Source organism: Rattus rattus, chromosome 6 (genome assembly GCF_011064425.1).
Source record: "Rattus rattus isolate New Zealand chromosome 6, Rrattus_CSIRO_v1, whole genome shotgun sequence".
Classification (NCBI taxonomy): Eukaryota; Metazoa; Chordata; class Mammalia; order Rodentia; family Muridae; genus Rattus; species Rattus rattus.
The window spans coordinates 71,806,710-72,095,067 of NC_046159.1; the positions used below are offsets into that span (position 1 = coordinate 71,806,710).

Sequence of the window (288,358 nt, forward strand, 5' to 3'; positions counted from 1 at the left end):
CTTGTAGAGAGAAAATGGGTTATATCAACTGGTATATCAAATTTAATATACTTTGGTTTTGTGAGTGATGGATGTATTTGTACCAGCATCTCAGAGTATGGTAACTCTATAATAATCTACATCTTAACTATGATGTCCTTAGGACATCTTAATACCTGGTTACTTCCTGACCAGTAAAAGATGAATTTGGGATCATGGCATTTAGAATTTTCAAGTCTTTTGATCAATAAAACTGTATTTCTTATTTTTATTAATATATGTTTCCTACGCTATCACTGAGATCTGTCCTGATATATGAAACCATAATTCACATTTCTGCTTCTGTGGTTTTATACACTCCCTTCTCCAATAAGTATTCCTGAAAATGAACCATCATCCCGTTTACTCAGTGGTTTCTAGGATCACTATATTTTCACCAAATTTCCAAAACAGTTCAACCCAAATATGCTGACCCTTATTATAGATGTTATAATAACTTTAATATAATCTTTAAAGTAGATGCTATTTTAAAGGTTTCCACTAGTGTTTGCCTTCTACCCAGAAGTTTTGCATAAATATTTAAAATTAATAAAAGGTATAAATTATTGTGATTAAATTATTATGTGTTTATTTCAGTGATAAGCTTCGTTTTAAAGTAGTTAATAGATCCCAGAGGGAATAAGAAATTAAGTTGAGGATAGATACTCCAAACTTTGGGGAAATCTAAGCATTGTAAGTAGAAAAGCAGCACCAGAAACCCTTCAACAAAAGCTTGTTCTCACAGAAAAGTAGGACAACTCTAGGTGTGAATGTCATAATCATCCTTCTCTTGTGATACCCAGAGTAAATCTGAAATATTAGCTTCAAGAGACCATTCAAACAATGAAAGGGTAACAAACATTGACAAACAAGTTTTGGAATCTTGATTGTGTTTATTTCCTTTGTGACTATAATAAGGCATAATTTATCAAAAGGAATAAAAGGTAGTTTATTCTGCAGACAAAAATGTGTGACTGTGACCTGGGCCCATAGAATTTAGTCACTGAAAATTTCATGTTCTAATGCCCAAGCAGTTTTCCAAAGTTTGGTAACAGAATGACAATAACAACAAAAAGTAATAAATCAAGCTATGTTTAAAACAGCTTTGTGGGAATGCTAAGCAGGCCATTCCAGCACGCTGAAGAAACTGCCACAACATCAGGTGCTACCTGAAAGCGTTCTTAGCCTTGAGATTGGAGGGACTAGGATTTGTTAAGACATTCCTTTTTAAAATGATTTTCCCTTTGTCAGGAAGTTAGATTTAGATTCACTGTTAGTGACAGGATAATAGGACTCACACTGAGGTTTCAAGGAATTTCTCATTAGGTAGATCAGCACAATCCAAGATAAATTGTATGTAGACTATTGAGCTTATAAACTTCTAAGCTAGCCATATCACTGAAGTTCTAGTCAGTCAATCAGCCTTTGATGGAATACATTTCATTGTAGGGGTTTCTGGTTACATTTGTCATTCTTAGACTTACTGTGAAAGATCAATTGAATAGACAAGTCTCATGTGCTATGATTTTAATAGGACAAATTTACCTATCCTGACTTCCAAAATCACTTGAAAGAGGCTTCACCATGGAAACACATATCCTACTTTTGACTGGGGAATCCTCAGCTGATTTTATTGATTGGTTATTTTCTACATATAAACTATGATTATACTTACTTGAATATCATTGTAAAATTATATAAGAATATCATTACATGAATTAGTAGACAAATTATCAAAGGATTGGGGAGAGAAGTAGGAAGAGAAGAGTAAAACAGAAAACATGGAAGGAAAGCAGGAAGGGTAGAAGAGAGAAAGAAAGAGAGTAAGGACAGAAAAAATGAAGGAAGGTAATGAGAAAATGTATTCACAGCATGCTGGTTATTTTGTTAGCTTCTAGCTCCCTTGGCTTTGCTGTGTAATATAATAGAACCTTGTGTTCATACTACAGCCAGCAGAATATCTTTTCTCCCAATGTATTTAGCAAATGACAGGCATGAACAGAAGATAGGACAGCAGGTCATGTGTAAGCATACAGTTGTCTCTTCTCCTTAGTTTTTACCATCTTGACTGTTTCTCAAAGGGCACAGCTGCTGCCAGAAGACCCTGCTCATGAATGCTACTCTTCTCACTTCTAGTAATTATGACCTCAATTGCTTCTCTAAGCCCAAAGTTAATTGCTAAAATGATCCATGTGATATACTTATTGACAACCATGTTGATTAAGCTAATTAATTTTGAGTTGTTTTATTAATACTGAGAGAGGGACATGCCTCCACAAAGGCTCTTTATGCTCAAGCTCAGGAGTACAGTGCTTTAATTAGAAATCCACAATTACATCAGTACTTGAAAATGGAGATGCAGGTTGTATTAGAGAAGGATTTGGGATAGAATAATAACATCTGCTATTCTTGTGAAGCTTAGCAGTATTTTCTAGACAGTACATAGTCTATTTGAACCATGGTCAAGGTTAGGGATTGTTTTAGAAGTGTTGCCTAGGCAAATGGTGCTGTTAGGGGTAGAAGTCAGACCAGTGACTAGGCAGGAACAAAATAAAGTTAGGACAGGATGACATTACTGTAGTCATTTCCTTTATGGTTGGGGTAAGTTACTCTTTCTTTTTCTCTCTACATTTCATAAAGGTTGAAATAATATTTTGGCTAACTTTCTTATTGATTAAACCTGAATGTGACATTTTTTTACCTCAAAAAAAGCAACTTAATGGAATTTTGGTTTCTTTTGTCTCATAGTCCTGTAATAAAATTCATCCTAGCTGAGAGTTATGCTGGCAAATCTTAAGGCAGTTATCCACACCATCTCTACTGTGAGGAAGCAGAGATAGATTCTAATGTTCAATTTACTTTCTATTTTTAATTCATTCTAGGACTCCCAGCAATGGGATGGTGCCACCTGTGATCAGGGTTGTTCTTCCCATCTTTTCAACCTAATCTAGAAAATGTTTTATAGATATGCCCAGAAATTAGTTTCTCTGGTATTGTTAAATCTTCACTGATTAGTCAGCCAAGATTAATCATTGCACACTGTCATTTGGGTGGTGGGGGTAGGTTGTGGGTTGTGGTAAGACACTGGTCTAAACACATTACCCCAAACCAGAAATAAAATTGAAATATTATTCAGATCAGAATCCTATTTGCTTGTTAGGAAAAGTCACTTTATTTAAGGCTAATACTATTATAACTTATCTACTCATGAGACTTCAATTTATCAGATTATCTACTCCAAATTATAAAGAGATGTTATGAACAAAATTAAGATGTCAATAAAAAATTTAATGATTGACATGTGAAGTCTATGTGCTGTGAAGTACAAGACTTTAGAATACAGTATTCAAATGACTAAGATTTTTCCCGTGACCAACATTCTCGTTTACCATCCATTAAAGTTTCCCTATCCATATAAGGTTACAGAGATATTAAAAGAGAAAGGAGTGATCAGATGACCTAAGCCCATTGATCTAGAAGTAAAAGCAGTCATTTATTTTAGATTTCATTTCCACAACACAAGCATGGAGCTTCCAATATTGAATATATTCCATATATGTGCATATACATATTAATAGAGACATTGAATATTAAAATTACATAGTAACACTGAATATATACATCTATATGTGATTAGTTTGATAGGTAATTTGTAAAATCACTACATTTAACCAAATATGGGAAAATATATCTATGAAGAGATATTGTGCCTGAAAAGAAACAAGGGGAAATTAGCCACAAGTTTTGCTTGGAGGAAGGCTCATCAAAGATACAGGACTGTATGTGCTTTCACTGACAAAGGGATGTACAGATGGAGAGCCATGGGGGATGTGAGAATGTGGCTCTAAGTCAACTATATTTTTCTTGTGTTAAAAAGATATTTCTCGCCTATAGATTTTTGGCTAGAAGTACAATACTGGGCTCACATGCTTGAATCCCTAGGGTTGGTATTTAGAACCATAGGAAACAAAAACCAACTGAAACCTGACTTAAGACAAGTTGAAAAATTTCTTCTAAAATCTTGTCAGACTCCATAAATATCACTGTGTTTCTGTCACCTTTAATTGTAGCCAAAATGAATTTCCAAGATCATATCCTCTTGATAACTACTTCTAAATAATTTTATCCTAAATGTTCAATAATTTATTTTAAAGAAAACTAGCCAAGACTAGAGAAGTTAATTATTGCTCTTTAGTTTTTAAATTAACTGGGCCTCCCCATGTGAATTGGCATTGAGATTAGGACTGATACTCTAGCATATGGATACTCAGTGACTCTGAAGTTTAACTTAACTGCCTACTTACCTGTCTATATCAGAGCTATTTTAGTTTTATTTTTATATCATTTTATCACTGACTTAAATCAAGCATGTTTTTAAACTAAGGTACTTGGAATTCTTGACAAAGGAAGAACTCCATTGTAAGTGCTCATAAAGTATTACATTCTTCTGTTTTTTTTTTTTTTTTTTGTTTTTTTTTTTTGCTTGGTTGGTTAGTTGGACATTTTTTCAGTTTTATTTTTCATGGATATTTTTCGTGTTAACATTTCAAATGTTACCCTCTTCCCCTCCCCCCCCCACTCATATCCTCTCACTCTTTTCCTACTTCTATAAGGATGCTCCCATTCCCACCCACTCCCTGCTCAACATCCTGGCATTCTCCTATATTGGGGAAACAAGCCTTAATAGGACCAATGACTTTTCTTCCTATTGATGCTAGACAATGACATCCTCTGCTACATATGTGGCTGGAGTCATGGGTCCCTGGTTGGTAGTTTAGTCCCTGGGAGTGCTCTTGGGTCTGGTTGGTTGATATTGTTCTTCCTATGAGATTGCAAACCTCTTTAGCTCCTTCAGTCTTTTCTCTAACTTCTCCATTGGGGTCCCCTTGTTCAGTCCAATAGTTAGCTGCAACCATCCTCAGCTGAATCCGTAGGGCTCTGGCACAGCCTCTCAGGAGACACCTATATCTGGCTCCTCTCAGAAAGTACTTCTTGGCATCAGCAATAATGACTGGGTTTGGTGACTGGATATTGGATGGATCCCAGGTGGGGCAGTCTCTTGATGACTGTTTCTTCAGGCCCTGTATTTTTCTTTGTCCCTTTATTTCCAATGAGCATTTTCTTCTCCCTTCTAAAAAGAAATGAAGCATCCAAATTTTGCACTTTGGGAAAAGCAGAAACCCAGGATAGTGAAAACTATTCTTGGCAATAAAAGAATTTCTGAAGGAATCACTATCCCTGAACTCAAGCAGTGTTACAGAGCAATAATGATAAAAACTGTATGGTATTGGTACAGAGACAGGCAGATAGATCAGTGGAATAGAATTGAAGACCCAGAAATGAACCCACACACCTATGATCACTTGATCTTTGACAAAGGATCTAAAACCATCCAGTGGGAAAAAAGATGGCATTTTAACAAATGGTGCTGGTTCAAGTGGAGGTCAGCATGTAGAACAACACAAATTAACACATTCTTATCTCCTTGTACAAAGGTCAAGTCCAAGTGCATCAAAGACCTCCACATAAAACCACATACACTCAAACTAATAGAAGAGAAAATGGGGAAGACCTTTGAACATATCAACACAGGGCAAATTTCCTGAACAGAACACCAATGGCTTATGCTCTAAGATCAAACATGAAAAAAATGAGACCTCATAAAATTGCAAAGCTTCTGTAAGGCAAATGCCATAGTGAATAAGACTAAGCAACCTCCTACATATTGGGAAAAAAAACTTCATTAACTTCACATCCAATAGAAGGTTAATACCTAATATATACAAAGAACTCAAGAAGTTAGACTTCAGAGAATCAAATAGTCCTATTAAAAATGGGGTACAGAGTTAAACAAGAAATTCTCAATTGAGAAATACTGAATGCCTGGGATGCACATAAAGAAATGTTCAACATCTTTAGTTATCAGGGAAATGCAAATCAAAAGAACCCTGAGGTACCATCTCGCACCAGTGAGAATGGCTAAGATCAAAAACTCAGATGACAGTAGATGCTGGTGAGGATGTGGAGAAATAGTTACACACCTCCATTGTTGGTGGGATTGCATGCTGACACTCTGGAAATCAATCTAGTGGTTCCTCCAAAAATTGGACATAGTACTACGTGAGGACCCAGCTATACTACTCCTGGGCATATACCCAAAAGGTGCCAGCTCCATTTTCTTCACTGATGAGTTATTTATAATATCCCAAAGCTAGAAACAACCCAGATGTCCTTCAACAGAGGAATGGATAGAGGAATGAAGTACATTTATACAATGGAGTACTACTCTGCTATTAAAAACAATGACTACATGAAATTCATAAGAAAATGACTAGAACTAGAAATTATCATTCTGAGTGAGGTAACCCAGTCACATGATATGCACTCACTGATTAGTGGCTATTAGCCCAAAAGCTTGAAATACCTAAGAAAAAATTCAGAGACCATATGAAGATCAATAGGTTGGTTGGTTTTATATGATTATTCTAAGACAGAGAAGGTTTTCTCTCCAAATTCAAAAAGCAGAAATAACTTATCATAAAATGCATTCTTGAGAACGAAGAACATACAACTACCCAGGACAGTGGACTGTCCTTGGAAATCCCTACTAAGTATGTAGATGTGGCTTTTTCGGAACTCAACCTTCAGATAATTTCTAAATAAAAATAGTTATAGTATCCCATAAGCATACATTTTTGTAATCAATATAACAGTTATATTAACAAAATAATGCTTGCTTCTGAGAAAAGGGTGAATCAACTAAGAAGTATGAGCTGATTTTGGCATGAAATTAGTTTGCTGAACCTTTTTTTATAATTCATGGCTATGAGCACACACCTCCTGCAAATGGGAGCTTGGTTCTGCCTAAAACATTTAAAGATACAGAATCATATTGAGAGCTGGACAGGAGGGTAGACAATTCAGAAGATAAGAGAGCAGCAAAAACCAAATTTAGTTTCAAGCCTACACATTACCAGGCTTAACACAGCCTGTAAAATCACCTTCTGAATTCTTATCTCGTTTGTTGTTCTCCACCATGGAGCTACATAAATCAAAAAATAAAACCCTATTCTTTTTCAAAAGATAATATGTATTTAATTTTGTGAGTCTAACTGTATGATACATGTTTATGCATATAGAGTAGACTTTGATAATATATTTAAGTAAGACATGATTTGTAACTTTTACTCATATTTTAGATCATCATCTCAACTGTATTTACTTAACATTTACCCAAGTAATTGTCTGTCTTCAAATAATTGAGAGGTAGATTTTTCTGCAAGTTTTACAACTATAAATTTCATAAGCAATAGAAAAATTAAAACCCACTAGGTAAGAGATCATATACTTTATCTTTAGTTGATCATAACTAATATTTACTTATCTTCTCATTAATATTGAATTTCAACAAAAACAGAATAGTCTCATCAACTTCTTTTCATATACACAATGATATTTAAGCTGTTTAAGCTATTAATGAGTTCAGAAGAGGGAAAAATAGGAACAGTTGTCCAAACAATAATTATATTGTCTTAATACCAGGGGAGTGCCTGGTTCCCAGGTAAACAACTGATTAGGTTAAGCTCCTTTACAATATATAATTTTTCATATTTTAAGGAGTTGTATCTATATCTTCTCATGTCTTAAATTTAAAGAAATAGGCAGTTGGAATTAAATATCAGTCTTAGAAATGCTTACTGAGGTTAATCAAAATTCTAATCGGTGACTATTTAACTATATTCTTTGTGATGAGCTGTGAATATTTAGACAAGGGAAGATAAAGTCTACTCATAGGCATCATCAAATGCTTATCGTGTTCATTTCATTTTTAACACTGTTCTTTAAATCATTTTTATTCAGAAAATGAGTAAAATAGTGAAGGCATTAAAGATTTTATCTATTATGAAATACAGCATATATGTGAAGATACTTATTCTGAAATACAATCTGTGAGAGGTACACTTGGCTTTCTTTACTCATTCCAGGATTGTTAAACTATTGAAGCTCCTTCTGTTTGTTCTCTAGTAATATTCTGTTCCTCATAAGTCTCAGAGGGAAAGGAAAAATTACCTTGCCAGCTCAGTACACTAGTTTACAATTCCAAAGCCCTCATAATTTTTAACATTGGTAAGCAGGTTCTCTAATACAGTTAGTTGTAGAAATGGAAATCAGACTTGAGTAATGAGTTTTGTAGATTTGTGTTAGTGTGATTAATTAAGATTACAGGCAATCTTGAATTAAATTATACTGCATTGTCGAGTGTGTCTGTGTGCATGTGGTGTGTGTGTGTGTGTGTGTGTGTGTGTGTGTGTGAAAGAGAAAGAGAGAGAGAGACAGAGAGAGAAAGAGAGACAGAGAGACAGAGAGAGACAGAGACAGAGACAGAGAGAGACAGAGAGAGACAGAGACAGAGAGAAAGCATGTTTAGATGTCACAGAACAACTTGTGGGAGTCAGATCTCTCCATTCATACCGTGGCTCCTGTAACTCCAACTCTGGTGAGGAGACTTGGGTTCAGCCACATTTACTTCTCCTAAACCTAGTCACATTCTTATGAAGAAAACTAGGGCATATGAATAACCAGTATTTACTAATTTGTTGGCCATACAGAAGGGATATTTAAAATAAATAAAAGTTAAGAAAACTTTTTTTCAAACCCCATTTTTTTATAATGCTTTTTTAAAAAAGCAACAGGAAAATGAAAATCGATAGTCTGAGAGACCCAAGCAAGAGCAGAAAAGAATTGCAACAGGGAGAAATCTAACTGAGGCACAAAAGGAGGGGCGAAGGAGTCACAACCATCAGATCTATTCCACACAACTCTCCTTTTTCTCCCAGAATCATCAAGGAATAATAAATGTTTAAAACCTAATTTCAAAAAAAAGAAATGATGTTGATCTTGAAGGATTGATTTTAGGGATCGTCACCACACACACACACACACACACACACACACAAAAACAACATATAATTTATTAATAATGTATAATATATTAGCATCATTTACTAAATGTTAATGTCCACAATAGATTCCTAAAGTATTACCAAAAATGTGAGGAAAGTTCTGAGTTACAGTAAAAACAGCTCAACTCCAGTCTAAGGCTAAACAGGTAAACATTTATGATGCTTAATTCATATATCTATATAATTGTGATTGATGCATATATATACTAAATTTGCACATGTAATAGTTGGGGAACTGTGTTCATTGTTGTACTTAAGCCCAGTTAAATATGTTTACCAGTTCAAACAATACATTTCAAAGTATGTTTTTAGAGTTTTACAATACATGAAACATAGTCCTTTGTACACAGTATGCTGTTAATAATGCCCATGAATGTTCTTCTCTTTTCTAAATGGTGACTTGGCGACTGTCAATGATACTTTTCACATCTCTCCACAACCTTTGGTAACCAATATTTTACCCATGACTTCTATGAATTAGTACTTATGTTTGATATACAAGGAAAAGCATTTTTCTGCATCCACCTGGATTATTTCAATTTGTGTAATGATTTCCAGTTATAATCCTGGTCTACTTTGTAGATGAATTTCACATATGACATTTTGTTGGCATAGCAGAAACAAGTGTCCTTAATTAATTACACAATGAATAGCATAAGACAGAAAACATAAAAAGAGGAACATGGATTCAGTATAACTACATTAAATATGAAATAGACTATGCTGGAAATGAAACAATTAAACATCTCATTAGTGTGATCCAGTAAGATATTAGCAGATACTTATTGTACTAAAATACAACAGTAGGAAATTTTTGTATCTTTTGCCTGCTGGCCCACTTTTGTATTTACTGCAGTTAAGGGAATCCAATGGTTCTCTTAATGTGGGAATCCCAATAGTACAGAGACTTTTGCTAATTTAAATATGATAGAGTAATATCATTATAATTCAGAGATTTTCATTTTTCTATTGTAAACATGTACTTATGAAAATGCTTATTTCACTGTAAATAATAATGAGTTAACACTGAAATGTTTTAAATTATTTATAATTTTTTAAAAGAATTTTAAAATATTTAAGTTTATATTTGTAGAGGTATGTTTCTCTTCATAAGTATTTATGATATATTTTATATATGAACAGAAACACACATATACACACATATATGCATATATATATATATATGTACATACACATATATAACATCCCACATATACTTATTAATTTGTGGCTAAAAGATGAATAAATACAAACCAATGAAGTCAGTAGAATAAGAAACACTTTAGCTTATTTCCCCCTTAGCAGCAGGAAATGGAATCTCCTCTTCTCTAGACTCTAAAACTCATATTGATGTACCCTGCTGAATTCACCTATGAAACATTTCTGATTTCACCCTAGTACCTGATATTATCTGAATGTGACATCCCATTCATAACAAAGAATTTATGGTACAAATGAGTTCACAACCTTGTCAAGTAGCTGAATCAGCCCACAACATTGAGCCTACATCGCAAAGATTCTATGACCCTCTGTGTTTGTTATAACTCAGGTGCTCCTATATATTCTCCTTTGGAAAATGGATTTGTAAGCAGATTAAATATGTGGTAAATACATTAGTTTTCTACTATTAAAGGGATTCATAATGATGATACCATTCTGATCTGAGCTTTACAATGAGAAGCTGGAAAATGATTTAATACAATATGCTGAGAATACACAGTTTGTACAGCCATTACCTGTCTCTATCTTCACTGAAACAATGATCGTTCCAGCACTTAACAGTACTGAGCCATGTTGTGAGTTCAGAAAGAAAAGTTCTTTTGGGTGTTCATAAAATTTTCTCATGAAAGATCTAATAGTTCAGGAATAGGAAGGAGAGAATATTTTTGTAAGAGAGTCCATCTTACAAAGTTTATTAAAAATAAGTAACAGTAGCAAATTAGTTTGTAGTCTGAGGCTACCTGTGTTGCAAGATGTCAGGTATTATGTGTATTTTGCTGATTCATGAAGGTTATCCATATCAGTGCTATGCTGTTCAAACAGAATTCGTCCTTTAGTCTGTTTTATTCTCATAAAACAATTTAACAAGAATTAGTTCATCTCACACGTTCCTAAGTTCACTTTTATGTTTATTTGTTCATTCTTAAAGTGTTAGTAATTGTTTCTTAGTTGAATGTGAAACCATCAAGCCCTAGATTTTTCCTTGGAGGGGCACATGTCCCTACCTCAGAACCGTTACTTGCCATTGGTCTGTTCATGTTTTCTGATGCACTGTGGCTCTTTTCTTGTGAGATAAATGTACCTCATTCTTGTTTTCCATTTCTTCTAAGATATCTAATTCGGTCATATGTTTGTTTGTTCTGTGCTCTCCTTTGATATTTCTGTAAGGTTGCTGCAATGTCTTATTAATCATCTCTTATTCTGTGAGCATCTTAGGTCTGGTTAATGTCTGCCTTTTTTGGTTTATCTTTTCAAGCAGCGATCTCTGTGTTCTGTACTCTTCTGTATTGTTCTGCTTTTTTGTCCACTTGATAGGATCTGCACTAATCATTATTACTTCCCCTTATCCAATGTTGCGTTTGTTTGTTCTCATTTTCAAGTTTCTTGGGAATAACTGTTAAATTTTCATTCTGTTTGAGTTATTTCTTATTTTGTGTTGTGTAGGCTAACTTGCTTCTCAGTACTGCTCTCTGCAAATCCTATCAGTTTTGTCATATTGTTTCCATTCTGTTCTAAGAGGTTTTTAAAATTTCTCTCTGATGTATTACTTGATCAATTGACATCCGTGACTACATTCTTTAATTATCATATATACATTTTTCTTTTCGTTTACTATATAGGACAGGGAAAAACAATGGGAATTGAATAGTAACTCTTACAAAGTTGTATATTACCAACCCTGAACAGAATTTTGTTGTTCCCAATTTTTATTCTAATTGGTTTGTAGCATTATTGCTTTGGTTTGGGCAAAGTGCCTAGGCATTAGTTCCACTTTTAACATGCTGGTATTTGTTTTGTGACATGTAAGATGATCTACTCCAGTGAGTGTTCTGTGCATTAGTAACACAGATGTTTCTCAACATCTATTACCTAGAAGGCACTTAATATTTCTGCTATAATCATTAAGTGAAGGATTCACTGCCCTGCTATTTATTACTTGATTTCATTTATATTTCCATATTTTGAAAGTGGGCTGCTAAGGCCTCTTCCTTCAACTAGAATCACAGGACAATGCATGCCCTCTTTAAAACCTACTATGTGCTAATGTGTGTGCTTCAGTATGAGATGTAGAGTTCTTATTCCCTATAGTTAACTTGCCCTTTCATTATGTAATGGCTTTATGTATTTCTTGTGGCATGTTTTTACTAGACATTTTATATGATACTTGTATGGTTAGTTTTGCATCATTTCATATTCCACTCATATGGAATATCTTCTTCCATGTTTTTTCAATCAATGTCACAAATATGAGAAAGGAAAAATCGCAATAAGAAAACTCTCTTTTGCACTCTGCCTCTATCAGCTTTTAGAATTTTATATGGTAACCAGTTATATAATCTTTCTGGCATATTGATATATTTGTTATTTTGTTTAATCCTTATATTAAAAACAGTTGTAACTGGCATATCGTTTTTACATCAGCACCTATCCTTACTCAGTTACTTTGTAAAGTTATTCGTACCCGTGAGCTTACTGACTCTCATTTTATTCTTTCACACTGACGTTTTTATTTCAGTCTGAGGAATTCTCTTCAGCATTTCTCACAGGAAAGGTCTAATAAAAGTTATTGTATTACCATCTGCTTATGCGTCAAAATCTTAATCTCTTTCATTTTTAAAAGTGTGTTTTGCTTGGGAAGTACCATTTAATACAACTTTTTGCCTTCTCCTTAAGTGTTATTGAACTCCACATGCCTGTTTCCTCACCTGTATGACATAATGTCTTTTCTCTTCTTGTTTTATGGATTACTCGTGGACTTGATTTCATGCCCTTCCTGCTTCGGCCTCAGTGATGTTAGAGTTATTGGCATGTGCTACCATATTTTAATACTTATATGGGGCTATCTTTTGGAATATCATTTGTTAGTAAAGTTTTTCTTGTAACTTTGGATGTCAATGCAAAAATTATATGAATTACAATGAGAACATTACATTTTAATGCTTTAGTGTCTCATGGGTTTTTATAAACTTGGCATACTCCTTTAAAACAAAGTTTCTTGTCACCTCCATGGAGCAATTAAAATTTAAGGTGGGGGGCTGTGTGTGTTGTGTGTGTGTGTGTGTGTGTGTGTGTGTGTGTGTGTGTGTGTGTGTGTATTCAGGACTGCACATTACATAAGATCTGATATTTTTGCTGGATTACCTAAGGGGTGTAAAAGGTGTAATATTTAATGAGGGATGGGAAAAGTGAAAGATTTAATATATCAGATAACAAATTCCTGAGGATAAAAGATATTTCTGTCATATGTCAAAAGGGGTATTTGGATGTGAGATGAGTTAGGAAAGAGATATCAGTGATATTGTCACCTAAGACAGTTTACATTGACTTGAGAATCTGTGAACATTGAGAGAATTCTGTTCCTGAGAAAAAACACAGATGAGTCATTTAAATGTTTTATATTTCTTTCTATCCTTATGGTTTTCCTCTTTTAAGACTTCATCAAAACAAACTTTTGAGAATAAGATAAAAGGAAGGAGATGAACATCTTCAAAAAGTACTGTATGTTCTCATAATATGCACGTTGAATGGTGTGTGCCTTGTACCATAGAGTATCAAAATGTTGCAATGGCTGATTTATGCCCTTTTTATAGGATTGTTTTTTATATTGTCTAAAAAATTCAAAACTCAGACATGTTTGTTCTTCCATACATTCTGTTCTGTCAAATGGAATTTTGCTTTTCTAACTGTCACTATGCCTTTGGGGAGCTCCCAAAGATAAAATGGAAAGTTGTCACATACAAGAAGACATTTGCTATATATTTGTGTGAAGAAATATTATTTAACAATTCATATGTCTGCACAAGAGAGTTTTCAAGCAAGATGTTTTAGATTGGGAAATAATCAATTTAAATAAATTCTTAATGTCTTTCCAAAGGAAACAAGACAATTGTCTCATATTTGCCATAAAGTAAGAAAGTTTAAGACAGTCTAAAGTGTTAAAATTAATGTGCATATGAAATTTAAACTCCTTTTTCTCCCTTTATTGCTCTTTCCACCTCTCCCTAACACTCTCTTATACTACTTCACTTGCATTTCAGAAATCTCTTCCAAGTTTATTTTATCCACTCATTTTTATAGTTTGGGTTTTTGTGAAATAAAATAACAATTTTATTAATTTCTCATAAATAACATACATGTAAACACTATACCTTGCTTATATCACCCTTCTCCTGCTTACCCACGATCCCACACTTCTCCCTCCCAACATTGTGTCCTTCCTTTTTTGTTTGGTTATTTAACTCTGGAATTCCAATTAGTGCTCCCCATGTATGCCCTGGGCATGGGGATATTCACCAGGGTATTTCCTGGAGAGTAGTGACTTTTAAAAACTCATGTGAGTTCTTCAGTCTTCTGACTTCTCTAGTGAAAGTATTCATGATTTGCTGATACTTTTGTGTTCTTTCATTGAATTATTCCTCCACATAAAGAAAACATAGTATTTTGGGTAGAAGGGAAAACCTTGTTTTATTAGCTCCAGTGTTCTATAGCTCTTCCTGGACTACAATAGACTTTCAGGTTTGTCTTGATTTTGATGATAATGAGAACATTGAGGAGTATCATTATAATTCATGGGATATTACTCTAGGACATTTTCTGGTAATTATTTGGCATTTCTGAAGATAACTCACAATGATAAGTATGCTCCATTTTCATCAGCATATTTGGAGGTCACGTACAATTGATATCACCACTGACATAAGTTGTGTTACTGGTTAAAGTTGTCTTTCTGTGTAATAATGTACACAGATAGGCCTAGAGAATAAATGTGAAACCAGTCTTCATTGCCATCTTGACTGTAATTGGAATCACTTAGGAGAAAAAACCCAGTGAGAGCTTTAATAGAGAGTGCCCTATTCTGGATGATGATTGCAATATGCCAATATTCCACAACCTGTGGTCCTCCACTGATATAAAGGAGAAATTGAATTGAGCATATTTATTGATCTTTTCTTCATAACTGCATATGCAACATGATCAGCTAGATGCTTAAAACTTCTGCCATAATGCCTTCCCATGCAGAGAGAATCAACTTGCAATAAAACCTTAGTCAAGACAAATTTTCCTTCTGCTGATTTTATCACCTATTTTGTCATAGCAATAAGCACAGTAACTAATGAAACTAGATTTATCCATTTCTTTGACTGTATGGAACAATATTCCCAGAATTGAACCTTTTTTTCCAGGAGGGGCACAAATTAAGATTCCCTAAGTAAACAGAGCCCATAATATTCAGGGAGTAAATTTCTCAAAATTCAAAGATCCCTAGTCAAGTTTACATAAGGATTAAGGAACATCACGTTGCAACCTGAGGAGACTGCAACCTAAGGAGCTGGCTGAGAGTCCTGCAGGGAGCTCAGGAAATACAGGTTTATGAGCAATCACCCATGCTGCCATGAGCTTTGCAGTTATGCAGCTGCATTGTAGGCATCTGTGTTCTTTTATATGACCTGGATTCCTATCATTACCCACAACAAACACATCATCTCACCGAACTAGACTCAGGTGAATGGCCTTTGTTGGTCTGTTGCTGATGTCCTATCTCTCCTCAAAAGACATTTGATTTATACATAATTGATTGGAATTCTGCACATAAAATCTACTCTTTTCTCAATAGTTAACATTTAATTGAAACTTCAATTCAATGATTTGTAGCTATTTGCTTTAAATTTGTTTATCAATTAGTACCGTATCATTTTTTGTTATTGTTTCTGTACGAATTATTGAAGCTCCGGCAATGAGAATCTTCTCTATTTGTTCCTGGGTTCTGATATGCCCTACTTACCCCTTCACTTCTTTGGTGAATATTTTATTTGATTAATACTACATAAAGCTTAGGATTCATATTGTATGTTTCCCTCGAAGTACTTGAGTAGCCCTGCTTTCAAAGCAAGGCCTAATTTAAAGTCCTCAAAATGTTACAATACTCAAATTCATGAATAACCTTATATGATTTATAAAAGGAATTAATTATATTTCTAAAAAATTCAGAAAACTTACATCACCGAAGCCCATCAGCTCTTACCTTGCTGAAAGTTAGAAAAATATGTGTGATTTTATGTGCATTTATTTGCTTCCTTGCCTATGTCATTTTTACAGAAATCATTTTCCAATCTTCAATTATATTTTCTTTTATTCAAGGTGCCTCTTCTTTTCCATTTAATAAAAAGTACAGAAAGGACTTTAAAGTCATCGTTAAAATGGCATTGCTAACTCTCCTTTGCTCAAGAGTTCTGTCAAAGGTAGAATTGTGCTGCAATTTCCATACTCTAGAAATGCAAATGACTTGTTTTAAGGCATATTACATTTGCTTTTCAAATAGGAGTCCCCAATTCAAAGAGAATAGAGTAAGAGTCAGTTGGATATCTGAGAATTACAGACAGCTCTCAGTCTACCATGTTACTGAATACAATTACATTGAGCAGGAAACATAAAATATCATCCATATTTCCTCTCCACATAGGGAAAAATAAAAATATTTAATGATAAACCACCACTTCTGACAATGGTCTACAGCCACATTACCTTATCCTGCTTATAGGTTGCTCATATTTTATTCAAATGAATTGATTTCATTTTACCTCATTATACAAAACAAAGAGAATACAAGTCATTTAAAAGTCAAAGATCACTTAAAATAAAATTTCATACATATTTATGAATCTCCTTCATACCCACTTCTCACATTTGATAAAAGTATCTATGAGACCATTCAACTACGAGATATGTATGAGAGGTGACTCCCTTCCTCCACAGTCAGCACTAAATCTTGATTACAGATCATGTCTAAGACCCTGGAGTCCCTAAAATTGAAAATCTATGAAACATTAAAAACTGGTGGTGTTCTCTAACAGAGAAAAACTTTGAAGTGAAAGAAAAACCTTATCAACCAAACTATCACTCTTCAGAAAATTAGTCTTAATGTTCAAAGTAATTGCAAGGTGGTATACTCATGGCTCCTCTGTTTACCATTGTGATTTCCAATGTAAACATTTATCCTTTCTGTTCCAAAGTACAGAAAAACTCTCTCTGAAGAAGCAGAATTTATTTCTGAGCAAAAAAATTGTATATGTTAAGGCTTGCAAAAATAGTGACAATACACAAAATTATTCTAAAACGATCGAATATTTGGTCAGTTTCTTCTTTGCTATGCAAAGAGCTCTCCTCACACATCACCAATAACATAAGAAAACAAATACATTGTTTGATATATTTTGAATAATTGGATTATTTGAGAAATTCTATATAAGTAACACACTTTTCTTTTCATCTTTATTAACTTGAGTATTTCTTATTTACATTTCGATTGTTAGTCCCCTTCCCGGTTTCTGGGCCAACATCCCCCTAACCCATCCCCTGCCCCTTCTATATGGGTGTTCCCCTCCCCATCCTCACCCCATTACTGCCCTGCCCCCAACAATCACGTTCACTGGGGGTTCAGTCTTGGCGGGACCAAGGGCTTCCCCTTCCACTGGTGCTCTTACTAGGCTATTCATTGCAACCTATGAGATTAGAGTCCAGGGTCAGTCCATGTATAGTCTTTGGGTAGTGGCTTAGTCCCTGGAAGCACTGATTGGTTGGCATTGTTGTTCATATGGGGTATCAATCCCCTTCAAGCTCTTCCAGTCCTTTCTCTTATTCCTTTAACAGGGATCCCGTTCTCAGTTCAGTGGTTTGCTGAACTGTTTGCCTATGTGTTTGCTATATTCTGGGTGTGTCTCTCAGGAGAGATCTACATCCGGTTCCTGTTGGCCTGCACTTCTTTGCTTCATCTATCTTGTCTAATTGGGTGGTTGTATATGTATGGGACACATGTGGGGCAGGCTCTGAATGGGTGTTACTTCTGCCTCTGTTCTAAACTTTGCCTCCCAATTCCCTGCCAAGGGTCTTCTTGTTCCCCTTTTAAAGAAGGAGTGAAGCATCTGCATTTTGGTCATCCTTCTTGAGTTTCATGACACACACTTCTTTAGATACTGTCTATATCTAAGATATCTTCCTTCATGCCCTGTTATCACTACTGGCAGGAGTAATGCAAGTGTAGCTTTTCCAAGTATGTGCTTCTTGATACTCATTGACACCAGTACCATGTTATTCTGCTCTTGTTTGTCCTAGAGTGTTACTTCATCTTAAATTATTATTTCTCCTCCTTTACTTGAATTTTGTTACTTTCTCTAATGTATTAATCTTCACCTAAACATAGGAGAGATGTCTCAGAGATTGAAAACATCTCCCATAATTTGGTAAATAATGTTGAATAGAATAAGGAACTCAGAATTTAATTTCAATAAATTTATAAACTGTGAAACACAAAGATACAAGTGAGAGTAAACAAATTTTAAGCATCTGATATAGAGGAGCTCGTTCAACAAGACTGACATTCACCTGCATATACATAAGAGCTGTCAGACCCTAGAGGAAGTTTTTATGTTCAACAAACAGATGTAAATTTCATTCTTTCTTGATGACCTGGATTGAAATTGGCATTTATACCTAAAATATAAAAAGTGGTCTTATAGAGTCATTAAAGGACAAACCCTGAGCATAATGGAGACAAAAACCAATAATCCTAAATCAGTGGAAAGAACATGACATTATTGGTGAGTTTTGTGTTTGTTATAAAAATCACTCAATTCTAAAAGCAGATGAAGCTAAGATTTAGTGAATACTCTTCATATATTAATTGTTTTAAGGTTTTCTCCATGCAGGGTGCCATTATGTTGGGTTTGTCTCATACAGCATTTATTAAGTTGACCTAGGTTCCCTCCAGTCCAATTCTCTCCAGAACTTTTATCATGTAAGAAGGATAAATTTATTTTTTCCAATCAATTATTTTAAACCCTTAAAAATCCTACTATATTGTTAGAGTTTTTAAAACATGTGACAATTTTATCACTTAAATTACTGGGTCAATCATTATGTTATTTTAAATTATGATTTTTATTTTGGGGTAATAGTATCATTATTTGCCATTTGCCTATCCTCCACTTAGTCCTTAACACATACCCATCTTTATTCATGTTCAAACTCAGGCCTCTATTTTCTGCATCTACTGAGATGACCATCTTATTTCTATATTTAAATCCATCTACAAGACATATTACGTTTATTTGACTTATGTATGTTGAACCATTCCTGCATTCCTGGGATATTGCCAATGTTTTATTTACATATTTAGTTTACAAGCATTTATGAAAAATAATTGATTTTATTTCTATCTGAGATACAGACCCATGGTTTTCTTTCTTTGTTATACCTTTGTCTGCTTGGAGTATTGGAATAATGCTTATACATCGAGTTTAGAAGTATTTCTGTTTTATGTTTTGAATAATCTAAGAAGCATTGATGTATTTCTTCTTTGAAAATGTAATGAAAATCTGCCACAAATCCATCTGGATCTGGGATTTACAAAACATTACATGAAGGACTACCTCTCACTGTATCAAAAGGGTTATTAAAGCTGCCAAGGAAGAGAAACAACAAATGGTCCTAACAAACCGTGAAGCCTATGAACCACAGCAAAGATGAACCTAGCAGTGCAATAGTAGCCCTTTCTCCTTGGGAGTTAACAAAAATTGACTAACTGGACTTAAGACCCTCTCAATATGAGGGAATTCATGCAATTAATCTGCAACAAATCTAGACATTTACTCATGGCTAGAGGCGTCCCAGACTCAAACGATAACCCACTACTGCTCTTTTTCTCAATAAAAATAAAATTGTGAACTGCATTCAAGGTATCTATAATTATATATAAGTAAATAAAGTAAATACAGCTCTCACCTCTCACTGTTTAGTATATATACTAGGCAACTTCAAAATATATATATATATATATATATATATATATATATGAAACACTAAGCTTTATGTGAAAATTCATATGCATTTTATTATATATATTACATTATTATAAATACTATTATAAAATATATATGTGATAGAATATATCAAAGATAAGATATACCCAACACTCTGGAGAAACAATAGGAAAAAGGAGATTTAAGAGAGCAGTGGAGAGTGAGTCTGAGAGAAAGGAGGCAGTTTTACAGGGACAGTTTTAGAGAGACACATCGCTCATCTTAGGTGGAATTACTCAGTTATAACTATCCAGACTGTTATGCAGAGATTGCTGTTTATGTCAACGATTCATGCAGGAATAATGAGGGTAAGAATGTGTGAGTGAGACCAGGGAAACAAGACCTTGGGAATGAAGGTGATCCTAGCTGAGTCACCAATGCTAAATTTTTTCTAACCTATTTGTGACGAAGTAACAGAATAAACAGACAAATCAACATTTGCAGTTACCATATGATATAGAATTGAAAGAAGAAAGAATCACATATAATGTGCAGTGCATATTATGTAGGTCACAAGAAAATGTGGACATAATTTTTTGTCATTCTGTCTCACAAGAATGCTATTAAACGTGTATCTGGAATTTACTCTATCTCTGTTGTTTAAACAGGTAAGACTTGAGACTGTGCAGATATTCTGTATGCTGTCACAACCGTTAGGAGTTCAAATGTTCAACTACCCTGGTGCTTCTGGAAATAATTTTCTTATAGTCTTCTACTTCCACTAGCTATTGTACTCTTTGGGCCTCCATTTCCACAATGATGCTTGAGCCTTGGAAAGAGAAGGGTGTACTATAGAACCCTCATTTAGAAATGAACGCTCTGCAGTTTCTTATTCATGTCACCTAGACCAGGTGTGGGAATGTCAGTTAATCACCATTTATGGCAAAAAAAAAAAAAAAGCTTCTCTGATGGAGGCTAGAGATGAACTAAGGGTATAAAGAACAGTCACTGGGGTTCAGTTTCATACCACATTCATTTAGCAGATTAATCATAATAGATTTTGTCTCAATTGTCTATCACCTTTCTAGGCACTGATTAGTGGCCACAGAAACAGATAACAGAGAAATCATTTGGAAAATTTACGACATTGACTTATCTAAATTTTTCATTTTGAAAGAAGGTTTTAGACATTTTTTAGCTTCCCTGCTTTCTGTTTAAGAAGGCTTTAATACGATGGTGCCAAGATGCCGCCCTATTGAGATACCCTCAACTTCTGAGACAGATGTAGATCACATACTGTAGTGATGAAAAATGTTTCCCTGTTCTCAGTCTGCATTTTACTGGGAGAGAAATAAACTACCTAGTGAGAAAAATGTTAAGGAAAACTTAATTCTCAAGGTGCTAAAGGATAAAAAAATCCTGAAGAAGAGGAAACTCAATGACCAGGAGAGAAGAATGAATAAAATAATTTACTAGGTTTTTAATTCTTTGACTACTAAGGAAGCATGATAGAGGACTTTCTCAAAATAAACCTAGAAGTGATCCCAGGGGTTAGGTTCAATGACTAATAAAGTTGAACCTCAAGATACCAATTTCATAACCTCCAGATAAATCATCATTTATTTTAAAGTTGGCAAATCACAGCTCGCCCTGGGAGATAAGGAGGAGATTAGCTTTGCCTTTTTATTAAGTAGCTGGAGGCAAATAGAAGTCCTGGTGTTTCAATAAATGAGTAAGTCAACAGATGGTTGACTGGAGCAGCAGCAAATATCCATTCTTGTCATCATTCTTTATGCCTGCACGACAATAATGATGAGAGGATCTCATAACTGCTCTCTTTGCAATACAAGGTCAAGATTAGAAATCCTCACCTCTGTGTAGCCATTCTAGAAGCTCCTTCTTCTTAGTACTGAGTAGAATATTGACTGAGATATATTTGAAAGGAAGCATATGCATACTCTCAAACTTACAGTTTATTTCGACCTTAGCCTAGGAAGTTGAAATTCAGTTGAGAAAATGCCCTTCTACACAATTTCCTAGAAAATAAGATATAATTTTATGTGGAGAGCTGTCTTTAGCTTTTCCAAAGAATACTATTTTCAAATGAAGAGGCTCTCTCTTTTGATTTCACTTTCTTTGTTAATAACAGATGTAGATATAAATTGTGTATGCATAAATGGCTGTAATATAAAATATTAAAATATATATATATGCCAGACACTTCATAGCATTTTATAATACTTGACTTCTACATGACATTCTTGGTCATGGCAGACAGAATGAAATAGATACAATGTCACCAGTGCTTACTGAAACAAGTCAGAAGATAGCTAATAGAATGGAAGGTAGGTAACATCCCTAAGGAAAGTAGACCCATTTATTTAAGAAAGAATCCCCTTGGGGTTGGGATTTGGCTCAGTGGTAGAGCGCTTGCCTAGCAAGCACAAGGCCCTAGGTTCAGTCCCTAGCTCTGAAAAAAAAAAGAAAAAAAAGAAAGAATCTTATATATACCAAAATGGCCTCAAATTTTCATGATTCTTTTTTTTTCTTTTCTTTTTTTCAGAGCTGGGGACTGAACCCAGGGCCTTGCGCTTGCTAGGCAAGCGCTCTACCACTGAGCTAAATCCCCAACCCCAATTTTCATGATTCTTACTTCTGTCTTTTGGAGGATAAATGGAAGACACTACAGACTATTTTAAGTTAAAACTCCCCCTTTTAAACCTAGCCCTCAACTTTACCTTACTCCATAATAACATCACAGTATCTACAAAGCGTACTTCATTCAAAGTGGTAGCAAGTTCATTTAATATCTATGTACTAATGACTGTAGAATAATAGTTGTAAGACATAGAACAAGGGACTCTGCTACAGTATAACTAATGTATTTACAAATTACATAAACATTGCCCCTTTACCTTCATAAAGGAAATAAGAACTTCTAAATAACTCTAAAGCTGTATTGCATTTTATGGTTCAAAAATAAGTCCATTAGGATAGCTAGGATCAGTCCCCATGATTATTCTACAAACTGAATGTAATAACACTAATAACTTTATTAGATGACAAAAGAGAAAAAGAAGATGTTGCAATGAGGAAACATGGTTGTATAAGCAAGTACAACATGGAAACCTTTTAGTAGAATTAGTGTCATAATTGTCATATACAATAAACCTCACATATTTAAAATGTAGTATTTGATTAATCTTGACCCATGTGAAAAGCTGAACCATTACAATACTTAGAATGGAATAAAGTACTATACATAAAGTATATTACTGTATATGTGTTATATGAGCTAAGTATGTTTAGTAATTAATATTCTTAAATATTAAAATATTTTGTAGTAAATTTGCAAGTGTAGTCATAGTAACGATTAATTTCATTTTTAAAAATTCGATGATTATTATAAATTGTACCTTATCAGGTACTATAGCTAGTCTTTATTTTCCCACATCCATACTTACATGACCAAGTAAAAAATTTAAGTTAATATGTTGTAATTCACAAATATTTTACATATAAATATGTGCATGTAATACATACACTATGCATAACCTAGTCTCTCACTCATCAGAAATAAAGCATGCCAGAGAATAGGAGAATCATCTTACCCAAATGTCTACTGGAGTAAAAATACTGATTACTCAACAGAGAGCTAAGTCAAATACTCTAATCAGTTACTCAGAGAAGTGTGTCTGGTACCAATTTTAGGGCATATCACCCTATTAACTTGTTATACAATTCTATATGTGCAGTTGTTTTCATATAGCATCCTCTTTCTGTTTCAGTCTTATATCTGATACTTGATAGGGCTACAACAGGACAGATATCTTTATTCACTTATACTACAATACAGTCTAGTCATCAGAGAATGATATTTGTATTATACCAGAATTGTATACATGTAAATATAACAAAAGAACATCAATTCTTGAGGGAGACATGTTTTTATGTTTTTTCACCAGACAGAATGTGCATGGCCATGAGTAAAATTTAAAAATTAAAAATGGAGTGATTGATGATTGAGACTTAGCTAATTTTAATAATGCAAGCAAATTTCTGCTTTAATTTCTTTAAACGTGTTTGCCTCAATGTCGCTTCATGTTGGTTATTTAATATCTGGGATGCAACCTCTATTTATCTCTTTTAGTCCTCTGCAGTCAATTTCTCTGTATATTTTTCAAATTGATTCTCATTGCTGTTCAACCCTGATGGTTCTATAAAACATTGGATTCAGCACAAACCCAATTAAAGCCGATCTAATTAGCTATGATTCTTTATATTCTGTACAAATTGCACTTGTCTTTGTGTGAAATGCACTGCATGAATTCTCTGAAGCCTTCATTCTTTGGGGCATACATTTTCTGCATGGGTCGAAATATCAGTACTAATATTTTCAAGCTTTTTCATTTTTTTTCAGAATCCTTTTGTGTGTATAAAAAGCATGACTCAATGTTACTCTTTCAGGCTATAGAAAACAAAGAACCTGTTTTGTAACAAAAACATCCCCTTCTGAAAGTGTCCAAGATAATGCCTTCTATGGAAAAAGAACGAATAACCTATGAAACTCACCCCTATTGAGTATTATTAAGCTAAACAGGCTTATTAAGATTCATAAGACAATTAGAGGTGCTAGCTGAATTCTCTTTACTTTTTCTTACTGTTGCCCTCACATTAACATAAGTGGAAGCTGGATGCCTTTGGCTGTAGGCAAAACATGGCCCATTTTTGAATAAGAATAGCATCTGCAATTATACTAGCCGAGATAAAAATTAAAAGGCCCATGAATCAGCATGCTTCAGAGCATAAGATTATTAATAGATGGTGCCAGCAAGTTTCTGCCTGGCATGACGACTCACTACTGCCCAGGTGCATCAGAACAATATTCTCTTGGCCTCCCTCCTCGTAATGACCCATATATACACTGGATGGCAAAATGAATGGGACATTTGCATTTTACCAAGATGATGTCCTCGTATAACTTGACCATAATGAGGGCTGAAGTTTCATAACCCACACTGAATATTTCCACAAAACATCTACATAATTGAAATCAAGAACAACTGTTTATCGTCTGCCTTCATACAAACCATCCATCATCTTCACCTTGACATGGCAATCTTTTTTAAATGCACTCAAAGAGAATGACTTCATGGGAAAGCAGGAGAAAAAGAACCGAGAGACTTTACTTTAGAAAACTGTGCACATAAATTAAAAGGTCCACTAGCTGATAGGCATCCATGAAATACCGGTTTCTTTGTACTGTTCAGGTCTATGAAATATACAGAAAAAGAGACTCAGGAGATAGTTCAGTGGGTAAGAGCTCTTGCTACTCTTGCAGAGGACCTGTTCTCAAAATCTGTGATAGGCAGCTCTGACTGTTTGTTAATGCAGCTCCAGGGAATCCATGACATTCTTGCAGACTTTATGAGCACCTGCACAGAGAGAAACAACACACATACATATAAATAAAAATAAATCTTAAATTCTGAAAAAATAGAAATAGTAAAAGTTTCTTTAGTTGAACTAAAGACATAAAACAGGGTCATGTAGGGGGTACTGTTCATGAATTTAAATAGAATATGACAATTTAAATTCTCTGCATATACATTAACATAAAATGCTATTATAATATATAAAGGGGATACAAATTTATTATATATATTATGCATAATATGTACGTGTGCAAAGATGTGAGTCTAGACACAGATCTGTTATAATACAGGAATGTTAAAAAACACAAGGATTATAATTCACTCAAAATGTTTATTGAAATGAAAACATTATGTTGTTTATTAGTTATGTTCTTTGTTTTGAAACAGAGGCATCCTAGGCTGTCCTTAAACTTGCTACTTTTCAGAGGGCAAAATTAGATTTCTGATTCTTTGTTTACTCCAAACAGATTAGTTATAGGAGTCTATTATGACTGGTTATGTCTTCATTCTAGACTTTTAAAGTTCTGAAAAGGATTTCAGTATATATTTTATTATCTGAAATAATATTACTATTCAGTTAACAAGTTTTATATTAAATATTACTTTGGCATGTGGTTTATAATTAGAAAATCTCATTTTAAGTAAAAATAGATTCTTTTCTTACACAATACATTCCAACCACAGTCTCCCATTGCTCCATATCAACAGCCTTCCTCTCTTCCAGATCCACTCCCACTCCATCTACCATCGGAAACAAGCAAACCTCCAAGAAAGAACAACCAAACACAAAGTACACTGTATCAAGGTGAAAGCCCTCAAACTTTTATACTGGTCAAGGCACTACAGCAAGAAGAGAAGAGTCCCAAAAGCAGGGTGAAAAAGTGAAAGACATCCACTTCCCCAGTTAAAAGTTCCACTAAGCTAACAGCCACAACATTATACACAGAGGACATGGTGTAGACTTCAGTCTCTGTAAACCCATATGTGCCCAACTCAGTTGATTCTGAGGGCCTTCTTCTCATGGTATTCGCCATTCCCTCTGACTTCTATGATCTTTCTGTCCTGAGCGCCATGAGAATGGGGTCCTATGGAGACCTCCAATTTATTCCCTCTCAACATAACATCTTGCTATGGATCTCTGGATTAATTCCCATATGCTATGGATGAAAACACTTGTGAAGACAACTGCACAAGGCATCCATCTAGGATTACAGCAGACATGTCATTACCTTATTTCCTTATTGATTTATTGTTTTAGACAAGTTGTGTTTATCTTTATCTGGCCTCTAGTTCTTAGTAATCTAAACAGTGTTGGGCATGTGTTTTCTCTCTCACAAGGTGGGTCTCAAATTTAATCTGACATTGGTTGGCCACGCTCACAAGTTTCCAGCCTCCATTGCCCCAGCATATCTTTCAGGCAGGACTAATTTTAGACCAAAGGATTGTTGACTGTGATGGTGTCCAGGTTTTTATTCACACACCAGAGTCTCGAATGAAGAGCTGTAGGCTCCATGCTAATACCACCTTCCACATTTAAAGAGTAGAGTTGAAGTTGTCCTTGGCAATGGTGCTGTATCTTCAGAAAGCAATCTTCTGACTTTGCATTAGCCTGGATTGTGTTGGAACATGTTTAAAAGATTGACCCCGAGAGGGAAATACCTTGGGGAAATGTAAGAGGTGCTCCACGGAGAGTCAGAGGGCCTTTTAAAGCAAGCACATTTTGTTCCCTGATTTGTCCTTGGATATTATTTCCTGCCTCCTGTGACATAAATTTGCATTCTATTTACAAGATATGTTTATTCTTGGATGTCAGATCATAGCTGTAGACCGCCATCTTCCTTGTACCCTGAATCTGGATGTGGACTTCTTCCTTGCCCTCCTACCTTCTCAGATATCATCAACTGCACTGCTAGGCAATTGTGTTTAAGTTGGTCTGCCATAAGACATTTCTGGGAAAGGGTTGTTCTGTTAATAATTAGTGTGTGCTCTAGGAAGCGCAAGGCCCTGGGTTCGGTCCCCAGCTCCGAAAAAAAGAACCAAAAAAAAAAAAAAATAAAAATAATTAGTGTGTGCTTACTACCATTTACTTACACGCTTTTGATCATGTTTTTCTTAACTCAAAAAATCTTCTTTGGATTATTACTTTCTGTTTTACATTCTTGTATAAAAGTACACTGAAACTGAAGTAAGGTTACAGAATTAGACAGTACTCCAGCCCATTTTTTTCAGGTTCTCAGATTCCAGGTCCAACAGATAAGATTTGTACAGGTCAAACTGAAGAGTCAACAAGTCGTATGGGGCTCTCCATAGGCCCTGGGCTAAAAACTCAAGCAAAGACAAACCAGTCCCACAATGGGTAGCCTTGCTGGCCACAAAAGCTAACCGGTTCAGACTCTGTGTGCCCTATTAATAGAAGTCCTCCTTAGATTCCAGGAAATTTCCACTGCACCAGGTTTTCACATCACCTGACAAATGCCCTCTAATTCCAGCTCTCTCACCCTGAACTCTCTGCTATCCCATCTCACCACATGCAACTTATTTCTCCCATTCCCATCACCACCCACCACTAGTCCATTCTCCAAAATATCTATTCTAGTTCCCATTTCCAGGATAATACTTAGGACCCTGCTAGAGCCCAACTCCTTACCTAACATCTCTGGAGCTAAAGATTGTAGTTTTGTTATGCAATTAATGACCAATGCCCACTTATAAGTGAATACGTACTATATTTGTCTTTCTGAGTTTCAATTACCTCACTCAAAATGATTTTTTTATCCACATTTTTCTTTCTTTCCCTTTTCTTTCTCTTTCCTTCTTTTTGTATCAGTTGAGTGATCTTACATTGTATAAATGTACCATATTTCTTTATCCATTCTTTGGTTAAGGAAGGGACATCTAGGTTGTTTCTGGTTCCTGGCTATTATGGGAAAAAAGACATTATGAACACAGTTGGGCAAGTGTCTTTGAGAGTAGATTGAGTATCTTTTTGAGACCCAAGAGTGGTTTTTAGTTAAACTGATTCCCAATTTTCTGAGAAATGGTCACGTAGATTTCTGTGCTGTCTGTACAAGTTTGTACTCCTACCAGCAATGGAAGGGTATGGCCATTGCTCCACTGGTCTTCTTCATCTAAGCAACTCTGGTAGGTATATGATGGAATCTCAAAGTTTTACTCTGCATTTCCTTGGTAGTTAATGAAGTTGAACATTTCTCTAGTTATTTTTCAGAGTTTTGAGATTTCTCAATTGAGAATTTTTTGTTGAGCTCTCTACCCAATATTTAATAATTTTATATGAATTTTTTGACATTTTAGTTTTTGAGTTCTTTAAATATTTTGGATATTAGCCCTCTGTTAGATGGGGAGTTGGCGAAAGTCTTTTCTCATGCTTTAGACTGATAGTTTGTCCTGTTGATGGTGCCCTTTGCCTTACAGAAGTTTTCAGTTTCTTGAGGTCCCCTTTACTAATTGTTGATCTTAGAGACTGCATTATAACTATTCTGTACAGGACACTGTCTCCTATGCCAGTCCAATCAAGCCTATTCTCAACTTTCTCTTCTATTAGGTTCAGTGGATCTAGGTTTACATTGAGGTCATTAGATAAATATCTATTCTTATTATTCTACATGTATCAGAACAGTTTGAATAACACCATCAATGAAGATGCTGTCTTTTTTTCCCCATTGTGTATTTATGGCCTCTTTATCAAAAATAAAGCTCCGTAGGTATGTGGATTTACATGCGGGTCATCAATACAATTCCATTGTCCACTGTATCTGTTTTTATGCCAGTACCTTGCAATTTAAAAAAAGAAAACTGTAGCTCTGTAGTAACACTTGAAATCTGGAATTGGAACACCTCTGGAAGTTCTTTTATAATTCAGGGATGATTTAACTACCCTGTGTTTAGTATGTTGCCATATGAATTTGAAATTTGTCATTTCAAGATTGATTAAAAATTGTTGAAATATTAATAGGGTTTGCATCCAATCTGTAGACTGCGTTCTGATAGAACAGCCACTTTTACAAAATAAATCCCACTGATCCACAAGCACTGGAGGTCTTTTGATCTTCCAATATCTTCTTCAATTTCTTTCTCAAAAACCTTGAAGTTTTTATCACACCACTCTTTCAATTTCTTGGTTAGAGTTACCCCAAGGTATTTTGTATTATTAGAGGCTTGTGTAAAAGCTGTAATTTCTGTGATTTCTTTCTAAGTCCATTTGTCAATTGTATATATGAAGGCTACATTTTTTTTTCTTTTCTTTTTTTTTTTATTAATCTAGTATCCTATCCAGCTACTTTGCTGAAAGTGCTTACCACTATAGGAGTTTGCTGGTAGAAATTTTAAGGTCACTTATGTGACTGTACTTATAAATTCCTTATATCTGTTAAGACTCTGTTTGTGGCCATGGAGGTGGTCAATTTTAGAGAAAGTTCTATGAGTTGCTGAGCAGCGAGTATATTCTTTTCTCTTCAAGTGAAACAATCTACTAATACCTGTTAGGTTCATTTGATTTATAGTATCTGTTAGCTCCAGCACCAATCTGTTTAATTTTTGTCTGGATTAACTTTCCATTGGTGAGAGTGGAGTACTGAAGACTCCCACTGTCACTGTGAAAGTGTCAATATGTGATGTAAGCTATAGCAGTGTTTCTTTCCCAAACCTGTTTGCCTCTGTGTTTGGGGCATACATGTTAAGAATGGAAACATCAGCTTGGTGAATTTTTTCCTTTCATTAGTGTGTAATGTCCTTTTCTATCCCACTTGATTAGTTTGGTTTAGTCTATTTAAATAGATGTAAAATGATGATGCCCGGTTCCTTCCTCCTTTCAGTTCATTTAATTGACATATATATTTCCAAACCTTTACTAAGAAGTAATGACAATATTTAATGTTGATGTATGTTTTGGGGATGCACAGAACAATAGATCTTGTCTTTGCATTCATTCTGTAAGATCTATCTTTTTATTGGGTAAATGAGATGATACCATTGAAATTATGAGATGATAGTTGATTCTTGCTACTTTGATGGTGGTAGTAATCATAATGCTCTCTCTCTCTCTCTCTCTCTCTTTCTCTCTCTCTCTCTCTCTCTCTCTCTGTGTGTGTGTGTGTGTGTGTGTGTGTGTGTGTGTGTGTGTGCTCATATTTTCCTTCTTTAGACTTAGCTGGGGTGATATTTTTTTCTGTGTTGTATTGGTGTACTTAAACTTAAAATTTTCCCTGTAGTTCCTGCTATAGGGAAGAATTTAGAGAGAAATATTGTTCATATCTTATTTCTCCATCTGTGATGATTCAAAGTTTTGCTGGGTATAGTAAGCTGGGTTGACATCTGTGGTCACATAGGTCTGCAACCCATCTGTCCTAGCTTTGCTGGCTCATAGAGTCTCCGTTGAATAGTCAGATGTAATTACAACAGGTCTGTCTTCACACGTTCTTTTCATTATTATTATTTTTTGTTTCAACATGTAATATTCTTTCTTTTTTCTGTATCTTTTCTTTTTTTATTATTAAGTGATGGTGGGAATTTCTTTTCTGGTCCAATCTATCTAGTGTTCTGTATGCTTCTGTTACCTTCATAGGTATGCCCTTGTTTAGGCATGTAAAATGTTCTTCTATGGTTTTGTTGAAAATATTTTTCTGGGATTTTGAACTAGGATTCTTCAACTTCCTCTATTCCTATTATTCTTAGGCTTGGTCTTTTCATATTGGCCTAGATTTCATGGATGTTTTGTATCACAAATTTTTGATTTGACATTTTCTTTAGCAGATGCATCCTTTTTTTTCATATCTTCAATGCCTGAGATTCCTTCATCTATCTCTTGTATTATGTTCTTACTCTTGCCTCTGTAGTTCCTGTTTGAATTCCTAAATTTTTCATTTCTAGAATTCCCTTTTTTGTTTTGTTTTTTTTGTTGTTGTTGTTCTATTTCCATTTTCAAGTCTTGAATATTTTTATTCATTTTCTTCAACTAGTATACTTTTCTTGGCTTTAAGAGAATTATTCATTTTATTCAACTGTGTTTTTCTGGCTTTCTTTATTCATTTTCTACAATTGTTTATTTGGGTTTTCCTTGACTTCTTTAAGGACCTCTATCATCTTTACATGGATGATTTTAAAATCTTTTTCTTGTGCCACAGTTATTTTGGAATATTTGGGGTCTTCTCTAGTGTGATAGCTAACCTCTAATGAAGACATGTTGTCCTGGTTATATTAAGTCACCGTGATTTGGATAATTGAAAGTCTAAGTATTGATTTCTGGGATGTCAAGAGATGGAGGTCTGTGAGATCCACAAGAGCCGTGGTCAGGCTGAAAAGGAGTCTGCAGTTAGTGTTTTGTTGCAATGCTAGGGATGAGACTGAAGAATTAGTTCTGTTGGGGTTACACAGCTATATTGATATTTTTAGACCACAAATTTAATCTGATTTCTATTATTTCAACAATACCAGAATATAGTATTTTTGGCTTCTAAATTGAAAATATAACTTGCTTTAGACTTTAAGCCATCATCTCTGAATATTTACAACATATATATTTGAAGATCCTAATGAATACTTTGTACCTTACATAGCAGTGATCTCTGTTTACATCATGTTTATTCTGTTTGTATACACCTGTGCTAAAAGCTAATTAATAACTAGTTACAAGAGATTAGTACTGCTTATTAATAGCAAAAGTAATAATTATTATACTATCATAAATTGTATGAATATTTTCTCTCTAAATATATAATTAAAATTTATCATTCTTGATGTGTGATTATTTAATCCCTAATGATAAGAACATCTCCATTTAATGTCATAGTCACTAAGAAGTAGAATTGGGCTACTGATATCTTTTTGTTGATTTTTCAGAAAGAAAATAACCTGCCTAGAATGGTGTAGGGGCCTGGAGCTTCCTGGCATAGGTGGTTGGAGACAGTGAAAGTATTTTTGACAAAATCCTTTATATGAATATTATGAGTGGAACTTGTTTATCCCATTGTTATTCCCCTGGTGCTTTCTTTGCACTTTTGTAAATGTAGATTCTAATGGATGCCTTCACTTACAGAAACTCAAATCCATCAAAACTGAAAATGTGTTTAGGGAATACTTTTGTCTTAATTAATGGTATCAACTCTTATAGAAGTGTGATAAAGACATCTGCCTGGGGATATGAACTCTTCAAAGAGTGCATGATAAGCTGTCCAAAGACATTTCTATTGTTAACCACGGTGACTGGTAATTTATCACATGGTATCCGTTGTTCCCTCAAGGTCTTTCCGTGAGACCTTGTATAGACTCTGTTCTTTCTATAACAACAAATTACTACTAAACTGGAAGTGTGCTTGTTTCCTTCACTCACCAATTTAATTCCCAAGCATGTTATTTGCCAAGCATGGAGCACATAGTAGGACTACAATGTTGGGAGTTTGAGAAACAACAGCAGAGCTAGCACTGGTTCTTTTTGCACCTTCACAGTTTCATTGTAGCCAAGCCCTTAGCTGCCTTATCATGTTCGTATCTTTCCTGATTACTTTGTGATGTTCAAATTCTCAATCACAGGAAGCTCTTTTAGGGTCTCTCTGGAGCACCTGAATTGTCAGTTTCCCTCTGCTTATGCTGGAGAACATTGTTAGGACTAATAGTGTTATAAAAACACAGCTCTGAAAAACCAAAAATATTTTAACAAGGCCAACAAAGTTGAGCAGCATGCATGCACAGGGTGGAAATATTACATGAGCAAAAGTATAGGATTTTAGTAAATAATGGGTTGAAAGTCAATTCTGAAAAATTTTGGATGACAGTTCATTGTCTGTAACTATAACCATGGGGAACGTGAAGAAAAATAAAAAAGGGACACTGCTATCCAGTCAATCTCCCTTGTAAAGCTTGACATTTATTTCTTCCACTTGATTATCTTTGCCATACCCATAATAAATTAATTTCTCCTGAGAATATAGATGAATTTATAAAAATTGATTATATCTTGATTATGTAATACGAAAATAACTAAAATATAACTAATGTACAAACACAATTCTGATTTGATGAAATAGACTAACATGGAACGAATTTCATATATTGTATTTTTCTTAGCATGTGCATGATGGCAGGAGTTCAACATATTTGAACATAGATGTATGAAGTTATCATTCAAAATGCCTGCACTTACATAAAAATATTAAAGCAAAATAAGGAACAAAAACAAAAGTTGTAAAGAAATTTTCATTCTGCAACATGTCTGCTCTGTCAAGTCATCACATCCCAAGACTGTCTATGTCTGTGTGATCCAGCTGGAATACAGTCATGCCCTGGTTTACAGTACGATCTGGCCAGAATTCAGACCTGCCCTTAGTAACACACCTATAATCCTTAACAATAAAGGTAAAGCTAGTTTGTAGAAGGAACCAGCCATGTTTGAAAGTGATGGCTAATTGAGGAGGAAAGTGATAAATCAAAGAAATAATCGACAGAATGAATAAAAGAAAGGATACTTCCAATTCTCGTGAGAGCAACACAGGAAGGAGAGCATAAGAATTTAAGCTTAAGGAGTACTTAAGAACAGCACAAGGAGAGATAGTGTTGGAGTATGTTTGGCAGTTTTACAGCGACAGTTTTACAAAGACAGGTTGAAGAGAGAACAAACTAGGCACAGGTTTAGAACAGGTAAGAGAATGAGAAGCCAGAAGATTAGAATACACTGCCAACAATAGCATTAGTCCAAGCAGTGCAATTCATTCATGAGCTGAGAGAAGCTGGATTGAATCAGGAAACTTGAAAGATTAGACTTTATGAAGGTTAGAAGCTTCCAAGTCTAGGCTTTGGGATGGTTAGAAGAAAGAAAGAAACTCTTTGAGCTGAGCCAAGTGTCTCTTCACAGAATTTGGGTATGGCTCTCATCTTATCACTCTCTCTAAGGAAGTGAAGGTGGCATTTACAAAATGTAATTTTGAAATCTAAATAGAATAACATCTAAATCCATTCACCCTTTTGTTCTGTCAACTGTATATTGATCTATCTCATGTACATGCCAGCAGTCTACAAAGATAATTCAATTACATGAGAAAAATAGGTGCTAAGTCTTTAATTTTCTTTTTGAAATGTTTGTGTGAATGAATATTAGACTGATCACTGATACATTAATAAAAGAAAACAGTTTATAAAAGAAAAAAGGTTCAAATATATACAAATCAGGGATCAAATAAATAATTTATGTCTGCATGTTTTCTCTGACTTAATTCTACTATGTAATATTTTAGAAATTTGAATAATATAAAAATAGAAACTGGAGCACATTAAGGCTTCCCATGCTTCATAAAAATGGTACTGGAAGAATGAAGGCATGTTGGAGTGTTTAAGAGATTTTTTTTTCCTTTCAGAAGACCCTAGTTCATAACTTAGCACACAAATCAAGATACTCAAGACTTCCTGTAGCTCCAACTCCAGTATATCCAATGCACTCTCCCTCTCACCACAGGTACACGATTTCACATGCATGTATCACATAGACACTTGCATGGTAAAATAAAATAAATATTTTACAAAATATCATCTTTGGGGGCTGAAAAGATGGCTTAGCAACTATGATCATTGCTCTTCCAGAGAACCTAGCTTCAATGCCAAACATCACCAATATGGTGTCTTAAGACTACTTATAACTGCAGTTTCTGGGTACTCAACACTGTATTCTGAGCTCCTTGGGCACCAAACGCATAAGTGCTGCACAGACATATATGCAGACAAAGCATCCACTCACCTATCATAATAGTTAAATAAATCATAAAATAATATTAATAAACTTTTTATAATCTGGTAAATATATCCATGAGGCAGAACATGGATCTTCTAGTTTATTTCAGATACCAATCCTTCTTTCATTCTCTCAGCTAGTACACATCACACATTTCGTTCATTCTGGTGACATTTGCAAGATTCTAAGAAGCATGGATATAAGAAATGTACCCAGCCACAGCCGTGTCTTCCTGAAAATTGTTCCACAATTCCTTGATTGAATCAATGGGAAATTATATGGCTATTTTTTCTAGTAACTAAAACAAATTATAGAAGAAAATATTTATGCTAATAATCTTGGGATTTAAAGAGGACACTGTGGGTCAGTTGACCATTCCAGGAAGCTTGGTGGATAGAGTAGGTTGAGATGCTGGAGACTCATACGTGAGATGATAGGCACCTCCCTGCTCCCTGCCAATTCTGTGGCCTAAAATATATGCCACACTTCTTACATAAGGATATGTGACCTGTGGTCATGTAAGACCCGAATAGAGTTCTCCATACTAATAAGTATCTAAAGGCACTGGAGGCTTAGCCAATAAGCTTCCCTTCCATACATACCTCCCTGCAAAAGATATTTAATCTCGGGTTCATCCTGAGAAGTTTTTACTGTACCGTACTGGAAGCATCCATTTTCCACTCTGAAAGTCAAAATACAGTTTTGAACCATGGGCTGTCTCTTTGATTAAGATCTGCCATGGGGAACGTGGAGAAGCCCTTTGACTATTGAGCTACAGCTCAATTCTCCCATAACAGGCCTCTCTGTGCTTCCAGTCACAACCTCCTGGCCAAACTAAGGACAATCACTTCTGAGTTAAACTGGAGTTCTGTGCCTCCAGGCTAGATGCCTACGCCCGAGGGCCTCCAACTCCACTCCCAATTCTTCTTGACTCAGTGACGCCTGAATGTCCAGAAGTTTGGGAGCACCCAGTCCTGATCTCGTCACAGGCCTGTGGACTCCCTATACTTTGCTCCTGACTTCTCTGTGTGGATCTCCAGCGGCGACTGCCTGCCAGGAAGCAAGGGAATGCGGACCTGTGTACTGGAGGCTTTCCACGGAGATCTCTGGCCAGGCCAGGTGCGAGGGTTCAGGTGTAGGGGCGAAGGGGTGAAGGGGCGAGAAGTCCAGCAGGGAGGGGAATCTTCTCCATTGCCTTGGCTGCTGCGGCTGCTCCACCTCCTTCTCCCCTCAAATTCAAGAGGATCAAACGTCTGTTTACTCAGAAACTCTCTGTCTCTCTCTCTCTCTCTCTCTCTCTCTCTCTCTCTCTCTCTCTCTCTCTCTCTCTCTCTCTGTCTCTGTCTCTCTCTCTCTCTCTCTCTCTCTCTCTCACACACACACACACACACAACACACACAGACACACACACACACTTAATTAAAAATAAAATACATTTTTAAAAATTGTCAGAGAAACTATTGTGCTACTTCCTGGGGAGGACTACCTCTCTCTCTTCCAGATTTCTGCAGTGGCCTACAGTTCTGGCTTTCTGGGGTCCAGTTTGGCATATTTATTAGCTCATTTTAGAGCACTCATGTTGGCGAGAATAGAGAACTGGAAATGATATTATAATTACTGTTATCTAAGAAATGGGGAAAAGGTGTTAGAGAGAAGACCATGGAGCTAGATCAGTAAAAACACAGGAGAACAAAACAAGCCTACAGTATACTATTTTTGTGAAAGAAAGAACTTCAAACAACAACTGATCTCTTAAAGTTGGGAATTAGAACTAGGAAGTCCAGGACAAGAATTTATGTTCTTATCAATAACATATACCTATTTATGTTTTTGTGGACCTCGTTATGCCCATTTGGCAAACCGGATAGGGAATGTCCATTTGTCAGTGCACATGTGTAAATGATTTGACATTGAGTCACTTGGAATCCTTGTAAACATTCTGTGAGAAGGGAACAGATCCTGCTGAGTGGCATCTAAGATGGGCATTTTGTGGTTTTGATTGTTGAACAGAACAAAAGCAAGAGAAATTAAGATTTAGGAGGTCAATTTAACCTTTGAAGGCCCTGTGCTCTTTAAAGGACAGCATAGAAGAGAAACAGTAAGGAAGGACACATGGAAGTTTCTAACAGAATCGTTGATAAATTAAAAAATAAATTAAAGAGAGAGGGGGGGTTTGGTGAACTTTGACAGTACAATGGAAGAATCTCAGAAGAATTTGTAGACTTAGACATGGAATGGTAAGGCGTATGTTAAAACTCAGACCGTGGCTGTGGATGGCTGTGTAAGCCAAGGCCACAGAAACACTAACGGTAAAAAAAACCCACTCAAAGTGAGACTGCTGAGTCAGAGGACAGAACTTTTTGGTTGAGACCAAAGTTTATATTTCTCTTCTGGTTAGTGAGAATGACATCAATTTGTTGCAAAGACAGATCATTCTGTAATTTAATCCTTCTGTTAAACAACGGCCTTAACATCTGAATCCACCAGGCTTATTCTAGTATTCTTTATAAGAATTGTAGTAGGTGTGTCATATTAATTATATTGTTTATTTAAAATGACTTTATAATATTTTATTTTAGTGTTTTGGCTACATGTTTGTCTGTGCACCATACCATGGGCATACCTGGTGCACGTAGCATCACTAAGAGGTGTTAGATCCACTGGAACTGGAGTTACAGAGATTTGAGAAATTCCATGTAGCTATTGGAAATTGAACCTAGATCCTGTGAGGATCAGCTAGTGCATGTAACCATTGAACCATTTCTCCAATCCCTAAATAGGTTTTTAAACAAATGTCATACAGACAGCAGATATTACCCTTAGTTTTACACAAATCAACGCATCTATGTGTTGGAGTCCAGGGTAATAGGGATAAACACAGTTGCAGGCAGTATGTGGACACAGATGCTCTCCACTGACAAGAACGACTGAAGAATCATTATTGTGAGTGATCTTAATCTCACTCAGCTTCAGTTTCTTGTTATGTGAAGGTGATCACAGGGGCAGACACTATTGATTGTCTACCCAGCAGCATAGCTCAATCCTATTATTTCTAGTGAACAGATTCGATTCTCCACAATACAGATCAAAAGAATAAAATACTTACATTTCTGGGCTCCCTCACATCTAAGGTTTGGGTATATCGCTCAATCATGACCAGCTCTTCTTATAAGAATACACGCATTTTTCTAGCAGTAGATGTGTGCTATAACAAACATGGGAGCACACACAACTCATTTAGATCATGACTTTACCTTCCTTGCATTTACACTTACTTGTGAAATCGATAGTGTTTTCTTGGATTTACACTTTATATTGGAATTGGTGGTGTTTTAATTTTGAGGATTTTCTGTAAGAATGTGTGTTGTATTTACATCATTTCTTTCCCATGCTCTACTCCCTGCACTGCTCAAGTTGACCGTTTTGTATTCTTTAACAATAATTGTTACATACAAGCATATTTATGCTTATAAATACAACAGCCAGAAATCATTTAGTTTCATATGCTCTTGCCTGATCTCTTGGAATTGTCTGGCCTATCGGGTAGCTTGCCCCTTTAAAAGTCATTCTCCCAAGTTCAGCCACCACTATTTGCTCTTCTTCTATGACTAAAGCTTTGTGAGAATCCTCTATGCAATCTGGCATGTCAATTGCTGTCATATTTTTCAGGCCAGTTTAGGCATCCCTATTGCTGACATTTCCCAGGTGCAGCTTCTTTGTCATATACAGAAGACATTATCTTACAGATTATCTCTTGTTTTGTTCCTCTGACTCTTACACTCTTCGATTCTATATGTAATATTTTTCAGCCTCTCCACACTGCTTTCCACAAGGACTTTACACATATTGACTTCCATTTACCATGTGTGAGGTGTTATTATTCTCATGTGAGCAATGTAGCTCCAGTAGTAGAAGGCTTACCTTACAGAACATACATGGCAGCACATGCCTATCATCCCAGCATTTGGGAGGAGAACGTAAGATCGGCAGTTCAAAGTCACTCTCAGTAACATAGTGTGTGTGAAGACAGCCTTGGTCACATAAGATCTTAGGCTGCTGATTTATTTGACAAGCATTATGAAATATGTTACTTTTCATAGTCATTGTAACTGCTGTGGTCTTCTCTCTCATTGTTGTTTTGATTTGGATTTCTTTAATGATCATAAATTGAATATTTTTATGTATCTAATGATCATTTAGATGTTTTCATTGTTAACATATCTATTCAGGGTGTTCACCAATGTATATACCATGTTATTAGCATTACTGTACTTGGCACTAGGTTATCTGAGTTCTTTGTAAATTGAAGCTGGTAGTCACATTTGAGATTCATGATAGAAAATAGTTCTCCGATACCGTATCTTACTTTAGTCTAATGATCATCTCCTTTGTTGTACAAAATGTCTAGTTTGACATATCCCTGTAGTGGTGTGTGAATGAGTGAGTGAGAGAGAGAGAGAGAGAGAGAGAGAGAGAGAGTGTGTGTGTTTGTGTATGTGTGTGTGCATACATGTGTGTGTATCTTTGTGTGCATATGTATTCATTTCTGTTTGTATGAATATGAATGCATATGTGTGCACCTAGGAAGGATTAAGATAGGCATCCTTAAGCCTTGAATATGTGTTTCAATGATTTTCCATTATTATTTTTTCAGAGAGGGACTTTCAGAGAACATGGATGACACAAATTGTGTTAACACAGTTCCTCATACTTGTATGAATATCACTTTAACTGAATGACCTTTTCTCCTATGCTCTATGATAGTCTTGATTACATATTAAAGTAGATTCAGAGTTGCCCAGATTAATAAAATAACTTTTTTATTGTATAAATGAAAGTCTTTTATTTTACAGCTTTATGTCTCTAATTCCTTGATATATTGAAAAAATGTTTAATTGGGAGGTAGTAAAGTGGATATTTAGTGGGAAATTGTTTTTTGTCAGTATTCCCTAGGTGATTGGACAGGATTTTGGATCCCTACTAGTATTATTTTCTGTTTTCTAGCTATATTTGTATGACAAGACTATTCCACCATACTTTTCACACCATGATACACTATGACCTCTAAAACCATGAGCCAATTTAAGTCTTTCTCTTCTCTAAGTTGCACTCATATTAATATTTGTTTATGTAGTAGTTCTCATCTATTATATAATCAAGGATGTTTTGATTGAAGGAATTATTAATATTCTCATCTAAATGATTGTTGCAAGTGAATAATGGATGCACTATAAGCCTATACACATACTGAAACTTAATACTATAAAAATTATACATATAATGAGTGAAAACTATACGTAGATAAAATATTTTTGCTCAACAGTATATATTGTTGGTAACATCTAAAGACTATTGCCCTTATGATTAAAAAAAGAAGGGGTAAGTGTTTTATTTTATAGTCCTTGAACAGTACCTTGAATAAATATGATGTTGGATGTTTCTGTAACTTATCCAAGAGATGTGCATGCTATTACAGGTTACAGACAGATAATTAAAAATTGTCCGGAGCAACTAAATACCAGAAATAGTGATAAGTGAAATACATATGCAGTAGGTTAGTTGATGCATAATTTGTGATGCTAAGCTTCAAACTTAGTGCCAGAAATGTGGTAGAAAATACCAACAGTATCACTCACTTACAACCGTACTCTCCTTCACCAGTCTTTGTTAAGATGTCACATTATGTACAGTCATGAGTTATAATCACATCAATAAAATTATTTAAATAAAAGAAGAGTTCAATCTGAACTAGCAGTATATATTCAGTAGTTGTCATGGTTAATGCAACACTGACCAAATCACCTTTTTGAAAAACATAAATCTATTTTGCCTATATGATACAGCCTGTTGCTTAAGAAAGCTAATAGGAAAATCTGGATCCAGGAAATTAAGCAATGACAATGGAGGAACATGCACGGTTTACTGCTTTGTTCCCTATAGTTTACTCAGCCTATTTAATTATACAGCCCAGAACCAGTTTAGTTGGTTGGGCTATTCCACATCAATAGCAATGAAGAAAATGACACACGGCTCTCCCAAAAGCCAGTCTTATTCTTCAACTGAATCAACTGAGGGTCTGTCTTCACATGTTTCACTAGAGTGTGCCAAATTGACAAATATGACTCTTAAATATTTGCTGTTTTTTAAATGGCACTTGTTAAACCTGATATGATGACGTTATGATATACCCTCTTAACAGTGTCTCTTATAGGGTTTAATTTTTTAAAGCCAGATTAATGCAACATTAAACTTGTTGCCCACCGAAATTAACCAAAACCAAAACCAAAACCAAAACCAAAACCAAAACCAAACCAAACAAAAACCTCAACAGGAGCTCTATATTGGCTTTGAAAAAGAAGGTGAGGTGAGAGTGGTTGCCGTCATAAAAATATAAAAGATTAAAGACAAGCATGCAATAGAAAAGTATGCATTTAATAATAGCAAAGGTATATCAAAATAACTACCTTTTAAAACCATACCAGGTATTTATAAAACTCAATTCTAAAAAATAAAAATTATTGCCTACTTAGAAAATATGACAATATACTTTTGAAATTATTAATTAAAACTGTAAGAGAAAATGCATTATTTAATATATGCATTTAGTATGTAATTGCAAACAGCACCAGTTGCACTGAGTAATAAATTCCATCCTTTCTCTTTCAGCCTCCCACATTTTAGCTGTACATTTTGCAAACAATTAACAGTGTCACCTCTTGCTCTGTAGCTTTGAAGTGGAAAATTAGAATATGGCAGGAGTCTTTACACCATACAGAAACATTTTTAATGATCCCATTTTGAAGTATAAATCCTGAGAAAAGCAGAATAAGTGTTCTGTTTGGAGGAGTCCAGTCCTCTTCTAGGAAGATGATGGAATAATCATTTCAGGGAAAATGCCAATGTTTTTTCCAGCAGATCTTGGTAACAGCATAGTGCTACTATGACTACAAAGCTTTCATTCATCTAGCTGTGACTGTTAGATTTAGGTTTTGCTTTGAAAGCTCTTTGCAAACTAAGCCTTGATACTTGAAGATTAGTTTGCTTCCATCAAGCTAGTTACATAAAATAAAATCTGTTGAATAAAAGGTAAGTAAATATAACCTGTACACATTCAAATGGAAGATTCTTATGCTCTCTTATGATTATAGATAAATAAAGGACTCCTCCTAGAACAACACCTTTGTGCCTCAGTTCAGTGCCTAGTAAGAATAAATGAAGTGCTGAGAAATGCTCCAGTGGTTAAGAGCTCTTGTACTTGCAGGGGACCTGTGTCCAGTTTTCAGCATCCCTATTGAGTGGCTCACAACCACTGTGTTGTCAGTTAGAGGAAATCCATTGCCCTCTTCTGGGCTTTGAAGACACATTTAGACAGAGAAATCCACACACGAACAAATAATGAAATTTAAAAAAATATATATTGAAAAGAACAAATGAAATTGCATGATACAAATTATAATAAAATGTATGGTAACCAATTATATTCCATCATATAATCTGTAAGAAATTAACACATTCCTATGAACAAAAGCCCTAATGTGTCTGAATCAAAATAAAATCAAACAAAACAAACAGACAAGGAATTAGGAATCAACGCCATGTCAACAGTGATAAACCCAGAACCACAGAGCTAACTGGGCTGCTGAATTTTAGGATTCGTTAAATAAGAAGGAACAAGAACTCATTTTGAACTCTACAAAAAGAAAATTCAGCATCATCTTGGTAGCGAAGGATGTCAACCATTGGTATATATTAAGGAGTTGTAAGCTGGGTCCTGTGGTACATTTATTTTTAGGTTTCTAATGATCCTTTATACTGATTACCCCAGGAGCTACATCAGCTAGCAATTCTACCAACAACACGTGAGAGTGACCCCTTCTGACTGTAAAAACAACTCCTGTGCCTGAGACTCGAGGAACATTGTGGAAGAGCAGCAGAAAGAGTATAAGAATCAGAGGATAAGGGTTGGGGATTTAGCTCAGTGGTAGAGCGCTTGCCTAGCAACCGCAAGGCCCTGGGTTCGGTCCCCAGCTCCAAAAAAAAAAAAAAAAAAAAAAAAAAAAAAAGAATCAGAGGATAAGGAAATTGGCTTTGAGTCCTTGTCTCCCAGAAACGAAAGGTTCTATTCTTAGGGTTCTATTGATTTCATAAAGCATCATATCCAAAGCATTTTGGGAAACCAAGATTTTATTTGGCTTCTATTTCCACATTGCAGCCCATCAGTGAAGGAAGCCAGGATGGGAACTCAAACAGGGCAGAATCCTGGAGGAAGGATCTGGTGTAGAAGCCATGAAGGAGAGTTGTTTACTGGCATGCTCATCGTAATGTGCTCAGCATGTTTTCCCATAGAGCTCAAAACTGCCAGCCCAAGGATCACACTACCCACAATGCTAATGAAGAAAATGCTCTACAGTCCGATCTTATAGAGGCTTCTTCTCAGTTGAGCTCCCTCCTTCCAGGTAACTCCACCCTCTGCCAAGTTGAAACAAAAGAAGTCAACACAACACAAAAGCTTCACCCATGACATCTCCAAAATATGACAGGCCAACAAGACCTGAATAATGACATACTGAAGGATATCTTAGCAAGGAGGAAATTTGCTTAAATCCCACACTTAAGCAAAAGCAACAGGCAACTAACAGATACTGAAAGAGGAAACATTAACTTCTTCCATTGGTGAGTCCTTTAATGGTTATTCATAGTGATCATGCCTGAAATCATATACACTGAATCCACACTTTAGGGACCCCTCAGCTTCCAATATTTATATATCAATGTACATGTGTGTATGTGTGTATTTGTATCATGTATTATATGTATATGCATGCATACATACATACATACATAATAGACATACATACATACATGCATACATACATAAAAATACTAAAGAAGAGTGTTTCTCAACCTGTATGTTGTGATCCCTTTGATGATGAAATAACCATTTCACTGGAGGAACATATCAGATATTTATATTAAGATTCATAATAGTAGCAAATGTTATGGCTCACATCAGCACAACATGAGAAACTATATGGAAGGGTCATAGCATTAGGAAGGTTGAAAGCACTAATAAAGAAAAAAATCATATATTTGAGAGGGAGTGACAGAGATAATCAAAAGATTCCAGGGCGATACATAGTATTGGAGGGAGGAAATAGAAGGAGGAGAAATATATTTAGATTTTAATTTTAAATATCACTAAAATGTTTAACTACTTTTGAAAAATGAGAACAGGTAAACCAGTTTCCTCACTTCTGTGGATTCTTCATAAGAAAAAGCTGTCTAAATTTTTGTACCTCAAGTATTAGATTAAAAAGTTTAAAATTCTGGGACTCAAAAATTAAATTCGTTAATCTCAATGTAAATATTTTAAAATACATTTTCTTGAAAAAAAAGGAAATGGCATTTGATAGTTTTTCCCCCTACATCATTCACATACCTATAGAAATTTATTGATGGTGTGTGGGGGCATGTACTTGTGTGTGTGTGAGTGTGTGTGTGTGTGTGTGTGTCTGTGTGTGTGTCTGTGTGTTGTGCTGGAGAAACTTCGAGTCAATTTGAGAATATAGTTCAGTAGCAAATGTAGTAGAGTTCTTAAACTTGGGTCCCCAACTTATTTTATTTTTAAAACCTTTAGTTTTTACCTGTGTGCTTGAGGGGAATACCACATATTCAAAGCAGTGACGTACTTTAGTTCACTAATAACCAGAACTGCTGAGAATGTTTAGTGAAAATGGATTTCTGTTTTTTAAACTTTGAATGGTAGGTTATTTCATAGTGGAAATTTTCTTATCTTTATCTTTTATTGATGTGTGATGTTGAAAGCTACTTAGTAACTGATGGATGGGCTAAGTGAGTTAAGAGAGTGATGAGTTACCAACATCAAATGGAGACCACGCACATGGCTGTAAAACCCTTTTGAGCACCCATAACAACATTGTTTATATTCTTATTTTTCACTTTAGCTATATTTTATTTCTCCCCTTTGCTAGTTGATTTAAGTCTTGTCTTCTTTCATATAATTCTTTATAGTAATTAACATGGTAATGAGCACATAAAAAGCAGTTAATACATTTTGGTTGGATTGAATTAAGAATCTCATGATATGGGACAATGGAATAGAAAATTGATCTATTATACGACACAAAGGACTGTCTTATTTTTATTGTCTCAATTGCCAGTATACATTATATCATCCATTTTTGCTTACCTTTTATTATTGCTATTAATTCAATTGCATTTAAAAATAGTTTGGTGTGGACAGGAGATGTAACTCAGTGATAATATGCTTAATAACATGTCTTTGGCCCTGGGTTTTATTCCCAGAATTGTTAAATGCATTATCCAAAAATCTTATGTTCATTAATATTTCATTAAATATTAGATTTGCCTTATAAGTGGTAGAAACTGTAAAAGAGAATTTTAAGGAAAGATAATGCATTTTAGTTTTTTCTAGTCACCACTATGACTCAGTCCATAATCCCAGAATATTTTAATACATTTTTCATGTCAATACATACTATTTAAAATGGTTAAAATATATACATTTGGAGTAGTTAGGAGAATCACTGTTAAGTATTACCTGTTGTTGGTTATATAGTAAGACTTTAACATAATTTCTCATCTCTGGTTAATGTGTCTGATAGTCTCAATCATGAATGTGTTAAAAATATTACTCTCACATTAAAACATATTTTATTATTTAACTCTGTGTGTGTGAGAGAGAGAGACAGACAGACAGACAGGACAGAGAGACAGAGACAAAGAGACAAAAGAGTTGTGGGGAGAGTGTATTGATTATTCCCATGATATCAACATTTCTTCAGTATATGTTATTGGTTTTGATTTGTACATATTTTCATCCTAGCTATATTCCTAATCCTCTTGTTGCAGTGTGTTTGGAAATAACAGTAGTGATGAATTTTCCTAGATTTTAATTGCTAAGGCAAGAATTTCATTAATGTGTATTGCCTCCTGGCCATTAATTGAAATGGCAATACTGGAAAATGACTAAATCCAGCAATGAGCAATGGGTGTTACGTTTGGATATCCAAGCAGGAGCGCTCATATCTGGATTTGCTTCTGTCATTCCCAAGTATCAAGACGCTAGTTTCTGTGTACCATTCTCTGGAGCTTTCTACATTTTCTTGAAGGACAACCACCTCTCTGCTTTTGGTCTCTTTCAACTGATGGTTTCTGTGTACTTACTTCATCTAAATATTCATTGGATATATTGCTCAATTTTGGATAGTGAAAAAGTTTACAGAGCCCACCCCTCCATATGAATTGAGAAGATATTAAACCCAATTAAAATCTGTGACAGCACCTGTCTGGAACAACCCACTGACACCTTGACAGAAATTATTGTACAAATATAACTGATTGCCTCAACTGCTTTAGGGGAAACATAACCCAATGATATTTGAAGCAAACCATACCAAGTTTTGCGTATTAGAAGCCCTTTGTGGACTCTTGTTTACTTGCAAGCATTTCCATCCAGGACAAAATGAAGAGAAGATTTTCCACAGAGCCCCAGAAAGGGACTGCTGTGGCTGGATCTAAGAAGTAAGGCTGTGCTTGACTCAAAACACAAGCCTGGGTGTCTGTGATTGGTATATGAATCAGGACTGAGAGTGCTCCATAAAAAGAGGCTATTACTACTCCAAACACTACCTTGTTAGGCTGTATGAAAAGACTGCAATGCTAAGGTTCACTTCTTGAGCCCTTAGAAAAGTCAAAGGAAAGCTTACTTTTCTTAGATAATTTTAGTCATGATGCTGAGCTGATGAAAGAAGGAAGCAGCAGAATCTGGAGAACAAATGCACAAGTTCCCTCAGTACAAGGAAGACCGTGGTCTATCTGAAAACTAAGAAAGAGCTGACCTGTTTTAGAGTAACATGAGAAAGGAAGAAGGCAGAGGAAATGAAAGGGTGGCAAGAAGTGCAGTAAGCTGAGGCCAAATAAGAATAAAATGTTATACAGAGTTAGAAGAGAAGCGTAGGCAATGGTCTTCAGGAGAGTTGGGCCAATGGTCTAAAAGTCCACGTGAAGAGCTCTTAACCCTACGTCCCATAACTACACAGCTAAATATACTAACTGCTGCCAGTACTGAGGACTTCAGAGAAGATTGTCTTGCTGCAAGCTTTAATGACAGAATTAGATTAAACAAGGACTGAGTTAATTCCAACCTCTTGTGTCAGCACAAGAGATTTAACTCTTATAACAAAGGAACCAAATATTGTACACCTGTAGAGAGACTGGAACTATATCTTGGTAATGCCCCATCCAGCTTACCACTTTAACTCTCTGATGGCCAACTGGAAAGGGATCCAAAACAGAGATTAGCCCTTAAAGAGATTCTCCCTTCTTCCTCACAGATTCTACACAGCTGACTGGTAACAAATGCAATGCTGTCTGTTTGACCTCTGGTCTCTATTGAGTGAAATGTATGTCAACAATATCTGTACAACATCCTAATGGCAAAAAAGCATTATGAGACAAAAACATCAACAAAATAACCATTGAGTTATTTTTGTGTTAAACATCTACTATTAAGGAAGAAGTCTGGGCTTGGGTGTGACTCCACTGAAGAAAACTATTTTTTCCTTTGCAAGCTGCTGTCATTTGGAGACCGCATCTTAGTTAAAGGTAGGAACTTAACCTCTATCAGTGCTGGGACCCTAACTGCCTGCAACATTCACAGGCTACTGTATGCTGTTATAGTCTGATAGTTCATTTGTACATTGGTCCTATTTTTTTCTGGAAGAAAGATTCCTTGGTGTCATTTATCCCCTCAGGCTCTTACAGTCGTTCCCTTCCCATCCTCACATAGTTCTCCGAGCCCAGAGAAGAGGGGGTTGATGGAGATATCACACCTATGATTAAATGTTCCAAACCATTTCACTCTCCATTGAATAGTGTATTTTAGTTCCCATCCACTGCAGTAGGAGAAGTCCATTGTAACCGTTGTGTGAGACAAAGACATATAGGTCTAACAAAGTATGGTTTAGAGCCATTCACTGTTATGTTCTTTTAGCAGAACAGGATTTGTTCCCTGCCCCCAGGTCCATGATCTATTTAGATTCATGTTCTTAGTCATCAGAATAATGTCAATCAGGGGTTCCATTTCAAAGTGTGGGTCTTAAATCCAATTATATGCACACTGATTTGTTAAAAAATATTATTTCTTTTATTTTTGAGACTATAATGTACTTATATTTACTTTATATTTTCCTGTTCTTTTCTTCTTCCAACTGTCACATGTAATTCCTTCTAGACACACACACACACACACACACACACACACACACATTCAAAATGTAACCCTCTTTCTCTGTATGTTATTACTTTTGTACATGTTTTCAGACTGATCACTTGGTATATTATATTTCTGTGTTTTCTCCTGGAAAATATAGTTCCTCCTACTTTCAAGTTCCTTTGTTACTCGAAGTTTTGTGTGTAGGGTGGAGGACTCTTGGTCTTTCTCCATCAATCTTTGGATGACTATTATTGTGGACTTGTTCAGCTTATGTTTAGACAGTTATGAAGGTAACACTTTGTATGCTATCACTTCAGATGCAGGACCCAGAGGTCCCTGGGCTGAAACTCTCTTGAAAGCCTCATCCCTAGCTTCCATGGTACCAGAAATCTCCCTGCAAGCTTCCAAAGGTGGAATATAACCAGTAATCACATCCAGCAATGACTACAAGGATCAGCATTTCATGATAATCCTAAATTTAAGGATTAGAATGTATATATTGATGGTAACCAACACCTCTCTAGTTGGACCCAAGACCCATCCAAAAGAAGGAAATTATGTCTGGTTCAGGAAACCTAGCCAACTATGGAGGCAAGATGAATAAAGTCCTGGATCTTGGAGAAAATCTAAAATCCCCTCTTTTTGAAACTAGCACAAGCCCCCCAAAAAACCAACTAAATATCTTGTTCTTATATCCACAGATAAGTATATTCTTTGCTCCTTATCAAGAACATTTTTGAAAGATGGAGTGCTAACGGTACAAAATGTCACAGCCAAATAATTGCAAAGTAATGGTGACCAGCCCCAATGGATACACCTACAGTACAATGGATTTTATAGCTATTTCTCATTTATAATAAAGGTATATCAACACACATAAAATGTATTTCCTGATTTAGAAAAGTCAGTTTTATCTCATACATTAGTTCTAAAGGTGTTTTATACCTTTTTTCATTAAATCTCTGTCTTCAAGTACTCAGTAATTTTCTGGATTCGAATATCTTTTGTAGATATCATGCTTATTAGTAGATTTCTAATCTGAGTTAGAAATGGTGGCTGATGATGAGAGTCCAAGCTCTTCCACATTAACCAGAGCTGCAGAGTGAGCTGTAGAGAGTAGCAAGCTTAGACTAAGCAGTGAGAATCTAACTCTCTCTGTATCCCTTTCTCAACAAAATCTGAACCTCGTGTGCTTTTTGGATTTTATTAAATCTTGTAAATCATATAAAGCATAAAATTCCTGGGTCTCATTAAATAGGTTATTTTCAGGACTTTCAAGATGATTTTCATATTCATACTCATTTTGAATAAATGTGTATCAAGACTTCTCAAATCAGTTCTCCCTTTTCTACAGATACCGGGCTTGTCACCAGCTTTGTCTAAAGCTCACTATCTTTTGAGCCATATTTCTTTTTACATCCCTTCAAAGAATACTTTAGTTTTTTATTCGGTCTGTTGCTTAACATTTTTACATTGTTCCCATGACAACCTAAATCCCATTACAAAGACATTGCCAGTGTAGGCTTTGTTGGCTGACTATAGTTTTGCTTTCTAATACAAAATTCTCTGTATTGTGAAAAATCTCATTCATATTTTCTTTCTTTCTTTTTTTTTCTTTTTTAAATAATGGGTGTTGGTTTTTTACCCGACCTAATGATCACAATTTTTGTTATCTCTATATACACTCATTAATACACCTTGCTCATAGCTGGTAGGAATTACTTAAATATTAGATATATACAGATTAATGCTTAAGTAGTACTAATTAAATAATCTTAGTAAGTCCTTTATTCTTTAAAGAGATGAACAACTTTTTCCTATACTGTACATGACAAAGTATTATCTTTGCATCGTAGCAAAAACAAAAATAAAATGTCTTTACATGTTACACAATTTTTTACAAATGTTTTAGACTATAATTGCAGCAGATTCCCTTTCCTTTCCTCTCTCCAAATCCTACCCTATATTGCTCCTTTCTCTCTTTCAAATCCATAACCTCTGGTCATATCTATATCTATATATGTGTGTGTGTGTGTGTGTGTGTGTGTGTGTGTTTGTGTGTGTGTGTGTGTGTGTGATGGTTTCCATATGTTTGACTCAAGGAATGGCACTATTAGAAGGTGTGGCCTTGTTGGAGGAAGTGTGTCACCGTGGAGGTGGGCTTGGAGACCCTCCTCCTAGCTGCCTGAGGATGCTCAATCTGTTCCTGGCTTCCTTTGGGAGAAGATGTAGAACTTAGCTCCTCCTTCACCATGCCTGCCTGGATGCTGCCTTGATGATAATGGACTGAACCTCTGAACCTGTAAGCCAGCCCCAATTAAATGTTTTCCTTTATAAAACTTAAATGTGTGTCTGTTCACAGAAATAAGACCCTAATTAAGACTATATATATGTATGTGTGTGTATGTGTGTGTATTTTCATATGAATACATGTACATATATTCATAAATACATAAATATAGCACAATACTCTATCATATAAACCATTTAAGCTCCCAGGGACTAAACCACTAACCAAAGAGTACACAGAGAGAGACCCACGGCTCCAGCTGGATCTTTAGCAGAGGATTGCCATATCTGTCCTCATTGGGAGGGGCTCCTTGGTCATGTGGAGGCTTGATGACCCAGGGTACGGGAATGCTAGGGTGCTGAGGATGTGTGGGTGGGCAGGTAGGGGAGCACCCTCATAGAGGCAGGGGGAGGGGAAAGGGATACAGGGCTTGTGAAGAGGAAACTGTGAAGGGGTAACATTTGAAATGTAAATAAATAAAATAACCAATAAAATGATAAAAGTGTTTTTAAAACTTTCAATGTGGGGGTTGGGGATTTAGCTCAGTGATAGAGCGCTTGCCTAGCAAGCGCAAGGCCCTGGGTTCGGTCCCCAGCTCCGAAAAAAAAATTAAAAAAAATTTAAAGCAAAAACTTTCAATGTGTTGTAATGTGCAGCAAATTCGTGAGACTATTTCAGAAAGCAAAACATGCTTGTTTATATGTAAACACCAAAATAATGACAAAAGCTGTGTATCAACTGTGTTGAATGTGCTGTTAGTCTTGGATAAGAAAGTCTTGGTCTATTAAGTATATATTTTCAGTCTTAATTTCATATTAAATTCAGCACTATCCTTAGAGAAACAAGTAATTTTCATTTAAAAGCAATCCCTAACAAGCTAAATTATGGAGTAAGTGAACCATGCCACCAGACCAAACTGGTAGAGTTGAGTGAGCTCAGACCCTGTGAATCTCAGAAATCAGAAAGGTAGGTGTGAGGCCATTCCTACCTACCTCTACCTGCTATGGAACATGCAACCACAACACCCCACTGAGAGGATTCTGACCATCAGTCACATGGGGAGAATACCTGTAGTCTTTCCGTACCCAAATAGAACATCACTAAGATTCCAAACTGAGCCAATAAGAAACATCTACCCATAAATACCACTTTATTCCTCAATGTTTTAAAACTTCTCTGTCCCCATGGAATACAGGGCATGGCACAAGTTGTTTCATCCACGATCATCCAAGAGCGGCTGTTTTACTGAGCTCGTAGAGAAGAGATCTCTCTTGAAGCATTTGTCACTGGAATTTGGACCACCTGGCAGGCCAGACTCATGCTGGTGACTCATACCCTTGCTACTGGCACTGGTGCTGCCACTACCATTGGTTGTGGGCACCGCTGGTGGTATTGGTGCTGGTGCTGGTGCTTGCACAGTAGCACATACCTCAACTACCTGAACTGTATAGGCCTCTCAAACGTCCTTGCTTCTCTTCCAAAAGCTGTAACATTTCCAGCTTTTCCATCAGACTAAGATGCACAGATCCAGTTCATCCTGGTTCCTCTGAGTACAACACTAAACTTTTCAATTGAAACTATGTGTACAACTAAGTTAGAATACTATATTAACATCTGACTACTTATGAAGAGTACCAAAACTCTGGTCAGGAAACTATATGTTGATGTTTTCTTTACCGTGTGTGTGTGTGTGTGTGTGTGTGTGTGTGTGTGTGTGTGTGTGTGTGTGTGTGTGTGTGTAAAAGCAAAGAATACAAAGAGGATTTTATTCTGTAGAAGCCCAGTATGTTGAGGTCTCCCATTCCAATATGGAGAACCCCAAGTGAGCTCACAGGCCTGATTTATCGCACATTAGAGAATTCTGTGGAGGAGTAGGTGACCTCTAACATTGTCTTTAAGGACATTCTGGAACCATTGCTGGAGAAGTTTGGGAACTGTTACCGAGAACTATGGAAACTGCAGCTGATCCATTGTCCTTTTCTAAGGCCAGTTGGCAGGGCAGCTTCTGAAGCCAAGATTTGCCTGGAGTTGCCCAGTTCTTGGAAACAGAGATTTATTCCTAGTCTCCTGAACTGCCAATTTGAAGCCTGTCAAGGAGTCAGTTTGGCTCATTTGACTCTTCAGTTTTGGGCCATCTCAAATCTTTGAGATGTTTCTATGGGCTGGTGTTATTGTGTGAGAACCATCAATTGAAAGGTAGAAATCCATTTTATTAGCAAACTTAACTAAAACATTGATTGCCCAGGGACCATCTTCCAACATGAGAGCAGAGACAAGGGCAGTAAGGCATGGAGAGCAGCTGAAGAGGGACTCATGCCAACCCTGAGACTGTTCTCTTTGTATTCTTATTTCTTGTAGTCTCTTTCTGACTGAGGCTATGGATTCTTTACCGATCCCTGAAGGCTACAGCATCCTACTGAAGCAGTTTGCTAAGCAACACATCCATCAGATTCATCAAATCTCATGCCTAGTTAAGGAAAACTAACGGAATTGTTATGAGTGGCAAGGAACAAAATATTTGACTTAGGACACTTGATTGATAAAGTTTTCTTTACTGTTAACCAGTAATATTAGAATTTATGGCCCACACGTGCAGACACAAAATGCTATAGCATTCAACATACTCTGCTTCATAAATTTCATATAATATCAAATAGTTTCAGAAAGTAAGTCATACAGTGTAATTTTAAGTACGTTAAGCAAATATTCACTGCTAGTAACAAAAATAATTATAAATATTTAGAAAGAAAACCTGGAAATTTATATTTTAAATTGTTTTGCTTCAGTTAGAAGGAGTTTTCAGGCAAGGGAGAAATATCTTACTAGGGAAAATGCTTGCCAAGCTAACATGAAGACCTGAGTTCAATCAACAGAACCTAGGTAAAAATTAAGTAAATGAAAAAAATAAGAACTAGCTGTGGTTCTCTGTGTTTATAATTCCAGTGGAAGAGGCAGGATGGAGAGAAGATGCATCTAATCCTGGAGAGACTTGAAACCCCAGAAACTGGGGAGGCCTGCCTGGGTATGAGGTGGTTGGGGGTATCCTTTTGGAGAAAGGGGGAAGGAAAAATGGGATGGAGAACTAAGGGAGGGTGAACTACGGGGGGAGTAACAACTGGACTGTAAAAATGTGAAAGTAATAAAACATAATTAAATAAACATAAAAAGTAATTGGAGCAATGGGAGAGAGAGAGAAAAGAATGTACACTTTGTTCTTTCTGGAAACCATCCACCCTAACCCATGAGTTCCAGACCAATCTCATCAAAATATAAGTGTTCCTTAAAAGAACATTATGAAGCTATTTGATATTGACCTTAGTATTCCATAAGCAAGGGTAGACTGACTGGTACATCTCCATCAACACATTCATACTCACAGACACATACACACACACACACACACACACACACACACACACACACACACACACACACCTCTAATTTAAAATGTTCTCTCTGTTCTCTCCCTTCCTGTAAATCCATGTAACTATTTCCTCTTTTTTGGTTACATGCTTCTTCAAGCATTATCTTGGAATTATGATCAGGAAATAGGAAAACAAATAAAAGAAACAGATTCAAAGATGATAGATAGGCTCTGAAGAGCTTGGAAGCCATGAATGTTTCTTTGTTTAATATGTGTTGTACTATCAATAGCATTAGAGTAAAATATTGCTTTAACATTGTATTTTTTAAAGATAAAGAGAGGGGGATTGTGTTCTATGAAGGTGTGCTGAGGTATGGGTAAGGGGGTGCCTCACTGGGACCATGCTGAGATAGCCCTCCCCCCTGAGGGACAAGCCAGTATATTATAGAATAGAGTTTATTTAGGTAATGGGGAGGGAAGTTAATAGGGCAGTAGAGCAGAGAGAGAGAGAGAGAGAGAGAGAGAGAGAGAGAGAGAGAGAGAGAGAGAGAGAGGCAGAGACAGAGACAGAGAGACACAGAAACACAGAGACAGAGACAGACAGAGGCAGAGACACAGAGACACAGTGAGAAAGAGAGACAGAGAGACAGAAAGACAGAGGCAGAGACAGACAGAGACAGAGACAGAGAAAGAGAAAGAGGTAGAGAAGGACAGGAGTAGAGAAGTAGAATAGAAGCTGGCCATGAGCACATGGAGAGAAGTGGGGAGAGGAATGGGGAGAGAAGGGCAAGGGGGAAGAGGGGAAGAGCAAAAGATCAAGAGGGAGCAAGAGGGAGCAGAGCAAGAGTTATTATTGTATTCTGAATTCATTACTCTGTTTGAAGCTATTAGACATGAATATATTCCTTAAGAATTTTTAGGATTTTTCCCTGAAGAGATTTACCAACTTGAGCCATAATTACCATCATTCTGAGTAGGCTGGTGAACAATGAAAGATATGAGTACAATTAATACCATAAGTTAAAGGGAGGATGAAACTTTTCTCTGAACACTTAACTTCAGGTAGGCTTTAAGGCATATAAAAGGGCTAAATCCTTATTTCAGGAGAGGAAAATCTATCTGCCATGTGTGGGAATATTCAGAATAAGAACACAAGAGGAACTGAAAAGCTAAGGAATGGGAGTAATTTAATTAGTCAGCTTTTTTTGGTACAATACCAGTTATCTTATCAATAATACCATTCTGCTCTTTTCAATCACCATATTGATTTAAGGAAAAGGTTTGTTACTATTGCATAGACAGAATATATGAGATAAGAGTCTACAGAAGTACTTTGTTGCCTATGTAATTGGACCAGTGAGAACTGACACAACAATTTCATATACTCCAGGTGAAAAAGCAAGAAACAGGATGTATACACTGGTGAGGTGGTCAATAAGTACTGAGGCTTGACATCTTAGTGAAAATTCAAATTTACACTTTGATGAAATTGGCATAGGTATCATATATAAACTGTGAGATAATTAAATAATCAGTATTGTGTATTTTCTTATGAAAAGTATATCGTTACATACTGGAAATTAATTTCTAGTCCCAAATACTGTAAAGGTCCTCTCCAAAGGAAATGATAGTAAAGCAAAGACCTCCTATGTAAAGAGGAACCAAATGAATCTTCTTATTTGTATCTTGGAAAACCAGAAGATGCTTAGACTGAGGTCCCAATCTCACATTCATTGTTGAGTCATCGTCTGCCAGCAGAATCTTAACAGGTTGGAAAGTACCAAAATGTGCCAGTTTCGCCTTTTTCCTTTGTATACATATCTGTCAATATTAATGGAATTTGACTTACTCTGGGCCACTTTTAGAAATTTCTTAGGTTTTTTAGTTCTTTCTGATAATCCTCCCCTGTATAACTCATGTGCAGAAACACTTGAATACTAATACTTGGATGGATAGATGCCATAGCTGACATGTTTTCTAAACATGTGATATTTCGCACTGTAACATTATAATTTCCTAATGTTTTAATTGAATTATATTTTAAAGACAAACATAAGAATAAGTGATAGAAAGCAAAAATACAGAGTAATCCCAAACAACAACAAAAATCCAAGTCACATGAGCCAGGTGGGTTGTTGAATGCTTTGAAAACCAGCACTTAGGAAGCAAAGTTAAGATGTGTGAATTGGAAGTCAGCCCATTATATACAAGGAACAGTGGGCCAGTCATCTATACAGTGAAACTGTCTCAAAACAAAACCAAAACCAAATGCATCACCACTAGCAACACCAACCCATACAGAATAGGCCAACAGCAACAAGAAAACAGAGCAGACTGGAACCCTTCTTAATATGACAGCATTTCACACTGTACAGGTATAAATAAACATAAAATGCTTTCTCCCTCTGCCTTGCTCTTCCTCTGCCTCTCTGTCACTCTCTCTCCCCCTCTCCTACACACCCCTCATGCATGTGCTAAGAGCCTTCCACTTTAGGATCATAACATTAAACCCAGACTATGCAACATGGTTCTTATATTAACTAGTTTTCAAACATACTTGGTTGGGATTATTTTCCAGGCTGTCTAGGCACTCACTTGGAGCAAATTCCAGAAAGAAGTATCTTTGTTAAATTTACCTCCTTCAGTAGCTAAGCTGCAGTGGAGACATCTGCTGAGTCATTAAATCAGACCATTAAAGGAAATGATGGAGTGTCCATTCACTGTCCAAGTTTCTGTGAGGAAAGCTGATTTTTAAACTTTGTGTCTAATTAGTTTCTGTGGCTGGATATGAGCTCCTGACCTCTGTGAGGCCTTTATAGTTTCTTCCATCTCATAATGCAGGATTTACTACCAACTTGATAACATCCTTAAATTAGTTAAGCAAAACAGTAATGAGGTATTGCCCTGGAAGAAGAGTAGGACCACTGTTCTGTGGATGTTAAGTTCTTCCAATCCAATCTGTTTCTATTTATGTCCCTTTTGTTAGAATGCACAATTTCCTTTAAAGCAGAAATTTGCAGCTGCTGTGACATTGGATTTGAATGTTTTCCCTCACCAATAGAGCTGTTATAAATGACAGATCACTGAAGTGAACTGGAAAACGTTTTTCAAATGTTTGAGTACATAATCATCTGTAAATGAGATCTTAATCTTTAACTTGAGTCATTATTCTGATGTATTATTAATAAATAATACCATATTAGTTTATCCTAAATAATTTTGTGCTTTTAACAAATATATGCATATACATATACATACAAACATTTTATGACACATGTTTATATGTATAAATATATATATGCATTAATGTTTTTAAACACAGAAATATGAACAATAATCAAATTAACAGCAAAACATGAGTGTCTTCAGTATTAGTTTAATCTGAGGCTTTCATTCATATATTAAAATCCATGCTTTTTACATATGTGGTAGAAAATAACAAAGTATTCAGATTTCTACAACCTATGTTATGATTTAAAAATTATTTTCTAGGCTTCTGATGTGGATAAAGTGCTCTTCAAGCAGACATGAAGAAATGTGTTCATATGTATGATAATGCAGATCTGCACCCCTAGCACAGGACAAGTTATATGGAGACATGTGGATTTCTGAGTCGTTTTGATCATCCACTCTAGACAAGAGATCAACTCTACCTTCACTGAGAGAGCCCTTCCTAAAGGAGAAGGTAAAAAGCAATAAGACACCAGGTTCTCTCTGCACATTTATACATATGCGCACTCACATAAGCATGCACCTTCACCGGCGTGCATACACATACACTATATTTACACACAATATGCTACATACAAACACACATGCGCAGTAGACTAAACTGGTTTTCTCTAAATAAAAGCCCCCAAACAAATTCATAGTACAACTTATCTGTGCTGTTTAGTGCACAGTTTTTCATCTTGAAAGCGTGCCTATGAATCACAGGGCTTTGTATAATATTTCTATATTCCAAGATGACATTTTTGTACCTTATATGCGAATAGAACTTATGCCATTTAGATCCTACTGAAATCCCTTCTGATTAGTATAAAATAAATACAAAACATTAATCTGAGAATGTCACAAACTCTATCTGGGAAGCAGCAAAATGAGAGTCTTAAAACAATTTCTTCCAAGCTCAAAATGAAAGCTAAATCAATGCTTAAGCTGTGCCATGGGTATAGAATGAGCTCGAAGAGTATGGACTGGGGGGAGAGGGAGCAATTGGCAGTGCAAGTGCTGTACGCTAACCTTAAAGCATTTTCCTAAAGAAAGCTGCCAGCCAGGTGATTGACTCAGGAGTACAGGCACATGGTGACTGAAGAGAGTCCTTCCTCTAACTATGCCATTATCTTTTGTACATTTGTTCTCTATTTTCCTGTATGTGCAGAAAAAATTATAAATACTTGGAAGGTTGTACTTTCAGGATAATATTCTTCAATATTACTTAGTCATTTTCCATATTTTTCTATAAAACTACAAGGGATGTTACTTTTTCTTTATTACCTTTAATTTAAAAGAGAGGTGTGTGTGTGTGTGTGTGTGTGCGTGTGTGTGTGTGTGTGTGTGTGTGTGCATGCATGCGTGCGTGTGTGTGCGTGTGTGATATGCATGCTGTGTACTATGTGTATGGGCCTGAGGAAGTCAGCAGAGGACACTGCAGTTCGTGGAAATCTGCAAAGATCAGCAAGCATTTTTAACTTCTTAACTAGCTCTCTAGGTCTAAGTTTTGATAAAGTAATTCTAGATCATATTTATCTACTTGAATGTTTTAAATTGTATTTGATTCGTACAAACAGAAAAAAAATCCTGAAGGGAATCCACCCAGAGAACCTGTACTTCATTTAACACTTTTGTCTCTTCAGTGTTTATCATGAAGACTTGAAAAGATGGAAGAGAAACAGAATGAGCTGTCAGCACCTCAGAGGGACCACAGTAGGATAATGATATGGAGCAAGCTGGAGAAGAACTTGCTGAATATGTATAGTACAACAGAAATCATCTAGATAGCTTTGTTTTTGTTCATTTTCTCTGGAGTTTTGGTTATTTCTATATGAAAATTGCTATGAATGATGCATTAACTGCAAATATTTAATATGAACTAAATAATAATTACAGGCAAAATTTAACTCAATCTTCTGGTTCTATGTGTATTCCTTGGTGAGTAGTTGTTCTATGACATCATCCAAAGAATGACATAGTAGTCTCTGTCATATTATTGTGTTTCTTGTCAGTGTCTTTATTATCCTTTTATGTAGTAACTTGATACTTTGTGAAAGATGTTTCAGTGAATAAATATATTCATTGCCTATTCTGATTAACTCAGGTTATTTAATTTCCAGGTACCTTATACTGGAAGAGGATATTTGGCTGCTTATAGTTGTCCGCTGACCGCCACATGTGCGTAGTAGCTTGAATATCCCCCCACATCCACTCTCAGGAATGAATAAATGTAAGAACTCTTTAAAAATATATCAAGTTCAAGATACAGAACAGATAGAAAGTAACTTCCCAGTCTAATAATTGAAGATTATAAAATTGTACCTGGGACAATGGTGTAGGTTTTTTGCTTGTTTGTTATTTTAATATACATGTTGACCTGAAAGGTCAGGTTTAAGGTAGAAAATCTGAAACAAGTTTGTGTGAATGCCTGGATTTCCACTGAGAAGGTATTTTAATACCAATGAATTATCTGAGAGTTGCTGAGAAAAAAATATAAGAATGAAAAAATAAAGGCATAAATCTCAAGTGACAGCTTTTTAAAATTTTTATTTGTTACTTTATTTATTTACACTTCAAAAGTCATTCTTCTTCTTGGTTTAACCTCCACACCTCCCTGCCCCATCTCCCCTTCCCCCTGCTTCTTGAGACTACTCCCACCCATCCACCTTCTTCTGCCTCACAACCCTAGCATTCTCCTACACTGGGGCATCTAGCCTTCACAGGACCCAGAGCTTCCCCTCCCATTGAGGCCACACAAGACCATCCTTTGCTACATATGCAGCTGGAGCCATGGGTCCCTCCATGTGTACTCTTTGGTTGGTGGTTTAGTCTGTGGAAGCTCTGGGAGGTGGGGGGTCTGGTTGTTTGGTTTTGTTTTTCTTCCTATGGGGTTGCAAACCCAAGTGACAGCTTTTCAGAATAATGATCCAAAAGACTGTAACAGGTAAGTGTAGAACAGGAGAGAAGAGATGAAAAGCAAAACCAGATAGTGTGTTTCCATTGTTGATTTGTATTTAGTTTGAATTATGTCTTTTGTAAAGGGCTATGTTAAAACTTGATTTCTTATAGTAAAATTTAGATATTAAATATTTCTTAAAAACACATTGGTGAAGGTTTGACTTCTAATATATGATGCTCTTGGAAGCTGGGCCATCTCATTTTTTCTTTAAGGAGATTTTGGAACCCTGGCTTCTCTTTTTTATACCTTAGAAATCTGTCTTGGATCAGCTTTTATTACCTTATGATAAAACCACCATATAAGCTCTTGATAGAAATTTAAAGAAACAGGGACAAGAACCATGACCTGAATCCTCCAAAGCTCATGTCAAAATGGCCTACCTTTTTTTTTTACATTAATTATCTCAAAAGTTTTCAGTAAGATAGGAAGGGATGACATAGAAAGTTCCTTATGTAACAATCTTTAGATATCTTTTCAAAGTCAATACCTTGTTATACAAACCTGTCATTTAAGACACATAATTGTAATTTATTAGCATCTCATGAATATGATTTTATTATTTTATCAGATGAACTGAATTTATTCAAACACCCTGAAATATCAAATGAAGGAAACTTTAGAATGCTATAAGGCTAATAAGACAAGCTTCCTGTGATGTGAGATGTCGGAGAAGATACTGAGGAGAAGATAATCTACTCAGTCAGGAATTTCCACAAAAGTTTGAGTGAACCAGAACTGAATAAATGAAATCACAGAACTTTTGGATTCCATAAGTTCCATTTGGCATGTGCCACTGTACAAAAAAGAAGAGATAAAAAGGAGTATAGATGAGAGAATGAATTATAAAAATAAAAGTATATGAACTTTCTTATCACTGCTTCTCACAATTTTATAGCTACTACATATTTCTCTGACTCTGGAAGAGGGGGAATACTCATTATCTGCAATTTCTACCACCTGGAAAATCAAATTGAATATTTCATATGAATCAGAACAGAGAACTGGAGTAGTTAATTTTTTATTCTCTAACACTCAGAAACTTATCAGAAAGAACATGAGATAGTTTGTAAAGCCCAGAACTGAGTTTGTTGGAAAGCAGAAGTGATATTAAATCTTAAATCTTATCTTCCTGGCTCTATGCTTGAAATAACTGAAGAGTGCTACTTAAATATGTTCAAGTTATTTGATAGCATTAATAATAGACCAAATTAATACAGGAGATGATAGACTCAGCATAAGAAAAAAAATGTCAGAACACAGAGTAGTTTCTCTTTTCCTATGAACTTAGGTGAATACCTTTTATTTTAGTCTTTAATGATTCTGATATTCATTTTTTAAACTTTCTAGAACCTTATGTTTGAACAAGAAACTCAGAATTAGCTTTTGATTTTTTTTCTTAGTTTAAAGAGCTTTCTCTTTCTTCTTTTCTGTTCTGATTCACATTAACAGCATAAAAAAGGCCACATGTTAGGAAGGTGATATTTGACATAATTCAGTATAATCCTGACTGCATAAAAATTTGTCCCTTTGTCTTTGGCAAACTGAACCATTTATGCTGTGCGTAGGACATCATGTCATAGGCTTACAAACGAAAAGCGACCATCTAGGACAGGAACCACAGAAACTTTATCAAGACCCATATGTCCCTGCCATGACATAATACCTATCTTTCACATCTTGGAATAATGATTTTCTCACCACCACTTGCACAACAGATCTTGATCTCTTTCAGTTTTGTTGCTTAGATTCCATATGATGAGAATTGATTTTCTATGATGGTGAATGATGAAGTTGAGGCTAATGTTTCAAGAAAGTCCCACCATTGCTAATGTTACAAAAAACTTGTATGGTAATCTAAGAGGGAATTAGAACCAACTAAACAACTGAAGGGAAGGAAGCCATCACAAACTTCCATTTTTAAAAGTTCTTTCTTTGCAAATTCATTTTGAAAAAACGAAAAACAGGGCAGCACAAACTATTCTCAACAATAAAAGAACTTCTGCAGGAATCCCCATCCCTCACCTCAAACTGTATTACAGAGCAATTGTGATAAAAACTGCATAGTATTTGGTACAAGATAAGCAAGTAGATCAATAGAATAGAATTGAAGATCCAGAAATGAACCTAAACACCTAGGGTCACTTGATCTTTGAAAAAGGAGCTAAAACCATTCAATGGAAAATAAGACATCATTTTCAACAAATGTTGATTCAACTGGAGGTTGGCATATAGAAGAATGCAAATTAATCCATTCTTATCTCTTTGTACAAAACTAAACCTCAAGTAGATTAAAGACCTTCACATATGTACTCAAACTAATAGAAGAAAAAGTGGGAAAGAACCTCAAACACAAAGGCACAGGGAGAAAGAATTCCTCAACAGAACACCAATGGCTTATTTGCTAAGATCAAGAATCGACAAATGGGATCTCATAAAATTGCAAAGCTTCTGTAAAGCAAAGGACACTGTCAATAGGACAAAAAGACAACCAACAGATTGGGAAAAGATCTTTGCCAATCCTACATCCCATAGAGGGCTGATATGTAATATATACAAAGAAGTTAAGAAGTTAGACTCCAGAGAATCAAATAATCCTATTAAAAATGGAGTACAGAGATAAACAAAGAATTCCAAACTGAGAAATATGGAATGGTTGAGAAGCACTTAAAGAAATGTTCAACATCCTTAGTCATCAGGGAAACTCAAATCAAAACAACCATCAGACACTAACTCAGACAGGTCAGAATGACTAAGATCAAAAACTCAGGTAACAAGAGATGCTGGCGAGGATGTGGAGAAATCCTCCACTGCTGGTGGGATTGCAAGCTGGCACAACCACTCTGGAAATCAGTCTGGCAATTCCTCAGAAAATTTGATATAGTACTACCTGAGGACTCAGCTACATCACTCCTCAGCATATGTCCAAAAGATGCTACAACACATAACAAGGAAACATGCTCCACTACGTTCATAGTACCTTTATTTATAGTAGGCAGAAACTGGAAACATCCCTGATGTCCTTCAACAGAGGAATGGATACAGAAAATGTGGTACCTTTACATTATGGAGTACTACTCAGCTATTAAAACAAGGACTATATAAAATTCTTAGGCAAATGGATGTAACTAGAAAACATCATCCTGAGTAAGGTAACCCAATCACAAAAGAGCCCACATTGTATGCACTCACTGATGCACTCAGCTTGGAATAACTAAGAAAAAAAATTCACAGATCATATGAAGGAGGAAGTACTGGGATTAAGTGACTGAAGAAAAGGCCATCCAGCCACTGCTCCACCTAGGGATCCATTCCATATTCAGACACCAAATTTAATCACAATTGCTGATGCCAAGAAGTGTTTGCTGACAGTTCCCCTGGGGCCCTTCACAATAACTGCACCTCCTCAGAGTGATGTCAACATTTTCTGGAACAGTCTGATTGCTGAGAATGGTCTTCATTCTCACAGTAGATCATCATGTTACCTTCTTCTTTGTAATCAATTACACAGGAAAATGGCTGAATTAGTCTCAGCTTTTCCCTATGCCAGACAGCCTAATGAATATCAATATGTTTATATATATATATATATGGACCTGAAAGTCAAGCCTTATTCTTAGTTCCTTCTGACTACTTTAATGGTTTGCACTATCCCTGATACACTGTAATAAATCAGGGAGTAAGTGAAAATAAATGTAGCATCTCACAAATATGGGTTCTTAGAGGTATGGATGGACAACTCTCTTAGCAGCACATTACACCTTCGCAGTAACACATGATTTTGTACCAAATTTTAAAACATATCTATGTAGGTTGTGAATATTATTTGTACAAAGATAAAATCCATTCCTTAAAACACTGTTTATTTCTAGTCAGTTTAATTTTATTTTAATTAAATTAATGACACATTTCTTTCAATTTTGAGGACTTCACACACTGACATTTTTTAATGCCTTTAAAAAGATTGAATGCTTGGAAATCCAGTGAAATAAAATACATCACCAATGTTTCTCTATTCATGTATATTTATAAATACATGCATATATACATATTATCTCTATATGTATATTTTTGTAATATGCATACTACATAAGCATGTCTGTAATAGACATGTAGTGCATATATCTTATACAGGTGATTGTTGGCCACCAGCCATGCTGCTTTTATGAGATAAGTCAACATATTGATATTTATACACCCCAGAGCCAGCACTTACACAGAAAGATGCAGATGTTTATAAGGAAAAAGTTAATATGAGACCTGTATAATGCCTGTTCTAAAAGCAAATTTTATTCGCCTGATGTAATTACCATCTTGGAGGCTTACTGCTAAATAAACTCACCCATTTTTTTCTCTTTCTGAACCTTGGCTGGCTGGTTCAACTGAGCTGTTCAGGCCCAAAGTCCAAGCTGACTGGTTCAAACTGACTTCACTTGGCTTCTGACTGAATTGCTCTTCTTGGAATCAACTACCTTTGGCAATCTGTTCTAATCGTCTGCTTCCTTCTCATCATCTCGCTCATTTTGCCTTCCTCTGCAGCCTGTCTGTGGAAAATTGTTCTCACAAGACTGCCTTCTTTCTCCCTCACTCACTCTGCACTGGTCTTTTAAGTCACCTCTCTTTTCTGTCCTCAAGACAGTTGGGTGTATCCTATATTTGACACATTCTGTCAAATTTTTCCTGATTCATCAGTTTGTCTGTCCCTTAGTCAGACATCACTCTCAAACATGACTGTTGCATTGCACTAACTAGTTTTACCTTCATTATTTGGGATTATAGTGTGTCTGTATTCCAGCCACATGATTAAAAGGCTGTGGCTTGTCTTCATTTTATCCAGATCACAGTCCCAGAAGAACTTTGCATGTGAGCCCTGGTGATAGAAACCATGTTGCTGGATTTAAAAGCCTCTACACTGTCTATACTAGAGGATCTACACACAGATATTGATGTTTCAAATGTGCCTTGAAATTGACTGACTGGAAATGACATTTTTTTTCTTCCCAAACAACAATTTGTCTTAAGAAATACTTTGTCTATAAGCTTTTTGGACATGAAAAAGAAAATGAAGAATTAAGTTTTGGTGATTTTCTTATTGATTGTTTGTTTGTTTATGAATTTTATTAATGAACCCTGCTGTTGAATTAGGTCTTCTAGACAGGGCATAATTATTCACTCATAGAATCAAATAATATACTTTTATAAGCAAGATCTACAAAATGACACCAGTCAATGGCCGATATGGGCAGTTTTTAAATAAGTTCCCAGCCAAGATGAAGAACTATAGGTAATTGATCATTGCTAAAGAGTGATATTATTCTTTTCCAACAAGGAACTACATGGTAATATATCTGACTCCAAGTGGTCAGTAGTAACGCACACACATACATACATACATATGTGTTCACATAACACATTTATATGTATATATGTACACATATTCACACATAAACACATATTTGTGTATATGTATACACCCATATGTATATATGTATACACACCAATACACACATATATGTGTGTATACAGATATACATATATGTGTATATGTGTGAATGTGTTGATTTGGATATTTGTATGTGTATATATCATTTATATTTGTATATGTATATGTACACTATTGTATTTAACTGTGAATATACCTCTCTAATATATATATATATCTTTGACAATGAGGGATTAATCATTAATTTAAAGGGAAGTTGGTGAATAAATAAAGGAGTTAGAGGGTGAGATCAAAAGTTAAAAAGAATGTAAATATACTATTCATATTTAGTCTCCAAGAAATAAAATAAATAAAAATAATAGAACACAGAATATGTATTCATATTTCATTGAATAACAAAGCTACAACTAAATTGAAAGAAATATGCTGATAGTAAATAGAAACATGGGACTTATGGAAGAACTTCGGAAACTGTGTTAATACAGCTTGCTTCATCGGTAGATTGCATAGTTCACAATCCCCAGCTCAGGGGAGTTGTGACACTGCTTAAATAGCTGAAGTGAGGCTTTTACAAATGAATAACTACTTCTTAATGCTTCACTGTGCTTCCTGTAGTGTATGTTTACATTTTGGAATTAGCAGCATCATGCCTCATGATAAAAACCTACTTAACTTCACTTTCTAGCAAGCCTAGACAATAATAAAGATGATATTTTAAAGTTGGGACACATTTTAGGAAAACATTTCAGTTCAAGGAAAACAAATCCAAACTGTGACTTCACAGGGCCTGGGAACTTCTTTGCAGCTATGGCACCAGAAGGAGAAACTGAAGTTCAGCCTGTGAGTGCTGCCTTCTGTTTTCCAAAACAAATAATCTTCTAAGGAATAAAGCTGGCAATTGAGGTTTTACAGAATATCACAAGTTAACTCAGACACTGTTTACCATTTGTTCTTAAGAAAATCTCCACTATTGAAGGGCTAAATAACCTGAATGACAATTTCTCAACTACAATCCAAGTGAACTCATAGATAGTAAAAGTGAAAAATAATTGAGTTAATTTACTCCACACGATGAAGCATTGTAGAACAGAGTATTTGAACTTCTATCATCACCTAAATTAGGGGAAGGAAGAGATTATATGTAATAAGTTTCTTCCTTTATTTTTTTTTTTAATATGGAATTCACTCTTTTTTTTTTTTTTATTAACTTGAGTATTTCTTATATACATTTCGAATGTTATTCCCTTTCCCGGTTTCCGGGCAAACATCCCCCTCCCCCCTCCCCTTCCTTATGGGTGTTCCCCTCCCAACCTTCCCCCCCTTGCTGCCCTCTCCCCAACAGTCTAGTTCACTGGGGTTCAGTCTTAGCAGGACCCAGGGCTTCCCCCCTTCCACTGGTGCTCTTACTAGGATATTCATTGGTGACTCTACGAGGTCAGAGTCCAGGGTCAGTCCATGTATAGTCTTTGGGTAGTGGCTTAGTCCCTGGAAGCTCTGGTTGGTTGGCATTGCTGTACATATGGGGGTCACGAGCTCCTTCAAGCTCTTCCAGTTCTTTCTCTGAGGAAGAGATTATAGAAGAGGCAATTTTATCTGTTGCATAGGAAAGAGAGAGAGATTTAAGCAGGTTGCATATGAAAAATATATCCCAAACTGATTTCTAGATAAGGGCAACCCCAGTCCTATGTTTTACTTGCTTTCATAAAACTTCTCCTATGATTTGTTTGGCTGTGTGTTAATATGTCTGTTATGCTTTAGCTGATAACTTCATCCTGGTATTGCCCACCTACTGCTTCCGTACCTCATTTATGAGACCTGTAAATTAGAGTTTTATGAAGGATTAGATCCCCTTTTGCTGTGTCAATAGAATTGATTTAAGAAAGGGGAAACCAGCATGTACTTGTATAGTTTTGAGTTGTAAATAGCACGTAGTCATTTCGTTTGGTTTTTGTATGCATGTATGTGTCCATATGCAATCTGTATCCAGATTGCCATGTAGCTGAGAAGAAAATATCTTGTCCCCTGGCACAAGAGTTTTAAGCTATCATGTCCCTTCTCACATGAGTGCTATGACAAATTTCAAATAATCTTTCAGAATGTGTGTTCTCTTTCCCACTGAGCCATTCTGCCAGCTCTGGTATGAACTACCTTTTTTATTGGATATTTTATGTATTTACATTTCAAATGTTATCCCCTTTCCTAGTTCTCCTTTTCCCATCCCCTTCCCCCTGCTTCTATGGGGATGCTCTCCCTTCACCCACCTACTTCACACAACTAAGGGCTTCTTCTTTTATTGATGCTAGACAATGCCATCCTCAACAATATATGCAGCTGGAGCCATGGGTCCCTCCATGTGTACTCTTTGGTTGGTGGTTTAGTCCCTGGGAGCTCTAGGGGTCTGGTTGGTTGATATTGTACTTCTTCCTATGGGGCTGCAAACCCCTTCATCTCCTTCAGTCCTTTCCCTAACTCCTCCATTGGAGTCCCCATGCTCAGTCTAATGGTTAGCTGAAAGCATCCTCATCTTTATCAGTAAGGCTCTGTCAGAGCCTCTCAGGAGACATTCATATCAGCAAGCTCCTGTCAGCAAGCACTTCTTGGCATCAGCAATAGTGACTGAATTTGATGGCTGAATATGAAATGGATCCCCCCAAAATACAATTCACAGACCATATGAAGCTCAAGAAGAAGAAACAGCAAAATGAGGATGCTTCAGTCCTTCTTAGAATATGCACGGGAGAAAATACAGGGACAAATATGGAGCAGAAATGTATGAACTTTCAATTACTCCTCTTGTATCCTAGCATTGACATCTGTTGTTTATGATACTCTAGACACATCTTGGTTCAGAGAATTGCAGCCTATTTCTTTAATAACTTTCACTATTTGTATTTCTGTGAATAACTTGTTCATTTTCAAAATTGCTACTATCTTACATTGAAAAAGACAGCCTTTTTGTCTTGCCCGGTTTTTTGTCTGTTTTTCTTTGTTTACTCTGTGTTTCTTGCTTTGTTGTGGAGTTTTTGGTCAGAGGTGAGGGAGTAGCAGTATAACTCCACATCACTACCCTTGAGATCTTGTGCAGTTCCACTAATATTTTACTAACTTGAACTATACCTAAATTGGGATTTGTGAGTTGAACATTAAACTGACATTCACTGCTAGGTATTATATTGAAGCAGAGTTAAGGATTATCAAAACATTTTAATAGAAGGCCAATCGTGTTGGCTATAAGTAAGAGAAGTGCTTGGAAGTCATTTGAAAATACTTAATTGTTACGTGTTTTTAAACAGAGCTCAAAGAAACTACAGTGTAAACATATCTCTCTAGGGAAAGTGAAAAATTGTCTTCAATTAATTCAAGTAGTCATATATAACAATTGTATGTGTCTCAACTTATATTCAAAAGAATGCTAAGGAACTTTATCTCTGAAACATTGCAAGTTTGAGATGGATAGGAAGAGAACCTTGAGCATCTGTTATTATGTTGTGATTTTTTTCCACAGTTGGTGAGATTTTTTTGAAATTGATTCTTGGGTAAATGAATCCGTTTCTTTTTGTTGCCCCACATTTTTCATGCAATTCTTTGGTGCATAAATTTATTTGGTTACATTTTTTATGATGTTTGAGTATAAACCCAGACATTAAATTTCATGTTTGTGCTGAACACTTTTTCCTCCACATGTCAGTAATCATGCACTACTTTTTACATGGAGATGAAATCCTTTATGTTCTTGATCATTCTGATGCTACAGTTTGCATCTGAGTGCTACACAAAAGTTCATGTTTTCAAATCTTGATCTCTAGGTGATGGTATAGGGAAGTAGAGGAACCTTAATTAAAAATGAAAGTCACTAGGTCAGTGATGGTATTTAGGCCACTATAATGCAGATGTAGGATGACAGAGAAATTTGGTCACCTGTGAGTTAAGATAACTTGCTCTAAGAAAGACACTTCATGACAACCTCTGGCCTCCATACATGCACATATCACTTAATGTACCACACTATATATATGGGGGGTGTATACATGTGTATGTTTGTGTATGTGTGCCTCTGTGTAAATGTGCATGTGTTTTGGTTTTGCTAGGGTAATAAAATATAAAATTACTTAAATATTTAAAAATAAGAAAAGAAATATTGCCCTATCTTCTACTATAGTTATGTTACTTACAAAGATTATTGATTTGAATCATCAAAATCATAAATCATAATAAACTTTTCTTTTCATTAGTCCCATATTTTGGTATGACTAGAATAACAATTAATTATTATTGAAATTAATCTACTACACTGAGTCAATTAATTTACATTATTTCCTGTATACTTTCCACAAAAGAACTTACCTGATTACAGATTGAATGTTTGCTTTTATTTTTCTTTAGTACTATTATAGAAACACTAGTCTTTTAAGCTGTTTTCATCATCATAACAATAATAATTATCATTATCAATACCATTTGAAATACCATCATAAAGTTCTCATCCCATTTATCATCTTCACCTTTCATCAACACTACATCCTTGTTATGTCACATTAAGTCAAGCCCACAAACTGTAATGCCTATATTACCAACACTATGTTATAATCCCAAGGTAATATAATTAGGTGCATGTAGTTATTGCAAAAAGTTTGCACATGTGGACAATAAATATCAATATGTGTACATATGTAGATATTTTATATGTGTGTAAATATATGTATGTATAATTAAGTGTACAGGTCACACTGTGCATATGGAAGTAAGAGGATGACCTTAGATGCTGGTTCTCTCTCCCTCTGTGTGTGTGTGTGTGTGTGTGTGTGTGTGTGTGTGTGTGTGTGTGTGTGTGTGTGTGGCGGTGTGTATGTAATAAGCTATGTAGTCCACGAGCTTCTGGGTATTCTTCTTTCTCTGCCTTCCATTTCCCCTTCTGAGTGCTAGGATTACAGGCACTATACTAAAATTCCAGTTTTTACCTTCATTCTGGTCCTTTGAACTGATATCTTTATCTGTGAGAAATCAAGCAAATCACCAACTGAGAAATCTACTGGGTTCAAATATTATACTTTGTTCTTGAAATTTGTCCCTGACTTGGATAGGAATAAAATACATCAATTTACTTTCGTTTAAATTTTGCATCTATTATCATAAATGTTTCCTATATGAAAGAGGTATATCATAAGAATTCTATTGGCTTCTAAATTACCAAAAAGAATAATCTCTTCTATGATGTTTTCATTACAATGTAGTTTTCACTACAGCCTACAGATGAAGGAATGCAGAAATACTATGTGAAATCCAGGCTTACCAACCTAACCACCAGTACATTTATTTGAAAGCTGACAGCTTAAAGTTGACAATTGCCTAATTGTCCATATTTAAAATTAAAAAGATTAGGGGGGAGTAAAAAAATTATAAAGATTAGTAAGGTATATGTTTATTTATTGTGTCAAGATATCAATTGATTACTGGAACCTTTTCTATGAAGCTAGACAATAGCTTCTCCCACCAGAACAGGTAACAAGTAGAAAAAAGTGAATATGAACATACGATGAGAAACAGTTTAATAATAAAATGGTCATTTAAGCATAAAATATTAACACTCAAATAACATTGTGTTCATATTCCTCTACTGTTTTAAAATTTAATTATATGATTAAAATTTAGTTATGCCTTATTATATAAATGATGTTTGTGTATTCAACATTACATCTGTTGAAGACAATTCTTCTAGATGATGACATTTAATTGGGGCTGGCTTATAGTTTCAGAGGTTCAGTCCATAATTATCATCATGTTGGAAAGTGAGGCAACATGCAGACAGACTTGACGGAGGAGCCAAGAGTTCAATGTCTTGATATGAAGACAGCCAGAAGACTACTGTTTTCTTCAGTCAGCCAGAAGGGGTGCTCTCTTCCACACTGGGCTGTGTTTCAACACTAGAAGATATCAAAACACTAAACCCACTGACATACTTCCTCCAAGAAGGCCACATCTAATTCCAAGAAAGCCTCATCTCCTAATAGTGCCGCTTCCCAAGAACCAAGTATATTCATACTGCCACAAACACTGAGAGACAGACAATCATTAACTAATTATTTCTTTGTAATAAAAGTGTTGAACTGGAGCCTGGTTGCTCATGCATTGCAGATACATTGCTGTGCATGCAAAAGTGGAATAGGAACTCAGAATTCTCTTCATACACATTGTCAGTTCTTGGGTTTACAATCTCCTCTGTCCCATGGAGTTCCAAGAGATAACTTACATAGACAAGTAGGGGCCTTGATGCCTGCAGCACCTCTGTGCACCTGAGAATAGTGAAAGGAGACATGACTGGAATGCATAGGGTCGAAAACACTACATGTTTCAGAGAAAATCTCAAGGGCAAATGTGCCCCGAATATGAAATAAGTAACATCAGTTAAAACTCCTTTTCTGTTCTCAATTCCCAGCTACTGAATTGAGCTCAGGGCATTAGCTGTCTGAATTCTCTTTCATCTAGCATATACTTGTTGCCCTATTATTTTCATTTAATGCATCAGGCAAGGAAATAAGTCCACTAGCAAGGTACATGCCTCCCATGCTGTATTTTCCTGTAAAGTAAAGTTGCAGATATATTATTATGAAATGCTTTTTTCTTTTATTTATTTATTGTTTATTTATTTACATACCAGACATTGACCGCCCCCCTCCCTGTCCCTCACAGAGATTCTCCCCACATATTCCCTTCCCATTTGCCACTGATAATATCTCGCCACCCTGCTGTATTAAATCTCTGTGGAATTAGGTGCATCCTATTCCACTGAGGCCAGACTTTGCCAGTCCCTACTACATATTTGTCTGGGGGCCTCAGAATTAGCCCTTTGGTTGGAGGCTTGGTCTCTGAGACCTCCCAGGAGTCCAGGTTAATTGACACTGTTGGTCTTCCTGTGGGGCTACCATCTCTGTGAGGGCCTTCAATCCTTCCCCTAACTCTTCTGCAGGGGTCCCCAACTTCCACAGAATATTTGTCTGTGGGCATCTGAGTCTGTTTCAGTGAGCTGCTGGGTAGAGTCTCTCAGATGACTGCTACTATAGCTTCCTGTCTCCATTTACAATGTAGCATCATTAATAGTATGAAGGATTGGTGCCTGTGTGTGGGATGTGTCTCAAAATCGACCAATCACTGTTTAGCCATTTCTTCAGTCCCCACTCCATCTTTGTTCCTGCATTTCTTTTAGACAGGACCAATTTGGGACAATTTGAGAGTTTCTTATACATTTATTATTATTATTATTATTATTATTATTATTATTATTATTGTCGTCGTCGTCATCATGATGATGATGATGATGATGATGATGATGAGTTGTTACTTTTTGTTATTTGTTATTTTATTTATTTGCATTCCTGGTTTCTTTTCTGCAAACCCCCTATCTCCTCCCTACTTCCCCCTGCATCTATAAGGGAGCTTCTCCACCCATCCTCTCCCTCCTCACTGTCCTAGCATTCCCTTAAGCGAGAGTATCAAACCTCCCAAGACCAAGGGCCTCCCCTCCTATTGATGCCAGATCAGGCAATCCTCTGCTTCATATGTAACTGGAGCCATAGGTCACTCCACTTGTACTCTTTGGTTGGTGGTTTACTCCTTGGGTGCTCTGGGGCTTCTGGTTAGTTGATATTGTTGCTCTTCCTGTGGGATTGTAAACCTCTCCATCTCCTTTAATTAGTCCTTCCCTTAACTCCTCCACTGGGGTCCCAGTGCTCAGTCTGATGGTTTGCTGCCAGTATCTGCCTCTGTGTTGGTCAGACTCTGGCAGATCCTGTCAGGGTACAGCTACAGCAGACTCCTGTCAGCAAGTGATTCTAGGGGATACAAAGCAAGAATCTCAGGAGAAGGGAGGCTTGAATAGGGGTTTTGTGGAGGGGAAACTGGGAAAAGGATAAAATTTGAAATGTAAATAAATAAAATATCCACTAAAAAGATTTTTAATACAATTTATTGATTGAATTATTATGCACTATGTGCGTATGCTTTTATCTATATGAAATCTCCATTGAAATGTGAATAAATACGACAAAAATTAAATTAGTTATATAATGGATGGTAGTGTAAAACACATAAGAATTCTTAGATATAACAAAACTTTATAATTTTTATTCCACTCACCAGCTGGAATCCTGGGAGTGTGCAAATCTACTTGAACATATATCACAGTACTCAGGACCTTATCATTATTCTTTCCTCATGCATGTTCCTTTGACCCTCGTAGAAACCCAGAGAAAACAAGTAAAGGTGCTTAGCACAAAGCTTGCATTTCGTGAATTTATTAGAAGTTTCTTAAAATCAATGCCTTACCTCAAACAATTCATCTGAGAATTTCATACATTATTATTTTTATCATTTTCATCTCTCCTTTCTTATCGCTAACTCATTCTGTGCAACCTATACCCCCATAAATTCAGCACCTCCTCTTTTAAAAATATTGTCATACATAGACACATATGGATATATAAATACAACATGCTTACTTCATTTATTGTTGCTACTATGCATATGTGCATAGTACTAACAAATTGGGATTAGATAACCTCTAAGGGGATGTATCGGTGAATAATACTAGATCTCTCTCTTTTAGCAGTCATTAATAGTCAACCAGTTCTTCAACCAGTGAGATTTAATCAATCTATGTTGGCATGTCAACTAATGGGAATTGGGCAGGCTTTATATAGGCAGCTATGATGTTGAGATTTTTATGGCTGCATATATATATGCGATCTTTCTGCCTCCTTTTGTATGGTGTTACCTACAGATGTTGGTGTTTTAATGAAGATGTATCAATTTGCATTAGTCATACAACAATCACCATTTTGACCAATCATAGATGTATTCAATAATCATTTACAGTAAAAAAAAAAAATCCTTTATGAAGTACAAGAGATTCTCTAATCTGTGGATAAAAGGAAACAGATTTAGAATGTAGTTAAGGTTTATACTGGCTTAGGAAAGAAACAGTAGTAGTTTTTCTTTTAATTCCATGATTTCACCAGCCACAGGGAATTGGCTGATTTTACAATACCGAACATGATTTTCCTTTGTTAGAGCTGCACTTAAGTTAATCAGCTCTTGTTCACTCCTAAGATATCTGTGACTATATGAAGGTCATTTTGTTTTGTTGTGCTAGTTTTGTTTCAAGCTTTGTTTTATTTTTTTTTCTTTTTCCTTTTTTCTCTTTTCTTTTCTTTTTGGTTGTTAGAGTCTTCACAGCTGGGAAGCACCACATACTGACTTTTTCTCCCTTGTTAACCCGGGAAGCACTCTATGGTACTCTTTAGATACTATGAAAGATACTATGAAAGTCGTCAGAAAGATTTCCAGATCAGTTCCTGATTAGGTGCCCTAAGTCCTCTATCTAAATTGTATGAGGTCTTTCGTTACTAAGTCTTAATTTCAAGTTCTGAAAGGCAACCAGTGATCCCAGCAATGGACTATTTTATATTTGTAGAATCTTGCACTCTCCTCACCAACAGCTAGAAAGCAGCTTCTCGTATCTGCTATGGAAGACTTTTTTTTTTTTTTTTTACATATTCTATGGCTTTGAGGGTAACTAATATTACTCCAATCAGAAATTTTAATTATTTAATTATATATATGGCGGTAAATTTTAAAAAGTATCTAAAACCCACGTGCTGGCTCTGGTGGGCCACATGGCATCTGCGGGGTAATTTCATCTCAGTCAGCAAAGTGTCTCAAGTGCTAAGCTTTCGATCTATCTCCCGCTCTAGTGCTGGCTCCACTGGGCCACATGGCATCTGCAGGGTATTTTCATCTTAAAGAGCAAAGCTCTCAACCCGACTCCCATCTCACACTGTTGGTGACTACCCTCTGAGCCAGGCTTCAGCTCCCTATTGCCACTCTCTAGCCGCTGCAGACTCTGCTCACATGCTCACATTTCTGGCATCTGTCCCCTCTGGTGGTCATAGTCAGAACTCCCAGTAACCGGTTAAAATCAAAACTCAATAAGCTTGTAATGTAACAATCAGATTTACATCTTAAATTCTCATTCCACAAAATATCCACATAATAAACTCACAACCAATTGATAATAAAATAAACTGCCCACCTAGACAAGATAAATTGACTTATAAAAATCCATCCCTTGTGAAATATTCATAACTACCTGTGGTCAATTAAGGCCACACAGATCTAGATCATCTTTCTCCTTCTCCACCTTGGTTCTTCTCCTTTCTATCCTCCCTTCTGCCTTACAAAAAGTCTGTTGCCACCTTACTTTTCACTGCCCAATCACAGGCCTTGCCTTATCTTGTGTCTGCCCTTACCTGTATGTGTGTGTGGTATGTATGTATGTGTGTGTGTGTGTGTGTGTGTGTGTGTGTGTGTAGATAGATAGATAGATAGATAGATAGATAGATAGATAGATAGATAGATAGATGAACAGATAGATATAGATATAGATATGGATATGGATATGGATATAGATATAGATAGAGGGGAGGGACTTTAAAACTCTGACCCAAGTTGTTCCTGTCTAAAGAAGGTCTACACTATGACTCAGCTATTGCACACATTGGCCTATGCACAAGGCCTTGACATCCTAACCCAGAATGTTGTTTAGCCTGGTTTATGCATAGTATCTACGGAATGGAAACAATCTACATCTCCTTCAACTGACAAGGGGGCACAGAAAATGTGGTCTGTATGCAGAATGGGAACACTTTTAGATGTAAAGAAAAATTTATTAAGATTTTTATAGCTTTCACTTACTAATGTAAGATAATGAAACATCATTCTGAACATAATAATAAAACATACCAATATTATTATACTGTTAGCATGACCAAGTATCTATTAATGTTCAAGTCAGTGCATGTGCCATAAAAATTCTCCTTTTAACATTTGGTGGACAAGTTGGAAGCATTTTATTTAATTTTTTTCCAATGTTAGATCTCTGAGGAGAATATATTAAGTATCTCCAATATAAAAATATTCATAATGGAATACTGATTGGCAAGAATAAAGTAATCACTGAACACATGAAAAATTTCTCATCCAATTTCAGGGGGGAAATAAGTAGATATGTTCTCTAGCAGGAAAAAAATATCCGTAAGGCCCTCAAAAATTTCAAACGAGTGAAAATAAAGAAAATATTTAATGATACTTAAACTACGACCAATATAATAATGAAAATGTAAATATGCAAATAATACAATTCAAAGTCCTTATTAGAGAACAAATAGCAGAGATTAGGATAGGTACAATTAAGAGACATCTAGAATAAACAAAATCTGTTTCAAGATGTGTAAACATAAATCAGAACCACATATTGTATATGTCTATGCTGTTCACCATTCCTTCCTTCCTTCCTATAGATGCTTACATCTATGACTCCCGATCTCTTCCCTAGGTTTTCTCTCTCCAGGGTTGTCTCTCTTTGTGCTTTCTTTATTGTTTCTATTTCCATTTTTAAATCCTGGATGGTTTTGTTCAATTCCTTCACCTGTTTCACTGTGCTTTCCTGTAATTCTTTAAGGGATTTTTGTGTTTCCTCTTTAAGGGCTTCTACTTGTTTACCTGCGTTGTCCTATATTTCTTTAAGGGAGTTATTTATGCCCTTCTTAAAGTCCTCTATCATCATCATGAGATATGATTTTCAATCCAAATCTTGCTTGTCTGGTGTGTTTAGATATCCAGTATTTGCTTTGGTGGGAGAACTGGGCTCTGATGATGCCAAGTAGTCTTGGTTTCTGTTGCTTAGGTTCCTACCCTTGCCTTTCACTGTCAGGTTGTCTATGGTGTTAGCTTGTCTTGCTGTCTCTAATAGTGGCTTGACCCTCCTGTAAGCCTGTGTGTCAGCAGTTCTGTAGACCTTTTTTCTTTCAGCTGGATCTGGGAACAGATCTGCTCCTAGTTTTGTGTGTCCTGAAGCCTCCAGGTGGGTCGCTTGGAGCAGAAGAGTTGGTCTTAACTGCGTTCTCAGGTGTGTCAGTGCTCCTGGTGACTGGCTTTCAGCTCCAGGCACAGGCTTCTGCCCTGACTGCTCCTAGGTTCCCATATCCAGACAGAACTGGTTCCTGTTTGTCCAGGAATGTGAGCAAAAGTGGTAGTTTCCCCTGAGGTCTCAGAATTGTCTGCATTTCAGAGAGCCCAGATCTCTTCCACACAGGATTTCGGTACAGAGAGCTCCATGTAAAGCCTTCTATATATTCGCTTGATCATTAATTAGGACAAACTGTTTTCCTCAAGAAGCTGCACTGCATTTCCTTTCTTTCATTTATTTAGTCTTATTTATTTATTTATACTTATTTATTTTGCTGTTAGCAGTGGACCCCTATCACCTTGTATATTTGAATGTTTGGCCACTATGGAGTGGTATATTTGAGATATATTTAGAGGCATGGCCTTGTTGGAGGAAGTGCATCACTAGGGGTGTGTTTTGGGATTTCATAAGCTCAACTCAGCCATAGAGTTATAGTCTTTCTGCTCTAAGGGAAAACGTCTCAGCTACCATGTTTGCCTGCTTTCTGTCCTGCTTCCGCCATGTTAGAAGAAAACTGAAATTGTAAACAAGCCCCAGTTACTATGACAATGGAGTCTATTCACAGCAATAGAACATTGGCTTTTCCCCCCATTACCTTTTCTTTCCCTTTCAACCCATCCTTGTCATTTCTTTCAATTTTCTGGCCTCTTCCCTTCCCCTTAGCAATTCTATCTTTGGTCCTCTTCTATTTCCCTCCTCTCTCCTTGCTCTCTTCTCTTCTCTTTTCCTACGTTGCTCTTTATTCCTCTTATTTAAATTCCTTTCTTTGTCTTTGTCTTTCTCACTGTGTCTCTCTCTCATTCACTCCCGTTTTTTTATCTTGCTTTTTTTCTGCCTAGTGTATTGCATGTATAACAAACTATGCAGTAAATTACATAGTATAGTTAAACATATATTGTAAGCATATTGATTCTATTTTATGAGATGTTTAGAAAAGCCAAATATAGGTGAAAGAAATCATTTTACTGTTTTACTGGAGCAGGTAGTGGACCTGTGTACTTCCTGTCTGAGGTCTCAGAAATATTGTAGAAATGAAAGACATCTGCTGATTCTGGATTGTTAAGGAGTATCAAAACGCATCAAGCACATCCAATAAATTTACTATAAATCATTAAATTTCACTTAAATGCATGTTTTTATTTACACAGATATTACAATTGAGTAGTACAGGTTGATGTCGTTATGTAGGTGAAGGCAGGAACAAGATAGAATGAGGCCTGTCATTAGACAAGAAGGAAGGATGAGAGGGAGAAATGTTTTAGCGAGACAGAGGAGGCCAGAGCAAGGAGAAGGTAGCCTAGAGAACATGGTGGTAGATATTAACATTCCTCTCTGCAACATATTACAGGTTGTTATGACTATTCTTAAGGAATGGATGTGTACTGAATTCTGTGTTGTCTAGATTGGCAAATTATATCTTATCAATTGGATCAGCAGATATCGTGTGATGTGTTCTTTTGTTAGCGCTTTGAGTGAGGGTGGCACAGCCTGACAGGATGCCATGTTGGAATGGCTCTCAGACAGCAATTCAGAGAGTAGATGGGAGCAGCTTGGAGCCACTGAGATAAATTAGTGCTGGTTCCAATGGCCCCCGAGACCCAAAACTAGCGAGTATGTCTGCTAGCTTACACATGGCAACCTGTTCCACCATTTTTTTTTATTTTTACAGCAACTAAGTAGAGATTAAATGTTCTCTGTGACTACATTTTTAGTTCTAAAGTAGTCACATTTGGTGAAGCTTGCTTTCTATAGGAATATGCTTGAAATTTTGCTTCTGTCTCTTTTATTTCTTTTTTATTGGATTTTTATTTGCATTTCAAATGGTATCCCCTTTCCAGGTTTCCCATCCATAAACCCCCTATTCCTTTCCCTCGACTCCTGCTCTATGAGGATATTCTATTGCACTTTCTGAGGTCCAAGCTCTACCTCTCCTGTGCATATACCCAAAAGATGCTCCAAGGTACAACAAAGACACATGCTCCACTATGTTCATAGCAGCCTTATTTATAATAGCCAGAAGCTGAAAAGAACCCAGATGTCCTTCAACAGAGGAATGGATACAGAAAATGTGGTACATCTACACAATGGAGTACTACTCAGCTATCAAAAACAATGACTTCATGAAATTCATAGGCAAATGGAATGAACTAGAAAATATCATCCTGAGTGAGGTAACCTAATCACAGGAAAACACACTTGGTATGCACTCATTGATAAGTGGATATTAGCCAAAAAGCTCGAATTATCCAAGATGAAATCCAAAGACCACAGGAAGCTCAAGAAGAAGGATGACCAAAATGTGGATGCTCCCACTCCTTCTTAGAAGGGGAAAAATATCCATAGGAACAGATATGGAAGCAAAGTTTAGAGGAGAAACTCAAGGGATGGCCATTCAGAGCTTGACCCACATGTGGCCCATACATATACAGCCACCAAAGCTAGATAAGATTGATGAAACTAAAAAATGTATCCTGAAAGGGACTGGATATAGATCTCTCCTGAGAGACACATTCAGAGCATGTCCAATACAGAGGTGAATGCTGGCAACAAATCACCGAACTGAGACTAGGACCCCCTTGGGGGTAATTAGAGGAAGTATTGAAAGAGGTGAAGGAGCTTGCAACCCCATAAAAACAACAATGCCAACCAATCAGAGCTTCCAGGGACTAAACGATACTGAAAGACTATACATGGACTGACCCAGGGCTCCAACTGCATATGTAGCAGAGAATAGCCTTGTTGGGGCACCAGGGAAAGGGGAAGCCCTTGGTCCTGCCAAGGTTGGACCTCTAGTGCAGGGGAATATGGGGGGGTGGCAATAAGGGGGACTTATAGGGAGAATACCTGTATGGGGGAGGGGGAAGGGAGGGAATAGGGGCTTATGGACAGGAAAATGGGAAAGGGAATAACATTTGAAATGTAAATAAAAATTATATCTAAAAAAATAAGATTTCAAAAAAAACCACAAAGTCATTTAACATTTCCTTTGAAATAAAAATACTTTTCTATTAAAAAACAGAGAATTATTAAACAGAACCTTTGTGTGGCTGGCACTATTGATGCTGGTTAGCTGGAGCTAAGAAATTAGCAGTGATTAAGAAGAGACCAGCATCATTGAGGTGAAATATTCTGGGAAGTGTTTTGTGAGAGCACAAAAAGCTGAGTTATAGAGAGAGCCAAGGTTACATCTCATGCTGTGGGTGGATTTGGTAATGGGTAAGTTACCCAGATGGTACTGGTTTTGAAGGCATGAAGGTATCATTAACAGCCGCTGAGGCTTGCACTGTGAGAGACCATGGAAGGCCGCTGGTGAAGGTGCAGCCTCAGTTGCTATTCATGACTCAGACTGAAGGGGTCATGGAAAGAAGATGAGGCTTGGCACTATGAACAGAGCCTATGAGAGGCTACTGGTGAAGCCTAATTGTAGCAGAAGACAGCAGTGTTTTGCAGATTCCAGTACCATGAGATGATCACCAAGAACAGCAGCAGGTTTCTGGAGCCTAGAACAAAGGTGTGTTCTACAAAGGGTAGAACTGGAGAAGTGACCCAAGCCATTGGAGGATGCCAGAAGATCCTGGTGGATCCCAGTCATTGAACTGTTAGAGTTTGATTTCACTATGCCCTGAAATTTTTCCCTCTTGAAAAAAAAAAGTAAGTATTTTAGTGGAGCCCACAGTTAAGACTTTGAATTGGAAAAAGACTTAGAATTTTTAAAAGAGATTGGATATTTTAAAGGGATTGAAATTTTAATATGTAAGAATTTGTAAAGACTGTGGGACTTTTAAAGATATTTAGATTAGGAGATGAATAAGAAAGTAAGTTTTGAGACTTAATGGTGATGTGTTTGTGTGTTAAATTGATAAGGCATCAGTTGTACTGGCTGGTTTTGTGTGTGAACTTGACACAATCTGTAATTATCACAGAGAAAGGAACATCATTTGAGGAAATGCCTCCATGATATCCAGCTGTATAGGCATTTTCTCAACTAGTGATCTAGAGGGGAGGGTCCAGCCCATTGTGGGTCATGCCATCTCTGGGCTGTTGGTCATGGGTTCTAAAAGAAAGCCAGCTGGGAAAGGCAGGGGAAAGTAACATCCCTCCAGGGCCTGTGCATCAGCTCCCATTTTCTGACCTGCTTGAGTTCCAGTCATGACTTCCTTTGGTGATGAGCAGCAACGTGGAAGTGTAAGCTGAGTAAACCATTTCCTCCCCAACTTGCTTCTTGGTCATGATGTTTTGTGCAGAAGTAAGAACCCTGACTAAGACAATGTACTTGGAACATATTGCACTTCCTGAACTCCTCCCATACTCATCATAGCACCCTCCTGTTCCTTCCAAACAAATTAGAGTTTTCTTCTTCTTTTCTACCCCACTGAGTTCTTCCTGTCTTGCCAAACTACTCCAGGGAGTAGATGGACAGCTAGGAAGTTAAATCATTAATGAAAACTCACACTTTCCCTCCCATAGGCTATCAAATGTCAACAGCACCTCAGCAATTGGTGAGATATTCTGTCTACCCTTCATCCTCTATGCTGTTAAACCTGCTGTGACTTCATAAACTGTAGTATTTTGTCTAGAAAATACTCACTACTTTATATTATCCTAGATCTTGTGATTTTATCATCTTTCTGTCCTCTCTCCCCAATGATTCTGGAGGGAAACATGTGTGTGTTTGTGTGTGTGCATGTGCGTGTGCGTGTGCGTGTGCGTGTGCGTGTGCGTGTGCGTGTGCGTGGGCATGTGCGTGTGTGTGTGTGTGTATGTTTCCCATTTATGGTTGAGCACCTCATAATGATTTATGCATACAGATATATGTATGCTTGTGTACATATGTACACACACACACACACACATATATATATATATATATATATATTACACACAGATATATGTATACATATATGTATCTAGTACCAATATTCTTCTATTTCACAAAATAGTAACAGAAGGAACACTACCCAATTTGTTCAACAAAGCCACAATTATACATAAACCACAGAAAGACCCAAATAAGATAGAGAACTTCAGTCCAATTTCACTTATGAATATCAATGCATAAATAATAAATTTTTTGCAAACAGAATCCGGAACATATCAGAATGATCATTCACCATGATCAAATAGGCTTCATCCCAGGGATGGTTCAATATACAGAAATACACTATATAATAAAAATCAATCAAACAAACAAACAAAAAAAACACACATGATCATATTATGAGATTCCGGAAAAGCCTTTGACTAAATACAATACAGTTTCATGCTAAATGTATTGGAGAGAATAGAAATTCAAGGTCCATGCCTCTATATAATAAAAGCAATATACAGTAAACCAATAGCCAACATCAAACTAAATGGAGAAAAATTTGAAGCAATCCCACTAAAATCAGTGAAAATATAAGGCTGCCCACTCTCCCCCATTTATTAAGTATACTGTTGAAGTTTTATCCAGATTAATTAGGCAATAAAAGGGGATCAAAGGAATAAAAATTGGAAAGGAGGAAGTTAAAATATCACTATTTGCAGATGATATGATAGTATACTTCAGTGACCTCAAAAATTCCATCACAGAACTGCTAAACCTGATAAACAACATCAGCAAAGTGGCTGGATATTAAATTAACTCAAACAATTCAGTAACTCTTGTCTACGCAAAGGATAACAAGGCTGAGAAAGAAGCTAGGTAAACATAGTGGAGCACGTGTTATTTGTTGTATGATGGAGCATCTTTGGGTTATATGCCCAGGAAAGGTATAGCTGGGTCCTCAAGCACTGAAATGTCCAATAATCTGAAGAACCTGCAGATTAATTTCCAGAGTGATTGTACCAGTTTGCAATCCCACCAACAATGGAGGAGTGTTCCTCTTTCTCCACATCCTTGCCAGCATCTGCTGTCACCTGAGTTTTTTATCTTAGTCATTCTGATTGGTGTGAGGTGGAATCTCAGGCTTGTTTTGATTTGCATTTCCCTGATGACTAAGAATGCTGAACATTTCTTTAGGTGCCTTTTGGCCATTCAATGTTCCTCATCTGAGAATGTTTTGTTTAGCTCTGTACCACATTTTTATAGGGTTATTTGGCTCTCTGGAGTCTAACTTCTTGAGTTCTTTGTATATTTTGGATATTAGCCCTCTATCAGATGTAGGATTGGAAAAGATCTGTTCCAAATCTGTTAGTTGCCATTTTGTCCTAATGACAGGGTTCTTTGTCTTACAGAATCTTTGCAGTTTTAGGAGGTACCATTTGTTGATTCTTGATCTAAAAGCATAAGCCATTGGAAATTTTTCCCAGTGCCCATGTGTTTGAGACTCTTCCCCACATTTTTTTCTATTATTTTAAGTGTATCTGGTTTGATGTGGAGGTCCTTGATCCACATGGACTTTAGGTTTGTATAGAGTGATAAGAATGGATCGATTTGCATTCTTCTACATGCTGACCTCCAGTTAAACCAGCCATTCGTTGAAAAGGCTATCTTTCTTCCATTGGATGGTTTTAGCCCCTTTGTCAAAGATCAAGTGACCATAGATGTGTGGGTTCATTTTTGGGTCTTCAATTCTGTTCCACTGCTCTATCGGCCTGTCTCTGTTCCAATACCATAGAGTTTTTATGACTACGAGCCTTGAATTCCTGATCTTTCCAGGACTTTTAGCATGAAGTTGTATTAAATTGTTTTCAAATGCATACACAGCATCTAAAAAAATGATCATATGGTTTTTATTTTTGAGTTTGTTTATATAGTGGATTATGTTGATGGATTTCCATATATTTAAACCATCCCTGCATCCCTGGGATGAAGCCTACTTGATCATCATGGGTGATCGTTTTGATGTGTTCTCGTATTAGGTTTGCTAGAATTTTATTGAGTATTTTTGCATCAACATTCATAAGGGAAATTGGTTTGAAGTTCTCTTCCTTTTTTGGGTCTTTGGTTGGTTTAGGTATAAGAGTAATTGTGGCTTCATAGAAGGAATTTGGTAGTGCTCTGTCTGTTTCTATTTTATGGAATAGTTTGGATAATATTTGTATGAGATCTTCTATGACTTTCTGATAGAATTCTGTACCAACCCAATCTGGTCCTGTGCTCCTTTTGGTTGGGGTACTTCTAATAAATGTTTCTATTTCTTTAGGAGTTATGGGGATGTTTAGATGGTTATTTGTTCCTGATTTAACTTTGGTATCTGGTATCTGTCTAGAAAATTGTCCATTTCCTACAGATTTTCCAGTTTTGTTGAAAATAGGCTTGCATAGTAGGATCTGATGATTTTTTTTTAATTTCCTCAAATTCTGTTGTTATGTCTCCCTTTTCATTCCTGATTCTGTTAGTTTGCATACACTCTCTGTGACCTCTGGTTAGTCTGGCTAAGGGTTTATCTATCTTGTTGGTTTTTTTCAAAGAACCAGCTCCTGTTTTTGTTGATTCTTTGTATAGTCCTTTTTGTTTCAACTTGGTTGATTTCAGCCCTGACTTTGATTATTTCCTCCCTTATGCTCCTCTTGGGTTTATTTATTTCTTTTTCTTCTAGAGTTTTTAGGTATGGTGTCAAACTGCTGTTATATGCTCTCCCCTGTTTCTTTTTGCTGGCACTCAGAGCTATGAGTTTTCCTCTTAGCACCACTTTCATTGTGTCCCATAAGTTTGGGTATGTTGTATCTTCATTTTCATTAAATTCTAAAAAGTCTTTAATTTCTTTCCTCATCTTTATCTTGACCAAGTTTTCATTGAGTATGCATTGTCCAAATTCCATGTGTATGTGGGATTCCTGTCATTATTGTTGTTATTGATCTTAGTCCATGGTGATCTGATATGTTGCATGGGATTATGTCTATCTTCCTATATCTGGTGAGACCTGTTTTGTGAACGATTATATGTTCAATTTTGAAGAAGGAAGATACCATGAGGTGCTGAGAAGAAGGTATATCCTTTTGTTTTAGGATGGAATGTTCTATAAATATCTGTTAAATCTATTTGGTTCATAACTTCTGATAGTTTATGGCTCTGTTTAATTTCTGTTTCCACAGTCTGTCCATTGATGAGAGTCGCGTGTTGAAATCTCTGAAGTGCATTATGTGATTTGAGCTGTAGTAAGGTTTCTTTTAAGAATATAGGTGCCCTTGCATTTGGAGCATAGATATTTAGGATAGAGTGTTCATCTTGGTGGATTTTTCCTTTGATAAATATGAAGTGTCCTTCCTTATCTTTTTTGATGACTTTTGGTTGAAAGTCAATTTTATTCGATATTAGAATGGCAACTCCAGGTTGTTTCTTTGGGCCATTTGCTTGGAAAGTTGTTTTCCAATCATTTACTCTGAGGTAGTATCTGTCTTTGTCTCTGAGGTGTGTTTCCTGCATGCAGCAAAATGCTGGGTCCTCTTTTATGTATCTAGTCTGTTAGTCTATATATTTTTATTGGGGAATTGAGTCTGTTGATGTTGATAGATATTAAGGAATAGTACTTGTTGCTTCCTGTTATTTTTGTTGTTAGAGGTGGAATTATATTCTTGTGTCTCTCTTTTGGTTTCATTGTAAGGAGATTATATTCTTGTTTTCTGTACAGCATAGTTTCTCTCCTTGTGTTGGGGTTTTCCATCTATTATCCTTTTTAGGGCTGGATTTGTAGAAAGATATTGTATAAATTTGGTTTTATCATGGAATATCTTGGTTTCTCTATCTATGTTAATTGAGAGTATTGTTGGACATAGTAGCCTGGGCTGACATTTTTTTTCTCTTAGGGTCTATATGACATCTGTCCAGGATCTTCTGGCTTTCATGGTCTCTGGTGAGAAGTCTGGTGTAATTCTTATAGGTCTGCCTTTACATGTCACTTGATCTTTTTCCCTTAGTGCTTTTAATATTCTTTCTTTGTTTTGTGCATTTGGTGTTTTAACTATTATGTGACAGGAGGAATTTCTCTTCTAGTCCAATCTATTTGGAGTTCTGTAGGTTTCTTGTATGTTTATGAGCATCTTTTTATTTAAGGTAGGGAAGTTTTTTTTCTATAATTTCGTTGAAGATATTTACTGGCCCTTTAATTTGGGAGTCTTCACTCTCTTCTATGCATATTATCTTTAGCTTTGATCTTCTCATTGTGTCCTGGATTTCCTGGATGTTTTGGGATAGAAGATTTTTCTGTTTTACATTATCTTTAATGGTTGTCTCAATGTTTTCTATGGTATCTTCTGTCCCTGAGATTCTATCTTCTATCTTTTGTATTTTGTTTGTGACCCTTGTATCTATGACTCCTGGTCTCTTCCTTAGGTTTTCTATCTCCAGGGTTGTCTCACTTTGTGCTTTCTTTATTGTTTCTATTTCCATTTTTAAATCCTAGACTATTTTGATCAATTCCTTCCCCTGTTTACTTTTGTTTTCCTTTAATTCTTTCATGGAATTTTGTGTTTCCTCTTTAAGGGCTTCTACTTGTTTACTTGTGTTGTCCTTCATTTCTTTAAGGGAGTTATTTATGTCCTTCCTATTGTCCTCCATCATTATCATAAAATGTGACTTTAAATCTAAGTCTTGCTTTTTCGGTGTGTTTGATATCCAGTATTTTCTTTGGTGGGAGTCTTGGTTTCTGTTGCTTAGGTTCCTGTGCTTTTCTCTCTCTCCATGGAGTTAGTTGTCTCTGGTGTTTGCTTGTCATGCTATTTCTGAGAATGGCTTTTACCCTCCTCTAGGCCTCTGTGTCAGCACTCCTGTGGACCTCTTTCCTGTTTACTTTTATCCTTTTCTGGGAACAGGTGCTCTGATCTCAGATGTGTAGGAGTTCCTGGTGACTGTCTTTCGGCTGTAGGCACAGGCAGGATTCAGAAGGGTCCTGCCCCTGATTACTCCTAGGTCCTGCGCTAAGTGTTTCCCTCTTGGATTGGGAATATGGACAGAGGGTAGTTTCCTCTGATTTCTCAGGAGTGTCCTCACTTTTGAGGGCCCAGCCCTCTCCCCCACTGGATTTGGGTGCAAGGAGCTGTTTGACCAATTCAGTTCAGTTCTGAGCGCAGACCAGAACTGCAGGTACCAGCGACTGACTGTTCCTATATTCCTGTGTTCAGAGGCACTGTAAAGTTTCCCCTTAGACCAGGGATGTGGGCAGAGGTGTGCAGAAGTAGCAGTCTATACTGAGGTCTCAGGATGTCTGCACTTCTAGGTGTTTGGCTCTCTTCCCAAGGTGTTTGGATGCAGGGAACTTTGGGGTGGAATCAGCTCAGCTCCAAGCACAGCCAGAAACAGGAAGTGCCCTGACTCAGAAGACTTCTCCCTCTGTGTGTCCTGAATCCACTAGGCAGGTCACCTAGAGCAGAAAAGTGGGTCTTACCTCTGCTCTCAGGTGTGTAGGCACTCCTGGTGACTGTCTTTCAGCTCTAGGTGTGAGCAGGAATCAGAAGGGTCCTGCTCTTGATTGCTCCAAGGTCCTTGCACCCAGAGGGCACAGTTAGCACTAGGTGATTCCCTTCTGGTGTCTTGTTAATCACAGTTGATTCTTCAGCCCCAGGTAACCAAAACCACAGAATCTTCACAGTCAATACAACATGGGCCTGATAAAAGTAATCTTCCCTCTGAAATTTCAACTGCCAGGCTTCCCTCATTTGCACTGTCCTCAGTGTGGTCTTCCAAACACCTACAGATCATCCCACAAAGCTCTTAATATCCAATGGCTCTTCGAGCCCAAGGTTCCAAAGTCCTTCCACAGTCATCCCGAAAACATGGTCACATTTTCACAGGAATACCACACTGTGCTGGTACCAATTTGTCTTTGTCAGTATTTCTATTCCTGCACAAAACATCATGACCAAGAAGCAAGTTGGGGAGGAAAGTGTTTATTCAGCTTACACTTCCACATTGCTATTCATCACCAAAGGACAGCACTGGAACTCAAGCAGGTCAGGAAACATGAGCTAATGAGGAGGTGATAGAAGGATGTTACTTACTAGCCTGCTTCCCCTGGCTTGTTCACTTTGCTTTCTTATAGAACCCAGGACCACCAGCCTAGGGAATGGCACCACTCACAACAGGCTGGGCTCTCCCTCCTTGATCACCAGTTGAGAAAGTGCCGTATCGCTGCATCTCATGGAGGCATTTTCTCAACTGAAGCTCCTTTCTCTGTTATAATCCCAGCTTGTGTCACACACAAAACTAGCCAGTACATACATTGCATAATATTCTGAAAGAATTTATTAAAACATCATTGGCTCTCTCAGAGCCTTACAAATATAGAGGCAGATGCTTTCAGACAACCATTGGACTAAAACTGGTAACCGATGGAAAAGTTAGAGAAAGGACTGAGGGAGCTGAAGGGGTTTGCAATCCCATAGGAAGAACAACAGTATCAATCAACCAGATACCCCAGATCTCCCAGGGACTAAACCACCAACAGAAGAATACACATTGGGTGACTCTAGCTGTATATGTAGCAGAGGATGTCCTTATCAGGCATCAGTGGGAGGAGAGGTCCTTGGTCCTATGAAGGCTTGATGCCCCAGTATAGGGGAATGCTAGGGCAGAGGGATGGGAGGGAGTAGGTGGGTGGGTAGGGCAGCACCCTCATAGAAGCAGGGGGATGGGGGATGGGATAGGGGGTTGGGATAGGGGTTTGCCAGCCTGGAAACCAGGGAAGGGAAAAACATTTGAGATGTAAATAAAGAAAATACCCAATAAAAATATCTAAGAAAAGAAAAAGAAAAAAGGAAGAAAGAAAGAAGAAAGAAAGAAAAAAGAAAGAAAGAAAGAAAGAAAGAAAGAAAGAAAGAAAGAAAGAAAGAAAGAAAAGAAAAAGAAAAATAACAAAAAAGAAAAAGAATGCTGCTTATTGGGTCAGGGCTCACTCCAATTTTAAAAGTTTAAGAGAGAAAAAATTGTATTTGGAAGAAAATGAGATGTGCAGCACATTACACAGCAAATGGCTTGTTACTAATTTAGTGAATTTAGAATGCCATTGAGTATAATTAATACACTTGATTCAATAGACCAATGATTCTTTATTCAATCGACTGTGTGTTTGAAAGCCCATGAGCTTTGATCTTATATAAAATCCTTTGAGTTAAAGTATCTATGATTGCCAAGTAGAGTACATTTTTATGAAGCCCCATGAGTGATTATAAAATGCATTCCTTATTAAATATGATATACCTGTTGAAGTATTCATAATTAAGCATTCTTTAGTACTAAACTCTTAACCACAGTAAGATACTTAGTGATTTTGATTTTTAAATCTGACTCACTGTGGGGAAGAGCCCTGGGATATTTAAAACTGGCTCTCTTAATTTCTCCTACTCATGTCTTTCTTACACTCTATCCCACCTTATAGTCCCCATTACTTTTGATAAATCCTGCATACCCTATTAAAAATGGCTGATATGCCTCCTGAATGAAATCATTGGTCCTCCAAATCTCAAATTTAAATATGCATTCATAACACTTAGGAATTTTATAAAAAAGAAAATTAAGAGTAAAGAGTTCTTCCAGGTCAAAAATTCTTTTTTAACAAAGCTTTTCTGTGTGTCTGGAGAGATGGCTCAGTGATTAAGAATGCTTACTACTCTTCTAGAGGTCCTGATTTCAATTCCCAGCGAAGTCGTCATGGATCACAACCATTTATATAGGAGGATGCCCTTTCCTAGAGTGTCTGAAGACAGCTACAGTATAGTCATATACATAAAATAAATAATTTTTTAAAAAAGGTTTTTAAAAATATATTGTAGATATCAGCCTGTGGCCACTTTTGGAGTAGCCACTGTCAGGAGTACTCAGTGATGGCTTGTCCACTTCTGAATGCATTATTATCCATTATCTTAGAATTTCTTCATTACTCTAAACTTTGAAACAGTACCGTAAATTCTTGTCTTGGCTTCTATTAGAAAAATGTGTGTGTAAAGATAGAGATGATGGAGAAGAATAGTGATGGGTAAATAATTGGTAAATTGAATAATACATGGATTATGTGCTTAAGAATAAATGATAGTGTGATTGAAAAAACCAACATATTTATAAACATTCTGCCACACCACTAACTAGAATAATTACGAGGACATGGGGAGCTCCTCAATTTGTTCTTCTAGAATGTGTAGGAGAAAAAGCATGTGGGTGCCCACTAAATGAGAAAATGAAGGGGAAATTCATGTAAATGAAAAAATAAGTATGAATTTAGGACAAGAAAGTTCAATAAGAAAGTTTTATAGTTAAAAACAGCAATATACCATTTCAAAATAAGATGATGAATTGTGTGCCTGGATCTGTGATCGCTTCCTCTCTCCACTACAGCGTTCCAAAAAATACTTTTATAGTCTAGCCTCTTCTTGGCACATAGCATATGACTGGAGAGACTCCTGAGTGGTATATACCAAGTGAGTTGGTAAGAGATAATACAACATAGCAATGAATATCCTAGTAAGAGCACCAGTGGAAGGGGAAGCCCTGGGTCCTGCTAAGACTGAACCCCCAGTGAACTAGACAGTTGGGGGGAGGGCGGCAATAGGGGAGGATGGGGAGGGAACACCCATAAGGAAGGGGGGGGGGAGGGGATGTTTGCCCGGAAACCGGAAAGGGAATAACACTCGAAATGTATATAAGAAATATTCAAGTTAATAAAAAAAAGAAAAAAAAAGAGATAATACAACATACAGTTAAAATAGTCCAAGGTTCAAAGTCTCAGGAGAAAAGACGAAGCTCTGGACAGGAAAGATGGTTTCACTGATAACACCTGTGGGCTGGTAGGTTCCTGATAAGAGAACCAATATATCTCTTTGGATTATATATAAAACTTTGAAATTTCAGAAGCCCTGACCTGCAGATAGAGACTTCCATTCCCAAGAGTCCCCCTATTCATCCTCAAGCACCTTGAACCACATGCGCACAGTTTCTATCTCCATGGACAAACTGAGCATTACAGTTGTTCTGATTAACAAAATGATTCTGATTCTGGAAATGCCTGTCTTCTTTATTGGATTTGCTTGTCCCCTCTAACAATTACAGTTTAATAATGGTTAATGAAATGAAGAGGAGAATTTGTAGACATTATGAAATTACTACAGATATAACAAGATAATAATATAATTTTGAGAGAATGTCTACTTAACATATGAATCCATCTGCATGTATGTGTTTTTCTAAAGAAAGTTTTAAAAAGAGGGAAATAAGAATGTCAAATAATAACAGAGTTTTGAAGTGAAGGTTTTGATCAGCTGGCTTTACGAACATTTATTCCACAGACTGAAAATGTATGCTAAATGAGTATAATCTGATTATATCAACCAAAATTTTATACAGTAACTTTACATACTGCAGGGTATTGTAGATGAGCTTGCATTATAACAATAAAGAGATGTCAAAACAAAATTAAGTTTAACTGATTTTAATTAGAAATAAATATGTTGATTTTGAATACTACTTTTAGGTTTGTGTATGGAAAGCTGGATTGTGGATTTTAATGTTTTGATAAGACAAGTAAAATTTTATAGTTTTATAAACACACAGACAAACATGATTTACTGATACTGCACACTAAGACATACTTTTCTTAGTGAAATAATGTAAATATCTAGGTGACTTAGAAGTGCTTGTAGCATCTTAGAAACTAAGGAATTATATAAAGTTCTTAAATTGATCTTATTTCCATGAATAGCTGACATATGATAAAGACACAATATGAGAATGCTACTCTTCATATTTTCCATGTAAACGAATAGTCCTATAACAAATATTTTTTTTAAGATTAGAACTCCTAAATATCCTAGTATAACCTTGAACTCCTGAGATTCTTGCATCTACTGACTCATAGTAAATGCTATTATGGTTACATTCCACTAAGTCTGGTTGTTTATATTTTCCTTGTTATGTAAAAGAAATTTCATTCTACCTTATTATAAGGAAATAATTCATTATATCTACCCCCTAGATGAATCTTTGAGCACTTACTTTGGTGTAGTTTAAAGGGCAATGATGTAGGCTGCTGCTAAAATTCAAGATAGGAATATCCAGGAAGCAAAAGTATTGCTGGATAAAGTGACATCAATTTATTGGTTACATAATACATCTAAAAACTAGCTGAGGATTATCGAATGGCCAAGAAGCACATAAAGAAATGTTCAGCATCCTAGTCATCAGGGAAATGCAAATCAAAACAACCCTGAGATTCCACCTCACACCAGTGAGAATGGCTAAGATCAAAAACTCAGGTGACAGCAAATGCTGGCGAGGATGTAGAGAAAGAGGAACACTCCTCCATTGTTGATGGGATTGCAGACTGGTACAACCATTCTGGAAATCAGTCTGGAGGTTCCTCAGAAAATTGGACATTGCACTACCTGAGGACCCAGCTATACCTCTCTTGGAAGCCCTTGGTCCTGCCAAGGGTGGACCCCCAGTGCAAGGGAATATGGGGGGGGACAATAAGGAGAATGTATAGGGGGAATACCTGTATGGGGAAGGGGAGGGGAGGGAATGGGGGCTTGTGGGCAGGAAACCAGGAAAGGGAATAACGCTTGAAATGTAAGTAAAGAAATATATCTAATAAAAAATTTATAAAAATGAAAAATGCAAAAAAATTATTTAATACTCAAAGTAAAATTATGATATTACTTAGCCTTTGATCCTGGCATCACAGAAGAACACTAGGTGACCTGGGTAGTTTTAAATTGCATCGTTTTGTGAGGAAAGACTATATGAAATAAGTATTTGATTCTATTGTTTGAAAAATATATATAGAAAAAGACTTGAAGGAGATGTAAAAGGACTTTTAGAATCATGACCTTTTAGTTAAAGGATTATGTGTGATTTTTAAAAACTTCTTTGTGATTCTTTAAATTTTTTTGCATTTTCTACAAGGAATATGATATGTTAGTTTTACAAGGAGCAAAAAAGTTCTTGAAAAAAATTATACCATCATATTTCTGTATATAAACTTGTAGGATTGACATTAAAAAAACTTATTAGCACAGGAAAAAAAAAGCTTTCTAAATTGTATTCCATTAGCACAGGCACAAAAATGAAAAGCAAATGGGACCTCATGAAATAGAAAACAAACGGTAATATCATTTAGATAAACAGCAGCCTATAAAATGATAAAAGGTATATAGCAAATACACATTTAATAGTGCTAGCATCTAAAATACATAAAGAACTAAAAAAATAACCAGAAAAAGAAAAGAAAACAGAATGCAAACTGATAGAACCACTCGGGGACTCAATCTGGAGTTTCCTCAGAAAATTGGAGATAAATCTACCTGAAGACCGAACAGTACTACTCTTGGGAATATACCCAAAAGATGCCCCACCATGCCACAGGGGCACATGTTTCACTATGCTCATAACAGCTGTATCTGTGATAGCTGGAAGATGGAAACAACCCAGCTGTCCCACAGCAGAAGAATGGATACAGAGAATGTGTTTCATTTACACAGTCGAATATTACTCAGTTATTAAGAAAAAGGACATCCTGGGTTTTGCAGATAAATGAATGGAAGTAGAAAAAAAAATCATTCCAACTGAGGTAATTAGGGTCCAAAAGGACATGTGCAGTATGTACTCAGTAGTAAGTAGATACTAGCCAAAATAAATAAATAAATAAATAAATAAATAAATAAATAAATAAATAACAAGGTGCACTCAACAGAACTCAAGGAACTGAAGGGCTCGAGTGAGGACAGCTCAGTCCCACTTGGGAGGGAGAAAAAAGCAACCCCAAGGGGGAAGGGAGGGAGGAACCTATAAGGGAAACAGGACAGGGGTGGGGAGAGGGAACATGATCTGTTATTGGGTAGGAAAAAAGGACTTAAGCCCTGAGGGCCAGCAGAAAGAATGTAAACAGGCAACCTGGGGAGGTACTAGGTTGGGAAGAGCCTCCAGAATGTTCCAGAGACCTGGGAGGTAAGAGATTCACAGGACTCAAAGGAAGGGACCCCAGATGAAATGCCATACAGTGGGGAGAGGAAGCTTCCAGAGCCCACCTGCAGCAGAAAGAAAGGGCAACAAGTGAGGGATGGGGTTTCTATCTCACAGTAAAAACTCTAACCCATAATTGTTCCTGTTTGAAAGAACTACAGACCTTTCTTTCAGCATCTGCTCCATACTTTGTCTTCATATTTGCTCCTATGAATATTTTTGTTCCCTCCTTCTAAAAAGGACTGAAGCATCACATTTTCATCTTCCTTCTTGAGCTTTATGTGATCTGTGGGTTATCTTGGGTAATCCGAGCTTTTGGCCTGGGGATCCAGTCCATATCCATACAGCCACCAAACCCAGACAATATTGCTGATGCCATGCTGCTGAAGTGCATGCTGACAGGTGCCTGATGTAGCTGTCTACTGAAAGGCTCTACCATATCATGACAAATACAGAGGTGGACACTCACAGCCAACCATTGAACTGAGAATGGGGTCCTCAATGGAGGAGATAGAGAAAAGATTGAAGGAGCCGAAGGGGTTTGCAACCCCATAAGAACAACAATACCAACCAACCAGAGCTCTCAGAGACCAAACCACCATTCACAGAGTACACATGTATGGACTCATGGCTCCAGCCACATGTGTAGCAGAGGATGGCATTGTTGAGCATCAATGGAAGGAGAAGCCCTTGGTCCTGACAAGGGTCTAATGTCCCAGTGTAGGGGAATGTCAGAGCAGGGAGGCAGGAAGTAGTGGGTGGTTGGTAGGAATACCCTCATAGAAGTTGGGGCATAGGAATTGGAAAGGGGCTTTTTGGCAGGGAAACTGAGAAAGGGGATAACATTTGAAATGTAAATTAAAAAGTATCAAATTAAAAAAAAGAAAGAACTGCAGGGATGGAAATGGAGAAAAGCTTAACGAAAACAAAGTCCCAAAGTAAGATGGAGCTCATGGGGAAGCCACAAGACCTGACATTACTACTGAGGCTATGGAGCACTCACAAATGGGAACCTATCATGACTGCCCTCCAAAAGACCCAATAAGCAGCTGAAAGAGTCAGATGCAGATATGTGCACCCAAACCATGAACAGAAGCTGCTGACCTCTCTGGTTGAATTAGGGAAAAGCTGGAAGAAGCTGAGGAGGAGGGAGATTGTGTAGGAAGACCAGCAGTCTCAATTAACCTAGAACTCCCAAGATTTCTCAGATACTAGATCACCAAACAAGAAGTATATACCAGCTGAGATGAGGGCTCAAACACATATACATGCTGGGTCTGGGCTCAGTCAGAAAAGATATACCTAACCCTCAAGAGACTGGAGGCCTCAGGGACTTTAGAGGTCTGTTGGGGTGGGGACATCCTTGTGGAGACAGGGGTTGGGGAGAAGTTATGGGCCATAGAACAGCCAGAGGATGGACCCAGAGGGAAATAAAATCAGGAGTGTAAAAAAAAAAAGAAAAGAAATGATGATGACGATAAAGTTATATATACAAATATTGGTTATATACCCAAAAGATGCTTCATCCTACAATAGATACACATCTTCAAATATATTTATTTCTACACTATTTATAATAGAGAGAAATCAGAAAAATCTTGATGTCCCTCAACATTGTTAATTTTAAAATGTGGTTCATTTACACAATGAAATGATATTCAGTCATTAAAAAATTAGGAAATTCACAGGTAAGTGAATAAAATTATTAAAATGTCATCCCAAGCCAGGTAATCCAGACCTAGGAAGACAAATGTGGTAGGTTTTCTCTGATATATAGATACTGTCTGTTAAGTTAGTGATAACCAAGATACAACCTGTAGGATTATAGAGGGTAGTTAAAGAAGGGACTACTGGGGAACAGATTGTCCTCTGGAGGAAATGCAAACAGAATGGACAGTTATGGATGGATGTAGGGGCTGGAACAGAAGGAGCAAATGGGTAGTGGAAGAGAAGAGATAGAAAGGGGCTGGAGTAAAGTGAAAGACAGCTAAAATTTAAGGGAGCTTGAGGGGTAGTATAGACACCTAATGCAGATGAGCTTTGTAAAATACAAATGAATATGAAACTGATCCTAATAAAACTGCCAAACACTACGGAGACAGACCTCTAACTTAACAGCACGGTCAACAAATACGTCTCGTACTGGGATTGGGTTATATCTAACTGAGTGTTGACCAAAGGGAACCCATGGGAACCACCAAAAAACCCAGGACATTCTTTGTATCAGTTTTCTCATTTCCCAAAAATCCACTTAATGCTCTGAGGATGATCAATTAAATTGCATATGATTAAAGAGTACTTATAACTATCATTTTGGATTCAATTTTTAATAATTGAGTATATGCTTGTACCTTAATAGGCAGTTAAATAGTTCTCTGCTTTCTGTTATTGAAAGATATTTGTTCCGTGTTTTTTACTTCAGACATATTTATCTTATGATTCGGTGAAATGTAAAAGAGTTACAGATATGTATATATTTATTAAAATATTTCCATTTCTCAAAGTAATTCAGGACCTCATTCCTAAGGAGCAGTTTACCATAGGAAATATCCAACTAATTGGATCTGAATGACTATTGGCATATAAAAATTAAAGCACAATCCAAGCCTACATGAGATGTTTATGATAGAATTCTAGCTATTTTGTCTCAGAAAACATGTTGTAGAAATAGCATTAAAGATTTATTTTGAAATTCAATTTGGAAACAACTTTTATGGGACTTGGGTGTTAATATTGTTTGAAGAAGAGTTTCCTTTCAGATAATCCTAACACAAGGAACATAGACAAGAATATCAAAGGTTTCATGCTTTTTACAATGGTAACAAAAAATTGAAAATTCCAAGAACTTTTATTAAACTAAAAATGAAATCCTATGTGAAATATTGTATATTAAAGACATGCTATAAGCAGAAATATAAAAAAATCTTAAAATTAGATGTTAGGACTAAGTGCAAAGCCTATGAAAATATATATCAGAATGTGTGAGTCAAAACCATTTAAGAAGGTATCACACAGCAATATCTACAAGAATGAACTGCAGAACACACATTTAACTTTTGCTGTCTTTATTCACACATGCCACATTCATTATATTCACTGGCAATTAGTATAGTAGAAATTAAATTTTCAACTGCTTTTGCATAATTAAAACAAATAGAAATTGGAAGGTAAGCATTTCATTCTGAATGACTTTGCAAGAAAGAGCAAATTGGTTATGATGAGCTGAAGTTGACAAGACACAGCAACAGTAGAGTGATTTTTGCCCTTGACAATAACAGGAACAGATGTCCTTGTGTCATTGAAATGTGAGGGGGGAAAAAAGCAACAAGAGTAAAAGTATGCTGTTCTTTGAGGCATTCCTGTAAAATTTATTCAGAATTTATAGAAGAATAAAATAACCAAGAGGTAAGTTGCACCCCCTGACCTCCATTATCTGGCTGTAGGCTCATTCTAGTGTCCTAAGGAGCCTTTGGGAACCCCAAGACTACCCTGTTTCCCCATAGAGTCCTGTGGGAGGGATCAAAGAAAGAAACAGTTGGAACACTCCCTCCCCAATCCCTTGCCATTGGGATCCACATAGGCACAACCAGCATAGGTGATCTGTGTGGTCACCTGATCTCCATTGTCTGGCCCATAGCTTACCCTGCCTTTCTGAGGATTCCTGCTGATATCAGGATCAACCATCTAACACCAGAGACAAACAGATGGCCTGAACATATCATATGAACACAGTCAGCAAGCTACAGCAATGTGGCACCACCAGATCCCAGCTATCCTGCCACATTAAGCTCTGGATGTACTAACACAGCTGAAGTACAAGAAGATGACCTCATATCTAATATAATAAGGATGGCATAGGCTGTTAATGAGGAAATGTATTAATCTCTTTTAAAGAAGTACAGGAAAATATAATCCAACAGATAATAGGAATGAATAAAATGGTTCAAGACTTTAAAATGGAAATAGAAGCAATAAAGAAATCCAAGGGATGGAAAACCTAGGAAAGAGAACAGGAAATACAGATATAAGCTCCACCAAGAAAATAGAAGAAATGAAGGATCCTCAGGCATAGAAGATATGATATTGATACATCAGTCAAAGAAAATGCAAAATCAAAAATGTTCATGACATAAACATCCAGGAAGTTTCTGTACCAATATGATGCAGTTTTTTATCACTATTGTTCTGTAGTGCAACTTAAAATAAGAATGATTCTTCCTGGAGTTATTTTATTGTTCAGGTTTGTTTTGGTTATCCTGGGTTTTTTGTTTTTCCATATGAGGTTCTCGTTTGGTCTTTTAAGTTCTCTAATGGACAAGCATCGATCTCCGGTACTATCAATGATACTCTATTATGCTTGCAGACAGGAGTCTAGCATGGCTGTCCTAAGAGTCTCCACCTAGTACCTGACTGAGACAGATGCAGACACCCAGGGCCAAATTGGATGGAGCTTGAACAATCTTAAGGAAGAATAGGAGGTAGGATTATTGACCTCAAATATGGTGGAACTAGACAAGAAGACCAATAGAGCTAATTAACATGGACCCTTGGTGCTCTCAGAAACTAAACTGCCAATCGAGAAACATACAATGGCTGAACCTATGCCCCCTCCTCATATCCAGCAGACACACAGCTTGGTCTTAATCTGAGTCCCCCAACAACTGGAGCATGAATTTACCCCGACTGTTGTCTGCCTATAGAACCTCTGCCCCTAACTGGACTGTCTTGTCTAGCCTCAGTGAGAGAGGATTACTGGTGAGGGCTAGCAGTCCTTCTGTCTGGTTTTCTCTTGATGGTAGCCAAAAAGGAAGAAAATTTGAGGGGCCAAGACTTGATCTTGTGTGATATTTAGGGTTGACTTTTAATAATAAAACTTTTACCTGTCTAAGTCTAGGTTACAATTTTAATGATAGTTGGCCTGCCTGTCTTAGTTTCTCTGGAGCCAGAAACCATAGTCTCTGGTGTTTTGCACCTTACAGTGAAACAGTGAGGATTAAATAAGGTAGCCTTTGTTCTATCTCTGCAGTTGCTTCAAGGCTCTAACTCCCCACCTGCTAGTCAAAGTCCCACGAAGAAAAAAAGGACATTTTGAAAAGTGATTTTTAGACTTTATTTCTAGGGTCTTATAGGTTTTTCCTGATTTTTAAAAAGTTCTCTCTGAGTTTTCTTACACAAAGTTTCTCTAAGGAAGTTCTCCCTGCTCTCATCTCCTAATCTTGCTCTCTCCTCCTGCTCTGACTTAATAATTACCTGCAAGGTAATAATTCTTAGTCTTCAGTATATTTTCTAGGAGATTAGATCACGTTTTTTCCAAGCATCCCTTTTTTACAAAAGTTCAGTAGAAGTTCAAACATAAATTCAAATCATAAATTGAATGAGAAGCTTACAACAGAGATGCTTTCATATCTATTCCTTAAGACTGGTCATTCATTATCTATCATGAGTTCTACAGGTTCATGGAGAATTAAAGACCATAACTAAGTTATCATTGAAGTTTTGTATATATAAACCCAGTCAATATTTTATCTTCTGTTCTTGTACCTATATTGTCAGTTCCTTTTTTATGAGCTTTGTTTAATTGTTTTACATCCTGTAAATTGTAAAGTCTGTTTTGTATCTCACAAGCCCTTCACTGGTGACAAAGACTGGCAGAGTACTTATTACAATTTTCCCATCAGGAAGGACTTAAGAGCAGTTCTATTATAAAAGACCTTAGTAATTACTAATTTTAGGAACTATTATAGAAGCTTCACTAAGAATTAAGAAATCACCTATTTGTCTATATAGCATCACAACAAGATAGTACATCTTTGTTTTTATTGTTCTGCAGAAATCAGGAAAAAACATATATATATACAGGAAAAGCATATTAATAGCATGGATCTTTCCTCAAATATAATATCCTTGAACTTGCCTAAAGGAGTAAATCTGTAATAGCTTTAGAGTCCATGGTGGAACCATCTCAGGAAGATCACCTTCTAGGTTTTAACTACTCCTAGATGGCTTCTAGCAATGTATCAGGTCCTACAGTGACTTAAGGTATCAGGGTGGGTTGGTTTGCAGGGGTACCTTATTCTTCTCATGGATAAAGAAGAGAGAGACATGGGACATGTGAGGGGGTGACTGGGAGGAGGTGGGCTATGATAGAGGTGTTAAGTGAATAAATTAATTAATGAATTAAAAATACAGAACTATTTATCAATTTAATCAAGAGCTGTCAATTCTGCATTGATTACCAAAAGATAGAACCGACTGTCTTTCTTTTAAACTCTGTTTAAAGACTAAGACCTAACACTAAATAGAAACCTATATGTTAGTTACCTTGGTATTACTTTGATAAAATCCATGACCTAAAGCAACTTGAGGATGCATTTAATTTGTCTCATGGTTCCAGAATGAGAATGCATAGTGTTGAAATAACAGATGGCAGCAGCCTGTAGAGCAGGAAGCTGAGGGACCCCATATTCAACAGAGAGCAGAAAAGAGGGAGTTCCAGGAGGAAGGCTGAGGAGCTCCAGGAGGAAGGCTGAGGAGCTCCAGGAGGAAGGCTGAGGAGCTCCAGGAGGAAGGCTGAGGAGCTCCAGGAGGAAGGCTGAGGAGCTCCAGGAGGAAGGCTGAGGAGCTCCAGGAGGAAGGCTGAGGAGCTCCAGGAGGAAGGCTGAGGAGCTCCAGGAGGAAGGCTGAAGTTAACAACTCTCAAAGCCCACCCCTATAACATATTTCCTCCTGCAAGACGTAATTTCCTCATAAGCTCCCACAAAAAATGGTACCTACTGAGGGCAAAGTGGTCAAATAACTGAATCCTTGGGGCATATATCTCATTCTAGCTTGCTTGAAGGGGAATTATTTTTTGGATAAGCATGATGATTGAATACTGACATGATTCATTCACATTTATATGACTTTTGATACGCAATCTCTAAGTATTCTTCTATAATTTATGTATTAATTCACTCTATATCCATTCTTTACATTTTGCTACTTAAAACTACTACTTGGATACAGAAGAAAATTATTAACTACCTCTTTGAATTCTATCAGACAGGGAAGAACTATTTAGTTATTAAGCTTTCTTCAACCTTATAAAAAGGAGCAAATAAAATAAACTCATGATATTTTGGAACAAATGAACAAATTACATTACTATTATGCATTTATCTTATTTCTTTCACACTAGGAAAGAATGCATACTACTTTTAATTATTATTTATTATTTTGCATGTATATATTTTTGAGTTTATTTATGGATTCCATGTGCATGCAAGTGCCCAAAGCAGCCCCCACTCCCCCAAATGGCAGTAGATCCCTTGGTTGTAGAAGTATATGTTTTTGTGGCCTTCCCAGTAGTGGCAATGTAAGCTCATGTCATTTCTTCTATTTTCATATTGTACAATTAATTTTGATAATCAAACTTATGAAAAATTCTTTATCTGGAGGAAAAGGGAAGTATCACCTTTTTGTCAGTACTTCCTTTCCATCTACATTTGCCTGGTTATAACATGAGAAGACAATCTCTTTCAATTGCAAAATATTCTTTATTTTGCTCATGTTTCTTTTCTTCTTGGACCCCTCCTTAATCCATCCATTTCCCTTTCTACCTGATGTTGTATCCTCCTTTCTATTCTTAATAAAATATTTACTACAATTTAGATTACATATAGACTCCTGGGCTTGACATGGGAGTATTATTGATTTATGAGAAGACTCATCCTCAAAAAAAAAAGAAAGAAAGAAAAGAAAAGAAAAGAAAAAAGAAAAGAAAAAAAGACAAAAACAAAAAACCTGTATTTCCCTCCCGCAAAAGCCAAAGCGATCTATAGCTCTTTCATAAGACTTTGGGGCTTGTGGATTTTTTCCTGCTCCATGCTAGAATATTGTCTGGATTGACTACATTTGACTGTGACATTACCCCCAGCTCAACCAAGGCAAAGTATATTGTAAATAAAAAATAAATTAAAAAAAGTCTCAACCCTGCTGAAAGCTTGCTAAGATTAGAGCCTCCTAATTGTATTATTTACAGCTTGTTTTCGAGGTCTTCAGAATTGGAAAACACTCTTAAGAAACATACTTTGGGATGGGATCATTTTCAGAGTCTAGAATATGTCTCTGTTTTACTTGAGAGGCAGTAGCTATTAACACAGCATTTCTTGTATTTGCAAAAATCCATCAGAAAAAAATATTGTGAAATTTATTGTTGATGAATTGGCAAACAAATCAACAATTAATTTAATCATCCTACCAACTGGATTTTTCTTATTTATTAGCAAGGATCACATACCTTTACTCAAATGACTCCCAAGAGTCATCTAGTGCTGTCTTAAAAATTGAATTTTATGCAATAAATTTTAGATGGCAGCAAGTCATCTAAAAGCAAGAATTGAACTAGGTTGGCACAAGAAACACCTAACAAGGAGGGCAAAACTTACGTTGACATAAGGTGGTCTTTGATTTGAGCTTTCAGACTCTAGGCTTGCCTGGCATGAAGCTGACCTAGGCAGTCACTTTTGCAAGTCTGAGAAGTTTGTCTTACGATAAAATGATTCAGAGTAGTAGTCTTGAGGGCTTCCAGGATTAATTATACTCTGCTGCTTTAAACAAAATATCAGAACCAGAAGCACATCAGCAAATGACCTTGCTTAGTTTAATAATTTGATGTAAAGGTTCCTAATCACATCTCTGCATAGAGATCAATTGGAAGACCAATACATACGCAGGATCTGACACTCAAGAGTCTTCTGTCCTTGACTTTAAGAAAATAGATACTTTTGATTCTGAGGCTAAATATTGAATAAGAAGTATTTTAAAATTTATATCAGTTGCTGAAGTAAAGAAGTTTGATGTGGAAGAAGCTTCTGCGTTTGAATTCAGGACACTGGAGGATCCTTAGACAGGATAATTGAACTGAGTTCCTCACTAACAAATCACACTTCTTTCTCCAGAAATAAAGGACTAACTCAAAATATGTCCATAATTCTAGCAATTTATGCATAACTCAGGATATAAAAACTAAATTGACTTCATCAGATTCCAACAATGAAATGGGATTCAAATAATTCTGACAGGTCACTACTAAAAGCATTATGAGGCCGTGCCATCCATTTACTCTTCTATGGTCTTCATTTATTTATTCTTTACTCACTAACTCCTACCCATATTGTTTTATATCTATCATTTGACCCTCACCTAAAGTGTCATACTCCTCACAAAGCTTTACCTAAATTAAATTATTTCTCTCTGCTCTCTTCCAAAAACTGGACTACTTTTCTGAAATTTAATTTTTATTATAAGCTATAAATTTTGTTAAACTTAATGATTTACTCAATTGTATTATTGTAGGGACAGTGTTTGCATAATGGATAAAACATGTTGGATTCAGATCAGTAATTCAGCTTGTGTTCCTGGGGTGGGGGGAAACACATTATAACCTTATATTGTTCATTTAGAAAACAAAAACAAAAAGCGACAGTTAATCAAGTCATATACTTTTGTCACTTACTATAATATATCCAAATCAGCTAATAAGATTTTGGAAAATATGAATTTTTGATGATACCATTTCTTACTGAAATCATCAAAAAAATCATCCTGTGAATGTTGTGTTAAAGTAATCCCGATATTTAACACTACCCTTTAACTGTGATTGACATATTATAAAAGGCCATTTCTCACTCCAGGTAGGTCACACACCGTTTCTTTCAACTAACTGGTTTCCTACTGTTATGTTTCATTACATGCTATGATGTGAAAATAGGAAAGCACTTCTCAGACTGGCTGATAAAATCTTAACATGTCATTTATGTAAGTATGCCTAGTTTTTAAAATGTTTTTCCAAGCAGAAATATCATCGCAAATAAATGTAATGTAACTTCAAGTTTCAAGATTTAAAACAAACAAATGAACAAAAAGAATAAGAAAGTATTCAATGAGTATTCAAAAATCAGTATCGTTGCTTGTCAGGCATGTGCTTTAAATTAAAGAATGCGCACTTGAGTGCAAGACTGCCTAAGCAACATGATTCGAAGGTCAGTACACACATTGTTACTTAAGTAGTTTAAATTGTGCATGGGCCTTACTACTACTAAAATAAAATAATGTGCAAATTGAGATTTAAGAACCACATCATAATTTCAACTTCCAGGGGCATTAAAATTTGCAATCCCTGTCAATAAATTTATTGACTGAAAACTGGCAATATTTAGAATAAAGCCATTTAAAAGAATTAGAAGGAAGAGCCAGAAATGGGCGATACTATAACTTGAAAAAAAAGAAGAGGGGGATATGGCTTAGAAATCACGAGGACCTGAGTTTACATTCTCAGCACTCAGATATAAAACCCCCACCTATAAACCTGGTTATAGTGAGACATCAGCAGTCCAAAATGTTTAGTGGAGATAACCAGACCAATGAGCTCCAGGCTTCACCATTGTTCAAAAATACTGTGAAAAGTGATTTAGGAAGACACATGACATTGAACTACTTCTGTCTTTCATAGATCGGCCTGTACTTGTACCAAAATGCATACATATCCACCACCATCCCACACATAAACATGACCACAGGCATACATGCACAATATAAAAAGAAATACAGACAATAGTGATGTTTTCTGTAGGAGAGCAGGATATCTTCTTATAAGAAGACAGTTTAGTAACATGATTGGGTAGTCTCATTCAACAACCATGTTTATTACATTTACAAATTCCCAAAAAGACTATTGGAGATAAGGTAATATAAATCTGAGAGAATGTACAGTTGTCTAACAAACATAGTTTCAAATATCAGTTATAATAAATTTATTACGGATTATGCCAAAAGCATCAACCCTGGAAAATGCCACATTCATATTATAATTTGAATTTAATATAATGGAACTTAAATAGCAAGCTAAAGTCTACATTTATTGTGCACTCATTCTTTGAACCTGAACAATTTAATCTTTTCTTTACATTTCTATAATTTTCAATAACATTAGTATTATGCTTTTAATTATTATATTTTCACAATTGATAGAATTAGGGTTTTCATATGCGTATCCACAGAGTACATGCTTGGCTTTTCTTTCCTCAGTGATTTGGCATCCTGTCCATTCAATGTTCCGGAGCTAATATCCAGATTATCTTTTTACTTCAAAGTATTATCAATTTTACTACTTAGTAACATGCATGTGTATAAATATATGCATATAAAACAAATATAGATATCAGTGTTCTTATTAACGTCACAGTTCAGTGTTGCTGGTTCTTTGACAATCCCTGTGATGTGAAGGATAAACTGGAACCATAAAGTGTAAGACTCTAAGCATTTGAGGGCTATTTTGGTGTTTCCTCAACCTTCCTGTAGTAATTAGTTTATATCCTTTCCTAATACCACGAACAGAGAAACTGCATTGCCATTTTTGGTTGTTCACAGATTTCCCAGAAATGTACTATTGCTGTTTTTTTGGGGAATTGTGCAAAGGAGAGCTGGTTATAAAGCCTTTGGAAACCATGATAAAGGACAGGAAGCTCCCTCTCTTTCCATCATGTCTGACAGAACCTGAAGCACAGACAAACTCTCTCCAATAGACAGGCAATCTAGAAAAATATAACTAAGTAGAGAAATAATGAAATGATAATACTAACTGATGTTGTATGAAGTAGAAACTTAAGGGTTCTTTGGAAAGTCTGTTGAATAGTGTTTTTCTGGGGTAAACACATGAAGGAACATTCTTGTAAAATGGACACAAGTGTGAAAGACTAAGGCAGTGAAGAAATGTTTCACTGAAGCAGACTCAGCAGAGATGTTGTTCTGCTAAAGCAAGCATGTGAAAGGACATGGGATGAAGGAGTCTTTGCTAATAACACCAATGTTTTGGTCTTCTTTACACTATCTAGTTGACCTGCATTTGTTGGGACTCCATAGAAAGAAACACACCAAAAGCCTTCTGGTGGTGTACTGCAGTTTCTTTTGCTTCTGCAGACTCAGGCTGATGCTGAGGTAATGCACATGCTACACCAAGACCTGTGCTGAGGCAAGGCACATGGAGGATATAAGATGCTTCAATGATATAAATAGGACTTCATGGAGTAACATAGGCTGAGCTAGGCTTGCTCATAGAGCTAACTCTGCAAGGCTTGTGGGGCTCATATCTTCACTGATCTTCAATTCCTTGAGAGAGGCACAGGCGAGAAGCTCTCCTGGCATTCCTTCTGATCCCTCCTGATGACATAAGCCGAGGCTGAGCCCTGGCTGTCTCTGCTAGGTCACGTCACCACTGTTGCTAATCTAACTTTACTGAATTCGTGAAGTGTTTCTGAAAGGATTGAGCTGCTGCTGCTGCTAACTTGTGAACTGAACTGCCAATTTCCAGACAAAACGGGCCCTCTTCCCCTGTATCTTATCTTTTCCACCACCTCTGGTGACTGGTGGGCTACAAGGGAAGCAAAAGCATTTAGGAACCACCATTAAAATAAAGTTTGATAAAATTAATGTTACATTTATAAATCAAATGGTCCCAACAGATATATATAGAACATTTTAACCCACACCTCAATATAAAAAACACACCTTCTTCTTAGCAACTCACTGAACCTTCTCCCAAGATTAATCATATAGTTGATCACAGAACAAGCTTTAACAAGATATTTGAAATAATACCCTGCATCTTATCATACCACGATGCATTAGAGCTGGGCTTCAATATCAACAGAAACAACAGAAAGCGTACAAGCTCACAGAAACTGAACAACTCTCTACTTAGTGATGTCTGGGTCAAAGAAGAAATAAAGAAAGAAAGACATTGTAGAATTCAATGAAAACTATGGTACAACATACCCAACTTATGGGACACAAAACTAAGAGGAAAGTTCATAGCACTAAGTGTCTTCATTAAGAAATTAGAAAGTTATCATACTAGTGAATTTAAAAATATAACTGAAAGTTCTAGGAAAAATGAAGCAAACACATCTAAGAGGAGTGGATGCCAGGAAATTCTCCAACTCAAGTCTGAAAGCAATCAATTGCAAACAAAGAGAACAATACAAAGAATCAATAAAACCAAGAGTTGGTTCCGTGAGACAAACAAGATAGAGAAACCCTTAGGCAGAGAAAGCAGAAATAAAAAGGGAGATAATACAATGGAAACTGAGGCAATTCAAAGAATCATTAGGTCTTACTTCAGTAGACAATTTTTTTTTATTTTTTTTCTTTTCTTCAGAGCTGGGGACTGAACCCAGGGCCTTGCACTTGCTAGGCAAGCGCTCTACCACTGAGCTAAATCCCCAACCCTAGGTCTTACTTCAAAAGAATACATCTTTATTTTCTTTCTTTCTTCATATTTTCTAGAATTTCACATGATATATTTTGATTATATGTACTTTTTTACCAAAGCTTCTTGTAGCTCAAGTCTGTGTCTTATAAAAACTTGAGTCCTCTTCATGCTGCCCATATATTCTATTTGTGACTTTCTTTCCACTGACATATGGTGGAAAGACATACCTGAAATTATACTCTTAAAAACTGATGCTGTTTCTCCCAGCAGTAGCCACCTCTAAGTAGGTCCCCAGAATGTGGTAGAACTTCATACCTATCTTCCCTCTATACAATGGGAATTGTTCTGGATTTAGATTCCACATGTTTTATATTTGCTGCCATAACTTTGAGTTCACATCTGCATCTGCTCCCTAGTATACAGAAAACACTCTTTTCTTTATCTTTTCTTTATTCATCCAACACTTGTGGCACTTCCTATCTTTCTAGTAATGAGCACTGAGCTATGGGATCGGGTAGGGGGATATGCAATTAGAAATGCCATTGAGGAATGATAGTAAGTTTCATATTCAGTTATGGAGATTGTAGTAATCACAATATAGTACAAACAAAAGCTGCTCTGGTAAAATTTAAGAGACGCACTAATATATGAATATAGTGAGAAGTTGTTTAGAATTAAATTTATACTATGTCCATTAGGCAGAACAATAGTATTAGTTTCTTCCTTAGGGCCTATGCCTAAATTAAGTATATATTCTTGGCCAAAAAGCAGTGAAAATTAAGAATTTCATCTTGTGGAATGGACCTCAAACTCAAACAGAAATTGGTTTCTTACTTTGAGCAGTTGTAATGACAATCAAGGGCTAAGAAGGACGAGGAAGTCATTGTCTTCAGGAATATAGCCACTAGTGAGCAGTGCTATGTTCAAGCTCATGCCCCTATCATGTTATGTTTTTTTTTAAAGGACAAGATGACATATTTTTCTTGGTGAGGAATTAGTCACTACATTACATTAAATGTATAACAAAAGGTAAAAGACAATCTAATAGTTAAAATGAAGCTATATTAGATCATCATGAAAAGGGGAAAAGCAGATGTTCAATGAAAAGAAAAAGTAGAAAACTCAAATTATCACCAAGTATTGGATGCTGTTATCTAGGGCCAATGAAAAAATCAAAATATTAAGATATTTTGCTTAACAGAGGTAGAGACATGAGACTCTCCATAACTAATTATTGTAAGGAGAAGATGATTTCTTTCCTGAATAATAAACTGAGAATGTTAGGAACAGGAAATAATTTACCTTAAGATCCAACTATACCACTACTCAACATATACCCAAAGATGCTTCAACATATAACAAACACACATGCTCTACTATGTTCATAGCAGACTTAATTATTATAGCCAGAAGCTGGATACAACCCAAATGTCCCTCAACACAAAATTGGATACAAAAATTGTGGTACATTTACACAATGGAATACTACTCAGCTATTAAAACAATGTTCATGATACAACCCACAGACAATATAACGCTTAGGAGGAAGGAAGTCCAGGGTGTGGATGCTTCAGTCCTTCATTGAGGAGAGAATAGGATGATACATGGTGGGAGTTAGAGGGAAGGGAGACCTGAGAGGGTAAGAGGAGGTGGAGGAAACAAGAGGGAAATACCAGGTACTGAAGGAGACAGAAGGGAGGTACAGAGGATAAGGAAGTCTAACAAAAATAAATAGCAAGGGCAGATGAGGAACTGGGGATAGCCACTGGAGGGTGCTAGATAGGGTCCAGATGCCTTAGATAGGCATGGTCACCAGTAGTGGGATGGGGGCTACACATCCACCTCATTTAACCCAGAAATGTTCCTGTCTAAATGAAGAATAGGGACAAAAAAACCCCCAAAACAAAACAGAGACTGAAGGAATGGCCATCTGAGAACTGTCCCACCTGGGGATCCATCCTGTGTGCAGACACCAAATCTGACACCGTTGCCATTGCCAAGAGGCACTTTATGACAGGAACCTGGTATGGCTGCTCCTTGGGAGTCTCAGCAAGCAGCTGACCAATATAGATGTAGATACTTGGAGCCAACCCTCAGTCTGAGCTCAGGGACCCTGGTGGGGAGCCAGCAGAAGACTGTAGGAGTTCAGGGGGATTGTAACCCCATAGAAAGAACATCAGCTGGCCTGACCACCCAGTGCTCCCAGGGGCTAGAACACCAACCAAGGAATATACAGGGAGGTATCCATGCTTCCAGATACATAGGTAGCAGAGAATGGCCTTGTTTGACCTCAGTGGGAGTGCAGGCCCTTGGTTCTGTGGAGGTTTGATGTTCCATATTTAAGGGGATACTGAAGGGATGGGATGGGAAAGGATGGGTGGGGAAGCACCCTCATAGAGGCAAAGGGAAGGGAGGAGAGGGAGGTTGTGAGATGGGGGTCTTGTGGAGGGGTAATCAGGAAGTGGGATGTCATTTGAGAGGTAAACAAATGGAATGATTAATAAAATAATAATAATAAAGACACAATTTCAAAATATGTATTGTATTATCTAAAATGTTCATGCACTAGAATAATTTCATTTACATAAAAACAATACACAAATTTACTAGCTCAACTTATATATTTAAAAATTCATACTTTATAAAATAATTATATGTTTATATTCTCATCATGTTACAAAATACCTCACAACATGGTAGGTAAGAAATGGATCATGAATACTGTAAAATACCATTCTATTTATTGTCAAATTTCTTTAAAATGACACCTGTCCAATAATTTATTGTAACTCCATAAATATGGACTACAGTTATTAATATTTATTTTTTCAGAACAAATGCAATTAACCAATGAAATAATATCAATTATAAATTATAATATAATAATTATAAACAATAATATATAATGATAAATATAATTATATAGAGAAATATATAATAGTAAAGATTTAATGCTTACATAAATATAATATATTCTAAAATGTGAAATTTATCATTTTTAATTTAAATTTTACATTTTAGATTTTTCTGAGTTCTGTATTTACAAGATCCTCACCCTGTTCACCAACTCCTTCCGTTTTTCCCAAGTTCTCAAGTTCATGACCTCTTACTGTTTTCTTATGGTTTAGTTATCTTTGTTTCTCTCACACACATATGAATTTATAAATGCACCCTGCTGAGTTATGGCTATTTGCTCATGTGAGTTTGTTGCTGATATCTTGGTGTTGGAAAACCTATCTGTGGCCTGGTTCCGGGAGTTAACTAATTCTTCCTCTTTCAACAACCATTTATTATCTGTGGCTCTTCATCTGGGGATGGAACCTTGTGGGAATTCCTTCATTCACATTCTGAATAATGCATTATTATAAATAATTTAGGATATGCTTGAATTATTATTAAAATATCAGTCCTCAATTCGAAAATTTAAAATATTAAAAAAAAAACAAGTTTCTTAATACGAGACTGTGTTCTAACTGCTAACATTGCTTAAGTTATGCTGGAGCAACGGTACCCATTTCAAACCTCATCAGCTGTTGACTGTGGTCCTGGAAAACCAGATGAGTTGGAATGACAGATGAACAGCAGAAGCATGTGTTCACCTCAGAAGGCTCTCCTCACTTTAGTGGTGTTTTGAGGTGTCTTCATCAGATTATTTTTGATGGCTTCTAGTACCACTTGACTAAACCAAAGTAACTCTTCACATTTGCTGGCACCTTGCTTGATTCCTTATTGATTTCATGACTTATCTCGCAGGCTTGCTGACTCCAGGCACCTTTGTTTAAGCACACATCACAGCCCTGGTCAATAATCTCCGAAGTTTGCAAAGTGGCTTGCCAGTGCTTCTTTAACATAATATATGACCTACTAAATTTCAAATGACTACATTTTCCTTATGAATAAACTATCTTTTACTCTTTGACAAGTTTTCAAAGCTATTTTAAAATTACTATGAATGATTATATATAAAATTTCCTTTCTCCAGCAACGGTTTAAAACCCAGATGTGCCATTGATTAAGCATTTTGTTAGTTATATAAATGCACAGCGTTATATTTCATTTAGACACCAGGTAGAAGAAGAGATATACAGTAAGAATGAATAGCATACACCTAGTTAAAATGGTTATTCTTCTATCTTTTTATTTTGCTAATCTATGGTTTCGGTTCATGTATTAGATATAAGAGCAATGTACTTATTTATCATGAAATATTTGCATCTTTTCTTTCAAATGTTCTATTTAGTAACAATGTCTTAAATAAATACACATGCACATGCATGAATACACACACACACACACACACACACACACACACACACACATACATAATCCCCCAAGGCAATAAGATTTCTGCCTCTCTTCCTGTTACAAGAATGATGAATTTATATAAAATATTAATCCATGTGAAGGTTCAGAAAATTTCCCACATGCATAAAAACTAATATATGCTTATGATATGAAGGATCAGAAATTTTAATTCATATTAGGGATTTCCATGCTGCCTTCATCCTATGTAATAGTCTTGTAGGACTAAGAGGGTAGTAACAAGGGATCCTTGTTTAATCTCACAAGCTTCACGGTACACACCATGCTTTATCCATTCTCCTGGTTATTGCAAATACATATTTATATTCATGATTGCTTTTTTCTTTTTATAACAGAAGACAGTTTTATTTGTCTTTATGTGTTGTATTAGAATAGGCAAAAATTATCATGCTCTTGGCTACCTGCTGAAAAAAGATTGCTTTTAATTTTATTTGATATTTATCTTCATATGTGAATAATGATACTTTTCCACTATCTCTATTATTTGTTATTGAGTTTGTGGGATTGGAATATAACTATATTCTCAGTCCATCTCTATTAATAAAATAATATAATGGAAATATTTAAGCCCCTCTAATCCACACTTTAATTAAAACATCAATAATCCCCTCAACCTCTACTATTTTTAGAAATTATCCTTTCAGATATGCTCTTTTTTTTTTTTACTTTTTGGGTTAATTTAAATTTCATGATATATGCCATGCATTTCCTGATTGACATGTAAATCGTGTTGAAGTACATAGCAGAACTGGGCTGGGGTAAGTATCTTTTGAAGCTCATTCATAACATGTGGCATTTCCAGAAGATCCACTTCTAAACTCCTGTGTATGGCTACTGACAGTTCTAGGGTTGTAATTATCTTTGAGGAGACATTGTTTAATCATCACTTAGATGTCTCTGCATAACTCATCACAATATGTAAGTTGCTAAGAAAAGAAAGGAGACAGAGAAAAGGAAAAAGAAACTTGCAGTATATTTATATATTCATTAGAACTAGTACACTCAATTTTCACCAAGACACTAAAGAACAAGGAATTACACAGAGACATCAAACTAGCCAAGGCCAGTGAAAAATTTTCTGGCGTTGCTCAACATTAATCTACTGCAACTTGCTTGTATTTTAGTACTAGCACCTTACTTTGCTTCTAACACTTCATTTAAATAACAAAAACAAAAATACCTTGAATGTTGTGCTCCCATGGGAGAGCAGAGGTCATCTAACATGTCCATTCATAACCTGAAGTGTTAAATCATAGTAATGTGAAGACAGATTATATCAACTCCTGGTGAGCTGGCTCAGCTAATAAAGATGTTTGCCAGTAAGCCTGATCATGTAACCGTATATTGGAAAGAAGGGAAGTAACTTGTGTTTGTGAGCCTCTGTTTTCCACATGTTCACAATAGCATGTTATGTACTGGGGTAACCAGTACATAAACCAAATTAATAAAAACATAGTTAAAATTGGCACAATGTCAGTAAAAATTCCAGATGCTTTTTTCCAGAAAAAAGCTATTCAACTAGGCACAGTAAATCATACACATAAACAATTTCTTCCTAGAAACAGTTAAGAAATCAAAACTACATAGATCTTCGCTGTGAAACGATGAAAAGTAGACTTGTTTCTGGTTGAGCTAAGGCTCGAAACCCAGGTGACCCTGAAGGGACAATAGGTGCTTTGCCTGGTTTTGTGGCCTTCAGTCACATAAGGGCAATAACCCAGGCCCCTCCACAGGTAAAGGATGTGTAGGCTCAAGACAGATCTCCATTTTAATGAGGTACCTAAAGGCCTAGAGGCTTAGCCAATAAACTTTTCTTCCCATTCCTCCTGGGAAAAGGTATTTAACCTCAGGTCCACCCAGAGGAGCAGGGTTCTACTCATTCAGTTTCTGTCATGACAATAAATGTCTTAAAACCATGGACTGCCTCTTTTCATCAGGATCTGCCATGGGGAGTGATGGTGAAGGCCTTCACTTACAGAGCCACCATCTCCTGTAGAAGACCTCTCTGTGCTCTGAGCCATGACTGCCACCAAAACAAGCTCAAGTCCCCCACCACCATCAAGCCAAAAACTATCCTGCCCACACAGGACCAACTGGAGATCCCCTCTTCCTCCCTTCTCCATCCCTGCCAGATCCAGCCCTCGGAGCCACCACTCAGTTCTCAGCTCTTCTGATGCTTCCAGTGCCCGAGTGCCCAAGAGCTTGAGAAAAAGATGGCCCTAGCCTTCTTGCAGGCCCAGGGACCTTCTCAGGCTTTCCTGTGCCTCAGACTTCACTTCCCCATCCCAGAGAGGTGTCTTGGGGCTGCCCTATGGCCTGACACCGACCTGTTAATGGTGTGGCATAAGCATGGTCAACTTCCCATGTCCCACCTCCCCAGCAGCGGAGCCCTGTGGTGGAGCAGACATAGGATCCCACAACCCTACACTTTACCACATAAACAAACCTTCGATCTTTTGTAGAAATCGGAAAAGTGCATACTCACAGAAAATGTGTCAGTTATGTTTTATGTTGGTATGGATAAATACTTTATAAGAAACATATTAAAGGGGGAGGGAATTATTATAGATATTACCAGATCTGAACATGATGATTTACTTGTTAACTTTTAACTAAAAGAAAACATCCCTTTTATATTCTACTGCATAGCACTATTAAGATTAGCCAGGAGTTCACATCCTAATCTTAGAGGATAGCATCATTTAAACTTGAAATATGGAAGCAGAGAACAGTAAGAAGTCCTTGGTCAACACTTAAAACACCACAAAGCTTTACTGTTAGCCTCTCTTCAGTCTTTCTCCATAGCAACCTATGACCTTTTACAAGGGTAACTGTACACTATGGGAAAGAAAATAATTGGGCTTTCTGTGGTCTATTGAAAACTGGTCTGAATTAATGCTTATTAACACTGTACTCCTCAAGTTAAAGCAAGGGATTTAAGGAAATCATGTGATGAATGTAGTTTTGGCTAAAGTCTGAAATTTTAAGTCTAGTTTGTCCCCTAACTTATCTCTTGGTTATTTCTCCAGTCCCAGAATATATAACTGGGATAGACAAACTTAGAAGTTGGCAGACTTCTCAGATTAGATCCTGAACTTGTGGAGTGAGAGCTATTATGATTGGGAAAGCTAAAAGGAACCAAGGAAAATAGTGAATCAAAACAGTACCACATCCATGGGGGAACTGTAAAAATTAGTGCCACCATCAAAGATTTGCAAAATGCAGGGGTGGTGGTTACCATTATATCTCATTTTAACTTTCCTATCTGGCCAGTGCAGACAAGAGTTGAATTGTTGAGAATGACAGGTGACTATTGAAAACTCAATAACGTAGTGACTCTAATTACAGCTGCTGCACCAGATGTGCTGTTCTTATTGCATCAAAATAACATACTTCCTGGTCTGTGCTATGTAGCTTTTTTTTTAAACAAATGTCTCTTTCTTGGCACCAGTCTTTTAGAACCAGCACAAGCAATTTGCTTTCCGTTGGCAACACCGAAATATGCCTTTATAGTTTTGTCTGGAGGATATTTTAACTCTCCAGCCATGCATCTTGTTACTTAGAAGAGATCTTGATTGTCTCTCTCCTGTACAAAATATCACATTGGTGCACTCTATTGACAACATTATGCTGATTAGACCAAGTGAACAGGAGGTAACAACCACTTTGAACTCTCTGGTAACACATATGCACATTAGAGGAAAATAATATTGTCTTAATTAGAGTTTTTATTGCAAGCTGTAGTTGGGAGGGGTCTAAGTGGGGATCAGTAAGAGGAAGAACGAGGGATAGAATACTAAGACACAACTGGAATGAGGTGAGGCATATCTCTAGGATGAGGTAGAAACCTAGTACAATAGAAACTTCCAGTAATCTAGGAGGGTGACCCTAGCTAAAACGCCTAACAATGGGGAATGTGGAGCCCGAAAAAGCCATCTCCTGTAACTGTTGTGCCCACTCAGGAAGCATTCACGAGCCCCAAAACCCACAAAGGAACCGCTTCTGATGAAATCACACTAGGTCTTCAATCAAGCTTGGGCTTGGGCTCACTGCCATCTCTGATGGAGCAGGACAGGAAGGTAAAGCCCCGAGCCCGCAGAAGGACAAGGTTTTAGAGGAAGTGCCAAGTGAGGAAGAAGGTTTCTAGTCTGGCAAGCACTTAATTGAATGATCATTGTAAGCTGAGAGATGCGTTTTGGGAAGCAAAACCATAAACAGTCAAAAACGGTCTGAAAGTACAGGAACTACCAGACTAATCCTGTTTGGCTATTGCTAGGGAGGAACTCTGGGGTATGGGTCAGAGATAAGCTATCTGGAACTTGGGTGCATCTTGGGATCAGCTGTAGGTCAAAATCTTAGGCCCTTTTTCTTTTAAAATGGCGGCTGGTCCCAAGATGGAGTAGATTTGGCCTCTCCTAACCAGGAAAGACTTCGAATGGAGGGTTTGCAACGCTAACCCAGCCACAAAACCTTCAATCTACAATTTGTCCTACCTACAAGATGTACACCTGGGGTAAAGGAAGGAACAGAAATTTAGGCAATATCCAGTCAATGACTCGCAGATTGAGACCCATACATGTGATACAGAGACATTCATGCAGGAAACACACACACACATACACAGACATATAAAAAATAAAAAATTAAATTATTAGAAATATTTATAATTCTCTTTCAATTATTTTTTACCAATATCAAATTATGTGGTCATACAGTACAGATTCCAAGTACAGTAAACGCCTTCACTTGTAATTTTTGTACTTCACTGCCCAGTGTGAACAGCAATTATCTGATTAAGGACACATGGACATCTGGCCACATCACAGATAGCCTCTTTGTTTCTATTTCTGTCTTTCTCTCTCCTCTTTTACTACTCTCACAAAAAATATTTTTAATTAAGGATATAACTTGCTTTGCAAATAGATATTTGGAATTTTTCAAAGTGAAATAGTACAAAATGTAAGTATAAAATTTTATGTAAAATATGATAATCTGAGAACAGGGAGCGATTGTTAAAAATTCATGACCAAAAAAATCAGGTTTGCATAGAACTCCCAGGATTTGCAGAGCCTTGTGATTTTTATGTTCACTTAATTCATAGTTCTATGAATATGACCAGCTGCATAAAAGTTCTGCAGAGAGAAAGTAAAAATTGCATTATTTCCCTGGAATTTTTTTCTGTAGCAATAATACAAACATGTAGACATTTGTTAGGAGAGAGGTTTAATTGAAACATATAATAACTGGTAAAACTGTAGGACAAAATCGTGAGTAAATAATTGCGATAATGTTTAGATAACTAAAAAGTGGGAAATTTGTTTAGTGATTGTTGACTGAATATATGAATGGCAAAGTCATTGAAACTATCAGTGACTGTAGAGTCTCTGCCCATATGTCTTTATATACAAGATATTAGACATGTTCATGCATCACAAAAATTCTCAGGAGACACAGGGTAGACCTATAATCCATCGACTATCATGTTTTCTCTAAAAACAAAAGGCATAGGCTAGCAGAAGACAGTAACGGGTGAGAGACTCATTCAAAGAAGTAGCAATATTTGTCTGAAAAAATTGTTGTTTATAAGCAATAACATTACTTTATACTCCATCCTTATTTACTCAAAAATCAAGCTTTCATAAAAAAACTTTTCTTAACACATAAACGATGTTTGTCTTGCTGATTTGTGATGATTTACTGTAGGATTGCATTTTATCTTAATTACCTTCAGAGCATTATCATGTTCATTTTCAGCTAAGTGAATGAAAAAAAAAACACAAAATAAGGATATGCATTCATCACATGTAAAAATAGAGCTACATGTAGGTCATTGATCTTAACATGTTCCCAAAAAGACAAGAAGTGTTGACCGTTAGCAGGCTCTCCCTAACATTTCAAGTATTTTTATCATGCTTACCAAAGTAGGTACCTATATTCTTTTCTATGAATTTGATTTTGTAATTATTTGAGAATTTAATAGATTGTTATTTTGAGCGTATTTAACCTCTCTCCCTTATTTTTTATTTCAATCCAACTCCTAATCTCATCTTTCTTAAACACACTGATTTCTATTAGTGTTGCCCATGTACTCTTAAGTGTATGTTCATCTATGAATGCAAATTAGTTATGGCATGGACCATACCCTTAAGAATAGACAAGTCATAGGCAATTAATTACCAATAGCTCCTCAGTTCGGGGTGGGACTTGGTCCAGCCTTTCACCTCCATTCTGAGATTTTTATCTGGCTTGATTTTTGCACAGGTTTTACATCCATCCTAATTTCTGTGAGTTGATTTGTGTAAATCAGCCTGTTGCAGTCAGCAATATGTTTCCATGTAATTATCATGTGCTTCTGATTCTGACAGTCTTCAGCACCTTTTCTCCAAGGCCCCTGAACCTCGGGAGAGCATAAAGTACATGTGCATGTGGATGTGCGTGTGTGTGTGTTGGTATGTATATGTGTTATAGATGATGTCACATTCAAGAATGAGTACTCCATAGTCACTTGTTCTCTGTACCTTGACCAGTTAAAGGTTTCTGTGTTAATAACCATCAACAGAAAAATAAAGCTGTTCTGATGAGGTTTGATAATTGCACTAAACTTTGATTATGACAAGTTGTTAAGAACTTATTTAATGCTAGGTCCCAGCAGCAGAGTACTAGCATTCCTGTGCCCTCCTATTTCAACAGTCTTGTGAGTTTGAGATATATAATTTATTTATCATCTGTCCATTCTTATGTTTAGCTTCTCATAGTTTTTTTCCTTCCATTAAATTATTCACTTACTTACTTTACATTTTGATTACAGAACTCCCTCTTCTCCCAGTCCCTGCTCACATGATCCCTCCCCCTTCACTTCTGAAAATGAGGGAGGTTCGTCCTGAGGTCTATGGTGAGAACCAACACACCCTGGTACCTTAAGTCACTGCAAGACTAGGCACATCCTCTCTCACCAAGGTGAAACAAGGTATCCCAGAGGGGGACACAACCCATAAGCAAGCGACAGAGTCAGGGTAAGACCCAACTCCAGTAGTTGGGGGACTCCTATGAAGACCAAGCTGAACATGCATAGTACAGGGGCCCTGAGCATACCCCTTGTTTGCTCTTTGGTAGGTGATCTAGTCTCTTCAAGTCCCCAAGTTCTCAGGTTAGTTGACTGTTGTCCTTCTTGTGGAGTCCCTGTCCCCTCCAAGTTCTTCAACCTCTCTCAACTCTTCCAGATGACTTCCCACCCTCTGTCTAAAGTTTGCCTGTGGATCTCTGCATATGTTTCGGGCAGCCTCTGGGTGGAGCCTCTCAGATTACAGTTATGCTAGCTATGTGTGATTTAACCTTAAAATACAGAGAACACCTTTTTAATCAACATTTCTCTATGTACCTAGTCCTGTAGTGACTTGAGTTACCAGGGTGTGTTGGTCCTCACCATAGACCTCAGGACGAACCTCCCTCATTTTCAGAAGTGAAGGAGGAGGGATCATGTGAGCAGGGACTGGGAGAAGAGGGAGATCTGTAATTAGGATGTAAAGTGAGTAAATATCAAGGAGATCTAAGGGCAGAGGTATGGAAGCTACCTGCCAAAGACACATGGTCAGTTGCCATTATAGAAGAGAAAGACCAGATTAGGACAAACCTAAAATGCCTTAGCTCAGGCTGTTATGTAATCAAAGGAAAGATAATCCTGTTCTTGACAGAGGACAGCTAGTCCAAATTTTTGAGGATAATTATGTGGCAAGATAGGTCTGGTTAAGGGATCAATGGGAAGATGAAATCAGAAGACTTCTCTCTGCCACTAGATACAACGTCTGCAGAGACTGAGAACTCTGAAAATCCAGGAAGGTCCTCAATGAGTGAAGCTTTCTTACTCCAGCTTAATACTTATCAATTAGTGTATTTTGAAATTATGGTGACAGGTTTTCCAATAAAATCTCAATGTTGTGGTTTACTTCCTTACTTCTAGTGTACCTGATAGATATTCCTGGCAGGAACATTAGCCATGCTAACTTGAAGAACTCAAGTGCTTTACAGATGATTGAGGTAAGGTTAGTAAACAGAAGCTCCTGATAGAAGGGGAGACTATCTAGGTGAAAAGATACAGCACCAGTAGTTGTAGTTTGTCTGCATGGCACTGTTGTACAACACATGGCCCATAATCTACTGTGCTGTCATCATGACACTAATTATAGATCCACCACGAATCATTTGTAGTGATATAATTCTCATTCATGACATTAACATCTTTTGAAGGATCTGACTGTGACCAGGTTAGTGACCAGTGCCTACAATATAGGTACTTATGAAGTAAAGGCAGGAAAATGCAATCAAGGTCAGCCAATGATACACAGAGAGCTTGATACCAGCCCAGGCTACAGAAAACACTTAAAAATATTTATCTCTTGATACCACAACCTAGGTACTATCTTCCATTGCATTCACTATAAAAATACACTCACAAATACATATTTTCAAGAAAAAACATTTTTATTATAATTAAATAACACATTAAATAGATAATAACCCCATTCATATGAAATGAATCCTATTATATAAAAATTAGATTGTGTGTCTATTACATTGTGTTTACATATCATTATTTCTGAATAATATTATTATCTGTATTGAAAGGTGGATAACATATTAGTATATTCTACATTTATTTCAAGTTATAAAGTATCAAGCATATAGGAGATATAATTTTCTGCAGTGCCCATTGTGCATGGCAATTGAGAGCCTCTCTGTAGTATAGGAATCACACTGACAACCACAGGGTGAATGTCCCAGAGGGGTTATTCTACAAGGCCATCAAAAGTCATCCTACTTTTAATCTATTTTGAAAATCAAAGATCTCACCATTGCTGAATTTCTTAAGGCCACTCATCTACTTTATGTTTCCTGTGATATATAGTCTAATCTAGCTTGGAGGTGAAAGACACAGTTAAGGAGAATTTTGCCATGAAGCACTTTGAGTCTAAAGGGCTATTAATGATCATAATGGATATAGCAACAGAAAAAATGTTTCTTGTGTCTTTATAGGAATGTACTTTGCTAACAGAGCTGACTCAGTACATAATATCTGGTTAATAAATTTTTATATTTTTGAATGATAAACCTATTTTGTGTGTTTCTGTCAGACTAAATTAGCATCTTATATAACACAAATGATGTTTTATGCTGTTTTCTTCTCCTCAAAGTCACAGAAGTATATACTTCATTTCTGAAGAATAAAAAAATTAAACATATTCAAGTCTCTAAGAAAATATTTCCTCTGGCTTGCTACTTATACATATGTTTTTTGAAACCTCTCTTCAGTTTCAATCAAAGTATCCTATATCCTCATCTTTACATCCCTTTACAATGAATTAACTCTCGCTAAAATCTCCCCAGTATGGTTCATTTTGAACAGCTCAATTATGCAAAATGTCCTATGCTATCTTATGTGCTTTCACCCTTTTGGTTTAAAATCCAGAGAAATTGAAAAGGAGTGTTTGAGATCCTGAGATTCATCACAGAGAAGAGTGATCAGAAATTCCATCAGCTATGTACCCAAAGATACACACACACACACAAAAAAAATCACAAGTAATAAATTGGGGTAGTGGAGACCAAGAAACAAACAAACAAACAACTCTCAGAAAAATAAGTATGTCCCTTATAGAGTTGACAATAATGTGGAAAAGTGAAACCAAGAAAGGGAATAACATTTGAAATGTAAATTTAAAAAATCCAATGAAAAAAGAAAGAAAAAGTAGACTCTAAAATTGAGAGAATTTAAATAGAAACAGAATGAAAGGAGAGAAAATATTGACTGCACACACATGTAAACCCTATATTCAGGAAACTGAGGCAGGAAAGTCAAGATTCCATATTGAAACTCCTCTTTAATAAACAAAGGAATAGATGCATGTAGACAGAAAAACAAAAGTTTAGACCACCCTAACTAACAAATGGCTAAGGAAAATTATGATGTTAAAGTAAATAACTCTAGTATTCCACAAACTCTGCTGACATATAGAGAGAGGAAATTAAAGGTTTAAGCATGAATCGGGTGCTGAGAAATTATATAATTTATATAAATTTATCTGGTAGCTGATCTCTATGAAATCCCTCAAAAGTTACAAGGAAACACCAAACAAATGTGATAGTCCCACTTAAATTATAAAAATTAACACTGGTCATAATGCTTTGTAGTTGTAAATATAGTATTACCTAAGAAAACAATTTTTATTCTTAGCTACTACAGACTTTTTGTTCTAACTAGAGTTACAAAAGACGTATGTTTAATTTTATATTTGACAGTCCATACCTCAGTATTTTAGCATCTACAAAATTCTTATTCTCTTACAACCAACTTACTTTAGAAGTGAGTAAAGTTAGCCAGGTTAATTAATAACCTGTATGATCTTACTGTTCAAGGATCCAAGTAGATACTAAGATACACAGTAGTTGTTTCATAGTTGGTAACAAAGTTTAGAATCTCCTTAATGCTTGAGAAGTAAACACTTCAAAGCTCTCCTGCAACTCTATGAAATTAAGGACAATAGTAGGAGGTATCTACTAGGCTTTGAGGAACACAGTTTCATTACTGTGCACTCATTAAATCACTACAGTGGGTAATGATCTTTTGTTGGAGTGTCTGCTACTTATAGACGGAAATTAAAAGCAGTATAATACCTGAGAATCCTTAGAAAAGATTCTGACCAAAATAAATAAAAAAGGTGGAAAACTAAGTAAAGTAGGAGATTAATATTTGATATGCCCATCACAAGTCATTTTAAAATAAATTTAAATTATTCAAGCATCAGAATACAAATTTCTATTGAAAAGCATTTGATATATGTAACTGAGATACCCACTGTGTCCCTAATATAAGATTTTGAGAAGATCAGTATATCTTTGTGACTCTTTTCCATTTCATTTGCATAATCACAATACATTTGAGTTAATATTTGAATAATGGATGTTTGTCTGAAGTAACATACCTGTCAAAGCCATGAAATTTGAAATGGAAATTATTTATTTGAGGAATCCAGGCTTGAGTTGATTTATAGGATAAAATTTAATAGAAATCATATCAATCTTCAAATCAGAAAACACAAGTTGCTAGTCTTTAACTTCTGTTTGATGGAGGATAAGGAAGAAGCACAACTTATGTTTGTGCCTTGAGTTTTTCTAACATATAAGATGAATGATAAATTAATATTTAATACTAAAAATTATAAACTTGTTAAATCATTAAACAGAGTCTCTTAGCAGCATACAACTTTTAGTAGGTATAAAATATTAAACATGGTCACTCTTTTTAAGAAGCAAATTTAATGTTAAAGAAACTTAAATAAAACTATAATTACGATTTGATTTGTAATATGAATGTGTCTCAAATAAGTTACTAAGGGTTGAAGAGAAGTCATATAATGGCAGTTATATTGAAGGTCTTCCATTTTTCTAGTATTGGTACAATACACATATGAAGATATTAGGCAGATGAAAATTGAGATGAACATTCTCAGAAGAAAGGTATTACAGAGAAGAGGATAAAGGTCATGATTTAAGCTGAAAACAAAAATAAGGGTTTTATGATCAAAGGCGTTCACTTTTTATTGTTTTTTAACAGAAGAAGGCATGGCAAGGTCTTCATCTGGACATACTTGTACTAGGTTTACATTTTTAAAGTTTATTTCAGTCATATCATATGCAACAGTGAATTATAAGGATCAAGTTTCCCTCTCAGTAAGTCTGTAGGGAAATGGAGGTGATTTAGTGAGAAGATTCAGTTAATGGAACGTCACAAGAAACGAAAGGGTAAATTTACGAATGATCAAGTTCACAGACTCATTTTAATCTACTCACATGTGAGTTTGTGATGAAAATAACAGGAAAAGAGAGTGAAGTGTTGATGTGATGCAAAGAAGAAGGCTTTCAGGGGATGTTGCCTGTAGTATATAAAGACAAAGTTTTACAGCAGTTAGTAAACCACTGCACAGGAAGATGAAATTGGACAGACAAGTGGATGCAGTAATGGGAACTCATGGAGAAAGACAAACATGGCATATACTTGCTTCTAAGGGCATATTATCTGGTAAGTAACGGATACTCATGATACCATCCACAGACTTAGAGAGGATATGTAACAAGGAGTGCTCAAGAGGGGGTACATGGATCTATATGGGAAGGGGAAATACATTAGATTGTGTGAGCGGACTGGAAAACAGGAGGGATCAGGCAGAGAAGGGGGTGGCATGGACAAAGAGAGTACAGGAAGAAAGGACTGGAATTGGGGGCAATTGAAGGTCAATGTGGAGACCTATTTCAGTGGAAACTCCGAGAAACCTATGAAGGTGACCCAAGCAAACACTCCTAGCAGTGGGGAGATACAGAGACTGAACTGTCCATTTTCTGTAACCAGACAAGGCTTCTAGTGGTGAGACTGGTATACCAACCCAGCCACAAAACCTTTGACTGAGAAGTGGATCTGGAAGAGAGTGAAGATTGAAGGAAGATGTTGGACGGAGTAGAGGGAGGGGAACCTGTAGTTAGGATGTATTATCTGAGACAAGATTTAAAAGACAACACAAAGAAAAACTAAAGTATATTTGGAAGTCACAAGGGCAAAGAAAAAAATTAAATGCTGGCAATTAAGAAGCAGTGAAATTTTAAAATATCTACCGTCAATTATAAGAAGATACATTAACTAGAAGCATACAAATAGAATGAAATGTTCAAGATTTTATTCATCAGTTTCAACTCTTTTGTAAGGTTTCGTATTTTGATAATTGGATATATTAAGCTACCCAAGTCAGAGCTGTAAAGAACACTGATGAAAGGACAAGTCCTTTAAGGGAGCGAATCTTTTTATGTATGTATGTATGTATGTATGTATGTATGTATGTATGTATTTAAAATCCACTTGTTGACCCCATCTTCCACAGTTCCTCATCCCATTCCTTTTCCTCCTGTCTCTGAGAGGATGCTTCCCTCCAACCAGGACTTCCCTCTCCCTGGGGCCTCAAGTGCTTCTCTTTTCCCACTGAAGCCAGACCAGGCAGTCCTCTGCTGGAAATGTGTTGTAGGCCTTAGATCAGCTCATGTATGCTGCCTAGTTACGGGCTCAGTGTCTGGGAGCTTCCGCAGGTTAGTTGAGACTGCTGTCCTTTCTATGGGGTCGACCTCCCATTCAGCTTCTTCAATCCTTCCCCTAATTCAACCATAGGAATCCCTGACTGGAATCCAATGGTTGGGTATCAGCCACTCTCAGTCAGCTGCTGGTTGTGCCCCTCAGAGGACAGATGCTAGTGTTGATGGTTTGAACTTTTACTAAACAAAAGAGGTGATTGCATAGTTAGGAAACGTGTTTTGTTGTTGTTGTTGTTGTTGTTTTGTTTTGTTTTTTGGTTTTTTTTTTTTCGAGCTGGGGACCAACCCAGGGCCTTGCGCTTGCTAGGCAAGAGCTCTACCACTGAGCTAAATCCCCGACCCCTAGAAAACTTGTTTGAGACCAAAAAAAAAAAAAAAAAAAGCTGTTTATTAGCAGACTATATAAATCTGACCAAGATATATGAAGCAAATAATTTAAATGTATGTTGTACATTTTCCTCAATATTTTAAGATGTAATTATACAGGTGAAAATAAGAGGTACATGACTGTTATAAGATATGAATGTTCCCAACTCCTCTTTCCTCTGCAATACCAGTTTCATAAACTCTCATTAAATGCTATAAAAACTAAATGTAAGAAAATACACCGCTCTGCTCCCAGAACCCGTGGGAGAGATACCTTACCGCTTGGTCAGGTGGGCACTCCTGAGGCTGCAGAGCGGAAGAGACCACCAACACTGCCCACCCCTGCCCACATCCCTGACCCAAGAGGAAACTGTACAAGGCCTCTGGGTTCCTGTGGGGGAGGGCCCAGGAGCAGCAGGAGCCCTGCCTGAGACACCGCCAGAACCTGAAGGAAACAGACCGGATAAACAGTTCTCTGCACCCAAATCCCGTGGGAGGGAGAGCTAAACCTTCAGTGAGGCAGACACGCCTGCGAAACCAGAAGAGACTGCTCTCTGCACACATTACTGATTCCAGAGGAAAACACCGGAGGCCATCTGAACCCTGGTGCACGGAGGCCCCGGAAGAGGCGGCGAGATCTTCCTGGTTGCTGCCACCACGGAGAGCCCGTGGGCAGAACCCTGCGAGCGAACTTGAACCTCGGGACCACAGGTAAGACTAACTTATCTGCTGCAAGTGACCTGCCTGGTGAACTCAAGGCACAGGTCCACAAGAACAGCTGAAAACCTGTAGAAAGGAAAAACTACAGGCCCGAAAGCAGAACACTCTGTCCCCATAACTGACTGAAAGAGAGGAAAACAGGTCTACAGCACTCCTGACACACAGGCCTATAGGACAGTTTAGCCACTGTCAGAAATAGCAGAACAAAGTAACACTAGAGATAATTTGATGGCGAGAGGCAAGCGCAGGAACCCAAGCAACAGAAACCAAGACTACATGGCACCATCGGAGCAGAATTCTCCCATCAAAACAAACATGGAATATCCAAACATACCAGAAAAGCAAGATCTAGATTCAAAATCATATTTGACCATGATGCTGGAGAACTTCAAGAAAGACATGATGAACTACCTTAGAGAACAAGTAGAAGCCTACAGAGAGGAATCGCAAAAATGCCTGAAAGAATTCCAGGAAAACATAAATAAACAAGTAGAAGCCCATAGAGAGGAGACACAAAAATCCCTGAAAGAATTCCAGGAAAACACAATCAAACAGTGGAAGGAATTAAAAATGGAAATAGAAGCAATCAAGAAAGAACACATGGAAACAACCCTGGATATAGAAAACAAAAAGAAGAGACAAGGAGCTGTAGATACAAGCTTCACCAACAGAATACAAGAGATGGAAGAGAGAATCTCAGGAGCAGAAGATTCCATAGAAATCATTGACTCAACTGTCAAAGATAATGTAAAGCGGAAAAAGCTACTGGTCCAAAACATACAGGAAATCCAGGACTCAATGAGAAGATCAAACCTAAGGATAATAGGTATAGAAGACAGTGAAGACTCCCAGCTCAAAGGACCAGTACATATCTTCAACAAAATCATAGAAGAAAACTTCCCTAACCTAAAAAAAGAGATACCCATATGCATACAAGAAGCCTACAGAACTCCAAATAGATTGGACCAGAAAAGAAACACCTCCCGTCACATAATAGTCAAAACACCAAATGCACAAAATAAAGAAAGAATATTAAAAGCAGTAAGGGAAAAAGGTCAAGTAACATATAAAGGCAGACCTATCAGAATCACACCAGACTTTTCGACAGAAACTATGAAGGCCAGAAGATCCTGGACTGATGTCATTCAGACCCTAAGAGAACACAAATGCCAGCCCAGGCTACTGTATCCTGCAAAACTCTCAATTAACATAGATGGAGAAACCAAGATATTCCATGACAAAACCAAATTTACACAATATCTTTCTACAAATCCAGCGCTACAAAGGATAATAAATGGTAAAGCCCAACATAAGGAGGCAAGCTATACCCAAGAAGAGGCAAGAAACTAATCGTCTTGGCAACAAAACAAAGAGAAGAAAAGCACACAAACATAACACATCCAAGTATGAATATAACAGGAAGCAATAATCACTATTCCTTAATATCTCTCAACATCAATGGCCTCAACTCCCCAATAAAAAGACATAGATTAACAAACTGGATACATAACGAGGACCCTGCATTCTGCTGCCTACAGGAAACACACCTCAGAGACAAAGACAGACACTACCTCAGAGTGAAAGGCTGGAAAACAACTTTCCAGGCAAATGGTCGGAAGAAGCAAGCTGGAGTAGCCATTCTAATATCAAATAAAGTCAATTTTCAACTAAAAGTCATCAAAAAAGATAAGGAAGGACACTTTATATTTATCAAAGGAAAAATCCACCAAGATGAACTCTCAATCCTAAATATCTATGCCCCAAATACAAGGGCACCTACATACGTAAAAGAAACCTTACTAAAGCTCAAAACACATATTGCACCTCACACAATAATAGTAGGAGACTTCAACACCCCACTCTCATCAATGGACAGATCATGGAAACAGGAATTAAACAGAGACGTAGACAGACTAAGAGAAGTCATGAGCCAAATGGACTTAACGGATATTTATAGAACGTTCTACCCTAATACAAAAGGATATACCTTCTTCTCAGCTCCTCATGGTACTTTCTCCAAAATTGACCATATACTTGGTCAAAAAACGGGCCTCAACAGGTACAGAAAGATAGAAATAATCCCATGCGTGCTATCGGACCACCACGGCCTAAAGCTGGTCTTCAATAACAATAAGGGAAGAATGCCCACATATACGTGGAAATTGAACAATGCTCTACTCAATGATAACCTGGTCAAGGAAGAAATAAAGAAAGAAATTAAAAACTTTTTAGAATTTAATGAAAATGAAGGTACAACATACCCAAACTTATGGGACACGATGAAAGCTGTGCTAAGAGGAAAACTCATAGCGCTGAGTGCCTGCAGAAAGAAACAGGAAAGAGCATATGTCAGCAGCTTGCCAGCACACCTAAAAGCTCTAGAACAAAAAGAAGCAAATACACCCAGGATGAGTAGAAGGCAGGAAATAATCAAACTCAGAGCTGAAATCAACCAAGTAGAAACAAAAAGGACCATAGAAAGAATCAACAGAACCAAAAGTTGGTTCTTTGAGAAAATCAACAAGATAGATAAACCCTTAGCCAGACTAACGAGAGGACACAGAGAGCGTGTCCAAATTAACAAAATCAGAAATGAAAAGGAAGACATAACTACAGATTCAGAGGAAATTCAAAAAATCATCAGATCTTACTATAAAAGCCTATACTCAACAAAACTTGAAAATCTGCAGGAAATGGACAATTTCCTAGACAGATACCAGGTACCGAAGTTAAATCAGGAACAGATAAACCAGTTAAACAACCCCATAACTCCTAAGGAAATAGAAGCAGTCATTAAAGGTCTCCCAACCAAAAAGAGCCCAGGTCCAGACGGGTTTAGTGCAGAATTCTATCAGACCTTCATAGAAGACCTCGTACCAATATTATTCAAACTATTCCACAAAATTGAAACAGATGGAGCACTACCGAACTCCTTCTATGAAGCCACAATTACTCTTATACCTAAACCACACAAAGACCCAACAAAGAAAGAGAACTTCAGACCAATTTCCCTTATGAACATCGACGCAAAAATACTCAACAAAATTCTGGCAAACCGAATCCAAGAGCACATCAAAACAGTCATCCACCATGATCAAGTAGGCTTCATCCCAGGCATGCAGGGATGGTTTAATATACGGAAAACCATCAACGTGATCCATTATATAAACAAACTGAAAGAACAAAACCACATGATCATTTCATTAGATGCTGAGAAAGCATTTGACAAAATTCAACACCCCTTCATGATAAAAGTCCTGGAAAGAATAGGAATCCAAGGCCCATACCTAAACATAGTAAAAGCCATATACAGCAAACCAGTGGCTAACATTAAACTAAATGGAGAGAAACTTGAAGCAATCCCACTAAAATCAGGGACTAGACAAGGCTGCCCACTCTCTCCCTACTTATTCAATATAGTTCTTGAAGTTCTAGCCAGAGCAATCAGGCAACAAAAGGAGGTCAAGGGGATACAGATCAGAAAAGAAGAAGTCAAAATATCACTATTTGCAGATGATATGATAGTATATTTAAGTGATCCCAAAAGTTCCACCAGAGAACTACTAAAGCTGATAAACAACTTCAGCAAAGTGGCTGGGTATAAAATTAACTCAAATAAATCAGTAGCCTTCCTCTACACAAATGAGAAACAAGCCGAGAAAGAAATTAGGAAACGACACCCTTCATAATAGACCCAAATAATATAAAGTACCTCGGTGTGACTTTAACCAAGCAAGTAAAAGATTTGTACAACAAGAACTTCAAGACTCTGAAGAAAGAAATTGAAGAAGACCTCAGAAGATGGAAAGATCTCCCATGCTCATGGATTGGCAGGATTAATATAGTAAAAATGGCCATTTTACCAAAAGCGATCTACAGATTCAATGCAATCCCCATCAAAATACCAATCCAATTCTTCAAAGAGTTAGACAGAACAATTTGCAAATTCATCTGAATAACAAAAAACCCAGGATAGCTAAAACTATCCTCAACAATAAAAAAAGGACTTCAGGGGAATCGCTATCCCTGAACTCAAGCAGTATTACAGAGCAATAGTGATAAAAACTGCATGGTATTGGTACAGAGACAGACAGATAGACCAATGGAATAGAATTGAAGACACAGAAATGAACCCACACACCTATGGTCACTTGATTTTTGACAAAGGAGCCCAAACCATCCAATGGAAAAAAGATAGCATTTTCAGCAAATGGTGCTGGTTCAACTGGAGGTCAACATGTAGAAGAATGCAGATCGATCCATGCTTATCACCCTGTACAAAGCTTAAGTCCAAGTGGATCAAGGACCTCCACATCAAACCAGACACACTCAAACTAATAGAAGAAAAACTAGGGAAGCATCTGGAACACATGGGCACTGGAAAAATTTCCTGAACAAAACACCAATGGCTTATGCTCTAAGATCAAGAATCGACAAATGGGATCTCATAAAACTACAAAGCTTCTGTAAGGCAAAGGATACTGTGGTTAGGACAAACGGCAACCAACAGATTGGGAAAAGATCTTTACCAATCCTACAACAGATAGAGGCCTTATATCCAAAATATACAAAAAAGAACTCAAAAGTTAGACCAAGAGGGAGACAAATAACCCTATTAAAAAAATGGGGTTCAGAGCTAAACAAAGAATTCACAGCTGAGGAATGCCGAATGGCTGAGAAACACCTAAAGAAATGTTCAACATCTTTAGTCATCAGGGAAATGCAAATCAAAACAACCCTGAGATTTCACCTCACACCAGTGAGAATGGCTAAGATCAAAAACTCAGGTGACAGCAAATGCTGGCGAGGATGCGGAGAAAGAGGAACACTCCTCCATTGTTGGTGGGGTTGCAGACTGGTACAACCATTCTGGAAATCAGTCTGGAGGTTTCTCAGAAAATTGGACATTGAACTGCCTGAGGATCCAGCTATACCTCTCTTGGGCATATACCCAAAAGATGCCCCAACATATAAAAAAGACACGTGCTCCACTATTCATCGCAGCCTTATTTATAATAGCCAGAAGCTGGAAAGAACCCAGATGCCCTTCAACAGAGGAATGGATACAGAAAATGTGGTACATCTACACAATGGAATATTACTCAGCTATCAAAAACAACGACTTTATGAAATTCGTAGGCAAATGGTTGGACCTGGAAAATATCATCCTGAGTGAGCTAACCCAATCACAGAAAGACATACATGGTATGCACTCACTGATAAGTGGCTATTAGCCCAAATGCTTGAATTACCCTAGTTGCCTAGAACAAATGAACCTCAAGACGGATGATCAAAATGTGAAGGCTTCACTCCTTCTTTAAAAGGGCAACAAGAATACCCTTGGCAGGGAAGAGAGAGGCAAAGATTAAAACAGAGACTGAAGGAACACCCATTCAGAGCCTGCCCCACATGTGGCCCCTATATATATAGCCACCCAATTAGACAAGATGGATGAAAAAAGAAGTGCAGACCGACAGGAGCCGGATGTAGATCGATCCTGAGAGACACAGCCAGAATACAGCAAATACAGAGGCGAATGCCAGCAGCAAACCACTGAACTGAGAACGGGACCCCGTTGAAGGAATCAGAGAATGAACTGGAAGAGCTTGAAGGGGCTTGAGACCCCATATGTACAACAATGCCAAGCAACCAGAGCTTCCAGGGACTAAGCCACTACCTAAAGACTATACATGGACTGACCCTGGACTCTGACCTCGTAGGTAGCAATGAATATCCTAGTAAGAGCACCAGTGGAAGGGGAACCCCTGGGAAGCCCTTAGGGGAAGCCCTAAGACTGAACCCCCAGTGAACTAGACTGTTGGGGGGAGGGCAGCAATGGGGGGAGGGTGGGGAGGGGAACACCCATAAGGAAGGGGAGGGGGGAGGGGGATGTTTGCCCGGAAACCGGGAAAGGGAAAAACACTCGAAATGTATATAAAAAATAATCAAGTTAATAAAAAAAATATATATATATTAAAAAAAAAAAAAGAAAATACACCACTTAGAATTCATTATAACAATATCTCCCTTTAGTTATTTTTACTGATTTTATTATTTGACCATATAGGATCAACTAAAACTATATGATATGATATTCAGTGTAGCTTAGAGTGTGTCATTGATAAAATATTAAACTATGTAATGTAGGTGACTTCCCATTATGGCATGTTTTATAATTTATAGTCAATATTGGCATTTGAAAATAGCATATTTTAAAATTAATTATTTCACTTTTCTCTTTATTGCTCTCTCACTCTCCTCTGTATGTGAATGTTGTGTGTGTGTGTGTGTGTGTGTGTGTGTGTGTGTGAGAGAGAGAGAGAGAGAGAGAGAGAGAGAGGAGAGGGAGAGAGAGAGAAGAGAGAGGGGGGGAGAGAGAGAGAGAGAGAGAGAGAGAGAGAGAGAGAGAGAGAGAGAGAGAGAGAGGGAGAGTGAGTGCTGGAGTTTGTTCTCTTTGTTCACCATGGGAACCCAGTAATTGAGATTGAACTCACTTCATTAGTATGACATGGAGTATATTTATCAGATGAAACATCTCACTGGTCTGATGAAGTATACCTTTTGATACGGCACCATGAACAAACATAATAATCATTTCATATGCAATACAGTATTATTTGGTTTATTCTAGAATCTGATAAGATTTTTCTTTCATTTTTAGTTTTCTCTTTACTTTTTATCCTAGAACTTAACTCACTGCAACAATTTTGGTAGCTGAAGCTCTGATGAAGAGAAAAAAAATGTTCATTAAATGATCTGATGTTAGAAAGTAAAGTGAGATTTTAGAAAGTCATTGGAAGTTTTCTTTTGTTTGGAAAATAAATTGTAACCGAATTCATCATTTAAATTTCAAAGAACAAAGTAATTCTGCAAGTATTTCTCCATCTTTGGACACTACTCACACAAAAAATTCTTTTAAAGCTAATAGCAAGTAAGTATCACAATTTCATAATCAAACTAGATCAGCAGAATCTGATACATGTGAGTATCCAATTAGGCAAATGTAACAGTTTTCAGAAATAATTTTCAATATACTTGCATGAGAGGACATCTAGACCTCCATGTCTTTATTCTCCTTTGCCTATGGGCTCAGGCAAAATTAAAGTAAGTGTGCTATGAGTGAAGATGAATCATGATACCACAGACACTCTCAACTTTACTTCTTCTGAAAATACCCACAACCACCGTTAGTACTGTACTTTCATTTAAATGCAATATTTGGGATAATTTTCTGAACCTCTAGGTATCTCTCCATATAATCTGGTCATAATGAAATGAGGCTTAGAATGTGCTTGGGTCTTGTTTTTCACTCTCATTATCCAGTCACCTTATCAACATTTATTAATCATTTACAGTGAACTTAGCACAATAGAATTTAGAGTAAATGCCCCCTCTCTTGAGGAGCTTACATTCTAAAAGGAAAAAGAAATCCACCTGTTTTAAAATGGCAGTTCTGTAAATCATCCTACAGATGAAGTATTCTATAGAGTGTGAACTTTAGGTGTGAGTTAACCTACATCCCCACCCTCACACATATTTAAGAAGAGGAAGGATTTTAAGTGGAGACAGTGACATACCATTCAAGTATGACATCCAAGATAAACATAGTTCAACTGAGTAGAGTTGCACTGCAGGAGAGGATGAGGGGAGATTGTGAGTGCAAGCAGAGGAGACATTGTGTCTAATAAACCTGGGGAGCCAGGAAGATCATGTGGCCTGCTCCCAAATACATGGTCACCAGGAAAGAATACATGGAAAGAAGACAGAGAATGAGAGAAAAGAAAAGGGAAGGAAAGGAAAGGAAAGGAAAGGAAAGGAAAGAAAAGGAAAGAAAAGAAAAGAAAAGAAAAGGAAAGAATCATGATACTATTCACCTGACAAACAGAAATAAAAGAAACAGAAAGAAAATCAGAAACAGGCTCTAAGAGCATCAAGAAATTCTTAAAACCCAAGAACAATTTGGAAACACAAAATTTAACATTTAATGCTTCTCCGTGGCATGATGGACCAAGAGCATTGTGGTTTCCTAGGTAAGACAATGCCTCAAATCAAAATTACCTTCTCTCAATCAAACTTCCCGCGAATCAGGGGAAAAATAGCACTTCAATTTTAGGGAAAGGGGGTTAATCGGGGTAGATTGTGGGACATTGTGGAGAATGATAATCAGCAGTTTTTGTTATGATAAAGTTTGTGTTCAAAATTGGTAAAAGCCTATTAGCTGCCAAAAGGAAATAAGGAATGTTACTAAGAATTTACAAGTTCCTTAACCAAAAATTAATTTATATGAAAACTCTAGAGAATGTAGGTGAAAGGTACAGTCATAGACATTTTATTCCACTTATGGGTCCTGTACTTAATACACATTTCTTACAATTATACTTGATTTTTCACGAAAATTTCATAAGGCACCAAACAAAGCTAGCCATCATCTCAAGTCATTTTTCTGTTAACTAGTTTTATAGCACATAAATGTTAGGCAAGTATCAGAGGAGAAAAAAATCACAAAAACAAACAAATAAAAATATTGAAAAAAGTTAAAATAGGATTTGGCTTACTACTGTGTATGATATACATGGATCAGTGAACACCAAGCAATTAACTATATTGCAACTTTACTTTTACATTTCCTCTTAGGTTTCTAAAATATTTAAATTCACATAAAATATATGGCAAAACCAATGAAACAAAACAGCAGATAGCATTGCGAATAGTGGGATGTGAAACATTTCTGTCTAATCCTCTAAACTGTGGTCAAGGATGTACATGCTGAGACATGATCCCAATGTGCACCCTCAGAGTGTCTATTTTATCACAGCCTTGCAAGTATTCTCCACTTTAAAATATGCACAATAACTACACTTGTGACTGGATCCAATTATCCTTTTTATTACCCACCATCAGAAAGCCATACATCCACATTTTGTTTTCTTTGACATGTCAGCACCTTTAAAATTAACTTTTCTGAAGCTATCCTGTACCAAAATACTGTGTCAAACTTGTATAATTTACAAATAGTCCACATCCCTATATTGGCCACTTCAAAGTGAAAATGAGAAACTCCCTAAAGTTAACGAGCTCTACTCTTAATAGTAAAGCTTAAAATTCACAATGGAACTATAGAAATTCAAGCAGAAGTAAAAACCCATCATAAATCATAAGCAAAATAAAACTATTGCGGAACAGCATGGAAGGCAAGTAGTCTAGTGTCTGAATTGTAGGGTGAGCCACATAACTGTTGGAAGGCCAGTTACTTTCCCCCTTTCTCCGCCTTCTGCTTCATGTCCTTGGGTAGCTGATGACCGCAAGGCCAAATGGTCTCTCAGTAACTATTTTATTAGTGAGTTGTTTTTGTATGATTCTTTATCAATGTACCAAGTTCAACAATGGCTTCATCAAAAGCTGTTTTTGCAGAGGGCAGGGTTCTCTGGGAAACTCAGAATCTTATAATAGAACATAGAGAAGTTAAGGGCAAGACCTAGCATGACTGAATGTGCTGGCTACATTGCGTTTTTGTTGAACACATTTTTTGGTACACTTGCTATAGCAGGCCCACAATTCGTTTCTTGTCAACAATAGCAGCAACTTCAGCCAGGTAATGTTAACAGTCGCTTGCCCTCACTTGTTAAATAGAAGGCTTTTCTCTCTGATTGTGAAACAGGGGAAGATCTATTACGAAGTAGAACATACATCATTGCAGATCTCAGCTCAGTCCCAATTTACTCTCTGTATTCTGAAACCATCTTTGCACTTTCTATCTTCTCAGCACTTAAGACAACCCTCCAAGATGATGTATGGGCACCTACAGTATTTTTTTTATGACACCAATGTTGTATTTTAAAAGATGGAGGGAGATATATTCTATAGAGGTTTGGGGAAAGGGGGTGCCTCAGTGGATCTATGCTGAGGCATCACTTTCTGAGGGACCAGTCACATGAAGGTGTAGTATAGAATAGAGTTTATTCGGAGCATGGGGAGGGGAGTTACAAAGGTAGTAGGGCAGAGAAAGAGAGAGAAATAGAGTAAGGAAGAGTAGAGAAGGAGAGGAGTAGAGGCTGGCCATGAGTAAATGGAGAGAAATGGGGAAGGGAATGGGGGGAGAAGGGGATAAAAGGGGAAGAGGGGAAGAGGACGATATCAATATATTTTTATTAATCATTTTATTTGTTTACATTTCAAATAATATCCATTTTCCCAGTTACCCCAACACCAACCTCCACCCATCCCCCCTCACTCCTTCCCCCCTGCTTCTATCAGGGTGCTCTTCCACCCACTCACCCACTCGTGCCATTGATGTCAGATAAGGCCATTCTCTGCTACGTATGTATCTGGTTGGTGGTTTAGTCCCTGGGAACTCTGGATGTTCCAGTTAGTCATATTGTTCTTATGGGATTGCAATCCCCTTTAACTCCTTTAGCCTTTCCTCTTGCTCTTCCATTGGGGTCTTTGGAGTTAGTCTGATGGTTGGCTGTAATAAATTTCCGCATCTGGATTGGTCAGGTGTTTGTGAAACCTCTTAGGGAACAGCCATATAAGGTTCCTGCCATCAAGCACTTCTTGGCATGTACAATAGTATATGTGTCAGGGGTGGGGTGAGGTTGGGGTCTGTAGATAGGATGGATCACTAGGTGAGGCAGTCTCTGGATGGCCTTTCCTTCTGTCTCTGTTCCATTTTTTTGTCCCTGTTTTTCCTTTGGACAGGGACATTTCTGGGTTTAATAGTTTGAACTTCAGGGTTGACCATATCCCCCAACTGGGGACCATGCCTATTTACTAGAGGTGGTCATTACAGGTTGTATCTCCCCTTTGTTGGGTATTTTGGCTAAAGTCATCACCACTGGGTCCTGGGAGCCTCTCACTTTTCTGGAGTCTGGGACTTTCTTGTGGCTATCCCAGTTCCTCCTCCCCTTCAGCTACATGTTTCTATTCAATTTCTTGATTCTCTGTACTTCTCTTCTGTCCATTCCAATACCTGATCCCACCCCCTTTTTTCCTTCCTCCTGCTCTCTCCCTCCCAGGTCTCTTCCTCTCTTTAGCTCCTGTGATTATTTTGTTCCCTGTTCTATGTATGATTGAAATACCTATACTCTGGTCTTCCTTCTTCTTAAGCTGCATTTGGTTTCTGGGTATCAACTTGAGTGAGATAACCTAGACACAAAAGAACACAGATGGTATATACTCTCTGATAGGTGTACTTTAGACCAAAGCTCAGAATACCTACAACATTTTTATAAAGCAATAAAGAGAAGACTTTTCTCGTTAGATAACATGGCTACTTGTTCAGTTACAAATTTCAGGCAATCATATCCTTCAGCCTACTAGGCAAGTTTAACTTTCTGCAAAAGATCATTATTACCCCTAACTGGATATTCTATATCCAGAGCCAGTAGGAATGCACAGATGTGGTTTGGTGATATCTCAAATGTTAAGACTTAAATGCCATCCTCCTGACATGACATGGTTGTTAAAAGCATGAACTCATAGAAATTCTTTTTATTTTTTATTGGTTATTTTATTTACACTTTATTTATTTACATTTCAAGTGATATCCCCTTTCCTGGTTCCCCATCCATAAACCTCCTATTCCATCTTTCTTCTGCTGCTTGTGTGAGGGTGTTCTCACACCTTGCTGCCTCCCTGTCCTGATATTTCCCTACACTGGGGAGTGCAGATTTGGCAGGACCATGGATTTCTCCTCTCATAGTTGTCCAACAAGGCCATCCTCTGCTATATATGCAGCTGGAACCATGGGTCTGTCAATGTGAACACTTTTGATGTTGTTTAGACTCCAAGAGCTCTGGTTGGTTGGTATTTTCTTATGGGGTTGCAAAACCCTTCACCTACTTCAATCCTTTCTCTAACTCCTTCATTGGGGACCCCACTCTCGATTCAATGGTTAGTTACTAGCATCTGCACCTCTAATTGTCATCCTCCAACAAAGTCTCTCAGGAGCTTTATCAGGCTCCTGCCAGCATGTACTTCTTGGCATCAGCAATATTGTTTGAGTTTGGTGGATCCATGTATATGAGCTGGATTCCCAGGTGGGGCAGGATCTGAAGGGCCAATTCTTAGTCTCTGCTCCAAAATTTGTCTCCATAACTTCTTCTACGAATACTTTGCCCCCCCCCTTTTTTCTCTATCTTTATAAACTTGGGTATTTCGGATTTACATTTCAATTGTTACTCCCTTTCCCTGTCTCCAGGCCAATATCCCCCCAAACCCTGCCACCCGCCTTCTATATGCGTGTTTCCCTCCCCATCTTCCCCTCATTACCACCCTCTCCCCAACAATCATGTTCACTGGAGGTTCAGTCTTGGCAGGACCAAGGGCTTCCCCTTCCACTGGTGCTCTTACTAGTCTCTTCATTGCTACCTATGCAGTTGGAGCCCAGGGTCAGTCCATGCATAGTCTTTGGGTAGTGGCTTAGTCCCTGGAAGCTCTGGATGGTTGGCATTGTTGTTCATATGGGGTCTCAAGCCCCTTCAAGCTCTTTCAGTCCTTTCTCTGATTCCTTCAACGGGGGGTCTCGTTTTCAGTTCAGTGGTTTGCTGCTGGCATTCAATATATATTTGCCATATTCTGGCTGTGTCTCTCAGGAGAGATATACATCCGATTCCTGTCAGCCTGCACTTCTTTGCTTCATCCATCTTATCTAGTTGGGTGGCTGTATATGTATGGGCCACATGTTGGGCAGGCCCTGAATGGACATTCCTTCAGCCTCTGTTCTAACTTTGCCTCCCTATTCCTTCCCAAGGGTATTCTTGTTCCCCTTTAAAGAAGGAGTGAAGTATTTGCATTTTGGTCATCCTTCTTGAGTTTCATATGTTCTGTGCATCTAGGGTAATTCAAGCAGTTAGGCTAATATCCACTTATCAATGAGAACATACCATGTGTGTTTTTCTGTGATTGGGCTAACTCACTCAGGATGATATTTTCCAGTTCCATCTATTTGCCTATGATTTTCATAAAGTCATTGTTTTTGATAACTGAGTAGTATTCCATTGTGTAGATGTACCACATTTTCTGTGTCTGTTCCTCTGTTAAAGGACATCTGGGATCTTTCCAGCTTCTGCCTATTATAAATGAGCCTGCTATGAACATAGTGGGGCATGTGTCTTTGTTATATGTTGGGGAATCTTTTTGGTATATGCCCAAGAGAGGTGTAGCTGGGTCCTCAGGTAGTTCAATGTCCAATTTTCTGAGGAACCTCCAGACTGATTTCCAGAATGGTTGTACCAGTCTGCCATCCCACCAACAATGGAGGAGTGTTTTTCTCTTTCTCCACATCCTTGCCCGTATATGCTGTCACCTGAGTTTTTGATCTTAGCCATTCTGACTGGTGTGAGATGGAATCTCAGGGTTGTTTTGATTTGCATTTCCCTGATGACCAAAGATGTTGAACATTTCTTTAGGTGTTTCTTAGCCACTCAGCATTCCTCAGCTGTGAATTCTTTGTTTAGCTCTGAACCCCATTTTTAATAGGGTTATTTGTCTCCCTGCTGTCTAACTTTGTGAGTTCTTCGAATATTTTGGATATAAGCCCTCTATCAGTTGTAGGATTGGCAAAGATCTTTTCCCAATCTGTTAGTTGCCATTTTTTCCTAACAACAGTGTCCTTTGCCTTACAGAAGCTTTGCAGTTTTATGAGATCCCATTTGTCGATTCTTGATCTTAGAGCATAAACCATTGGTGTTTTGTTCAGGAAATTTTCTCCAGTGCCCATGTGTTCGAGATTCTTCCCCACTTTTTCTTCTATTAGTTTGAGTGTATCTGGTTTGATGTGGAGATCCTTGATCCACTCGGACTTAAGTTTGTACAGGGTGATAAGAATGGATCGATCTGCATTCTTCTACATGCTGACCTCCAATTGAACCAGCACCATTTGCTGAAAATTCTATCTTTTTTTCCATTGGATGGTTTGGGCTCCTGTGCCAAAAATCAAATGAACATAGGTGTGTGGGTTCATTTCTGGGTCTTCAATTCTATTCCACTGGTCTAGCTGTCTGTCTCTGTACCAATACCATACAGTTTTTACTATTGCTCTGTAATACTGCTTCAGGGATAGCGATTCCCTCAGAAGTTCTTTTATTGTTGAGGATAGTTTTAGCTATCCTGGCTTTTTTTTTGTTATTCCAGATTAATTTACAAATTGTTCTGTCTAACTCTATGAAGAATTGTGATGGAATTTTGAGGGGGATTGCATTGAATCTGTAGCTCTCTTTTGGTAAAATAGTCATTTTTACTATATTAATGGGCATGGGAGATCTTTCCATCTTCTGAGATTTTCTTCAATTTTTTTCTTCAGAGGCTTGAAGTTCTTATCATACATATCTTTCACTTGCTTGGTTAAAGTCACACCGAGGTATTTTATATTATTTGGGACTATTATGAAGGGTGTCATTTCACTAATTTCTTTCTCAGCTTGTTTCTCTTTTGTGTAGAGGAAGGCTACTGATTTATTTGAGTTAATTTTATACCCAGCCACTTTGCTGAAAGTGTTTATCAGGTATAGTAATTCTCTGGTGGAACTTTTGGGCTCACATAAATATATTATCATATCATCTGCAAATAGTGATATTTTGACTTCTTCCTTACCAACCTGTATCCCTTTGGTCTCCTTTTGTTGTCTGATTGCTCTGGCTAGAACTTGGAGAACTATATTGAATAAGTAGGGAGAGAGTGGGCAGCCTTTTCTAGTCCCTGATTTTTGTGGGATTGCTTCAAGTTTCTCTCCATTTAGTTTAATGTTAACTACTGGTTTGCTGTATATGGCTTTTACTGTTAAGTATGGGCCTTGAATTCCTATTCTTTCCAGGACTTTTATCACGAAAAGGTGTTGAATTTTGTCAAATGATTTCCCAGCATCTACTGAAATGATCATGTGGTTTTTATCTTTCAGTTTGTTTATATAGTGGATGACGTTGATGGTTTTCTGTATATTAAACCATGCCTGCTTCCCTGGGGTGAAGCCTACTTGATCATGATGGATGATTGTTTTGATGTGCTCTTGGATTCAGTTTGCAAGAATTTTATTGAGTATTTTGTGTCGATATTCATAAGGGAAATTGGTCTGAAGTTCTCTTTCTTTGTTGGGTCTTTGTGTGGTTTAGGTGTAAGAGTACTTGTGGCTTCATAGAAGGAATCGGTAGCACTCCAAATGTTTCAATTTTGTGGAGTAGTTTGGATAATATTAGTATGAGGTCTTCTATGAAGGTCTGATAGAATTCTGCACTGAACCCATCTGGACCTGGGCTCCTCTTGGTTGGGAGACCTTTAATGACTACTTCTATTTCTTTTGGAGTTATGGGGTTATGTAAATGGTTTATCTGTTCCTGATTTAACTTTGGTACCTGATATCTAGAAAATTATCCATTTCCTTCAGATTTTCAAGTTTTGTGGAATATTGGCTTTTGTAGTAAGATCTGATGATCTTTTGAATTTCCTCTGATTCTGTAGTTATGTCTCCCTTTTCATTTATGATTTTGTTAATTTAGACATACTCTCTGTGTCCTCTGGTTAGTCTGGCTAAGGGTTTATCTATCTTGTTGATTTTCTCAAAGAACCAGCTTTTGGTTCTGTTGATTCTTTGTATAGTCCTTTTTGTTTCTACTTGGTTGATTTCAGCTCTGAGTTTGATTATTTCCTTCCTTCTACTCCTCCTGGGTGTATTTGCTTCTTTTTGTTCTAGAGCTTTTAGGTGTACTGTCAAGCTGCTGATATATTCTCTCTCCTGTTTCTTTCTGCAGGCACTCAGAACTATGAGTTTTCCTCTTAGCACAGCTTTCATTGTGTCCCATAAGTTTGGGTATGTTGTACCTTCATTTTCATATAGAAATTCCTTAAATGAACTTGATGTGTACATGATTAAGTAAGTTGAAAATTGCAGCACAGAACATGGGAAAATTTTGAGTCCCCTCTTGCAGTTGAGTTGAGGAGCTATTATTGGTAGCTTTATATATAAAACAGCAAAGATTCCATGGTCTTTGTTAGACCTCCAAAGTGCCCATAGCATTTTCTTTATTTGGGGATGGATTTCTGATTAGTTGAAGGCTTTGTGTGGTTTTGTTTTTATTTTCAGAACTAGGGGCCATATTTGATCATGTTTTGTCAAGTTTGCATAGGCAGTGACGTATTTACCTTCCCCCAATCCTCCACTTGGGACCTCATTAACCAGCCTTACTGGACCACACTTTATATCCCTCACTATTACTTCTTATCATGACTACTAGACTTTTCTGTTCTCATCTCTTCCAGGAAATACGCTTTTGAGCTTTAGATTTATACAAGTACTTTCTTCTTTTTCAGAAAACTTTGCCCTGCAGTCCTTATTATATTAACCCCTCAGAAGTTCTGACAGTCCACAATAATTCTATTTGTATACCTTTTGACACAGATAAAAATAATGTTTTGATTTTTTTGTAACATTTTAATTATTTGCTTATGCTCAAAATCCTTCTATCACTAATGACAAACAAGCATTTGTTTGTTTGTTTGTTTGATTGATTGCTTGATTGAGTGAGTAATTGGTATTTTTGTCTATGGCGGGTTCTGGGTAATTTATACTACAACATCCAACGAACAGGGAATTAAATGATCATCACTGAAAGGAACAGCCCAAATATGGATCTGGTGTATCATTAAAAGCTTTGTCCATCTGCCCTAAATTTTTCCTCTGTATTTTGTCCCAATTATTTCCTGAATAAAATCAGAAAAATGATTTATATTTTGTTATCCACAGAGAATGTGTATGACCAATATATATTTGTGGAGGTTATTATGGGCAAAAGCCCGATTAAATATGTAATATCTTATCCAGTATATTCTTGTGGGTATGTAAATTCAATTAAAGTGAGGGAGAGTTTTACCATTTCTTATCACTTAATAGTTGAAGAGATTCCTCTTGTCCACTAAGTTCATTTATGACAAATTTGAAAATAGTGCAAATAAACATTTTCAATATATTAATATTGATAAGGAAAAATTTGTCCTTAGCAATGTACAAGATAATTAAAGAGTATGTATGTGTGCTCATGTATGTATGCATGTTCAAGTATGTGTGTGTTTTATATGCCTGTGTGTATATATGCACATAAGAGATGAAATATTTTTGAGCATATGTATATACATGTATATATATGTTTATGTCTGTTGAAGTTCATAGTATAATTTGTGCAACATATTCAACACAACTTGATTTGCAGGAAAGAATTTATATTATCATTCATCATGGCTACTTCAAACACTAAAATGTCTTGGATCTGTGTTATGAAGTTTATAAATTTGAATGACATTTTGTCAGACTCCTAAGAAATCTGAATTTTTAGGACATTATGCATTGTTTTCATGCTATCAAGTTTTAGATAGTTAATATTACATAATTAATACTACAGAAATGATCAGCCATTAAGAGTGTTTGTGGCTTAGGAGAGGGACCAGAATTCATTTTCAAGAACCCACCAGAGCAGTCTATAACAACCTATAATTCCATCTCAAGCATCTTGGGGTCTCCAAGGCAACTTCAGTGTGACAGCTTCTTATTTCACTCTCTGGGATCTACACATGATCTTCTTGGCTCTTTCTTCAGCTCTGCTCTTTGTAGCACTCTAAGGACAGGCTGATACACTCCATTGCTCATCCTGTTCTTGGTGATCATTCTATGGTACTGGCATATCCAATACACTGAGGTCTTCTTTGCAATTAGTCTTCATCCATACCCGCTCATCAGTTCTCTTCACAATACCAACCCCAAAACCTTTTGGCTGATCCCTTTCATCTTGGGCCTGTCAAAAATAACAGAGGCTTCACCTTCACTGATGGCCTTCCATGACCTCTCACTGTACCAAGCCTCAGCAGCTTTTCATGACCCCTTCATGCCTTCAAAATCAATATCACCTGAGTAACCCTTAAACATTACCAAAAGCAACTGTAGCAAGAGTAACGATCTTGGCTATCTCTGGAACACAGTTTCTTTGTGCTCTCAGAAAACACTTCCCAGAAGATTTCACCTCAGTGATTCCATTCTCTTTTTAATCACCACTAATTTCTTAGCTCCAGTTAATGAGCATCAATTGTCTCAGTAGTCCCTTCTATTTTTCATCCTAAAGCCAGAGCCACATGGCTGAAGCTGCTGAGTTCTGCTGATTAAAGACATGCACCACTATGCCTTGATTTAAGCCTTTCCTCACCCAGAAAAGCTTTGTTCCAGGCTGTCCTTGAACTCACAAATCTGTTTGTCTTTGTCTCCTAGGATTAAAGGTAGAAACCACCATGCCTGGATCTAAGCTTAGCTAGGTAGGATCTTCCTTTGTCGATGCAATTAACATTAATCTCTTTACCTTAGACTTGGGTAGACTCTTCAAACAAGTGCAAAAGGTAGCAACTTTCTTTACCAAAATACTACAAAAATAATCTCTGTGTCAAATATTGAAATTCTCCATTTAAACCTCTTGAGCCAGGTCCTTACAATTCAAATTACCCTCAGAAACAAAGTCTTCCATATTCCTACTAGGATACCCCATTTAAAACAACCCACTGCTTTCCAAACCTAAAATCCCCAAATTCACATTCTTCCAAACTAAAGCATAGTCAGGCCTATCACATCAATACCCCCAGTCACTGCTGCCAACTTTTGTCTTAGTTATGATTTTACTGCTGTGAGCAAATAACATGACCAGGGCAATTATTATAAGGACAACATTCAAGGGCTGTCTTACAGTATCAATGTTGTAACATAGCAACATCCAGGCAGGCATAGAACAGACAGAGCTGAGTTCTACATCCTCATCTGAAGGCTGCTAGCAGGATACTGAGTTCCAGGCAGACAGGTAAGGGTTTTAAAGTGTACACCCACAGTGACATACCTACTTCAATAAGGCCATACCTAATCAAACAGGGCCAGACCTTCTAAAGGTGCCACTCCCTAGGCCAAACATATAAAAACCATTACATCGACCAAATTAGTAAAGCTAAAGGAAATGGATAATTATCTCAATATATGCTACCTAATAAAATTAAATCAAAACAACATAAACATATTAAACAGAAACATATCTGAAATAAAACCAGTAATCAATAGTTTCCTAACCAAGAAATATTCAGGTTCAGATAGTTTTAGTGGAATAATCTACCAGACTTCCAAAAAAATGCCAATACCCCTCAAATTATGCCACAAAATAGAAACAGAAAGAACATCAGCCAATACATTTTATGAGGTTAAAGACTCAATAGAGAGTTAAAAACTACTTTTCTTTGTGGTTGTAGATCAAAGCTAATCCATAAAATACTGGCAAACTGAATACAAGGATACATCAAAAATACCATCTACCATGATTCAACAGGCTTCATCCAGAGATGCAGGGATGGTTCAATATTTGAATATCAGTAAACATAATCCACCATATAAATAAACTGAAACAAACAAATAAAAAAACCCACATTATCTCCACAAATGCAGAAAAGGCCATTGACAAAATCTAACACCCCTTCACAATAATTGTTCTGGAGAGATTAGGGATAGAAAGAGCATAACTAAACATAGTGAAGGCAATTTACAGCAAGCCAACGTCAAATTATATTAAATAACAATAAACTAAAAGCAATTCTGCTAAAACCAGGAACAAGACAAGACTGTCCATTCCCTGCATATTTACTCAATATAGTGCTTGATACAGTATCTCGTTTTAGCTAGCACAATAAGACAACTGAAGAAGAGACAGGAGATTCAAAACTGAAAGGGAAAATTCAAAGTATCCTTACTTGCTTGTTTGGAAAAAAAAAAAAGAGTAAGACATGGCACTGAGTGGAGAAGCAAGGAAATGGAGGAGGGAGGAGAATGAGAAGGAATGGCGATGAGCAATAGGAAGGATTGTAGCAAAAGGTAAGTGGAAAAGACACTGCTGAGGAAACCCTGAGGATACTATAGATCCCAGCAACTACTTAAGAAGTTGAATGCAGACTGAACAGAGCCAATCCCACAGCTCCATGCACCCAAATCCTGTGGGGAGAGAGCTGAAATCTCAGAAGTGCGGACAATCCTGAGACCTCAGGACAGACATCCAATTCTGCCCATTTCTTCCCACATCCTGGACCCAAGAGAAAACTGGATAGTACCTCTGGATACAAGAATATAAGAGAAGTCAGCAGCAGGAACTTGCTGGTTTGTGTCTGTGCCCATAACTGAACTGAACCGGTTCCACAACTCCCTGCACCCAAATCCCTTGGGGCAGAGAGCGGGACCCTCAGTACTGTGGACACTCCAGAGATCTCAGAGCAGACAACTATTTTCTGCCCACATTCCTGACCCAAGAGAAAATTACCTAGTGCCATCTGAGCACTTTGGGCACAGGGACCGAGGAGCAGTCAGGGGCAGGACCATTCGGGTTTCTGTCATTGCTGAGCACTGAAAGACAGTCTCCAGGAGACCTACACACCTGAGATCAGAGCTCTCTGTTCCCAGATCCAGCTAAAAGAAAATAGGTCCTCAGGAGTGCTGACACAAAGGCCTAAAGGAGGGTCAAGCCACTGTCAGAAACAGCAAGACAAGCTAACACTAGAGACAACCCAATGTCTAGAGGCAAGTGCAGGAACCTAAGCAACAGAAACCAAGAAATTGGCATCATCAGAGCACACTACTCCCACCAAAGAAAATACTGGCTATCCAAATACACTGAAAAAGCAAGATTTAGATTTAAAAATCACATTTTATGATGATGATGGAAGACTTTAAGAAGGACATAAATACCTCCCTTAAAGAAATACTGGACAACACAAGTAAACAAGTAGAAGCCCTTAAAAAGGAAACACAAAAATCCCCTAAAAGATCACAGGACAACACAACCAAACAGGAGAAGGAGTTGAAAAAAATCCAGGATTTAAAAATAGAAATAGAAACAGGAAAGAAAGCACAAAGGGAGACAAATCTGGAATTAGAAAACCTAGGGAAGAGATGAGGAGTCACAGATGCTAGCATCACCAAAAGAATACAAGAGACAGAAGAGAGAACCTCAGGGGCAGAAGATACCATGGAAAACATTGAAGCAACTGTCAAAGATAATGTAGAACACAAAAAAAGCTCCTAGACCAAAACATCCAGGAAATCCAGGACGCAATGACAACATCAAACTGAGGATAATATGTATAGAGGAAAGTGAAGACTCCCAACTTAAAGGGCCAGTAAATATCTTCAACAAAATTATAGAAGAAAACTTCCCTGACCTAAAGAAAGACATGCACGTAAATATACAAGAAGCCTAGAGAACTCCAAGTAGATTGGAGCAGAAAGGAAATTCTTCCTGTCACATAATAGTCAAAATACCAAATGCACAACACAAAGAAAGAATATTAAAAGCAGTAAGGGAAAAAGTCAAGTAACATGTAAAGGCAGACCTTTAAGAATTACACCAGACTTTTAACCAGAGACTATGAAAGCCAGAAGATCCCCAGCAGATGTCATACCAACTCTAAGAGAACACAAATGCCAGTCCAGGGTACTATATCCAGCAAAACTCTCAATTAACATAGATGGAGAAACCAAGATATTCCAAGACAAAACCAAATTTACACAATATCTTTGTACAATTCCAGCCCTACAAAAGATAATAAATGGAAAAAGTCCAAAACAAGGAGGGAAGCTACACCCTAGAGAAAGCAAGGAAGTAATCTCCTTGCAACAAATCTAAAAGAAGAGAGACACACAAACATAATTCGACCTCTAATGAAAATAATAGGAAGCAACAGTCATTATTCCTTAATATCTCTGAACATCAATGAATTCAATTCCCCAATAAAAAGACACAGACTAACAGACTGGATATGTAAAGAGGACTGCATACAAGAAACACACCTCAGAGACAAAGACAGGTACTACCTCAGAGTAAAAGGCTGGAAAACAATTTTTTAAGCAAATGGTCTGAAGAAACAAACTGGAGTAGCCATTTTAATATCAAATAAAATCTACTTTCAACCAAAAGTGATCAAAATAGATAAAGAAGGACACTTCATACTTATGAAAGGTAAAATCCACCAAGATGAATTTTCAATCCTAAATATTCATGCTCCAAATGCAACGGTACCTACGTTCATAAAAGAAATCTTACTAAATCTCAAATAACATATTGTACCTCACATAATAATACTAGGAGATTTCAACACCCCACTCTCATCAATGGACAGATCATTGAAACTGAAATTAAACAGAGACATAGAGAAACTAAGAAAGTTATGAACAGATTCTTACAGAACATTTCATCCTAAAACAAAAGGATATACCTTCTTCTCAGCACCTCATGGTACCTTTTCCAAAACTGATCATATAATCAGCCACAAAACAAGCCACAACAGATACAAGAAGATAGAAATGATCCCATGCATCTTATCAGATCACCAGGGACTAAGGCTGGTTTTCAATACAACAAAACTATTAGAAACCCCACATATACATGGAAGTTGAACTACTCTCTACTAAATGTTAACTTGGTCAAGGAAGAAATAAAGAAACAAATTAAAGACCTTTTAGAATTTAATGAAATGAAGGCATAACATACCCAAACTTACGTGGTGCAATGTAAGCAGTGCTAAGAGGAAAACTCAGATCTGAGTACCTCCAAAAAATAAAGGTGCGAGTACACCTAAAAGTTCTAGAACAGAAAAAAACAAATACACCCAAGAGGAGTAGAAGGCAGGAAATAATCAAATTCTGGACTGAAATCAACCAAGTAGAAACAAAAGGGACTGTACAAAGAATCAACAAACCCAAGAGATGGTTCTGTGAGAAAATCAACAAGATAGAAAAACCCTTAGCCATACTAACCAGAGGGCACAGAGAATATATCCAAATTAACAAAATTAGAAATGAAAAGGAAGACAAAACAACAGAATCTGAGGAAATTAAAAAAATCATCAGGTTTAACAAAAAAGCCTATATATATTCAACAAACTGGAAAATCTGAGGGAAATAGACAATTTTATAGACAAATACCAGGTACCAAAGTTAAATCTAGAACCTGGTATAAACCATCTAAGCAATCCCATAATACCTAAAGAAATAGAAAGCAGTTACTAAAAGTCTCCAAAACAAAAAGAGCCCAGGTCCAGATGGGTGCAGAATTCTATCACAGCATCATAGAAGACCTCATACCAATACTGTCCAAACTATTCCACAAAATAGAAACAGACAGACTCTTACCCAATTCCTTCTGTGAAGGCACAATTATGCTTATACCTAAATCACACAAAGACCCACAAAGAAAGAGAACTTCAGACCAATATCCCTTATGAATATTGATGAAAAAATACTCAATGAAATACTCACAACCCAAATCCAAGAACACATCAAAATGATCATCCATCATGCTCATGTAGGCTTCATCCCAGGGAAGCAGGGATGGTTCAAAATACGGAAATCAATCAAGGTAATCCACTATGTAAAGAAATTCAAGGAAAATAAAGACCTCATGATCTCATAAGATGCTGAGAAAACATTTGACAAAATTCAACACTGCTTCATGATAAACATCCTAGAAAGAATTCAAGGCGCATACCTAAATACAGTAAAAGCCATATACAGCAAACCAGTTGCCAACATCAAATAAATGGAGAGAACTTTGAAGCAATCCCTCTAAAATCAGGGACTAAACAATGCTGCCCACTCTCTCCCTACTTATTCAATATAGTACTCGAAGTCCTAGCCAGAGCAATTAGAAAAAAAAAAAAAAAAAAAAAAAAAAGGTCAAAGGCATACAAATTGGAAAGGAAGAAGTCAAAATATCACTATATGCAAAAGATGTGATAGTATACATAAGTGACCCCAAAAGTTCCACCAGAGAACTGCTAAGCCTCATAATCAACTTCAGCAAAGTTGCTGGGTATAAAATTAACTCAAGCAAATCAGTAGTCTTCCTCTACTCAAAGGATAAACAGGCTGAGAAAATAGGGAAATAACACCCTTTACAATAGACCCGAATAATATAAAATACCTTGGTGTGACTCTGACCAAGAAAGTGAAAGATCTACATAACAAGAACTTCAAGTCTCTGAAGAAAGAAAGTGAAGAAGATTTCAGAAGATGGAAATACCTCCCGTGCTCATGGATTGGCAAGATTAATATAGTAAAAATGGCCATTTTGCCAAAAGCAACCTACAGATTAAATATAATCCCAATCAAAATTCCAACTCATTTCTTCATCGAGTTAGAAAGAGAAATTTGCAAATTTATTTGGAATAACAAAAAATCCAGGATAGTGAAAACTATACTCAACAATAAAAAGTTCTGGGGGAATCACCATCCCTGACTTCAAGCAGTATTACAGAGCAATAGTGATAAAAATTGTATGGTATTGGTACAGAGACAAATAGGTAGATCAGTGGAATAGAATTGAAGATCCAGAAATAAGCCCACACACCTATGATCACTTGATCTTTGACAAGGTGCTAAAACCATCCAATTGAAGAAAGATAGCATTTTCAACAAATGGTGCTGGTTCAACTGGAGATCAGCATGTAGAAGAATGCAAATCGAACCATTCTTATCATCCTGTACAAAGCTCAAGTCCAAGTGGATCAAAGACCTACACAAGGAACCAGATACATTCAAACTAATAGAGCAAAAAGTGGGGAAGAATCTCGAACACATGGACACTGGGGAAATTTTCCTGAACAAAACACCAATGGATTATCCTCTAAGATCAAGAATCAACAAATGGAACCTCATAAAGCTGCAAAGCTTCTGTAAGGCAAAGGACACTGTTGTTAAGACAAAACGACAACCAACAGATTAGGAAAAGATCTTTACCAATCCTACAACTGATAGAGGGCTAATATCCAATATACACAAAGAACTCAATAAGGTAGACTCCAGAGTGCCAAATAACACTATTGAAAAATGGGGTACAGAGCTAAGCAAAACATTCTCAGCTGAGGAGAATCAAATGCCTGAAAAGTACCTAAAGAAATGCTGAACATCCTTAGTCATCAGAGAAATGCAAATCAAAACAACTTGAGATTCCACACCACACCGGTCAGAATGGCTATGATCAAAAACTCAGGTGACAACAGATACTGGTACAACTACCCTAGAAATTTGTCTGGAGGTTCCTCATAAAAATGGACATTGTACTACATGAAGACCCAGCTGTACCTCTCCTTGGCATATACCCAAAAGGTGTTCCAACATACAACAAAGACACATGCTCCACTGTGTTCATAGCAACCTAATTTATAATAGCCAGAAGCTGGAAAGGACTCAGATGCCCTTTAACAGAGGAATGGATATACAGAAAATGTGGTACATTTACTCAATGGAGTACTACTCAGCTATCAAAAACAATGACTCCATGAATTCCATAGGCAAATGGATTGAAATAGAAAATATCATCCTGAGTGAGGTAACCCAAACACAGAAAAACACACATGATATGCATTCACTGATAAGTGGATATTAACCCAGGATACCATCCACAGACCACATGAAGCTCAAGAAAAAGAATAACCAAAATGTGGATGTTCCACTCCTTCTTAAAAGGGAGAATACAAATATTCATAGGAGGGGATATGGAGGCAAAGTTTGGAGCAGAGACTGATGGAATGGCCATTCAGAGCCTGCCCCACATGTGATCCATATATTTATACCCACCAAAACTAGATAAGATTGATGAAGTTAAAAAGTGCATGATGACCGTAACCAGATATAGATGTCTCTTGAAAGACACAGCCAGAGCATGTCAAATACAGAGGTGAATGCTAGCAGCAAACCATTGAACTGAGAATGGGACCCCCATTGGAGGAATTGGAGAAAGGATTGAAAGAGCTGAAGGGGCCTGCAACCCTTTAAGAACAATACCAAACAACCAGAGATCCTGGGGACTAAAACACTATCCAAAGACTATACATGGACTGACCCATGGCTCCAATTGCATATGTAGCAGAGAATGGCCTTGTTGGGTACCAGTGGAAGGAGAAGCCCTTGTTCCTGCCAAGGTTTGACCCCCAGTGGAGGGAAATGTCAGGGGGTGGGAAAGGGAACACTGTTATAGTAGAAGGGGAGGGGGATGGAATAAGGGGCTTATATCCAGGAAATAGGGTAAAAGGGAATAACATTTGAAATGTAAATTTAAAAAAATCCAATAAAACAAAAAATACAAAACAAAAGAATTTGAATGCATATAAGCAATGACCAGAAATCCCAACAATGTGAGATCAGAGACAAAGGGTGACTCTGGCTTTCTGATCTTTCAGTAAAAATTATGTTGAAGAGTGATCAAACTGATACCAAAGGACTTCCCTTGGTCTTTACAACTGTGTTTACCTGGCCACATGCACCAGAACATATAACAAAGGCAAGCATAAGAACAAAATATAAAATAGAACATTCAAAATTATAAGTAATAAGTAATATAAGTAATAATAATATTCCTATCTACGGAATAATCTGTCACATTTGTGACAATTTTTATTAAAAGAAAAGATCTTGTCTATTTTATTAATTTGAGAGGAATTTGGGTATCAATGGCTATATTACTCAAATATCTATGCAATATATTCCAATCAACTTTTGTTATAAAGACTTGATTTTGAGTTTTCAGTGCTTAGCAACATTTTAACGAAAGCACCCCTATGGGAATGCTAAGACAGCCAAAACCATAAATGACACTTATAAAACACTCATCCCTTTCCAGAAACATGGAACATTATTTCATGCTTTCCTTTTGTCTCTTCTGTATTTCATCAATATTGTTAACTACACAATGGGCAGGAGAGATAAGCAATTGCTCTGTCAGGCACGTACCATTTTCTGATGGCCACACAGCTTCATTTATCAAAAAGAAATCTTTTCTTTGATAACCATAATACAACACTGAAGGACCATTGTCTCCACGCTGGAGCTGTAAGAATAAGCACTTAGGGTAAATGAAAATACATTAAGGTATTTTCAGTCAAACTTTGTTACAGTTTAAACACAAGATTAAATATTCACCACTGTTGGAGACCATATCTTCAGATTAACTTATCATTCCCCGCAGCTTCCTCAGGAGGCATTGATTCTGTCTGGCTAATTTTAACAATTTGAATTTCATTTGATTTGTCTAAACACTAGAGAAGGTGGGTATTTGAGACAGCCCTTTGTATAAATACCATGATTCAGTATAAAAGCAAGCTCGCTGAACTGAGTGACTTTTGCCAAATTGTCTACATGTAAATGGGCAATGGTAGGTAGGTATGCATGTTAAGTGATACCCATAATTGATAGATGGTGCACTTGGCTAAGTCATAGACGATTTGTTGGAAACTTAAAATGAGCTTCTTATCTGAGAAATAATAAAAATGATTTTCCAGTACTTACAGCACCCAATTTCATATTGCCTCAGTCTCCAAAACATCGCTTTCAAAGTAGAAGCATGAAATATACATTAATCATAGCAGACGCCTTTGTGCCCTGCTCAACTGTATAAAACAGATTCTATGACTTCGGCGTTCACAGACAGAACATTTTGTGATGGAGTTCTATGATGACATTCAAGATTTAATAACGAGTACCTAATTGTCATTTAAGCGTTTGTGGTAGAATAATATTTTTCATGTCTGTCTGAATATAAAATTGAACATAATGGCATGTTCAAATTTTCTAAGGGAACAATGTTGCAAAATTGTCTCAACTATTTTACCAATGACAGAAGAAATAACTCCTGAAGAGTAATTTGTGAATTACTAACGCATGCAAGCACCATGACTAGCACTACAATCACCATACAGTCTTCTCAGTCCAGGTGTTTGTGAGAAGTAAACGGCAAAATAACATCCTTTTGTATGTTATATTTCTCATTGTCTATTGCATACAATTTTGTTCTAATTTTCTTAAAGACTTAATTTGCCATATGATTTTGGAGTAATAACCAATGTTTAGCACTACACAATATAGACAAATTTTTTATGAATCGGAGGAACGTAATATTTGAGAATTCTTAAGTTGAAAGAAGCCACATCCTCCTATTATTTTACCTGGAATCTGCTTAAATTACTTCCTGTACAAATAACTGTGCTCCCTCACAGCTTCAGGTAAAGTTTTTATTTACTCTGGAAAGAATAGAAGTTTTCAAGCATTTCTGACGGTGCCCTATTTGGATAAATGCCACAAATCTCGATATATGCCTAGGTAAAAAATAAAAATGAGAGTCAGTTAAGCAAAGTTTCATAAAATTAGAAATATATTTAAAGTATGTATGCTTCTCTGTTTATGTATAAATGTGAGTGCATGTATGTTGAAACCAAAATTTGAAATTTAATGAAATGGTAATGGTGCAATGTAGTAGTGCTTTTGTCCGAATAAAAAGTGAAATAGGACAGAGGAGGGTGTATGAATTAACATATATTCTCATTAATGAACAAAGTTTTAGGGCAAGTGGCTATTTTCATAGTATACTTAAACAAATGCCTATATAAGGATGAGAAATTAAAGCTTTCCAGAGTGAGCATGGAGAAAAGACTGAGTGGCCTTTGTTCCTATATTTAAAATTAAAAATTAAATAAACTATAAAATGATGGTTTTCTTGAATGTATCACATTCAAGAACTTGCTATGACTGAAAAACAAAAGTAAAAACTAAAACCAAAACCATGAGTAGGAAAATAAAGGATCATAGATGGAACAATTGCCACTGGGAATGAAACGAGCTAATTTTATTTCATGGATAAAGGTAGGTGTTCATTAGTGTGTTGTAAAACCCTCTGAAACTTGAGATTCAATGGAAGTCAATGTAACTCATATTTTTTTCAAAGTCTATTTCTAATGATGGTTCTTAAATGCTTTACCCTCCCTTTTAGCCCACCACCCGCCAGAGGTGGTTCAAAAGATCGGATATGTGGGAAGTGGACCTCTTTAGAAATGGTTCTTTGGAGCAATTTCCATCCGCATTGCGAGGAAACTGGCCGTTCAACTCACAGGTTAGCAACGGCCGCTCAATCTACTCTAAAACACTTCACAGAAATATCCGTAGCGCAATTTGGTAGAGTCGGGTAGCAAACAGGAATCAGCAGCAGTAGTAGCACTACATAGCAGAGATAGGCAGACCTCAGCCTCGGCAAGGGTAAGCAGGAGGGACCGGCAGGAAAAACAAGAAAAGTTCTAGGCTGTGCCACTCTCAGCTAAGTGAAGTGAAAATCAGCAATGGTGCTAGACCAACAAGCTTTGCACAGCTATCTCTATAAGCAAGCATCCAAACATCGGTGTTCTCCGTGGGTCTTACCTTAGCATGGGCATCTGTCGCTGCGGACATCTCTTTGCCAATTAGTCCGAGTCCAAGGAAGCAGCAAGAAACTACAGCACATGACCAGGAGGGGTTTTTTTTTTGTTTGTTTGTTTGTTTGTTTTTTGTTTGTTTGTTTGTTTTTTGTAAATTTCTCTCTACGGAGTCTGAAAAAGAGACCTCAACTATTAAATGTAAGGTGGACCGATACATGCATGCTTTTAGTAAAGAATCCTTCATCACATGTCCTTTCATGTGCTTGCCTTAGCAGAACATTTTTTTTTCTCCTGTGTCTGCTTCATCAAAATGTTTTTTTTTTCAACAGGTTTGCCTGAGGAAGTTATTATTAGTTTTCATTCATGTTATCAGATACTTGAAAATAATCACCCTAATCCAGAAAAGTTTTAGTTTGAATCTCATTTAAGAGGCTGGTGCATGTTGACAGCAAAAGCAAAAGTTGTTCATATCTGAGCTGGTCAGAAAGCAGAGAATTACACTGTTCTGCTGGTGTTTCCCCTTGTCCTTTATATTAGCTTAGGGTATCCACTGCATGGGATCAGAACATCAGGTTTAGGCAGACATTCCATCTTCATTAATAGATCTTTGTATTAAACAAGGTCAAAGGTATATTTCTGTAGATGCTAAGTTCTGTAAGGTGACAGGGAGCTTCTCCATCAGAGTGAGAACGTTGATCATTCCTTCCTCATGTAGCAATAGGAAAGAAAGGGCAACAACTGCTTATATTTTACTCAGATACATCTCTGCCCTATATTTTTTTCTTTTCTTTTTTTTTTTTTAATTAACTTGAGTTATTTCTTATTTACATTTCGAATGTTATTCCCTTTCCCGGTTTCCGGGCAAACATCCCCTAATCCCTCCTTCCCCTTCTTTTGGGTGTTCCCTCCCCACCCTCCCCGGTTGCCGCCCTCCCCCAACAATCACGTTCACTGGGGTTCAGTCTTAGCAGGACCAAGGGCTTCCCTTCCACTGGTGCTCTTACTAGGATATTCATTGCTACCTATGAGGTCAGAGTCCAGGGTCAGTCGATGTATAGTCTTTAGGTAGTGGCTTAGTCCCTGGAAGCTCTGGTTGCTTGGCATTGTTGTACATATGGGGTCTCAAGCCCCTTCAAGCTCTTCCAGTTCTTTCTCTGATTCCCTTTCAATGGGGGTCCTATTCTCAGTTCAGTGGTTTGCTGCTGGCATTCGCCTCTGTATTTGCTGTATTCTGGCTGTGTCTCTCAGGAGAGATCTACATCCGGCTCCTGTCGGCCTCCACTTCTTTGCTTCATCCATCTTGTCTAATTGGGTGGCTGTATATGTATGGGCCACATGTGGGGCAGGCTCTGAATGGGTGTTCCTTCTGTCTCTGTTTTAATCTTTGCCTCTCTATTCCCTGCCAAGGGTATTCTTGTTCCCCCTTTTAAAGAAGGAGTGAAGCATTCACATTTTGATCATCCGTCTTGAGTTTCATGTGTTCTATGCATCTAGGGTAATTCAAGCAATTGGGCTAATAGCCACTTATCAATGAGTGCATACCATGTGTGTTTTTCTGTGATTGGGTTAGCTCACTCAGGATGATATTTTCCAGTTCCAACCATTTGTCTATGAATTTCATAAATCTGCCCTATATTTTATGTAGCACAAATGTTAGCTTTCACATAAAAGGCCAACATAACAAGCCACTTAAGAACACAGCAGTTCAGTTAGAGATGAATAAAAGGAATAAGAGCAAAATATATTCTGTCTCTGTATAAAAAAGTACTAAACCCACCACAGCATATAGAGGAAGACTTTACTGAAGGCTATACCCACGATGACCTTTAACACATTACCTCCATGAGAACACAAGTAAGTCCATTTCCAAAAACAGTCCCCACATTTATCCTATTGAAAACAACAAAAATATAGTGAGACAAACAACAAAAATGAAACAAAACTGAGTTAAGTGTTAAGAGAAAAATTCCTCTTGAGATGCTGTGAAAAAGAAGATAAATATGCAAAGTAAACCTTGAACGTATTAAGAAAATAAATTTGGGAAAAAAGTTCTTGACACCAAATTCTGGGCATCAATAGGAAACCTTGAAATCTAAATTACATTGGAAAAGCTTCGGCAATAATAGCTCCCCCCGCCCCCGTTGGAAATTCCAAATCCCACTTCATAAAGAGGAAAAAAGAGAGAAAGAGGAGTATTAACTTTTTAAAAAGTTATATTTAGGAATGTCTTTGATAAGTCCATCAGAATTGAAACAGAGTAAAGAAGACATTACTCCAAAGACAGATCAATGATGTTATCCAAATATAAACAGAATAGCACAAAAATGTGAAATTAAAAGACAAGTCATCTAAAGTTTGGGGAGAACAATGATGGGACTATCTGAATGTATCATCATAAAACAAAGAAAACCAAAAGAAAGGTGAAGAAATATGTGAAGGGAATGTCTAACATTAGGGACAGATGAAAACCTTAAAACATACATTAAAAAAAAAAACACAAAATAATCAAACCTACATTTAAAAAAACACAAAAATTAGCAAAACTATAAATTAGAACAGAACTAAAATCCCACTCAAAATTAACTTCAAAATCCCAATGAATTAAAATAGATATTCTTAAGAAAAGACAAAAGTAGAAGATGGTTAGGGGCTAGGATAATTTGTGAGACAGACGGATCTATAACAGATTTTTCTAGGTTGTCTTTGAGATAGGGTAATTTTCTATATCCCAGGGTGGCATGGAACTTTTTCTGTAACCCAGGTGGCCTCAGACATGAATAGAATTTTTTTTTGTCACACCTTCCATTGTGCCAGTTTTAGATACGCTAATCAAATGCACAATTAAATAGCAAATGAAAAGAAAATAACATGCAAACAAAACCCAGTGACACACAATTATACATGCAATGAAAATAGGAAGCAAAATAAGAATAATAAAAATTTCCAGATAGGAACTAAAAATTTATTCCCAACAAAACAATTAAAGAACTGTTAGAAGTCCTTCAGATAGAAAAAGTTCTGGTAGGCAGAAATATAGATGTACAGAAACCAGATCCTATAATTGCACTTACCTTCCCAGAGAAGGTGAACAATGATTTAAATGTTTTCTAGTAGATTCAGACCGACCTACCACCACCATCCCTCCATATTTACCCAGGACTAAGCCATGGAAAACTCTTGATTAGCTGCTAGTACCAACAGAATGGTGTTCTCTGCACCAATCGATAAACGAAACACATGGAAATCATATGATAATGGGTCTTAAAGCGTCGCTGGCAGCACAAGAAGAAAGTACAGTTTAAAGTATATGTTTAAAGCTGAACATTGTCAAGTTTTTGCTTAAAATCTTCTTGAATATGATACTTCTTCTTTATTACAATAAGTTACATTATAGTACAAATTGCCATATAGAATCCTCTGCTGTTGTGGAGACCAGCCCAACTGAAACAGGCAAGAACCCTACCTGATGCCTCAGTTGCCCCACTTCCCTGGTTCAGAGCCTAAAGATCCAAGCTGTTGAGACACACACAAAGCCCAAATGCCTCCCACTATCTTGTATCTTTGTGCCAGTCCATACACTAGCAGATAGCCCTTGCTAAGTTGGAGGCCGGCCAGGTCAGTAAGAACAGATTATAAGAGCCCTATCTGCCTTCTGCAATATTCTGTTCTCTATCTAGGTTTAGAGCCCTAAGCCCAAGCCACTGACACTCCACCACCATGACCTATGTCCCCTAACCCATTTCCCTGTGCCCACACTAATTGAGTGAACTCTTCTCAGGTGCATGCCAGGCCAGACAGAAAAGTAAGAGCCCCAGCTACACTCAAACCCCTCCATGCCCTTCAGTTGGATTTCAAAGACTCCCCTGTAGACATGTATCTCTGTTCCTCTCCCTGCCATTTCCAAAGCCCCACAGAGGGTAGGTATCCCTTGCCTGTGTACAGGCCTCCTGGCCAGAACAGGTTAGGGCCCCAACTGCCAGAAAGACCCAAGCTCCTGACACTACCACTACCCTGTTTTACCCTACTTTCCTGCCCTCTGGGTGATGCCCGTCTCCTAGAGTGGTGGATACCCACAGGTCGAGTCTAGGCCACACCAGTCATAGCAGAGATCTCCTGCTGGACAGAAGCTCATACTAGCTACCAGAATCCAGCTCCCAATTTTCTTGAAGACTCCGTGCTAGACCAGAAGTCAACAAAATTACCAGAAATGCAGAACACAAACACCAGACAATGGAACAAGGAACAAAATTCTAGGAACTAAAACACCCAACCAAAACCAATCAGAAATCAGCTCTTAGGTTTATATTAATCTCAATCCCAGATGCCTAGACACCAATGCAAGAATATAATTAACAAGAGTCACACAATATGGGAACCCCACAGCCCAGCTATCCTACTGCAGCAACCCCAGAACATTACAGTGCTGTGGACACACTAGTAAATAACTTTAAAACCAATGTTATGAAGATAATGAAGCTTCTTAAAGAGGAAATGAACAAAAAAAGTTCCTTAGGGAATTCAGGAAAACAAAAACAATAGGAGAAAATGAATAAATCACTTAAAGAAACCCCCAAAACACAAACCAACAGTGGGTTGAAATAACTAAACCCCTAATGGAAAGCTGAGAAGAAAAAGAAAGGAAGGAAGAAATAAAGTACAGGATAAACGTGTTATAATCCACAGACTCAAAAATGTTAAACAGCAAGGAGTCCAAGGCAGGATGTTTGATTCTTACTCAGAACGAAAATAAAATAGCCATTGAAATGTAGAAGGGAAAAAACTGGGTGGGAGAGGTGATCTAGAGAACTGTGGTGGGGGTGGGATCAAGTTTAGGGAGAGCCAGAGAGGGAGATAGCGAGAGAGTGAGAGAGAGACAGAGAGAGAGACAGAGAGAGGCAGAGAGAGACAGAGAGACAGAGACAGAGACACAGATACAGAGACACAGAAATGGAGACAGAGACACAGAGACAGAAACAGAGACAGAGACAAAGACACAGAGACAGAGAATAGAAATCTGCTAAAACTGGTCAGGGGGCACTCTCTCAGACACCCCAAACCTGGAATAAGAAGACCAACAGAGTCAACTTATCTGAACTTTTGGGGGCTCCCAGAGACCAATATGCCAACCAAAGAGTATACATAGGTTGGAAAAACAACTCCAGCACATATGTAGCAGACAAACAGCTCTGCTCTGACTCTGGTGCCTGTGGATCCTGTTCCACAAACTGGGCTTCTTTATCTTGGCTCAGTGAGAGAGGATGTGCCTAGTCCTATAATGATTTGATGTGCCAGGGTGGGTTTTACCTAGGGGGGCTCCCCATTATTAGAGGATAAGGAGAGGGCATTAAGGATGGAGGGACTATGTAAGAGAGACTGGGAGGAGAGGGGGTGTTGTGATCAGGAAGTAATGTTCATAAAACATAAATTAATGGAGCGAAAAAATGCTCAAGACCTGAAAACAGAAATGGAAGCAGTAAAGAAAACAAACTGAGGAAATTCTGGAGATTGAAAGCCCAGGTAAGCAGGAAAAGAACCTCAAGCATTAAGAACAGAATACACAAGATGGAAGACTCTGAGGTGTAAAGGATACAATAGAAAAAGTTGAATCATCTGTCAACGAAAATCTTAAGCCTATATAATTCCTGGCACAAGATGTCCAGGATATCTCGGACCCCAGGAAAAGAACAAACCTAAGACTAATAGGAATAAAAGAAGGAGAAGAAACCCAGCTCAAAGACTGAGAAAATATTTTCAACAAAATCATAGAAAAAAAATTCTTAACCTAAAGAGATACCTATAAACATACTAGAAGCTCAGCGAACACCAAATAGATTAGATAATAAATGAAAGATAATAATTATACTAATAATCAAAACACTAAATAAGAAGAACAAAGAATGAATATTAAAAGCTGCAAGGGAAAAAAGGCCAAGCACCATATAAAAGCAAAAATTTAGAATTACATGCAAGTTCTAAATGACCACTCTAGAAGACAGAAGACCCAGAATAAATAGATGTATTGTGGTCTCTAGGAGATCACAGATGCCAGACGAAACTAGTATGCATTACAATACTTTCCATCACAATTGATAGAGAAAACAACATATTCTATGACAAACTCAAATTTTAAACAATTATCTGTCTATAAATCCAGTCATACAGAAGGAACTAGAAGGAAGATCTAACCCAAGGAGGTAAACTACACCCGTAAAAACATCAGCAAGTAAATAATCTCTCTCTCTCTCTCTCTCTCTCTCTCTCACACACACACACACACACACACACACACACATACTCACTCACACATTAATAAAGCTTAAATCAGACATTGAACCCCAGACAATAATAATGGGAGATTTAATCTCAAATGGATGGAAAGAGAAATCAGAGAAACAACAACCTTCATAATAGTAACAAATACTAAAAAATATTTTGGTATAACTTTTACCAAACAAACGAAAGATCTATATGACAAGAACATCAAACGTTAAGATGAAAAGGGTTCCTGTACTCATGAATCAGTATAATTAAGATGAAAAGGTCTCTTGTATTCATGAATCAGTATAATTAACATAGTACAAATAGCCATCTTATCAAAACCAATCCCCATCAAAGATCCAAAGTAATTCTTTACAGACCTTGAAGGAACAGTACTGAGCTTCATATGAAAAAAAAAAAAAAGCCCTCAGGATAGCTACAGCAATCCTGTACAATGAAAGAACTTGCAGAAGCATTACTGTCCCTAATTTCAAGCTCTACTACAGAGCTATTAGCATAAAAAGAGACAGGTTGATCAATGGAATCAAATTGAAGACCCATAGGTAAATTCACACACCTATGAACACCTGATTTTTGATAAAGAAATCAGAATTATATAAAGGAAAAACAAAAGTATCTTCAATAAATGGTCCGGGTATTCAACTACTTGGATGTCTGCATGTAGAAGAATACAAATAGACCTATATCTATCAGCCTGGGAAAACTCATATCTTAATGAAACATAAAATAAGATACACTGAACCTGAGAGTAGAAAAAGTGGGGAGTAGCCTTGAACACATTTACACAGGAGACAACTTCCCAATAACACCAATAGATCAGGCTCAATTAATAAATGGATCCTCATGAAATGGAAAAGCTTCTATAAATCAAAGAACATCATCAAGTGAACAAAATGGCAGCCTACAGAATCAGAAAAGATTTTCACCAACTACACCTCCATCAGAAGCTTAATTTCATATATGTGTGTGTGTGTGTGTGTGTGTGTGTATGTATGTATGTATATATAACTAAAAAATAAATATCAACAAGCTAAATAGTCTAATTAAAAACATAAAACAGATCTAAACCAAGAATTCTCAACAGGAATCTAAACTGGGTTAGAAGCACTTAAAGAAATAATGTCAACAGTTACACTAGTATATCTTTCAGGCAATGCACTACTTTTGGAGCACTATAGATGAGAGATTTTGTGACTAGCTTGGTGTTTATGTTTTCATTTTTGTAGCATTACACTACATTCCTGCAGCAGAGGCACTAAAACAGGAATAGAGGTGCTTTGTAGACACCAACTCTACTTCAATGAGTTGTGTACGTATTTCCTTTCAGCAACGGGGCTTTGCTGCCAGTTTGTGGAAAACAGTCTATTGGAAGTAACCAACCAGTATCTGATTTAACTTAAGGCTCACTCCATGAGCCCATACCCAATACTTCTTGGGCGATCAAAAACCAGGACTAGTTAGCTCATACACCTAGGGTAAAGCTAAAAATAGAAAAATAAAGTATGGTGATTGAATGACTCTTAATAATATTCTGGTACACTCACAGATCAGTTTTCTAAGTCATCATCAGAGAAGTTTCTATTGCATCAAGCCATGGCAGTAATAAAGGTAAGTATATTCATTCACCACAATGAGTTAATACTGGAGCTGGTGATGTCCCACTGTACCACAAGAGTGCATGATACTCTTATTAAAAGCCTGTGTTCAGTTTCTAGAACCCACACGAAGGAGCTAACAACATTTAGATACAATTATATCTCCAGATCAACCAATTCTCTCTGCCTGCACAGTCACATGCACATACATACAAGGAGATTCACACAATTGTGTTCTTAAAATCAATATAAAGTAAAAGGAAAAAAAGGAAGAAAAAGAAAAAGAGAACTCAAAAGTTAAACATAAACAAGAATAAAACCATTTATCTCTAAATACTATTCAGGCGACATAAAGAAAAGCTGACTAATAATTTGCATGTAAACATATAGGAAACCTTTAACACCTAACACAAAACACAAGAAAACAAGTCATCAATTGAAGAATACGATGTGCTCCTCTACAACTACAAAGCATGCATGAATGGAAAAGGCCTAAGTGTATATCTTCAAAGTCACAGAAATAGCAGAAAAATGTTTACTAATTCATGAATAAAAGTTGGTACAAACACTCTGGAAATCAGTCTGGAGTTTCCTCAGAAAATTGGATATTGTACTACCTGAGACCCAGCTATACCTCTCCTGGGCATATACCCAAAATATGCCCCAACATATAACAAAGACACATGCTCCATTATGTTCAAAGCAGTTTTATTTATAATAGCCAGAAGCTGGAAAGAACCCATATGCCCTTCAACAGAGGACTGGATACAGAAAATGTGGGACATCTACATAATGGAATACTACTCAGCTATCAAAAAAATGACTTCATGAAATTCATAGGCAAATCGATAGAACTAGAAAATATCATCCTGAGTGAGGTAACCCAATCACAAAAATCACACATGGTATGCTCTCCCTAATAAGTGGATATTAGCCCAAAAGCTTGAATTACCAAAGACCACATGAAGCTCAAGAAGGACAACCAAAGGATGGATGCTTCAGTCCTTCTTAAAGGGGGAGATATGGAGACAAAGTTTGTAGCAGAGACTGAAGGAATGGCCATTCAGAGCCTGCCCCACCTGGGGATCCAGCATATGTATGTATGTATATATATATATATATATATATATATATATATATGTCAGAACTAGACAATATTGATGAAACCGAGAAGTGCATGCTGACAGGAGCCTGATATAGCTGTCTCCTAAGAGGCACAGCCAGAGCGTGAGAAATACAGAGGCGAATGCTAGCAGCATTCTGACAAACTGAGAATGGTGTCCCATTGGAGGAATTTGAGAAAGGATTGAAGGAGCTGAAGGGGCTTGAAACCCCATAAGAAAAACAATATCATCCAACTAGAACTCCCAGGGACTAAACCACTACCCAAAGATTTATACATGGACAGACCCATGGCTCCAGTTGTATATGGGGCAGAGGGTGGCATTGCCTGAAATCAATGGGAGGGGAAGCCCTGGTTCCTGTGAAGATTTGATACCCCAGCATAGGGCCATGATAGGGTAGTGGAACAGGAGTGGGTGGGGTGGGGGACACCCTCGTGGAGACAGGAGGAGGGAGGGTTACAGAGGGAAACAAAGAGGGGAGATAACATTTGAAATGTAAATAAAAATATTCAATAAAATAAATGAGAGAGAGAGAAGAAGAAGAAGGAGGAGGAGGAGGAGGAGGAGGAGGAGGAGGAGGAGGAGGAGGAGAAGGAGGAAAGGAGGAGGGGGAGGGAGGAAGGAGGAAGGAGGAGGAGGGAGGAGGAAAAAGGGAAAAAAAAAAGACCAGCAATGGAAAATGCATAAAGGCAAAACTTGATCACCAGCACATCATGACATCATGACTGGCCTGGGGAATAAGACAGCTATGCTTAAAGTCATGCATGGTGTCTGCTAATTAAACTGAACATTGAAATTTTTGTGTAACTTAGCAACTACACTCCTTGGCATCTCTTTATGAAAATGATCACTTAATGCTCAAACAAAAGCTGTAAACAAAACAAATGTCCAATCAGTTTTTGTTTGTCAGCACAAAGCTGGGAAACAGTTCAAAGTTCTTAGACAGGTGGATGTGAAAATACAATGTTGCAAAATATAAGCCTGAAACTGTACTCAGAAGTAAAAAGAAAAGTGACTTCAAAGCAAAGAAGATTGCTGGTTCCTAAGAAATTATCCTAAAATTAAACACTACAAACCTTAAAACAAATTAACACACCAAAAAAAGAAAAAACCCAAAACAAAAGTGTATAAACCTCCAATGTGACACCCTTTGAAGCTTTATGTGTGCACCTGGTTGAAATGGTCAAGCTTTAGAATTTTAAGTACTGTTTCACAGGTTTAGTGATCTGACTTAGGGAAAATGCAGGTACAGTGTGATAACATCTAGCAGGACTCTGTGATGTTGAGATTACAAAGCATGTAGACACTGATGGGACATATACATGTTTCTCACATGAGATATAAAAGTAAAAGCAAATACAGAAACATACACACACACACAATGACAAGTCAATATAAGTAAACTTCTAAAACTGGGGCAAGATTTATAGAAATGATCTGTATTCTCACATACTTGTCTTAATTTCATGCTATTATTTTGAAAACTTTTACTGCTGAACAAAAGCATGTGTGGTTTGCAATTAACTGCCTTTTATCTCTGAAAATCTCATTTGAATATGAATTTAACTCAATAAACATGAAATAAATGGCATTTAACTCTGCTTAACTATATTTACAAATTATGGAAATACTAACTACGTCCTGGATGGTGTTGTCAAAAGGCCTAGAATTAAAGAATTCTGACGGTATTAACTATTATATAGAATAAATAGAGAGCCATATTCCATGATAGGAGAATATGCTAGGACAGAATAAATAATGCTAATTTTTTTTAAAAATATGGAAATTCTTACAAGCTAAATTTTCAACTGGGAGCCAATTTTGCTTTCCCAGAGTTAATTGGCAAAACCAATTATTACCTTGGTTTTTACAACTGTTATTGACATTATTGGCATCTAGTTAACTATAATCCAGGACACAGAGAGCTTCCTTCAATATAAAGGATGACCTCATACAAATTAAGCTATATACTTCAAAATGTCAACAATCCTGACATTTGAAATCCCTGTGTATTAAGTCCTCATTTCAAAAGGAAGGACCTAGCTTGGCTCACGGTATGAGGCACAAAGCACACTGGAGAAGTAAAGGGAGGCAGATAGTTGGATAAGCAGATGCTGGTGCATGGCTTTTCCTTACTTGTTTATACTTACTATGTCCTGGGATTCATCCCATAGGATGGGGCTGACTTCCTCTTAGCTCCATGTACCCAACATGACATGTCCAGATGTACATTTTCTAGGTGAGCTTAAATTCAAGCAAGACCATATTTTCATCAGGAGGCTATCTTCTAAAAAAGTAATTTTGTCATATCTATAATCCGACAGACATGAAAACATCTATCTTTGTTCGAACTTTATTAGACATCGACAACTGAAGTAAATGTGTCAACTTCATAAAAATTTCTCTATCTGTAGAAAATTTCATATTCACTGATAAAAAGCAATAGATTGCTGATACTTAAGCACTATGATGAATCAAAATTATATGATTGAGGGAAGAAATCAGACACAAAAGTGTTTGTAATCTACTCATTTTATCTAATGGAATTGTGGGATAGCAAAATAAATCTAAAATTATGGCAAATCAGAAGATTATGTAAGTTTCAGGTTGGAGAAGAAGCTATTTAGCAGTAACAGATCCTAGGTTGAAATGAAGTTAAAATGTAAAATATTATTTATTTAATTTTTATTGAAAATATTTTCCATACAATATATTATGGTCAGTTTCTTCTCCCTTATCTCCTTTCAAATCTTTCTCACCCACCACTTACACTTACTCCATGTCCTCTTTCACTCACTTTTTAGAAAACAAACATACAAATAAAACATTTTAAAAAAGAAAGAAATGGGACACACACACACACACACACACACACACACACCACACCACAAAATGAGAAAATCAGAAAATATAACATATAATAAAAAGCAAATAAGTTTAAAAACTAACAAAACAAAAACTCAATAAAACATTATGAGACAAAAATAATCTCCCGAACTCCCATTCAGCCCCTTCGAGTTGTCCAGAAATATTCTGAGTTGCCATTGTGTTGTTCCTCTCTGGGTATGCAGCCTTTCTTTAAGAGTGATGTATATACCAGTGAGACTTCATTGAAGAAAATCAAGGTTTCATTTGCACGTGGTTTGTCAATTAGAGGTAACATCTGAGTTAGGGATGGGACTTTATTTCACTTCCCTATCTCAAAGCTGAGACCCAATTTACCTTGGACCTCTGCAGACTCCCCTAATATTTGTGAGTTCCTGTGTACATCCATCCTGTTGCGTCTAGAAGGCCCTCTTTTGTTGGTGTCTTCCGTTCCTTCTGGATTGACATGTAATTCTCTCATCTGGTACCATGCAGAACACCTTTCAGTATCATGGACCCTAGTCAGGAGGGATGACATCTTTAGGTAGGCCCCAGCTCAACTCTGTATTCAAAGACTTAAGTGTTGTCTTCAGCAACAGGGCCTTACCACCAGTGTGACAAACTACCAATAGCCTCTTAGAAGCCTGCGTCTTTAGATGATTTCCATAGATCTCCTTTAGTCAATAACTCAATTATCTGTAATCCGTTTTGACATTTGGAGGGCTCCTATGGTACCAAAACATCTATTTGGGGCTTTGCCTTCCTCGTTATTTGATGACTTCATTTAGATGTTTAAATATATGTGTGTTTTAAGAAGTTTCTTGTGTAGTAGATTCCCATAAGACCCCTCAGTGGCCGTTAGTGTGATTGTCGCCCTTTATTCTCTCTCTTTCATCCTCCTCCTTTTCCATCTCTGCTTAGTCATCTCATGACATTTATTAATTTTGTATATATGTATGATGTGTTTGGGTGTGGGCATATGTGAGTGATAGCTTGTCTCTGTGTCTCTATATGTATGCATATGCTATATCATGCTTATAGATTGTCAGAGTCAATTCTCTCTTTCCAACTAGTTCTTTGGGATCCAACTCCCATCATCAGGCTTGACAATGAGGACTCATATGTCATCAACTTTATTGTTGGCCCTCCATTTTGCTTGAGGCTTGCTATCAAACTTCTTCATATATTTCTTCCCTTATTAATGAATTTAACAACAAATTATTGATATTAAATAATCTCCACAGATGATAATTTGTATTACTACAACATATATAGAGATAGTAACAGACTTCCTCATTGAAATATTTCCAATACTAGGTTCTATCAGTTCTACCCAAGAAAATATTTAGCTATGGTATTAATTTTACCAACAAATGACTCTGAAGAGATATGAGGACTAACTGGTCCAAATAATAAATGTTATACTTCATAAACATAAATTAGTAAAATAAATATTCACAACTGTTCACTCTATTCATTTATACATGGTTACAAAATATAGGTTATTTTTGAAATTCTAGAAACTGAGCTAGCGAATGCCCATTTGATAAAATGATGTGACAGATTTTATCATGCACAGGTGATAGAAATCCTGCAAAGGCAAACCTCTGAGCAGTGTGTTCCTTTGCACTGTTGGTAAGCTGTCTGCACTATTACTCTGAGAGAAGCTACCTGAAGTGTCCAGACTGTTTGATAACTTTCACATCTGAGTATGTGGAAGAGGCCACAGCTTTTTACAGCCTACTAGGGTCCATTTAAAGGCTAGTGGTTCTCCCAAGTGCTGATTTTGCAAGCAAAATGTAAACATTACTTACTTCCATGGTATTTTGAAGTCAAGGCATTAAAATTCATCTGGAAAGTCAAAGATGAAAAGCTAAGAGGCTGACAAGCAATGAATTGCAATAAAAGGTTGGCAGAACAATACATGGACCTAACAGGTCAGACCTTAAGTCACATAAGAAGCTTTCCCAAATGTGGCTTAAAAGGGTGAATGGATGTCCCTGAATTACTTTTAATGGTTCAGATTCCTGTGACTTTCTAACTATTATAGCAGAGGTAAAGAAAAAATTGGTTCAAAAATGCAAATTTAATTCACTATTTAGATGAATTCCAACTATGCAACTTTCTTAGATACAGCAACCGAATCACAAAACAAGTGAAGCAATTTCCTATACTTGAGATAAATTGTATACAATTACCATTATCATAATTAATGCTGTTTATACTCAGGAAAATTAAGCTAATAGAAAAAATTCAGCTAACATCCAGTGTTTATTAGGAATGAAACAGTTCTTTATCTTTGCTAGTGACTGTGACATACCTCAGATTAAGGGATGTTCCACCTTGATGTAGAATATACTATTTCTTAATGATGCACTTACTTCCTGTCATGATAGATGATTTCATGACAAAATTACTACACAAAACTGAGAAATGAGCGTCCTATAAAAGTTACTATAAACATCTCTCACTAAATATTTGCATTAATGAGCCCAGATATCACCATAACATGCTCAGATATGATGAAAGTCATGATTTAAACTTACCAGGGCTTAATAGAGAAAAAATTAAAACAAACTTTAAAACAATTGTTTCAACCAGTGACTTTTGCATTTTTGTACATAGACATGTACATAGGGACATGTCAGCATTTAATATACATATTTACAATATGTCATTCATAAAAGAATGTAATATAATGGCTCATTTAAATATGTATATTGTATGCATATAATAGCATTCTTGTTTATATTAATAAACTATATGTATAGACTGACCCACACAAGAATGCAACGTAAATTATGCAATCACCTCAGAAATCATAAAGAGATATTTAAGGTTGACAAATTGACCTAATGTGGTAAGATTAGCACAGTATTCTTAAAATAAGAGAGAAAGCCATGTGGTTCAAAGAAAGAGAAAAATTTATAGACACCCTTCAGATGTATCTAAAGCAACCTCTGAATTACAGATAAATAGATAAGGAAACTTTTATTAAAAGCAACATTTAAAGAGATATTATCCAAGGAATATTTAAAGACTTTAATGATACAGATGGATGCAAGTCTTGTTCACTCTGCTAATTAATGTAGTTTGTCTAATCATTCTAAATGCAAATAAGGTAGACTTTGTGGTTTCTAAGAAAGAAAAATGGGTCACAATAGCATGCATTTAAAATCTGGTGATAGCAAGTCTACCTCAGTCTTATGGTACACTGGGATTACCAATGCTGATCAGTTCTACTTCAGGCACTGGCCATTAGATTTATATCCTCTGATAAAGGCAGTCTCTCATTCACTACCTATTATAGCATAGTTTAACATCTCATGTTATTATATTAGAGAAGTGGCATCAGGTGTGAATTCCAGGCACACATCAACGAATAAGAGGTCATAAATTTGAGTAGCACATCCAAAGAGTTTGAGGCAGGACAGGAAGGAAGAATGATGTAAATGTAGTGCTTAGATAGAAAATTTATTTTCAAAAAATAAATTAAAATAAGATAAATGTGGGGTTGAGCTTTGAGCCAAGACTTCCAGCCCGGGATGGCACCTCCCATAAGGGGCCCTCCCCCCTTGATCACTAATTGAGAAAATGCCTTACAGCTGGATCTCATGGAGGCATTTCCTGAACTGAGGCTCCTTTTCGTGTGATAACTCCAGCTTGTGTCAAGTTGACATACAAAACCAGCCAGTACAACCATTCAGAATAGTCACAAGACCTCCTTGTATTAAGAAAAACAACAAAAACAAAATCAGTGGGACTTGTGCTGGCTCTGCTTCTTAGCTTGTGTAAGCACAGCTGTGCACCCTTCTGTAGATCCAAAGCTTTCATCTTGCCAATATACTTTGGATTATGTTGTCCTTTTGTTGAATTTACAGATTTATTTCTTACAGTTCTCTTTCAAAGCTATTGTGGAACACTTGTGTCACCCAGGCTACAGTCTTACAGTTTGGAAAAAGCTTTGCTATTTGTTACATTACCAAACACAAACATTAATAAATTGATGTAGAGATCATGAAGGTTTAGCAATGTAGTTGTTGTAGATTCTCTATCCTGTGCCAAATGGTCAGCCTTGAAAATATACATACAAATAGCACACCTCCTGAATAAGTTATATTTATACAATATATACACAAACAGACAACTAAAACACCATGGAAAAACTCTATTTCTAAGACTAACAATACTTTAAAATATGATTATGGCGATGCCAATTGTATCTAGAGGCCCAATTCTTTGTCACTAAGCAAAGCAGGCTTTGTTAGCCTTCCTTCTCAGATGGAAAGGTGTTCTAAGACTTGGAAACCCAAGACACCCACACCTCCGAGGAGAGAAGGTATCCCAGTGGAAGTGTATTCTACGACAAGAGAGTTCAAGACCCACAAAGAATAGATGTGGGACAGTGTCCCAAGAGAAGGGTGTCCTATGACGCAGAAGCCCAGGAACCACACAGTTTTGAAAGAAAGTCTCCTCAGAGGTGTTGTAGGTCCTAGGAAAGGATATCCCCAGCTGATCTGAGGAACTCAGGGACCTCATTCTCAGTGGCTTCTCTTTGCTTCCACTGAGAAGAATCACACCAGGCAGCAAATCACAAGAAAGATTTATTGGAGAGTCCAGGGAGAGAAGGAATGAATCCAGGGATGGCTGCCCTCTGCTCCCTGAAGCAAACAGCAGGAATCTGAACAAAGAGGAGGTCTTGTATATGGTTCCATGGAGGCAGAGTTTTCCAGGGTGAGAACTGGTGGGATTTCAACCCCTGAATTTGGGAGAACTCAGCGATTAGTGGGTTTTCCTCATCAGAGATTGGTGGAATTTTGCGCTCAGGGATTGGGGGTTTCTGAGACAAGTTGAGGAATTGATGGATTTTTCCTATTCAGGGACTGATGGCTTTTGTTCAGACTTTCCACCTAACATTAGTATAATCGACAGGGGTCCTGTTGAGGGCTTGGAGGTAAGCTTTGTGAGCTGCACGGTACTGGAAACATCTTAAGACAGTGGCCTTGCTGCTGGAGCTCCTCAGGAGGAATCTGCCCATTGTTCCTGCCTTGAGGGTTCAAAAAGTTTACAAAGCATACAAATTCTACAAAGGGAGTCCAAGGAGTGGAAGCCTTGAGTGGAGTGAATAGCCAACACAATTTATTTAAGACAAGAGTGAAGAAAGGTTGCTAAGAATGCCCCCCCCCCATAGGCTAGGAAGAGGTGACATAAAACAGTAATTATATTTTGCGGTGGAACACTTTACATCGTTTTGTCCAGCTGAGGGCTTAGTGATTTTTTTTAAATTAATCTATTTATTTATTCACTTTACATCCTCATTGCTATCCTCTCTCTCAGTCTCCCCCCACACACTGTCCCTTTCCCCATTCTCCCCTCCCCTTCTCTTCTGAGGAGGTGGAGGCTCCCTTCTGGCTATCTGCCAACCCTGGCACATCAAGTCACTGCAGGACTAGGTGCATCTCTCACTGAGGCCAATAATAAAATATTTTAGTGGAGAGGTATCATTCTTGGATCTTGAATGTCCCCTAACCTTTTGTGTCAATGGTTTTGTTTCAACTCTTTGGCCCTAAGGGTAAGTGATGGGGAGTTAAGTCAGATTCAGATTTAAGAAAGTTAAGTTACTGGGCACGTGACATAGAGGAGACACTAGGACCCACCTCTCCAGCCACTAGGAGGCCAACAAATCTCTGCTAAGTATTATCACCATGATGCACTGTGCTACCTCAGGCCCAAAGCAAAGAATATCTCTGAAATGTTAAGCAAAAATGAAACTTTACTATAAATTATTTATATTGGGTAATTTTTCATAGTGACACAGTGATAGACTTGAAATTATGACTCAAACATAAAATTGTCTCTGAAAATAAAAGTACAGTGCTCTCTCTCTCTCTCTCTCTCTCTCTCTCTCTCTCTCTCTCTCTCCCTCATTTTCCCTCTTTGCAAGATTGCCCACTTCTTTCTTTTTCTCTCCCTTTTCTAGCCCCTGTGATTTTGATGGCCTTGTTCCTTAGGGTCAGTAAACTCGCCTACCCAAGAACAGCTTCCTAATATACCTGCCTTTAATATAATCTAATCTGCTTTAAACTGGCTCATTTAATGGATGATGAAGAAATAATCTATCAGATGGTGCCAAAACTGGGAGAAGTTCATTCCCCAGCCCGATGGCCTTGGTCATTCCTGGCTACATGAGGACCACTCTGCCCCTCTCTCCTTCTCTGCTGGATACATCATTTCTTCAGACTTGGTGAGTACCCATCACCACCTACATTGTCTAGCTTATCCCTTACATCCCTAAGGTAGGCTCATCTAGAGCAGCTAGCTGTGCACTGATGTGAAATTACATTTCCTAGTATTGTTGGCACTCACTAAAACTCTGCCAGTGGAATAGCCTTGGCTGCCTTCTGGTAACAGGAGGTGGCAGCAGTGGTGTACAGACTTTCCTCTAAGCACTTAGGAGGCAGAGGCAGGCTGATCTCTGAGTTTGAGGCCAGCATGGTCTACAGCCTGAATTTCAGGAAAGCCAGGGCTACAGAGAGAAACCTTGTCTCAAAAAACAAAACAAAACAAAAAAACAAAAACAAAAGCAAACAAACAAACAAAAAATCCTAAATTTAAAAAAAAAAATAAAGGACCAGATCTCATTATAGATGGTTGTAAGCCACCATATAAGTTGCTTAGAACTCTCCTTTAGAACTTTGGCCTGTGCTCTTAACCTCTGAGCCTCTCCAGCCTTGAATTTCCTCCTTCAAGAAAGGACTTAACTCATTTTTGATTTTACAGGAACTCATAGTTCAGAAACTTTAATCTCTCTCCTTCTCCTTCTCCCTCCCTCCTCCCCCACTACTTCCTCCTCCCCTCCCCCTTTCTCTTTCTGTCAAAGTCCTAGAGCTCAGTCTGGAGGCTGACCTTGAACTCCAAAACCTGCCTCTCTCTCTCCCCTGTGCTGAGACTAAAGGCATGTACCACCACTGCCAGGCAAGACTTTAAACTTTGAAAAAGGAGGTTTGGGGTTTCATACACAATTTGGATTTTAAAAGAGATTGAATTTTTTAAAACAGATTAGTTTAAATGGAAATACACTGTAGATGTCTTCAGACATAAGAGAAGAGAGCATCAGATCCCATTACCAATGGTTGAGCCACCATGTGGGTGCTGGGTATTAAACTTAAGAACTATGGACCAGCACTCTTAACTGCCCTCTCTCCAGTCTCCAAGACTAGATTCTTTTTTGAACGAGCTTTCTATTAAATGTATCAAACCTACATGCGGTTGGTTGCACAGTTGAACAAGTCTGTGGAAACAAGACGTTTCTGCCAGCTCATGCAGTCTTTCCAGAACAGTTCCAATCCTTTTAAGACAGGTAGGGATCTGCCAGAGGGGCTTCGACAGGCACAGTGCTGGCTACCAAATCCCAGAGGTGGTCCAGTGTAGCGTGTAAGTATTAAAAAATAATCCAGGCTACAGCAGGCTCCTCTCCAACTAAGGCATCCTCCCCTCCCCACCCCACCCCTGTCCCCATAGCATCCCCAAGTGGCGGTCTGCCCAATAACCCCCTACCCCCACTCTGTTAGCTGGAAGTTTCCCTGTCATAGGTCTCCTGCAGCTAGCCTGCTGCTCTAAACCCGAGCCTTCACCCACCCTTTAAAAACAAACAAACAAACAAACAAAAATCTCCAGAGGCTTGTGATTTATCAGATTTATAACAGTAAATTCTCAACCCACCAAACACCCACACAAAGAACTTAAAACTCAACTGACAATAACACAAGCTGCAAACCTAGACGGGGCAAACCCACTCTAGATATGATTTAATCATCTAGCTAAGAAATCCCCATCACCTAAGGGCTCCCAGGATCAAATCCCCACTACTTAGGCCTCCCAGGATGTCGTGGTTCTGGTCCCTCTTCTTCTCCCACAGGTTCCATCTGGTCTCCTAGTCTGTCTCCCCCTCTGCCTCTGCCTCTCTCTGTAACACCTCTAAACCTCTCAACCGGCCTTCTTTTTCCACTGCCGGATCCAACCACAGGCTTAGCCTCATCTTTCACCTGCCCACAACTGTGTGCAGACAGCAGTCTACAGTCCACAGATCCCCAAGGCTTCTGAAGAAGACTTCCTGATCCTCTGGGCCTGGTCGCCCGGTAGCTGTGCAGGGGCCAGCATGGCAGGACAGAGAGCCCACAGGCATCAGAGGCGGTAGCCTTAGCGCTTAAAGTGGAACCAGAGCTGGAATATTCCGTTGGGGAACTGGCAGCGGAAGCCATGGCGATGTGAGTACTCCCACTCTCGCCTGACAATCTTGAAGGCGATGTCTTCATAGGGCGGGCCCGTGTGGAAGCGCAAGATAGCAAAGTCCAGGTTGTCCACACAGGTCTCCAGGAAGTACTCGGGCATGGTGCGCTTACTAATGAGGTCCGGGTAGAAGATGTTAAATTTGTAGCTCTGCACAATCTTAGGCGGACGGTTATCCAAGTCATAATGCATCTGATTGTATTTGTTCCATTCAAAGCCCATGTGCACGCAGTTGGCGAAGCGCGGCTTGCGTGGCCTGTACTTGTCAGCCCACAGGTAGGCGTGGTCACCCAGTGGCATCTCCATACTGAACTGTTCCTCATCCTGCCCCATGCCGGAAGAAGATGTCCTCAGCGTTCTCGCTCCCATCCCCAGGAGCCTGAAGATGCTGGTGAGAGAGCTGCAGGCGCTGCAGGTACTCATGTGGCTCCAGCACATGCTCGTCCACGGGCAACTCGTACTTTGGGAGCAGCCGCAGGCTGTAGCGGCCGGCCTCGTAGTCCACAGACTCTGCCGGATCAGGTCCTCCTCCATCAGCACTGCCTTGCCACTTGCCTCCCCTTCTGCCTCCTCAGGCTCCACGGGGTCCACTAGGCCCACTGAAGTCCCGGGGTTGGGGGGGCGCTCCTCAGGTTCTGGCCTGTGGGTGGCCCTGGGTTTGATTCAAGGATGAGGAAGAGCAGCTCGGTTTCCACAGTCGGCTCCCACTTCAATTGGAAGTGCTTCAGTCTAAGAACACCTAGGTGGCGCTCTCAGGGCCTGGCCCTGGCCATGTGTGCAGACAACTGCTGCAGCAGGCTCTCCCAGTAGCCCAGGTCGAGGTTGGAACCGCCGGCACAGATCTTGCCCTCGATGCCCTGGAAGGACCTGCAGCTGTTTGTACGTCTTTCCCTGGAACACAGACTGCACAGCAGAGCTGACGGAGCCGTTGATCCCCTCACAGCACTTGCCTGGCGGAGCTTCACAATCTCATCCTTTGTGATAGTTGTCATGTCCCGTCAGAAGTCCACTTTCTTCCCTGCTCCAGTTCCATGTACACATGGATGTCCTCTAGCAGGTCCTCCATGTCTGCCACCGTGAGGCCGTTGAGGAAGGTGTAGGGTTCATGCATCTCCATGGCCAGGTCAAAGTCGTCCTCTGCATCAATGTACTTGGCCAACAGGTCGATGGGCTTGGGCCGCCCATCTCGGATTCGAATCTTGAAGCGAAGCCTGGCCTCCTGCAAGTGGAAGCGGTCCTCCTGCTTCTCCCAGGTCTTCAAGAGTTCTGCTTCCTTCTCTCGCTGCAGCAACTCCAGCTCCTGCTCCCGCATGGCTTTCTCCAGTTCCCTCTCTAGACACAGCCGTTTAACCTCTTGCAGCTCCAGCCGGTTGTCCTCCCGGATCCTCTTGTGGCACTCTTTCAGCTCCTTTTCTTCCAGGTGGCTGATGCCTTTTTTCTCCAAGGCCTTCTTCCAGATGAAGGCGCTCGACAGGTTGCTGTCTCTGAAGGGGTTGTCGGTATTGGTGTAGCCCTTGTACTCCTCACCCCAGGCCATCTTCTCGAGCTTTTTGCACTCTTTAGCTTCCTACTTGGCCAGTCGCGGTGCACGCTTCTCCTCTGGTGTCTCGAAGGCCTTGAGCATCTTTCTTTGCTGCTTGAGTGCCTTCCGAAGCCACAGCTGCTCCTGCAGGCTCTGCTGCTTCTGACCCTGAAAGGAAAATTATACAGATTTAAGGTTTAAAAATATGAAGTTAAAAGAATAAGTTTCACAATTCAGACTCAGGGCTAAACATTGTAAAAAGCAAGTCCAGGCAGCCCTGCCCTGCCGCTAGGACTAACAGACCATAAAGATAAAGAAAAGGAATGCAGGAACCAGCCCGAGTTTTCAGGACTGACTCTAACCATCTGGCAGAAGGGCACCTCCCCCAGCTTACTCAGAGTCACACCTTAACCAGATGTCCTTCAAACCCTGATACGCCCCTAGCTCCTAAAATCCTGTACGCTCCAGTCAATACGTACTCTCCTGCTGTGCTGTAATCTCACTGCCATATTTAAATGAACCAATCGCTTATAGCTGCGCCAGAAATTAGCCAATTGTGTGTAACCGCGCCAAACCCGCTAGCCTTCCCTATATAAACCCCTGACTTTTGAGCTTCGGGGTGGACACCTCTTTCTCCTGCGCAGGATACGTGTCGATCCGGAGATCCCTGTAATAGATCTCTGTAATAAACCTCGCCTTTGCTTATTACATCCAAAATGGTCTCTCTGTGTCTGGGGTCCGCGATTTCCCGCGACTTTAGAAAGGGTCTCTCTTCGGGGATCTTTCAACCCGAGCAAGAGTCTAGCATTCTTCTGGTTGCTGGTACTGCACTGCGAGGCTTTATATACTTTACAAACAGGAAGGGGCGGACCCACTGGGCAGAAGAGTGGAGCCTGCCGTAAGTGAGCTCTCACTGGGTTTTTTTTTTTTTTTTACATTGTCTTTTATGTAAATGAGTACACTGTAGCTGTCCTTCAACACACCAGAAGTAGTCATCTGATCCCATTACAGATGGTTGTCACCATGTGGTTGCTGGGAATTGAACTCAGGACCTCTGGAAGGATCTTAACCACTGAGCCAAATCTCCAGCCCCCAAGGCTGAATACTTTTAAAGAGATAGTAAAATGTTTGAATTTGTAAGGCTGTGGGACTTTTTAAGCCTGTAAAATAGTTTATTCCTTGATGTCTTCATGTGTGATCTTGGGGATGAACAAGAAAAAAGTTGTGGCTTTAGAAAAAAAGTACAAAATAGTTCTTAAAATTTTGTGGTAGTAACAATTTTTATTTTAGTCTTTTTTTTTCTACTCAGCATGGGAAAATATATCTTGGATGATTTTGATTAAAAAAATAAGATGCTTGTAAAATTAAATAGATATCATGTCTCTTAAGAGAAAAATTGTAATTTAACGATCCACAACTTCAAATATTTTATTTCTCAATATGAGACATAAAAATGTACTTTTGAGGGTTGTTTAATGTATGAAAATATCTGTTACATTTAATGACTTAAGAAATTGCTGGCACACAATAAATAGTTAATAAATAGTACATAGAGTCATTAATTTATAATGACCTATCCATTAATGACTTAATGTTTTATTTTATAGCATGTCAGGTACTCCATGAATTTGTTAATGTAATAAACCTGTACCACTTAATATATTATCGGAAATTAAGTTTTCTTGTTTATATGAAATATCTTACACTCCCATAGTTGTTTCTGGTAATTCATCTTTGATTAGGTAGTTTAATATGATGTCTGGAAATGTCAATTCAAATATCATCCTGCTTATGGCAAATTCATGACTGCTTTTAAAAAATAATTCCTAATGCCTTTAATTCCACATGTATGAAGTACGTTTTATGTAAGTCATGCCTCATTGAACAGCTTTTTACATTAATTTTCTCTAAAATTAGCAAAATTAAAATATTTTTTCCTGTAAGATAACTAGAGTTAACGTATTTATTACATTCAATCATTTAATTTTATAATTAATATAAAAATAAAATTGTAGAGGAATTTTAATTCAGCAACATGGCTAGGATGGCAAGAGATCGCATCTAAAGATATGGTCTGACTGGAATGCAGATGTGCCAAGCACCTTTAATCCCCCTGACGGAAATACAGACAGGCATTTAATTCCACTCAATGAAATCTAGTTGAAGTGCAAACAAAGAGATGAATCAGAGAAATACCTGACAGAATGAGTCAGAGAAAGGATGACCCCAACTTTCAGGGGGGTAGGGCTACTTAAAAAGCAGTGAGAGAGAAGTCAATTCTATTCAATTTAATTTAGTGGTGTTCAAATTAATTCTGAGCAATTCGGTTGAATGCAGCTGTGCTGAATTTCGAGCAGAGGAGTTCTGTTCCTGAAGTTCAGAGACAATCTTTGTAAGCAGAGCAATTCAGTCACAAGCCAAGAAAAAGCCAGATTGAATCAGTAAGCTTAGAGAAGAGTTTGAGCTAGAACAGCTGTGTTAAACCAGTGAGCCAGAGTAAAGAAAGAGCGAGGTTATTCAGCATTAAATCACAGAGAATGCGACATTCTAGGTCTAAGTTAGCTGACAGACGCTAGAGGCTGAAACCTTTAAGGTCTGAGCTGGCAGATTAGATTTTATGGAGACTAGAAGCTTCCAGGCATAGGCACAGGGTTAGTTAGATAGAAACCCTCTAAGTAGACCAAACCATGTATTCATAAAGCTACAGTACATCTCACATGTTATGCATTTGTGACATTTACTATAACATAAAATACAAGTAATATGATGTTGAGGTAATTTGAAGAAGACTTCTGACTATAAATGAAGTAAAAGTTTCCTAGAAAAGTTGACAAATTCTACACAAATTTGAATTATATGAAGTTCCTAAATAATAGTTTTATTATTATTAAGGAATATTAATTTTAAATTTTCATGTGTGGACATGTGCATGTCTGATATCTTCATTGCTTTCTGGCATTTCAGTTTCAGACAGGATCTTTCTGACCTGAAGTTCAACTGCTCCCTGGATAGTCTAATTGAATTGAATATTATCTTTTCATTGAAAAATGCCAGCATTTTATTCTCTTTGTGTTATTAATGGTGTTTATTATTTCTATACATTTAATTTGAAAAAATTTTTAAAATGATGTTCAAATAGTTGTTAATATTATTGCTTTTATGTCATTTACTTTTTTTTTTTTTTTGTTCTTTTTTTTTCGGAGCTGGGGACCGAACCCAGGGCCTTGTGCTTCCTAGGCAAGCGCTCTACCACTGAGCTAAATCCCCAACCCCTTTTATGTCATTTATTATTGATTTGTATGAAGAATAATTTTATTACTTCAAATTCAGATCATTTTCTTTCACATATCTTTTTATCCAATTGCACTTGGCAGCCATTCTAGACAAAGTAGGGAGAGTCATTGAATCTTAATGCCCTTGAGGTCACATATGTGATTAGCAGTGGTTCCCTGTTTCTATGGAGAATAGGCTTGTGATAATTTGTTTCATACTTGTCACTGAATGATTCTAATATGATTTTGATGGCATATAAGTCAAAGTTTAACATCTCAATGTATCAAATATGATAATAAACATTTTTATTATGATTCAATTCACACCCACTCTGGTTTGCAGAATTTTTTCATACCTTTGGAAAAAAAAAGGTAATTGGTATTGATGTTGAGCCAATGAATTTAACATATGCATTTTTTTTTACATAGAAGCTTCTGTGATAAAGTCTGAAACCTGAACTAATCTCCCAAAATAAAGGTTTGACATTTCTATTTACAAAATACTAATGGTAGATTTATAGTACCAGGCATGTGCTTCCTCCTGTGGAGTAGGCCTTAATCACTGAAGTCATGAGCAAAATTACATTATTTTCTTAAGAACTGATTTTCCTTGAGTATTTCGTTTCTGGCAACTTAACGTTGCTTCATTTATTAGTGGGTTGTTTACTGGTTTATTTTGTTCATATAACAGAGAACAGTTATTTTTTTTTCTGGTGACTTCAGGATAAGCAATATTCCTTCTTGTAATCCCATTTTCCTGGAATTTATAACTTTGCATCCTGATTATTGCCTGAACCACTGTAAAGACCTTGTGTGTTGTGCCAGGAAGTGGTTGTGAACCCTATAACGACCCCCAAGCCACCAAGGAGCTGACTGATGTAATCACATTAAGGTCTCTTTATTACAAATTTGAGTTTGTAAGGCTGGAAGTGAGTCTTACCTACCAGGAGACCCCACCCCACCCTACCCCTGGTGAGGCATGAGAACAGAGTTCAATGCAAACGCAAGAGGTTTAATTTCTGGCCTCGGGGTCCACCTTCCATCAGCCCCTCATTGCAAGTGACTAGAAGGCAACCCCGAATGGCTATAAATAAGCATTTTTTTAATACTTTCAGAGGTCCAGGTTACATCAGCAAGTTTACAGTTTAAACTTATATGGCATGCCTTCGAGCTCTATCTTGGATCAGTGGGTTAGGTGACTATAAGTCAGTACATTCTGCCAATTTTCAAGAAATGTCCCTGCTCCTCCCAAGAACTGTGGGTGGAGAATGGAACTTGGCCTAGCCTTGACCCGAACCCGGGAGCTGGAACTTGGCCTAATCTTGACCTGAGGCAGTGGGTGTAAAGCTGGCGAAAGTCCTTAGGGTCCTCATAACCTACCTCCTTTCTACCCAGCCAAGCCTCCTAATAGCTCTTGTGCTTCAGTAAGAACTAGGGTCCTTCAAGTCATTACTCATCACTGGCCCACAGGAGGGAGGGTCTGGTGAAGTGGTCCTGAACGCTCATCAGGATAAGGTTTTATAGGAAAATGGGAGCAAGTGAAGGGGTGTCCAGCCTGGCATGTATCTAAGTGAATGTCTACTGTGAGCCAACAGGGTGAGTGGTCTGAAGCAAGATTGTATCCAGTCAGAATGCCTCTGAAAGTACATCTGAAGCAATCAGACCAATATTTGATTCACTGTTGCTAGGAAGTAGCTAGGGAGTAACTCTGGCCAAGATACATAAAGTTCAGAAAGTTTCCCAAACTATAAGCTATATCCATACTTGCCACACATAATTTGTATATCTTAAACACAAGAAAAATTGTAAAAGAGACTTCCCATAGACTTGAAAATCCAAAAGACCACAGGTAAATACCTGGGACCCAAGATCAGGTTCTCATCAAGATTCAGGAATATGTTGTTCCCTTAGTAAATGCCTGACATTTTGTATTCTGCCTAAGGGCCTCTACAGTGCTCTGCATATAAATCATCGCATTATTCACTTCCTGGGTGAGGCAGAGAGAACTGAGGAACACCATTTAGCAAAAATCCTTCTAAGAAGCTGTGTGTTGTGAGGAACTTGCCAGGAACCAGGCTGCTTTAATGCACAGGTGGGAAGGAATATTTCAACAACAGCCACAACAACTCTGTGGGAACTTTGTTTCTTTACCATTTAAGAAGCAAACCTTGAGTTAAAGAGATAAGAGCCAGAGCTTTTGGTCTACATATAAATCTGGTAATATAAATGTAGGTTTTTCTTAGTGAATGTGTCTTAGTCAGGGTTCTCTAGAGTCACAGAACTTCTGGGTAGTCTCTATATAGTAAGAGAATTGGTTGATGATTTACAGTCTGTAGTCCAACTCCCCAACAATGGTCAGCAGCAGCTGTGAAGTCCAAGGATCTAGTAGTGGCTCCGTCCCAGGAAGCAGGCATGCAGGCAGGCAGGCAGGCAGGCAGGCAGGCATGCAGGCAGGCAGGCAGGCAGACAGGCAGGCAGGCAGGCAGGCAGGCAGGCAGGCAGGCAGACAGGCAGCAGGCAGGCAGCAGGCAGGCAGGCAGGCAGGCAGGCAGGCAGGCAGGCAGGCAGGCAGGCAGGCAGGCCAGCTAAAAGATAGACTCTTCCTTCTTCCAATGTCCTTATGTAAGTCTCCAGCAGAAGGTGTGTCCCAGATTAAAGGTGTGCACCACCAAGCTTAGGTCTGGGACTTGGTTTGTCCTGGGTAATCTTGAACTCAGAGATCTCTTTGCCTTAAGCTCTTGGGATTCATAGCCACTTTGCCTCAAGATCTCCATGCCAAGATCCAGGTCAGAAAATTGTATCTCCCAGCCTCAAGATCAGGATCAAAGGTGAGCCTTGTACTTCTGAATTATAGTTCATTCCAGATATAGTCAAGTTGACAACTAGGAATAGCACTACAGAATGGATATTTACATTTTCTATAGTTGATATAAAACATGTTGGAATATGAAAAGAGTCAACATAAAGGAACGCTTTCCACTTACACATGACCTTTGTATTTTTTTTTTCCTCAGTATGAGATCATTTCTACCTAAACGTAATGGACCATCATGGACTTTATAAATTAAATACCAGTTTAGTAACCATTTGTTATTTTAGGCATATGATTGCTTACCCTACATTGTATATCTGTGCACCCTGTGTATGCAGTTCCCACATAGTTTAAAAGGGTCCTAGAGCTATTTATCAAATGGTTACTTGGATTTTAATTTGTTACTGTGGGTGCTGAAAAGTGAATATTTTTTCTAACCTCTGTGTTTTTGTAGTTCAGGAATTAGACTTCCACTAACAGCTGTTTTTTAAATTGATAACTAACACACTCACAGATGTTTTCTTCCCTGCCTGAGGCCATTAGCTGACAGGAATGTGAAGAGTGCAGCTGAGCAAGGTGACCATGTCCCAGTGTTGTCTTAAGAGATCTTTGCATAAATACCTGTTACATATTAACAAGCCAGCAATCTCACGCCAAGAATCATTCTCTGATTTGAAGAGACTGCACTAGCATTCAGTTGTTTTATGACAATTTTTTAGGTTAATGAAAAGACAACAAAGGAGAGGCTGTTTTTATTAAAGAAATAAAACTTGCAGATAAACAGAATAAATCAATTCCATTATTCGATAATACAAATCAGACTATAATGTTAATGATTTCTATTTCAATTTAAAAGATGTTAACACGTATTAAATACATCATTTTATGAACTACCAGAGTAAATTAAATAGAAAATCCTCAATTTAGCTCTGGTCAGAGATAAAAATGAACCATGATATACTTTAGCTGCCATAAAACTAAAACCCCGCATTGATTTAACATTTTTAGAACATCCTAAAGAGTAATTATTTTTACTTCAAGTATATTAAATCTTTCAGAAAACTATGAAGTAACCTAAATTGATATAAATATTAAACTCTGAGGCCATTTTTGACAAAATTCAGAAAATAATATAAAAATAACACATAGTTATGGATCAAACACTCATATTGATGCCGTACCAAGTGATTATATGTGATAATATTTAACTACTTCATTCTATATAATCTAAACAAAATCATATATCTACAAAAAGATAGGTACCTCTTTGGTAAAAAGGAAGTAATTTTTTCATTGGTTATAGATGGAGGCTTTTATTTCAAAGGTCATATGTATAGTATCTGTAAAATTCAGGATTGCAGTTGACAAAAATTGCAAAATCAAGTTCACCTCTTAGTGAAGATTTGTTACACTTTTACTGATTTATTTTGTCTGCACCGGTGAGTGTGTATGGATATGCGTGCATATACCATGTGAGCTATGAAGAGTAAATTCATTAGGCTCCAAAGCAAGCATCTTTACCTCTTTAGGTACCTCAGCCCTCTTCCCCATTTGCTTTTTAGACCAATTAACGTGTATCAGTATAACATGGGCTGATTCTCAAATTACTTTTCTTATGAAAACTTCATTTTAAACCAGGATGGAAATGAATAGCTGTATCAGTCCAATTAAGTTCCCATATAGTTCAAAGAAAAAATTAAACATTAAATGTCTACCATAAGGTTAATAATATTTATGTCAACTTTGTATGAAAAAGCTGAACCATTTCTGGCAAACTCAATCAACAGGAATCCATAAAGCTAAACCTTCATGCTTAGAAGAATTCAGTCCACGCACGTTGAGATAAGAGAAACAGCCTATCTCTTGGTTTACATGTAATATTTAATTACATTCACAAATTAGTAAATTTAGATTTAGATAGAGTGATAGGAACAGGAATCTACATGGCTGTCTGGAAACCTAGATCTCACAGACAAGACTTTTGTCTACTCTCTGGATTTCATCAAGTTATATCTTTCATCACACACACACACACAGACACAGACACACACACACACACACACACACACACACACACACACACACACATCAATAAAATAAAAGTATAATGTCCCAGAACAAGAAAGTCTGCTTTAGGGGTTGGGGATTTGGCTCAGTGGTAGAGTGCTTGCCTAGGAGGCGCAAGGCGCTGGGTTCGGTCCCCGGCTCTGAAAAAAAGAAAAGAAAAAAAAAGAAAGTCTGCTTTATGTACTGATACTTATTTATTTATGTGTGGGCATGTGTATGTGTATGCTCATGCATGAATCATATAATCACAAGAAACTCAGAAGTTTTTGGTTTCCATAAAATGCCTTTATCCATTGCTCCAACTTGCAGACTCAAGATACCGTTCTGATAAGTTCCCGACAATAACTCGAGAGAACATGGCTAATGATGCCCCTTTAGAACCTGATGCAAATATTTTGCACATCTCACAGATATAGAGAATATGAAAAATATGGTATAAACAGGAAAGTCATGAAAGCTTCTAGTTTATACAATAGCTTTTATATTTGTATACAGATGACTTCCTATGGCTTGATTTGACATTCTATAACTCTTAAACCAGAAAATCTTTTCATACCACTTAGAAAAAAAATGGTTTTTAGATTGATATTTACTTATTTATTGTTTTATAAGATTTTCTGGAGAGAGAAAATTGTTCATTTGTTTGATAGTACTGGGACTGAACTCAATGAACTTTGAATGCATTGCAAATGTTCTATTACCGAGCCATATTCTCCGCAATTTACTTTTACTATATGTAGTTTTCAAATGAAGATAGGACAAGTGGTCATTGGGTGTGACTATCTAGATTAATAGTTTGAGAAATTCTGAGTCAATACATCTGTCTCATACCTTCAGGTAAAATAAATGTTAACAAATTTGGTGAACATGTAATATTACATATCTCAGTCTGCAGGTCATAAGAAAGTATAAATTTAGACCTGAAAATAAAATGGTTCCTGGAGCATTCCTGGACTGTACATTCTTTACCAGGCATCACCTTCAACATTGCACATTATAGTTTCCTGACAGATTTTCAAGTGACAGTTAGCATATACATATACCTGAACTGTTGATAACCTATGAGGAAACCACTTTGGTGACTTTTCCCTCAAGAAGTATTTTTCAAACCATCTTTCTGTGTTGTATTTAAGTGAATATATGTATTTACTTGATTGAGTTCAATGAATTTGGTTGACCTTTGCTCAATTCATTGACCAACAATAAGAAGCTGAGATACCAGTACTATGTCAGGATTTCCTGCTCATACATTGCTTTCTATATGCCTCATACACTCAGGGTAAGAGCAACAGAAGGAACTCAGTGTCTAAGGCTATGAATATTCATGATAATGAAAATTATCACACTCCCTTTTCCTTACATTAAGGTAAACAAATGCAGAATCAGAATCAAATAGAAGTTTCCTTGTGTCTTATAATCCTGAATTTGGACTATAACACAAATCAGCTCAGATAAGTCCAAAAGTAACTATAAAATGGACTAAAGGTTCAGTGAAATTACTTTCTTTAACAGTACAAATAAAACCTTAACAACTGTGAATCACAATTCTTAAAAACAGACATATAAGAAATGGTTTCTTCAATTTACTATGAGTGTGTACCACTGTGTGTTCAAACAATTTCTAAGGGTAGTGATGCGAAGAACAGAGCCTCAGAAAATATCAATCTAAAAACCATTTTTTTTTCTAAGTGGTATGAAAAGATTTCCTGGTTTAAGAGTTATAGAATGTCAAATCAAGCCATAGGAAGTCATCAATTTTATTCATTGAAAACTTAACTAAATTTTAAGACTTTGGGGACATCTACAATAAAATGTATAGGCCAATGTATAGAGATGAAAACCTATTGATGATATCAGAAGAATCACTGTAAGTGGAATTTTAGAAATAAGCATTCTAAATTCACTCCTCACATATTTGCCCTATTTATCCTGAGAGATTGGGAAGTATAGTTTTATAGCTGTCTCACTTAAATTAGAATTGTGTAATGTGATATTGGGAGTTGGGGTGGGGAATGTAGTACTTCTCAGTCTTGCTATTTACAGAATCAAAAATATTATCCCTGTTTTTATATAAGGCAAGCGTTCATACCATTTTTTTAATTCATGTAATTTTCATATATTTCAACTAATTAACTTTAATCATCAACTGTCTTATAAGGAAAATTACTTAAAGAAATAATCCCTTAAAAAACAAGGACTCTTAAAATTTCAAAAACATGGAATGAAGTCAATTTGAATTTGCCCTTAAGATGTCAAATCCAAGTAACTTTAACCCAATGCTACTTGTCAACTAAAATAGATTTAAAAATAAAATCTCAATTTAGTGGTTGACTATATGTGAATTTTATTAGAACAGAGGTCTTAATTTGTCCATGGTTGCAATGCATACAACTTTAAAATTGTTCTTAACAGTTTGACATACATTATTTTGTTTTGATTTATGGTTTTCTTAATTTATAATAAAGCATTATGATAAACCACTAAAACTTTGTTATGATGATATAGTTTAATTTATTGCATCAAGTTTTCAAGTATTTTAGATGGAAAAAGTAAAAGTACAATGAATAAATAAATCAATTATCTATTAAGCAGTTAAAACACATTCCAATATGGACAGATATGTTAGTGACTTTTGTAACATGATATGGAAAGTGTGAAATACCTAGTAAAGATATGGGATCAGTAAATACTTGATATTATTCATTTTTATTTTTATTACCTTAATTTTTTTATAGTCTACTCATTATCCTCACTCACAATCTGCTGAAGATCCAACTATATCACTCTTGGGCATATACACAAAGATGCCTCACCATATCAGAGAAGCATGAAATCCAATATGTTCTAAGTGGCCTTTTCTGTGATAGCCAGAAGCTGGAAATGACCCAGATGTCACACAACAGAAGAATGTATGTAGAAAATGTGATTCATTTACACAGTGGAATTCAGCTATTAAGAAAGAGGACATCATGAGTTTGGCAGGGAAATAGAAGGAACTAGAAAATATCATCCTGCGTAAACTTAGATGCGAAAGAACATGCATGGTATGTACTCACTAATAAGTGGATATTGCCCCCCATAAAAAAAGTATAGAAAACCCAGGATACAGTCTACAGAACTCAAGGTTAACAAGCAAAAGGGCCCAAGTGAGGATGCCTCATTCCCACTTGGGAGGGAGAAGAAAACAGTCATGTGGAGTGGGTGTGAGGGAGGAACCTTAGTGGGAAAGAGGAAAGGGAGGGAAAGGGGAACATGATCAGATATTGGTGGGGGGATCAGGACTGAAGCCCTGAGGTCCAGCAGAAAGAATGGAAACAGGCAACCTCCGGAGACAGGAGGTAAAGGGACCCTCTAGAGTGAACCAGAGACCTGAGAGGTAAGAGACTCTAAATTATAACTGAATTATAGTTCCCTTAATTAAAGTTGAGTTATTTGTGTTAATTGTGTCCTTGTTCTTATATACATTAAACTTAAAAAAATCTAATGGAGTTTTTTTAGGCTTGGCTTCCTATGTACAGAAACACAATGTATGTGTCTGGGTACGATGGATTCCACATTTTCCTGGTCAGTGACTACTCCAGAAGAAGAGAGGAAGAAGAAAAGCCTCAGAAGAGTAGATGGAGCTTCTGGGGCTCTGTATTCTGTGAATGGCACTGCCAGTTTACTCTTGAACTTACAGTAACACTTGTTACCCATAGAGGACCAGCACAAAACTGGATGCCAGTATTCCATCCAGGAAAGGGGAAGGACTCAAGGACCAACCGTTCCCTGAAGACTCTCATGCTTTTAACTGGTGGAGAGAAAGAGACATCTTCAGTGGTACAGCCACTGGCAAGATACTGTGCACTTTTAAATAGAGGAAGGCAGCCTAGGAAGAAGTGGATCACTGAAAGTAGGGAGGGATAAAGGATAATGTGAGACAAATGAATGAAATCTATTACATTCACTTATGAAAATATCATAATGAAATACATGTTGTTTAATTATATAATTAATATAAGCTAATAAAATGTACAAAAACTAAAATGAACTATTGAAAACTTGTGAGTGCACCATATTTTTTATCTGTCACCAAATTTTTGATAATTCATTTATTACATGTAGTTCATAAGAGGGGATTGAACCAGAGAAATAGTGTTCCTTTTCTTTCTTCTTTGTTCAGTTTCATCAGGTTAATAATATTTTTAAACTATTTACATGAAAAGACTGCACCTAGTCATCTTTTCAGACCAAAATTAGTGACTTTAAGAAGGTAGAGAAAGCACCTTGACTATTGCAATGTGCTGTGTTGTTTGTGTGTGTGTTTTAAGTTATATTGTCCCCTGGAATGAGGCAAGAGGAACTGTTAGGGTGTCAACTTAGATAGGACACAAATGAATTAGACTTCAACTATTTCCACGGGAGCAGAAATGAACACTTTGTATTTGCAGTCTTACACAGTTCATTGTCATCCTCTGAGATGAGAACTGCATTTCTTTGAAGTAGCACTTGACCTGTGAGGAAGCCCAATTTCCATAATGGTTAACTGGAGTTTTCCCTCTGGGAGCAGTGAACACAGATCCTAATCATAGCACATTAGGAAAATTGCTGTTTCAGAAGTGGATAATAACAAATGCATCTTGGTCTACTTATTAACAGTCCTTGACACATTTTAATATGTGGATGCGTATGATGTTGGAATCTAGCTTGACATTAGTAATAAGAAAGCAGGAATTGAAGTACAATTTCTTCAACCCACATGTTAATCTTAGTTAATGACCTGTCAAGTGTCCCTTTTCCTTTTATTTTCTATGCTGAGAATATTTACATAAACTTGTTACAGGTCTAAGTTTCTCCTTTCTTTCTTTCTTTGAGAAACCATAGCAGATACTGGGGAAAATAGTGAATGCATATGACCTGGTGCCTAGAAATTTACAAGTTTGAGAAACTGTGAAGAATGGAGCAAGAAGAGTTACAACTCAGAAATATGGATATAGAAACCCATTGAGGAAATGTGAGTAAACTGGCTTGGAGATTGTCTGCACACCTGACTTCATGGCAATAAGCATACTTGGAGGCAGTGATCCACAAATAGGTCTCTAAAATCAGGGGATGGGAAAGGAGCATGAAAGGATCAATCAATGGAAAATAATTCTAGAAAGACTGAAGTTACTGTGTATAGGGCTTCCTTTTTTATGATGTATAAGAATAAAAAGCTATGAAGCTAAAGCATTTCCTACCATACAAAATCTTTAATGCTAAAAATAATTACAAAATTTTCACAGAGGCAACTATGTCTGATGACTTAGAAGGTAGTCTTTATTTTAGAGATAATTTTAGTGTTTTAGTAATGACGTGAAATAGTTGGCACAACTATGTGTTGACCGTAAATCAAGGGAGGAAATGGGAAGTAGAGACAAGAGAAATTCCAAAACTCATTTGATAATGGAGGTAGGGGTACTTGGTGAGTGATCTAACTAAGAAACTAATCATTGTTGCAAGCAAAGAGTTCCCAGTTCTCTGAACGAAGCATGTGATGGCTTTCTTGGCTATATCCATGACCAAGCACCATCTCTCTAGCTCTTATGGATAGGGATTACAAATCCAGCACCAAAGCGCTGACAGAACTACTTTATATCTTCCATCCTGGCTTGAGGATGTCTGTTTTCCCTCTTCACACTCTGAATAAGTACTTCTCCAGTGTCTTGATGTTTTTCTAACATTCCTGTAATAAAACAGCCAAGTTGGATCAGGACCAAATCAACAGATTCATATTAACTTATTCATGTCCTTAAAGAACACTTCTATATGCACAGTGACATGCTGAGGCACTTGCATTAGACATTTTATGATAGATATAATTCAGTCTTCAATATTAAATACTTCAACAAAAATGACACTTATTCAAAGACAATTATAGTCATCCTAAAACACATATTTTGTGTCATAAAATACTTGGAATAGTGATTCCTGTGTGTCATGACAAATGTGTACCTTCTTCTGGAGATCAGGAATCTTGTTTGGAAAAAATGGCACCATCATCAGAATGTAAGCTGTGAGATTATTGATGGACAGAACCTAGTTAAATAGCATTCTGAAGCATGCGATAGAAAATTTCAAATCTGAGGATCAAAATATAACCAAAGGGCCATCAAGGCCTAAAATGAAAAATAAATTTTATCATCCATTGATGATCCTTCGTTTTCTGACACATCTCATTTATTGTAAAGAAGGAATACTGTAATATTGGTGCAATGCTCTCTGGAAGAAGTGATGGTCTGGATCAGTAGATATGGTGGGGCAGTAGCAGAAAGATTCTATCACCTTAAATATGGGGATGTTTGTATTAAAGGATGAGGCAGAAAAGGGGCAGATACATGGAGACTGGTGAGTGAAAATAAGACACAAGAGAATTTTAAAAGTTTAGTTTATTATAGATACTTCTGTCTTGATTTCCTGAGTTCTTGACATACAAAATTCAGTACATAAGAGTACCTATGGCCAAAGGACCCATTTTAGTAGGAGTGAGGGGAAAACTGAAAGCATGGTTGCAACAAAGTAATATACATATTACTAGAAAGGCATACAGAAAATGTTTAGACTAGGAAAGAAATATTTTCCTAGATTCCACTTCAAGGATTGGTGATTGGTAAGTGAAACAAATGACATAAGAAACAAGGTAAGTATAATTTTGCTATGTTATGCATCCAGAAATATACTTAAAAATCAGGGTTAATTATCATTTGAAATCTTAAGTGCAAATGTCCTTAAAGACTGAGCCATCTCTTTAACCCCCACCCAGATGTGTTAATCCAGTGGTATAATGAAAAAAAAATGCATTGAGACAATACAATCTGACCGAAGGAAGGAAAAACTATAGGCAAATAGAGACAATGAACTTAGGGACAGGGTTAAGTAATGGACTTGAGAACAGGCTCAGATTCAGAAACCACTTTTTGACTTGGCCCCTTAAATCCTGTCTCTCTACTCTGATCATTCTTCCTTGAGATTATTCTTGGATTCTCAATATGATGTTAAGGCAGTAAGGCATTCTTCATGTAAAGTGTGAGAAAGGTAGCATCTGGGATGATAAAGGGATACTGGCAGAAAACATGAACAATAAAATCTTTCTTCCACTATGGCCTGAAAAATCTGTGCTTTGTCACATACACAAAACATTGTATACACATAGAACATGAAGGTCCAGCAATATCAGAAGGACCTTGATTATAAGCAATCACTGTGAAATAACAAAGAACAGGTATCCTTTTTTCAGGTTAAATAAACTACCCATAATTCCAGTAAAATGTGCTTAAAATTGCATCATATTTACGGACATGCGCTTGCAATTGTAGTCACCAAAATAAAAGAATCTCAGTTACAACACATATCAAAATGTGTCCTAGGATTCTGATAAGCAAGGCCACAGTATGGAGGAATGTATAAAAAGATTTCTTATAGATGAATAAATGCAGCAGCATTTATTTATGCCAAAGCAAAGGAGGTCCAATGTTAGAGAAAGAAATGAGAGAATAAATTGCCTTGTGAGCATAAAAGCATTCTTTCTTAACACACTGCACTTTGTATTCAGAGACCAAGCCCATGAGCAAGCTTTCTCTGGATGAACATTTGTGGCTAAACAAAGTATATTCATAACTTGCCTTGAGAAATACATCAAAACCAAATGAATTTAGCAATAGCAGTTAAAAACAAAGGGAGAATAGGTTCTGGCCTTTAAAAGATAATAGCTTATTTGGTAAACCAGGCAAGTAAAGCTGCTTCAATATGACAGGTTGTCTTTGGAATCAAAGGCTCAACAGATATATCAAATCAGACAACCAAGGACATGACAAGACTACTGCTGAACTACTCGCAGAAGACCCAAATCGGATCAGGCCACTCAATATTTTAACGTCCATAGTATGTGGTGTGTGTGTGTGTGTGTGTGTGTGTGTGTGTGTGTGTGTGTCTGTCTGTCTGTGTGTGTGTGCATGTGTGTGTGCGTGTGTATATGTGTGTGTGTGTCTGTCTGTGTGTGTGTGCATGTGTGTGTGCGTGTATATGTGTGTGTGTGTGTGTGTGTGTGTGTGTGTGTGTGTGTGTGGTTTATGAACCAAAACCCTTCCTAAGGAACTAGTTGATATCCCTGGGGAAAGAGTCAGTTTCCTTTAAGAATATGATCCTTGATAGGTTCACTATGTCCCAGTGGATGACAGGGGAATCATCAGGATAGTCTTTGTGAGGTTAATCTTTCTTATGAGTTATGTACTCTGGAATCAACTAATACACAAGCTGTTTGGGACTTCTATGTGGATTGCTCTTAATCAGATTATATGAATCAGGAAGGCACTACAGTAATATACAGGCATCACTAATAGCTTCCAGTAAATTCCAAAAAAAAAAAAAAAAACTTAGTACATGGATTTAGGAGGATTAGAAGAGTGGGGATGAATATGTTTAAAATATATTGCATGCATGTATGAAGTTCACAAGTAATTTATGAGATATTAAAATGCAATAGATAAGAGAATAATGTGAGTTGTTTTCAGCTCCTCAATTATTGTCATTGCAGATTTTTTTCTAAAGGTTTCAAGGTCTCTAAGGATTTTGTGGACTTTACCAAGGAAAAATCAATTGTAAGTTGGCAAGAACTAATTGAGACAGAATTTAGGAAACTCTGTATTTAGCTTTCATTGTATCCTTCCAGGAAGTCAGAGGGTGAACAGAAGGAAAGACCAATTAAGCTCAGTTCACAGGTTGAATACTCTTTTTAAGTCACAGAATGTTCAACACCATAGAAAGTCCTCAAGTCCTTGGAATAATCATTCAATCAATGACCAAGTAGATGTATACACATGAATCTCACCTCCAGATAAAGTCAATTCTACTCTAGAGTATAAAGACTCTGTTACCATTAGCAAGTAAAAGAGTAGTCATGGAATACAGGTGATTACTAAATTGGAGGAATCATATACTTCTCTTAGGAAAAAGTACTTATTAGACAGATATCCTTTATGATTTATGGATATATAGGTATATAGAAAGCCATTTGATAAATTATCATGATAGCCTTTGTGATGCCTGATCTTGCTTGTAAACTTGATTACATAGGTAATCAACTAAAACACAAGCTGTTCAGCAGTCCTGTGTGGGTTGTTTTTAATGTGACTATATGAGTCAGGAAGACGCACACTAAATCTTTGCCACACCTTCTGCTGGCAGCCCACATAAAAGAACATGAAGGAGGAAAAGTTTAACTTCTGGGTGCTTGCCCTCATACTTGCTGGCAACTTTCTCTATTCTGCCACATCAGCTACTATTACATCCAACTTCCTCAGGATTCTAGTGTGGGCAGAAGAAAAGGACCTATTCAAGGATCCTCCCGGCCACCACCACTAGTTTGGAACTACATCCAAACTTCTGTACTTTGAGTCATGAGACAGCAATTGTTAGACCATTTGAACCACATCCAATAAGCTAGTCTCATATATACACAATACTTATTTTACTAGTTGTTTTTTCTTAAAGAACCTTGACTTTGCACCTAATAATGAAGGATCATCTAAAGGGCTAAGGTAGACAAATGGAAAGTCTGAATGACTACTCAGAAATGAAGGGGATGATTTCTATGAATTTTTTGGAAATTTTCATATCACACATTGGAAAGTAAATATTTAGTTGATGTTGAAAGGCAAAAAAAAAAACAAAACAAAACAAAAAAACAAAACAAAACAAAAAAAACCCCACAAAAACTACCTTCCCAATCAAAGTCTGTTTTCGTTGTTAGGCAGAATGAGGAATAAGCAACTGCTCAAGACAGAGTAGATAGCCTTCCAGCTGTGCAAGAAGTAGTTGAAATAACAGAAAAAAGAGGCAGGAAAAAAGGCCCTTTTTTTTTCTACTGTTTTTCAACATTTACATCAACAAACAAAAACAGTTGTTTCTGGAAAGATGTACAGAGGAAAACTGTGAAGAAAACAATCACAGAGAAACAGTAAAGTAGTAGACTGGCTCAAAAAAAAAATAACAGTTCTTGGAAGCAAATTCTACTGAAGATACAAATGACAGTAGATGAAGTCCCAATAAAGGAATTCAACTAAAATGTCCTTGGATTGCATTTTTTCAACAAAAACTGTTGAGGACAAAATGAAGTTGAATTTCATGAACAAGAGCATAATTGTGGTCTAACATAAAAGGTATGTGTCTAACAAAAGTTCATTGGATCTTCCTTTTCCATTAAAATATAGATATATTTAAATAAAGAAAATTTATGTGTCTTCAAACAGACTGAAGTCTCATCTAACTCATCAGCTAAAGAAGATCAAATCCTATGATTATCTTTCACCACCCATATTCTTCTTTGGCTTTGAAGTTAATGGTTACTCACAAGGGATCTCCAGTGTTCCATTAGCTATTTGTGTCTCTTTAGGAAAACAAAAGAATCTGGGTCCAGTTTGCAATCTAGCAAGAGGAAAATAGGGACTCAAAAAGTCAGGCAAGCAAATTTCTGATTAAAACTGAGTATGTCTGAGTAAATCACACTCAAAGATGTCAGTACAGCGTACCCCATAGAATTATGCCATTGAAGTATCTAAACTAGTATATAAAACCCTGAAGAACAGAGAAGAGAGTTAAAATGATTGAAAATACAACTTAAAGACTATGTATTGGAAGAGGGCATGTAGAAATGAGCTAAGAGCAGAATCAAGAAGGATTGAACATGGAAACAAGAAGGATAAACATGAACGGAGTCAGTGTGGAGGAAACTCACCCTAACCCTTAAACTGGCTACCTTGATGCAGCTATTCAGTCTAGTGCAAGTTCCTTGATGCATTTTATTCTTTATCTATTGGTTTATCACATTCTTATTTTTTGTTCAAGTCATGGCAGTATATTTATTAAAATAAAGCAACAATATAAATATATACCATTGGACTCTTTCTGAGAATAAATCAGGCAGGGTACAGAAGAAGCAATGCTTCTGTAGAATTTCAGTTTACTTTCCACTCAAATAGAAGAAAAGATGACCATTAAAAATGATAAGAAAGGTGAGATGAAGTGATACATGAAAAATTGTTTTCAAAATGTCTAAGGACTTTATTCATTTAAACAAAGGAACTGATCCTTCTGAAAGGTGCAGAAATATGTCAGAACGGCTCTGCAGAGGACTGGAATGGGATTCAAAGTACCTACTTCGCCTAGCTGACAGTTACCTGTAACTCCAGCTCAGTTAAATTTACTCTTTTCTTCTATCATCCATAAGCATGGGCATTCACTTGGCACACATATCATTAAAGCACACACACACACACACACACACACACACACACACACACACACACACATATATATATGTGTATATATATATATATATATATATATATATGGACAGAAAAGAATTATAAAAGCAGTGGAAAATATACCTCAAATTAGACTGCTTTCTGCAAAAGTTTTTGTAATCATAACAGTATTAAGTAACTTCAGTGGTCTGGTTATATGGATTGTTTACTCATAGACACTGATGGTTGACATCCACCCACACCCAATATGCTCCTTCTCCACAAAACCCTAGTTTCCTTTAGCATTCTCAATACATAAATAGAAAATCTAGGCTTTAGTAATTCAAATCTTATTTGTGTAACATTCACACAATATTTGAAGTTTGTAGTGACTACAAACAAGCTAGAAATTGTTTCATGTTGGGCTATGTGACAGAATTTCCATTAATATGAGGTAAGGATCAGTAAGTATTCTGGGATTGTTGTTGGAACATTTACACAGTAATCATCAGAGATAAAGGAGGAGTTTTACTTTCTATACCTAATATAGGACTACAGTATTGAGCTACAATACTGATTCCTGATGGATGTTCTTTCTTTGAGCTGGACATTTTGTGTAGTCTTTTTTTTTTTATGAAAAGAGTTAACATACAAAGCTTATGCTGAAAGTAGAAAAGGCCCCAGAATATGGAGCTGATTTGCAAAAGATGACAACAACTTCAGAATTTTAGCTCAGTGAAATATTAGCACCCAGGGTAAGAAGTTTAATACCTATTAAAAACAAAGTAGAAACATTAGTTCTTTAAAAAAGTAGTTATTCTTATTACCTTAAGTGTGTGTGTGTGTGTGTGTGTGTGTGTGTGTGTGTATTATATTCATGAATGCCTTGCCTGAAGAATGAAGAAGAGGACATCTCTTCTCCAGGAACTGAATTGCAGGGAGGTAGTGTGAGGTAACAGATACATATGGCTGCTGAGAATGAACTTGAATGGTAGCCAAGAGTAGTAGGTACTCATAATAGGTAAAACATCCCTCTAGCCCAGATATTGTGATACTTACATTGGCAAATAGTTCTCATATTTTAGTAATTCAGTCTATTTCGAAATAGAAAAAAAAATATGGTAGACACACTCAAAAGTTCATTTTCAGGAAATTGAGCAATTTTTAATTCAAAGTAAACACTACATCATTATGCAGTGTTCCAAATAAAAATAGCAGTGTCTGCAGCTGCAGACAAGAGGATCAGGAAGGTCTAAGCTTCAGAAACTATACTCTGAGAAATGGAAAAAGACGAGAAAGCCTTTGTGTTGCACATGTTGCTGTCCCTTTACCACTGTCTATGGTGCCCTTGTTTTTTGTTTCTGTAGTTAACTCAAAAAGGCAGATTAATTTGCATTTCATAATTTCGTGAGCATTTCCATGGCAATACACAGTAGGTATGCTCTATATAAACTATTACTAGGATATGTCAGAATCGTGGCATATCATTTGTTCAACTGTAGGTGGATTAACCCATATTAATAGATTACCGTGCTGCTTTTCTTGTATTGGCATGACTCCAGTTTAAATGAATTTGCTTTCGAAAACAAAAAGAAAAGACATGAAAGAAGGAATAAGGTTTTCAACAAGAAGCAATATTAATAGCTATGCATATATATACCAATTCACTTCAAACAACGACTTTTTGTAGTACTTATTAATATGCAATATAATAGCGAAAAGCATTATGATTGGAAGAACAAATTTTGTAACTTCAAACATAATCTGTTTATATTGCAGTAAAACTAAGAAAAAATTGCATGAATTTAAGTTTAAAATAAGAAGAGCAGGGGAACATTCCAACATGATTCTACATTCTATAAAAGGAGTTGCCATGAAATCAAAATTCCATTCAGTTTCTAATTCTCAGCCACTCATGCATCATAACAATCCCATATAACACAGGCTTGAAGGGCTTTGGGGTAGCAATATATGCAGAGAGTCAATGTGTTTAGCATTAAATAAATCTCTTGAAGGCATGGTTATCTAAAGAAATGTCTTGCATCTTTAATAAAACGACTCTTATCTACCTGAACACAGAAAGTTTACGATGGACACTACCTCTTCTTTGGAAAATATTTGGAATGTTAAAATACATTCACCTATGACATCAGTAGCTTTTCAATGAGGACTGATTCCATACATGCCAAATAGGGGAGATGCATTTTCTCTCTAATGTTCTGAAGTCCAAGATGTATAAAAAACAATCTTGAACTTGCCAAATAATATAAAAACCTTCGGAAATATTTTTGATTAAGTTTTGTGTGTATTGGGTTAACTCTGTGTATGGTGTACACACATGCACACATCAATGTGTGCAGGACACCTTCTATTTACTCACTGACATATTCCATTGAAACAGGGTATGTTGCTGAATCTGAGTTCATCATATTTTGGCTAAAACGCTGAGCAAGGAGTTACAGTAATCCTCCTGTCTCCACACCAGTGCTGGAGTTACAGGTTCATGTTCATGATCAGTTTTGGTGTTTTGTTTTGTTTTCATGCATTCTATGTATCCCCACTCAAGTACTCCTGCCTACCTACAAAAAATTTCATCCAAATTATTATTCGCTTCGGTTCCCAGATTTGTACTTTTCACAACCAAATGTTGTGAGTGCATGAAACACCGTGGTAGTTACAATCTCAGAAAGTGCACTAAAATAGCTTTGTTAGGAATATATGCATATTTGGTAAGTTGCTCAGCACTATTCTGTGAGCAGTGGAGTGTAGGATGTGGTACTGACTCTTCTTAGGGTTTTTTCCAACATCATTGAAAAGAAAAGGGAAATCCCCATGACTACATGACAATTGCATTTACTCATGTAATAAAGCAAAAGGTAAAGTCAGAGTATTTGAGATTCTCTTCATTCTCATTCTTCATGTTTCATGACATGGCTACATTTCATTACAAGCATAAGTCCAGATGCTGACTCTTATCTACACGCAGGACAAAGATAAAAAGGTCAATGGTTGTAGCTCCTTAATGGGAGGAGTTACAGTGTTACATTGACCCTTAAACAAAACTTTAGGAAGTGTTTTTCTGCTTCCAAAACCTTCAAACAGTGACTAGAACTTATATCAGCACAACTGCTTGGGAACAAGCACAGAAAAATAGCCTTTAAAAGTTCTGTCAGTGTTTTTATTACAAACTAGCAATTGCAGAGGTTTATATCGAAGCTGTAAAAATTATAGTTAGATCGATCATCACCCTAGGGCCCAGTTCAGGCATGAATTTAATTTTCTGGGAATTTTATTAAGCAAACTTAAGTTATAGTAATGCATGTTGTATATGTTTTCTCCTTTGCAGGCTTTAGATTAACGCCAGAGGCACCAGGGCATGGAGCCTTAAGAAATGAAGCATTCTTGTCATGCCCCCTATTGCTCGACTTAATTTTGAGGTAATAGCATTGTTGGTCACACTAAAACCTGCAAATGAAAGTACTCAAATTATTGACGATGTTTTTATTCAGATAACTTAAACTACTTATTTGAAAGTGTCCAAAGAAGGTGAATTAATGCAGATGCCAGAAGGAAAACACAAATATTGCAGGTTTCTCTTTTATTTATTTATTTATTTATTTTTATTAACTTGAGTATTTCTTATGTACATTTCTAGTGTTATTCCCTTTCCCGGTTTCCGGGCAAACATCCCCTTCCCTCCCCCCCTTCCTTATGGTGTTCCCTCCCCACCTCCCCCATTGCCGCCCTCCCCACAGTCTAGTTCACTGGGGGTTCAGTCTTAGCAGGACCCAGAACCCCCTTCCACTGGTGCTCTTACTAGGATATTCATTGCTACCTACGGTCAGAGTCCAGGGTCAGTCCATGTATAGTCTTTTAGGTAGTGGCTTAGTCCCTGGAAGCTCTGGTTGCTTGGCATTGTTGTACATATGGGGTCTCAAGCCCCTTCAAGCTCTTCCAGTTCATTCTCTGATTCCTTCAACGGGGTCCTGTTCTCAGTTCAGTGGTTTGCTGCTGGCATTCGCCTCTGTATTTGCTGTATTCTGGCTGTGTCTCTCAGGATCGATCTACATCCGGCTCCTGTCGGTCTGCACTTCTTTGCTTCATCCATCTTGTCTAATTGGGTGGCTCTATATGTATGGGCCACATGTGGGGCAGGCTCTGAATGGGTGTTCCTTCAGTCTCTGTTTTAATCTTTGCCTCTCTCTTCCCTGCCAAGGGTATTCTTGTTCCCCTTTTAAAGAAGGAGTGAAGCCTTCACATTTTGATCATCCGTCTTGAGTTTCATTTGTTCTAGGCAACTAGGGTAATTCAAGCATTTGGGCTAATAGTGAGTGCATACCATGTATGTCTTTCTGTGATTGGGTTAGCTCACTCAGGATGATATTTTCCAGGTCCAACCATTTGCCTACGAATTTCATAAAGTCGTTGTTTTTGATAGCTGAGTAATATTCCATTGTGTAGATGTACCACATTTTCTGTATCCATTCCTCTGTTGAAGGGCATCTGGGTTCTTTCCAGCTTCTGGCTATTATAAATAAGGCCGCGATGAACATAGTGGAGCACGTGTCTTTTTTGTATGTCTCTTTTAAATATATACATTGGATATAACAATATAACTTGATTAATCTCTCTCCTCTGCTATATGAGGATTCTAGAGTTCTTTGGTCTAAGTGATGACATATATGGAGACATCTTTTGTTAAGGGGTCACTGCCAAGTCTAAATTCCTTACTCTTGTTTCTATTCCTATTGCTAACGTCTGAGTGATATGCTGAGGGAATTAATTCATAATTCACTGAGTATTCATCATGATCAAAAAAAGAAATTTCATAACAAGCTTACATGGATCATTCTGACATTTTAAAATTATATGCTATTTTTGCATTTTAAAAGAAGCACCACCCTTTCTTTTTGAGTTAGTGTTTGTGATATATTTTTTTAAACTCGTTAGCTGGCTTTGTTCTTCCTTTGAGAGCTTTATTTTTCTCAAGAATGGAAAATAGCCAGTGTCTACACGGTATAATCTGAAATCTTTTAACAAGTAGAAAGTTTAATTTTTCTATTAGTCAACCTGAGTAGTTTTCTATAGATATATATTCTAGACAGGAATTTTATGCTTTGACTTAACCTTGGTCCATACATTAGGAACAACTGTCAGCATATGGCTCTGAGTAAATGGAAACTGTCAGTTCCTCATTCTCAGGATCTTCATTTTTTTCTGTCTTTTTCTATATTTCTTATCCACCTCTAGAATAAACAAAATCTTTAAGTTGCCATATTTTTTTCACTTAAGAATTGTATTAAAACCAAGATGCTAAACCTTCTTTTGCTTAGACAATCATTTCTACCCTACCTCAGATCACAAAATTAAAATAAATGTTCCTGTAAATCTGTGTATCTCTGGAAATATTTTCTTTCATAACTATCTGTAATATATTTCCATATACCTTACACATTTTCAGAAAATAAATGAGAAACTAATTATCCACCCAATAGAGAACCAATGACACACTGAACAAACAGCTGTCCTCAAGACAAGTTTGGCAAAACACTGTTTCCTGGCTGAGGTACAGGACCCTGTGCAAGTGGTTACTTGCAGAAGGACGTTAGACTCTAACTCCCCTGCAGCACAATCCCCTGATAAGTCATAAAAACTGCAGAAACTCCCTACACCTGCAAGATAAATCAAATGTGAACAATCTTCACTTCTACATCAGTTTTACTGCTTATTTATTCAAGTAGGGACTTCATTTTTTTTTAATTTTTCTGAGCTTCCTAAATCAGGTAAGTTTTGTTTAGATGCCAAATTCTCAAGTGCCCCCTCCCCATCCTTTCTTTTTCATTGTCTCTCTACCCTCCAAGAAGACATGCTTCACGTAGCAAATGGCTGTGTCGTACTCCGCTCCTTCCTCAGCTTTCACATTTTGTTCTTCCTTGTCTTCTACCATGTTTTCTCAAGGCCTGGGCCTTTGCATAAATATGTAAATTTCTTTCATCCATTTATGAATTACCATTGGGTCACAGTGCCAATAGCAACAGTCACTTCTTCTCAGACACTTGACGAACCATGAGTCTCCATAGTAACTACCACCTACTTCACAAAAAGAAGTTTCATTCATGAACGAAGCTGACAGTAAGGAGGCAGGAAGGGGGATGATTTGGGAGGGGGAGCACCCTCATAGAAGAAGTGGGAGGGGGATGGAATAGGGGGCTTCTGGACAGGAAGCTGGGAAAGGGGATAGCATTTGAAATGTAAATAAAAATATCCAATAAAAATATAATCATCAAAACAAAAAGAGTACTCTAAGTGAAAAAAAAAATAACTGGTAGAAAGCTATTGAGAGGTGCTTCACATCAGATAGTGAAACTTGGTCCACTACTTCTATTTTCACTGTATTATATAATTTTGGTGAGTTATATGTGTATAGATTTCCTTCTTCCCTATATTGTATTTAGGTGTTTATAAGACTGTGAGGTATTTGGTAGTGAGCAAAATATTTAGGATTTCCAAATTGTTCCTCTATCAGTTAAAACAAAACAAAACAAACAAACAACCCAGAAAGTAAAAACAAATGAACAAACAAACACCAACAAAATTAACATCAAAACACTGGTTGATAGCCTTGGCTTTGAATGCCTGGAGACACAGGATGTTTCACAATGTTATTGTGATCGGAAGGATTCCCAGTATTTATTCAACTTTATCCCAACAGATCTCTGAATATGAGTTGCAGAAATTCCTGTGCTGCCTAATTCACTTAAAATAATGCACATATGTGTTCATTATTTTATGCTTGTGTGGCTTTTCAATTTAATAATCCAGTGTGAATTTACTTTTTGTGTGTAGTAGAATATTGACTAAGCAATATTTCTTTCAATGTTTGTTCCTGAAAAATTGAATGCTCAGTTATCCAACTGGGCTAATTTTTGTATTTCATGCTCTGTTATTTTTAATTATTCATGTATAATCATCGATATATTTTCTATTTTGCACTACTAATTATATATTATTATGGAACTCCCGTGTTTCCTTAGTGTTCTGGAGACATTGTACTTGTTCCTAATTCCTTACTCTCTGTCCACCTATTTTTTCTGAAACAATTTTTTTCATATTATTTATTTGTATTATGCTTTTAAACACATATTTCATTATAGATAATAGTAAATATGCAAGACACTGCACATAATGAATATGTAAATGATTGTTCTGTACTGTTAAATATAAATGCATTGTATTAATCATTTTGTTTGTTTATTATTTCTCTGTTTTTAAGGAAAGATCTGGTTTGTATCCCAAAGTGACAATACCAACTATTTCATAGCTGGATTTAAATTTGACTTCACATTTATCTGCATCAGTATTCTGATAGATTATAGTACATGTGCACAATACTATGGATAGAGGAATCTTAACCCAGAAACATGACTGCTCTGAGTGCATCCAAAGACACAGTATGTGATTTGACTGGAATGCAGATAATCTGCCTAGAATCCTTTAGTATATACATTTAATTCCAATTAAATGATGTGTAATTGAGAGGAAAATTGATGAATCAGAGCTTTTACTTGACAGAATGAATCATAGGATAAGTCCAACTCTCAGGAGCAAAGCTATTTAAGAAGAGTGCTGGGAGAGTCAGTTCAGTTCAATCAGTCCAGCTGAGTGGAGTTGAATTCATTCATTCATTCATTCAGTCAGTTAGTCAGTCAGTTGGAAGTCAGTGAGGTGACTACATAGCTGTGGAGTTGAGTTTGTGAGTTCAGATAATTCAGTAAAGGTAAGCAAAGTCAGGTAAAGTAAGTAGAATAAAAAGGATCCAGGAGAGCAATTCAGTGAGAAGCTGAAAGAAGCCAGATTGAATCAGACAGCTTGGAAAGAAGTTTGAGTCAGAAGATTTGAGTTCAGAAAGAATGAGAAAGGTGAGCTTATATAGCAGAAAGCCTCTAAGATGACAACTACATCTATGCCCATTGGAAAATATCTTTTGTTTTCTACAGAAAAAGATTACCTAGATAATCCTTTGTCATAAGTATACTCTCAATAAAACATAATCCTTTATGTTCCTAATAATACTATTTTTATATGAAATAATTAAGTAAAATATTGTATGATCAAGTAACAATAGAAAACAGAAAATAGAGTACTGGAAATACCAACCATCTTTGCACTATCTTATATGCAATAAATTATCATGTACGTTCTATATTAAAGCACATATTCATCAGAATTCAAAAATCCCTCTTTCTTTAACTTATAATTTTAATGGGATAACAGACCATATTTATGATTAAAATGCTACAAGATACCTTTTAGCAGTAATGATACCCATACATACTCAGAATATGCATATGATTTCTTCCACTTACATCATTTATCTTGTGTATGTCAAACTATGTCCACTTTTATTAATTTTACTAGCAATATTTGTATTTTGTTCTTTTTTCTGTTTGGTAGTACAAATTCTTTTCATTTTATATTGCTCTTTGGCACATTATAATCTTATAAATTCCAAATGTCTTATAAGTATGTTGGGGCAAAATGTATTTGTTTCATGAGCCAAAATATAAAGAATATAATTTTCCATACGTTTTCTACTTATTTCAATTAATTTGAGACATATTGTAATGTTAAATTTAATGATTATAACATTTTCCAAACATGCTTAAAATAACCCAGAAATATGGCTAGACGATGCATTTAATTTTTTCTTATGCATTATGTCTTTAGTTCTGGTAACTCAGAAAAGCATTTCCTCAAACAAGCAAAACTCTCCTTGTTTTATTGTTGAATAAAAGACAAATAAGTTAAGACAAAATCAAATGAAGTTTTTTTTCCTGAACTGTACTTTCTGTCTTTCAAAGAGCTGATAATGGGCTTTAGATTAGTTGCTATTCTGGTCAATCATTTTGAAATCAACACTTCAAGGAAGTCAATTAACATTCAACTCATGTGTTAATCTGAAATAATTATTAGTTTTTGCCAACAGACAGTTATAGCAAAACAAGAAAGCCTTGGAGAAATGTTATACTAGAAACTGAGTACTTTTTCCATATTGCTTACATCACTCTGTATATTAAATATGCCTAATGCCATGCCCATAAAGATTCCCTATGCTAGCCATTGTTAGTTTTTCCTTCTTTCATTTCATCATTCTCATCTCAGTGGCATTCTATCTTTTTAAAAATCAATTTACACATATAGACAAAAGAAGATTTGAGTTAAACAAATCATTTGAAGTGACTGTACACCATATGTGCAGTGGGAAAAAGGACTTTGTTAAGATCTCTGAGCATTAGTTTTTCTCATTGTAAAATGAAATCAATAAAATCAACTTGTTTTATGCTCTGGAGTAAAAAGGTAAAATAAGGGTTGTGGTCATACTGTAGTGTTAGGTTGAAAGAAGTCAAGTATAGTGTCTGTAGCTACAATAGTAAGAACCAATTGAATGATTAATTCTTCTGTCCCTATTTCCTTGTTTTAATCTTTACACAGAAAGTAATATTGAAATTTAAGACTTGTTATAAAGACATCTTGTTGATTAATGTCTCCGGGAGGAAAATTAACATACCCACTGGTGAATTCTTCCTGTAAGAGTGACATATTTTAGTGTAGAATAAGCATATTCAATGGCGATGATTCACATTTGTTCTGTAATGACATGGATGCACTCAGGAAAGGTAAGAAGAATGCCTCCTCATTGCTAATAAAGGTAATAAGCACAGGAAAAGACAAAAAAAATCATCAAAGGTAACTTAATACAACAAAGAAAAATAGTAGATGTTACACAGATTGCAACATAGGTAGTAAAACTGCCATTATTTACAGGAGATACAATCATTTGTGTACTGAACTGAAAACTGGTTCATCAACAATATAATTATTACTGGAATTAGGAAGCAGTTAGAGCACTTTCCTAGGATACAAAACAAAAAGGTTAATAAAATTAAATTCATTGGATTAAAAAGTTAAAATATAGGGACAAATAGGTGGTTCAGCAATTCTGAGCACTGGCTGCTCTTCCAAAAGACCTAGAATTGCTTCCCAGCACCCCTATAGTAGACCACAACTGTCTGCATCTCCAGCACCAGGAAATTGGGGAACTGATGGTAGCCAACATAAAATCTGAGACACCAGGAAAGCAAGAGGCTCCCAGAACATAATTGGGATGACGTTATTTGAAATACCCAGCAAAAGGGAGAGAGAATCTGTAGAGACCATATCCACAAGTTAGGCATGGTCCCCTATTGAGGGATGGGGATACCTACTCTTCTCAAAATTTTAACCCAGAATTGCTCCTGTCTAAAGGAAATGCAGGGACAAAGAATGGAGGAGAGACTGAAGGAAAAGCCATCCGGAAACTGCCCCACCTCATCCATTCCATATGCACTACTAAACACAGACATTATTGCTGATGACAAGAAGTGCTTGTTGAGAGGAGCCTGATATGGAGGTCTCCTGAGAGGCTCTGCCAGAGCCTTACTGATATAGATGAAGATGCTTGCAGCTAACCATTGGACTAAGCACGGGGATCCCAATGGAGGAGTTAGGGGAAGAACTGAAGGAGCTAAAGGGGTTTGACAACTTCATAGGACAAACAACAATATCAATAAACCAGATCCCCAGAGCTCCCATGGACAAAATCCCCAACCAAAGAATACATATGGAGAGACCCTTGGCTCCAGCTGCAGAGGTAGCAGAGGATGATCTTATCTGACGTCATTGAGAGGGGATGCCCTTGTTCCTGGGAGGGCTGGATGCTGCAGCATAGAGTAATGCTAGGGTGGTAAGGCGGGAGAGGATGAGTGCACCCTCATAGAAGCAGAGGTGGGTGAGATAAGGGGTTTTCAGAAGGGAAACCAGGAAGGGCTATAACATTTGAAATGTAAATAAACAAACTAACCAATAAAAAGTTTAAAAAATAAAGATAATGTGTTTCCAAAGTTTTTTTTTTAAAAAAAAGAGGAAGAAAATATGTTGAATGAGGTAACCCAGGCCCAAAAGGACATGCATTTTATGCACTCAGTATTAACCAAATATTCAGGATACCCTTGATACACTTCACAGACCCAAAGAAGTTAAAGAAGGAAGGCTCAAGTGAGGATGTTTGAATCCCACTTAGAAGCTGTAACAAAATGTTCATGGAACACAAAGGGAAGGAAGGACCTGAGTGGGTGACAGAGAAGCTAGGGGGATAGGGGGAAGGATCAGTAATGGAGAGAAACAGGAGCTGCCAAGGGCCTGGAATGGAGTGATTTTCCTGGAAGTCCCTGAGACCTGGGATGAGGGAGGCACCTAGGAGTCAAACAAGAAAACAGAATGAGATTCTTTTTATCCCTTAAGTGCATGCAATTGGAATTACTTGTTCTGTTACACCCAGATGGGAAAGATGCCAGTCTAGTAGAGGTAAAAAAAAAATACAAGAGAGATGATAACAAGATAGTGTCTCTTTTTTGCCAGGCAGCCAAAATCAATAGTGGTTTAGTGGCACTTCACAAGGAAAGCTACTTGTCATGCCAGAAGCTAAGCAATATATGTCAACGGAAAGGAGCCACAGCTTAAGTCTGGCAGCTGTGGCAGGCGTGACTGCATATCACTGCTGGTTGTAGGTTCTCGGTGTCTATAGAAAACTGATAGAAAAAAGCAGCATGGAATAGTGAGTCTAGAATACTTTATGCTCAAAATTTGAGTATCTCTGTGTTTGCAAGATGAACATAACAGGACACAGTAAGATAGAAGCCTTAAATGCCTTCTAGGCAAATAAATGTTCAATTACATTTTTGTGTCCCCTATTGAAACTCCAGGTGGTTCCTGCAATTAGCAGTGGGTGAATTAATACACTGTCTGATGAGTTCAGTTTATTATATAAGATGACCATTGTGAAGTCAATGGACTTCTTTGCACCCCACGACTTTTTTCTTTTTTGTTTGTTTGCTTTGTTTTTACTATGTATATTAATAGAAAATATTGGTGTTTATTTCAGTATGATTATAAGAACTAAAAGGCTCAACATTTTTTTTCAACAAGACAAATGATACAATGAATGACATATGCACACCATCATTGCTGGACTTAAATGAAGATAGTTGGAGAAAGCTACGGGCTAAGGAATGCTGTAGAATCTAGAAATTAAATGTTAAATAATTTTCCTGGAGACCTTAGATGGGAACCCATTTGACATTGCTGTTGTACCATTCTCAGTCTGTCCATTGACAATCTGTCTTCCATGGTGTCCTTATTTAAGCATACGGTCTGTAAAATGTTAAAGAAGGTGAAATGAGGTCAGTAGGGAACTTTAAATTAATATGAATGGTGTCCTCAGAAGAAGAACGTCTCTGTCTTACATTCTCCCTTGCTCCTCTTCCTTCAGTTCACATTTTTCCCTTCATGTAAGAGGAAAATGAGAAGAGCCTTGTACAGACTCATATTACAAGTGTAGGAATCTTCCCTCATCCCTCAAGTCAATATCTGACATGACACAGCAGGAAGTGTGTGCCATTTACCTGCCCGTGCACACATTCACAGAAAGAGGACACTGTTCACAGTACTAAGGGTCATTTCATGACAAGAAGCCCTAAAGAAATATCAGTTATGAACTATGAAATGTGTATGCTTTAAAGATACACAGTTATACCAAGTCTAGGCTTCCATTTTAAACATGCAAAAATTCAGCAGCTACATACCAATTATTTTTCAAGTGACCTAAGATCGAAATTAGATCTCTTATATAAGAGTTGTTTTTTTTTTTTATTTTATACTTTTGAAAAAACTACAGAACTGAATTTTAAGCAACAAACTAAAAAGAAAATTTGTCACTAGGATAGATTAAAGTTTTGCCTAAATGATTTCATTGCCAAAGGGGTTTAGTACTTCATAGAATATGTTTTTTTCTTTGTGAAATAAATCACTCCACATGACAAACTATAGTTCCCCAGATGGATTGAGCTCCAAATCTCATATCTATTCTTTTTGCAAAACTATACTTTACAAGATAGCAACAACCCTTCTAATTGATGCCAGATAGGGCCATTCTCTGCTACATATATAGCTAGAGCCATGGGTACCTCCATGTATATTCTTTGGTTGGTGATTTAGTCCCTGGAAGCTCTGGAGAGTCTGGTTCATTGATATTGTTGTTCTTCCTATGGGGTTGCAAACCCCTTCATCTCCTTCAGTTCTTCCCCTGACTCCTCCATTGGGGTGCCTGTGCTCAGTCCGATGGTTAACTGCAAGCATCCTCATCTGTATCAGTAAGGCTCTGGAAAAGCCTCTCAAAAGATGTATTACAATAATATTATTATACAATAATACTATAGTATCAGACTCCTGTCAGCAAGACCTCCTTGGCCTCAGCAACAGTGACTGTGTTTGGTGGATGCATATGGGATGATTGCCCAGGTGGGCAGTTTCTGAATGGCTTTTCCTTCAGTCTCTGCTCCACTCTTTGCCCCTGTAATTCCTTTAGACAGGAGCAAGATGGCTTTATCTGGCATCAGTGAGAGGGGTGATCCTTTGTCTTGTGAAGTCTTGATGCCCCACCAGAGGGGAATGCTAGGTTGGTAATGTGGGAGTGGGTAGGTGAGTGGGAGAGCACCCTCATAGAAGCAAGGGGGAGAGGTGGGATTGGGGTCGCAGAGAGGAAACTGGGAAAGGGATAACATTTGAAATGTAAATAAATAAAATAACAAATAAAAAATAAAAAATAAACCTAACTAATAAACAGAAGATTCCAATCTAAAAAATAAATACACATAAAATAAAAATAAATAAAAATACAAAAGCAAGATAGCAATAAAATTAAATATCAGAGTTTTTAGAGAAATTTCTATGTAGTGAGTACTGAATGTTTACAAATGGTAACATACAACAATTTTATTGATGAAGTTCCAAGGTATATAGACTTTGATACACATTCCATTTGTCTTTTTCTGTTAGAATTGGATGATTTAGAACATAAAGCATTAAAATTGAACCTGAGAATGCTCCCAACATAAGGATTTGTACAATTTTATTAACTGTTCCTGTTCATTCCTGAATTAAATTAAAATTGACACAAAGGAGAGTTGAACACATGTAGATAGGATAAAGGCAAGTTTGATAAGAAACTTTCTAGAGAAAAGTTTATATTTTTTATCTAAGTACTATATCTAACTATCCATATCAGTAATGTACACAATGTATGCACTAAGAAGAAAGTTTGTGAGTATAAATATAAATATATTCTCCAAATTTCTAAGATGCCAAAAGCTACAACTTCATGTACTTGAAGGGAATCTATTTGCGGGCCATACAGAAAAAAGCTTCAAAGGTAGTTTAATATGACTACAATTTTAATTAAAGATTACTAATACCAGATGATCAGCTGGAAAAACACACACAGATCAGTAGTATTATACACACTAAGTTATTAAGAATGTTTGTGTGTGTGTGTGTGTGTGTGTGTGTGTGTGTTTTGCTGGGTATGATATGTCACTAGAAGAGATGGTGTGACACAGTCTCTGTTCCTGCCCCTGGAGTATAGCCAGCAAAATGTGGTCTCCTTGACTGCTGATGGTTGCTGAATATACAAAGTTTGTTTGCATAATAATGTGCATATTTTATTTCATGTCCTCTTTGGCAGGAAGGTTCTCCCTGCCAATATTACTGTGGAGTATTTTACCTCTCAAAGTTATTGGGGAATATTATCCCTGCCAAGGTTAGTGACTTAATGATAATCAGAAACAGCATGATACCAGGAAGCAAGAATGTTTTTGGTGATCCTCAGCAAAATGGTGACAGGACAGACCTTAAGGCTGCTGGAAAGAACCCTGAAAACAGGAGTTCAAGAATATATAAATAATATATACAAAATTCATTATGTCTTGTTTTTTATAGCTGAACAGTATTCCATTGTATATATGTACCACATTTCCTTTATCTAGTTTTCACTTGAGAGATATCTAGGTTGTTTTCAATTTCTGGCTATTGAAAATAAAGCTGCTATGAATGTAATTGAGCAAGAATCTCTGTGAGATGGTATGATGTGGGAGGATCTTTTAGGGTTTTGTCCAGGAGTTGTACAGCTGGGTCTTGAGGTAGAACTTTTTCTACTTTTCTGAGAAAGTGCCAGATTGATTTTCAAAGTGGTTTTACAAGTTTTCACTCCCACCAACAATGGGGGAGTGTTTTCTTTAGTCCACATCCTTGCTGGCATGTAGTATATGAATTCTTCTTTATAAGATTTCTCATCTATGCAAAATATAAGGATACAATATGAATTGTATAAGGAGTCTCACATACCTGAAGGAACAGAGACAGTTGCATTAATGTGTCAGTTTAGTCAAAAAGATATTAAAGGAAACAAGATTTAGTCAATGAAGGAAGAGATGTAGATCGCAAAAGAGAAAGAAGTAGTTAACAAGACTCAGATGGTTATATAATTACCATGGTAAAATTATATTCTCCTCCATGGAAGCCATCAGCAACTAAATTTGACTCAGCTCTTCTACTCCCTAAAGGAGGTAATTATATGTATGATCCAAATAGAAATTGAGGGTGGACAAGTAGACTGGTGTCAAGAAAAAGATAATGGTTTAATGAAATTGCTACATTCTATGATTGACTGCTTAAAACTTTCCAATATTTAACTTTGGAGTTGCTGAGATAAAAATAAGAAAAATATCTAAAGACTAAAAGAATATATTGAGGTAGCTAGGAATTATACAAATGAGATTCAATGCTGTTGGCATCAGTATAAAAAAGAGCTCACTAAATTGATATATATATATATATATATATATATATATAATAAAGTATTATATATATTTTTGGAAATCCAGAAACGAGCAATTAGAAGATGTTCTTTATGAAAAACAGAAACATTCCTTCCCTTGAATGAAAACTGCAGCTGTAGAGGAACAAAGTAAACGAAGGTTCCACGTTGTCTCTGGTCCTGAGACATATTCAGGACTGAGTCAAGCCAAGTTGGCAAGACTGCTGTCTTACCTGCCCTGCCCATCCTGTGTGCCAAACACTGTGTCATCGCTTATGATATGTGCCAAACAAGCTCACTTCTCTTTTTGTTGTGGTTGTGAAATCTTTTATGATATCTGACTCAGACAGTTTTGGAGGTTCAGCTAGAGGAAGGCTATTAAAATATTAATACTAAAGGGTTCTTGGAATCCTTTGTTGGAGGAGAAATTATAAAGAGCAAGTTTCCACAGGATGAGGTGGCCGAGTGGTTAAGGCGATGGACTGCTAATCCATTGTGCTCTGCACGCATGGGTTCGAATCCCATCCTCATCGACTGACTATCAGATTTTTTTTTTCAATTTTTTTCTCCATCCTTATTAAACTGAGTGTTTCTTATTTACATTTCAATTGTTGTTACCTGTCCCGGTTTCCAGGCCAAGATTCCCCCTAACCCCTGCCCCTCCACTTCTTTATGGGTGCTGCCCTTCCCATCCTCCCCCTTTACCCCTTTACCCCCAACAATCCCATTCCCAAGGACTCAGTCTTGGCAGGACCAAGGGCTTCACCGGTGCCCTTACTAGGCTATTCATTGCTACTTATGCAGTTGGAGCCCAGGGTCAGTCCATGTATAGTCTTTGGGGAGTGGGTTAGTCCCTGGAAGCTCTGGTTGTTTGGCACTGTTGTTTATATGGGGTCTCAAGCCCCTTCAAGCTCTTTCAATCCTGTCTCTGATTCCTTCAATGGGGTTCCCGTTCTCAGTTCAGTGGTTTGCTGCTAGCATTCGCCTATGTATTTGCTATGTTCTGGCTGTGTCTCTCAGGAGAGATCTATATCCAATTCCTGTCGGCCTGAACTTCTTTGCTTCATCCATCTTATATAATTTGGTGGCTGTATATGTATGGGTCACAGGTGGGGCAGGCTCTGAATGGGCGTTCCTTCAGCTTCTGTTCTAAACTTTGCCTCCCTATTCCCTCCCAAGGGTATTCTTGTTCCCCTTTTGAGGAAGGAGTGAAGCATTTGTATTTTGGTTATTCTTCTTCAGATTCATGTGTTCTGTGCATCTAGGGTAATTTGAGCATTTGGGCTAATATCCACTTATCAATGAGTGCATACCATGTATATTTTTCTGGGATTGGGTTACCTCACTCAGGATGATATTTTCGAGTTCAATCCATTTGCCTATGAATTTCATAAAGCCATTGTTTCGATAGCGGAGTAGTATTCCATTATGTAGATGTACCACATTTTTTGTATCCATTCCTCTGTTGAAGGGCATCTGGGTTCTTTCCAGCTTCTGGCTATTATAAATAAGGCTGCTATGAACATAGTGGAGCATGTGTCTTTGTTATTTGTTGGAACATCTTTTGGGTATATGCCCAAGAGAGGTATAGCTGGGTCCTCAAGTAGTGCAATGTCCAATTTTCTGAGGAACCTCCAACTGATTTCCAGAATGGTTGTACCAGTCTGTAATCCCACCAAAAATAAATGGATGTTTCTCTTTCTCCACACCCTTGCCAGCATCTTCTGTTACCTGAGTTTTTGATTTTAGCCATTCTCACTGGTGTGAGGTGGAATCTCAGGGTTGTTTTGATTTGCATTTCTCTTTTGACTAAAGATGTTGAACATTTCTTTAGGTGTTTCTCAGCCATTCGGCATTCCTCAGCTCTGAATTCTTTGTTTAGCTCTGAACCCCATTTTTTAATAGGGTTATTTGTCTCCCTGCGGTCTAACTTGGTGAGTTCTTTGTATATTTTGGATATAAGCCCTCTATATTTTCCCAATCTGTTGGTTGCCATTTTGTCCTAACAACAGTGTCCTTTGCCTTACAGAAGCTTTGTAGTTTTATGAGATCCCAATTGTCTTGATCTTAGAGCGTAAGCCATTGGTGTTTTGTTCAGGAAAGTTTTTCCAGTGCACATGTATTCGAGATTTTTCCCCACTCTTTCTTCTACACCCCACTCTCATTAATGGACAGATCATGGAAACAGAAATTAAACAGAGACATAGACAGACTAAAAGAAGTCATGAACCAAATGGACTTAACAGATATTTATAGAACATTCTATCCTAAAACAAAAGCATATACCTTCTTCTCACCACCTCATTGTACTTTCTCCAAAATTGACCATATAATCGGTCATAAAACAGGCCTCAACAGATACAGAAAGATAGAAATAATCCCATGCGTCCTATCTGATTGCTACGGGCTAAAGCTGGTCTTCAATAACAATAAAGAAAGACTGCTCACATATACATGGAACTTGAATAATGCTCTACTAAATGATGACCTGGTCAAGGAAGAAATAAAGAAAGAAATTAAAAACTTTTTAGAATTTAATGAAAATGAAGGTACAACATACCCAAACTTAAGGGACCCAATGAAAGCTGTTCTAAGAGGAAAACTCATAGCTCTGAGTGCCTGCAGAATGAAACAGGAGAGAGCATATATCAGCAGCTTGACAGCACACCTAAAAGCGCTAGAACAAAAAGAAGCAAAAGTACCCAGGAGGAGTAGAAGGCAGGAAATAATCAAATGTGGACTGAAATCGAACAAGTAGAAATGAAAAGGATTACACAAAGAATCAACAAACCAGCAGCTGGTTCATTGAGAAAAAAAGTAAGATAAACCCTTAGACAGACTAACCAGATGACACAGAGAGTGTGTCCAAATAACAAAATCAGAAGTGAAAAGGTAGACAGAATCAGAGGAAATTCAAAAAATCATCAGATCCTACTACAAAAACATATATTCAACAAAACTTGAAAATCTGGAGGAAACGGACAATTTCCTAGACAGATACCAGCTACCAAAGTTAAATCAGGAACGGATAAACCATTTAAACAACCTCAAAATCCCTAAAGAAATAGAAGCAGTCACTAAAAGTCTCCCAACCAAAAAGAGCCCAGGTCCAGATGGGTTCAGTGCAGAATTCTATCAGACCTTCATACCAATACTATCCAAACTATTCCACAAAATTGAAACAGATGGATCGCTACCGAATTCCTTCTATGAAGCCACAATTACTCTTATACCTAAACCACACAGAGACCCAGTAAAGAAAGAGACAGGACAATTTACCTTATGAATATTGACGCAGAAATACTCAATAAAATTCTTGCAAACTGAATCCAAGAGCACATCAAAACAGCCATCCCACATGATCAAGTAGGCTTCATCCCATGTATGTAGGGATGGTTTAATATACAGAAAACCATCAATGTAATCCACTATATAAAGAAACTGAAAGACAAAAACCACATGATCATTTCATTAGATGCTGAGAAAGCATTGGAAAAATTCAACACCCTATTCATGATAAAAGTCCTGGAAACAACAGGAATTCAAGGCCCATACCTAAACATAGTAAAAGCCATATAAAGCAAATGAGTAGCTAATATTAAAATAAATGGAGAGAAACTTGAAGCAATCCCACTAAAATCAGGGACTAGACAAGGCTGCCCACTCTCTCCCTACTTATTCAATATAGTTGTCAAAGACCTAGCCAGAGCAATCAGACAACAAAAGGAGATCAAGGGATACAGATTGGAAAGGAAGAAGTCAAAATATCGCTATTTGCAGATGATATGATAGTATATTTAAGTGATCCCAAAAGTTCCACCAGAGAACTACTAAAGCTGATAAACAACTTCAGCAAAGTGGCTGGGTATAAAATTAACTCAAATAAATCAGTAGCCTTCCTCTACACAAAAGAGAAACAAGCCAAGAAACATTAGGGAAACAACACCCTTCATAATAGTCCCATATAATATAAAATACCTCTGTGTGACTTTAACCAAGCAAGTGAAAGATCTGTACGATAAGAACTTCAAGCTTCTGAAGAAAGAAATTGAAGAAGATCTCAGAAGGTGGTAAGATCTCCCATGCTCATGGATTGGCAAGATTAGTATAGTAAAAATGGCCATTTTACCAAATGCTATGTACAGATTCAATGCAATTCCCATCAAAATTCCAATTCAGTTCTTCAGAGAGTTAGACAGAACAATTTGCAAATTCATCTGGAATAACAAAAAACCCAGGATAACTAAAACTATCCTCAACAATAAATGGACTTCCAGGAGAATCACTATCCCTGAACTCAAGCAGTATTACAGAGCAATAGTGATAAAAACTGCATGGTATTGGTAGACAGATAGACCAGTAGAATAGAATTGAAGACCGAGAAATGAACCCACACATCTATGAACCACACACTTGATTTTTGACAAAGGAGCCAAAACCATCCAATGGAAAAAAGATAACATTTTCAGCAAATGGTGTTGGTTCAACTAGAGGTCAGCATGTAGAAGAATGCAGATCTTATCACCCTGTACAAAGCTTAAGTCCAATTGGATCAAGAACCTCCACATCAAACCAGATACACTCAAACTAATAAAGTATTTTATTTAAAGCTAACTTTCTCACACAAAAGTTTCCTCTCTGTCTAGTATTGGCAACCACAAGCTCTGTGCCCAACAAAGAGCATAGGACTTTCTATGTTCAAAAGAACATACTTACTTTCTGGTTCATTTGTTTTGAATGTGCTCTGTATTTCACTTTCTAATTTTCTAAATCAAGTGGCCAAGGTCAAAAAATGCTAATTCAAAGAATGGTTCAAAGGGAACCTGGAATAAATGTTTAAACTAATATGAAATTTCTAAGAAAGTAGCTTATGCAAATACAAGACTGAGCTTGCTCACAAAGAGAAAGCTATCTGTAAGTGATCACAAAGTTGTCAGCTTGTATCCATCACTGACTCTGAGTTGACAGTGTCACTCCCATTCACTAATTCCTCAGAAGTCCTTCTCAAACTGAGGCTGGAACTTGGCAGTGTGTTTGTGTGTGTGTGTTTATACTATACATAACCATATATATGCATATATATGTGCGTATGCATATATGTGTATGTATACATTTAATGAGATGTCTGTATTTACATTTATAAGCTGAATTGTATAACACAATTAATGAAATAGGGATATGAATTTTAAAGAGAGCAGGTAGGGTTTTAGAGAAAAAGAAATGATTTGATAATATAAGCGCTTTTAATATCCTCTGTCAAGGCAGATAGATGTGTAACATATCATGCTATACACACACATGAAAACTTTAAATAATTGAATATATGTAATATAGTTCCCCAAAACTACTCTCCATAAGAAAAGTCATCTTCTAATGATACACCTTTTTTTTTTCTGAAATTATCAGTTTCACAGTAAGCCATATGCCAAAACTATATAAAGGTACTCCTTTCTCTGAAGTTTCTTAAGAATATCAACATCATAATAGCAGAGTCTTGCATCAAAGCCTTGGCCAATGTCAGCAACGTCAGAAAAGATCACTGTGTATTACACCCATCTTTTTTGTACCATTTGAGGCATTTGAATAATATATGCTCAGACAAACAACAACAACAACAACAACAAAACCAAAAGCTATATTACAAATAGAAACTTCAAAGATAAAATTAAAGTTTGCCTACAAACCCAATGAAACCCTATATTAGAGACAGACATGTGATTTATGCATGCTCCTATAAATAACTCCTCACCATGTTCCTGTAATCAACTCTAGTTAATCCTATTGGCTCTATATGTACATAAATAAGAATATAAAGTTTCAAGGTAGACAGTTTGGGAAGAGGAGGGAACATGAGAGGATGATCTGAAGGTGACTATGGTCAAATTACATTATGTACATGCATTGCCAAAAAATGATAAAATCCATTACTTTGTGGAATTTATATATTTCAAATATATTGTCATTATAAAGAAAATAGTTAAAGAGAAAGTGTTCCAGAGAGAAGATGAGAGGATGTAAGAATGGTGAAAAACAAATATGAATAAAGATATGGGTTATATGTATAGGATATGCTTATATAAATATGATGTAGTACAACCCATTCTTTTAAAAAAATGAAATAAATTGACATATATTCTCACAGTCAAATTTAGCCTTGAAACTTTATTTTAGCACTGCTTATTTTTCTTCTAGTCATTAAACAACCATTTATTAATCAGGCAGTCTCCCTGAAGCCTTCAGTTTCTTAATAAACTCTCAAGTGAAAACGTTCGTCCTTTGTTCTCATTTTAAAGTTCACCTTTATCTCTATTTGTGTGCATGTTTATGAGTGTTCATGCATGTGAGTGCAGGGTAAGCAGAAGATCCCCAAGGACATAGAGTTTTCCAGGAGTTGTTTATGTAAGGATCTTACCTAGGTCCTCTACAAAAGGAGGAAGTTTTCCTAATCACTGAGCAGAGTAGGCATAATATTCTCTATGGAAGAGCATGCCAATTGGCTATCTAGTACCAAGAGGTCAGCCCTGATAGCATACACACGAATGACATTATACATATTGAGCAGGTTACATTTGGAAATATATATATTTATATATGGTAAAAAACAATGGATTAGTAGTCTCCTACTCTGGTCATTAGTCAAACAAATTCTCCCATTCTGCTAAATGAAACCTGTATTGGAATAGTTAACATGTTTATATTTCCACAAGGAACATGAGGTCAAGAAAAAGAGAGTCATGAAAGAAACGTATCACTAAACAGTTACAATAGGATGAGAATAAAAGCAACTATAACTGTGAGGAATACATTAGTAAACAGTACTTGGTATATGCTATGGCTTGAATGCATTCTTTCTCAAATTCAGGTGTTAAAACTTAATAGGTAATGTAATATTAAATTTAATTTAAATTAATTTAAAAGTATTTTATTAAAACAAATTGTATCAAATAAAACATAATTAATTTTATCAATTATAATTAATTAATGAAATATTGATTTAATTTAAGTTTAATTCAAATTTATCTTAATATATGAGGAACTTAAGCAGGGAAGCCTCTTCCTTTCTGAGTAGAAAGAAGGGGTTGTGCACATATAGCTAGATGGTTGCTTCAAGTGTTGGTATCAGTAAATGCCTTCAGCAGGGATGCCATTTGGTCACTGTTGCCATGGCAATGGCCGTACATTCCCAGAAGACCTTTCAGCTCAAATCACAACTTCACCTGGGAGTAGTTAGGTCACCTTCTGTCCTTGCTCTCTCTTCTCTTCTCTCTTTTCTTTCTCTCACCCCTTCCCCTTGTCTCACTCCCCCATTAAACACTTAGAATAGCCTTTATTACCACTGTATTTTTACAATAGGGATATATTTTAAGTGCTGAGGATGTAGTTCAGCTGGTAGTATGAGGGTTGATGTCTATATGTAGGTGAGGGCAATCACAATCTAAGGTAAGGTCTGTTATAAGGCAGTGGAAAAGAAAAGCAAGCAGAGAATTTTAGAGATGGAATTTTAGAGACAGAAAGCACAGAGAAAGCAGAGGAAAGAAGATGGAGAAAGAGGATGACCCAGATCCGTGTGGCTTTAAATAGCCACAGGTAGCTATGAATATCTTATAAGGGATGGATAATTGTAGGACAATCTGTCTTCTCTAGACAGGCAGTTTATATCAATATCAATTGACTCTGAGTTTATTGTATGGATATTTTGTGGGGTGAGAATTTACTGGTATAAATCTGATTGATAAATTACAAGCCTGTAGAGTTTTGATTTTGCTGGGTTACAGAGATTAGTGACAGCTAACCACGAGATGGGTGGTCATCGCATGGGACTGGCATGGCAGCATCCAGCCAAGGGAACTTAGCGAGTCAGGGAAGACTTTTCAGGAGCTTTATTTTAGGAGCTTTAAGCCAGAGAGGCTGCCTGCTGGGAATGTGAGCAGAGTCCACAAGAGAGCTGTGAAATAGTGGTCTCTGCGTGGGGTTAGCCATGGAGGCAGGGGTTGATGTATCCTTTTCTAAAAAAAACAAAAACATATTTCCCGCTACAGTCGTGTGCTTCACTATCATGCACAAAGCTCTTAGATGGATCCCCAGCACCTCATAAAACGGATGTAGTGGCGAATATCTGTAATGTGAGCACTTGGGAGGCACAGTTGAGAAGAAATGCAGCTCAAGATCACCTCGGCTGTAGAGAAAGTTTGTGGCCAGCCTGAGAAACATGAAATCCTACTGAAACATTGTCACTCCAGACTTCTCTAAACCATTTTAAAATAATGTTTTCTGGTTCTATTCACTTTCAAGAAATTTTTGCAATTTCGTGTTTTTACAGTTGAATAAAATTCCTTTGTATAAATGAGTTACATTTTGCTTTTCTGTTTCTCTCTTGAGGCTTTCCAGAAGGGTTTCATTTCCACAGTGTGAAGAGAGCAGCAATAAACAGGATTGAGCTAGTATCTCCTTGAAGGGATAGGAGTCCTTGAGGTATGTGCTAGAGTGGTGTAGCTTACTCACAATTAGAAGGAATGGTGAGGATGGGAAATTGTGAAAAGCAGGTGAGGAGGGCAGGATTTGCTGTGTAAATAGAAGATGGAAAATCCATGAAAGTAAAATGTGTGCGAATTACCCAATGGACATCTCTTACCACATAAATTTATTTCAAAAATAAAATTAAATTATTTTAAAAATTAAAAGAGAATTTGATCATTTCTCTTTCTCAGAGGCTAAAAATGATACCTGACTTTATAGTTTCTATAGCAATGCCGATCAACAGTGTTTTCTGGATTAGTGAGTGAAATTTCTCTTCAGAAAATGACTAACACTTTCTGAATGTATTAAGATTTATTCTAATTTCATCGGATGATTTACATATAGTATCTCACATATTTATGAAACACAATGTGTTATTTCAATTCATGTTTACCCAGGTGATGATCAGCCCTGGGTATTTACATAGAGATTCACAATATTACATCTTTCATTATGTCATGGTGTCTCTCCGGCAAGTAAATATGTACATTTAATATACATATATTGCTGCACTATTGTTAATATCTATCCTTTACCTCAGACTGCATGAATAATCATATGTAGTAAAGATAGAGTTCAGAATATCAAGAAGTTGCAAATATTTTACATTTTTTTCTATAGAAACTATAATCTTTGAATTTTAGAAACATCTGCAGATTTATTTCTATAGATAGTATAATTTCTTTGGTTACTTATGGGTTAAAAAAGTAATCAATATTGTTCCAAAGCAATCCACTTGGGAGTATCAGAAAATATAAAATTTTAGTATTATCCTAGGCTCACAAATGCACAATTTTAAATCACTGACCTATACATTCTTAGAAACATTAAAGCCTGTATGAAAAAATTATGGAGCATAAACATAAAATGGTGCTTAGATTAAATTTCTCATTCTGGATTGTGCTTTGGAAACCAAGTATGTTTAAAGCAGAAGTTATAATAAAGTATGTGTACTTTTATTTTTTTAGTAGGTGGGGTGTTTTATTATCACTAACAGTCAGGGCTCTGATTCAGTGCCTCATTATTTCAGGAAATCAAGTTTGTAAAGGTGAAAACCCGGGGAAGTAAACATCTATAAACTTATCACCAGTGAGCCGGACTTCAGAGCACTTTAAAACGTAAGTTGAAAACCGTGTTAAATAATGCATTTTTTTTCTTAAAATAGAAAGAATGGAAGTGAGGAGGCAGTGTGTGGGTTCGGACGGTTTAGAGTTCCCTTCCTTCTAACACTGGACACTGACAAAACCTGGGCATGTGCAGCCCCACCACATCTTGCTGCCTTAGGTTCTTTAATCCTTAGGACTCACATGTGTGTTACTCCACTAGGGCCAGGATTAGGGTAAACAATGCAGGATTTAAAGGAGTAAAAGAAATTCAGCAATCAAAAGAAAAGACGTTTTAAGGCAGTATTTTTGGAAATGTTAAAACTAAAAAATTTTACTATGAGCATGATTAATACCAAAGACAAGATCAATAAGCTTAAGCTAATTGAAATTGCTTAAGACTGTCAGTGGGTGCTGGATGTGGTGGCTTATGCCTTTTTTTTTTCCTAAACAGTCTTTAATTTCTTTCTTTATTTCCTCCTTGACCAAATTGTCATTGAGTAAAGTGTTTTTATATATAAATATATAAATATAAAATTTCCATGTATATATAGGTTTTCTATTGTTTTTCTTGTTACTGAAGACAACCCTTAGTCTGTGGTGATCTGATAGTATGCATGTGATTATTTCAATTTTCTTGTATCTGTTAAGGCCTTTTTTCTTACCAATTATGTGGCCAATTTTGGAGAGGGTACCAAAAGGAACTGAGAAGAAGATACATTTTTTTTCTTTATTAACTTGAGTATTTCTTATTTACATTTCGATTGTTATTCCTTTTCCCGGTTTCCGGGCCAACATCCCCCTAACCCTTCTCGCCTCCCCTTCTATATGGGTGTTCCCCTCGCCATCCTTCCCCCATTACCGCCCTCCCCCAACAATTATGTTCATTGGGGGTTCAGTCTTGGCAGGACCAAGGGCTTCCCCTTCAACTTATGCCTTTAATCCCAGCACTAGAGATGTAGAGGCAAGGAGATCTCTGTATGTTAGGGACCAGCCTGGTTTAAACTATACAATGAGCTTCAAGTTTTAGGCCAGCTAGGGATACACAGTGAGACAGTGTCTTGTTTTCGTTTTTTTGCTTTTTGTTTTAAATTGTTTTTTTTGTTTGTTTGTTTATCATTTGTTTTTATTTTGTTTTGTTTTGTTTGAGGAGGAGGAGGAGGAGGAGGAGGAGGAGGAGGAGGAGGAGGAGGGAGGAGGAGGAGGAGGAGGAAAGGTTTGTTTGGCTGACACTTCCACATTGTAGTCCATCATTGATTGAAGTTAGCCAGGACAGGAATTCTGGCAGGGCAGAAATAGGTGCAAGAGGCAAGAGCTGGTGCAGAGATCCAAAAGGGGTTGCTCACTGGCTTGTTTCACATGGCTTGCTCAGCCTGCTTTCTTATAGAACCCAGCCAAGGAATAGCACTGCCAAATGGGCTAGACTCTCCCCATCTAATTAAGAAAATGCCTTATCAGCACATTCTCTCAGTTGACGTTCCCTCCTTTCACATAACTCTATCTTGTGTCAAGCTGACAGAAAATTAGCCAGCACGGTTGAATCCTTGACACACTAACACATTAAGTCATAACCTTTCCTTTCTTGTTCTGCCCACTGCCAATATCACACATTAATATCATCATTACAATATATATAATATATCATGTTTAATATGATATTTATTACCATAACGTTATAACACCAAGTTTTAAGCCACACTGTCTCTTAAAATTCAAATATTTCAAAATTCAGTTCCCTTAATATCCAAAGTCTTAAAATTCAGTCTCAACTGAGAGTTCCTATAAAATAAAATTTAAATAAATTATTTTTTGCTTGAAGGGGGAAGAACAAGAGCACAGTCACAATCTGAGCAAAGCAAAATCAAACCCCAAAAATGTAAATGGTTCATTGTCCAATTATCTAGAGCTCATTCATGATCTTCTGGGCTCCTCCAAAAAGCTTGAGTCGCTTTTCTGGCTTTGCCTTCTACAGCACACTCAGATTGTCTTCTACATTGGGGCTCTCTCCACTCCTCTGCTGCCACTACTCTTGGTAGTCAACCCATGGTACTAGCATCTCAAAAATAGTGCGAACTGCTCTAACTGGGCTGCACATTCCCCAGTAGCTTCTCCTGAGGTCTCTTCAGGCCACATGATGCCTCTCAGCTGCTCTCTATGACCCCTTTCACACCTTCAAAACTTAGCACCACTGGGCGTACTTGTTTATATTGCATAATAATTTGTAGTCAAGCTGGGAATAGTTTTACCCAAAGAAGATTGAGACTCTGTATGTCCCCCATTTTAATTTTATTCTTATCACCAATAATTTTCATTAGTATACCTTTCCTACATAAGTTTTAAAAGTATAGATATCCACATTAGGAAATTTAACTTATTTCTAACATAAATTTTCATTTCAATTAAATATTTATTTTTAGTGTGTCCCCATCTCTAAGAGCCTCAAGATAAATTCTTGAATACATACAGCTCCAAGGATGGTTAATGGACTGCAGAGCATTATATGAGTACTCTGATTCTGCTCCTGACTCTAATTTACTTAGCACAGTATATTTTATATTAAATCCAAGCTTTCTATTTTGTCTGACTTGAATGTAAGTCTTATTTACTATAACCTCTGTGAAATAAAAATATTTATTTGATATTTTGTAAATGAGTATGTATCTTACTTGCTTCTAGATTCATAGGAATAGTTTGACTACAAGCAAAGGTTTATCCATTGCATTCCAGGCATATGCTACTGTGATAAAGTTTGTAAAAATTGAACAGTTTTCTAATATATCTCTGCTTTCCCTCTTCCTGTGGTGCAGAGACATGCAGCATACACCACATCTTTATTCTTCAATTTGATGTTGGAAAAGCAACTGATCACCTTCTGATCTTATAAACTTAGGGACTATTGCTTCATTTAGGAGCCAGGCATGTTCTATTAACGCACTGAGGGTAGACTAAACAAAGCTGAAGGAAGATGAATTGCCTTTTTGATGGTATATGAAATCCATTCATTCAGTGTCACTGTTGCTACAATATGGCCCCTTTCTTCAATGCCCAGATGTTGCCCTCAATTTTAAGAGGTCTCAAATCTTGCTTTGTTTAAACTCTACATGAACCTGTGACATACATACTATTTATAATTGTAGTTGTAAAGTGTTGAAACCATGGAATATAGAGTAAGGGAAATTTCCTAAGGCTCCCAACCAGGTAGACAAAAGTTAAAGATTCCACAGTGTAAGTGCAAAATAACACGATCCCTTTAAGGTTTCTAACATGTTCACTCATTTTAAAGTTCACTATATTGAAAATTATTTCTATCTCCCTTCATTTGATTGTTAGCCCTAATTTTCACACCATTTTTTATGAGACTGACATACTACCTGCTCTACTAACAAGGCACTTTTCACACCATTTTTAAAAGTGTATTTTTCTTAAAATAAAAATCACTTAATAATTCAAATCATATTTATACATAATAATATTTGACTTTTAGAATATGAATTTCTATTCTGCTTATTACTCTATTGCATATACATGTGGGAAGTGATGATATACATATACGGTGTGTGTGTGTGTGTGTGTGTGTGTGTGTGTATGTGTGTGTGTGTGTAAACACACACATTTAAGTGTGACACCAAGGATCTCAAAGATCAATAGTAAAAGCCAGAGAATATTCTCAATCAGTCTCCATCTAATATTTTCTGAACAGTTTTCACTAAATCTGAAGTTTGTCACTTGGTTATGCTAAGTTTCAGTAAGATCTAGAGATCTCTAGAACTCTGAGCAGTGTTTCCAGCAATAGAATGATAATTGCTGTGTCTGTTTCTGTTGTCTGTTTGTTTGTTTTTGTTTTTGTTTTTACATGACTTCTAGTTTAGAAACTAAAGTTTTCATGCTTGGGTAGCAAGAATTTTGTCAACTCACCCATCTCCCTAACTCTTCCTCTTTGTTAATTTTATCAGAATTTTGTAATTCTGAAGTACACGAAAATGTCCTGTATTGATAGAAAAATGTATCTAGAATGGTGGATATAACAAAGAAGAATTTACTAGATTATTTAGATTACTCTATGTCCATATTTGCTAATACATTTTGTAGCCACTGTATCTGTGGTTGAAGGTTTTACCATTGCCACCAAGTAAGAAATAAAATTTAAATTAACAACAAGAAAATAATAACAAGAAAAGTTATCATCCATTAGAAAGTAATAAATTCTGTAGAGAAAGAGAAAAAAAACAAAGGACAACAGGGAAATGTCAAATTGTCAAATTATGTGTAATTGTCCATTCAGGCTAGGCTGTAATGTAATAAAGAAAACATTAAAATTTCGCAGTAAAATTCAAATGAAATGCCTGTCATTATAGGTAGAAAATCTAAAAGATGGTCACCTTACATGGTTCAGTATAATCTATCAAGAAGGCAGACTATTGATATTTCCTCTTGACATATTTATTTGTATATTACAGCAGTACAGAGTATACAAAGTAAAGGAGAGAAATATAAACACACCCAAATTCTAATTATCATAACCTCTCCTCTAAGTACTCAAGAATCATTGTGGAAAAAGAGCTAGAAAGATTGTAAGATTCAAAGGAATTAGATGCCTATAAGGAGATAATGTTTTCTGGACACAGTGAGGCAACTGCACATGTTAATTCACAGAATTTAAAATGAAGTGCACCAGACCTCTGGTGGATTATGACAGGCAAACTTAGCCTCATGAAGAAAGGATGTGGGCATCAAGAGCCAGTTATAGCTAACTAGATATTAGAAATTGCTATCCAATGGGAGAGTGAGTTAGTTTAAGGGTACACCTCTGGTGGGTTGATCACCATCAACTGATTTGGTCAGTTTTAAAGCAAACATTCAAAAAGAACAGAAAATAAAAACGAGGAGAAAGATACTATAATGCTGTATTCGTTTATATTTCAGTATTGCAAGCAATGCTTATGATCAAAGATTAACTCACATGGTAAGAAACTATAGTTTAGGAACAATTATACGTTTCTTAAACAAAGTGATCTTGATGGGAAACAAAACAATTATGCTTTGGAGGTCAACTTCAGCAGGAGGAGAATGGGTAGCCTATGTATTAAAGAGACTAAGATTTTACCACATAACAAAAATGATGGTGAGGACAATTTGCAGTGTATAAGGTAAGAATAGGGAAGGGAGTCTAGCTAGATGTAATGAGAAAGAAAGGTGCACAAATTAGAAGAATGCTTTATGTTTCAGGAATTAGGTTGATGGGCGCTTGAAGTGATCGTGACAACTTTTATCTCCCAGTCAAGTTGACAAATAAGGCAATGCGATTGCTTGACACAGAGCCCTATTGCATTTTTTATGTAATTTGTGAAACTTCCTTCTCATGAGTTATAATATCCACTTAAACTAATCTTTTGCACTGCAATGAATAATTGAGCATACTGAGGGTCATTGAGTTTCATACTCGCATTGCTGCCCGTTTAACAGCCATGAGTATTTCTGGATAAATGAGACAGAATAGCTTCTGTGAACTTACGGTGACCTAAAGAAAATTAACTAAATGACTAACATATTATTCAATTTAATTAAATGACACTATTAATTATATAAATTATGATATAAAGGAAAGGTAATAATGAGAAATCTAGTAACTATAAAGGTCTATACATTATTTCTATATATTTTTATAGATAGAAATATAACCAGAATATCAGTCCCTAAGATAAATTGGTGAAATACACTAGTATTTATTTGCTGATTTATAATTTTTTATTTTATTTGAGAATTTCACATACATTATTATATATTTATTTGTAAAACATAAACCAAATATATGTCATATATAAATTGTATTATATTGCTTTACATAGCATTAATATATTATGTAATTTGGATGTTATATTACATATAATAGATATGTATAATTAATAATATGCAATTATATAATGTATTAGTATATAATGTATAAAATGTGTATTTCTATATTATAAAACTGAGAGAATGTAGTGTTGCTCATCTATAGATGTTTCAGAGCTGGATCATTTGGGATTAGATAATCAGTCAGAAAGTCTGTCCCAAGAGAAAACTGATTCTCTCACAACTATTGATTGTCATAGGTCTGTACTTAGAAGTGGGCTCTTATGAAATTTTCACCATTGTGCCCACATGTCCAACAGTGCAGTTAAAAGGCAGTTCTATTTAGGCAACTATATCATTGAAATTTCGTGAGTGTAGCTTTCCTGTTATGTATAGAACATACCATTTAGCAGCAGACAGTACTTTAGGACATTCCGCATCCTCACTGTATTTTAAAATGATATTTTTATTTTATATCATTGTTGCTCTTTTTAAAATGAAACTCTGTATGGCTACTTTGTAAAAAGAAGAAATGGAGAAAAAGAGTAATGGAAAACACAGGCTTAGTTCAAGAAAGAACAGACTATCTAGTCTTTTTATTTTGTCCCAGATTTTTATAATTCACTAATTTTTCCTTTTCTTTCTTCTCAGGCACTCTGCCTCCTCTGGTGCTCATCTTTCACACAGTCCTTGTGTTTTCCTTTCTTCTCTGTTCTGTCTTTTTTTCTCACAATGAATCTCTCCTAGAAACTATCTATCTGCTACACACTAATATCAGTCTGTTGACTCTACCACAATAGGTTATAATATTTAGCATCTGCGATTGACAGTTTAAAAGTCAATATTATGAGTATATCATTTATTATTCACATGTACAATTTCATTTCTATAACATTTTGAAAAGCAGAAAATTTATAAAGTTGGAAAGGATAACTTCAGACTGATTTCATATATAACCAGGATGATTTTTGTTATTCTTCTTGGGTTTTGTTAGTTTGGGGTAGTTAAAACAGTGAAAATTCATAGTTCCTATCCTAAACAAATGCTTCAAGAACTGCATCATACAGGAAAGTATGCTCTCACATATGCTAACTATCATTACACAATGAATACTAAAATATCGGTTGCCTTTATCTTAGTGTTCTTCAACATTCATGCGAAATTTTTACTTGATCAAGACTGATTTTTTTCTGTGTGTTCCTGATTTCAATCTTGTCAGAATGTTATGTTTAGTCTTGGTTGATTTTCTCAAAGTAGTTGGAGAATCAGCAAGCACTCTTTTAATGGCTCAGTTGACTGAACATAGTTCCATCTCTGTTTCTCTTAGAAGCTGACTTTGGAGGATTCCAGTTTCTTTTCTATTGAATGAAAATGACAATTTTAAGTTATATTAACCATGTAGATATGTTGCAGATTATTTGACCACATTGTGAACTCCAAAATTATGAACTAGAAAAACTTTGTGGTGTGTCTCATCCCTAACATGTACCTTTAATCTACAGAGCTTTCTATAAATAGGATTACACAAAGGCAACAATAGGTCAAGAGATTGAGCAAGAAACCAGTTGAGAGGGATTTAAGATGAGTAAGTAGACAGGAAGGAAATTGGGTTGAAGGGAATTTAAAACAGTATGGAGAAGAAGAAACTTTTCCCTTCTGTGACCTTAGTGGAATAGGAAAATCAGCTGGGTGCGTTCTCTGCTTCTTTCAGGTAGCAGACTTTCACATCACCATCTGGCTCCTGAGCTTTCTTGAGTGAAATTGAATGTTTATGATTTTGTTTTCTAACAACATAGATTTTAAAGTTTATCCTCAGCATCATCCTATTTGTGCAGCTTTTTACCTTAGAATTGTTAATATTGTAAATGTCTTTATTGTAATTTTTAGTGAATTTTCTTAACATTTACATTTCAAATGTTATCCCCTTTCCCCCACCAACCACCCACCCCTTCCCACCTCCCCACCCTGACATTCCCCTACACTGGGGGGTCCATCTTCAGCAGGACCAATGGCTTCTCCTCCCTTTGGTGCTCAACAAGGCCATCCTCTGCTACATATGCAGCTGGAGCCATGGGTCTGTCCATGTGTGTCTTAAAAATCGTTGTTGATATTCTTTAGTTATATTGGAAGTCCTCTAAGTCTTTGTAATTTTATAGGCTTAATGAATTAGATCTTTTAAAATTATATATTTAACTGTTAGTGAATATCTATTTTAACAGTGGTGACCAGTAAAGAGTGTATACCGTACATAAAAATTATATCTTATCATGTATATTATATTAAAATTATTTTCTTGTTATTTTGTCTGGGACTGAGCTGTTCTGAAGAATCTCCGAAGCATTATGTGTCTAATCAAATTTAAACTTCAGATTAATGTATTAAAGATTCTGTTCATTGGGCTCTCTAGTGACCTTTAAGGCATTCAGAATCCATTGAACTATTGGCTACCATAGCAGATAACAGGAATATGGAGTCTTTCCACTCTTGAGGAATATCACAGTCATCTATAGCTTACCGTTCACTAGAAGAAGTTACTTAGACTTGCACTATCTATAACTTTAGTGAACTTGATTATTATGCCTAATTCTATTAAATTAAAATCAATTCCTTGGAGTTCAAGTACTCTTCCAGAAGATTGAAGGTAAGTTCCAAGCAATTACAAATGTGGTTCAAAATCTTCTGTAACTTCTGCTTCAGAGACGCTGATGTTATTTTCCAGGCTCTGCATCTACCTGATCATAGGTGGCATACACTCATAGTGACAAACATGCATAAATAAAAATAAAATCAACTCAAAAAGATAAAGTATCTAGATTGAATGTCTGCATTGAGATCATGTTAAATTTTATTTATTTACAGAATTAAGAATAAATTAATATATTTATGTGTGTATATAAGTATGTATTTGATGGTGAAGTTCAGTGTCAGGTTGACTAGGCTACGGTGCTTACTGTGTAGTCAAATAGCATACTAAATGTCGTATGAGATTGTATTTCAAATGTAATAACACTTAATAGACTGACTGAATAAAAAGATTTCTACATCATATAACTAGGCTTAATTATTTCTTTCTTTCTTTTCTTTCTTTGTTCTATAGATTCCTCTCTCATACAATATGTGCAAAGCACAGTTCGTCCTCCCTCCACTTTGCCCAGCACATAACCATACTCCTTTGCTTCTGGATCTAAAACTCCCTCCCCCACCTTCTTCCTCCACCTCTGTATCCCTTCAGAAAAGAGCAGGCTCCCAAGAGAAAGCAGCCAAACAGGACTAAATGTATGTATGATACAATAAGACAAGGCAAATTCCCTCAGACTGAAGTTGGACAAGTAAATACAATAAGAGAAAAAGATTTCCAAGAGCAGGCAAAAAAGTCAAAGACACATTTCCCCAAAATTCTGAGTCACACTAAAATATCATCCTGAATAAGGTAACCCACTCAGAAAAGAACACACATGGTATGTTCTCACTGGTAAGTGGATATTAGCCCAAAAGAAGCTTGGAATGCCCATGATACAACTCATAGACCATATGAAACCCAAGAAAAAAGATCACACCAAAGTGTGGATGCTATAATCCTACTCAGAAGGAGGAAGAAAATAATCTCTGGGAACTAGAGGAAAAGAGGGATCTGGGAGGGAGAAAGAATGTAGAGGGAAAAAGGTGGAGGGGGGCAGGCTGATATAGGAGAAGTACAGAGGGTCACAAATTTGAAAGTAGGTGTGTAGCAATGGGGGAAGGGAAACTGGGGGTAGCCACTAGAATATCCCAGATGCCAGGGACCCAAGAAGTTCCTAGGACACAACAGTGAGGACATTAGTGGGAAATACTGAGCAAAGGGATGAAAGAACCTGTAAAGACCATATTCAGTGGATAGGAATGGGCTCTGGTTGAGGGATGGGCCCCTTCCCCACCTCAACAATATTAATCCAGAATTTTTCCCATCCAAAGGAAATGCAGGGACAAAAAGTGAAGCAGAAACTTAAGGAAAGGCCATCCAAAGACTGCCCCACCTAGGGATGCATTCCATCTGCAGACACCAAACTCAGACAATATTGCTGATACCAAGAAGTGCATGCTGACAGGAGCCTGGTATAGCTATCTCCTGAGAGGCTCTGCCAGGGTCTGACAAATACAGAGATGAATACAAGCAGTCAACCAACGAACTGAGAATGGGGTCCCCATTGCAGGAGTTAGAGAAAGGATCAAAGGAGCTGAAAGGGGTTTGCAATTCCATAAGAACAACAATACCAACCAACCAGTGCTCCCAGGGACTAAACCACGATCCAAAGAGTACACATGGACAGACCCATGGCTCTAGCTGCATATGTAGCAGAGGATGGCCTTGTTGGGCACCAATGAGAGGAGAAGCCCTTGGTCCTGCCAAGGCTGGATGCCCCAGTGTAGGGGAATTGTGATTTGGGAAGGGACGCATGGTTGGGTGAGGGAGACACCCTCATAGAAGAAGGGGGAGGGGGGAATGGGATAGGAGTTTATGGAAAGGAAACTGGGAAAAGGAAAATATTTGAAATGTAAATTTTAAAAAATCCAAAAATAAAAGAAGTACTTACTGACAGGAGCCCAGTATAGCAGCTGTCCCTTGAGAGGTTCTGCCAAAGCCAGACCAATACAGAGGCAGATGACAGCCAAACATAGGACTGAGCATGAGGATCCCAATGGAGAAGTTAGGGCAAAGAAGGTAGGAACTGAAGGGATTTGACACCCATAGGAAGAACAACAGTATCAATCAACCAGACAACCTAAAGCTCCCAGGGACTAAACCACCAACCAAAGAGTACATAGCAGTGTATAGCTGGAGTGGGGGACCCATAGCTCCAGATGGATATGTAGAAGAGGATCTGACATCACTTGGAGGGGAGCCCCTTGGTCGTGTAGAGGTTTGATGACCCAGGATACGGGAATGCTAGAGCACTGAAACAGCAGTGGGTGAACAGATCGGGGAGCACCCTCATAGAGGCAGGAGGAGGGAATAGGAGGCTTGTCAGGGGAAACTGGAAATGGGGATAACATTAAAATGTAAATAAAATAATCAAAAAATAATAAAAATAACAAACAACAGTCCATTGAGTTCTTTTGCTTGAAGCTGAGTGAATATTCAGGAAAAAGGAGGAGAAATTCAGAAGGCATAAAAGTCACCAGAAAACCAAGTATCACTGAATCCACTAAGTAGGGTTCATATAGGCTCACAGAATCCAAAGAAGCAAACAAAGTTTTGTGAAAGTCTGCACCTAGTACTATGCTTAGATGTTGTGGTACAGAGCTAAACAAAACATTCTCAGCAAAGGATTTTTGAGTGGCCAAAAAGCACCTAAAGAAATGTTCAACAGCTTTAGTCATCAGGGAAATGCAAATCAAAACAACCCTGAGATTCCACCTCACACCAGTCAGAATGGCTAAGATAAAAAAACTCAGGTGACATCAGATGCTGGCGAGGATGTGGAGAAAGAGGAACACTCCTCCATTGTTGGTGGGATTGCAAGTTGGTACAACCACAGAAATCAGTCAGGAGGTTCCTCAGAAAATTGGACATTGAACTACCTGAGGACCCAGCTATACCTCTCCTGGGCATATACCCAAAAGATGCTCCAACATTCAACAAAGACACATGCTCCACTATGTTCATAGCAGCCTAATTTATAATAGCCAGAAGCTGGAAAGAACCCAGATGCCCTTCAACAGAGAAATGTCTTCTATTTAAATCCAGCCTCTCTCATTTGTGTTGTATTGCCTCTGTGTGTGTATGTGTGTGTGTGTGTGTGTGTGTGTGTGTGTGTGTGTGTGTCTGTGTACATGGAGTTTCCACTTTACAATGTGAAGGAAACTTGAGGCCAAATTCTATTATAAATTTTATTACAATTTGGCTGCTGATAGAGACTTTAGACTTACCATGTTTCTAACATTTCCATCTTTTGGTTTGGTTATCTTTTGAGTCAGTGTTACTCAAATATTCATATTTGTGACTTATTGCTAAACTTGAATTTACAAAAATAAAATCTTATGGGAAAAGAAATAATTTTTAAGAGTGAAATTTCTCTCCCTCTTTCTCTCCCTCCAACCCCCTTCTTGCTTTCAGTGAAGTTGCCTGTTTTTATTGCTGTCTCCTGAGAGGTTCTGCCAGAGTCTGATAAATGCAGAGGTGGATGCTTGTAGCCAAACACTGAGCTGAGAATTGGGTCCCCAATGGAAGAGTTAGAGAAAGGAGTAAGGGAGCTGAAGGTGTTTGCAACCCCATAGGAAGAACAAAATATCAACCAAACAGACCCCAAGAGCTCCCAGTGACTAAACCACCAACAAAAGAGTACACATGGAGGGACCCATGGCTCCAGCAGTATATGTAGGAGAGGATGGATTTGTTTGGCATCAATGGGAGAGGCCCTTGGTCCTTTGAAATCTTGGTACGCCAATGTAGGGAACTGCCAGGGTAAGGAGACAGGAGGGACTGGGTGAGGTGAGGAGCATGCTCATAGAAGCAGGGAGGAAGGATGGAATGGGAGGTTTCTGCATGGGAAACCTGGAAAGGAGATAACATTTGAAATGTAAATAAAGAAAATAGCCAATAAAAAAAGAAAAAATAGACATAATGCTATACTGTTTTCATTTAATTATCAAATATTTAATTAAAACATAAAAAAACATAGAACTTCGAAATTCAGTGTATTTTGAATTAGACAGAATTAAGAGTCTCTGGGCAAATTTTCAAAAGCTGATATTTTCTTTCACCATGTTAAATAAACCATTGGATCACAGCTAAATAAATGTTAGTTTCTTAGATTCATTTGGAAATGTCTAGATTCATTTTGCTATGTGACTTCTGGACACAATATATTTTAATATATTTTCACACAAACTGCTGTGTATTTATGTTGTGATATCTCTAACTAGAAGAGTCTGAATAAAGAAGCATGCTCTGTGTCATCTAATAGATACAGAAAAGAAATGCTACTAAACATTTTAAAGTGAGCAGACCAGTATCCACAAATAAAAAATTACCTAGGGAACACTGATCCAAGGCTGGGACTGACCCAGATTGGAATGCATCTTTAGATTTGTAGATGTGTGTTCACAGATGCCTTAGGTCTATAGGGTTATTCAAATGATGTGCCTTATGGAAGGCAATATCTGTGTTACTGTTCTTCCCAAGTAACTGTGCCTCCTACCATTGCTCAGATTTGGCCTCTAGGTGACCTACACTCTGAATGCTTCTGGTAGATTGTGTATAGACTGTTAATGACATTTAGCATCTAGAGCGGTCTTTGATCTCCTTAAGAGTCTACTGTAATAGATCAGAGGAAAATATTTCTTTCCTTGTAGAACACATACTAATCTTAATGTTAGAAAATATTTTAGTCTAGAACAATAATCATCATTTTTGAGACTCCATATTAGAACAGAAAAAGTATGAAGTAAACTTGTCTTTTTTCCTCCAAGAACAATGTGTTCCTATAATATAAACACTCTGGTAACATTCTTAAAATATAAGATTAATTCATTTGAAGTTTAAGTTTCTCAAAATATTTCTATTCTGATTCAGTTAAATGACTTTCTTTAAAAGATACCTATTTCTAAAGACTATTTTCATTTTTAAGTATGTGAATGCATGCTTAGTGTGAAAATATGTGCACTTGAGTTCAATTTCTAGTGGGGTTCAGAGGAGTGTATTTTATCTCCCAGAGCATGAATTCCAAAAGACTGTGAGCTGCCCAGTGTGATTGCTGAAAATCAAACTTGGGTTTTCTAGAAGAGCAGTGAAAACTCTTACCCATTGAGCTGTCTTCCAGCCTCCTTACTCAAATATCCCAGAAGAAAGCTGTTATAAAAGCTAAAAATGATCATTCACTAAATATAGCTTTCTCTGACACCTGTCAGGTATCTTCAGTTACATTTCCATTTGTTCCACTCATGGGTAACAAGATATGGTTATTTTATACACTCAAGTAACAGCTCTAATTACTTTAATTAACTCAAATGTAAGATGACACTCATCTTACTTGAGTTCCTGCGTGTATATCTGGGTGTATATGTCTGTATATAGGTCTCTATAGATATGTATACATGTATTTGTGTACCTATCACTCTGTTTTCCTCTGGATGACTCTCTGTCTCTCTGTATCTTTATCTTTCTGTGTTACTCTTTCCATCTCTGTTTCTCTGTGCCTGCCTGTTTGTCTGTTTGCCTGTCTCTGTTTTTTCTTTCTTTCTCTCTTTCTTTCTGTCTGTCTCTGTTTTTTCTGTCTGTCTGTCTCTCTCTCTCTTTGTTTGTGTGTGTGTGTGTGTGTGTGTGTGTGTGTGTGTGTGTGTGTGTGTGTGTGTGTTATGAAGCTAAACCAATGGCTATTTTCTCTCTCAGCTAAATTCCCAACCTCTACAGAACAATTTTCTTGTCTTAACAACTTTGTGTTAGATGCCCATCAAATACTATAAAGTACCTTTTTAACAGTAAACATTTATGTATCTAAACCTATACAAGATTGTTTTTGTCATTTGAAACTAAAGATCTCTTGGGTGTGCTTGCTTCTTTTTTCTAGACCTTTCAGATGTGCTATTAAATTACTAGTGTGTGATCTCTTCAATTTCTCTATAAGGTACCCAGAGCTATGAGTTGTACTCTTAGAACTACATTCATTGTGTCCCATAAGTTTGGTTATTTTGTGCTTTCATTTTCATTACATTCTTAAAAGACTTTAATTCCTTTTTCATTTCCTCCACATTGAGTAGAGAATCGTTCAGCTTCCATGAAGTATGTGGGCTTTCTATTGCTTTTGTTGTTATTGAAGACTAGACCTCTTCCATGGTGGTCTGGTAGAATGCATGGGATTAACCCAATTTTCTTGTATCTGTTGAGGCTTGTTTTGTGTCTGATTATATGGTCAGTTTTATAGAAGGAATCATGAGGTGCTGAGAAGATATATTATTTTGTTTTAGGGTGAAATGTTCTATTGATATCTGTTAAATGAATTTGATTCATAACTTCCGTTAGTTTTACTGTGTCTGTTTAGTTTCTGTTTCCATGACCTGACCATTGGTGAGAGTGGAGGGTTAAAGTCTCTGACTATTTTTTGTGTGAGGATCAATGTGTGCTTTGAGCTTCAATAATGTTTCTTTTACAATTGTGGTTGCATAGATGTTCAAAATTGAGAGTGGATTTTTTTCTTGATGAGTATGAACGCTCCTTCCCCATCTTTTTTTTTGATAACATTTGATTGAAAGTCTATTTTATTCAACATTAGATCAGCAGGAAATAATCAAACTCATGGCTGAAATCAGCCAAGTAGAAACAATGGAAACTATACAAAGAATCAAGAAACTAGGATCTGATCCTTTAAGAAAATCAACATGATAGATAAACCACTAGCTATACTAACTAAAACTCACAGATAAAGATTCTCAATCAACAAAATCAGAAATGAAAAGGGAGAAATGACAGAAATTGATGAAATTCAAAAACTTATCAGTCCCTACTCTAAAAGACTATACTCAACAAAACTGGAATTTCTAATAAAATTTATGAATTGCTAAAAATAAACCAGATTCCAAAGTTAAATCAGGATCAGATATACCATCTACACACTCCTATAACCTCTAAGGAAATAGAAGCAGTCATTAAAAGTCTCCTAACCAAAATAAGCCCAGGGCCAGATGGTTTTAGTGCAGCATTCTATCAGAATTTCAAAGAAGACCTAATGCAATACCTCTCTCAAATGATTGCACAAAATGAAAACATAAGGAACACTACCTAATTTATTCTAAGAAGCCACAATTACCCAGATACATAACCAAACAAAGACCCAACAAAGAAAGAGAACTTCAGATCAATTTCCTTTATGAATATCAAATAAAACATACTCAAAAAAATTTTCCCAAACTAAATCTATGAACACACCAAAATGATCATCCATCATGATCCAGTAGACTTCATCCCAACGATTCAGGGATGGTTCAAAATACAGAAATCCATCAATTTAATCCATTATATAAATAAACTCAAAGAACAAACAGCATGATCACCTCATTAAATGCTGAACAAACATTGACAAAATACAATATTCTGTGATATTAAAAGTCTTTGAAAGTCAGGAAGTTGAGGTCTGTATCTAAACACAATAAAAGCCATATTTAGCAAACTAATAACCAACATCAAATTAAATGGAGAGAAACTTTAATCTCTCCTGCCAAAATGAGGAACAAAACAAGGCTGCCTATTCTCTCCCTATTCATTCAATATAGTATTCAAAGTTCTAGCCAGAGCAATTAGACAACAAAAGAAAGTCAAAGGGCTACAAATTGGAAAGGAAGAAGATGATATGATCGTTTATATGTTTCCTGAAAAATTCCAATAGACAAGTACTACAGCTAATACATAACTTCCACAAAGTGACTGGATATAAAATTATGACAAGCAAATCAGTAGCCTTCCTCTACATAAGGAACAAACAGGCTGAGAAAGAAAATAGAGAAACAGCACCCTTCCCAATTGCCACAAACTATAATATATCTTGCTGTGACTTTAACCAAGCAAGTGAAAGATCTGTACAAGAACTTCAAATCTCTGAAGGAAGAAATCAAATAGGACCTGCTTTGCCAGAGCAAATACAGAGGCAGATGCTTGCAAGCAACTGTTGAACTGAGAATTGGGCCCCTACTGGAGGAGTTAGAGAAAGGGTTGAAGGAGCTTTAGGGTTTTACAACCCCATAAGAACAATAATACCAACCAATCAGAGCCTCCGAGACTAAAACAACATTCAAAGAGTACACATGGACAGACAGACCCATGACTCCAGCTGCATGTGTAGCAGAGGATGGCCATCCAGGTTGGGCATCAATAGGAGGAGAAGCCCTTGGTCCTGTAAGACTTAATGAAGGGGAATGTCAGGGCTGGGAGGTGGGAAGGGGTGGGCTGGAAAACACCCTCATAGAAGCAGAGGGAGGGAAAGGGGGTTTATAGATGGGAAACCAGGAAAGGGGATAACATTTGAAATGTAAATAAAAGAATGTCAAAAAAACTCAACAACAACAACAAAAAACGACAGCAAAGCATTAATTAAACAAACGAACAAATAACAACAGCAACAACAAGAAGGAAGATGGAAAGATCTCTCATACTCATGGATCAGCAGGATTAACATAGTTAAAATGGCCAGTTTACCAAAAGTAATTTATAGATTCAATGTAAACCCCCCATCAAAATTCCAACTCAATTGTTCACAGAGATACAAAGAGCACATTTCAAATTCATCTGGAATGACAAAAACAAAACCAACCAAATAAACAGAGAGTATAAACAATTCTCAACAATAAAAGAACTTTTGGCAATCACCAACCCTGACTTTCAACCTCTACTAAAGAACAATAGTGATTTTTAAAGATGTATGGTATTTGTACTGATGCACACAAGTAGATCAATGGAATAGAATTGAAGAAACAGAAATAACCCAAGACATTATGGTCATTTGATCTTTGACAAAGAAGCCAAAATCATCCAGTGGAAAAAAAGACAGCATTTTCAACAAATGCTGTTAGTTTAACTGGCAGTCAGTATGTAGAAGAATGCAAATTGATGCATTTTTATCTCCTTGTACAAAGCTCAATTCCAAGTGGATTGAGGGCCTCCACATCAAACCAGAGATGCAGAATCTCATGGTAGAAATTGTGGGAAAGAGCCTCTAACATATTGGCAGAGGGGAAAATTTCCTGAACAGAGCACCAATAGCTCAGGCTCTAAGATTAACAATAGACAAATGGTACCTCATAAAATTGCAATGTTTCTGTAGTGCAAAGGGCACTGTTAACAGGACAAAATGGCAACCTACAGGCTGGGAAAGGATCTTTACCAACCCTACATCCAATAGAAGGCTAATATCCAAAATATACGAAGAGCTCAAGAAGTTAGACTCCAGAAAATCTAATAACCCTATTAAAAATGGAGTATAGAGCTAAATAAAGAATTCTCAACTGAGGAATCTAGGTGCATAAGCACCTAAAGAAATTTTCTGCATCATTAGTTATCAGGGAAATGTAAATTAAAAAGACCCTGAGGTTCTACCTCACATCAATCAGAATGACTAAGATCAAAAACTCAGGCAACAGCATATGCTGGCAAGGAGACAGAGAAAGAGTAGCACTCCTTCATTGTTGGTGGGATTGCAAGCTACTAAAACCACGTTGGAAAACAATCTGGCCATTCCTCAGAAAATTGGAAATTGTTCTACCTAAAGACCTAGCTATACCACTACTAGTCATATACCCAAAAATGCTCCAACAAGGACATATGCTCCACTATGTTCATAGTGGCCTTATTTGTAACAGCCGGAATCTGGAAACAACCCAGATGTTCTTCAACTAAAGAACAAATACAGAAAATGTGGTGCATTTACACAATGGAATACTACTCAGCTACTAAAAACAATGACTTCATGAAATTCTCAGGCAAATGTATGGAACTAGAAAATATCATCCTAATTGAGGTAACCCAGACACAAAAGGACACCCACGGTATGTATTCACTGGTAAGTGCATGCTAGCCCTAAAGCTCAGAATACCCACTATATAACTCACAGACCATATGAAGCTTAACAAGAAGGAAGATCAAAGTTTGATCAAAGTCCTTCTTAGAAATGGGAACAAATTAATCAAGCAAGGTAGAGGGTGGGAGGGATGTGGGAGGGACAGAGGTGGGTAGGGTAAAAGGGGGGCAGAATCAGGTGTGGGAAGAGACAGGAAAGAAGTCCACAGGGTCAGGAAAATGAATAGAAATATGCAGCAGTAGGGATTGGGGAACTGGGGGTAGCCACTAGAAAGATAAAGATGCCAGGAAAGTGAGAATTTCCCAGAACCCAAAGGGGATGACATTAGCTGAAATATTCAACAAAGTGGAGATCGAACCTGTAGAGACCATCTCTAGTAGAAAGGCATGGCCCCGAGTTGAAAGATGGGACCACCCGACAATCTCAAAATTTTTAATCCAGAATTGATCTTGTCTGAAGGAAACACAGTGATGAAAAATGGAACAGAGACTGAAGGAAAGGCCATCCAGAGACTGCCCCACCAAGGGATCCATCCCATTTGCAGACGCCAAACCCTGACATTATTGCTGATGCCAGAAGTACTTGCTGACAGGAGCCTGGTGTAGCTGTTCGCTTGATACTCTCTACCAGTACTTGCCTAATACAGATGCAGATATTCACAGCCAACCATTGTACTGAGCGAGAGGACCCCAGTGGAAGAGTTAGGGGAAGGACTGAAAGAGCTGAAGTGGATTGTAGCCTCATATAGAGAAAAACAGTATCATCTAACCAGATTCTCCAGAGCTCCCAGGGACTAAACCACCAACCAAAGAATATACATGGATGGGTCCATGGCTCCACCTACATATGTGGCAGAGGATAACTTTATCTAACATCAGTAGGAAGGGAGGCCCTTGGTTTTATGGAGGCTTTAAGGCCCAGGCTTTGGGGGGTGAATGGGTTGGTTGAGGAACACTCTCTTAGAAGCAGGGGGGTAGGGAGTATGGGATGGTGCGTATGTGGAAGGCAGACCAAGATGGGTAATAACATTTAAAATATAAATAAATGAAATAACAAATAAAAAATTGAACACTAAAAGCTAGGGTATCTGTTCATTTTTCTTCTTTCTTGTGTGCCTGTGTGTCTACTGTTTCAGCTCTTTTGCTAGGAATAAGCTATTTTCCTTGATTATAACTAACTGACATTTAGAATGTGTATTAGAAAGAGCTAGAAGTTATTTTCCATTTCTTTTACCAGCTTCCAACAAGTTTTTCCTTTAAATGTCATAAAACACATAAATGAAAACTGTAATTCAGGACTATTTTCTACTTTCTGAGAAGTATATCATCTATTTTTTTTAATGAGAGGTGATTATTTTCTAAGCAATTAGCTTTAGCAAACATTTTATACCTCATGACCTGTGGTATGCAAATGGTACCGTAAAGCTTGATTAAATCGACCAGCTCTTTACCAATGTTTACAATTTAGAGGAATCCTGTGCACATAACACAATTCTCTCAAATTGTATGTACCAAGAATAAAGTACACACATCTATTATCAATCTAAAAATTTGTTATTAAAAGGTTGTATTAAGGAAATAACATCATTTTACTAATAAAGATAATCTCAACAGTTGCATGGCGTCCTTGGGTTAAGTAAGTTAATTTATTGGGTAGAGACTTTTAAAATCTATCTTTGTAACAGAAAAATTAATATTCTCTGCAATGATTAAATGTTTTAGGTAGATAAAAATAATTTTGTGGGTGACTAATTTCATTGTTGAAAAAACAATGTCTAACACCTGTTTGGAGGAGTCTGTTGTTGGCACAGTTGTCCAGATGACTGGGATTTAGTCTGTGGATTTTTTTTATTATTATTTGTTTTTTGCTTCATGACTTAGTAAAATAAATAAGCAGCAATAACAACAGGAACAAAAACAGAAACAAGTCCCACCATGTGTTCACTGGGCTTTCAAGTTCACTATTTAAAACCAAGTTATATGCAGCTGTAACACTACAGTGTTCTGCATCTAGTTGGTCACTTCGCTGATGGATAAACATATACTTGGTATAGAATTTCAGGCCTGCACTAAAAGGGGGACTTTTGTTCCTGACATTGTATACCTTGTCAAATGTCCATGTGTGGGACAATCATAGGCCCTGGAGTAGAATCTTCTCTCCCTATCTTGCTAAATAGTCACACTGTTACATTAATATATACATATTTGTATTAATAACCATAGACTTTAAATTTTGTTCAGAGAAACTTCTTTTGCAGTAGACATCAGTCATTGTAGAGAAACGTAACTGGTCACAGTGCTGCGAATGAAGACTACATGCTAAGTTTTAAATTAGGCATCTCTGTTAATCTCATCACCATCAAGACTCAGGGAAATTTACAGATGAGGAACTTGAAGAACTACAATAGAAGAGTTGCTATGAAAGGATGTCTCCTGGCTCTGATATGGCTATCCACACATGGACTCCCAGTAGATGAGGTTATAAGATCTACAAAAGGCCAAGGCAGTGTGCATTCTAGAATAGACAGTACAGATGATTTCCCAGTCAAAACCTCTACTGAGGAGGTATTAGCAGTAGATAGGTGCTGAGAAAGAAATCATTCTTCTTTGAGAGCGTGGTCACTAGTAGTTTTCCAAAGGCCCAGTGGTGGTCCCATACCCATGCACAAATGGGCAGCACTAATTGCACATAGTGGGTAACCAAAGAGTCAAAAGACAAATCAAAGGGAACTTGTTGGAGGAGGTATGAGGAAAGTTACGGGAAGATAATGATAGAAATAAATCATAATTCACTCCATACATGCATAACATTTTCAAAATATAAATTTGACTGAAAAATTAAACATAAATAAAAGTATAAATAAGACAAATAAAAGGAACAAATGCACAAGAATCAGTAAAAATATCAAAATGAAACTCTGAGAATAAACGGTTTCCATTGAAGTGCAAAAATCTTAAAAATTTAAGTTATTGTAAAGTATATTTAAAATATAGTGTAAAATATCTTGTGAAAACAAATGTACAATGCCGTATCAAATTCTGCCTTCTCAGAAATATAGTCACCACCTAGTGCTGATCAAACTTGCATTGTTTTGTAAAGAACTGCTTTCCTAAGTTTCTAAAGCAGTGGGGGGTTTTCTGTGAACATTTAGTATGTGCACAGCTGTTATTAGCAATAAACTGAGGGGCACAAATTAGTGTTTCACAATTTGCAGATATAGCAGTGAAAAATATTGGCAACATAGAGAGAAAATGCATTAGTCTCAAATTTGCCAATCTGAAATTCATTGTAACTTCTATTATCATTCCAAAAGATATTCCATATAATGCAAAAGACTCTATATTTGTAACATTCAAATTATTTAGTAAAATTACGAATAAGAAGAATAAAGATTTTCCAGCAAATGATATCAATTATGATAATGTTATTGGTATGTCTCTGAACAAGAAATTCATGAATAAACTAGAGTCAGTGTCACAAGCCTAACCTATACCTACAAGGAGTATTTCGGTACCCTGACAATGAGGACTCATGAAATACCTGGCAAATTATATCATTTCTGTAAATAAGGGATTACCAAACTTTCTTATTTTTAATTAAATTATGGAAATGGGACGATTTTCTATTAAATTGATTCTTTAGCAATTTTACACTCACACAACACCCCCACCCTCATATACACAAAACATACCAATAAGATAAAAATGAAGTCATTCACGAGTTCTATGAATCAATGAGAAAAACTAATGCAACAAAAGGAAATAAGTAAGAGACCTAAATGAGTGCTTAGCACAAAAGGAAACAATATGTCTGTTGAATGAAAAAAAAATGAAATGAAAACCTGGCTGCTTGTAAAGGTCTGAGGTGGGGGTTTATTGTGGATAAAATGGGAGATGACAGTCAGAGACAGAGACACCTTGGAGAGTCCAGAGTGAGTGGACGTGTTCAGCAGATTTAGTCTGCTCATGGGAGAAGTGGTGGAAGGATATCCAGAAAACCAGATCAGGAGGCTAAAGGGGCCACACAACTAAAATGGCTGGGTTGTGTGGGAACCAGGGGAGCTGGAGAGGGGCTCAGTCCCTAGGCAGAAGAACTCAAGGTAGGGGACAGGTTGTGCCAGCTTTGAAGACCCTATAACAGGTAGGAAGTAAAGAATGATGGGAGAACCTGGCAGGCAGAGTCAGCTTTGATACATTAAGAGGCACCCGGAGTTAACCATTGCTCCCAGGTTGGAGATCTAACATCCACTTTTCTGTGATGTGTCACCTTACTTTAATTCTTAAGGTCAATTGTGTGATATACTTATAACCTCTTGATCTGTAACCACAGATGAGGAATTTAAAATGAATACCATGTATTTATCTTTCGTATCTAATTTTACTAAGCAAGATGTTTTGTTTTCTTATAATATTCTTAATCTTTAGTTGCCAGGGAAATCACATATTGGCTGAGTTGTTGGGTGGATATTGTGTCTATTGCCACCTTTTCAGGTTTGTTAGACCTAATGTTTATGTAAATTAAAAGCAGCATTAGGATTCAGGCTATAGAGAAGACATTACCTGTGAACATTTCTTCATTTTCAATTTTTGGAGGTTGATGACTGACAATGATTCCCCTCTCTCTTGCCTTTCACATAAAGCATAGTGAAAGGATTCCTACTGCATAACAAACCTGTACATACAAACTTACGAAGCTGGTCCATCCCACAACAAAAGCTTGCATGCCCATTGTTGGGTCAGATGTCATCAATTACAGCTATTATAAAATTTACATCAAATAGAATGATTTCATTTCTTTATTTATTCAGTAAGAATACAATAAGTACTTAGTTTCAGTATACCCAACCTTAGAGATAGAGACAAGCAACACTAATTAAGTTGAGAAAGCTTTTTTACCACAAAGAAATATTATTCTTTGCAGAATTTGCTTTAGGGGAGTCATCAGGGTCGGAGAGAGTCAATTTCATGAGGGATTTTTCTTCTCTGTATTTTAGATTTTGTCTAAATAAAAACTCCTTGACCCTCACTAATGTGTGTGCATCCTGTGGCAATAATAAAACCATATCTCCTTTTGTATATGTGTAAAGTATGTGAAATTTTTAGATAAAGTGGTAAAAATCTATAAATATTAGATACTAGGACTATCAGATACTGGGACTATGCACTTTTCTTACTAACTCACTGAATTTGTAACTAAGAAGCATGTTCTAACTTTATATAGAGACTCAAGACCTTAGAGAATTTAAGCACAAGTCACATTCATCTTCCAATATGTGACCTATCTAGTTACCACAACCTGAATTGAATTCTCTTAGTTAGTTCATAATAACTGTAGGACGAGGAATGCATAGCATGATTTTTCTCCCCTTTGTACTTTAAATTAAAGTCCTGTTCTTTCTTATTCAATTTTCCTATGGTAATTCAAAGTTGGAATCTGCTTCCACTTGTAGAAATGCACGGCTCACATTTTTTTTATGAGTTTTTGTGTTGAATGTTTTTGTTATCATTCACTCCAATTTCTCCATTGATAAAACTCAAATATTATAGTTCAAACCAATTACTTCCAAAAGTAAAAATGCTGTGGTTTGAATGCCAAATGTCTTCCATAGTCTCATGTGTTTGCACAGAAAGTCTCCAGTGCTACTATGTGAGAAGATTCTGGAATCGGGAGGAATCTGGGAGGAAGTAGATATCTGGATGCCCTGAGGTCCTTCAGCTGTATCTAACTGTTGCACATGCACCCTGCTCCCAACCCACTTTCGGACTACCAATTTGATATGATGATTCTACTTCAGGTTCCTGTTCTCACATCTTCTCCAGGCTTGTAAACAGTATACCCATTGGAATTGTAATCAGAATTAACCATTTCTCCTTTAAGTTGTTTTTGGTCAGAGACTATAGAATGTTAAAAATTGTATATGCTCATAGATAATCCAATCACCCTTAGGGAACTTCCTACATGTCAGTAGAAGTCTACACAAGCATCTCATTCTCTTGAATAAATGTGGTTAAGTGTTGAAATGGATATACAATGTTGTTTGTTTTATTTTTATGCTAAGATCCACTTAAGTTTACCAAGTACTTCACTTTATTTCATAGATTTAAATTATTCCTCCGTGGACGCTTACACACTGGCGCCTTCATCTGACTTTTCTGCCATCCTTCACCTGGTACATAGGCACCTCATACAGGAAGGCTCTGGCATGTCACATGAAGCTCACTCCCACCTCAAATCAATTCCATCAGAGTTACTTGAATGCTCCATTTGCAACTTGGCTAGACTCTTGCTCTCTTCATTGCATGCATTACCAAACTTTCATTTGATTTTTTTCTTTTTAGTTGCCAATCACAGTTATTCATTTTATAGCATCGTCCACAGAGTTTTCACTTCTGAAGAAAAAACAACCTTCCACATTGACAAAACTAAACATTTCTACTTCTAGTTCATGTGCTGCTCTAATGTTTTAAGCATATGTTTTTGATAATATCAACATTCGTCAATGATTCAACTGATTTTTCACTTTAGCCCAATATTCTTGCTTTCATCTCTCAGTAAATGATTGGAATCTTGTAGTTGGACTTATCTTCTAAATAATAAATGTCACAAATAAAGATAAAAATTTAATAGGAAGAGCAAATGACAGCATCTCTTGAAAATTCAGCTGGACACTCCTAAGCACTTACTGATTAGGAAAACTTTGTAAATGTAACTTTTATTCAAGTGAAGTAATTGTCATCTCAGAGGCTTGCTGCTGAATAAGATCACCCTTCCTAGTTATTTCTGAACTTTTGCTGGCTTGTTCACCTCAGATGCTCTGGCTCAAACTGATCTCCATGGTGATTGATTCAGTCTGGCTTCTTTTAGCTTCTCACTGAATTGCTCTGGCAATTTATTCTAATGTTCTGGTACGTTCTGGATTGTTCTGTCTTCATCTGACACCTATCTCTGTAAAACTGTCCTGGGTGAATTGCTTTTCTGTGAACTCAATGAAATTCAACTGACTTTTTCTCTTTCTTCTACTTAGAAAGCATCTATTTCATGAATGTTCTCATGAGAGTTGAGTGTTTCCTATCTCTGACACATTCTGTCAAATCTTTATCTGATTTGTTGACTGCTCTGCCCCTCAACTAGATGCCACATTCAACTCTGGCACCTTACTCTATAAACCAGACTTACCTATATTTTTTGGCATCTTAGTTAGTATTTTACTGCTGTGAATAGATACCATGATAAATGCAAGCCTTATAAAGACAGCATTTAATTGAGGCTGATTTACAGGTTCAGAGCGTCTGTCCATCATAATCAAGAAAGGAGCATGACAGCAAACATGTAGTCATGTGCAGGAGATGATAAGAGTTCTACCTCTTCATCTGAAGGCTGTTAGCAGAATACTGGCTTCCAGGCATCTAAGAGGAGAGCCTTAGCCCATGCCCACAGTGACACACCTACTCCAAAAGGTCATACTTCCTAATAATGCCACTCCCTGGGCCAAGCATACACAAACCACCACTTTCTACTCCCTGGCTCCCATAGTCTTGTTCAAACATGAATCTATGGGGGCCATACCTAAACACAGCATAATGAAAAATGTATTTAGTCTAACTTCAAAAGTCCCAGTAGTCTATAGCAGTCTCAAAAGTGTTAAAAATCCAAAATTCAAGGTCTTTTCTGAAACTCATCCCAATACCTAACTGTAATCCCCAAACAAGACAGGAAACTAGCTGGACAAATTCCAAACTATGCATCTTGCATGTCTGATGTCAATGTGGTCTTCAGCTCTCCAACTCCTTTTGCATCTTTACTGACTGCAACATACTTCATCTCCTGGGTTGGTTCCATTCCCTGTTAGCAGCTTTCCTCAGCAGATTAACCATAGCTCTAGCACCTCCAAAATCTTGGGGACTCTAAGGCAACTTCAATGTTACAGCTTCTTGTTTCAGTGTCTGGGATACACACATGATCTTCTGGGCTCCTTCAAAGGGCTGGCATCACTTAAACAGCTCTTCCCTCTGTAGCTCAGGTTGATCCACTCCACTGCAGCTGCTGTTCTTTATGGTCATCCCATGGTACTGACATCTCCAATATCCTGGTGTATTCCACTGCAATAAGACTTCACCAATGGCTTCTCATAGGTTTTCTTCATAGTGCCAAGTTTCAACTCCTTTCAGTCCTGGGTTGTCAACTACAACTTAGGCTGTACCTTCACCAATTCCTTTCATGGACTCTCACAATGCTAAGCCTCAGCTGTTCTTCATGACCCCTTCATGCCTTCAAAACTAGTACTTCCTAGGTGACTCTTAGACATTACCAAGTAGAGCTGCACTGCAAGGTAGAACCTTGGCTATCTCTGGAACACAGCTTCTTTGTGCTCTCAGAAAACACTTCCCAGAAGATTTCACCCCAGTGGTCCAGTGGTGTGGATCTCTTCTTAATCACCACTAGTTTCTTAACTCCAGCTAACCAGCATCAATTGTCCCAGTAGTCTCCTCCTCTTTAATAGGAAGCCAAAGCCACATAACTGAAGTTTCCAAGTTCTGCTGCTTTCTGGGGGTGGAATATGGCCCCCTCATCTATTACCAGCTTATGTTTTCCAACTCCTTCACTGCCAAAGTTTGGCTGTTTTGGATCTTGCTGTTGATTGACCTTGAACTCAGGATCTGCAAGTCTGTCTCCTGGGATTAAAGATGTGTACCACCACACCTGTATTTAAGCTTTTCTTCACCTCTAACTTGTTCTGTCTCTAGCTGGCCTTGAACTATGAGATCTGCTTGGCCTTAATTTCCTGGGATTAAAGGTGTATACCATCATGCCTGGATCTAAATTTAGCTGGGTAGTTTCTTGCCCCAAAGTTCCATTCCCTCAAACTGCTCTTTCTTAGAACACAGGATTCAACTCCATTTCCCTTCTTTGTACCCCTTAATACACAAACCACATATTTTAATCTCTTTCCTTTCTACCTTGCTATGCTTGTTCAAAATGTTCTGCTCATCATGAGACTTAACCAGAGAACAAAGTCTATAATGGGTGTTTCTGAAACTTCCTTTGTCAGTGCAATTAATCTGACTCTCTTTACCTTAGACTCAGGTAGACTCTTCAGATAAGAGCAAAAAGCTGTCACATTCTTGACCAAAACACCACAAAAATCAGTCTGTAGGCTACAAACTGAAATTCTTCCCCACTGAAATCCCTTGGGCCAGAGCATCACAGTTCAAGTTACTCACGGGAAGAACGTCTTCCATATTTCCTTTAGGACAGCCCACTAAGCCCCACTTAAAGCATTCTAATGCTTTCCAAATTTGAAGTCCCAAAATCCACATTCTCCCAAACAAAAGCATGGTCTTGCCTATCACAGCAATACCCCAGCCCTTGGTACCAACTTCTGTCTTAGTTAGGGTTTTACTGCTATGAAGAGATACCATAACCAATGAAAATCATATAAGGACATTTAATTGGGGCTGGTTTACAGGTTCAGAATTTTAGTCCATCATCATCGAGCTGTGAGCATGGCAGTATCCAGGCAGGCATGGTGCAGGAGAAGCTCAGAGTTCTACCTCTTCATCTGCAGGCTGCTAGCAGAATACTGGCTTCAAGGTATCTAGGATGAGGGTCTTAAGCCCATGCCCACAATGACACACCTACTCCAATAAGGTCACCCTTCCTCATAATGGCACTGCCTGGGCCAAGCATATACAAACCATCACATTTGAGTTTAAAGTTGTGTACTAAAACAAGTATTTACAGTTAATATAAAGATGATCCTGCATAACAGTAGAATATTCATTCTTCTTGGGTAACATAGAATATTTCCCAAGATGGGTTCATACCCTGGTCTAAAATAGCAAGTAAGTTCTACGTTAAGCCTTAATGAGTTAAAAAATGACTCCAATCTCTCATGCATAGTATCATTTTTTCCTGATGTCAATGAATGAATATATAGTTAATTTTTAATAGTCTGATGGAAATTGGAATGTAGAAATTAAAGAAAGTATTTAACTTCTAAGTCAAGTAAAAATAGACATTGGATAATAGTAAATCTTCAAAAATATATAAGCTTCCAAACTCAGTCAGGAAGAAAAGGACAACCTAGCAACAGTGATTTCCCTCATTTGCATCACACTTTTGTCACGTGACAGACCTTTATTTATGTATTTTATTATTCTTTAATCTTTTGGATATTATAGATCTGTTCCCCTAATTGGTCTGTTTTGTCTGGCATCAGTGGTAAAGGATGTGCCTGGTTCTGCAGTGACTCTGTGTACCATGGTGTGTTGGTATCAAGGGGGTGTCTTCCCCTTCTTGGAGGAGAACAGGAGGTAGGCAAAGGAGGAGGTCCTATCCAGGGGTGGGATTGAGAGAAGAGAAACAATTTCCATTGGGATGTAAATATAAAAATAAATGAGATATTAAAATAAATTAATTTTTAAAAAATTCAAAAAGTAAAGTTTTATACTATGGGTGAGTCTGTATTCAAACCAGATCATATCATAATCCAGCATGCATCTGCATTCCAGCTGGATCATATAGATCTAAATGGACTTAAAATGTAATCCCTTGCTATCTAAGCCATGTTCCTGAATTAGAGTTCTTCTACAGACCTCAAAGCTGAAAACATGTCTACTGGTCATGAACAGTGACTATCTTTACTATTGGAAAGAAAAATAAATAAATTCAATAAAATTATGGACTACAGACTTAGAGAAGCCTTGCTTTAATAATGGAGAATGATTACTTCACAACTAAAGGTGTCTGTGGCCTCATCTAATAAATGTCACAAGCTCATTAGAGGATAGACTCTTTTAGAAAAAAAATTTTTTTTTTTTTTGGAGCTGGGGACTGAACCCAGGGCCTTGCACTTGTTAGCCAAGCGCTCTACCACTGAGCCAAATCCCCAAATCCCCCTTTTAGAAAATTCTTAATGCTATTCTGGAACAAAGAATGGAGAAGTATAAATATGTTCAACATTAATTTACAAAGCACGGTGTTAAATATAACCTATCCTGCCTTCAAAGGAGCTTGGGATAAAGAGAAACGTCAATCAATGTGTACAATGAAACAGTGTTGTATCCATCTCCCAAAGGCATATAAATAGGGATTCATGGTACACCAGGAAGTTCACAGAGACAATGTGGTAATAACCAAGCTGAAAATGAATATTATATATGAGTAATGATTCATAAGTACACATGTACACTCTAGCTTAGATAGGTAAAAGTAGACTATACAACCTGAAAACAGATAAAAACTACTCAAAAACAAAAAACTAACAAAATAATCCAGAAGAAAAGTTGGTAACATTTTCTTTTCAACAAAGAAGTTAAAACATACCTCAGAACGGAGAACAACTTCAAATGGATAATATACACACAAGTGATGTTCTTACTAAAGGTATCAAAGTAAAAACAAACATAAAAATATTTGAAGCAATAGAAAATTCTTTTTACATACTGTGAATTATGGAGTCACAGATTCAGAATACACAATGAATCTCAAACATAATCTACTTATATCAAAGCCACATAACTAAATAAAAGTTGTTGTTGAACTTTTCTCAATTAAAATATAATGTCATTAGTGTTTATCTTCTTCTTAAGCTATTGCAACTATTGTCACTGAGAACTCTTTCAAAAGTTCTTCAGGTAGAGAATTGGCTAAGTGATTAAAAGCACTAATGTTTTCCACAAGACATGGGTTTGATTACTAGCATTCCTATGGTGGCTTATTGGTCACTACAGTTCTATGGGATCTGGAACTATCTTATAGCCTCAATTTGTACCAGGCACACCAGACACACATAGAGGAAAACCACCTAAAATAAAGGAAAAAGGATGCCCTATGATGCTATTTATTTTGTGCTTTTACATTTTGAATTCTTCTTTACATACAAGTATTATATAATTCTACAATTAAAATTCACAGCCATGTTAAGTTGTTAAATGCTTTAATTCATGTTTTAAAATGAGTTTATGCTAATACTTCCTACTGAACTGCCCTGTTTCATAATATTTATAATTAGTTTTTATTACTGTAATGCATCCTTTAATTAGCTGAATCCTCAATGAACTGCAGGATATTGAAGCTGTCCTAATATGAGAACCATAAACATGGAAGAATATCATTGTGACCTAAGTTCAGAGACCCTCTTTCCAAAGGAATAGACTTCTTTACTTCCTTCTACATGTCTTCTCTTGAAGCTAAAACAAGATTAAGTAAATAAACAAACTCAAAGCAATGTTTATTTCTCTAGTATTTGAGTTCTTTTTAATTCATATACAATGAACTCACATTTTTCATATCAGATTGCTAACTAAAGCAATGGTTTCATTAGAGACTTCTTAAGGGAACATTATTGTTCAAATGCTTATTTGTAAAAACAAGAGTATTCCAAAATAACTGCTTCAATGTAAAGTTCAGGAAATTAAACCTGAATGTATGAAAGGAAATAGATAAGAAAGTAAAGACAATGTATGTGGGAGGTTTGGGGTAGGAAGGATATTATAAATACAGACCTAAGCTATGTAAAGAGTTCTGGGTAAACCTGGGCAATAGAGTTAGACCATTTCTAAATAAATAAGTAAAACCTTAGTTAGTAACATATAAAAGAAAAGAAAAAGTAAAATCATTAATATGATGGAATCAGTAGATATTTACACATTTATTTGTATTTATTGTTATTATTATTTTATCAATTATTGTTGTTATTGCTATTACTTGTTATTTTGAGATGGTGTTTTTCTGTGTATTCATGACTGTCCTTGAACTTGATATGTAGATCAGACTGGATTCAAATATCTATTGCCTCTGCCTCCTCAGTATTGATATTAAATGAATGGCTCTGACTCATTCAAATTAAAAACTAGTTCTTATTGGATTTCATTAAAAATCAATAAAACTAATATTTTTAATATGAAAGTAGGGAAAGTGTAAATAAGAAAGGGCATATTCCTTGAGCAATACCACTAATTTTTAAAATAATATTGTGTGTAATTTCACTACAAGAAATATAGAAATTCAGGTTTGCAAAATCATTTAATGAAACATATTATCTAAAGGAATAAAGAAAGAAATAGACAACTGGGCAGACTTAAATGGAAATACCCTGTCCTTGTAAGTGTAAATTTACCTATAATAACATTTTCAGGTAACTTTTCATGTCTATTTTCTTGGGCATTTAAGTGAAAAACAATCTCCGTTTTCGCTATAATATTTCACAAAATTCAGAGGAGAATGAGATCTGCCACATTTTATGAGAGTTATATTGCCATAATAAAACCAAAGACAATATAAGAAAAGTGAACTTAAGAGAAATAAGTTCAAATAAGTGTCAGGGCATAAATTCTGAGCATGATTTTAACATGCTAATATAACAAAATACAACATAGGCTATGTTTCAGATTATATGTTTTGAATACAAAGATTGAATGCCCATCAATATAGTCACAAAAGAGTACAAATTAAAAGAAATACTACTATTCTTTGAACCAACAAAGAAAAACACCTGTTAAATGGGGCAATTCTCCACTCTATAAATGCACATAGATATAATATATGTGTATGTTATATTTATGTATATTATATAATGTATAAAGCTCTGGATACCAGATAACGACTCATTTGATTGTACCTAAGAGATGAGAAAGGAAAAGTAAAATGTTTACTTCTTTTGGTAAGCATGTTCACATAAGAATATTGAGGCATTTCTACCAATATAACAGACTAGGCAAATTTATCAAAATCATGAAATGTCCTGAATATATGCTTTAAGATTACACCTACAAAACAGTTATTAACCATTGCAAAATTAAAATTTCAAAGTTCTATATTTAGGTTGAAAAATGAATTCATTGAGATGATACACCTGATCTACAGGCATTTAACAGTCAGAAAATACTTTGAAAATTACCGAAAAACAAAACTCAAGGTATAAATGAGGAAGTGTTCAAAATGGAAAGCTTTAATATTTAAAACAAGTTTCCCTTGCTCATGTTCTGATATTTCAGGTAAGGAGACCTTGGGCTTTGTATCTGACCCAAAGACCACAGCAAATGTGAAGGTTTTTCCCAAAGACTCTGACAATAGGAGAGCAAAGTTTCTGTAGCTCATCTAAAAATCTACTATACTATAGTAGAAAATATGATGACTTTTATTTCCAAACCTTCCCAATGGCTGAGATATCAAGGCATTCACACATTTCCAATATGATTCCATTCCTCCCTAAAATTAAATAAAGTTAAGAAACATGCCACTATACCATGAATCCAAACACTGTTTAGAATATAGTTTGCTTTGTATTATTACTTCTGTTTCATATACATTGAATGTGAATACTCTTATTCCTTCTGTTTCATTTTATTTGGCAATTTCCCCCAGAACTATCAACAACCGAGCAATTTACCTCAATCTTCTGAGAATGCTATAATAATATGCAAATAGCAGACATCAGATGTTAACTAAGCAGAAGGTTTGAGAGCAGAGAGAAAACTACTTATGGACCATTATAGTTTTACAGAGTTTAAAAGTAAATAAAAGCCTGGGCTTGAAATCTGTATTTTACTTAACTGTAGTAAGTGACTGAGATATATAGACCTGACTGAAAATTCAAAACCTTTCTATATTATTTATCATATCTCTAAGTACTCAGAGGGTCAATTGAATTGATGAAATGTTTCTGATCTTCAGTTTCTTCTATTCTCCCTTATTCATGTAATAAGAGGAAAATAATAAAAATTTCTATGCTGTCCATAGATTTGTAATAAAAAAATCACTCAAATGTTTTGATAGTTTATTTCATTTTTTACAGAATCAGATGCTAGAATTTTACTAATGTTATATAAGATTGAAGTACCCTTTTTTCACTTGTTTAATTTTGTCAAATTATTGGTTTATATATTTTGGTTTAAATGTGTTGGCTTAAATATTTTATATGATTAGTGAAATTTCTAGATCATTCCTCTATAAATTGTTGTCAAGTTTCTCTTTCAGGACTTCGATTTTCAAAACCAATTTTAGTACTTTACATGTATGCCTTTCAACATTTTATTAAATGCCTACTTTTATGTTAAAAAAGGAAACTATAAATAATCTCTTTTATTCATTTTCCTTCTGGTATTCATTAATTTCTTTGTTCCCTTTTCTATTTGTATTTATAGTACCCTTTTCAATTTTAATCAAAATTAACATGAATGTAAGTCAAAACTTGTAAATTAACCAGTTACTAGAAGTCTAGTATTACACATTTGTGAAATGAAACCTTCTTAGTCTTTCAACTTTAGAAGATTCCTACATTTGCTTTCAGCTATTAAAGTTTTTGTTACTGTGGAACAAAGGGTACACAATAAACTACAGGAATAATTTGCGAAGCCAAGTCTTCCAAGGTCTTGTTTTCATTTCACCAAAAATACCCAATTGTAGGCTTTCTTTGTTTAGATTGCTTTTTTAAAATAGTGTGGTAAATTCACTAATGTGCTAAACATGTCTTTAAGGTTAATCTACCCTTCACACATTTCTCCTTTCTGAAATATTGATGGTAGGAACTCACACTTGACACCTTTCCTTGAGAATTTATTTTAGCTGCGTTATCAACCATACTCAGAGGCAGATGCTGGAACATAAGTCAAGGTTTCATGTTGAAACTCCAGACACTTCTAGAGGGTCCAATCTTCTACTCCACAATTCTTCTCTTCCACAGTTGCTCAGAAATCATTTGCAGACGTATTGCATATTTCCTCTAAGTTCAATTCCTGTCTTCCTCTGCCTTTAATCAGTATATTGCCTGCAAATGTCCCAAACAACACACTGCAAAAAAGTTTTCAACTCAGCAGTCATCTCCAGAATTGAAACTGAATTCATATCTAATTAATAAAGACAATAAAATTAAGTTAAGTACTATGCTTGTTTGTAACTACTTTGACCAAAAATATATGTGGCATTATCATCTACAAAATAATACCTAACGCAGAAATGATCACATATTTAGCTATCTCTTTTACTGAGAATTTTCTCTGGACTGTGGAGGGAAACATCGTCTTTGTGATGTCTAAGAAATTTACTAAATGAAAAATAAATGTTCAAATTCAAGTTATTTTAATATAAGGGTTAGGGTTAGGGTTAGGGAAGGGACATCCTACCGTCTGGACACAGGTGAAATAAAATTTCCTGATTTTAACAGGAAAGTTGACTGTTTGGTTTTGAACTAATACTTTAAATTTCAGTTTTATTATAATTCAGTTTAAGTAACTATACTTGTACCTCATCTAAAAATGAATTACTGTGGCATAAACTAGAAGTTGACCCAAAAGTAATGGGCTCCTTATATTTTTAAGAAAATAAGTACATTATTACAAAACATTAATTATTGTAGTTCTGAAACTGGAATCGATGATATCTAGCATAAACATTAATTTTTTAAGTTAAAATGAGATTATAATTAGGGTTGAAAATATGCTGTGTAGCAGATAGAAAGATTGCTCAAGAGTAAAGAACATGCAGAACTCCTCTAAAGGACCCATGTTCACTTTCTAGCACCCAAGTCACCTATCTTACAACCTTTGTAACTCTAGCTCCCCAGGCTCTAATGTTCTCTTTTGACCCCTCTGAATACCTTCACCCGTGTGATAAACACTCACAAACATAAATGAATAAACATAATCATTAAAAAGAAAATTAATTGTTTAGCTCCAGCGAAGTAAGTAGGCATTCTTTGAAGGGAAATACTATACCAAAATAAACAAACATAAAGAAAAAACATAGAGATATATTTGCTCTGAACTAAATGGTTTTGTTCTCGCTTGAAAATCAAAAGCAAATTTGAGAAGAAAGAGAAGAAATAAATAAGCAAGTGGTACAAGAGGAAAAGACACAACTGTGAGAGAAAATAATCTTATTGATTTTACTCCACAGATGGAAGAGGGTGAAGAATATCACAGAAGCGCATGGAAACCTAAGTAGCACAAATGTGTATGCCAATCGGAAGAGAAAGAGAGGGAGGGTGAGAAGGGCAAGTGATATAATGGCACTGGAAACAGTAAAGTACTCTACAGAAGCTGCTGTATTGTATCACTAAAACTCAAAAGGAATGTCACTCCTCATTTGTCATTTAGAACTGACTTCCTTATGCATGTTTTCTCATTTATTAAAGGTGAAGTTCGGGGGTTACAGAGATGACTCTGGTTTAGCATATTCCTGCTCTTGAAGACAAACAGATGTCAGTTCTCAGCACCCACCAGAATGAGAATGAACCACAATGATTATTGACTCTGAGAAAATCACCTATTCTGTAAAAATTGTGTTTAAAGGTGTTATAGTTCTACAGTCTTAACAATGGCTCATTAGTCACTTTTCTCATTGCTGTAAAAAGAAGAAGAAAAAAAACACTTGACAAAAGCAACTTACAGAAGGGAAGTATTTGGCTCTGAGTTGGAGAAGTCATGGTACAAGGTGAGGCAGCTTCTCACATTGCATCACCTTCAGGTCCAAGAGCAGAGATTATTTCTTTCCTTTATGTGTTCTGAGAGCCCAGCCCAGAGAATGGAGCTGCTCACTTTGGGTGACTTTTCCTACCTCAATTAACCTGATCTTGAAACTCTCTCATAGAGATATGTGAAAATTTCCTCTTTTCCCTTCTTATCCATCCTCTTACTTTATTATTCTTCAAGATTGAGGCAAAAAACTTAAGCCCCAAACTTATGTTCCTTAAAACATCATCATCTAGTCACAAGCCCTCACCTTATGCTTACAGAATTAAAAGCTGGCCAAGCAAACCGATTCTGTCTTTATTGCAAGGGGATAGAGCTGGTGTTTCAGCAGTTTGCCCACTTGACGTAAATGCTTCTAACTGTGGAAAACACATGGCTTGGGAATCATGAATCTTTAATGGGTTTGGATTCTAGAGGCCCTGGTGTAAAAATAGCCCTTGGAACTGTGCAGTAATGTTGATTATACATTAAATTCTGCCACGCATTGCAAAGATAATATGTCTCTATGAATTCCATTTCTATTTCTCATTATCTGTATCCTACACCATTAACTTTTAATGAATGTGCCTTTTATTCACTGTCCCAACATTGTTTTTCTTCTTCAAATATCTAAGCACTTTTAAAGAAAGAAAGAGTATTTTTTATTCAGTGTTGGAATCTTATTTCCAATTGTTCTTTATTCTGTCAAATTTGTTATGGCTGAAATTGTAACGACTGATTCACTAAAAATCTTCTAGAGACCCTGTCTCCATCTTACTATAAACTTAACAAACGACCAAGATGCATTTCTGTGCTTGATCCTTGTTTATTTCATAATTTCATTTTTAAAATTTATTTAATTTTTTTTATAGTCCAGACTTTATCTCCCTCCCCTTTCACCCTCTGACTGTTCTACATCCCGTACCTCCTCCCTTCGCCCTCCCTCTCAAGGATATCCCTACCTCCCCACCTCCACCCCACCAGACCTTCCACGCCCTGGGACATCCACCCCACCAGTCCTTCCCATGCCCTGGGACATCCAGTCTCTGGAGAGTTAGGTGCATTTTCTCTGACAGAGTCCAGAACCGGCAGTCCTCTGCTCTGTCTGTGTTGGGGGCCTCATATCAGCTGGTGTATGCTGCCAGGCTGGTGGCTCTGTGTCTGAGAGATCTTGGGGATCAGGCTATTTGAGGCTGCTAATCTTTTTATAGGGTCGCCCTCCTCCTCAGCTTCTTCTGTCTTTCCCCAAATTCAACCACAGGCCACACCAGCTCTGTCCACGGATGGGGTGTAAATATCTGCATGTGACTCTTTCAGCTTTTGCTGGGTCTTTCTGAGGGCAGTCGCAGTAGGCCCTTGTTTGTAAGCACACCGCACCGTCAGTTACAGAGCCAGGCCGTGGGTCCTCCCATTGAGCTGGATCTCATTTGAGCCTGTTGCAAGACCTCCTTCCTTTTCCTGGAGCACTTCTCCATTTTTGTCCCTACAGTTCTTTCAGACAGGAACAATTATGGGTCAGAGATTTTGACTGTGGGATGGCCCCATCTCTCATGTGATGCCCTGTCTTTCTGTGGGAGGTTGGCCCTACAAGTTCTTTTTCCCCACGGTAGGGCATTTTATCTAAGGTTCTTCCCTTTGAGTCCTGAGAATCTCTCAGCTCCCAGGTCTCTCATACATTCTAGAGAGTCCCCCACCTCCTACCTCCTGTTTCCATTCTTTCTTCTTGCTCTCGGGGCTTCACTCCTGTTCTCCTCACTCAATACCTGATCATGTTCCCCTCTTCCACTCCCTGTCCCCTTTCCCACCCAAGTCCCTCCCTCCCTCCCTCCTCTTGTGATTGCTTTGTTCTTCTCTCAAGTGAGACTGAGGCAGGCTCACTTGGGCCCTTCAGCTTGTTAACATATTTTGAGTTCTGTGGATTGTATCTTGGGTATTCTGTAATTTTTGGCTAATATCTATTTATTAGTGAGTATAAACCATGCATGTCTTTTTGGGTCTGAGTTACCTCACTCAGGATGATATTTTCTCGTTCATCTGACAATTGTTGGAGAAATCCCAAAATTCCCTTGATTTGTGTCTGCTCATTACTAGGGACAATGAAGAACCACAAACCAAAGAGTATGGGGTGGGGGGCATGGCTCCAGCTGGATATGTAGCAGAGAATTGCCTTATCTGGCATCCCTGGGAGGGGAGACCCTTGGTCCTGTGAAGGTTTGACAACCCAGGATAGAGCTAGGCTAGGGCACTGAGGCAGGAGTGGGTGGACATGTGGGGGAGCACCTCCATAGAGGCAGAGGGGAACTGGCAGGGGATGGGGGCTTGTGGAGGGGAAACTGGAAGCAGAATAACATTTGAAATGTAAGTAAATATACTAACCAATAAAAAATGAAAAAGAAACAGAAAAAATATGTCTTAGGTATTTTTACTACCCCTTAGTATTCTCTTTTCAGGTCCCAAGCCATTATCTTAAATGGATTGCTTTGTTTGTTCATTTGTTTGTTTGTTTTTGTTTTGTTGCTTACTCTTTCTTCTCTTTGGGTTTTTAAATATATTTTAATATTAATCCTCTGTCAAATGTATAGCTGACAAAGGTTCTTTTCTATTATATAGGTTCTTTCTTCATCCAGTTGATTATCTATTGTATTGTGCAGAAGTTTTTAGATCAATGATGTCCCAACTTGTCAATTTTTTGACTTTAATTCTTGGGCAAATAGAATCTTATTCAGAAATTCCTTTCTTACTGTTTGTCATGTAGTACTGTCTAATTTTTTCTTCTAGCAGTTTCAGTAGTTCAGATTTCAAGTTTAGATCTTTGATCCATTTGGAGGTAGGTGATTGCTTAGCAGTATTTATTTTATTATTTATTCTCCTTACTTCTGATCAAACCCTTACTCTTTCCTCTTCTTATTTTCACCCCCTCATATACTTTTCCCTAGGTTAATGCCTCCCCTTCTGAGGAGAAGGGGAACCCTCATTTGGTTTCCAACATGAACTGAAAGTCACAGTAGATTTAAGTACCTCCTCTGTCCTTTCCCACTGAGGCCAGGCAAGGCAAGGTAACCCAGCTAGGGAAAGAGAATCCAAAGGCAGGCAATAAAGTCAGAGACAGCCCCTGTTCCAATTGTTAGAGGACCCACATGAAGACCGAGCTGCACATTTGCTATCAATTCATATGGGGCCTAGGTCTAGCCTATGCACACCCTTTGTGTGGTGCTTTAGTGTCTGTGAGCCCCCATGAGTCCAGGTTACTATAATCTGTAGATCTCCTCATGGTGTCCCCAATGACTCTGATTCCCTCAATCCTTCCCCCAGTACTCTTCCACAGGTCTCCAGAGCTCCACCTCTGTTTGACTGTGGGTGTCTCTACATCTGTTTGCATCAGCTGCTGGATGAAGCCTCTTAGAAGACAATTATACTTGGCTCCTTTGGTTCAAGATAATTTTGGTTCATCCTTTGGAATGTCAAGATAATTTTCTGTTTCTGTGAAGAATGAAATTGGGACTTGATTTGGGATTGTGTTGAATCTCTAAATGGCTTTTGGTAAAATTACTATTTTCATAATATTAATCTATTGAAATGAAGCATTGAATGTCTTTCCATTTTCTTGTACTTTGCTGTAACTCCTTATACACAGGATTGAAGTTTTCACTGTAAAATTCTTTTACTTCTTCCATTAGGGAGATACACACACACACACACACACACACACACACACTACACACACACTCACACACACACACACACACACACACACACACACACACACACACACCACACACACACACACACACACACACACACACTGAATGGGTTTGTGTCTATGTGTTCTTTCTCTGATATGTATTGCTAGTACATAGAAAACCTATTGACTTAGCAATTCATTTCTGTATCCTGCTACATAACTGTACTGTCTGGTTTTATTTGTCAACTTGACACAAGCTGAAGTTATCATACAGAAAGGAGACTCAGGTGAGGAAATGCCTCCATGAGATCCAGCTATAAGGAATTCTCTCAATTCGTGATCAAGGTGGGAAGACCCACCCCATTGTGGGTGGTGCAGTCCTAGGGCTGGTAGACTTGGGTTCTATAAGAGAGCAAACTGAGCAAGCCAGGGGAAGCAAGCCAGTAAGTAACATCCCTCCATGGCCTCTGCATCAGCTCCTGCTTCCTGCCCTGCTTGAGTTCCAGTCCCGACTTCCTTTGGTGATGAACAGAAACATGGAAGTGTAACCTGAATAAACCCTGTCCTCCCCAACTTGCTTCTTAGTCATGATGTTTGTGGCAGGAATAGCAACCCTGACTAAGACAATACTGTATTTGTTTATTGTTTCTCAAAGTTTTCTGGTAGACTTTTAGATAGAATTTTGGTAAAAATTAATGTATAGTCCCATGTCATATGCATGTTCCCTATAGCCTAGTCTCTCTGGGACTTTTAACATGAATCTATATTGAATTTTGTTAAAGTCTTTATTGCAGCTATTGATAAGATCACATGATTTTGTACTTAAGCACATTCATGTGATTTATTGTATTTGTTGGTGCTTATCTTAAAAAAAATCACTGCATTTCAGGGATAAAGTCTACTTGGCAATGCTGTGTACTTTTTATTTTTTATATTTATTTTATCTTATTGAATATTTCGAGTCTATGTTCATCAGGAATATTAGTTTGTTGTTTCCTTTGTTGTTATGATTGATTTTTCTGATTGTGTTATGAAATTAATACTGGCTTCATCAGAATTTTGGAGTGTTCCACCTGTTTGTATTTCTTTAATAGTTCTAAGATCTTCTTTGATAGTCTGGTTTTTGTTTGAATATCCTTATATTTCATGTTTCTCTTAGGTTACTGAATTCTTCTAAGCTTAATTTTCAGTGGTTTAGTTAAAGAAATAAATTCATCTATTACTTTTCATTTTTTTTCCAACAAAACAGAATACAGGTTTTAAAAATATCCCTTGAACTATTAAAAGTTTCTTTAGTGTCTTAGGTCTTGTTTTATGTTTTTATTCCCTGTCTTTGATTTGGTTTATTAATCTTTATTTTTTCAAAGAACCAGAATTTAGATTCCTAATGATATTCATCTCTATTTCATCAGTGACTTCTATCAGTTTCTTCAGAGAATGTTTTTTCTGGTAGTATATGGGAGTCAGTACAGAGACCCACAGCTAGATATTATAAAGAGAAAAACTAAATTTGAGCTTTCCATAAGATCACTCTCCTCAGAGATAGAGGAACCCTACAGAAGAAGGAGAAGAAATACTACAAAAATCAGAAGTCAGATTTTCAGTCTTTTCTGAAGAGGGAACAGAGTGAGAATGGATCAGGGGAAGAGGGGAGGTGGGTGGTGCTAGGATTGAAGGGAGGAGTAATTGTGGTTGGCATGAATTTTATAGGAGACAAACCTATTTTCAATAAAAATAATAATAGTAGTAAAAGAAGTAATAATAATAATTAGTAATAAATCTTGAACTATTTTACTCTTATGTATGTGTTCATGTCACTGCCTCTTCCTTTACATGTATGTGCTTTTATTCTTAGAGGCCAGAGAAGGCACTGGAAAACTTGTTATTGGAGAAATTGACAGTAGTGAGGTTGGGAACCAAACTCCAGGACAGGCAGAAGCAGAAAATGCTCTTAATCACTAAGCCATTTCTCCTGTCTCAAATACTAGACATTTTTATCTATTCATATTACTTTGTTGATAATGAAAATTGATCATCAATATAAAATGACAAGAATATGTTTATTCAGTATAATAGGCTTTTCTTTTCAGAAAGTATGTAGTTTTTAGGTAACTACCACATATTTTTCTTTACTAACAATAGTCCTTACACAATAGATCTACAGTATGAAATATATATTATTTAAAGTAGGTTTAGTATGTAAAATCTAACAAGAGAATGGTGCTCAGATGTCTTATTGAAATATTACCTGTTTATGGGTTAAACACTAAAACAGCATTTGTTTGATCTAAATGATTGTTAAAACTAAACCACAGTATTCTTCCCTACCTCTATCCATCTACAGGATATACTATATGTAATCATGCACTTTGTATTAATTAATTAGAAATATACAAGTATGTTTTGTACTTTTTATACTGTTGGATGCTTATAACCAAAACTTTTACTGTGGGATATTAAATATATGCATTCTTATTAGTAAAGAAAAAAATCTTTGCTTGTGTATCAGTCGCTTTTACAGATATATGCTAAATAAAAGAATTTCACTCGTATTTCTAGAATCATGAAATTGGTGGGCAGTAGAAAGAAATAGCTTCTTCATCCATTATCCTGTGGTAGCAAAAGAATTGTGGTGATAGGGTAATGGTAGAGTCATTTTTTCTGGCAAGGCTGAAGTAACAAAATGTTACTTAGATGTGAATGACTTTCAAAAATATACCTGTGAATTTATATGCCCTTGGGATATAGATACATTAAAATAAGGCTAAAGTGTAATTATTCAAAAAATATTGAAATTTGAGCTGAGTACCCAGCTTAGTTGGTAAAGTTATTAACTATTACTCATGACAAGACCCTGGATTCAGCTATCAACACCATATAAATCAAGTGCCATAGTGAATAACTGTAGACCCACTGCATGATGTGTTGTAACAAGAGGACAATACCAGAAAATCAAAGTTCATTCACAGCTATATAAGAAGATTGAAATTACACTATGATCCCAGTATCAAAATTAATGATTGTTAATATCTGAACTATTTTCTTATAAGCCATAAGAAAATAGCCTGTAGGGAAAATGGAAATAGAAGTTTAAAGAAAAAAACTGAATACAATCATGCAAACAAGTCAGAAATGCTGATAAAGTGAAGGATCCTGTTTTTTCTAGCTCATCTCAAATCCAGCCCTTATCTGGTGTACAAGTATTTATTTAAACATAAACACTAAAGTCATAAAAGCCACAAATTGAAATGTAGGAAACTATAGGTGAGAAACATAGGAAAAAATTGTCTAACCTTTAAACAGTCTTCTGAAAGCAATTCTTTGTTTCTTCCTTCTTTTTTTGAAAAGACCTCTTACTGAACTGAAACTTTCAAAGAAAGTCAAGCACCTTCTGTAGCCAAATGAAGGTTATTAAACAAAGTAGTCTAGTAAAGCTTACTTCCTTTGAAGTGCAATCAGTTTTAATGCCTTTGTTTGTATCAATCATTAAACCATTAAAAATAAAGAGGATCACACATGTACATGCTTCTTAATTAAGCCTTCTCTCCTGTAATGGCAAAGACCTTCACACAAAGGCATTACTCAAGAGTTGAGGGTGACAAATTTTAAGAAATCATATTTCCACTTTGAATAACAGGAAGCAGAGCATGTGAAGATTTAATATGTGAGAAAAGATGGCCACATTAGGAACTGTACTTGATTTACAAAGAACATAAAACATGGACCATTAACACAGTGTGCATTCTGTTCTGAGGTTTGGTGGGTATTGGGAGCAGGCTGTTTGGTTTATGTATGTGAACATATATACCATTCTCGGTATATGTAAGGGATGGAGGTACTGGGACTGATCTGAGCAGTGGATATTATCCTTTATCTGCTCTTAATATACTTTACAAAGAGTGATGTATATGAACAAATCAAAATTAAAGAATCTAAAATGATAGGGACAGAAGATTTGATAGTTTTGCTTAGCTGCCCAATGTATTGATGTTTTGCTGTGGTTTGAGGGATCAATTTTACTTATGAAGTATTTGTGTGTTTGTTCTTTAAACACATATATTAAAACTAAATATTTCTTAGCACTCTAGATGTATGCTATAGATCATCTTTATCTAATATACAATCTGCAGTTATTTGTAGATATTTACTGGCAAAGGGTAAAGGTGAACTGAAAGACCTAAATTAAAAGGATAGATTTTTAAAATAAGAACATAACAAAAGGAGAGAGTCATAATATATAGTATTAGTGGATAAAATAAATTATAAGTGAATACCTCAGAGGTTGAACAGAAGTCTATAGATATAAGTCTTTGTAAACAACCATTGTAGTATATAGATTAAATCATAGTGAAACAAAAATCAATGCTGAGGTCAATAGAATGCCTATGTTCGGAAAATAAGAGTTACTCATAATGATGAAAAGGGCTGGGATATCAACCAAGTTAAAGATTTACAGAGGTTGAGAAATGACAGTGGCAAGAGGCAGTGTTCAAGTTCTTTGCTGGAGTCTTTCTCTTTCAACACCCAACACCCACAGATGGTTGTACAGCGAATTCTCCTGCTAATCTAGATCTATAGGATAACAGCCAATATGAAATAAAGGCATGAGATGAAGGAATAGTGATAAAATGATGTTTCCTTCTTGATTTGGCTTCTACGTTACATCAGCCTGGTTTTTAATATATGCTGCAACTACAAATGATGCACAGATTGAACCTTTGAACAGATGATTAAAATGTTAAAAGACTACATTCTCACATATGTAGTTTTAACCTCTGTTGTTAAATAAGTGAATGTCTGTGGGGACAAATGTAAGCCCAGAAATCAAGAAAAGGGTAAGGAGGCTAGAAGAGAGAGGTTGTAACGGAAGTGGGCAGGAAAGACAATAATTTTGTTAGCTCAATAATCTGAAATGAATCAATACTTCTGATTACTGATGCTATGTGATTGGTTAGAATAAGCAAAAGGTATGTTTAAGGGGCTAAGAGCCTGATAAAATGTGTGGCATCACTAGCAACTAAGTGGGATGATTTCTCTTAAGATTAAACCCCAGAACTGATGACTGTTGGATAGAGTATTATATCAAGGAGAATCCACTGACTTTCAAGTAAGGACATTGTTATCTCCGTTTTCCCAATTTTCAAGACGTCTCCTGGTATTCTACCTCAGCCTACAAAATTTCAAAGTTTCATACAAATAGAACAATTACAATATGCTGGTTCCTGTAATAGGCAGTTAATAAGCTATACAATGTATTTATCTAAGAAGCAGGAATATAAAATCAAGTGACTACCAAACATTTTCCTTCTTTACCACATAGCAATATATAGCTTTACACAATAAAATCTTAACCAGCATTAAAGAGTAAACTGCAAATATTTCTATATGTGGTAGTAACTAGAAAATAGAGTGCTTTCTCTGTTTTTTGAAAATCTAACCACTATATGATATTAATTTTAGAAGAATTTGAATACCAAAGAAAAATAGAGAAACATGCCAAAAGAAACAAATAGTATTTTACCCCAATTTATCCTGATGCTGCAAGTACGCCAACTATTTTTATGGAAATTTTATTTATTTACATTTCATATGCTATCATCTTTTCCAGTTTTTCCACCTCAAATCCCGTATCCCATCCCTCCCCACTTTGCTTCTATGAGGGTGCTCCCTAATCCAAACACCCACCTACCCACTCCTACCTCACTGCCCTGGCATTCCCTTACACTAGGGCATCGAACCTTCACAGGACCAAGGGCCTCTCCTCCCATTGATGCCAGACAAAGCCATCTTCTGCTACATATGCAGCTAGAACCATGGGTCCCTCCATGTGTACTCTTTGGTTGGTGGTTTAGTCCCTGGGAGCTCCGGTTGGTTGGTATTGTTGTTCTTATAGGGTTGTAAACCCCTTCAGTCCTTTCCTTAACTCCTCCATTGTGGTCCCCATTTTCAATCCATTGGTTGGCTCCGAGCATCCACATCTGTATTTGTCAGGCTCTGGAAGAGCTTCTCAGGAGACAGTTATATCAGACTCCTGTTAATAAGCACTTCCTAGCATCCACAATCGTACCTTGGTCTCTAGATGGCCTTTCTGTCAGTCTCTGCTCCACACTTTGTCTCCGTCTTTCCTTTAAACAGGAATAATTCTGGGTTAAAAATTTGGAGATGTGTGGGTGGCCCCATCTCCCAACTGGGTACCTTGCCTAAAGTCTGGATATGGTCTTTATAGGTTCTCTCTCCCCTTCATTGGGCATTTCAGCTAATCTCTGCCCTGTTGGGTCCTGGGAGCCTCTTGCTTTCCCGATATCTGGGACATTCTGTTGCCCACCCCCAATTCCCCATCCCCCATTGCTACATACCTCTAATCAAAATGTTGACCCTCTGTATTTATTAATGCCCACTGTATGAATTAAATTTTTAAAAATATTTTGATATAATTATGTTACATATGTGAGTATTTTGCCTGCATATATGCATGTTCACTTCTGTGTGCGTAGTGCTTCTTGAGGTCAGAAAATAGTATCAAATCCTCTTTTAGTAAAGCTTTACAAGTTTGTGATTCCCTTTGCAAGAAGTTGTTAATTGCAGATAGGGTTTTGGTTAGGGTTGGGAGCTTTTCCACTTCTCCTTCTTAGTGTTGGGACCTCATCTGTCTTGAAGTTATACAGACCCAGTGTATGCTACCACATTCTTGTGATTCTTATGTGTGTTAGTCCTGTTGTGTCCTAAAAATTTTGTTTCCTTCAGGTTATCTATCTCCTCTTAGAATTTTCCTGATTTCTCGTCAACATGGCTGCCAGAGCTTGAGGTGCGGGGTGTAGTGATGAAGATATATTACTTAGGAGTAAATGTTCTAAATCTCTCACTCTCTGCACATTGTCCAGGTATGTGTTAGTTTCCATCTACTGTAAAATGAAGCCTCAGAGGCTGGTTTGTGTTTGTCACTGTTCTATGGGTATAGCAAAATGGCCTTAAGTATCATTTTATTACTGTGTTCCTTTAGCAGAATAATGAGAATTGGTTTTCTTCTATGCCCACAGCTTATCAAGTCCCAGTGTTCTTGACAACTGGAGCAGTATCAAGTATTTTAATGGTGACTGCTAAAGATTTGTAGATAATGTAGTTTAGACAAAAGATTCCATGGTAACAATCTACAGGAATTAAAACAAAATTAAGAGCAAAGGACTGTGATATAGGAAGGTTTGACATCATAACACAAATAAGAATATCGCTACGGAGTCCTGCTTTACAAGAACCCACATCAGTACCAGGAACCTCAGGTAAGACACCAACCACTGCCCACTAACACTTCTTGGAGACTTCCCAGTTAATCCTCCCTTGGACTCCAGAAACCATTCCACAACTAAGAAGTCCTACATGACCAGAGGTCATACCGTTACCAGGAATCCCAGAAAATATTTGCTGTACTGCACACTATACTAGATCTAAGAACCCAGAGCCCACAATACTAGCAGAATGCCCCTATACTTAAGGACTACAAGGCAGTCCTAGAAACCACAGAGATTAAGTTGATACCTAGAACCAGAGAGGCTATAAAGGTAACTGGAAGCCTAGAAGCCATACCAGCTCCCAGAATCTCAGAACCCCAGAGGCAAGACAAGCACCTAAAACCCCAGAGGTAACACAACCACCAAACTCCCAACAGAGAAAACCTACTGGACTCAAAGACTCAGAGGGGAAACAGAAACCAAGAGGGAAAAAAATGTATCCACAAAGCATAAACTCACAAATAACCACCAAAATAATAACCACTATAATAACCCCAAGCCCAGTTGATTAGAGCAAGCATAATAATGCAATCAATAACACTCATGAAAATAAGACACCAGCCTACTCCAGCAAACCCTGGGTATTCTAATGTAGCTGAAGAACAAGAAAATGATCTTAAGTCTAGTCTTATGGAAATAGAGGGAAAATGAAGAAATCATCTAAAGAAATGAAGAAAATCACAAACAGGTAAAGGGAATGAATAAGACAGTTCGAGACTTGAAAATGTAAGTAGAAGCAATAACACGAGCTGAGGGAACCTTGGAGATGGGTAAATGAACTGAAACTATAGAAGCAAGTATCACCAACAGAGTTCAAGACATAGAAGAATCTCAGGCATTGAATTTGCAATAGAAGACATAGATATATTGGTCAGAGAAAATGTTAAATCTAAATAAGTCATGACACTAAACATCCAGGAAATATGGGTCACTATGAAAAAACATATCTAAGAATAGTAAGAACAGAAGAAAGAATAGTTCAAAGGCTCAAAATATTTTCAACAAAATTATAGAAGAAAGTTTTACTAAAGAAGGAGATATCTATAAAAATAAGAGAATCTTACATAATTCCAAGTAAATCGGACCAGAAAATAATATCCCATGCCACATATTAATCAAGACACTAAATGAACAGAACCAAGAAAGAATATAAAACCTGCAAGGGAAAAAGCCCAAGGAACACATAAAGTCAGAGGTATTGGAATTATGACCAACTACTCAATGTAGACTCTAAAAGCTAGAAGTGCCTGGGGAGGTGTCTTGCAGTCTCTAACAGAGCATAGAGGCCAGCTTATAATGCTCAACCCACCAAATTTTCAATCGCCATAGGTAAAGAAAAGAATATAATCCATGATTAAGTCAAATAAATTAAAGCAGTATCTATCTATAAATCCAGCCCTATATAAGGTGGTACAAAGAAAACTAGAAACCAAAATAAGTGAATTACACCCAAGAAAGCAAAGGAGATAAATAGTTTCAAAACCTAAAACCAAAACAATGGACACACACACACACACACACACACACACACACACACACACTACCATTAACAACAACAAAATAATAGGAATTATAAATGGTCATTAATATCTCTCAATATCAATGAGCATAATTAAACAATAAAGACACAGGCTAACAGAAAGTATGCAAAAACAGAATCAATATTTCTGCTGCATAGAAGAAACACATCTCAATATCAATGACATTACTTCAGAGGAAAGGATTGGAAAAGTATTTTTCAAGCAAATAGACAAGCTGATGAAGTTTATCTAACAAATAGTTAGATATTTGCTAACTATTCTTCCAACAAAGTTTTGTCAAAAGAGATGGGAGGGACACCTCATTCTCATCATAGGAAAAATCCACCAAGATGAGTCTTAGGTCTGAGCACCTATGCTCCAAATCCAAAGGCACCCACATTTGTTTAAGTAACTTTACTGAAACATAAATCACACATAAATTCCCACACATTAATAGTAGGAGACATTACCATCTCATTCTCACAAGTGGACAGATCATTCAGACAAAAACTAAGCAGAAAAATAATGGGGCTAACAGACATTATGACTCTAATGGACCTAACAGGTGTCTATAGAACATTTCATCCAAATACAACAACTTCTCAGCAGCTGAGGGGACCTTCTCCAAAACTGAACTCATACCCAGTCAAAAAGCAATTTCTCAACAAATACAAGCAATTTAAATTAATCCCCTGTGTTTTATCAGAGCACTATGAATTAAAGCTGGATTTTAACAACAAGAGAAACAACAGAAAGCCTACAAACTCAAGGCAGATATAAAGGAAAAAATGAAAGACTTCCTAGAATAAAATGAAAATAAAACATACACAAACATACAGGATCAAGTCTCATATTGTCAACATAATAGTATGCCTAAAACTTCTAGAACAAAAGAAACACACACACACACACACACACACACACACACACCTACCTATAGGAATAGATAGCAAGTTAGCAAGTTATAATCATACTTAAGCCTGAAATGAATAAATTACAAACAAAGAGAACAACAGAAAGAATCAATGAAGTAAATATTTGGTTCTTTGGGAAAATCAACAAGATAGGTAAACTTTTGTCCAAACTAACTAAAAGGCAGACAAATAATATCTGAAAATAACAAATTCAGAAATTAAAAGTCAGACATAGTAACAGACAATAAGGAAATCCAAAAAATCATGAGGACATCCATGGAAAATTTGATATCTTAGTTAGGGTTTTACTGCTGTGAGCAGACACCATGACCAAGGCAATTCTTACATAGAACAACATTTAACTGGGTCTAGTGTACAGGTTCAGAAGTTCAGTCCATTATCACCAAGTGAGGAACATGGCAGCATTCAGGCAGGCTTGGTGCAGGACGAGCTGAGAGTTCTACATCTTCATCTGCAGGATGCTAAAAGAATATTGGCTTCCAGGCAGTTAAGATGAGTGTCTTATAGTCCACACCTACAGTGACACATCTGCTCCAATAAGGCCACATCTTCTAATAGTTCCAATCCCTAGGCTGAGCATATACAAACCATCACAACTATACTCCAAAAATTCGAAAATCTAAACAAAATGGAGAAATTTCTAGATAGATACCAGTTACCAATGTTAAATACAGTGCAGCTAAACAATTTTCATATATCTATAATATTTAAGGATATATAAGTAGTCATTAAAAATCTCCCATCTAAGAAATGGCCAAGGGCAGACAGTTTTAGTTAGAACTGAAAAAGAAAAGATAATACTAATAGTTCTCAAATTATTTCACAGAAGGATCATGGCAATTCATTTTATGAGGCTGCAGTCACCTTAAAACACAAATCACACAAAGATTGAAACAAAAAAGGAATTACATGCCAATTTTCCCCATGACCATGGCTGTAAAAATATCCAATGAAATTCTTAGCAACTGTTTTGAAGAACACATCAAAGCAACATATCCAACATGATAATGTAGACTTAATTCCAAAGATTCATAGATGGTTAAACATACAAAAATCTGTCAATGCAACCTACAATATAAAAAGAAAGAAAAAAACACATGATTATCCTATGGGATGCTTAAAAAGCCTTTGACAAAAATTCAACATCCTTTTGTGAATTCTTGAAGAGATCATGGATAAAGGGCACATGCCTGAACAGAGTAAACAAAATTTGCCACAAGCCTATAGCCAACATCAAATTAAATGGAAAAAAAGTCAAAGCAATTCAACTAAAAACAGGAACAAGAAAAGGCTAACCACTGCCCATTTGTCTTCAGTATAGTAATGAAGTGCTAGCTAGAGCAATAAAACAACTAAAGGAGATTCAAGGGATACAATTCAAAAGTAAGAAGTCATATTATTACTATTTGCTGATGATAGTTTAGTATATATAAGTAACCCCAAAAATTCTACCCGAGAGCTGTTACAGCTGATAGATTTCAATGTTGCTGAATAAAAGATTAACTCAGAAAAATCAGTAGCTTCTTATATACAAAGGATAAACTGACTGAGAAAGAAACAATACCTTTCATAACAGCGATAAATAATAAAATATCCTGGGATAACCTTAAATGAGAACATAAAAGATCTATATGATGAGAAATTAGAGTCTTTAAAGACAAAAACTTGGAGAAGATATCAGAAGATGGAAAAATACTCCATGCTCATAGACAGATTGGATTAACATTGTAAAACTGGTCATGATTCCAAGAGGAACCTACAGATTCAACGCAATCCACATTAAATTACAACACAGCTCATTACATATTTGAATAAACAATACTTGACTTAATATGGAAAAGATAACAAACAAAAACACAGGATAGCTAGAGCACCTGCACCAAGAAAAAAGAACAAAACCAACCAAACAAACAAAAAACAACCCAAACAAATGAATAAACAGAACCTGATTCCAAGCTCTAATATAGAGCTAAGTAAGAAAAAAACACATGACATTGGCATAAAAACAGGCAGGTGGATTATTAGAATCAAATTGCAGACATGCATCCATACATCTCTGTACACCTTATTTTTTTTTTTATAAAAAAAAGCTAAAATTATGTAGTGGGGTAAAAAGGGTCTTCACCGTATAATGCTGCTTAGCTAGATGGTGGCATGAAGAATGCAAACAGATCCACATCTTTAACCAGGAAACAATCTGCAGACCCAAGAAAGTTAAATAACAAGGAGGCTCAAGGGGGATGCATGAATTCCCCTGAAAAGTAAAAATGGAATACACATTATGGGTAGAAGTTGAGGAAGGGGAACAGGAGTGATCAGGTCAAGGGAGGGACAAGGGAGAAATTGAGGTCGCGGCACATCTCGTGGATGAGCTGGGAGCCTAGAACAATGGAAACTCCCGGAAATCTATGAAAGCTGACTCTAAGAATTTTAGCAATGGGGGATGTGGAGCCTGAAGTCGCCATATGCTATAACCAAGCAAGACTTCCAGTGAAGTGATTAGGACATAAATCTACTCATGAAACTTTGACCTACAACTTCTCCTGCCTACAAGATATGCTTTGGTAAAAGTGACATAGAAATTTTGGAAGTGGCCAACCAATTCTTCCAGCTGGAGATCCATGCCACAAAAGGGAGTCCACTTCTGACATTGCTGGGAGTGTAAGGAGCCAGAGGTTGAAGAGTACAGAAACGTAGGACAGAACCAAATACTATTTGAAACAAAATTAATGAAATGATTCCAAATGATATTCTGCTAGACTGAAACTGGTGTACAGTACAGTTGTTTTCAGGGAGGTTTCACCCAGCAATTGGTGAAAAGGTAGGCATAGAACTACAGCCAAACTTTGGGTGGAGCTTGGCGAAGCCTAAGGAAGAGGAGGAGGCAGGGTTGTGGAAGACAGAGGGTTCAAGGACACCACATGAAATCTCACAGAATCAACTCACTTGGGCCCATGAGGGCTCACAACGAGGAAACCTATAAAGGACTGAAATAGGTCCTCAGCACATGCATTATAGTTTTGTACCTTGGCCTTCTTGTGGGATCCCTAACAGTGGAAGCATGAGCTACCTCTGATTCTTTTGGGACTTTTCAGGACCTTTTACTTTTTAGTGGCTTGCCTCATTCATCCTTAATACAAGGAGAAGTATCCAGTCTCACTGCAAATTGATATGCCAGGTGTAGTTTATATCCATAGGAATCCTGTCATTTAGAGAAGAGAAAAGAACAGGAATGGGTATAGGGGGACTGTTTGGTGGGGAGAACTGACAGGTGACAATGGAGGGGAAACTGTGGTTAGGATGTGAAAAGTAGTAGTAGTAGTAGTAGTAGTAGTAGTAGTAGTAGTAGTAGTAGTAGTAGTAGTAGTAGTAGTAAAGAACGTAGTTTCGCTGTGTTCCGCTGCTATGAGTCCAACCTTAGAAACATAAATCTAACTATTGTGACTAAAGGGAATTCATTGAGTGGGAAAAACATCATTTCATGGCTTCTTACTGTCTACCCTTACATGGAAAATCCAGCTCAGAGATCATAAAAAGTAGTAATGGACAGGATATGTTATGAGATTCATACCTAAGCTTTCAACGCTACAAATGGTTCTATGTAAAAGAACTATTAGTATTCTGGTACAGTTGTCTGTTTTAAAGATTTAATCTTTTGTGTGTTATACTTATCATGGGTATCAGCAGCTAATGAAACAAATCTGAGCCCATTTTTAAGCTGCTGCGTAGAAAGACAGTACTCACTGCCAAAGCTGAGATATTATTGTATGGTTGTATGTTTATAATGGTGTATATTCTAGGTTAATGTTTTAGTTTTGCTTTTCTTAAGAGACACCATGGCCACAGCAACTATTATAAAGGAAATGTAACTGGGCATGGATTACATTTCAGGGTTTAGTCCACCATCATGGCAGAAAGCATAGTGGTACACAGGCAAAAATGGTGCAGGGGAGGTAGCTGAGAATGCCAGATGGCAGGTAGCAGGAAGAGGGAGAAGTACTGGCCTGGCTCAAGCCCACCTTTAGTGACATGCTTCCTCCAACAAGGTCACAAGCTACTCCAACAATGCTGCTCCTCCTAATAGTGTCACTTCCTATGAGCCTTTGGGGGACATTTTCATTCAAAGCTCCAAATTCCACTCCTCTCCCCCACAGGTCTGCAGCTATATTATAATGAAAAATGCATTACCTCCAAGTTCCAAAGTTCCCAAAGTCTATTACTGTATCAGCACTGTTTAAAAGTCCAAAGTTCAAAGTCCTTTTTGAGACTCACAGTCTCTTAACTCTAATCCCCTGTAAAGTCAAAATAAAAGAACAGATCATATTCTGCCAACATACAATGGCACAGTATGTACAATACTATACCAAAAGGGAGAAAAGGGGGCATAGTGAGGAAATACTGGATCAAAGTAAGAATGAAAACTAGCTGGGCAACCTCCAAACTCTGTATCTCCATGTCTGATATCAAAGTGCACTTCAAATCTCCAACTTCTTTCTGCTTTAACTGTAACACAGTTCTTTCTCTTTCTTGCACTGGTTCCACACCCAGCTAACAGTTTTCCTTAGCATGTATTGCATGATTCTGGCATCCTCAACATCTTGGGGAGGGGGGCTCCAAGGCAACGCAGGGTTTACATCAACAGCTTTACTCAATTGCTTCTCTAGGCCTCCATGTGGGAACACCCCTGCTACACAACTGACTCAGTGGCTTTCCTTAGTCGTGGAGGAAAATTCCATAACCCCATTCTTTTATCCTTGCCTCAAAAGCCAGAGCAGTCTGACCAACATGTTTGGCTGCATCCAGGGACTGGAACATAGTCTCCCTGATTAAAGACTATTTCACTAGATACCTTTTTTCAGCAATATCCTTCTCCACCTAAGCTTGGATGTCACAGAACTTCCTCTGTACACTATGCTGGTGTTGAAGTCTGGATCTCATGAAACTGCCTCCTGAGTGCTGGAGATAAAGCTCTTTGTGCCACCACACCTACCCCAAAAATTGTCTTTAATTTCTTTTCATGAGTTGGAAATTTAGCTGTATGTGGGATCTTGCTCCAAAGTCACCACTTCCTTTATTTCATTTAGAATCAGGCTTCTATTTATTTAAAATAAATTTATTTATATATTCATCTATCTATTCATCTATCTATCTATCTATCTATCTACCTATCTACCTATTTTACATCATGTTTTTACCTTCCTCTATTCCTCCAAGTCTTTTACATGAAACATCTTGAGCCTGGTCCCCACAGTTCAAATCATCCTCAGGACAACTGTCTTTTCTTTTATTACTCATATGGTCCATTATGTCCATCTTAAAGTATTCAACTGCTTCCCTAATCCAAAATTCCTAAGTTGTCATTCTTTCAAACAAAAGCATGGTCAGGCCTATCAAAGCCATACTCCATTTCCTCTTGCAAACTTCTCAGTGTTTTATTGCTGAGAAGAGACACTATGACCAGAGAAATTCTAATAAAGGGACTGGGATACAAATCAGAGATATAGACCATTACCCACATGGTGAGAAACATGACAACATGCAATTAGATATTTTAGTAAAGGCCATTCATCATAGAATTCTTTTTCAGTTGGGTTATTGAAAGATAGTGAGTTTTCTCACTCATAGGGAAAATATATGTTGAGTCCTTCAAGATAGTTACAAGGGGAAAGAATTTTAGTTTTTCATTTAATCTATAATTACCACTGAGATGTGAGATGGTTTGTATATGCTTGGGCAAGAGAGTGGCACTATTAGGAGGTGTGGCCTTGCTGGAATAGGTGTGTCACCATGGGTGGGGGCTTTAATAACCTAGCGCTAGCTGCCTGGAAGTCAGTACTCTGCTAGCAGCTTTCAGAAGAACATGTAGAACTTTCAGCTCCTCCTGCACCATACCTACCTGGATGCCTCCATGATACTGTCTTGATGATAACAGACTGAAGCTCTGAACCTGTAAGCCAGCCCCAATTAAATGTTGTTCTTTTAAGCGTTGCTTTGGTCATATTGTCCGTTCACAGCAGTAAAACCCTGACTAAGACAAGATAGTTTTAATTATAGCAGATCTCCTGCTGCTAATGACAGCATACTGACTACTCATCTATAAGCAAGGACAATGCCATCTCCTCATTCATAAAGGTGCACTTTTAATATTACAGTCAAGAATCAAGGGAGATAGTAGGTTGACTGAGGTGAGTAAAATAGAAATTTGAGTTTCCTCATCATGTATCTTATTTCTGCCATCCATGTTTTATCCAAACCATTCTCCTCAATGTCCCAAAAGTCTCACGTGAGTTGCAACCATGATAAAAGTCCTGCTCTGTCTGCTTTATTAAAGCACGTGAGTAGGTGCTGGTCATGGTACTATCTGCCTTAATCCCAGGACTTTCAAGGTAGTGGCTTGTGGATCTCCCTGAGTTTGAGGCCAACCTGCTCTACAAAGTGAATCCAGGACAGTCAGCGATTTTACACAGAGAAATACTGTCTGGAAAAACAAAAGAAATAATGTGAAAGAAAAAAAATGAAATGTAAGTGTCTATTCTCTGGCTTTCTAAAGATTAACTGTTTCAACTTTGTTAGATGCAAGCAAGGGTGTATGAATGCAAGTGTCTATTCTCTGGAAATTGTCAGGCTGACTCCAGAATTCAGTATATTCTAATTACAGAAATAATTATTTAAAAGACATGAAATAGAGTGAGAAAGAATAGCATCCACATGTCAGCAACATATTTATGTTTATGACTCAGTAAGCACTACTGCCATTGGGACTCTGTGTCTACTTGACTCTTAGTCTGGAACAATTCAGACCAGGTGCACACTTCGATGGAACAGATAGTGGAGTTTACCAAAGTGAATGGGGCAGGCAGCAGGGATAAGAGCAACGATAGTTTTAAGGACCACTGTAATGTACACTTTGTTCATCAGGGAGTTTAAACCTATCTAATGTGTCTATAGAAAGGTTTTCTGAGAGGCATTTTCTTCTTTGGGTAAGTAGAAATCTCAGTTGTATGAACTCTTATATGAGGGAGCAAATAGCATGTCCTTGCTCCGTACTAGAAAGTTTCTTTCAAGGTTCAGCTCTCTGAGAGCCAGGATTAGCTTCCTAACAATAGTGGCCTGTGGGCTGCTCAAAAGGTCACATCACCCCCTCAAGGCCAGAGATATAATTGAGGCTTCATTCCACTGATAAGCAATGAGAGACCTTCAGTTCTAGTTTTTGGTTCAACATATATGTCTCCAAGTCCTTTAAATGTTGTAGTAGCTAAGTACCAACACCAAAGGATTTACCATCTTGCAAATAACATAATCCAGAAGACAGAAAGCTTATGTTTTACATTGTAGTCGATGTTGTAGATATTATAAAAGGAAAAAAATGTTCACAGTCATAACTTCCTTTTAGTATTAAAAGAAAATCAATAAAAATATATTATCTTTCACGTGAAAATGAATCTATAGCACTGAAAATAGTGCCTACAATCTTAAATACAGTGCAATGGGTAGGTCTGAAGTGTTAAAAGGAAGTGGTTGCAGCTGAAACAAGTCACAAACAGAATTAACACACACTTCCACAGTTAATCTTTATTAATTTTGAAATTGAGGCTTGATTAGGTAAGAGGAAGACTTACAGTACTTTTGGAAGCTGGAAAGCATAAATGCCATGTGCATAATATTCTTGAGGCTATAAAATGCTTCCATAGGCATTATTATAATTATATTGCTTGCAACTATTTATAGTGAGTAAAATAAAAGCCAGCAATAACTTGCTGCTTGGAAATATTGTTGGATTTAACTTAATGAAAGTATAAGAATATTAAAATCAGTATTTTATGGATAGGGCTTGTATAAAACACATTTCTTAAGCAGTTTCTTTCTCAATAAAATGAATCAACTTCCTACAAAATTTGGCTTTATAATGCTAGTTTGCATATGAATCTTTACTTAATATGTATTATAAAATTATCAAGTTAGCATATGTTTTAGCTCACTTATAGCTTTAGAACTTTATTATTCATGATATTGTATAGATAATATTAACCACATATTTAATCTCTCTCTCTCTAAACACACACATGCACACATACACACACACACACACAGTTTTTCTTCATCATTTTTGCAGTTTCATGTATGTTATATAATGAAGTACATAGAAATGCAAAACCTTTACCCATAATTTATCTTGATACACAAAACTAGTTTTCTTTAATCTCTTAGGACTAACTGTGAGATTGACCATGCATACTCCTTTAAAGAAAGCTCAGTTGGGGAACAGTGACAGATATAAGCTCATATAAAAATAGGATAAATCAGGATTATGAAAGTCCCTCATTTTAGTCTTTTTGGTTTAAATTCCCTGAGAGATATCTCAGGACAGTATGATTCCAGTTCTATAAACCCAAAAGAATTTTAACAAATTTGTAAGATTTCTCAACTTTTTTTCACCTTAGAAATAATGAGAAAAGGTGCTTTAGGTGCCAAATACGAACATTCCTATAATCTCAGACTATTGAGTCTTTATTTACATGATGAGTAGCTACAGAACATGTACCTTTATTTAAAAAAAAAGGAGTATTTTTTTTTTTGAGAAAGTTGCCAAATTTCAACCTCAGTTTAGAGAGGGGTTCTGAGGAAGTGATGCTCAGGAGAGACAAAAAGAATGACATGAATTCAAATTGTGGGTGGAAGCTGACAGCCTGTGCTTGGCTCAAGACAGCTTTCTGAAGATCACCAGACAGCTCAGCTCTCAAAGCACAGTCTTCTATTTACTTATCAGTTCAGTTGTCCACCCCAGGTTCCGTTCTATTATCCCACCAACCAGCATATTTTTACAATAGTACACTGCCTCCTAGGAAAAGGCAGCAAGCACATGTTTCTTAACATTGCAAATGAATTAAAAGATCTGCCTGTCTTTGTAAGAACAGATAATAAGGTAGATGGGTGGGATCCTGCTCTAAGATCACTGATGCCACCATACCTGGCCTAAATTTACTCTGTCCCAGGTTTCTGCATGCCTTTGTACCTGTCTGCCTTCGTATTTTTTCTGATAAGCTAGTTCATAGTGCAGCTGCCTTGCTCTTTTGGGTCTGTGAAGTCCCTCATTTAATTTATATTCCATCCTTATATTTTACATAGTTGAGAAATTACATAGTTTTGAACTCAAATTTTCAGAGTTCTTTCCCATGGCCTTAAGGGTTTTACTGAAAGTCACAGCACTTGCCATTTTTTAAGGATATAATCACACCCATGCCTCCCCACCTTGTGCTATCTCTGATTATCATTGGGTCATTAACCTTAACTGAGAGGACAGTCACCAATAAACTTGGCAGGGAGAATATTTCCTGAAGGAGGAACATAAAGTAAATTCTGTACGTTATTACATAAACAAGCCTCACACCCAGCAACTGTCAACAGTCATAAAGGCACATGGCCTTGTTGCCCTGCTTCAGGGCAAGGAAAATACATCAGACAATCGCTTCCATATGGCCATCCAGAACTCTGCAGAAAGTCAAACTTTCCTCTCTGTATTATCACCCCAAAAATAAAAATTTTATTTTGTTTTCATTTATGGACTATCTACCATCTTATTCTTTGAGCTACCTTTACATTTTACATTTTTATTTATTTTTTAATTGGATATTTTCTTTATTTACACTTCAAATATTATCCCCTTTCCTGGTTTCCCCTCTGTAAGCCCCCATTCTATGCCCTCTTGCCCTGCTTCTCTGAGGGTACTTCCCCACCCACCCACCCAACCACTCCCTCCTGCCTCCCTGCCCTGGCATTCCTCTACACTGGGACTTTACTATTGAGCCTTCACAGGACTAATAACCTCTCCTCCCTTTGATGCCTGACAAGACCCTCCTCTGCTACATATGCGACTGAAACCATGGGCCGCTCCATGTGTACTATTTGGCTGGTAGTTTACTCCCTGGGAGCTCTGAGGAGTCTGGTTGGTGATATTGTTGTAAGTGTAGTACATTTACACAATGGAGTACTAAGCTGTTAAAAACAATGACTTCATGGAATTCTTAAGCAAATGGATGGAACTTGAAAATATCATCCTGAGTGAAATAACCCAATCACAAAAAAGCACACATGATATGCACTCACTGTTAAGTGGATATTAGCCCAGAAACTCAGAATATCCAAGTAAAATTCACAGACCACATAAAACTCAAGAAGAAGGAACACCAAACTGTAGATGCTTCCGTACTTCTTAGAAGGATGAACAAAATACAGGAGGAAATATGAAGGCAAAGTGTAGAACAGATACTGAAGGAAAGGCCATCCAGAGACTGTCCCACCTGGGGATCCATCCCATATATAGACACCAAACCCAGACACTATTGCAGATGCCAAGAAGTGCATGCTGACAGGAACCTGATTTAGCTGTCTCCTGAGATTCTCTGCCAGAGCCTAACTTTACCTTTTTAATGAAATGTAAGTTATAAACAAATAACATCAACTCACATTTGACTAATAATTTATCTTCTCTTATTGCTTTCGAGGTGAGAGTTTTATTTAGTGTTGACAAGACTTAGTGAAACTCCTACTGGGGAATGATTTCCTCCACAATCTGCCATAACTGCCTAATAATTTATATAGAACCATGAGATAGAGGCTAGACTATACAGGAATTAACAAGCAGGACAGGCTCATTTGTCCTTTCCTTGGCTGGAAGAGGACCTTGGCACCAGGTTATTTTCAGAGAGTTTTCTTAATTTAAATTTTAACTCAGGTGGAGGAAATTAGGGTATGACAGTCTCCCCACTTTCATGTGTGTGTGTGTGTGTGTGTGTGTGTGTGTGTGTGTGTGTGTGTGTGTGTGTGTGTGTGTGTTATACATACTGGTATATTTGTGTTCTTTGCCCATGTTTTACCTTTTATGCCCTTGAGCTATTTGGTTTAGATCCTATACTGCTGACCTATATTTTCTTTTTAATATTAGTCATGAGGTTGTATTAGATCATGACACTAAACCTATGCATACATGAAAATAATACATATGCTGTTTTGGCATGATTCTCTGTGTGGTATCTATGACTGTGTTAATAATGTTCACATGATTGTGCTTATAGAAGCTGAAGTGGACACAGGTGTCTTCCTTGATCATTCTCTATGCCTGAATTTACATTTTAATGTAATATTTCTCATTTGTATTTGCTGAAAGAATATCTATGTCCTAATTTGTACAAACATTCACTTAAAACTCAAGTGATACTTTTTCATATATGTTCCTATTTTTCCTTCTCATTTTCATATGCAGAAAGATTAGCTCAAATTTGTATACTAAGAACTTAAATATTTCTTCAACCTTCTTCCTGAGGCACATGGCCATACTATTTCTTCCTGATTTCTGGTTTGCAGTCTTTTAGTTTTGCTTATGTCTTGTAAGCACCCAAAGCCACGAATTGTGTGCAAAGCTTAGGCAGTTGGTCTAAGGATGTGTCAGACCCTGTCAACAGGTAGAGAGACCCAGTCTAATTCTCTGTCTTAGTGTGTAACAGTCTTTGATCCTTCATAATGCCCGAGGTATCTTTGGGCTGTCCTATCCAAGATTCTAAATCCAATATCCCTCAACTTTTATTCCATCTTTGATCCAGCAGGCACAGAATCAGGCTATTTGCTCCTGCATTCTCTCTTCTTATTCTTGTACACAGAATTATTTCTCTTGCTTATTGTTTTATGTATAATTTTTATATCTATTATTAATAATGTCATTTTAAAAATCAGGAATATTTTAAACTAGTGAACATAGGCTAATAATCTTGATCAGAGATGTCCTGTTTTTCTCTTAAGATTCTATCATACCTCCATGCATAAATTATCAATATACAGGCAATACATCTTGCTGTTTATATAGCACTCATTTTCTTGCATACTCTATATCATTTCAAACAGATTACAGAAACTGGTAGCAAAAAGTCACTCATAATCTTTGTTCATTACAATATATTTGATTCATGCAACAGTACACAATTGCCAAACATTCTCTGAGAAATCATTAATTTTTATCATTGTCATCATCAGAGTTTATATAAGATGCAAACCTGCCTGTGATGGTTCTCTTTTGTGTCAAATTGACTAAACGAACACTCTGGACATATGTGGGAGGGTGTTTTCAGGATTGCTTAGCAGAAGATGAAAGGCCCAGCATGACTCAAACACTGTATTTGTTTCCATGACGACCGGAAAATATCATCTACTGTTGCATGCCCTGGGTTTAAGGTTCTTCTTTAATTCAACTTGATTTTTGACACATTTGTGGATAGTAGAGGTAGCTTAATTCCTGCTTGTATCATGTATTCTTTTAGATGTGTTTATTCCCAGCCTACCAAAAGGAATAAAGGGTATGGAAAACTATGGCCTCTGTTGTGCAGATAGGCTAAAGGGCCCAGGATAAATAAAAGGTAGAGAGATAGAAGAGAGAAGATAGTCAGTGGTGAATCAGGATTCATCTCCCTCAACTTCTTGACTGATGATACCATACTACCAGAAAGGGATATTTGATCTCTTTGTATCTGGAATCATAGACAATTGTGAACTACCTGATTTGGCTTCTGAAAATGAGCTTAGATCCTTGGCAAGAGCAGTATGTTCTCTTACCCACTGAACTATCTCTACAATCCAGTCAGTATTGATCTTGTTTTCTCAGCATGTAAATGAAAGACAGAAGTCAAAAGGTATGAAACATTTTTAAATTCTATTTTTACATTTATTTTATACTTGTTGGAATAGAAGAAACTTCAGGTTCTTTTTATTACTTTATCATGTTTAATTTAAGGAGTTAGTGTGAATTAAAGCATTAAATAGATTTATCACATTTAATTGCAGACAGTTTCAAACTCTTGGTGGTTTAGCATAGCAAAATACCATTTTTAATAAAATGTTATTGAGATGCTCATATCTTCATGCCTGTTGTAAATAACATACAGTAATGATTTTAGACTTCTTCAGATAACTTAAAGGCAATATAATCCAAAAGAAGTTTCATATGTAGATCACAACACATGAGTTATCATACATGAGCTCAAGCATGACAAAATTGAACATGGTGAGGGGAAGTGGTCCTAAAGTCTCATTTTTATCCAACAGGCTATTGGTAATTGATAACTATTGGGAAAGGGACAGTCGGTCTTTCTTAAAAGTACAGAAACATGTGATTTGACCATGTCCTAGAGGAAGTCTTTACATCCAAGTGTACAAGGGCAACTTCAACTACACTTAATGAGTTAAAAAATTACCAAAATAAAAAAAAATTCCCAAACCAAACCAACCAACCAACCAAACAACCAAACAAAAACCAAGAACAGAAGCTAAGGCAGAGGGAAAGAAAACAGATCTTGGAGGAATCAGGGGCAAATGTGTGTGTGTGTGTGTGTGTGTGTGTGTGTGTGTGTGTGTGTGTGTAGATAGTACTGTATAATGCTATCACTAGTATAGTTCATGTACACTTATCACGACACTCATAATAGAAAATAGAATAATAATATGAAGTAGCATTGAAAGAGTAGATATAAAAATGATATAATAAAATACTTACTACTACCCATAAGAAATAGCATTTAAAACACAAGAATTCACAATACATTACTGGAATAAAACCTGACAACATTAAATACTGTTAAGGATACGAAGAAATTGTTATAGTTTTATGAAAAAATCTGGAAATTTTTAAAAATATATGTTATGTGGTTATGTGTCAGGTATCGTATAATATAGCATATGTCATCATATATCTTATATCATATATTGTGTGTTATATGCCATATGTCATATTATATATATATTTATTATGTATATCATATATCATAATATATCATCATTTATAATCATATATCATCACATATGTGATGACACATCATATATCATATGTCACATATCAGATATCACATCTCACTTCTCATACAGAAGCAAATATTCTTGTAGCCTTATTGCTAATAACCTGAGTGTTACTCAGTAGACAAATGATTATACAAATTTTACTATTTCTTTATAAGACAAAGCATGAGCCACTGATCTAAACAACAGCCCAGATGAAGCATCAACAATTTAGCTGAAAGAGAAAGTTTAATCATTAAAATTGTACTCTACATGTTTATAATTATATTGAAATAAAACCTTTGTAGTAAAAATTAGTTGGAGTTTTCTATCCCACTTTTGAGTATTCAGTTTGCAAATAAAATTCATAGAGCCATATATATTTATAATAGCACTTAATATATTAATAGTACTAGATCTGGGCAGATGTCAACCCTCTGGGCCATTTTGTCTACTTCCCTGTTAAGAACCTAAAATATGTCTTGCCATGTTCCACCTAAGCCATTGTTACTTTGATCAATAGCCGTCATGGTCAGTTCTCACAATTTCTTATCCTGTGATGCTTTATCCTCTCTCTTCTCCCTTCTTCATGGCCTCTTTCTCAGACCCCAAGCCTTGTAAATGAAGTCATACCTATTTGTTGTCTACCCAGCTTTATACTGTAGGCATCTTTAAGAAACCAATTGTTCAGAATAAAAGAGTAAGGTTACATAGCATCACTTAGTGTATATGAGGATTTCCCTTGTCCCCAAAGCAACCAGATCTTGGGGGCCAGTATTTAGTATTAAATAGCAACAGATCAAATCTCAACACCAAGTATTAGAAATTATCAATACATTAGTAGTTAAAATGTTGAGAGGCATAGAGATGTAATTACAAAATGGAAACAGAATTGTGTATGTGAACAATAATAATCACATATATGTATACAATAATACATATATCATATGTCATATAAGACATACGCCATTTACATTACATATTATGTCATTAACTATATTTTTCCCTATTTACCGAAAGATTGATTCTGTGGTTTAATATTAGACTTGTCACATCAGGCACACATGTCGTCCGCAAATATACATGAAGACAAACACTCATACACATAAACAAAAATAAATAAATCTTAAAATCATACAAGCTAAGAGCTGAGAGAGGCAAATCAGCAATGTTTTTCTCCTGGCATGAATGATGATGGCTTGATTCCAAAACTCACAAATGAAGCTAGGAGTGGTGACTGCATCTTGTAATACTAGTGCTAGGGAAGGCATAAACAGTTGGTCAAGGATAGCCAAGGCCAATCTGCCTAGATTACTTGCTGAGGAAAGATCATGTCTCAAAACAAAATGTGGATGATGTCAACAGGGTGATATTGAACAGGTCTTCTACTTTACACACATATGCACACAAACATATATACCACCTCCAATAAAATCATTTATTACCTACATTAAATAATTATACAATATTTAAGTGATGATTAAATTGGAAATTAGCTTAGAAATAACCCAGAAAGGACTGTGTGTGTGTGTGTGTGTGTGTGTGTGTGTGTGTGTGTGTGTATTTTTTCCCTTAGGCATTAAGTTGTTCCCTTCTTGTTTGTCTCAAAAATAAATCAAAGATAAAGGTTTGGGCTAATGGAATCTAGGCAGGAAGGGATGGAGATAAGATATAAAATTAAGCTGTGCAACTTTTGAAAACAGTGCAAACAGACATCATCTGGAACTGTGTAAGTAAATTTCCTTTGCTAGAAAGAAAAGCATTGTTAGGGAGAAGACAGGGAGCCCTTTCTCCTGAAAATGCTTGCAGGCACCCTAGACTGCCTGCCTACATAGAGTAAGAACTTACCCCATGGAACAACTTTCATGTTTCCTGTTATTCAACAATGTGACTGGGTTTACATTTGAGAAATGATAGTGTTATACTAAGATGCTAAATTCTCATATTCACATTTGAGAAATGATAATTTAGTAAAATGCTTAGCCCTGATGAAGTCACAACATGAACCTGTTAAAACATGTACATTTAATAATTTACCTTTTGATTAAAATAATTAGGGATCCTTGGGAAAATTCAGATGTTGTCTTAGTCAGGGTTTTATTGCTAGGAAGACACTATGACCAAGCAAATTCTTATAATTGGATTGCCTTACATGCAGTTTCAGTCCATTATGATCATGGCAGGAAGCATGGAGGCCTGCAAGCAGACATATGCTGGAGAAATAGCTGACTGTTTTATATCTTGGTCTGAAGGCAGCCAGAAGGGAACTGTCTTCTTTAGGTAGCCAGGAGAAGAATATCATTCACGCTAGACAGAGCTTAAGCTTAGGAGACCTCAAAGCCCACCCAAACATTGACGTGGTTCCTCCAACAAGGCAAAATAGTGCCATCCCCCATAGGTCAAGCATTCAAACACATGAGTCTATGAAAGACAAACATTCAAACCACCACAAGTAATATTTTTCTTTTTTGAGTCTGAGTAAACAAAAGAACTGTCAATTACTCAACATTCCAGATAATTCCAGTGTATAGGTACTCAGATGAAGAATTATTACTTCAGAGACTTTAAATAGCAGATGGGGACACAGTACAGAAAATTGTACATTTGGATATCGTTGATTCTCAGTGCAGAGTCAAAAATGTGAAATAAAATTTTATGACCCGTCCTCAACATATAAATAGATCATATATCAAATATTAATAATGTATTTTAGTTTTTGCAACTCAACATATATCTTTAAAATCTTTAAATATTGGAATTCACTGGCTATAGTCAACAAAGTTGAAATATAAGTAGTGTCTTTGGGAAGTTATGTAAATTACATTCCAGATTATATAGTTATCAGGGGTTTTAAGATAGCAGTAACAACTGGGAATGTTTAAATTACAGTCAGGCTCATATTCAGTTTATTTATTATTTGTCTTTGGCCAATGATAGACAGAAGGGGGTGAGCTGATAGAAGATAAATCCAACATATTTATAAATCTCTGGTTATTACAAGAGAAAGGAGAGAAGAGGGAAGGAGAGAAACAAGCCTGGTGAAGAATGGCTTTGTCAAGAATCTAGCAGTGCTTCTTTCTACAGAAAAATTTGGAAGCCTGCAATGAAGCATGAGTTTTCAGGACACCTCAACTATAAAGAGATACAGTTGGATGGGAAAATTCCAGCATGTTCACTTCGTGTCACCAGAGTGACAGAGCATAGACAGTGCAGTTGAGTTTATGCCGGTATTTATTTACATCGAAGGATGGACAGCTC

At 36.9% G+C, this 288,358-nt stretch overlaps 1 non-coding gene and 2 pseudogenes across 1 annotated transcript; 1 reads left to right on the forward strand and 2 right to left on the reverse strand.

Moving 5' to 3' along the window:
- Window positions 1–36,147: 36,147 nt before the first annotated feature.
- LOC116904345 lies at window positions 36,148–155,621 on the reverse strand (annotated as a pseudogene).
- Window positions 155,622–175,649: 20,028 nt separating this feature from the next.
- Window positions 175,650–202,617, reverse strand: LOC116904346 (annotated as a pseudogene).
- A 10,252-nt stretch (window positions 202,618–212,869) lies between these two features.
- Window positions 212,870–212,951, forward strand: Trnas-gcu. Its single transcript has one exon. It is a non-coding gene; the product is annotated as a tRNA-Ser (tRNA).
- The last annotated feature ends 75,407 nt before the right edge of the window (window positions 212,952–288,358 follow it).